Source organism: Cydia pomonella, chromosome 18, assembly GCF_033807575.1.
Source record: "Cydia pomonella isolate Wapato2018A chromosome 18, ilCydPomo1, whole genome shotgun sequence".
NCBI lineage: Eukaryota > Metazoa > Arthropoda > Insecta > Lepidoptera > Tortricidae > Cydia > Cydia pomonella.
Window position 1 is genome coordinate 16207972 of NC_084720.1, and position 271257 is coordinate 16479228.

At 36.8% G+C, this 271257-nt stretch overlaps 15 protein-coding genes and 1 long non-coding RNA gene across 20 annotated transcripts; 6 read left to right on the forward strand and 10 right to left on the reverse strand.

Moving 5' to 3' along the window:
- Positions 1-2364: 2364 nt before the first annotated feature.
- LOC133527910 (uncharacterized) lies at positions 2365-5004 on the reverse strand. Its single transcript, XM_061865106.1, has 2 exons — positions 4660-5004; positions 2365-4555 (listed from the first exon to the last, which is right to left on the reverse strand). Exon 2 carries the CDS (start codon positions 3922-3924, stop codon positions 2365-2367), a length of 1560 nt encoding a protein of 519 aa, XP_061721090.1. The 5' UTR covers positions 3925-4555; positions 4660-5004.
- A 3113-nt stretch (positions 5005-8117) lies between these two features.
- Positions 8118-10692, reverse strand: LOC133527911 (uncharacterized). Its single transcript, XM_061865107.1, has 2 exons — positions 10413-10692; positions 8118-10308 (listed from the first exon to the last, which is right to left on the reverse strand). The coding sequence occupies exon 2, from the start codon at positions 9675-9677 to the stop codon at positions 8118-8120; it is 1560 nt and encodes a 519-aa protein (XP_061721091.1). The 5' UTR covers positions 9678-10308; positions 10413-10692.
- Positions 10693-14912: 4220 nt separating this feature from the next.
- On the forward strand, positions 14913-49204 carry LOC133527938 (atrial natriuretic peptide receptor 1-like). The gene is made up of 10 exons (XM_061865138.1): positions 14913-15221; positions 37556-37714; positions 38392-38568; positions 38951-39107; positions 39433-39591; positions 40047-40230; positions 40672-40818; positions 41769-41961; positions 47915-48067; positions 48488-49204. The coding sequence occupies exons 1-10, from the start codon at positions 15126-15128 to the stop codon at positions 48701-48703; spliced, it is 1641 nt and encodes a 546-aa protein (XP_061721122.1). The 5' UTR covers positions 14913-15125; the 3' UTR covers positions 48704-49204.
- Positions 49205-57403: 8199 nt separating this feature from the next.
- Positions 57404-60407, reverse strand: LOC133527856 (uncharacterized). Its single transcript, XM_061865050.1, has one exon. The coding sequence runs from the start codon at positions 60297-60299 to the stop codon at positions 58353-58355; it is 1947 nt and encodes a 648-aa protein (XP_061721034.1). The 5' UTR covers positions 60300-60407; the 3' UTR covers positions 57404-58352.
- Positions 60408-61001: 594 nt separating this feature from the next.
- Positions 61002-157276, forward strand: LOC133527942 (meckelin-like). Its single transcript, XM_061865143.1, has 22 exons — positions 61002-62158; positions 63690-63860; positions 64535-64656; positions 64903-65019; positions 71624-71741; positions 72412-72479; positions 73286-73410; positions 74362-74494; positions 76036-76148; positions 81866-82007; positions 84765-84899; positions 86127-86252; positions 90226-90313; positions 91142-91263; positions 92318-92541; positions 95520-95597; positions 96326-96360; positions 97092-97159; positions 98796-98941; positions 100848-100959; positions 104757-104877; positions 157138-157276. The coding sequence occupies exons 1-21, from the start codon at positions 61996-61998 to the stop codon at positions 104829-104831; spliced, it is 2481 nt and encodes an 826-aa protein (XP_061721127.1). The 5' UTR covers positions 61002-61995; the 3' UTR covers positions 104832-104877; positions 157138-157276.
- On the reverse strand, positions 114381-120639 carry LOC133527931 (chaoptin-like). The gene is made up of 2 exons (XM_061865129.1): positions 120082-120639; positions 114381-119214 (listed from the first exon to the last, which is right to left on the reverse strand). The coding sequence occupies exons 1-2, from the start codon at positions 120083-120085 to the stop codon at positions 116060-116062; spliced, it is 3159 nt and encodes a 1052-aa protein (XP_061721113.1). The 5' UTR covers positions 120086-120639; the 3' UTR covers positions 114381-116059.
- LOC133527675 (chaoptin-like) lies at positions 121335-128162 on the reverse strand. 2 transcript variants are annotated; one of them, XM_061864791.1, is made up of 3 exons: positions 127928-128162; positions 126897-126939; positions 121335-124872 (listed from the first exon to the last, which is right to left on the reverse strand). In XM_061864791.1, exons 2-3 carry the CDS (start codon positions 126910-126912, stop codon positions 121529-121531), a joined length of 3360 nt encoding a protein of 1119 aa, XP_061720775.1. In that variant the 5' UTR covers positions 126913-126939; positions 127928-128162; the 3' UTR covers positions 121335-121528. The 2 variants fall into 2 exon arrangements, with proteins under 2 accessions (XP_061720775.1, XP_061720773.1); XM_061864789.1 differs by having other exon boundaries at positions 127924-128162.
- Positions 129200-138536, reverse strand: LOC133527930 (transforming growth factor beta activator LRRC32-like). 2 transcript variants are annotated; one of them, XM_061865127.1, is made up of 3 exons: positions 137892-138536; positions 134716-134758; positions 129200-133608 (listed from the first exon to the last, which is right to left on the reverse strand). In XM_061865127.1, the coding sequence occupies exons 2-3, from the start codon at positions 134729-134731 to the stop codon at positions 130313-130315; spliced, it is 3312 nt and encodes a 1103-aa protein (XP_061721111.1). In that variant the 5' UTR covers positions 134732-134758; positions 137892-138536; the 3' UTR covers positions 129200-130312. The 2 variants fall into 2 exon arrangements, with proteins under 2 accessions (XP_061721111.1, XP_061721112.1); XM_061865128.1 differs by lacking the exon at positions 137892-138536 and adding an exon at positions 134910-135125.
- LOC133527933 (protein artichoke-like) lies at positions 140466-150089 on the reverse strand. Its single transcript, XM_061865131.1, has 3 exons — positions 149837-150089; positions 145110-145152; positions 140466-142815 (listed from the first exon to the last, which is right to left on the reverse strand). The coding sequence occupies exons 2-3, from the start codon at positions 145126-145128 to the stop codon at positions 140543-140545; spliced, it is 2292 nt and encodes a 763-aa protein (XP_061721115.1). The 5' UTR covers positions 145129-145152; positions 149837-150089; the 3' UTR covers positions 140466-140542.
- Positions 157066-160168, forward strand: LOC133527934 (protein artichoke-like). The gene has a single exon (XM_061865132.1). It carries the CDS (start codon positions 157650-157652, stop codon positions 159834-159836), a length of 2187 nt encoding a protein of 728 aa, XP_061721116.1. The 5' UTR covers positions 157066-157649; the 3' UTR covers positions 159837-160168.
- Positions 160169-162384: 2216 nt separating this feature from the next.
- Positions 162385-172620, forward strand: LOC133527932 (protein artichoke-like). Its single transcript, XM_061865130.1, has 2 exons — positions 162385-163356; positions 168567-172620. Exons 1-2 carry the CDS (start codon positions 163335-163337, stop codon positions 171251-171253), a joined length of 2709 nt encoding a protein of 902 aa, XP_061721114.1. The 5' UTR covers positions 162385-163334; the 3' UTR covers positions 171254-172620.
- Positions 172621-173270: 650 nt separating this feature from the next.
- LOC133527937 (uncharacterized) lies at positions 173271-203553 on the reverse strand. Of its 3 annotated transcripts, XM_061865135.1 has the most exons (15): positions 203422-203553; positions 194824-194927; positions 192995-193066; positions 191412-191564; positions 188864-188925; positions 186467-186603; positions 185834-186001; positions 185570-185733; positions 184952-185083; positions 184473-184541; positions 184151-184300; positions 181069-181194; positions 177795-177886; positions 173653-173761; positions 173271-173448 (listed from the first exon to the last, which is right to left on the reverse strand). In XM_061865135.1, the coding sequence occupies exons 1-15, from the start codon at positions 203513-203515 to the stop codon at positions 173368-173370; spliced, it is 1713 nt and encodes a 570-aa protein (XP_061721119.1). In that variant the 5' UTR covers positions 203516-203553; the 3' UTR covers positions 173271-173367. The 3 variants fall into 3 exon arrangements, with proteins under 3 accessions (XP_061721119.1, XP_061721121.1, XP_061721120.1); XM_061865137.1 differs by lacking the exon at positions 191412-191564; XM_061865136.1 differs by lacking the exon at positions 181069-181194.
- Positions 203554-203557: 4 nt separating this feature from the next.
- On the forward strand, positions 203558-206347 carry LOC133527939 (three-prime repair exonuclease 1-like). The gene has a single exon (XM_061865140.1). The coding sequence runs from the start codon at positions 203748-203750 to the stop codon at positions 204633-204635; it is 888 nt and encodes a 295-aa protein (XP_061721124.1). The 5' UTR covers positions 203558-203747; the 3' UTR covers positions 204636-206347.
- A 255-nt stretch (positions 206348-206602) lies between these two features.
- On the forward strand, positions 206603-215829 carry LOC133527941 (eukaryotic translation initiation factor 3 subunit J). The gene is made up of 7 exons (XM_061865142.1): positions 206603-206805; positions 206883-206968; positions 207093-207197; positions 210940-211081; positions 212514-212678; positions 214530-214669; positions 215681-215829. The coding sequence occupies exons 1-7, from the start codon at positions 206790-206792 to the stop codon at positions 215741-215743; spliced, it is 717 nt and encodes a 238-aa protein (XP_061721126.1). The 5' UTR covers positions 206603-206789; the 3' UTR covers positions 215744-215829.
- A 3646-nt stretch (positions 215830-219475) lies between these two features.
- LOC133527792 (BTB/POZ domain-containing protein 9-like) lies at positions 219476-222198 on the reverse strand. Its single transcript, XM_061864965.1, has 2 exons — positions 221595-222198; positions 219476-221330 (listed from the first exon to the last, which is right to left on the reverse strand). The coding sequence occupies exons 1-2, from the start codon at positions 221606-221608 to the stop codon at positions 220424-220426; spliced, it is 921 nt and encodes a 306-aa protein (XP_061720949.1). The 5' UTR covers positions 221609-222198; the 3' UTR covers positions 219476-220423.
- A 2631-nt stretch (positions 222199-224829) lies between these two features.
- On the reverse strand, positions 224830-225743 carry LOC133527781 (uncharacterized). The gene is made up of 2 exons (XR_009800914.1): positions 225297-225743; positions 224830-225008 (listed from the first exon to the last, which is right to left on the reverse strand). It is a non-coding gene; the product is annotated as an uncharacterized LOC133527781 (long non-coding RNA).
- Between the last annotated feature and the right edge of the window lie 45514 nt (positions 225744-271257).

A 271257-nucleotide genomic window follows, 5' to 3' on the forward strand; every position in this document is an offset into this window, starting at 1 on the left:
ACCAACATGAGATCACTAGTAGCATTGTATTTCCCTTCTTTGATTTCGGAAAAGGCCCCATTAAGTCCATTGATATTATCTGGAACGGTTCTGTTACCTCCCGCTGCCTTCCCATTAATCCGGTCGGTTTCATTTGAGAGGGTTTATGTCTGGCACACACCTCGCAACTTTTTACATAGCCTTTTACATCTTGAATCAATGTAGGCCAGAAGTAGTGTTGTCTCGCACGATTGACCGACTTCTTGACTCCTAAATGTCCTGCAGCTGGGTGGTCATGGCATTCCCTTAGCACTTGATTCCTAAGTTTTTCTGGCACTACAAATTTCCAGCTATCGTTGTCGTTTGGGAATTGCTTGAGTCTAAGATACCTCCATAATCGACCCTGATTTAGCTCCCAACCTGGTTGATTAATCCCTTTAGCTACTTTTTCCTCCTCTGCCTGGTACCAGTCGTCTTTATCTTCTGGTGTTACTTCCAGTAAAGCAACTTCTTCTGTAACGGTGGCTCGAGACAAGGCATCAGGCACCGTGTTGTATTTCCCCCTTCGATGTACTATATCGTAATCGAATTGCTGCAAGCGCATCGCCCACCTCGCTAAGCGGCCATGTGGGTCTTTATTGCGGTGTAGCCACTGAAGAGCACTGTGGTCAGAAATCACCTTAAAATGGCTCCCTTCAATATATGGCCGGAATTGTTCAACGGCGTGAATCACGCTAAGCAGTTCCCTTTCAGACGCAGAATACCTACACTCCCTTTCAGTGAGTTTTCTGCTGGTGTAGGCTATTGGCACCTCCAAGCCATCAATTTCCTGAATCAAAACTCCACCCGTTCCTCTATTGGACGCATCACATTGTACCGAAAAAGATTTAGTGAAATCAGGAACCTTCAGAACTGGTGTAGAAGTGAGTGCTGTCTTAAGATTTACGAAAGCTTGCTGCGCATCTTCGTTCCATACTATACGTTTGCCTTTTTTACCACCTTTGGTCAGGTCATGCCAGGGAGCTGCCACAATGGCAAAGTTCTTGACAAAACGGCGATACCAGCTTGCTAAGCCAATAAATCGTTTCAGTTCCGAAAACGTGTTAGGCCGAGGATAATCTAGAATCGCTCTCACTTTGTCTGGGTCTGTGCGTAGACCATCTTTGTCCACTATATAGCCTAAGTATTTCAATGACGGCCTCGCGAAGACGCATTTCTCTAAGTTTATGGTTAGGCCCGCTTCTCTTAATTGATTCTTGACAAATGTCAATGATGACAAGTGGTCTTCAAAGTTGTCATTGCATATGACTATATCGTCTAAATATGAAAATACTTTACCCTCGTACTCTGGCGGGAACAAGCGGTCCATTAAACGTTGTTGTGTCTGGGAGGCATTGCTTAAACCGAATGGCATGACCTTAAACTGATATAGTCCTTTTCCAGCTAGTCCAAACGCCGTTTTCTCCTTACTTTCTTCCTCGAGGGGTATTTGCCAGAACGCCGAACGCAGATCAATCGTCGACAGGAAACGAGCATTTCTAAGACTATCCAAGATGGTCGTTACTCTAGGAAGTGGATAAGAATCCTTTGTGGTCAGCTTGTTCAGCTGCCGACTATCCAGACATAAGCGGTTCTTACCGGAAGCTTTCTTTACAAGGAGTACTGGCGAGCGCCACGAGCTGCAGGATGGTTCGATAACATCGTCCTTGAGCATATCCTCAATTTCCCGTTCCAGCTCTCTCATTATCGGCGGTGCAAAAGGATATTGCCTCTGGCTAGTAGGTAAGTGGTCACCCGTGTCAATCCTGTGCTCGATTAAGGAAGTCCTCCCTAATCCTTTACCAATTTCCTCATCCATTGCCTCTAAAAGGATGTCTAAGCTTTGTTTCTGTTTTTCTGTCAGTTCATCGCGCGAAATTACCGGAGTTACGAGTGTCGCAACACAAACTTCAGAAATACAATCGCCACGAGGTACTTCTTCCGTAACTGACAAATTAAAAGCATCAAAAAAGGTCATTCCTAACACCATGTCATGCTTCAACTGTTTCATGACGAGAAAGGGGACTACCTTGTACTTGGCTCTAAATTGTATAGGTAAATCGAATACCGTGTCAATGCAGTGATTAGTACCATCCGCAGTTGAAATGTTATCATTGTTTTCGCGTCCGGTCAATCCTAAGTTCCACAATTTTTTACTAAACTCCAGGGAAACTAATGACATCGTCGCTCCGCAATCCAGCATACCCACAAAGGACTGGTTCAATATCTTAAGGTTTGCATACAACCGCGTATCTGATTTTCGCTGAATATTACAAATTTCCCCCGTAGCAAAAAATTTTGAGACGGTACCTAACCATTCCTGCCAATCATCACAAGCAGAACTGCCTAATTTCTTGGGGTCTGATCGGCAGGCATCGACTCCAACTGCCCGTTTCCCTCCCTTGTAGCATTACAGGAACACTTCTGAATTGTATTCCCAAAGCGCCCACATTTATAGCAAAAAAGTCTTTGCCTTGGTAGACTGCATTCTCTAAACCGGTGCCCTGGACTCCTACAATTCCAGCATTTAGACTGCGTCTTGTCCCCAATGGCTGCAACTTCATTCTGCTTACGTTGCCCAGCCTCTCCTATACCCTGATATGCGAGATCCCGCTCTAACGAATAAGTATCTTGTGTTGGTTCTTTGAATTTCTCACAAGTTAGTTTAGTACGCTCGACAACCTTTAGAACTGCTGTCAACTCTGCCACCGTACTGAAAGAATCCCGGCATATTTCCTTCTGAAAATAAGGCTGTACATTTTTCCTCAATATGACCAACTTTTGTAGCTCTGTGAGTGGCTCAGGCAAGCGATTAAACATGTTCTGCATGGTGGATATGTAAATAACGACGCTCTCCTGCCTACTCTGGGTCCTCCGCTTGATTTCCTCCAGAAGTTCATCTTGATAGTTCGGTTCTTGGAAAGTATCCATTAGAAGTTTCACCAACTCCGTCCAATTCGTTACAGAATTCTTATTAGCTCTAAACCATATAAGAGCTTCCTCCTCGAAGAAGTCTATAGCGTAGCGGAACAAATCGTCGTTACCGGCATTACGTGCATCCTTGAGCTCGTCGACCCTCTCAAGAAATGCGTTTATGCTAACCGACCCTCTTCCACTAAACTTAACCCCCCAATCCTTGATGGGAACCAATTTTCGTCTCTGGAAATCATGATCCATCGTGGATGACCGCTGCAACAAGGGGGGTTGTAAGGCTGGCTTTAGGACCGGGCCATGTTCGTTTCCCTGGAGGTCTACGTGGCTATCATTCATCTCTGGATACTCTGATCTACTCGGTTGAGGCTTGTCCTGAAGCTCCACACCGGCAGATGTCGACGTGCCTTCCACTCTCGGCTGGCTCTGCTCCTGCTTCGGTGTGTCCCTAACTGTATCCTTATCTATATTCAAATGACCTAATATCTTAACCGCCTCATCACCTAAGGACCTATGCAACGCGGCTCTGTCATGTTCGGGGATGCTATCCTCATCATCGCTGGCCTCTTGACTCAACTTGTCTAAAGCCGACCTCGCTTCTTCTATCTCTCTGATTAGCGCAGAATGACTCTCAATGTCGTCCCGCTCCTTAGGTACAATCAGCTTAGTCCGATTTGCTAGGTGTGTCAACCGGGAGAATATCCGTTTGATTAAAGACCAGTCTGGACTGAGTGACGCCTCCCTAATCAAAGTGACCAACGTGGCCAATTTGCTTCTACAACCTAATATTTCACTACCCTGATTTTCAACGCACGCAATAGGGACCTTGAACGAAATTGAAGATTCCCCAGACGCTTCCCGCTTTAACATCGCCCGCAAAAACTTCCGCATAGCCGCCACCGTTTGACAATCAGATACCCCCCGGCAAGCCAACTCAAATTCCAGCTCATCCTTATGTAAATGGTTAACATCCATGATCTTAAAAAAATTGCAAAAATACCTAGAACAATAAAATAGCTACAAACTTATCAACTAAATTTCCATTTACTGCCAACTATTGCCAATAGTGTATTCAACTTAGTATCAGCTGTCAGGCGCCAATGTAATGATCAGGGTTCGTGCAATGTATACCAAGGAAACTATTGACAGCGTTGCTAGTAACATATAATTGAAGTTCACAAAACAAATAAGTATGAGTAAAATTAAAACTAAGTAAACAAAGGTTGGACCGAAGTAAGGAAAAACTTAAAAATAAAGCGTAAAAATAAATTTATGCTAATCGGAAAAATTTATCTAAATAAATATACTAGCAGAGGAAACAAAACAATATTAAATGAAAGAAAATAAAATAAAAAGTATTAACATTAAAAACAAAAAAATAAATAAAAGAGAAACAGTATATTGGTCCTGCCGGGGATCGAACTTGCAACCTCTTGCACCGTTCTCCACCAACGTTGCCGCTGGGCCAAGCTAGCGATGATTTTAGCGGCGAATTATACACTCGTATCCTTCAACGGTTGAGTGTCAATTTGTTATTAATGTTATTATCTAACATTTATTTCGTATGGTCCAATTCCTTACATCAAAAAAAGGGCGTTCCCATATGCTGCGGACAAAAGGGTCGAATGTAATTTACCCGGTATTTTTGAAGATCACTATCAAAGCAAACGCACTTAGTCCCGACTAGAAAAATCACTAAAAAACACTTACCCCGTGACTTGTACACACCAACGAACTTCACATATTCATGTTTCGGAACTATACGCACACAATGACCGTATAATGTCTTAAAATATTAATTTATTGCGTCTGCCATTGCAGTGACAAACGCCTGCAGCGACTCTCACCGCGTTTATCTCTTCGTAGGGTCGGCCCGTTTTCTACCGCTACCCTAAATTTCACCATCGTAAACTCATCTTGGAGATGTATACTAGTGACGATTGCTTTTCATAATTAGTCATAGATGGCGTTAGAATGTAGTTGTGTATGTTCTGAACGGAGTAAGAACATTACATATCCCCTCTCCTCCAGAGAATCCAACCGGATTCAAACTCTGCGCTTCAAGTCGCTTGCATGCCACATGCCCAAGTCTTTGCCCCTGAGACTACGTAATTTATAAGTATTTTCCGAGACCTTCTTGGCAATTATAGCTTCCTCAAATTTTGGCGCTAACTTGGACATAAACCTCTTGTCGGAATTGGACAAAAATTTCGTACGCTTCCACACTAGATCCCCCTCCTTGTACTCACATTCGCGGCGCCGGAGGTTATACCTTCTACTATTTAAATCGTGAGATATACTCATTCTTTTGGAGACATCCTCGTATATCTTGAGGCGAATGCCAATGCCTTTTTCGAATTTCTCCTTGTTGAATCCAAGCTTATCGCCCGGTTCAAAAGAGTATGGCTTCATGCCCTGAATTGATGACTCCCGACCCAGGAACATAAATGACGGTGTCCTTTCTGTCACTTCATGTACCGAAGTCCTAATCGCATGTCCTATAAATGGTATATACTTGTCCCACTCTCTGTGGTCATCTTTCACATACGAGGCGATCGCGGTTCCTATGACTTTATTTACCCGCTCTGTAGGATTGGCCTGAGGATGGTAATATGGTGTATACCACAGTTTCACTCCATAATTTGATGCCAATTCCTTGAATTGTGTAGAAACAAATTGTTTGCCGTTATCGCAGACAATCACGCCCGGAGTGCCATACATTAGAAATATTTGTTCCTCTACTATTTGTGAAATTGTCGAAGACTTCCCATTTCTCAGGGGAAATAGGAAACAAAACTTACTAAACCAACATGAGATCACTAGTAGCATTGTATTTCCCTTCTTTGATTTCGGAAAAGGCCCCATTAAGTCCATTGATATTATCTGGAACGGTTCTGTTACCTCCCGCTGCCTTCCCATTAATCCGGTCGGTTTCATTTGAGAGGGTTTATGTCTGGCACACACCTCGCAACTTTTTACATAGCCTTTTACATCTTGAATCAATGTAGGCCAGAAGTAGTGTTGTCTCGCACGATTGACCGACTTCTTGACTCCTAAATGTCCTGCAGCTGGGTGGTCATGGCATTCCCTTAGCACTTGATTCCTAAGTTTTTCTGGCACTACAAATTTCCAGCTATCGTTGTCGTTTGGGAATTGCTTGAGTCTAAGATACCTCCATAATCGACCCTGATTTAGCTCCCAACCTGGTTGATTAATCCCTTTAGCTACTTTTTCCTCCTCTGCCTGGTACCAGTCGTCTTTATCTTCTGGTGTTACTTCCAGTAAAGCAACTTCTTCTGTAACGGTGGCTCGAGACAAGGCATCAGGCACCGTGTTGTATTTCCCCCTTCGATGTACTATATCGTAATCGAATTGCTGCAAGCGCATCGCCCACCTCGCTAAGCGGCCATGTGGGTCTTTATTGCGGTGTAGCCACTGAAGAGCACTGTGGTCAGAAATCACCTTAAAATGGCTCCCTTCAATATATGGCCGGAATTGTTCAACGGCGTGAATCACGCTAAGCAGTTCCCTTTCAGACGCAGAATACCTACACTCCCTTTCAGTGAGTTTTCTGCTGGTGTAGGCTATTGGCACCTCCAAGCCATCAATTTCCTGAATCAAAACTCCACCCGTTCCTCTATTGGACGCATCACATTGTACCGAAAAAGATTTAGTGAAATCAGGAACCTTCAGAACTGGTGTAGAAGTGAGTGCTGTCTTAAGATTTACGAAAGCTTGCTGCGCATCTTCGTTCCATACTATACGTTTGCCTTTTTTACCACCTTTGGTCAGGTCATGCCAGGGAGCTGCCACAATGGCAAAGTTCTTGACAAAACGGCGATACCAGCTTGCTAAGCCAATAAATCGTTTCAGTTCCGAAAACGTGTTAGGCCGAGGATAATCTAGAATCGCTCTCACTTTGTCTGGGTCTGTGCGTAGACCATCTTTGTCCACTATATAGCCTAAGTATTTCAATGACGGCCTCGCGAAGACGCATTTCTCTAAGTTTATGGTTAGGCCCGCTTCTCTTAATTGATTCTTGACAAATGTCAATGATGACAAGTGGTCTTCAAAGTTGTCATTGCATATGACTATATCGTCTAAATATGAAAATACTTTACCCTCGTACTCTGGCGGGAACAAGCGGTCCATTAAACGTTGTTGTGTCTGGGAGGCATTGCTTAAACCGAATGGCATGACCTTAAACTGATATAGTCCTTTTCCAGCTAGTCCAAACGCCGTTTTCTCCTTACTTTCTTCCTCGAGGGGTATTTGCCAGAACGCCGAACGCAGATCAATCGTCGACAGGAAACGAGCATTTCTAAGACTATCCAAGATGGTCGTTACTCTAGGAAGTGGATAAGAATCCTTTGTGGTCAGCTTGTTCAGCTGCCGACTATCCAGACATAAGCGGTTCTTACCGGAAGCTTTCTTTACAAGGAGTACTGGCGAGCGCCACGAGCTGCAGGATGGTTCGATAACATCGTCCTTGAGCATATCCTCAATTTCCCGTTCCAGCTCTCTCATTATCGGCGGTGCAAAAGGATATTGCCTCTGGCTAGTAGGTAAGTGGTCACCCGTGTCAATCCTGTGCTCGATTAAGGAAGTCCTCCCTAATCCTTTACCAATTTCCTCATCCATTGCCTCTAAAAGGATGTCTAAGCTTTGTTTCTGTTTTTCTGTCAGTTCATCGCGCGAAATTACCGGAGTTACGAGTGTCGCAACACAAACTTCAGAAATACAATCGCCACGAGGTACTTCTTCCGTAACTGACAAATTAAAAGCATCAAAAAAGGTCATTCCTAACACCATGTCATGCTTCAACTGTTTCATGACGAGAAAGGGGACTACCTTGTACTTGGCTCTAAATTGTATAGGTAAATCGAATACCGTGTCAATGCAGTGATTAGTACCATCCGCAGTTGAAATGTTATCATTGTTTTCGCGTCCGGTCAATCCTAAGTTCCACAATTTTTTACTAAACTCCAGGGAAACTAATGACATCGTCGCTCCGCAATCCAGCATACCCACAAAGGACTGGTTCAATATCTTAAGGTTTGCATACAACCGCGTATCTGATTTTCGCTGAATATTACAAATTTCCCCCGTAGCAAAAAATTTTGAGACGGTACCTAACCATTCCTGCCAATCATCACAAGCAGAACTGCCTAATTTCTTGGGGTCTGATCGGCAGGCATCGACTCCAACTGCCCGTTTCCCTCCCTTGTAGCATTACAGGAACACTTCTGAATTGTATTCCCAAAGCGCCCACATTTATAGCAAAAAAGTCTTTGCCTTGGTAGACTGCATTCTCTAAACCGGTGCCCTGGACTCCTACAATTCCAGCATTTAGACTGCGTCTTGTCCCCAATGGCTGCAACTTCATTCTGCTTACGTTGCCCAGCCTCTCCTATACCCTGATATGCGAGATCCCGCTCTAACGAATAAGTATCTTGTGTTGGTTCTTTGAATTTCTCACAAGTTAGTTTAGTACGCTCGACAACCTTTAGAACTGCTGTCAACTCTGCCACCGTACTGAAAGAATCCCGGCATATTTCCTTCTGAAAATAAGGCTGTACATTTTTCCTCAATATGACCAACTTTTGTAGCTCTGTGAGTGGCTCAGGCAAGCGATTAAACATGTTCTGCATGGTGGATATGTAAATAACGACGCTCTCCTGCCTACTCTGGGTCCTCCGCTTGATTTCCTCCAGAAGTTCATCTTGATAGTTCGGTTCTTGGAAAGTATCCATTAGAAGTTTCACCAACTCCGTCCAATTCGTTACAGAATTCTTATTAGCTCTAAACCATATAAGAGCTTCCTCCTCGAAGAAGTCTATAGCGTAGCGGAACAAATCGTCGTTACCGGCATTACGTGCATCCTTGAGCTCGTCGACCCTCTCAAGAAATGCGTTTATGCTAACCGACCCTCTTCCACTAAACTTAACCCCCCAATCCTTGATGGGAACCAATTTTCGTCTCTGGAAATCATGATCCATCGTGGATGACCGCTGCAACAAGGGGGGTTGTAAGGCTGGCTTTAGGACCGGGCCATGTTCGTTTCCCTGGAGGTCTACGTGGCTATCATTCATCTCTGGATACTCTGATCTACTCGGTTGAGGCTTGTCCTGAAGCTCCACACCGGCAGATGTCGACGTGCCTTCCACTCTCGGCTGGCTCTGCTCCTGCTTCGGTGTGTCCCTAACTGTATCCTTATCTATATTCAAATGACCTAATATCTTAACCGCCTCATCACCTAAGGACCTATGCAACGCGGCTCTGTCATGTTCGGGGATGCTATCCTCATCATCGCTGGCCTCTTGACTCAACTTGTCTAAAGCCGACCTCGCTTCTTCTATCTCTCTGATTAGCGCAGAATGACTCTCAATGTCGTCCCGCTCCTTAGGTACAATCAGCTTAGTCCGATTTGCTAGGTGTGTCAACCGGGAGAATATCCGTTTGATTAAAGACCAGTCTGGACTGAGTGACGCCTCCCTAATCAAAGTGACCAACGTGGCCAATTTGCTTCTACAACCTAATATTTCACTACCCTGATTTTCAACGCACGCAATAGGGACCTTGAACGAAATTGAAGATTCCCCAGACGCTTCCCGCTTTAACATCGCCCGCAAAAACTTCCGCATAGCCGCCACCGTTTGACAATCAGATACCCCCCGGCAAGCCAACTCAAATTCCAGCTCATCCTTATGTAAATGGTTAACATCCATGATCTTAAAAAAATTGCAAAAATACCTAGAACAATAAAATAGCTACAAACTTATCAACTAAATTTCCATTTACTGCCAACTATTGCCAATAGTGTATTCAACTTAGTATCAGCTGTCAGGCGCCAATGTAATGATCAGGGTTCGTGCAATGTATACCAAGGAAACTATTGACAGCGTTGCTAGTAACATATAATTGAAGTTCACAAAACAAATAAGTATGAGTAAAATTAAAACTAAGTAAACAAAGGTTGGACCGAAGTAAGGAAAAACTTAAAAATAAAGCGTAAAAATAAATTTATGCTAATCGGAAAAATTTATCTAAATAAATATACTAGCAGAGGAAACAAAACAATATTAAATGAAAGAAAATAAAATAAAAAGTATTAACATTAAAAACAAAAAAATAAATAAAAGAGAAACAGTATATTGGTCCTGCCGGGGATCGAACTTGCAACCTCTTGCACCGTTCTCCACCAACGTTGCCGCTGGGCCAAGCTAGCGATGATTTTAGCGGCGAATTATACACTCGTATCCTTCAACGGTTGAGTGTCAATTTGTTATTAATGTTATTATCTAACATTTATTTCGTATGGTCCAATTCCGTACATCAAAAAAAGGGCGTTCCCATATGCTGCGGACAAAAGGGTCGAATGTAATTTACCCGGTATTTTTGAAGATCACTATCAAAGCAAACGCACTTAGTCCCGACTAGAAAAATCACTAAAAAACACTTACCCCGTGACTTGTACACACCAACGAACTTCACATATTCATGTTTCGGAACTATACGCACACAATGACCGTATAATGTCTTAAAATATTAATTTATTGCGTCTGCCATTGCAGTGACAAACGCCTGCAGCGACTCTCACCGCGTTTATCTCTTCGTAGGGTCGGCCCGTTTTCTACCGCTACCCTAAATTTCACCATCGTAAACTCATCTTGGAGATGTATACTAGTGACGATTGCTTTTCATAATTAGTCATAGATGGCGTTAGAATGTAGTTGTGTATGTTCTGAACGGAGTAAGAACATTACAGGACTAATAATCAGAAATGCTGAAAAAAAAAGTAAACTGAAAACAATTTTGAATATTCGTAGTACGAATCTATAATAAAGAAAAGAAAAGTTTAAAAATCAGACTTACATATTGAGGATCTTTGAAAGCGCCTAGTTTCAAGTCACAGAATTTATTTTACGCACCATTTCGTACCTTGTCACAGTGACAATCCTTTTTGAAAGTCGCTAGGAAGCGACCTCACCTCACACTATTGTCACCGTGACAGAGTAGGAAATGCAGACGAAATCGTCATCATCATCATCATACCATGTGTTATTGGTTTATAATGTTAATACTTTATGTTGTTAATGTGTTCCAATTTGTGCCGCTTTGGCATTAGCTGTAAGGTGCAATGTGTTATTTGAAAAATAAACATCTCAGCCGATAGACGTCCAAGATCTCCTCAACAACGGTTTCCCGCGACTTTAACCAGATCGTCAGTCCATCTAGTCTGGGGCCTTCCCACGCTGCGTCTTTCGGTACGTGGTCGCCACACGAGAACCTTATTGCCCCATCGAGCAATGTGGCCCGCCCACTGCCACTTAAGTCTGGAAATTCTCTGAGCCATGTCGACAACTTTGGTTCTCCTGCGGATCTCCTCATTTCTGATATTGACGAAATGGTACTGAAATTATATTTCCTAACCATACCTAAAATTATGGGGGCTTAAGTGACAGCTTTTGAACTGCTTTATCAGCAGAAGTATTGGTGTTGATTTTGGGACGCGTAGTTTTAGTACGACTAAAATACACCTGTGTTAGAAAAACATGCTAGTGAAAGTACTGTTTATTTTACTTGTACTGTCTACTCGCTTCGCACTAATGAATGCAGATTCATTACCTTACAGCTTTATGTAAATTTCTTGTTCGTATTTATGCTTCGTTGCTTTTATATTACCGTTTGTCGTGTGACATTGATATGGAGTAGTTTTGAACTTAGTACCTATTAATAAATAATACCATGAACTGAATCACAATGTATTGTAACATCCCTATACTGTATTAATGCAAATAAATAATTTGTGATTTCTGATTTTTAAGTCACAAGGCACACCGTATTTTTTAAAATGTTTCGCTTTAACCCAATAGTGTGGTGTATCGTTGCATAGATCTTTCAAAACGAATAAGAGTCTCCAAAAAACATTTTTTGATTTCTTTTTTTATTTATTGAAAGTAAAAAAAATTGAAAATATGAAAAAAAAATATATGAAATGTACATGATACTTTAATAATAGCCCCCGTTGGGCCTATTTCGACAGAATGGTAACTACTAAACCCTACACTGAGCATGGCCCGACATGCTCTTGGCCGATTTATTATTACAAGCTTTTATTTGACCTGCCCTGTTAGTATGTTAGCGTGGGTCAAATCTTGGAAGCCATCTTTGACCCACTTTCCGATTGAGCTGAAATTTTGCATACATATGTAAATTGGATAACGATGCAATATTATGATGTCATGGAACTGATCTGATGATGATGAAGACAGGAGGTGGCCATGGGAACTTTTTTTTATGGAGGATAGGCAGACGTTTGACCACGATCTCACCTGATGGTAAGTTATGATGCGGTCTACGGTGCTAAAACGACGCAAACTAATTTGTGTTTAGGCGTGTTAGAATTATCTCGATGAGTATTAGTTGCCTGTGAAAAGAAAAGTACAGTCAGAGATAAAAGCTTGTACCAAAAATGAAATTTTTGCCTAAACCTTTTGACATAGCTGGCTTGCCAGAATATATAAGTTCAACGACTACTGTATGTCTATTTGTGACATTGACATTGCAGTTCCCAAACTGTAGAACAGAATTGAGTGCTGTTTTTTAATTGAAAGTCTTGTATGTCTAGGTTCTTGTGGGAATGTGTTTTTAGGGTTCCGTACCCAAAGGGTAAAACGGGACCCTATTACTAAGACTCCGCTCTCCGTCTGTCTGTTTGTCCGTCTGTCACCAGGCTATATCTCATGAACCGTGATAGTTAGACAGTTGAAATTTTCACAGATGATGTATTTCTGTTGCCGCTATAACAACAACTACTAAAAAGTACGGAACCCTCGGTAGGCAAGTCCGACTTGCACTTTTCCGGTTTTTTTTTTAAATTTGTTATCAGAAATTTGTTTGCATTAAAATTCGCGTCTAATTACAACCCCCTACTGTCATACATTTTCCTTGGACAATAGGTCTATGCTTCCAAGTCCCAAGGTCCTACCTATAGTACGTCTTCAGTTCGAGGAAATTTAAATCATATTCAATTGGAACAGAGCGGAGGAAGCGCTGGTGGCCTAGTGGTATGAGCGTGTGACTTGCGATCTGGAGGTCGCGGGTTCAAACCCCGGCTCGTACCAATGAGTTTTTCGGAAGTTATGTACGATCATTTGATATTTACCAGTCGCTTTTCAGTGAAGGAAAACATCGTGAGGAAACCGGACTAATCTCCACAAGGCCTAGTTTTACCCTCTGGGTTGAAAGGTCAGATGGCAGTCGCTTTTGTAAAAACTAGTGCCTACGCCAAATCTTGGGATTAACTGTCAAGCGGACCCCAGGCTCCCATTAGCCATGGCGATATTGGACGATGGACAACGCGAGGAAGAAGGATTTAATTGGAACAGAGTCGCTTATGCTTTGTTTTGTTAAATTTTCAAACAACGCAAAATCAACTCTATTTCCTACATACAAGGTTCAAATTTTGGCTTTTTCATTTGTATGGCTCGGCCTTAGGAGGCTATTATCTGAGAATTTTCGACATACGTGATACGCCTAATTGGATGATATAGCGTCCACGATTTTTGCGATGTCACGATCTGGAAATAAATGGGACCCGGATATTACGTACATATATATTATTCGTATATGCCCAAAAGATTAGGTTAAGCGTCCCCGGCATGCTTGGTCGACTTTCACCTTCCCATACAAACGGAGTTTCCTTCTCATTTTAAAACTACGTATTGGATTATAATTAAACTTTGCACATACAATGACATGAAGGTATATCTAGTCCTGTAATTTTATATAGCCCCAGTTTGTAAAAAAACGAAATGGGCAAAATCAATTTCTGTATTGTATGAATTACTTAAATTCGCTGTAGTTACCTAACTATGGTATTAGTACAGGTAAAATAGGACAAAATATGTCCATTTGGTGGCAAACTATGTACATCGATAAAAAATTGTTTTTGACAAAGGTCCATCTTTTGTACAATTGTATTTTCTTTTGTGCAATAAAGATTCAATAAATAAATAAAAGCTTTCCAATTGTTTTTGCCGATTAAAACCTACTTTTGACTTGAACATTTTATTTTCTCATTTTTTTCAACAACAATATATAAAAAAATGCATATTTCACAAAATATTAACCCTACAATGAATACCCTACAATAAAATATTAACTCTCATTCGATTCAGCGCAAAAAATTACACGAAAATGACACCTCACTCGCTTAGTTTGTAAAATGTGAATATTTTAAATTGAACACCCTGCACACACCCCCCGAAAAGGGGGTCGGACACCTAAATTTTGATAGGACTCGGCAGATCCTAATTTCTAGTACCAAGATAAGATAAAAATCAAAGTTTCATGGATATGTACATCCAAAATTTTGCCGCCAAAATATGCTATTTTTCCTGTAGTATATCTGAAACTACATGAACTAATTACAGGACTAGATATACCTTATCCTATTGTAAGTACAAAGTTTGAGAGCCATCTAGTAAGTAGTTTTAAAATGAGAGTGTAACTACGTTTGTATGGAGAACCGAGCTTGCTGGGGACCTTTAAATATATCTTTTTATCAAATGGTAATACCTATTAGGAATAAAGTTATTGTAAGTAAAATGTTAATGTTGAGGAATAAATAGGTAAGTAATTAACTTATTTACTGAGATTCTCCATATAAGTACTACGAATATTACTGACTTGTAACTTTATACAAGCAAAATTATCGTTTACAATTTTAGGCCGGCAGTAGAGATGTGAAAGTGGTTTAAACCTTATGCATCAACTCACGATTATTCGGTAGTTTGTATAAGCAGTGAACGCCAATAATTATGATTCTAGGTGCTGGCTAATAAATACGCTAATAACTTTAAACTCTCAACTTGATTTTATATTGATTTGACATTATTCGTATTACACACCAATCTTAAGGCCTATGCACACCGTGGGTATTGTATAATATAATAATATAATATACAGATCCTTAAGAGCGACATAACATTATTAGCGTACGTGCACGCCTAAGTACACGCAGCCGGTGTGCTCTGTCCGTAGAATTACGAGCGAGGTGCAGAGCTCGTAATATCAAATCAAGTTGAAGTTAGTACATACGAATATGGCTCCTGTAGATATTTATTTTTTATTTGTTTAGACAGGCCCGTATCGACGCTGAACTAAACAACATGGCATGGCGAGTGCGACCTGAGGAGGTGCTGGTGGAAGTGGGCACCGGCTTGGGGACCAGCCCAGCTCTGCACAGCGTCAATGAGGTACTTAAGGTAAGATAGAATCACTTCTGGAAGTAGGAGGCGTCCTTTGGTTTGCGTTCGCAGGGGCCTGACTGCTCCGGAGATGTTTGTGTTTAGGCAGGCCCGTGGCTTGTACGGCTTGTACGACTTAAGGTGCTGGATGAAATGGGCATCGACTCGCGGATCAGCCTTTCATTGCATTGCGTCAACGAGATTCTCAAGGTAAGGCAGAATCACTCTTAGAAGTATGAACCCCTTGCCCAGGTCCGTATAAACACTGAACAGAACATGGTCTGGCTTGTGTGACCTTGTGAAGTAGGCACCAGCTTGGGAACCAGCCCGGCGTTACATAGCGTGAATGAGGTGCTCAAGGTAAGTCGCGCATATTCTAACCTCTATTTAGTATATTTTAAGTTTTGTGTTTTTCATTTAGTAGTTCATAAAAATATTTTATTGCATTTTAATATAGAAACGCTTCGAAGAGAGAATGCATTTTGGCTTGTCCTGGCGGGAGCCGCATATGTCATGGAACAGAAACAACAAACGAACAGAGATAATAATGATCTTACTGTCCGCATTATGAGTTTTGGAGGACGAGGAAAACGATATCAAACATATAGGAAACTCATCTCTGAAGCGACAAATTGATCTAAATTTGATTTCATTATATTGTCACTCCACCCAGTACTTTGTTCTTGATTTTTTCAATCTTCATTCTCCATTTGTACGCTAATTCTTAATTTGTACACTAAATTTAACACGTGCCACACACATTCATTCTCCATTTGTACGCTAATTCTTAATTTGTACACTAAATTTAACACGTGCCACACACATTCATTCTCCATTTGTACGCTAATTCTAAATTTGTACACTTAACACGTGTCACACACAGATAAGACCAATTTTATCGCAATGTGGTCCGTTTATTTCGAATTCATACAAATTGAATTCGGCACGAATCCAATTAAGACGAGATAGGCAATCAGGATGTGTGATTTTCATGGCTACACGGGGCAGCAGATACCCCGGTCAATAAGGAGTATTTTTGCCCTGCTTATCGCAAATGCAGTAATGACATGGGAAAACTCTGTCTCTTTTAATAAGGTATTTATTTAAACGTTTTTTTTATGCAAGTACTGGATCTGCGATAAGCAGGGCAGATTTGTTGTCATATTGTTATACCGATGACTAAGGATCAGCCATCAGGGCTTCAAGTGAGGTAGCGGAACGGTAAGTGAGGAAAAATATCTACTACAGGAATTCTAATAAAAAATCAGGGCTACGGATTGAAGTCTAATATTTAGTTTTTGCACACAAATAGAGTTGTCGGTAAAGGCTTGATCTTGTACCGGCTATATAATTTGGATAGGACAAAATAACAGGTACATAATCTTCCTTTGTCTTTACTAACCACAGCATGCAAAATAAGTTATAGTGTAAATTTGCTTATGACTCCCATACAGTAGTTAGTTCCAGTAAACCGCTTAATAGCTTTTTTACAACCCATTACTTTCACGAGAACAATATAGGCCTTTGTTCTTCAGTACACCTGCATGAAATAAGATCTTTTTCAAGCAAGTGTGATGATTTGATGAAATAATACATTACCTACTGGTGTCCGTTGATTGAGTTAAAACAAGCTGCCGCGGGCTGCATAAATGGAGCGGAACTTTGGCTAAATTCATCTCCTTTCATTGAGATATCAAATTAAAACAGTTGGAGATGAAATCAAGATTGACTATGACTGTTTACATTACAAATGTTTGTTTACGTTACAAATGAAATTTCTTGGTAAGTAATCAAGACTTCATAATTATATTCCATCCTCGTTTGCTGTGAATTTATCCTCTAGCTCCCATCTATCTCATCACGTTTTGAATATTTATTTTGCAAATCTAAATTGGATTTGTCTAGATAAGTTTCCATTTCTAAGCAGCTAGGCTAGAGGTTATAGAAATCATAAATCATCGCATTTATTCGTGAGTACTTAGAAAAGTTAAAAAATTATACAAACGTATAACATAAATACAGTAAACGTATAACAAATATACTTTACCACGAAATGGTCCCGCCTCAGCATAAATGCGCGTCAGCGCTGTTCTTCCGGCGAGACCATTTGTGGGTCACGACACGGCATAAAACTAAACGCGACTTTGCGGCGGCGAAAGGGCGGCGATCAACGCCATCTAGTCTACCGGCGAGACGTCATGATGACAAAGGGCCATGTTGTACACGTGCTGGTAGATAACAAGACCATTCGTTTATAAGGTATAAGTACTAGTGCTCGACGCTGCACTAGTCACCGACACGGGCACTTTACTTCATGGAAATATAGGTTAAATTTGAACAACGAAGATTTTTCTATATTCGAACTTAATCCCTGTCACTTTGACATAAAGTGCCCATGTCGAGTACTAGTGCAGCGTCGAGCACTAGTACTTCTACCTTAGTTATAGGGAGTGTGCACAAACTGTAGGTCCTGTAGGGGCAGCACAACAAGACCACTCTTAATTATCACACGAATTCACCGCCAAAACGACGCTCATATAAAAATGTAGTTAGGCTCTGATATTAAATGCAATGCTATGTTGCAGATTTATTAAATCATAAACTGCTGAAAGTGTACACAGGAAGTAACACAGGATTAGATAACAAGTGTGGGTGGTTTTTTTAAATTTATATCTGACCGTAATCCAGACGCCCACACCAAAGAGTTTGGATGATCAAAAACTTTATATATTTTTTTATTTCGCCATTACACGTTGATTACGTCAAAAATATTGTTACACGATATCAATTCAAAATTTATTTGTTATTATACAAATTATATGTTATACAATACGATATTTCACTAAAACATTTTTTAATTATTGGCTGAATGAAACTATCATTGCCGCGTTGGCTGTCGTTTACAGAAACAATGAAAAATGAAAAAGTAAAACCGGCGCCCGCCATCCGCCATTTTCAATATTATCACATTATCACTTAAAATTTAGTTGTATCAAAATAATTCAACTTATATTGCTACTGTGCTAGTGTTTTTTTATGAAATTAGTTGTTGTGTTTAATCTTGCCAATGTAAATCATCGCGGAACATAGTGTATAGTGCTGAATTAACGATATCATTCAAGTTCAAGGAAATATTCGTCACTGTAAGCTGTAAGGTCTGTAAATATGCTGTAAATGTAATACTCACATAAGCAATATTTGATTTATTGTGATTTTTTCGCAAATGTATTAAAAAACGTCGTTCAATATAGTAATTTGCACACTTGCATTGAAGTGTACTATTTCCCTGTAGGTGCAGTTAGCATTAAACAGATAGTGACGTACAAAGGGGCAAAATATATCGGACGGAACACATCTTTATTGATATGGTAACAGAGGTGTGTTTAGTACGAGTAGATTATTTTAACTAAGGAATGAAAGGCACTCATTGTAGAGGTAGTTTGGCGCTCGAACACAGTGAGTCTTTTACCCGAGTTAAACAATCTACTTTTCATTTCGAAAACGAGGAAAGAGAAATACATGTGTATTTAAAAAAACATGACTAAGTATACTTTTGAAAATAGGATGCTTGACTCTTTGGCGCTGCGTAGAGATGTGGCCTCGCTCTGCATTTTCTATCCCATGTATAAAACGCGGAGTGCTCCGAGGAATTACTCGGATTAATCCCTGCCGCTTCTATTCGCCATCGCCCTACGCGACGTTATTTCCATCCTCACCACTTATATGGTTGGCAGTCCTCAACTGTGCGTTTCTCCAGAACCTTTCTGCCTCGCGCAGCTAAACTAGAATGAAACGTCGTCTGCGCTATTTCCGGACCGATACGACCTTCAAACCTTCAAGAAAAGAGCCGTACTACCGCCGTACTACCATCTTAAAGGCTGGCAACGCACTTACAATCCCTCTGGTTTTGCGGGTGTCCATGGGCGGCGGTAATCGCTTACCACCAGGTGATCCGTCTGCTCGTTTTCCTTCCATATCATAAAAAAGAAAAGTATTTTGAAATTACTTTAAATTAACAATTAAGGCAAAAGTATCGTTACTGATGGAATGGGGAGTTTAATATCAGAATAGAAATTGTACAACGTATATATCCATTCAAAAGCAAATTTTAATTGCTTATCTTAAAAACAACGTACTTGAAAAGTAAAATGCCCTAGAGCTTTTTTGATTCTGACACCACACAATTTTCCTCTTTATACAACCACGGTAGATTTTTGCGCCTTTTTATTCTGAATCAAAGAAGACACTCGCAAGATTAATTGTCCAGTTTCCTGATTCCATTTATCTCGGAATAAAGCACCTATTGAGTCTTTGTTCTACAGAGAGACGAATAAATGGTGAAGAATGCTAATCACTTTAGAAATATCTTGTCATGGCTCCTGTACACGGTGGCCCACATACTGGCCCACTAAGATGGGCCAGCGTGCAGAGGGGGAGTGGTGTCGGATGGCTTATGGCGCGGCGGGATGGCGATGGGATGGCCACGGTGTCGGTTTTTCGTCCGCATATCAAAGATCGTAGGCCAGCGATGGTGCGTACGCATCTACACGTGGCCCATTCATTAGTGCAAGCTCTCTACCATTGCATGGCCTCTCGCTGGTCCAGCGCTGTTGTAGTTTGTAGTTGATCAGAAGGCGTAAGCCCGTATATTTTAAATGACATAATACGAATATAACGCTTTTTACTGGGATAATTAAGTGCAGTGAGTATGCACTTTTGTCTCAGGCGATGCCGATTGTTCCTTAGGTCAAACAAAGCTGATTTAGCTCGGTAGCCACGAGATCGTGCCGTGACTACCCCCCAAAATGAGGTAGAGAAAGGGTTGGCTCCCCAGGTCCAATCTGTGCTATAGGTATTTCTGCCTGCTCTTAGCCACTAGAGCAAGTTATACATCATCACTACACCTTATAAAACAAAGTCCCCCGCCGCGTCTGTCTGTATGTGTGTATGTTCACTATAAACTCAAAAACTACTATACGGATTTTCATGCGGTTTTCACCTATCAATAGAGTGATTTTTGAGGAAGCTATATTAGGTGTATAATTTGTTAAGGATTTCTGTAACCCGTGCGAAGCCGGGGCTGGTCGCTAGTTTTCGTATAATTTAGGGACGAAAAATTCATTTTTGACGAAAATTATACCTTTACAATTCTTTACGGATGATGTTAACTGTCTTTATAATTTAATTGTCTTGGGTCCTAAGCAAATAATAGCGATTTGGCCTCATTCCATATCTATTAGTGTCACTTTTAGGGTAATTGTGCCATATCCAAAGAGATATAACATTTCGTTGTTTTACCAGTTCAATTCAATTCAAATATACTTTATTCATGTAGGCCTAGCAACAAGCACTTATGAATAGTAAGACAGTATTACATATAATTATCTTAATCTAATTATCAGAGCAATTTATTGATGTTGTAAATATTATTCCATATATAATACTAATGAATATAATTCATAGATCAAATTTAATACTAAAACTTTCACAAAATATAGTCATACAAAAAAAAATGTATAAAAAGTACTAGTCTAGATTGTTTCTAGAATAAATTCTAAATGTCAAACAAATATAATAAAAACAAAGGAAATACATGCATTGGAATATCCATTTCATCATCATTATTCAAATATAATAAATAATTAATCATTTCGAATCACAATTAATCCCACGTTGTTTTATCATTCATGTAGTCTTGTGTGGTTCATAGATCAAATTTAATACTAAAACTTTCACAAAATATAGTCATACAAAAAAAAATGTATAAAAAGTACTAGTCTAGATTGTTTCTAGAATAAATTCTAAATGTCAAACAAATATAATAAAAACAAAGGAAATACATGCATTGGAATATCCATTTCATCATCATTATTCAAATATAATAAATAATTAATCATTTCGAATCACAATTAATCCCACGTTGTTTTATCATTCATGTAGTCTTGTGTGGTATAATAAGCTTTAGAAATAAGTTTACGCTTTACATGATTCTTAAATTTATTAATTGGTAACTCAGTAATATGGTTTGGAAGTTTATTATAAAATCTCACACAATTACCCATCCCAGCTTTTATTGAACTCGCCCTATAGCATGTATAGTATGTATTGATGACTATGATGTAGGTGTGTATATGTCGGTCAAATCTTGGAAGCAAAATTTGAGCCACTACCCGGTTTCCGATTGAGTTGAAAATTTGCGAACATATGTAAGTTGAGTGACAATGCAATATGGAATTGTATTTATTGACAATAACAATATACATAAAGGATATATACAGATGATTACTATAACTAGCTTATATCTAAAATAGGCCCTTGAGGCATTGTACCAAGGATGCTGGCGGCATTTCCTCGTTGTATCGCAATACTGATACGTTGTGCGAGGAAGCCGCCAGCTCTTCGGTCACCAGTTACGTCAACCAGACGTTTCGCGATTTCTCCAAAAAACTTGTGCGCGCTGGGACCCCATGGACCTAGAGTTTCAACGCCAAAAGGTACAAAATGGTACTCTCTACCGAGGCTCTTATATTTATTACGTTTCAAAATTTCGGCGCTTTCCGCCGCTGCGCCCGCTATTACATTAGTCCGTTGGAGGTGGGACGGTGCCAGTGTGTCTACGTAGGTAGCATCCCACACTAACATCCGTCCCAAGCTCCAAGGAACCAAGGACTCATCAGGCCTCTTGCCATCATCCCTGATAATGCCAGTTGGCTCAAGAAGAGCGGGCACATTGAATATTATGGTACCATCGAGCTGATCTGATGATGATGATTTGAAAAGCTTGTATCAGCAATGAAATTATTGCCAAAAACTTATTTATAAATTGTATGACAGTTAATGTACCAAATTATGTGGCTACGTTGTACTCAATATCAGCGCATTAAGCTGGCTTTCCAGTTAGACGGAGATGGAAGGAGATGAGAAAAGGTGTGCAGGAGAATCAATCAATAGTATTGTGATCCTCATCTCGTCTTCACATCTGTGCCATACGCCACTCGCATTGCTTTGCAGGAGAGCAAAAGGAAGCAACAAATATTTTCCCAAAAGTTTTATATTTAGGAAATATTCATCTTGTTCATCATTTATGCAAATATTATTATTTTTTTATAGTACCATACAAATATTTAGAATATAGTGATAATCATGAAATAAAAACATTTTTATTATTGCCATATCCGTTTCTGATGAGGTACGAGTATGTTCAACGTACAATTATAAAGGTTTGGATATGCCACAATTTTTGTGATAATTTTCTGATAACAGAGTGTAGTTATTATCTTATAGTAAAATGCGGATATGGCATAACATTTTTGTTTTATTTTTTTTACCGATTTGTGTCAATTATAGCATATTATTTTTTGTTATTATAAGAGTCACTAAAAAACGATTTAACTCAAAAATGGATATGGCACAAACGTATTCTCAACCAACAATTGGTTAATTCCTGCACATCTCCTTTAATCTACGCCTCAGTGGAATGGCAGCCTTAAACAGTCTTCCTTGGTCTGTTAAATTTTGTAATGGGTTACCCATTCCTTGTTTATGACTGCATAAAACATTCACAGTTTACGTATTTGTAGGCTTTAAAATCAACCCGGTCTGTTTATTTTACTAAGCATTTATAGCCTATTTACGATTGTTAGATGTTAAGGTGGTTCGATTTTCATACAAAAAACAATCGCTATTTATTTATTAATTACACAATATTATTACATAAATAGTTGCGCATCTATCTACTTTCGAATATTCATTTGCGCTAAATTAATAGAAAAACTTTGTTTCATACAGAAATCATGCAATAATCAACGTTATATTTTTATAAATTTTACTCATGTGTGTGTGACAAATGTCGTGTACAAATACATTGCGGCGTTGCCACCCCGCCTCGGACGGCCATCGGCGCGACGTTGCGATGTTTGACGCGTTTTTAGCTAACTCTGTCGACACTGACACTCAGTGTGACCAGGCGTACGATAATTGTCGTACATGTACGATAATTTGGGCCCCGGTATGACGTAATGTTCCAAAGAGCATTATCGTACACTAAAGTACTATAATTTCAGCCCTTGGATGATGCCACCTTAAAAGTCTAGTAATTTGAAGCAAAATATGACACTTTCTCTCAGAAATAGGCTAAAATTTGTATCTTTTGGGTGTTCGGCTCCTTGGTGTAAGTTTAAAATGTCACAATTTCCTGTATACCGTTTGAGTCTATCCCAAAAATACACAAACATAAACAGATTTTTTGCGCAATTTAGACGAAAATTGTCTTTTTTTTATTATTAATTGGAAATTTAAGCTTATTTTGCTAGACATTTTTAGGGGCTGCCTTTTTGATTGGCGTACGATATTTTTTTCAACGGTACAATAATATTGACACTCAAGTACGATAATTCTCTTCCGCTCACCTGGCAACACTGCTGAAACTTGACAGGACCTGGGGGCCTACCGCGAAAACCTAAATTCGCAAATTGCGGGGATCTCTCTCTTTTACTCTCACTAAGACGTAATTAGAGTGACAGAGAAAAATGCCCGAAATTGACGAATTTCGATTTTCCCGGTAGCCGCCCTGGTGCTTCAGGTACTTGATAGAAAACAACGCTGCCGCATGTTCTGAATTGTGATTTGATGTGTTTTTGGATTGAAAATGATAGCAACGTCTAAATCAAGTTACAAAAATCATCGATATTCTGGTCCGCGAAAAACCAGGAAAAGTGTAACTGTAATTGGAGTCTACAAAAATGACCAATTCATAGAAAATATGACCTAGAAACTAGTTCACTTTTATAAAACTCAATTTTGCCCGAGATTGTACTTAGGCGAATACCTAAGGGAGCTAAGTGTATTGATCTTGAATAATTAGTTGGCTAATACATATATGACTCCAACATGATATGGACATTTACATCATAACTATTATACCTAGTTGGTTACTAAGTTCTGTTACTCGATTTCTTTCTTTCTTCCTAGCGTTGTCCCAGCATATTGCCACGGCTATTGGGGTCCGCTTTGACAACTAATCCCAAGATTTGGCGTAGGCACTAGTTTTTACGAAAGCCACTGCCATCTGACCTTCCAACCCAGAGGGTAAAACTAAGCCTTGTTGGGATTAGTCCAGTTTCCTCACGATGTTTTCCTTCACCGAAAAGCGACTGGTAAATATCAAATGATATCTGTTCTGAAGTTCGGGTACTCGATTTGCAACCTCTTTATTTCCGTTAAAACAAATGCTACCGAAAAAATAAAAAAGGACATAATGTGGTGGACTTGTGAGCTATAATTATATACCACACATAACGCTTATCTCGTCGTATCTATAATGAATTGGGGCCTAAAAGAGAATCGTATTCCAATTTTTTGAAACGCTTGTATTACTTTCTGTATTAACTAAAAGTTGCCTTAAAATTCAGCTTTTATACTAAAAACGGCTTTAAATATGTTAAATTAACAAAATATATTTTGACAGATGCTTTCGCGCCCAAAACGCTCTTTGAAAATTGTGTGACGTCACAGTTTATGGTTTGACACATAACTACATACACACGTGGAAGATACGAACTGTCAACTGATATTTGTCATTTGTTGTTAATCGCCTAACTGTCAACAGTGTCAATCCGAGAGTTGTGACGTCATCAGAATCTTCAATGACGTTTCGAGTTTGGTCACGTGACGTGTGCCAAAAGATATTTTAAATTCAATATTTACAAAAATATGGTCATTACAGGTCCCCTAAAAGTAGTTTAACATGTTCTTATAATCCAAAAGAATTATTTGGGATACAATTATGCCCTAAGATTTGTAGATGGAAACAACCCTATTGCGTTGCACAAATGTGGGCACCCGCCAAACATGATTTTGAGTGTGTCATACTCAGGGCTAACACAGATTCATTTCTGTGAAAAAGGTGTGAAAACCGGAAACTGGAAACCGTTCTCGAACCAATAGTGAAGCCCTTAAGCTACACCCTATTTCAAAACCAGCCATGGATCTTTGAACAGGACTCAGCTCCTGCACATAAAGCAAAAACAACTCAAGCCTGGTTTCGAAGGAACAAATTTGACTTTATTGCCCACGAAGACTGGCCGTCCTCCAGCCCGGACCTTAACCCCCTGGATTATGCCATATAGCAGGTTATTGAGGAGAAAGCCTGTGCTAAACCCCACACAAATCTTAACTCCCTCAAGCGGGCCATAGTTAAGACAGTGACGGAATTAGACATGACAATCGTGCGTGCCGCTATTGATGACTGGCCTCGTCGTTTGAGGGCCTGTGTCAAAGCCAGAGGAGGCGATTTTGAATGATATTGTCATATGTAATTCCTGATTTTGTGTACTTCATTTTAATATATATACTTTATTAAACTTTCGTTGGTATATTTTATGTAGATAAAGATTATTGCAGTAACAGAATTTAATAACCAACTAGGTAGAAAACAATGCAATACATAAACACATAAATTGGATATGATGTGATCCGTTGAATGAAATTGACAATAAATAAAATAAATAAATAATTTTCTATCTCTAGGCATTGTGTGAAACTTCTAGTTGTGTCAAAATATCGGGAAATCAATAATATAAACAAACATGGTAAATATCTCATTTCTTTTTATAATGGTTATAAATAGAAGGCCATGCAATTTTGTAACTCACTGTAATTTAATTAAATGTATCGTAAAAAAATGTTTTAATTCTACTGTAAAATAGTACCTACTTTTTTAAAGGCTGGGCAGTAAGGGATTGCTTTAATTTCAGAACAAAACAGCGTTTTTTTTTTAAAAAAAGCCGGAAAATCTGACTTACAAATTTGGACTTTCTTAGGTTCATTCTACTTAGAATCTTCTCCACCCTAGCATTAAAAAAATATATCCTAAAATATCCATACCATTACGTCACATTTTAGTGTGAAAGAAATTTCAATGTAAAACTAAAATTTCAATACAAATTTTCGGGTTTTTTTAGCACGAGGACTGATTATGCTAGTGATTCTGAGTTGGAAGAACCCAAAAATATCATGATGTGTGAGAATCAGAAAAGCGGGCGCAGCGGCGGAAAGCGCCGAAATTTTGAAACGTAATAAATATAAGAGCCTCGGTAGAGAGTACCATTTTGTACCATTTGGCGTTGAAACTCTAAGTCCATGGGGTCCCAGCGCGCACAAGTTTTTTGGAGAAATCGCGAAACGTCTGGTTTATTGGGGCCAGGCTTTTATTAATTAAACTATGAGAATTCTATTAAACTTTAGTTTTATTTTTCTTTCTACACGTAAGTTTTAAGTTACATATTTTGCATTGATAGAGGCGCCACACAGCGGAACTTTTAAGAACTAAAACGACGTTTACGGAGTAACCTACATCTAATAGTTTACAGAGACAGATAGTTACCTTTTAATTTATACTCTAATACTCCCACTTAAATTAATAAGGCTAACTTCAATTAACTTCTGCTATAACCACCACCAATACATAAAAGATACTGAAACAAAGCAAATCAGAACTTAAAATAATATCTGATCTCGAATGCAATTAAATTTGCCAACAGGCAGAGCTTTAGTGAGAAAATCGGCCAGTTGAGATGAACTTTCCACATATTTAATATTTATAATTTTTCCTTCTACTTTCTCCCTAATAAAATTGTATCTCACATCTATATGTTTGCTTCGCTTATGGAAGACCGGATTGTTAATCAATTTAATTGCACTCTGGTTATCTATATTAAGTATTACAGATTCTTGTGGTTCATTTATATCAATTAAGAACTGTCTTAACCACAAAATTTCCTTAGCTGCATCACTGGCAGCCATAAATTCTGACTCGGTTGTTGACATAGCCACCGTGTTCTGTTTCCTGCTAGCCCATGTAACAGGACCACCATTCATTAAAAATAAATAACCGGTATTTGATCTCCTCGTATCTACATCACCAGCAAAGTCAGAGTCTGAATATCCTACAAGTTCACTGTTATTGTAATAGCGAATTGACATTTCTTTGGTACTTTTCAAATAGCGAATAATTCGCTTTAAAGCATTCACATGTATAGTACCTGGATTGCTGACATACCTGCTTACAAGGTTAACTGCATAGGAAATGTCAGGTCTAGACACAGATGATAAAAACAATAACGCTCCCACTGCTTCTCTGTATGGGAAATCAATGCATACTTCATCATTCATGTCTTTCGATAAGTGAACATTTACATCTGCAGGAGTATTACAGCTTTTAGCATCTGTCATATTAAATTTATTTATTAAGTTCTCTATATAACGTTTTTGACATATAGACACACACCCTTTTTGTTTATTTATCTCCATGCCAACAAAACAATTACAATCTACTGTTTTGATTTCAAAATTACTTTTTAAGTCATTCAAAATCATGGATATAATATCCTTACTTTTTGACAGTAAAAGCCCATCGTCGACATAAATAATTAGCAATACTCTGATATTATTAAAATATCCCACAAATACACAATTATCAGACTGACATGGTTTAAATCCATATGTAGTCAAAAATGAACAAAACTTTTTATTCCAACATCTAGAACTCTGCTTAAGGCCATATAAAGATTTGTTTAACTTACATACTTTTGATGACTCAACTTCAATGCCTTCCGGTACCTCCATGTAGATTTCTTCGGATAGCTCACCATACAAGAAGGCAGTCTTCACATCAAACTGCTGTATTTCTAGGTCTTCTTTGGCTGCCACACTTAAAAGTAACCTAATGGAATCATACCGGGTTGTAGGCGAGAAAGTTTCTTTATAATCCAGACCTTTAACTTGTGTGAATCCTCGGGCACAAAGTCTAGCCTTGAATCTTTCTATTTCTCCATCCTTATCACGCTTTACGCTAAATACCCATTTACTTGTGATGGGTATTTTGTCTGTCCTGTCAGTTATAGTCCATGTATTGTTATGTTCATGGGAGTGAAGCTCTTCTCTAATAGCTTCCTCCCATTTATGATGATTCACACCAGTAATTGCTTCTTCATATGTTTTTGGCATCTCCAGTTCAGTAAAATTTACTTCTAAATTATTCTCATTTCTTTTATGAGACCGAAGTGTTATATTGCTTCTTTCTTCTTCATTGATAATGATTCGCTTAGGAGGCTGATATGAGTCATCAGAGTCAGTGTTTGAACTCTGTATGCTATCATAGGAAGACAATTCGTCTTGACTTTCTCTTTGCGGTGGAGATGAGACACCTTGTTCTTGATCATTCTCTATATCGTCATCCATCATTATTTCATCACCACTTAATTTTATCTGTGCAAAGTGTTGTCGTTTTTCAGGAACACCTCCTTCTTCAAATTTGACATCTCTAGATACTGTAATTTTTCTTGTATTTTGATCATACATTCTGTAGTTTTCTTGCTCATATCCAACCAGCAACATCTTCATACACTTTCTATCTAGTTTCTTCCTTTTCTCTTTTGGTGTATGTACATATCCCACGGAGCCAAATACTCTGACGTGTTTCAGACTTGGCTTGTCTCCAAACCAGAGTTCATAGGGTGAGATGTTAGGTGTCTGGCTAGATGAAGTTCTGTTCAATAGATATACTGCACAATGTACAGCTTCTGCCCATAAGTTCATAGGCATGTCTTTAGCATAAAGCATAGATCTAGCTGACTGCATGATCGTCCTTAATTCTCTCTCAGCCCGCCCATTCTGCTGAGCTGTGTATGGTGCTGTACACTCATGGCTTATACCTTTGTTGTCTAAAAACTTCTTAAATTCTTGGTTCACAAACTCACCTCCATTATCGGTGTGTAAAGTGCGCACATCATGTAGAAACCTGTTCTTCACAATAGCATTATATTTAATGAAACATTCGAGCACTTCATTTTTATGTTTCAAGAAGTAAATATGACGATAGCTTGTTGCTCCATCCTTAAACAATACAAAATATCTCTTTCCTGATACAGATAGTTCCTCTATAGGGCCACAGACGTCACTATAAACAATATCTCCAGGTTGTGTTGGACCTCTATGAGATTTATTGAATGGCAGCCTGGACTGCTTGCCATATTGACATGCTTCACACATAAAAGTATCACTACCAGTCAATACCACAGGAATGGCACCATTTTTGCTCATATTTTGTATTTCTTTAGTATTAACATGTCCGAGCCTCTCATGCCAAATTTTAATGTCTGTTACCACATTACAGGTTTCTTGTATAACAGTTTTAATGTTCAACTGATACAGATTATTGTCTTTTAACTCGGCACACATCACCACAGCATTATTTTTAATTAGAAGGGCTCTTTTATTATCCTTAGTAATCACATAACCTTTTCTAGTTACTGCACCCTCCGAGAACAAATTTCTTCGCAAGTCAGGCACATACAGTACATCTTTTAATATACTTTGCTCCCATTGACCATTCACTAATTTATTTATCAGTATGGAGCCTTTTCCACGAACTAAAATGTCTTGTTTATTTCCCAATTTGACAGTTCTTTTGTCATCTCCACTCTGATAATCCTCCAAATCATAGAAGTATTCTCTTCTGAAAGTCATGTGCATACTCGCTCCCGAGTCCAAGAACCATACATTATCACCATTTGTATACGAGGAACTATTCTCAGCGCTGAATGCTAACATGTCTGATTGCTCTTGGTTCTTGCGAACAGATTTCTTGGGCGCTCTACAATCCCTCGCAAAATGACCTCGTTTGTTGCAATTATAACAAACAAATCTATGTGTATGACTGGAGGAACCGCCTTTACTATTATTATTGTTATTTTGTTTATGTTGTGCACCAGGCTTCTTTGACACCATTAATGCGGATTCACTTTCTTCCTCTGTAGTCAAAGTTGCTTCTTCGTCTAACAATCTTGAAGTCAAATTGTGTAGTGTTTGCTTAGACGAATCCAAAGATAACCAAGCTTGCCGAAGAGAACGGTAACTAGATGGCAGGGTCGACAATATTTTAGTCATTATGGCCATGTCACTTATATTTTCTCCACTTTCTTTTAACTGCTTTGCCATATTTTCGACCTTCGAAATATGTTGAGCGATGCTGTCGGTCGATGACATTTTATATTGGTAAAACTTTTCATGTACCATCATTTTGTTATACTCAGACTTCTGTTCATAAATCGACTCCAATTTATCCATAATCTCCTTAGCAGTTCCACAATTTTCAATCAAGGAGATTTGGTTTAAATCCATAGACGAGGTTATGATGAACATAGCCATGCCATCTTCTTTTAACCATTGTGCAGTTTGCGCCGCCGTCTCTTGTTCGGGTTTTAATTTTGTAATATCCAAACCCTTAGCTTTCAAGGCACAATTTATTTGAAACTTCCACTGGCGGAAATTTCGACCATCAAATTTCTCTACACGCATTGCATTAGTGACTTCCATCTTTTATGCAAATCCACGCGAATCACAATAATCGCACACTTATTTCTGCTCTTCACAGTTTATTCCTACGCGCAGTAGCGTGCCTGGGCCTCATAACCTATTGGGGCCAGGCTTTTATTAATTAAACTATGAGAATTCTATTAAACTTTAGTTTTATTTTTCTTTCTACACGTAAGTTTTAAGTTACATATTTTGCATTGATAGAGGCGCCACACAGCGGAACTTTTAAGAACTAAAACGACGTTTACGGAGTAACCTACATCTAATAGTTTACAGAGACAGATAGTTACCTTTTAATTTATACTCTAATATGGTTGACGTAACTGGTGACCGAAGAGCTGGCGGCTTCCTCGCATAACGTATCAGTATTGCGATACAACGAGGAAATGCCGCCAACATCCTTGGTACAATGCCTCAAGGGATCTGTGGTCGCTACTGCGCGAACAACAGTGTTAAATCTTTCTCCTGTCGTTTTATTCGTTTAAAAAATGTTTAAAGTGTTTGTTACGTACTGTGCTATACACCGTTCTGTAGCTGTGAAAGTGACCTTTAAAACGGTGTTTAATTTATAAATAAACTCTAAGTGGTTTGGACGCTATAGCGAAAATCATTTTAAAATTTATAAAGCAACCGTCGAGGAACTGACCTACGACAACTCGCAGCGCGCCAGCGGCAGCGGTGCGTGAGTCATCGTGCGCAGGCCGGTTACATCGTTGCGACTGGACGCTTTACACTGCTGCTTCGAGGTACATTGCTTGCTGCATGTCATAGCGTTAATCATATTGATTAAGAAGACATATTTAATTGAAAATGGCACCAAAACTAGCATGCGCTCATTGTAAGAAGATCATTCTAGATAAACATTTTCTGACATGTTCGCTGTGTGGACGATCTTATGACCTTAATTGTACACACTCAGAAAAACTTTACGACTTGATGGATAAGGAACGCAGAGCATCATGGAGTTGTTCTAAATGTCGTAAACAGAAAGACCAACCAAAGAAAGCAAGTACACCTATCATTACGAAAAAAAAGGTCACCAAACCTATATCTTCAAAACAAGACATAAAAAAACTAGAAGTAAAGCCAAAAGAAACATCTCCAGCACCCCTACCTCAGAGCTCGATCGAGCCCCAACAGCTCAACTACTCTGTAGACAACGTTACGGTAAGAAAATACAATGTACCTGTGCATAATTCATTTGATTCTTTGACCGACGAAGAATTCGATAGCTCCATACTTCGAAATGACACGCTCAACAGAAGTTGCCCAGATTTGACCATTAATTATAAAAATGAAGTTGAAGAGTTAAAGGTAAAAATAGTGCAACTGCAAGAAAAACTTGAATTTGCCGATAGTTATAGTACTAAACTTTTAGTTGAAAACGATAAACTAAATCAACAGCTCTCCGAATGCAACCGGCAAATCCAACAGTTAAAGGAAATCTGTAAATCTACCTCTAAAGTCACAAAACCATTAAAAACCACAAGTAGTGAGAGCAAACAGCAATCTTCGCAAACGAGTTTCAACTGTGAAAAAATAGAACTTGTAGTAGAAAAGTCTCTTCAAGCATCACAAAGTCCACCAATTATACCTCTCACTGCTACATCTAGCGCTGATAACGGGCAAAAAATAACGGAAAGCTCCGAAAACTTGCCTTGTAAAATATATATCCTTGGTGGAGGACAAAGCAAAGGACTTGCGATCACACTATTGAAGTCAAGGCAGAACACACCGTACCAAAAATACGAGGTAACGTCCACTATTAAACCTGACGCGCATTGTGAAGAGATATTGAAATCACCAGAAACTTTAAGTGCTAACTGTAATGATGTTATAATTATAAATATAGGTGAATGTGATTGTAACCCATTAGCATTACTTGCAGAGCTCAGCGGGTTCATAAAAATGCGCCCTAAAGCCTTTATTATTGTTACCGGTGTGAAAAAGAGTATACATTTAAATGAATGCACACTGAATAACACAGTGAAATCGCTTTGCAAACATTTTCAAAACTGTACGTTTTTGGACGTCTCAGACCTAACCTATAATATAAACTTTAAGTATAAGTTATGTTCAAAAATTAACTTTCTCATTGACTTTCGGGATTATTCGAATAAATATTTGAGTTACAACAATTTAAAGCAAACTAGGAACTGTAACCCGAATACAGAGGCTCATGCATCATGTGCGGAGGAGCGGTGCAACAAAGGTACTATTCCTTATTATTTTAAATACTCGTCGCATAATGTTAGCGACAGCAATGGGACAAGGTTAACACAAAGGTATATTAGTGATTACTTCCCAAAAAGCTGTAAACGAGCTAGTACACCACAACTAACACAACAAAAAAGTACAAGATTAACACAAAAATACATTACTGATCACTTTCCGAAAACCTGTGAGCGAGCTAATACACCACAACAAAAAAACAACTCATTTTTTCGTCCCTCAAAGTAGTTTATTTTCAATTCTTCACCAAAATATAGCAGGCTTTATGAGCAAAATAGAATTACTAGAATTGACACTAGACGAATTGGATGAAAATAATAAGAAGTTTGACGTGTTATGCCTCACTGAAACATTCATTCGACAGGGTAATGAAGGGAATTTGCGCCTGCCTGGCTACCGGCTGGCAGCGTCTTACTCTAGGTCACACCAAAAGAGGGGTGGCGTTTGCATACTTTGCGCGAGTCATATTCAATCGCGAGAGCTGTCACTTGTAAAAGAGTTTTCTGAAAACTACGTATTTGAAGTCTGTGGCATAGAAATACCGTCAATAAAGTCTATAGTGATTTGTATTTACAAAACACCAACTGCTTCCTCATCATCTTTTCTACATAAATTGGAAATTCTGATGAGTAAGTTAAAACATAAATTAAAGTATAAAATAATTATTGCTGGGGACTTTAACATAGACCTACTAAAGACCACAGAGAATTCAACCGAACTTAAGAGAATTGCTCACAACAATAATTTTGTATTACATATACTACGCCCCACTCGTAAAGACTCATGCTTGGATCAAATATTATCAAACATTTCGGAGGCTCGAGGTGAAGTCCTTGACTTAGGCTTGTCGGATCATGAAACTGCCCAGACCCTAACGTTCAGTGTCCATAATATACAAAAACCACGCTTGAATTTGTATCACTATAAAAGAGACTACAGTTTGGATAATATTGCAAAATTCAACGAATGCCTTAGTAGTTTGTCATGGTCAGACGTGTACGCTGAAGGTGATGTGACAGTGGCATTCAATAGGTTTTATGATACGATTATACTATTTTATAAATTATGTTTCCCAGTTAACAAAGTAAAATTTATAGTAAAACCTAAAAATAGTGCGTGGTTTACAAGAGGTATTAAAAATTCTGTTAAAACAAAAAGAAGACTGCGCTTCAGCTATTACAGAACACCAAAAAACCATGCAAGCGTTTTGCCAAGTAAAATTAAATTTAATAATTACTCTAAACTTCTCAAGCGTTGCATAAACCAAGCTCAAAAACTTGCGAATATGAAACATATACATAGATCCAAGAACATCTGTAAGGCAACATGGGATGTAATTAAAAACATAACCACTAACAACGTAGGTGGGACAAACATTGAGAAACTGGTCGTCGAAGGTGATTCTATCTCAAATCCAACTGACATTGCAAATACCTTTAATGACTTTTATATAAATCTGACTAATGTAAATAATAATCCTGAACCAAAGCCTGACATCTCACTAATCAATTGTAATAATGCTAATATGTTCTTATCACCGACAGATGAATATGAAATCCGCAAATTTATTGACACTCTAAACCCTACTAACTCAGTAGGCTATGATGAAATTCAAACTAAAATATTAAAATGGTGTAAACAAAGTATTGCTACAGTCATAAGCTACCTAGTAAATTTGTCATTCACTAGTGGAGTATTCCCGGAGCCTTTAAAACTTTCTCTTGTTAAACCGCTTCACAAAAAAGGTAGCAAAGAATGCGTAGAAAACTACCGACCCATTTCGCTAGTACCTATTATCTCGAAAATATTTGAGAAGGCGTTTCACGAACGTCTATTGACATTTTTAAATAAGTTTAATGTATTGAAATCGGAACAATTTGGATTCCAAAAAGGCAAATCAACCTCACTAGCTGCCTTTACACTGACAAACAAGATTTTAGGTTACTTGAACCAGAGCTTGCCAGTAACAACAATTTTCTTCGACATGACTCGAGCTTTTGATTTTGTGTGCCACAAGACACTCCTGGCTAAATGCGAGCTCTACGGTATCAGAGGTGTAGTTAGTGAATGGCTCCGAGATTATTTACGCTCGAGGACTCAATTTGTGGAAATATCTCAAATTAACTCTGTCAACACCATTGAGGCTTTCAGGTCTTCCACGAGAGTAAACAAGGTCGGCGTACCGCAGGGGAGTATCCTGGGTCCTCTGCTCTTTTTACTGTACATCAACGACCTACCGAATGCGATAAATTTTGAATGCATACTCTTTGCGGACGACCTATCGGTCGTCATACCATGTATTGATGATAAAATCTACAATAGTGACATAAATAAAACAATCGCTGATGTAATAAACTGGTTGCATAGGAACAATCTTCAAGTAAATATATCGAAAACCACATTTGTTCAGTTTATAAACAGAAATGGCAAAAAACAACAACTAACTGTAACTTTCGCCGATCAGATGATAGCGGAATCAAGTCAAACAATGTTTCTAGGTATTTGCTTAGATGACAAATGTTCTTGGGGTGAGCATATTAATAAATTATGCAGTAGAATTAACTCGTTTGCTTATGCACTTTGGAAATTGGGTAAGATTAGCACTAAGCAGACCGCAATACAGGCTTATCATGGCTATGTTTGCTCACTGCTCAGATACGGCGTTCTCCTCTGGGGAAATTCAAGCCATGCAAGACGCGCTCTTTTAGCACAAAAACAGTGCGTCAGGGCGATCTGTAACGTAGACGTCTTAACATCTTGTAGGCCGCTATTTAGGGACCTGAATTTATTGACTGTGCCATGTATTTATATATATGAAGTTTGCTTATTCGTCAAGAATCACCCAGAACTCTTCAAAAAATTCAAAGACATATGCAACTTTCCTACAAGGTACCCAAATCGCCTTGCTGGTCCTGGCCGTAAGACACAATTGTACAGCAATAACGCTTACTGTAAGTCTATTGACATTTTTAATCGCCTACATGATGACATTAAAGATTTGCCTATTAATTTATTTAAGCGTAGACTTAAGAACTGGCTCATTCAAGAATGTTTTTACTCTGTTGAAGAATATTTCGATTACTTTAGTTAGACATCATACTTGACACTTAATGGTATAATTAGTTATTGAATCTGTATTGTAGTTATGACATATTAGTAATATAATATAATTGTAATTTTGATAATTTTGACATTTTAGGAATACGTTACATTTAAGTGCATTAGAATATTAGATTTAAGTTCTCTAATAAGTAATTATATATGTGATTTACGTACTCTATTAAGTACTAGTACTAAGTAAGTTGCATGTTTTTTTTATATAATATTTAGGTACTTTTATAATAATTTTGCATGCCAGTTTCTGGTGGAATGTGTGTGACTACTATATATTTTAAACATCTTTTGTACCACATTTTAAAGCGAAATAAAGATATTTGTATTTGTATTTGTATTTGAAGGGCCTATTTTAGATATAAGCTAGTTATAGTAATCATCTGTATATATCCATTATGTATATTGTTATTGTAAATAAATAATTTTTTTATGTATCAAATTAATGTCAGATATTCAAGTTAACATGTCGTGTTTAATCATAATTTAAAGAGCGACATTTGAATACTAAAACGAAGAGCTTACATATAAGAAATAATAATTTGACGACCGGTCTGGCCTAGTGGGTAGTGACCCTGCCTACGAAGCCGATGGTCCCGGGTTCAAATCCTGGTAAGGGCATTTATTCGTGTGATGAACATGGATATTTGTTCCGGAGTCATAGGTGTTTTCTATGTATTTAAGTATTTATAAATATTTATATATTATATATATCGTTGTCTAAGTACCCTCAACACAAGCCTTATTGAGCTTACTGTGGGACTTAGTTAATTTGTGTAATAATGTCCTATAATAAAAAATAAAAAAATAAAAAAATTAAGCAGGTGTCCGGTTTTTTATCCCATAGCTCAGTACTTAGTTTATCGCTTTCACCCAATTAACCTAGTTTATCAACTCTCAATAGTTCTTACACCCGGATGGCGGGTGCTGCCTCTGCGTGCGTCCCGTGACACGGGCAAGGGCAACATCCGCTCGGTGTACCCCTTACATTTCATTAAAGTGTCAAAAGGGCTCTACGTGTTGGCTTCGGCTCTGCGCACGCCTCCTAAAGATCCGGACACCATTATTCCGTGATGGGAAAGACACCGGAGTGCGATCTGATTGATTAATGAATGTTTGAGGTTCTGTGAGGTGATGGATGCCAGGCCCTCGAGTGTAATGTAACATTGTTTTTTTTTGTGTACACTGTTATTGTACGAGTATTTTCTTTTATTATGGGCTGTTGTATAATCTTAGTTGCATGACGCATTAGATTTCTGTAATTTCATGTAAACATATTTTAAATAAAAAATAAAATAATAATAAATTATCTGGTGTTTAATAAGAACTTCAATCGCTGCTTTTCTTGACTCATTCTACTATCATTGATGGGAATTTCAAGAGTTCCTATGAGATTTTTGTTTCACTGATCCCTTTTAAATGTCGGCGGCCGATTGTGATATTTCTAGGCAGATAGTGAAATATAAAAATCATTGTCACGGTCCCTGAGTCGAGGGGCTCCTATTTCTGGACAGTTTGCTCTACGTGCATCTGAAGCAACCTAACCAACCTATCCTACATATTGGTTAAAATGCGACTACCGTCAAAACATCACACAGGGACATATATATAATAATTATATACATTGCCCCCAGCTGTCCTTGGGTTGGAGTACCCGCGGAGCAGTAGGAACGCCTGCCTTCACTCTATCTGCGTTCACCGTGGGGCTGTACAAGGGGAACAGAGTCGCCGTCAAGAAGATCCACAGGAAGAAACTGGACCTGAACAAGAAGCTTATGTGGGAGATCAGACAGGTGAGTTTCTCGTATATTTCTTTTCTAATTAAATAACATAATAAGGTAAATAATTAATACCGATGTGTCGTCGGAAAGATTCCAAAGTTGCGCAATTTCCAATTGGAGAAATTTCAGTAACATTTCATATTTTCGTATAGGAATCAAAATTTTCCATTTCCGGAATTAAAGTTTCCTTTGTTTCCTGTTGAATTTTCCTGAAATATTCCAGAACTTTTCTAACTTTTTTGAAATTTTCTGCAACTTGCACATCTGGTGCTTAGCCAACGTACCAATCATTGTCACGTGGGCTACGCACCCTGTAGTTCTAAAACAGGATTTTTTTACCAGAATTCATAAAATGGAGTATTTACTATTTATATAACGTGGTTTTGTATTGGTAGCATTAGGCACTTTTCTACATAAGTCGTAATAAACCTTAAAGTCGGAGTCTGAGATCATTTAATTAGAGAACTCCACAAGCCTACTGCAACATTTATAAATTTAATAGGGGCGCACTGATCAGTTAGTATTTTTTTTATAGTGAGTACTTGAGCAGAACAAGAAACAAAAAAATCTTCTCTAAAATTTTTGGACATCTCACTCGCCTTTGCTAGTTTTTCTGCTAACTTTATATGACCTACCTACTTTAAATTTTAGTTTAATGATAAAGTTGTCTAAATTCTCATTGTTTTCAGGCGAGGAACGTGTCGCACGAGAACACAGCCCGTTTCATTGGCGCGTGCGTCGACTGCCCGCTCGTGTTCGTCCTGACAGAGTACTGCCCGAAGGGCTCTTTGAAAGACGTCCTCTCCAACGAAGAAATCCAGCTAGATTGGAACTTCAGGACCTCGTTGGTTCATGATATTGTCCAGGTAAACTTGTGTGGATGTTAAGGAATTTGATCTGACCCGGTGATAAAGACACGGTTTCATAAAAAGTGTTTCAATTAAAGTTAATTCTCAAACGTTCCTGAAATTTATAACGTCAGACGAACCTCAAGATATTTTCAAAACTTTTTTTTATCCCGCGCAGAGTGCCGTTACGCCACCTTTTTGAGAACTCTTTACAATTCCTGGAGCATCCCTTGGAGTTTGCGTACACCAGTTGGACTGATCCTGACCTGACTGACAGGGTATAGAGGCACTAACAGAGAAATCCCTTCCAAGAGAAAAAAAATAAAGATAGACTCCATATGTACTTTTTATGTCTTGCAATCAGAAATTTTACCACACATTTATAAATTTTTTTAACAAGGGCATGTGCTATCTCCACGGCGGGCTGGGTGCGCACGGCAAGCTTCGCTCCTCCAACTGCCTCATTGATGGCCGCTTCGTGTTAAAGATATCTGACTACGGCCCCAACACGCTCTGCACACCTACTGATCTCATCAAGGATGACACTTATTATTATAGTAAGTGGAAGTTTGGCTCCTTATATCACATACTACGTCTGACTACGACCTGAACCAAGAGATTGGGATCCAGTCGAATTTTATTAAAAATAATACTTGGTCCTTCGCCAATGATCATGGTATCATATTAACCCTCATCAGTTAGAAGAAATTTTAATTTATGAGAATCCTAAACATCAACCTGCCCTCAATGCAACAATCATATTATGAAATCGGATTCTAAATTCAGATTATTCAGAATAACCGATCTTGAGCTTTACGAGATTAAAATCTGAGAGTATTGATTTAATACCGTGAAAGCTACAATAGTTATTTTATGGACTAGAACTGCTTTGGACGGCTCCGGAGTTAGTAGCGGCCAGCGTCTACCCTGGAGCGGCAGCATCTCTCAAGGGGGATGTCTACAGTTTTGGGATCATCTTAGAGGAGATTGTGCTGCGCGCCGGCCCTTTCCATCACTACACTACCGCCATGACTAACAGAGGTATTGTTTATTCCCTTTACTTCCTTCCTGATTTATGTTCTAAAACTGCCTTGGTCTTCCTTTGAGGAAGTAATTTGTAATATTCTATCTCTCAGCTTATCCAGGTTAGGTTTTTTGAATTCATAGGCTGAAGTGAAGATATGACACCACAGAGCTGACTCTCGATTCGAGTACCGAGCCATCCCATGGGGCAACGGTTTGCAGAAACCGAAACGAAACGATACATTAGGTTTCGTTCTGCAAACAATTGATATCTTGGCTAGGCCCCAGGAATGACACTCGTGATTATTAGAATCCAGGACTGCTAGCTTCACAGGCAGGTTCTTTACTGATAGGGCTAAAGAAGCCATATTGTTCAGTTCTTTTCTACTGCTGAAATGTAAAAGTTATACCCAATAATTTTAAGAACTTACATATGCAATGCACACACTTACTTTTTCTTTTTCAATCCTTAGAGATTGTCTCGCGTGTGTGCGGCCGCGAATCACCCCCGTTCCGGCCTATTGTTATAGCCAACGAGGCGGGTGCCGGACCCGGGGCAAACACTGCCTCAGATTTGATGGACTTGGCTGCGAGTTGCTGGGCCGAGGCGCCCGATGACAGGCCGACTTTTGATTTCATCAATGCTAATCATATAAAGTAAGTTACTAAATTCCTAATGAGGAGAGGAGAAACAGGGTTAATTAAACAACATTTACTTATCTATATTCTAATCGCCGTCTTTGTTTTTTTAATAGGACCTTACTACGAGCTAAAACTGACCTCGTCATGCACTGTTATTGTAAAGTGATTTTGACTATTAACGTCATATATATTTGTAGTGGTTCTAGTAATCGACTTTCCATATTAAGACAGTCTCGGACACCGAATCCTATTGTTAAACAATCAAATACTTACTAGATCAATGACCACCAGCAACATCATCCTTAATTTCATATTCTTTGACACAAGCATTCGTGCTTTGGGTTGGAGGATTTTCAGTTTAGGCTTTTGGTTGGAGGTTACTTTGTATTTTCTGTCACTTGTAAAGTATGTATCTGCGTAATACGTAGGTATCACAACAAAAACCGGTTTTATTAGGGGCTACTGCGACAACCTGATGGACGATCTCCTGAGCCGAATGGAGCAGTACGCTAACAACTTGGAGTCACTCGTGGAAGAGAAGACTGAACAATTGTCGTTGGAGAAAAGGCGCTCCGAGGAACTGCTCTACCAAGTATTACCAAGGTAAGAATTCAGAAAGAAATCTTTAAAAAACATTAAGGAAAATAGAGTGAAGACCGGCGTATAAAATGCTTTTCTGGGAAGACTCACAGAGCAAGAACTCTTATATTTGTATACATACGTCTCTCAGACACAGTCAGAAACAAGGAACTTCACTCCATCTGCTCTACCGGCTTTCTGTAAGCTTATAGACGGTCTTCCCTTATAGACAGTCTTTTCCACATTGACCTTAAAAATGTCATGTTTTTATTTTTTTACATTTGCCTTTAAGAAGGCATATGAAAAGCTAGAAGACTAGTGTAAACAGGTCAGAGCTAACATCGAGTGAAAACCGGAGGTATAAAGACTGAAAAATATAGTGTAGCAGGAAATCGACTTGAAGGCTCTCGAGCCACGAAGACTTACGAAGTCCTTAAGTCTCAAATTTATTTGAGACTTAACTTGCTCGCGAGAACATAAAATGTTTTTTGTGAACTTCTTCATTTTTTTATTTTCAAAGACTGTCACATATATAATTACAGGTTGTAAAAAATTACATACCGATTTGGTATCATGGGTATGATTGCTACTAGACCATTGACAGTAAAGAAATAACTTTACTGCTGTTTACTGTTGTGGCAAACACAACTTGTCAGTTAGTAATGACTAGGACGATTATACTCATCCCTATTTTTTGGGTGCTAATACTAGCGTAAGACAAAGCCAGTATGATTATCTTTTTGTCTATGTTGGAAATGAGACAGTCCAGTACCCGTACCATGAGTCACTGACAGTGTCAAAACTGACATATACGCTATCGAGAACGTAATTTACTTTTTATACATCTCTCTCACACTTATATGCGAGTACGAGCGAGATGCATAGAAAGTTAGTTGCGTTCTCGATAGCGTTGATATTAGCGCCGAACTGGTGTTAGCCACACTGGGCCAAACTAAATTTATTTATTCATCCAGACCAGTAGCCCAACAACTGATGGCCGGCGAGGTGGTCCAACCAGAGAGCTTCGAATGCGTAACAGTCTACTTCAGCGACATAGTCGGCTTCACCGAGCTGTGCGCCGCCTCCACGCCGATGCAGGTGGTGGATCTGCTCAACGACCTGTACAGCACTTTTGACAGGATTATAGGATTTTATGATGTTTATAAGGTAAGTTTTTCCGCCCCTGGATGTGGTGGCGAACGGCTAAGGACTGGAACTCACTGCCTGCTAATATATTCCCAGCACACTATAACTTGGATCTGTTCAAATCGAGACTGATTAGACATCTCTTAGGTAAGCATGCTCCATCTTAGACCGCATCGGCAGTTACCATCAGGTGAAATTGTGGACAAATGCTTTCCTTTACCCAATAAAAAAGCTTTTGCATGAAATTTGTGTACCTAAAGTCATGTAACTTGTTCAAAATGCTAAAATTTAAAGCGAGCTAGCGTTAAGCTGTTGTTTGTTATAATTGTATTGTTTGTATTAAAACAGTCATAAAAACTGATTATTAAGGGTGCATACGGGATAATGTTGCTTTGATAAGTTGTCTATGGTGTGTTTTTGCCGTCGTTTGTCATTGTGAATTATGAAAACGGGAACTCCAAAGCGCCACTATGTTATTTATATTCTCTCTGGATCAAATTGTTATGTCCTTTCTGCTTAAAACTTTTGTGAACAATCTGCGTTGATCTTTTAGTTTTTTACTTCATTAGTAATAACAAAAGCTTCTGCCAAAACTTAAAATAGTTATTTGTACAACAAGAGAGCAAAGTTTGATATTTCTTCGAGTGCTTGTTTTGAGTCCCGTGCAAGCGAAAGATTCTATAATAGATTCACGAGCGTAGCGAGTGAATCTAATTTAGAATCTTGAGCGTAGTAAGGGACTCAAAAGCGCACGAGATGTAAATAACTTTGATCTCGTGTAGTACACAAAATTTTTCACGTCAGTCAGCCATCAAAAAATACAACCTGAAAAAATGTAATCCGTCTTCATCACTATTTCACTCATGTTTTCTGAAGGTATTCTAACAATTAACTTTAATTACCGCAGTAAAACAAAACGAAAGAAATTTCAATAAAATGATACGAAAATAATGAATTAACGAACATGAATTGACAGTTCAATCGTCAACTTTTTTTTGTTAAAAAAAAAACTTTGTAAGATACGGTCCGAATTGCGGATACTACTATTTGTCAACTGTAGTAGAGATCGTTAAAAGTCGTTAAGTAGAATTATTTACTGCGTAACAATTGCGTAAATTTGTATAAGTACATTGTTTTAATTGTATAATAAAATACGTAAAATATGGTATTTTTGTTAAATTTTAAACTTTTATTTCATTAATTAATTATTACGAATGAAAACTCGTAGGGTGTTTTGGAACGATGCGGTCTGACTTATTTCGAGGGTCTATTATAAACCGTCAATATATCGTTGAATTACGTATGCACTTTTTTTGTCTTTTTCTTTTTGCTAATGACGTGAAAGGGACAAAGACAATAGAATCCAAATACTTCGAACTTGTATTAGACCCCGCACGTTGAAATGACATTTGAATATGAAGGTCACTTGAATGTTATTTTGTCTCACTCAGTGAGCAAAATGCGATTTTGCTCACTGTTTTTAAGCAGCAAATTACCCTTGTTCCAGCTGCTGACGTGAAAATGTCATTGAATGTCCTACTGTCTTTCATTTTAAAATTACAACCTATACCCGATATACACCAATTAAACCTGACAGAGTTTAAAGGAATATTCTTGACTGCATTTAGAGACTAAAATGTCATACAAAGTTTCCTAAAATCGATCTTGTTTTATAGATTATTACAATTTTTGTGAATAATTGTTTCTGTTATAACTAAGTGAAAAACGACTTTTTAGCTGTGACTCTATGTAATTTGGTTTTGGACATACCTACTGACAGACATCTAGTTTTAAAGTATAGTCGCAATTTTTATCTGTAAATGAAAAAAAAACTTATTCATTGTAATGATTTTTATTCACCAAGTTGTAAAAATAAATAAATGTGGCATGTTCAGAAACCGAAATTTGGCTAAAACTCATAATTTTTTGCTCCTTATGACCTAGGAGAAATGCGTGGTTAAAATGTCGGGTTTAATTAGCCCATGGTGCATAAGGTGAACTCCGTAGTCCCTTTTACATAATTTAATATAGGTACTACAGCTGAAAAGCAAATGGAAACGGCTCTCATATTTGACTAGGGTGCACGTGCGGCAAGTTCAAACTTCCCCTGTGATATAACGTTATGTTTATAAAACGTCTACCTTGACTACAAATTTATAATTGTCTATGAAATAAAAGGTACAAAAGGAACCCTTATACAAATAACTTCGAAATGCCTTGTCTTCATGTAAAATTGGTGGATATTCATAACATAAATCATACAATAACGTCTATTTCCTTTACTGTTGTTTAGGTAAAACCTATAAAATTGTTGACTGAGTCTTTATTCGGAGACTCGAGTTCTTTTGAGTTGCGCTTAAAAAAGACTAATAAGCTTAGAATAAGGGACTTGAGTCGGGACTTAAAAGACTCAGAAGTTTTTAAAAGCTCTGAGTCTCGTATAAACAAGTCGAGTTCTTCAATTTAGAATCAAAAGATTCGAGTTCCTACCAACACTAGTTGTTACTCTAGCTGTAAGATTTCCTAAGAAAAAAAATGTTTCATAAGAATTGGCGCGTGATATATACTGAACTGTAATAAATCTTGAATAAATTTTGCTCCAGCTTTCGCGAGTCACTCTTATCTACATACTAACAATTAACGAAAATGTTTGCTAAACAATATTATGTACACTCAGCGTCAAATACTTCGTAGCAGTTAAAGTGGCCAAATAGTTCGGTACACCATACTAAATATATGGTGTACCGAACTATTTGGCTACTTTGACTGCTACGAAGTATTTGACGCTGACTGTACCTATATATAATTCAATTCTACCGTTGTTAAGAGAAAGTTAACTTATTGTCAGTTGTCAAATAGAAATCGTCTATAGCGCTGGTACCTAGTACAGTCAGCATCAAAAGTAGCGGATCAAACAAGGTTTCAAAAGTATCTACCATTCTGTAACAGCTTAACATAATGTGGTGGTTCTCTATGTAGAACAATTAAGACGTTAAAAGATATACTTTTGAACGTTTATTTTAGAGATTTTTCAATATTTGGAAAAGTTATCCGGAATATTAGTTACTTTTGGCGCGTTGTTTCATCCGCTACTATTGATGCTGACCCTATCTACTTAACTGGGGTGATATTTGACTCATGAAAATGAAATAGGTAACATGGCTACCACCTACCAGAAGGCTATCATATCGTTATAAAAATGACGCCGTGGGTTGAATATCGCAAAATTTGCTAGTTCGGCCAGGTCCTCGCCAGTTTTATAACAACCTGTCACTTTCTGAAGTTAAATCCTGGGCAAGGATATCCTAACTCAAAACTTTCAAACGTGCTTAATAACATTAGACCCGAAGAGAAAAGTGACCCTTGTCATTTTGCACTTAGGTTCCGGATGGAAAATTAATCATATAATAAATAAATAAATATTATAGGACATTTACTTAGTAGTATTAGTTTAAAGTGTAACCATTTTGGATGGGTTAATGACCTTCTATTATATTATTAGGTGAAATTATAACTATTATAAGAATCATGGGTATGTACCGGTAATAGTTACTTCTGTAAAAAAATGCGTGTTAAATTCGATGAACACAGATATTTGTTCCTGAGTCATAGGTATTTTCTATGTATATAAGTATATATGATTTATCCATATAACTATGTTTATCGTCGCCTAGTACCTATGTTCAAGCTTTGTTTAGTTTGGGGCCTTTGGGGCTAGGTCGGTCTGGGTAAGATTATCCCCAAACATTTATTTATTAATACTTATTTAACGACTTTTCCAATACAAAGCAATGCGATAACAAATATAGTAAAAGTCGTCCAATTAAAATTATTAAAAACAAACAAGTTTCTTTGCTTGTCGTACAACTTTGTAAATATTTATTCATTTGTGAAAATTCAGGTTATGGAAATGTTATTTTAAAATTTTGTAGTTTATTTCAGATAATTTCATCAGTTGCGTTGTTGTCCCAGATCACGATAAACCAATATAAAATGAGGTCAATGGGTCGTTACGGTCAAATAGTCACGAAACGTAACTGAGGTGCAACATGTGCATTTAATTACCAAGTTTTAACTTGAAATATTTCTGTTTAATAGAAATTTTAAATAAATATGTATGTTATCGTTTACTGTTGCCAGGCAGAGTGATGACAGGTGGGCCAAAATGTTAACGGAATAGTGGCTGCTTTCAGACAAAAGTGCCTGGCGTCCGTTGGCTCGTTGGGTGGACGACATTCGGATTGCGGGTCACTTCTGGATGAGATTGGCTCAGGACTGGGATAAGTGGCGTACTCGAAGGAAGCCTATGCTCAGCAGTGAGCGATAAAATGCTGATATGATGATGATGATGATGATAGTCTACTAGGTAGTAGGTACTAATAATACAAGCCTTATTAAGCTTATGGGGCTTGGTCGATTTGTGTAAGATTGTCATATGTGGCATTATCTATGAAATGGGACCTTATTATCGGTGGCGCTTACGCCATTATCAACGATGCTCCCATATTATAAACAACGCCGCGCTACGTAGTGCGGCATAAGCGCCATCGACGATAAGGTCCCTTTTCATAGATAATGTCACATATAATATTTATGTTATATTTAATACTAGCGACCCGCCCCGGCCTCGCACAGGCTACATAAAACAACAAATTATACACCCAAACCATAAGATTTACTCCATTGATAAGTGAAAGCAGTGTGAATATCTGTTCAGTGGTTTTTGAGTTTATCACAAACATACAGACAGACGCGGCGGGGGACTTTGTTTCGTAAGGTGTAGTGATGTGTGATTTGTAAATAATATCAAATGTGACATGCATACAGTCCATGCAAAATGAGGATAAACGAGTATAGCTGAACGCAAAAGGCGCTCGCTGCAATCATTACAGCTACCCCACACTATTAGCGTCTTCCGAGCGTCAGCGTCTAGTCAACTCTATGGCTGCTGCTCGACGCAACGTTGACGCAACTGTGCAGCGACGCCATTTTCCATAGCGCTGACTTGACGCTGACGCTCAAAATGCGCGTGGCCCTAAAAACAATGTTAGATATGCCAAATCCAAAGAAACATAGACTACAGACTTTTTCTGGCAGTCGGAAGTATTTATATAAGTAATATGTGGGATATTAACCTTATTATTTAGTGAATACCATAGTTATGTACTCTCCCTCTACAATAGTTATGTAAAGGTGCATAACATTTAATTATTTTTTTGTCAAATTACATTGAAAACGTCATTGTAGTTAGTAAGTAGTTTTGAGAGAAGCACTAATAGTTACTTTTACTGTGATCCATATATTTGCCAGCTTGTGTCCTAAAAGCTAAAGACAAACTTATCCTTATAAATATTTTCTTGAAGTGCAATAATAATAAACGTAAATATTGAATGTTTATGGCATGACTTTTCAATATTTCTGAGAGAAGAGGGGTCTTTATAGCTAAAGACATAAAAAAGTCTAGCAGCAGGTACTTCAATATAGCCTCCGCCATTGATTTTTATTACATTGTGAAATGTACAGAGTAATACCTTGATTATCTCAGAAGAAAATTGGTAAAGTCTCCATTCGTACAACACTAACTTATTAGAACTTATTCAACAAATACGTAGGTTATTTTTATAAGTACTAAAAGCACTACCTCGATATTGAATACGCCTAATATTTACATCGGATTTCAATGTTAAAATGCAGTTCATGATTATACTTAATATCCTCGTACTTACTCGAGGATCAATACAACAACTGGAAGTAGACTACCCAGATTTATTACACATTTCACGTTGTTACTTATTAAACACAGCTAGATGTAATTGGACCAAGTTAACCCTGCACTGATTTTGCAGTGACAGATCATGGAAGTGCCAACACAAACGTCAAATTCCTATGAAAATATGACATTGAAAGTGGCACCTTCGCACTTTGTACTGCAAAACTGATGCAATTAGCATAGACGGATTGTTTCAATCCACAGGTGGAGACCATAGGCGATGCGTACATGGTGGTGTCCGGTTTGCCAGAACGCAATGGCGATCAACACGCTCGAGAAATCTGTTTGATGGCGCTGGCAATAGTCGAGGCTGTCCGTGGTTTCGTTGTTCGACATCGGCCTGCCCATCGACTAGAGGTACGCAAAATTATTTATATTGTAAAATACAATACAATACAAACTAGGTACTGCGCTAAGTTTGCTGCCTTGGTAGTGATAATGTCAATACATGCCCCATTGGAGCGCCATTTTCACATAGCCATGAATATGCAGCGAGGTCTAATTCTATCTTCGAACGACATCGGTTGACGGTTGACCGAGTAAAGATATGAAGAATCTACCTTCAAGTGAGGTATAAATAAACTTAATAACCTATTTGTTTCAATAACCACAAATAGGTTATTAGATTTCAGTATCGCACCGTAAAAACTCGCACACGAAACACGACATGAAACTGTAGACCAAGATGATAATGCAACACAATTGTGTGAATATTGTATTTACAAATCCACCTCTAGTCTGCTGGTCCTTTACGCTTTAAAAAAAATCCATATGCAGGTTCGAGTAGGCGTTCACTCCGGGCCTGTGTGTGCGGGAGTGGTGGGGGTGAAGATGCCCCACTACTGTCTGTTCGGAGACACCGTCAACACGGCTAGCCGGATGGAGTCCACTGGACAACGTAAGTCGTTCGACAGTAGTAGAACTAGAGAGTGGGAGGCTAAAGGCGTCAACTCCGGGCCTGTGTGCGCGGGAGTGGTGGGTCCAGCCGGATGAAGTCTACTGGACAACGCAAGTCGTTCGAGAGTAGTAGAACTAGAGAGTGAGAGGGTAAAGGCGTGCACTCCGGGCCTGTGAGCGCAGGAGTGGTGGGGGTGAAGATGCCCCACTGCTGTCTGTTCGGGGACACCGTCAACACGGCCAGCCGGATGGAGACCACTGGACAACGTAAGTCGTTCGAAAGTAGTAGAACTAGAGTAAAAGGGTAAAGGCGTTCACTCCGAGCCTGTGTGCGCGGGAGTGATGGGGGTGAAGATATATCGTATATACCTATTTGACCTATCTTAAATTTCGAATCAGGCCGTTATTCACCGCTAACTTACGGGCGTAGCGTTTCATCGTAGCTGTATTACGGGCTTTCGGGTATGTAGCGATAATTATCCAAGAGGCGAAAAGACAACGTGTTGTGTTGTGATTAGTGTTGAATGGGCTAAGTGATAAACTGCTGGTTTTGTTTGAACGAGGTGTTAGAAAGAAACGCTTATTCTTTCATGACGTAATCACTAATTTAGCCATCTTCCAAGGATCGTAGCGTCATGAAAATTGGCAGCTGTATGATGACAATACAATAATATGGTACTGTCGAACTGATCTGATGATGGAGCTGGAAGATATGAACTGGGACTTCATGATGGAACATCGTATCATAGCTGTGCTTGAATTTGTTAGAAAAGTCCTGTAATGAACTTTGACCACGATTAGGTTTCAAGGTCCGATGTTGAAGCCGGAGGATAGGCACTGGCATTCCATGATGGAGTATCGTATCATAGTCGTGTTTGCACTTGTGAGAAAGGTCACGTAATGGACTTTGAACACGATCAGGTTTCACATTTATAAAAGCGTGTTTTTCTAGTGTTTTTTAAACTAAGTATTAATTTATTATTTTTATATAATGAATGAATATAGAAATAAACATGAATGATTCCTGTCTTTGTGTTACTTTAGCCCTCCGTATCCACCTAAGCGAAAGCACACGCGCGCTGCTCGACCAATGGGGTACGTTTGTCGTCGAGCGTCGAGGCGAAGTAGAACTTAAAGGCCGAGGCCGAATGCTAACCCATTGGCTGCTACACTGCTCGGAACCCGAGGCCAGGCCGCTGGCAGCGGGGCCGCAGCCGCCGCCGCAGTACCCGATACTGTTCCCGGCGCTACCGCAGCCGACTATAGCGCAGCATATCCCGTATCTGGTGGTCGATCCGCCGACGCTAGCTGCTTGAGCTTGTACCGATAACGTTCCTAATGTTGTTTAAGGTAAAAAAATCTTATTTCAATGTCATAATATAGCAACGTGTTGTATTTCTTTGTAAGACTGTTTTCCCTTTGATTTGTTGCGATATATACTTATTTAAATAATGTATTTAATGTAGAGTTCTATACTTAAGATGCATACTGTATTTATCATTTTCATTAGAACTTTCTTTTATATGTTGCAAAATAATTAGATGCTATCCTTTGTATTAAAGTTAATCATGATTAGATTATTTGTTAGAAATATTTATGTTACGATGAGAGGCCTAAACGAAACTTTTTAAATTAGAAATCTATTATTAATGCCAATTATTAGATTGCTAAGTATAAACCAAAAAACTTATTTTCGGCCGCAAAGGTTAATATATAAACACCCTTAATATTGTGGACGGAAATCCAATTTTCTCTCTAGAGCATGAAATGTGAAATATAAATCGGTTCAAATGCCGAGGTCGGGCTTAATTTGAACTAAAATGTAATATTTATCTTGTGGAACTTGTGGGTTAAACCCGACATGTACCGAATCTAAAATTGGGGCAAAGTTTTTGATTATTTTAAGAATACGCGCTGTTAAATTTAATTTAGTTTTCGTGTCATTTAATAAGAATAAAGATTTATTTATTATTTAGATGTGAGAACGATCCAGGGATAAAAATATGACAGTTCATTTAACAACATTACATGATTATTTTTGTTTTTAAAGTAAAGTGACTTTTACTTTTAAAATGTTTATAGATTGCTTTGTTATTTCTTGAAAATTAAGTATTTATTAAAAGAACATCTAACAAAACTTACTTCCTTGGTTTATTCATTTGATAAATGACAATAATAAAAATCTGACATTTCCATTTGCAATACTGGCAAATTACAAAATTTTTACTCGCATAGCTTGGATACCGTGACAACTGTAAATATTGTAAAATTTTTGCGTTTTCAAGTTATTAATTGTATGAAGATGACTTACTGTCACCATACCCATTATTGCTAAGTCAAAAATACTATAACGTCTGCTTAGAAAAAATAGTGAAGATCCGTTCAAGAGCATATTCGTTAACGTGTTTTGATTAGGATTGATAAACATAAAATATTTTTTTTTGACGAAGAAATAATTAAGGTGTGGCCGACACGGACGACCTGCCCCATAGAAAAAAAAATATTCTTCGCGTGAAAACATTTTTCTTCCCCACTATTTCTGGATTTGTGCCTAGTTCGTTTGGCTCGTATGGGCAGTTCGTAGTGTCGTCGATCCCGAACTTACTGATGTCAGAACCTCTTAGCCTTCGGAGAGACGTTGGCTCTCTTTGCATGTTCTACAGTCTGTATGGGGAATGTTCCGAAGAACTTTTTGAATTTAATGCCATAATCACGTTTTTATCACCGCACCTCCCGCCAAAGGAGCAAAGCTGATCCTCACTTCTTAGATTTTTTTTATGGAGGATAGGCAGGCGTTTGACCACGATCACACCTGATGGTAAGTGATGATGCGGTCTACGGTGGCACACCAAGAATAAGCGGGCATCTCGCTCGTTTCTTCCTACAACGTGCAGAATGTGAAATGATTTGCCTTCTGAGGTACCATGGGCGACGATGACCGCTTCCCATCAGGCGGCTCGTCTGCTCGTTTGCTAACTATACTATAACATAAAAAAATGCGGAATACGCAATAGCTAAATTTACAGAACTGCCTAGGCGGCAGAATAAATACGCACTCGCTCGTGGAGGCTATTATATTTACATTTTATAACACTGCGCGACGGGACTACGTATAATTAAAACGGAAACATTGTGGAAGTATCTTTCAGGCTTGAGATAATACGCTGTATTCCCCAGATCCGGAATATTTAAATACCTAATTAACTTAATTATAATTAAGCTCATTATTTTCATGACAAATACATTTTTGCTCTGGATAACGTTCCGTCAGCTGAGATTCGGGTGAGTCATTAATAATTAATATCTATTACCTACCTACTGTAGGTGATAATCTGTCGTAAAAACTGTAAATATATACTATCGCTCCGTCTGTGACGGGCTTAAGATACTGCCAGATACTGACAGATATCTTATAGTATAGCTAAGCACCACACACGCCAACGACACCAAAATATACATCGTTGTCTCTCTAGCACCCTACATTGTGAGAGAGACGAAATATACCAAAATATATTATAATATACCGAGCTATATATCGCTAGGTATCTTAAGAGGCCTTGCTAAGAGATATCGTAAGATACTAAAATATATACAGAATGTTTGGCACATGACCTGTCATAATTTTTTGGTGTGTAGGTGGTGTCATTTCCTTCCTTTCCGTCCTTGGGAACTTGGTCCTAGGAGCCACGGTTCTGGAGATACAATTTTTTAAATATTTTTCCTAAATTACCCATAATCTGATATTCGAAACCCCATAAAGCCTGACCAGTAATATATTATGATGACGCGCCATATTGCGTAATTTCACTGGAACTAAATTTGTCATACTAAACTGAACTGTCACCCTATACAAGAAAATAACAGCGCCCCTTGACAATGATCATATATTTCTGATCGGGCTTTAACTTATTTTTGTGTATGGTTTTAAAGGCATATTTTGTATCATTGTCTTTTGTTATGTCTGTCTACTTCCAAATACTAGTTTTTTGTTATATAGACCACAAAATGATCGAAAAAAAGAAACATTCAATTGTTAAATCGGTTAGTATGCAGTCTTGCATCTGTCCTACTGCCTGCCGCCCCTCACCCCGCCGCCGGCGGCCGGCGGACCCCGGCGGCGGCGGGCGGGGCGCAAGCTCCCTCCAGTCCACGTTGTAAAATCTACTCGACCAATTTAAGAAGGCTCCATTTCCATACCTATTATTAGCAATCAGTTACCTTTTTAACTCTGTCGGATAATATAATGAAGAAGCACGAGTGTTATAATATACTGAAAAAGCACGAATGTTTAATATATAGGATTATAATGTGGAATAAAAACGCCGTTTTGAGAAAGTTGAAAAATATCTTTTGGTATATTATCGCTCGTCTGTGACGGGCTCAACAACCTCAATCGTCATAACAATATTACTGTCTAATTTTAAGTTACTTTCAAAACGAATAACATGATTTAAGGGGCTGTCAACACCCAATGTTCTTGAAATTGATGGAACTTAAACAGTTTTTTAAGAAAGACTATTTGTTTTAGTCGAGTAAGAAAAATATATGTTCATATTCATTATATTTCAAAGACCGTGGTTGTACTCGATACATGATTGAACAAAATCGGCTCGATAGAAAATAATTGCAAAGATTGGTCTTAAAATCACAATTAAACGGTTTTATGTTTTTATTGTTTTGACTTATGGGTCTGCAATTAAAATCACAATTTCAAAACATTTATATCTAAACCGCTATTGAGTAAAATATTACACTAATAATCCACTTTTTTTTTATTTAAATATTTTTCTTATTATTCCCTTGCCCAGGCCCAGTAAGGCCCTTATTAGCAGTCAAACTCCGATACAAATAGACAGTGTGCGCGCTTTAGGTATTGACAGCCTCTTAACGATCTTATGACATATTAAGCACATGGAGATTTTTCCGAGTCGATTCAGTATCGACAAATGAGGTTACAACCTCACAAAGGAAATAGAAACACGTGTAGGGACTTAAAATCACACAATTTCTGTTGAACACACACAACATTAATTCTCTAACATTTACATGGAAACAATGAATGTGGATATGAACCGGCTACGTAAAGCCGAGTTTACACGCGTCGTAAATGCAGCTTCAGCGGCCATTAAATTAAATTATGCAAATCATAACGCTACTATTCCACTGACGGGGTTGGCGCATAACGCTTTTATTCAAAGTCTAATCTCATACTCTAATTTACTCATATTTTTCTGCTATAATAGGATATTGAACATTATGCATATAAAGACGAGACAACGAATAATTATTCTTTATTTTTAAATTCCTGATACTAAAATAATAGGCAAAAACAGAGCATAAAACAGACGACATGATAATAATTGTGATACATGTTACTGGAAATTATTTAATTTTCTTATGGAACAGGATATAAACCATATAAAATAAGAAAGTTTCAATCGCAACTGCAAATAAATTGTCCGTTTAATTGAACTGTGCGGACCATTGTGCAATTGTGCCGAGGTCGACGCACAGTGTAGACCGCGAGCCAGGAACAGGTTTCCATGACCAATCGCCTCCATGCTGAAAACTCGTATAGTGGTTAACGGCTATGTATAATGAACCCTCGTGGACGCCAGCTGCCGCTCCGTTAGTGGATTGAAGAATGGCAGTCACCGAAACACGTAAAACAGATTTATTCATCGCCTCCCGTTTGATACGTTGTCAGACACTAAATGTTGTTAATAAAAAAAATCGTCAGCCGGTTGTATCGCGGGGTTAAGAACGTCAGCTGGTCGCATGAACATATAGGAAATAAGCGCTTTACCTTTTTATGATAGTAATAAAAAAAATGAAATTTTGCATGTAGTATTTCATCAGGCGTTTCAAATACCTAAACGGATTACGCAATTTACACATTACGCATACTTTGCGGAAATAAAGAGGTAAGGTACGTATTTTTTACATCATTGTATTATGTTTTAAGTAGTCACGTTACTTTACCTAAATTATAAACTTTATATTTATTCCGCGAATTTCTTTACTATATGACATTTAATTATTTCAGTTTGGAATACCTTGTGTTTTGCGCTTAATCAATCTCTTTTAAAAGTTATGCTCTGTATCTTTGGGTATTTAATAAAAGTAAACAAAACCTACCCTTCAATGGCTCTTTAAGCCAGATGAGGGTAGATGAAAACGTTACATGATCAAAGAGTGTATGTTAAAGTCAGTCAAGTCGTTCAGTGACAGATCCAGGCGGTTTTATCTTTGGTTGGTTAACCAATAAATGTTATAACTACCCGAAAATATACAAATTGTTTGTTTACTTTTATTTAAATACCCAAAGCTACAGAGTATAGGGACGTCCTAGTAATTATGACTCTGATGAACAATAGCCAATACTCTTTTACAAGTTTCCAAGTCCTTAGGGCTAATGGAAATTTTGAATACCATAAACTTATTTACTAGATAATTGCTTTATTGTGGAGGTTTATATTAGAAATATACGAATATTATATAAGTAAGTACCAACCTACTTATACTCGGGAAATACGTCAACCAAATCTAATTAGTACCGTAGCGAGAGAGCGTTGCGTGAATTCAATTCATGTACGTAATTATCTACGTCAGAATTTAATATCAAGGATATAATAATGGTATTTTGTTTATAACGAAAAGGTACGAGTATACACGTGAAAACATCACACAATTTTAAGACGAGATTAGAGGACATAATGTCCTTCGACGTATTGGAAACCACGTCAGAGTTAGCACTAAGTGACAGCGCGACAAAACAGAACATGCAAGAGGGACAACTTTTCTTGCTCTTATCGTAATAAACGCCCGCGACAAGTCACACTATTATAACAGTACATTATGATACAAGTGCAAAAAGTAAAAAAAATACTAAAAGTAACGAATTACTTTTTCGCACGTGTATCGTACGTTTTACAGTACATATGGCCCTTTAAATTTTCGACATACGCGCGTATAGTGCTAGTTACAGTACTACAGATCGTTTTTAGGGTTCCGTAGCCAAATGGCAAAAAACGGAACCCTTATAGATTCGTCATGTCCGTCTGTCTGTCCGATTCTGTCACAGCCACTTTTTTTCCGAAACTATAAAAGCTATACTGTTCAAACTTGGTAAGTAGATGTATTCTATGAACCGCATTATGATGTTTACACAAAAATATAAAAAAAAACAATAAATTTTGGGGGTTCCCCATACTTAGAAATGAAACTCAAAAAATCTTTTTTCATCAAACCCATACGTGTGGGGTATCTATGGATAGGTCTTTAAAAATGATATTGAGGTTTCTAATATCATTTTTTTCTAAACTGAATAGTTTGCGCGAGAGACACTTCCAAAGTGGTAAAAAGTGTGTCCCCCCCCCCCCCCCGTAACTTCTAAAATAACAGAATGAAAAATCTAAAAAAAATATATGATATACATTGCCATGAAAACTTCCACCGAAAATTGGTTCGAACGAGATCTAGTAAGTAGTTTTTTTTTAATACGTCATAAAAATTAAAAAAAAAAAATTTTTTCATCAAACCCATACGTGTGGGGTATCTAAGGATAGGTCTTCAAAAATGATATTTAGGTTTCTAATATCATTTTTTTCTAAAATGAATAGCTTGCGCGACAGACACTTCCAAAGTGGTAAAAAGTGTGTCCCCCCCCCCGTAACTTCTAAAATAACAGAATGAAAAATCTAAAAAAAATATATGATATACATTGCCATGAAAACTTCCACCGAAAATTGGTTCGAACGAGATCTAGTAAGTAGTTTTTTTTTAATACGTCATAAAAATAAAAAAATAAAAATTTTTTCATCAAACCCATACGTGTGGGGTATCTAAGGATAGGTCTTCAAAAATGATATTTAGGTTTCTAATATCATTTTTTTCTAAAATGAATAGCTTGCGCGACAGACACTTCCAAAGTGGTAAAAAGTGTGTCCCCCCCCCCGTAACTTCTAAAATAACAGAATGAAAAATCTAAAAAAAATATATGATATACATTACCATGCAAACTTCCAACGAAAATTGGTTTGAACCAGATCTAGTTAGTAGTTTTTTTAATACGTCATAAATGGTACGGAACCCTTCATGGGCGAGTCCGACTCGCACTTGGCCGCTTTTTTTTATAGCATTACAAAAAAAGGCAAACAATCTTGACGTGTCTTTTTTTCAACGTTTTTTAAAAATCGATAAAGCAATAATGTAAATTATCGTGTATGATATATAATTGTTACATATTTGCCGGGAATAATTTTTCAAAAGTGTTCTTCAATAAAAAGTCACGTCAAAGTCCCTTTTTTTATAATGCTTAAAAAACCAACTATAGGACAATAAAGTAGCGCCATATGTACTGTAATAGTACATTACGATACAAGTGCGAAAAATAGGAAATTGGAAACGAGTGGCGATAAATTAAAACACGACCGAAGGGAGTGTTTTGAAATCGACACGAGTTGCGAATTACCTATTCGCACATGTATCGTACAATGTTTTATGGTATATATGGCCCTTTAAATGTTCTACACAGTAACGTAATATGCTAATTTGCGCACTAGTGCGGTAAAGTAGCACCATATGTACTTACTGTAAATTATATGAATGATTTGTACAGACAGCGTCAAATACTTCGTAGCAGTCAAAGTAGCCAAATAATTCGGTACACCATACTAAATATATGGTGTACCGAACTATTTGGCTACTTTGACTGCTACGAAGTATTTGACGCTGACTGTACAATGTCAATGTCAAATTGTTATTGATTTCACAGTTTATGTAGTCTCATAAGTAGTTGTTTATTGTGTACAATTGAATTAAGTAAATTATTTATATCAAATTGTGCCAAATATGTATTATAGTAGAAAAATATATATTGCATTAGACATAACTTGACAATTTTATATTTTTACATCGTTGTCTTATATCAATGTCTATTTTTGTATAAATGTTCCTAAATGTTAGTTAATGCTTGAATAGATACAGGGGCAGAGTTTGAAATAGATTTTCGTTTTATAAATATTATATGATTATATTTTTTCGGCTAACTTTTGAATGTACAATTGAGTTATGTCCTTGTATCTCTTATCTTTTCATAGCGGCTTCCATTTATGTAAGTCAATTAATTGTGTTTAATGTAGTTGTAAATGGAAATACTTTGATGTCAGAATTAGATAAAACACATTTTTATCTACATGTATGTTTTATTTCACTATCTCAAGTATTTATAATTAAAGTTGTGACAAATACCCTCAAATATTAATATTTCCATGTCAAAAAAAAACCTATGAAAGCAACTAGTATGGAGGGAAGAGGTAAGGAGAAAACTCTCTTATGAGAGTACAGTTGCAAAGGAATCCAACTGTCAGCTATAAATAACAGTTCCAGATCTCTCCAGAGTGGCGCTAGAGTAGCTATAAGACATGAATGAATTTAGCCGTTTTTGACTGAATGAAGTGCGCTGTCAGTGATTGGAATTTTTATCAAATACTCTAGGTATTCTGGCGTCACCTATTTAAGGTTTTTGACGAACACTTTCATACACAGAGAGGGTTCTCCTTACTTACCTTTACCCTCCATAACAGTTCACTGATTTCAACCTATAAATATTGCTAAATATATGCAAACACCATAGCAATAATGTAAAGCATCCTAGAAGCCGTATCATATACCGGAGAACGGAGAAACGTACACGATATGTATAGCATAATACGAGTTATACCACAGGCGACTACTAAAAAACTTAGTGAACGAACCTATGATTACGATTCTTAACGATTTTGTCGGTTATTAACGTCCGCTTGACTACAATATGCCGCTTAATGACCGCGGTTTTGGGCTTCAATATCTCCATGACAAACACTGCCATGGATACTGCATAGCCAATCAAGAGGCAGAGCATGCAGCTCAGAATCTGATGGTCCGTCAATGGTGTAGGGTCGGGGGACAGTTTAGTTAACGAACTGTAGGGTTTTTGCGATGCTTCGCGATCCAGCAAACCACTCTCAACGAACCTTGGAAGCCAGATGGAGAGTGGAAGAACGAATGGGGAGCTCATCTTCATCCAAATTACGAGAGGCACTGTTAGTAACGAGTCTGGGAGGATATGTCCGCATTCGTGCTCTTTCTTACCCTTTGCCATGCAATTTGCCCAAGCGTACTCAACAGACGTAGCCAAAACAAACTCCTTCCGACCTTCAACGATATCGGTGAATACTTGCTCGAAACTAGCTTCTGGTATAACGTCAAAATGCTCTTTTATGAAGGGATCGTATTCAAAATGAGTAAGTATTCCACCTCGCCCTCCGAATTTATATCCGTATTCAATAGTCTCCTTTAAATTGGCGAAGTTACCTACGACTGGATCAGTTTTCAAGGCTCCAATCAAAACGCTCTGGTAGGCACTCCTGACTACGAAAGTAAACCACATCCATAAGCTGATGATGTAGAAATCTCTAAAACGTTTAGGAGCCACGCGGATAGGTTGCCCCAGCATTACTCCCCACGTTCGAAAAGCAGCGCCTTGTATTTTGTGAACGTTCTTAAAATGTTTGTAGCAGAACTTCTTTACTCTTCGAAATTTTAGCGTAAATGGCAGAGAAGTTACAAAAAACACGATACAGAGTAATACCAGCCACAGATAGCTGTTCAAAGGTGTGAATAAACGCCACCACACCGGCCCTTGGCCTATAGGCGGGGCTAACCAAGCGAGGCGTACTCGAAAATACGGCATCGAATAGTCTAAAAGCCCCAACCGATCCACACCCAAAGGAATACTGCAAGTTGAAATATTCGCGAGCCCAGAGATGACGTCATTCAGGGAATCTGACCAGTTCTTGGCGCGATCTGAGTCTATGCTGACATAATCGCTCATTAAAATCATTGGTGTGAAATTCATTTGGTCCCTCAGCAGTTTCACGATTGTCTTTTTAATCATTTGCAAAGGGATCAGTTTTTCTGTTGTGGGATGATACAGCTTATTCGTGGATACGTAAAAGGGACACTTGTGCATGTTCTTCATCTTGTTAGGGAAATCTTTAAATTTCAGAGACGAATTTATATTCCAATGCCGAATGAGAACAGGTTCCGTTTCGTGGCAGTGCGTATAATTGCGATACGGATAGTACGTGTACAGACCGATTTTATCACCATCTCTTGTAATTATGAGGAGATTAACAGCGTTAAAACTCCACATTATATCGGTGATCCTTTCAAGTTTCACTGGATTGAGTAAGATGATTAAAAACTTTGCTCCACTGGTCAAAACGGTCTTGCCTTTTAGATCCGGCTTCATAACGTTAAGAATCCTTATGAAAGAGATGTAAGACTCTATTACGACTACTACATGTCTCGGTGGTGCATCATCTCTCTTCGTCTCTATAATAACTGTACCTTTAAATGATTTCAAGAATTTGTTTGACACTTGATCTTCAACTTCATTTGACAAGAAAACGGTGTGTTTTCTGACGTTAAAATTAGCGTTAGCCACTTCTACTGCGCATTTTATCATTTTGTATTTTGTTTTTTCTTCCAATGGGATTGTCAAATTAGCTACTATAAACAAGTAACAAGAAAATAGTAGTGATATTACTAAGGGTAGTTTATTCATTTTTAGAAAAGTACCTACATGAGAGAGTCCTAGTTGGATTAACGGAGAGCTAGGAAATGGCCTTTTAAGCTGTAAAACCATACGCCTGAGATAATGGCTCCATCAGTATGGACCATCAATCACGCTTTGTTCTCCGTGGCGATGCATTTTCGTGTCACGTAGACCAATTAGTGAGCTAATGGACGCAAGCCTTTGTGCAGTTTTGATAGCGGTGATTTTTTTTAACAATGGACAGCGAACATTAAAGCTTAGCATTTAGCATTAGCGAATATATCTTTATGGTTGGTACGGTATTGGATACAGTCATTGCCAAATTTAATTATTCAATCATCGATAAGCATTTAAAAGTGGACTGTGTTAAATACTAGGCAACATTACCATATCTGTTTCTACATAAGTATTCCACAGAGTCTGTGATAAATACAGGCAAATAAAAGTCGTATTAAGAATCATACGATCCAGCCGCCAAAACGCAGCTCCCATAATCGAAGTTACGGTCTTATTTTAAAACGACATGCTCTAATGACATAATACTTGGCATGAACATTAAAGAAACAATATTACCTATATATATGTCTGGTACTAGATTTTATTGGTAAAAATTTGTTAAGGTGATGCTTATTTCGTCGAAGTAATTTTTTTAAGCCTCAACCGCTTAATGTCTCTGCCATTAAAATTACCAAACGAGAAGAAAAGAAATGTATGAAGGATCCACCTTTTAAAAGTGCAGTAGCGACCTCTAAAACGTAACTGATAATTTAGAAAAAATCTACTTTGGTGTTTAATGGCAGATACTACGAAGAGATTAAGACGTAGAAAAGTTTAACTTCTATGAAATAAGCAACTTTCTAATATTTTTATAACAATTTCTATCAAAGAAAACTACAGTAAGCAGCAATCAGATATATATATATATGTTATTTAAATGTTCATGCCAATTTTCATGAACGTCGAAGAAGTTTCAGTAGTCCCAGAGTTTCAGAATTTTGTTTTAAAATGAAAGAGTAAGTTCAATTGTATGGAGGCGGCTAGGTTCGTGTGTGACTCTTATTATTGCGGCTACCTTATAGTTATAGACACAAGTGCGTCAAGCAACGTACAGAAATATGGCAAAAGTAGTGGTCAACTAGTATTTCAGTGGTACGCAGATTTAAAATGGTTTATCTTTACGAATGTCGCTTATCGATATCGGCTCGGCTTTCGCACTATTTCCCCTCTGCCGAAGCATATGCCCGACTAGACATAGCGCGGTGCGTGTTATGATTCGTCCGTACATAAAAAGAGATCGAGGAGCAAGATTTGTCTTTGTGTGTGTCATTTTCTACGTATTTGTGTCGTCATGACAGATTAGATTGTGTATGTATGTAGTGAATGGGAAGTGTGACTGTTTGTACGTTTCCCCCCTAAAAATATGGTAGAACAATTTTCACGGTAACATATCGCTTGGGCCCTATCGCCCTTACGAGGTGTGGGAAGCCGGTGTTGCTCGAAGATATCATGTCACGGTAGAGTAAGCACATTCGGAGGGTACCCGCGACTGCGCTCTGCCATGCTCCACACTGCAACGCCGTTGCTAAGCAACGCACAAAACAAAACAATCCTCCACCGGCTATCATTTGTTTTTAATTTCTATTTAACTGCCAGTACTGTTAACGCAAATTCTAACGTTACAACATCATTTTACCAGAGTTATGTCGATGTTAACAATTTCTGCGCCGTTAACCCTTCCATAAAACGGAATGTTTCGTCGTCAACTGTTAATTAATTCGTTTAAATTATGACGCGAGCTCCTTGGCTGGTAATTGTGTTCATAATTCATTTTGGGTGTGTAATGGTATTAGAATTGCCAAGCTCTTGTAAAGTGAGTGAATATTATGAGCCGGGAACGATGACATGTCAGTCGTGCCCTGTTAATGCTTCGATGGCGACTTCTAGTGATGGTAAGTACTGACTTAAATTAACCTTTTTACCGAATTTTTTATGGTTCTGACACTTATGACATCCAAAATTCAAGCAAGCGTCGTTGCTACCGTCACGTCTAAAAACATCGACACGATCGAAGTGTCAAAAATATGTATACACAACTTTATGGCTCATATACTAGGGTAGTGTATACATATTTTTGGCACTTTTCGTATCGATATTTTCGGACGTGACCGCACAAGATATTAATTATAAGATTAACACGAAAGCTCAAATGTATTTTGACAATGTAGGCCATAAATACCAATTACAAGTGTTGCAAATGGGCAGGATAACACATTTGGGGCTTCGAGACAAACCAATCTGTAGGGCTAAGATGGTCGGCTCTTTATCATTTGTCACCATGCCTGTCACGTTCTAACAAGTATGTAAGCGCGAAAGTGACGGGCATAGTGACAAGCGATAAACACGGAATCATGCTGCCACTGCTGGTTTAACGATGCTTTAGATCAAATATTATGTACTCGTGATTTATCTCAATAAAAAAACACACACAACTGCATCAAGTATGTATTTTATTCAATAGTTTTTCTTTGTAAAAACGTGAAATATACATTTATAATACTTTCTTAATTAGAACTGTGATAACACGTACTAATGCAAAAGATAACTCGTATCATGAAAATGACAAATAGGTTCTTAGTAGCGATTACGACTTGCTAGAGTGGAAAGATTTTTAAATCTTGAGCGTCGAAACTAAAGGTTGTCTTCGTATTTCGTTGCGAATGAACTTACATAAGTCGTTCAGTGTAAAATAAATAAATAAACCTGTTTAAGCAAGTGCCTCTATCAAATAGATAAAAAATATAACAGTGATATTATCTTACGCTTCAGATATTTAACAATAAAATTAGCAAAATAAAATAATAACGAAAATGACTACGAAATGCAGGATATAAATTAGTCCCAACACTCTTGAAAATAAGCATTATGAAAGGTTATCTGTGTAATAATGTCCTATAATATTTATTTTTTATTTATTTATTTATTTTATTTAATGCAATAATAACACGTACGTTCTGATTAATGGATAACAAAGTTTAAAAGTTAGTAAGCATAATACAAAACAGTCGCACCACAATATCTGTAACGGCTTTGGTCTTATTTTGTTATGACCTTGAAAATCGCTCACGCTGATTGGTGTATGCGAAATTAAGGGTCTGTTTCAAAAGTCTGAGTAAAGTATTGGATAGCCAATTAACAAATAAATTAACTGCCAGATAAAACTTCCTGCAAAACTTAGCACTTTTATCTACCAGTTAAGCTTGTTTCAAGATTGTGAAACGCTAACGATGACTATATTTTTCAGATAAGGTGCAAATAGCTTATTCATGACTTTACTTGGACATTGTGAAACAGACCCTAGTGACAGTCATACGTGAGATGCGTGACGAGCAAGACCAATCCGATCGTTAAGATACATTAGGTTAAATCAGAATCGACCTTCTTGTCATCAGCAATCGCGATTAAGCGACTTATAATTTCCAGGTTTTTCATGTTCATGTGAAGAGTCCAGCATCCCCCTGAACCCCGGGCGTTGTAAGCCATGTGGTGCCACTGCTCTGGTGTCTACAGACGGTAATACCTGTGTGCCAAGACGGTGCCAAACGAATGCCGGGCGGACGGTGTGTAGGAGATGCCCTGCGGATTATGTGTCGGGTTAGTTTCCTTTTTCAAAAAATATTTCTCCTCGTATGTCGGTTTATACAGAAAAATTAAGTGCCAGCCGTTGCCCTATAAAATCGATGGCCGTCCACCACATGGGTGGCACAATTCTAGTTTCTACAGACGGTACAATTTATACGTGCCAAGAAGGTGCCAAACTGATGCCGGGCGGACGAAGTGCCGACGATGTCCGGCGGATTGTGTCGGTCTAGATGCTGATTACTTATTATTGAATACATTTTTAGATAGTGACAGCCAATTTGCTATAGAACCTAAATATTTATTTGAAATCTATTGCTTTGTGTCCCAGGTTCTTAAGAACTTATAGCAGTAGTAGTAGTGAACTTTTTATTGTACAAAAATACATATTAAAAGTAACATACAATTAGTAAGGCGAACTTATCCCTCCTTTAGAGTTTAGTCCGTTGAGTATATATAGTTATAGGATATAGGTTCTATAACTTATCGCGCATATATAAGTATGTGCACGTTACGTACCCCAGCTAGATGCCTAGTCAGGCTAGTTCTGTCCAGAAGTGCAGGATCCTCCACTTGTTTCCGCAGGCTTCTCAAAATGACTCTATTGTGTGGATGATATTGCCCATTTTGTACCTATTCTCTCAAAATGTTGCTGATGAATGATCTGGCGTACTATTGTTTTCCGGTAGTGACCCAGAACTTCGACGGGTCCCCGATGAAGGAGGTGCTCTGCGTGAAGTGCGCGCGGGGCTTCAAGGCCGTCAGTAATGCGTGCGTGCGGTGCGCAGCCTGCGTGTGCGCAAAGAATGAGGTCAGTGAGTGTTTAAGAAGTCCGTTTATCAATCACTGAGCTTATAAACGAACTTGTGTCCTCTATAAGAAAGGTTACCGATTTAACTCCTCTCACTCATCGATATATGAGGTGAAAATTAATGGATTTCGGAAAAATGATCGATTCTGTTTTCTTATGCCAGAAAAATAGAGAGACACATTGTTCATTTCATCGTCTATCATGATCATTTATACGACTTTTACTAACGTTGTCACTTTTTTCTAGATGGCTGTAAGAGATATCTGCGTTCTGAAGAGTTTTGTGAACGCGCGCCCAAAGTACGAAGGTGTGCTGCACCCCTTAGCTTTACTGGACATTATCAAATACGAGTATCTGTGCATTGTGAGTATCCACTCCTTTGTTTGATGTTTTTTTCATCATTTTGGCCTCCAGACGCCCACTGCTGAACACAGGCCTCTATTCGTGTACGCCACTTATCCCGTTCCTGAGCTAGTCGCATCCAGAAGTGTCCCGCCATTTTTCGAAGTCATCCACCCAACGAGTCAACGGACGCCAGGCACTTCTTTCATCCAAAAGCAGCCACCAATCCGTTAACATTTTGGTCCACCTGCCGTCACTCTGCCTGGCAACATGTCCCGCCCAATTCAATTTTAGCTTGGTAATGGCCTCATCCACGTCTCGTACCACATTCCTCAGTCCGTCTTGAAGTTTAATGCCGAGCATGGTATATTTTTTATAGCATTCTATGAAGTAAGTCTACCTACCGGCCTCTTTATATACTTACTACCTAAACCAGTAGGCAATTTTTTTCCATATACTACCTTCACAGACAGCTGACACGCATACCTTTGACAAACGTAGTCCCTATTTTCCTTCCTGGATATTAAGTTTATGGAAAATATTTCTACAGAATTTATTGTACATATATTGACCAATTTGACGATTGCCCCTTCGTTTGACTTTTTTAGTTTTTTTGATTATTAAGTGTAAAAGTAAGGAGCTAAAACAAATTGGAATAATAGTAATAAAAAAATAAAGATAATAATAATAAAATACTTTATTGCACACTACATAATAAAAGTTACAGAGAATTCATTGGAGTCTAACAGTGTAGGTAACAACAGGCGGACTTATCGCTAAACAGCGATCTCTTCCAAACAACCTTCAGATAGCAATAATAATAATAACAATATGAAATGTTTTTTTATAATGTGTTTATATATTTTTGTAGTGTCTTGGAAGTGTTTTATATTCATGTTTTACAAAACCTAAACTAAAACCCAAAATAAATAAAGGAATTGAAATATCTAATAATAATAATCGAATAATATATTATTATCGAATTAATAATTGAAATATCTAAAAATAAGAATCTAGACCTACTAGTTATAGTTAATATACATCAAATCCCCTAAAAATATTTTATATAATTTTAATATCTAGAGAGCAAAATGAAACTACATTTGCAAAGAGAAAGGTCGTCCCTTTGGTCTTAAAATTTGACAAGCAAATTCAATTAACAGAAGGCATCAATAACCATGAGGAATGTATACAAAGGGTCTGAAAGAAAATGCTGGAATGAAGCTCTACTCAAGAAAAAAAAACGAACTTCAGCTTAAAATATTATTCACCGGATCCCTTTGTTTGACATAATTATTGAAAGTCATAATCAGATTATCATTAGTCACAACTTTAAAACCGTTAACTTTTCAGGAATTTCCTTAGGATATCCTATAGATAGGTTAGCTTAGGTTTGTTTTATGGCAATCCTGAATAGTTAGCCGTTTCTGAGAAAAAACAAATTATGACTAACGAAAATGCGGTCAAACAATATATTATGACTTAAAACTTTATGGGAAACAATACAGATCCATTATTGACTGTATGTATGTGGCAATACCTCCAACCTACGTGGCAATACTTATTCACCGTATTCAAGGGTGCTGTACTTTTCATCTTTTCTTTATTGTTTTTCGAGTGTTTGCTCTGCACTGAGTGTTTTCAGAGGTTATTGGAAATAGAATCCTTAATGGCGTGGATAAAATGAAAGAAGTCAATAGACTTTAATGTAATACGAGCGAGTAGGTCAAAGAAGCCTTAATCTACTTCTAAAATTGGAATAAGAACCTTTGATGTGTAATAAACTAATAAAATACACTCTAGTTAGGGTTCTGTAACTTCTGTACCAAAAAGGTACAAACGGAACCCTTATGGTGCGACTCTGTCCGTCCGTCTGTCTGTCACATTGCTAATAAATATCTTGAGAGCTACTTAAGCTATAGAATAGTTATGAACAACGCTAACCCAGACACATTGAAACTGTTTTTTTTTGTGGAAAATGCCCAATATAAAGAGGGGGCAATATTTCAAAGTCTAGTTACCAGATCAAGTGAGGTATCATTCGAAAGAGCTCAAATTGAACATTAAATAACAACTTTTCTTTTTTTTTTGTAGTAAAAAAAAAGATTTATGAAGGAAAACGTGAACGAAAGATTTGTTTTCTTAAATAACATTTACATTTACAAATTCACACGTCTATCTTGATAACTTTTTTATTATCTAAAAACATTTTCTAAATTCATTTACAATTTAACCCCCGTTGCGGGTTTTTATTATACTTGAAATGTCTATGAGATAACACTAAAAAGACCTTCTTTCAAATAAAACAGAAACTATAGACACCCGTTCTCATCATAAATAATTATTCCTTAAAAACTAACTTATGTACATACAGTTCGCGCAAATTAGCCGATAGATGGTGCTGTACCCGGTTATGCTTAATATACTTCTGCTCAAAAGTCTTTTGTAATTATAGTAAAATGAGGAAAGTGAAAGTTAGTACGGAACCCTCGGTACGCGAGTTAAACGAACTCGCACTTGTTTTGAATTATCATTACTCATTACAATCACATATTTACAGTAGGTATGTTGCAGTAAAACGGCAAAACGCAAATCAGCCTCGCGCATCTTATAATATTTTATTGTTTCCTTAAAGTCGACTCACGCTCGATCTTTCCGATGTCATGACAACAAATGATTCTCACTCGTGGGTACAATAAGTGATATGTTATTACCAGACACGTCACTGACAGCAATATTATTCCCACTCGTACAGTCAGTTACGTGGTATTTTTGGAATCAAACTTTATTTAGATCCACGAGTCCCTGATGCTATTGTTACCTACTCATAAAACCTACAGCGCGCATTGTCTACACTACGGGGAGTTTAATATATAAAGCTAATTGTAATTAAGTATTTTACGGTATTTGTATGTGAGAGCCTACTCACAATATGCAGTTTATTTATTTCACTTTAAATTAAATATTTATTATCCACACTAGTGCCTACATAGGTTTTTGGGGTATGAAAAACACTTGTAGGGAACCCTCATACTGTCTGTTTTGTCCCGAGCAAAATAAACTAGGTATCCCTAACTGACCTAGTATCAATTTAAAAATCGGCCAAGTGCGAATCGGACTCGCGCACGAAGGGTTCTGTACCATTACGCAAAAAACAGCATAAAAATCACGTTTGTTGTATGGGAGCCGTACTTAAATATTTATTTTATAGACAGACGGACAGTGAAGGCTTAGTAATAGGGTTTCTGTTTACCCTTTGGGTAGAGAACCCGAAAAAAGATATAATAAATAGGCATGGTAAATAGGTAGGTAAAATATCTTATTATGACTAGTTGTTAGGTTAGGTCAGTAGGTAGCAGTGTTGGCTGAAACGTTAATGCAATTGACTATTAACCATTACAAATTCAACACCGTTTACGGTTCAATTTGTAATGGCTTATTGTCAATAGGGTTGTTTCCATCTACAAATCTTAGGGCAGAATTGTATCCCAATAAATTCTTTTGGATTATAAGAACATGTTAAACTACTTGTAGTGGACCTGTAATGACCATATTTTTGTAAATATTGAATTTAAAATATCTTTTGGCACACGTCACGTGACCAAACTCGAAACGGCATTGAAGATTCTGATGACGTCACAACTCTCGGATTGACACTGTTGACAGCTAGGCGATAAACAACAAATGACAAATGTCAGTTGACAGTTCGTATCTTCTACGTGTGTATGTAGTTATGTGTCAAACCGTAAACTGTGACGTCACACAATTTTCAAAGAGCGTTTTGGGCGCCAAAGCATCTGTCAAAATATATTTTGTTAATTTAACATATTTAAAGCCGTTTTTAGTATAAAAGTTGAGTTTTAGGGCAACAAGCGTTTCAAAAAATTGGAAACAACCCTATTGCAATTAACGCGTTGGTCATACTATTTTTCGTTAACCCGCTCACCCGATACATGCAACCGCACCAGCTAGCGGACTTATGGGTCAAGTTATACTAGGAACAGTCACAGTCGAGTCGAACACGTTTTGTGAACTGAGTAGGTACTTAGTTATTATCATATGTCAGTGATTCATCACAAAAGGCGCAGGTGGCGGGTATGGGACGCTAACTTTGGATGTAACAAGAGTTGGAGGAGGGAGTTATGTTATTATGATGCTCTTAGAGATCCTCTACATTATCAAACGGACTAACGGAATTTAAATTTAAGAGTGATTTCATCTAGTGAGTGCCATATAACGACGATGCAACGTCGGTGCGTTTTTGATCATAGATTAGTATATCTTATACCTTTAAACGAGCAATTCTTATATATATACAATATATATATTTCTGTGATCTCGGAAACGGCTCTAACGATTTCGCTGATTTTGGTATATGGGGGTTTTTGGGGGTATAGGTACAATCGATCTAGATTAGTCTTATGTTTGGGAAAACGCGTGTTTTCGAGTTTTTATGTTTTTTTCTTTCGACGCAGAATATGGTCGCTAATTTCGTGTTGCCGGCCACTGTCCGTCTGGTCCAGCGGGTTAAGACGCGGACGGCTGGAAAAGAGTGTCACGGGTTCGAATCTCGCCCGGTGACTAACTTTTTTTTTATATGTTCAAGTTTATATATATATTTTTTAATTTTTATTGTTTCAGACAAGTTTAATTTATTAAAAAAATGTATTTAAGATTATCACCTATCCTATACACCACTATATTACAATAAATAGTTATAACCGAGCAAAGCTCGGTCGCCCAGGTACTATTATTACTAAGTATGAAACAAACAAATAATAATATATTTGCAAAAAAGGATAAAAAGGTTCTAAACAGTGATAGATATAGATTTGAATCGACCGGGATATGGACCGTGATTACCTTTTATATTGTTTTCGAGCTCCCGATATTTCAACGCAGTTACATGCATCTTGTTCACGTTTAACTGGAGATAGCAGGTGGGTGTCAAAGTTGTGTAGACCGCGCGCGTTTGTGCGCGTCGGCTGCGTATTCATTATTCGCTTTAAGTCTAGTGAAACTTACCGTGAATCATTCAAAACTGTTAGTAGTAGGCATCTTCACAATAATAACATATAAAGTAATTACATTTGAAAACTTAATAACTATAATTAATGGTATGTGGTTAGATAAGTACTGTAAAGGAATACGGTCTGTCTGAGGTGGGAAATGAAAACACTCAAGGTAGATTTCTGGTAGTATATAATTGTATTGTTTTATACGTTCAGCTAGATTACAATTTCACTACCCGTAATGGCTGCCACCCCCCGAATTAATCGCCTGCAGATATTTATTCCTTCAGCAGGGCGATAGTTCTGAATTCAAATAATCGTTGCCAGTTATCTGCCACGAGACTACCTGTTTATTATTATTATTGGGGGTTTTTTGGGCCTTTGAGTGCCACGTCGACTAGATAGTGATCTATTGTGACAGCCCTTTAAAGTTCATTACTGATGCCCGTTGAATCCAGGAAATTCCAGATTCTTTGGGCCGTAATGTTCTGTACCTAATAGGGTTGCAATACGTGCCGCCCTAAGTGGGTACTTCTTTTTGACATTAGTGGTCCACAGGAACAGAGAATGTGCATTACAGTCTCCTCTGACTCCTTGCAGAACCTGCATGTCGCGTCTTGTTTCTTAGACTACCTGTTATCTACCATGAGTACCGTGAAGGTTGGAAACCTCCACAGTATAATGATACTTATTTAGCTAATCAATCAGTACCCCTAGTGTAAATTTGATCGACATCATAACGTGACGAACGCGTTTGCGTTAAGTGTCATTTTGTATAGGATTTTGAGTTTCCAAAACGTCCCGCTTGGCGCGCTCTTTCGAAATCCAATACAAAATGAGACTAAACGCAAACGCGTACGTCACGTTTGGAAATCGAATTTATTTACACTAGGGGTGCAGATGTGTCCACGTTACGGATAATTTATGATTAATTACAACCCTCGCGCTAATTCAGTCACAAATGTAATATTGGATCCGGGATTATCTCAAACCCTTGAATTTTGGGAGGAGGTTATATTACGAGTAGGTACCTATCTTATATCTTTGGGGGCCTTTACGGATACATTTCGACCTATTGGGATATTTGGGATCTTTTATGCAAATTATCCCCTAAAGAGCGAATCGAAACGAAGGCACGGCGCTGAAACTGTACTGTTTGTATTTTAATTATTGCGTCTTATTACATTGTCACACTGCAATATTTCCGTATTTAGATTAGATTACGAAATAGAAAGGGTCTAAAAAGCGCCTTAGATCCAAATACAGTGCGTAAATTCAATACGGGTGAATATTTAAGCGATGGTTAGTTAGTATAGGACCTAAGAAGTACATTAAGATAAATTTTGCTTAGAAATACAATAAAAATAGAAAATAATTCAGCCTGCAATATAAGGCAACACACAACTTACGAGATACGAGCTTTTTAAAATAACTGACTTAAAATAAGACTAAGAGACTTATAAAACATGCAGTTTTAAAATGGGGGAAAACTGCAGCTTCCGGGCGTTCTCGGTTCAGCATATGCTACGAGCAATTATTAGAGTTGGCGTAACTTGACGTTCCTTTGCGTGTACAACCACAGGTATAAGACAATCAGTTGAATTTTTACACAGCAACACGACTACAGAGCATGCCGCAGGCTAGCCAGCGAGTGTGTGAACAACTTCTATCCGAGTGAGGCCGCTGGCCCGTGTCGGCTGTGGCTGCAGCGTGGTTTAGTGGCACATAAGGGTACGTTCAAATCATCATACTAGTTTTTATTAAATATTTAAAATCATTTATCCTATCAATCAGTGTTCTGGTACTTCTGGTGTTTTCACAGCATTTCTTTCTCGTACTCATTACTACCCCATTTACCCTCCTTTCCTCCCCACCCTTCTACTTCAGGCCGCATAGCCAACTTGCTAATAATTAACGCTCCGTAGCGTATCATAGTCATCTCTCTATCACACAGTAGTGCAACAGTGAGGCTAAGCCTATGCTAAGACGCAGGCGACTCTGCTCCACGCAGCGCAGGGCAGTGCAGATTTTGTAAAGTATAAAACGTCCTTGCGCCGCACCGCGCACAGGTAAAGGATGTTCCATACTTTACAAATCTGCTCTGCCCTGCGCTGCGTGTTCGCTACGTAGCGTTAACGATTAGCACGTTGGCTACGAGGGCAGGTGTCAAATTTAACTAACTTTATGTGTCTGAATATTCAGTTGTCTATAATTTTATAACTCAATATTTTAATCAATATAAATCGGTTATAATTATAAACCTATTGTAAGTAGATATATACTGAAATTTCCACCTTTCAATCGGCCCATTGCAGGCATTAGATCTCAAAATCTTAGATCTAGATTAATTAGAACTGGAAAGAATGAGAAATGTTTTAGTCCTGAACACTGTTCGTTACAGGTCTGCCTCCTCTACTAATTGAGTCAGCTAATGACAAGGAGCCCGGGATAGAGCTGCCGCGGGGCAAAGTACGTACAATCGCAGATTATATCATACTACTGTACAAGCAATACCAACTTATTACTATAAAATTAAAAAATATATATTATAGGACATTATTACACAAATTGACTAAGTCCCACAGGAAGCTCAATAAGGCTTGTGTTGAGGAAACTTAGATAACGATATATATAATATATAAATATTTATAAATACTTAAATACATAGTAAACACCCATGACTCAGGAACAAATATCCATGCTCATCACACGAATAATTGCCCTTACCAGGATTTGAACCCGGGACAATCGGCACTAATAAATTAAAAACAAAATAAAACACACGCAAAAATATATTTTCCAAATAGCTGATCCTGTTAAAGTTGCTGGATCGATTTTATCAGACATAGCTAGGGACCACCGCAAGGAAATTTTGAAATGTTTCAATCCGTACCGAGGTGTGACCGTCGTCGGGGGTTTTTCGGTCTAAAAAATGTGACCCATATTAATATATTTAATATGGTTTTCTTTCGTTATAAAATTTAATATTATATAATTCTGACGACCGGTCTGGCCTAGTGACCCTGCCTACGACGCCGATGGTCCCGGGTTCAAATCCTGGTAAGGGCATTTATTCGTGTGATGAGCATGGATATTTGTTCCTGAGTCATGGGTGTTTTCTATGTATTTAAGTATTTATAAATATTTATATATTATATATATCGTTGTCTAAGTACCCTCAACACAAGCTTTGATGGGTTGAGCTTACTGTGGGACTCAGACAATTTGTGTAATAATGTCCATTCATATTTATTTATTTATTTAATATGTTTTAGGAGTCACTGAAGCTAGCTATCACTATACATACGTCTGCCGGAGGCCTGAAAATACTGCAGTATGCAAAGGATGTCATTTCACCTTGTTTTTCAGCAATAGAAATAACCATAGGCAAGGATTTTACGTAAGTTTTGATTTGTAAGCTGTTCTTTTAGTTAATTCTGTGTTTTTACTGAGCCTCTAAAACGCCTCACACAGTCAAAAGATTTAATTTGTGACCCATTTCGTACCTTGTCACAGTAACAAACAACACGAAAGTCGCTAGAGACCTCATACTACTGTCACTGTGACAAGGTACGAAATCGGTCACAAATTAAATCTTTTGACTGTACAGTCAGCCAAGAAAGTGGTTTACCACTTTTCGACTCTATTACTTGATAAATAGAGTCGAAAAGTAGTTAACCACTTTCTTGGCTGACTGTACAAGGATGACTTACTCTAGTAGAACGGTCCCGGTCCGGGCCGAAGCCTCCGACACTTCGTTTAATATGATGGATGATCGATGATCACGTGATGATTTCTATAGATGACGAAGTGTCGGACGCCTCGGCTCGAACCCGGACCGGTTCCATTACCGTCTGAACTGAATGTATGAAATTTAAATAAAAGTGAATATTTATTTTTAGTTCAAATATATATCGTTGTCAGACTAATACCAAAGTGAATTTGAAATAGAGGTGGATTGTCAAAGAATACTTTGTAGCGACGTAAATTTACTGCCATCTTTCAACACATGATTAAAACTTCTTACCGGGCAGTACCTAAAGCTTATGGCGCCCGAAACGATGCTGCTATTATACCTTTGGCTTTTGATCTATTAAATTTCACCACTGTTTGATATTTAACAAATTGAACACATATCAGTGAAAGAATACGGATCAAAGTCAAATGGCGTTCTACCTAAAAGTTTTAAATATGTGTCGAAAGATGGCAGTAAATTCACGTCGCTACAAAGTTTACTTAGACAATGCACCTCTATTTCAGATTCTCTTTGCTACCTAAAGGCACTGTTTAAGTTTATTCTATTAGATAAAAAGAAATTGATCTTTGATATTTATTACCATTTTCTTCACAGACAAGACTGTGTTTACAACATGACAGATCTACCCCTGTCGGATGGAGACACCCTAGCGTTATACTTACAAAGGGCCGAGGATTTAACCCCGATACCAGTAGCGCTGCGAAAACCCGCCGGAAATCTTGTTCAGGTATTCTTTTATACACTTCGGAGTAATTAAAACGGTTCACTTTTAATTAAATTAATTTAATTATCATTTCAGTTGTTTATAATCCATAGATTTTGTAAGTTTATCTAAGCTACGTACCTACCTAATAACTAATGTTAGTATTTACTAATTAACCTTACATCTAAAAAGGAACAAAACAACGTGCAGGTCGCCCAGTCACAACTACCAGGTGCCTCCATATTCGACAGTCGTATCTATCGGATAATACTTTCAGAAAGCTGTTGGGATTGCTTCTCGCTCGTTGCATTACGGATGCTGAGCGCTTGCAAGATGACATCGAACCCGTCTGTGCCGTTAATGGAATTGACTGTACAAAGTTGTCATTATATCAAACTAAGTCAAAGTCAAAGTCAATATATTGTTTATTCAAATAGGCCTAGCAACAAGCACTTTTAAATCGTCCAATTTTACAAATATCATCTTAATCTAAATATCAGAGCAATTTATTGATGCAGTTATTTTTTTTGTTCTCAAAAAAAAAACATTGAATTATTATAGATATGTCAAACTTAATAATAAGAATTTCACAAAAGGATCGTCAAACACCAAAATTGTATAAAATACTAGTATAGAAACTTTCTAGAATAAAATCTAAATGTCAAAAAATACGGTATAAGTATATACATTGAATTATCAATTTCATCATTATTAACATAACAATAAATAATTCATTATTTACAATCACAGTTAATCCCACAGTGTTTCATCATTCATGTAGTCTTGTGTGCTATAATAGGCTTTAGAGATAAGCTTACGTTTTACATAATTTTTAAATTTACTAACAGACAATTCAGTTATAATATTAGGAAGTTTATTGTAAAATCTTACACAATTAAGCCAAACCCTAATTAAGCTAAAGCTAAAAGCTAAATTAAGCTTAAGCCTAAGCCTAAACCTATACTATAGAGTGCCATTCAGACTCCTCATTATCGCTGTTATTTATAACCATAACCCTCCCACCCTCCGGTAGGTACACGAGTATTATAACCAGTGATCGGAACTATGGAAGTAAAACTTTAACAAAACTTATCAAGCGGACGTAAAAAGAGTGCTTATAGTCTTAAAAATATTCGAATATCTATGAATGTAAATATTTTTATGGCTTACGTACTATACTATTCCTATCCCTATGGACATGAATATTTTTAGGGCTGTATGCACTATTTTATGTCCGCTTAACAAGTTTTGTTAAAGTTTTACTCCTATAGTTCCGATCACTGATTATAACCATAACAGCCTATGTTTTCAAATTTCGTTGTCACTTTTAAAATGAGCGCTCACGTTCGCATTCAAAAACCAGTAAATAGTACCTATATGACCATCAATTCTGCTATCAATTTCAAGGCACAGTATATGTTTCTCAACGGTAATAATAGTCATAATCAATATTCCGTATACAACATTATCAAAATTAAATCCATCATCATCTTCAGAAAGCAGTTTGTCAAAGTTTAGAAGCGATACATTTTAATTATAGGCACGTGATTAATTTTCGTTTTCAGCGAACGACATGGCCCTCGAGCAAGTTTCGCCGGTATTTCGTCGTACACAACTCTCTGTCACCGACTAATTCTACCAACACGATCTACCTGAGGACCCTTCTTATATATTTACGGTAAAATTGAGTCAGATTTTTTTTATACTACGTCGGTGGCAAACAAGCATACGGCCCGCCTGATGGTAAGCAGTATCCGTAACCTATGTACGCCTGCAACTCCAGAGGAGATACATGCGCGTTGCCGACCCTAACCCCCTCCCATCCCTTGTTGAGCTCTGGCAACCTTACTCACCGGCAGGAACACAATACTATGAGTAGGGTCTAGTGTTATTTGGCTGCGATTTTCTGTAAGGTGGAGATACTTCCCCAGTTGGGTTCTGCTCTAGATCTGGAATGACATCCGCTGTGATGTGCCCTACCACACAGAGCGAGATGACATTTAGCCCTTTAAATTGTCGACATACGCACGTATAGTGCTAGTTACCGCACTAGGGCGGTAAAGTAGCACCATATGTACTGTAAAAAACTTTATGATTGTAGATTTTTCTTAGCACTCATTTATGTTTGTCCTACGGTGGAATTTTATTAGATCGATATGACATTGCTTATTTTTAACGAAAGAATCCATAGCCAATATTTAAGTAGGTATATGAACAAACGGCCGGTGTTTTTGCAATATCATGCATAAATGTAATTTCATCCCTCATCTATCTTCGCCCACATACGTCTAAAGGGTAATAATAATATATTCCATCCAAGATTGATATACGACCGATCATAATTAAATCACACAAAATTAATTTCAGAAGTACCGTAAAATGGTCCTAGATACTTTCCAATATTTGCTCCAAGTTAAGGAAATTATGAATATTTTTTTCATATCTCATGCTCTGAAAGAGGGTCATTGTTGTTCTAAAAAGTGTGCAAAACAGTGAGACGTTTCTGCACTAGAGTATTTTACTTTCCCATTTTATTTGTTTCTTTCAAGTATATTACGGTAAGCAATTAAAATCTGGTATTCAATGGATTTATTGTATCATTTCCAATCTGATATTTAACTTCCCATTCCATAAATTACGTTAATTTTACCTACATTGAATTTTAATAATTGAAAGTACCCTCAAGAAATACTGCAAAAGTTTATACTTAGTCATGTTTTTAAGGTTCCGTACCCAAAGGGTCAAATACGGGACCCTATTACTGAGACTTCGCAGTCCGTCCGTCCGTCCGTCTGTCACCAGGCTATATCTCATGAACCGTGATAGCTGAAATTTTCATAGATGATATATTTATGTTGCCGCTATAACAACAAATACTAAAAACAATAAAATAAATATTTAAGAGGGGCTCCCATACAACAAACATATTTTTTTTTGCCGTTTTTATAAATAATGGTACGGAACCCTTCGTGCGCGAGTCCGACTCGCACTTGCCCGGTTTTTTTAATACACATGTATTTTACTTTCCAACTGAAATGAAAAGTAGAGTGCTTAACTCGGGCCAACACCACCACACCCGGCCCGATTCGAAGAATTATTAAGACACGTTTAAGATCTTTAAAAGGTCTTTGAAAGATCGACAACTAAACGACATGTCAAAATTGACGTTTATTTCGATTCCGCTGTGATCCCAATAAGATCTATCTACGATATTTCTAACGTCAAATTGACATTGGTTGCCGGAATCGAGCTGCTTCCGTCATTTATACGACATACAAACGATATCTAAATAAGAACTTAATCGTTATCGTATCTCATTCTTCGAATCGGGCCGACCATTTCGGTCTCGGACTATTGAGTGCCTTTCATCCCTTGGTTAACAATTTACTAATATATTGTAATTTTTAAACAAAATTACATATAGTATATCCAGGACTACTTGACCGACCGGACTCAGGCAGTAAGAGTGGGAGACCGATATAGTACAGAAGAACCTATTAATTATGGTGTGCCTCAGGGCAGTGTCCTTGGGCCAACCCTTTTTCTCGTGTATATAGACGATCTCTGTAGACTTAAACTCACCAACGCACAAATAATAACCTTTGCTGATGATACTGTGATAGTATTTTACGGAGAATCTTGGTCAGAAGTTAATAATATTGCTCAAAAGGGTTTCGATTTAGTCACACAATGGTTAACTCAAAATTTACTTACGCTTAACTTAACTAAAACTAAGCTCATCAATTTTAGTATAAGAGATAAATATCGACCTGCAGAGGATACGATATCCATCAAGGCTCATGTAGACTGTGATAGGAATAGAATCTGTGACTGCCATGTGATTACTGAGACTACATCAATAAGATATCTAGGCTTACAAGTAGATAAAAACCTTCGCTGGCAAGAACATATTAACAGTCTTACCAACAGAGTTCGGAAAATGATCTACGTTTTCAAATCGTTAAGACATGTGTGTGACCAGAGACTCTTAATCTCAATTTATTATGCACTGTGCCAGTCCGTCATATGTTATTGCATCAATATTTGGGGAGGTGCAGCTAAAACGACCATGCTTAAGCTATAGAGATCACAAAGGGCGGTATTAAAAGTCATGTTATTTAAAAACTTTCTTTACCCAACCACATCTATTTACAATGACTCCTGTGTTCTAACAGTAAGGCAATTGTTTATTAAACATCTCCTTCTGACGCAACACAAAAATCAACCAGCTTTTTCAGCATCACGAAGAAGACATGACATTGTATACGTGGTTCCTAAATGCAAAACTAAGTTCGCTAAGAGATTCATAACTGTTCTAGGTCCAACTATTTACAACAAAGTAAACAAAAAGATAAATTTACGACAACTTACAAGATATCCCTGTAAATTGATGTTGGAAAAATACATGAAATCACTGAACTATGAAAACACGGAACAACTAATTACTAAGTAAATGGCCAGGCACACATACACACACAAAACACTCACTCAAACACATACACACACACATACACACACATACAACCACATGAATACATAAAACAAACTGATACACTACCAACCCTACACATACTCACCTAGTTAAATAATCGGAAGAGTCAATAGCAAATAATTATTGGTTAATAGTATAATTTATCCTTAATAAGTTGATCGGCTTGCTTTGCATATACTACTTGTTTACTAGTTATACGCACTGCCGTGCCGCGTTGCAGCGGAGGGTCGTATGTTAGCGCTAGTCCTTAGTGACATGCGTCCTTTTGCGTTGGTGCGACTGTCGCGTACTAATTAGTTGTCTGCTACTTCCAACAGTTTTATTTCTTTTGTGTTTAACTTTAACTTACCCTCATATCTAACGATAAGAAAAGTCATGTTATATTAATATTAAATAGTTATAATAATTACACATTAATGTAAACAACGACAAGGGGAATCCTGATCCACCGTGATACAGTTTTTACTAGTACGGGGATCAGATGACGCTTACTCAATGTTTCATTGCATTTACCTTAAAACTTGTTTATAAATTATTTACAATGGTAAGTTCACCTTGTATCATTTATTACTTGTAAGCAGTTGTGAGCTATCATGTAGCTAAATAAAGTTATTTTTTTTTAATTATTATTTATTAGTATAATACTACTTAGGTTTTATTTAATTTGTTTGAATAAAGGATATCCGCCATGTTTGTTTCAAGTTTTGGTTAAATGAATGAGCACATACTGGCTCAATAAATTTAGAAACACGTGTATGTGAGGCTGGTATTCCACCTGTCCAATTTCTCGGTCCAATATGTATTTACGTCTCACATTTTGCTTAATGAGAGAGTGAGACGCTATGCACATGGGACCAAGAAATTGGACAGTCGGAATACCATCCTAAAGCATGTTATCTACTTTTGTTTCATATCCCGAAGGTATTTCCTTTGTTCTAAAAACAGCTTTTATACAGTTTCTCAGTCTCTGAAATGATTTAGAACGTTGCCCGTGTTACTTTGTCGACATATAATATGTTATATGTCACAAGAACGTGGGATGACAATGGGATTTTTTTTAATATCACGACGGTGGCAAACAAACATACAGCCTGCCTGATGGTAAGCAGTCACCGAAGCCTATGGACGCCTGCAACTCTAGAGGTGTTACATGCGCGTTGCCGATCCTTTAAAAATCCTTTCTCCTTCCTTTCTCCTCCTCCTCCTTCCATCCTTTAAAATTTGGCAGCTTTTGTGCTACTTACGATCGCCAATATAAGTTGCGCTATAGATCGCTTCATTCATGAAGACGCGTGCCTTGACTCTTATTAAAGGTTGGATTTGATAAATCTGCGCGTCATCGTGGATGACACGAACTGTAACGGAGTAGGTATACAATAGGGTTGTTTCCATCTAGGGCAGAATTGTATCCCAATAAATTCATTTGGATTATAAGAACATGTTAAATTACTTTTAGGGGACCTGTAATGACCATATTTTTGTAAATATTGAATTTAAAATATCTTTTGTCACACGTCACGTGACCAAACTAGAAAAGTCTTTGAAGATTCTGATGACGTCACAACTCTAGGATTGACACTGTTGACAGTTAGGCGATAAACAACAAATGACAAATGTCAGTTGACAGTTCGTATCTTCTACGTGTATATGTAGTTATGTGTCAAACCGTAAACTGTGACGTCACACAATTTTCAAAGAGAGTTTTGGGCGCGAAAGCGTCTGTCAAAATATATTTTGTTAATTTAACATATTTAAAGTGTCGTACAGCTGCGTTCGTGACCCACAAATGGGCTCGCCGGAAGATCAGCGCTGACTTTTGGGTTAGCATTAATGCTGAGGCGGGACCATTTCGTGGTATATGGTATACTTTTGTATGTCATAGTTTATCACGAATAAATGCTATGATTTCTGATTTCTGATTTTCTAAAGTCGTTTTTAGTATAAAAGTTGAATTTTAGGTCTTATTACAGTCAGCAGCAAAAGTAGTTGAGCGGGCGAGGTGTTCATAGTGACGTTCTTATCTACTTTTGACCCCGTCACAACTTGGAGCCTATATAATCTACACACATGAAATTTGGCATTGTTTTAACAACAAAGTCGGATTTAGTTCATTTTGAACCCTTTATGCCGCTCAATAATGGGTACCTACTTTTAGTTAACTAAATACATGGTGTTTTTTTAAGTCTGTTCATTAAATTTGCGGGTTCATTCCTGAGCTTTAAATAAGTAACTTTCTCAAAGAAACCGGTATTCTAATTAACTCCATTTTGGAGATAATCAATTTTATCTTTATCTTCTTTTTAGATTTATCTTCATCTGATAAAGCGCCTATGAACGTGTACACTTAGGGCCCGTTAACACATTGATTATTGTTTATTATGAGTTTATACATTTGCAACTAAAGGCAAGTAATATCTCGGACGATTGCTATTCGAAATGTCTTTGATATGTCCAAGTTTTCAATTGTTTGGTGAATTTAGAGATACTGTCCGTGATATAAAACCGCTATTAATTACTTTTTACGATAACAAAAAAAAACAACAAAGACTTAGGTTTCTCTGGCATTTAGTTTCCTTAAATGTACTTAGGCAATAGCCCAAAGTTAATGGAGTTTAAATAATTTATATTGGAGCCCGATTCAGATTTAAGATCTTGTTATGCTTTTGATCTAAATTTGATACGACTTTAAAGATCGCCCACGCTGATGCGTTGATGAGAAATTAACTGAACGTCGTGTCGGCTTTCAATATACGTGGCACAAATTTTATTGAATTCAATCTAGCTTATGATCAAGAAGTTTTATACAGCATAAAGTTAAATTTATTTTCAAAAACATGTTTGAAATGGCATATAAACAATCTTATTACTAAAAAAAAATTAAAAGTATAATTATTTCCTCTCAGTATGCAGAGAAGCAAGTCTCTCAGCACGCACATGACGATCGAAGCACAATACGCCACGAAGCAGACGTATACTCGTTCCATCACAACTACCCTGAAAATCGAGCATGAGATGCCTAGCGCCGGTGTTTTGAAGGGACTTGAGGTACGTGAGAACTAGTATCATAACACATGACGATCGAAGCACAATACGCCACGAAGCAGACGTATACTCGTTCCATCACAACTAACCTGAAAATCCAGCATGAGATGCCTAGCGCCGGTGTATTGAAGGGACTTGAGGTACGTGAGAACTAGTGTCATAACACATGACGATCGAAGCACAATACGCCACGAAGCAGACGTATACTCGTTCCATCACAACTAACCTGAAAATCCAGCATGAGATGCCTAGCGCCGGTGTATTGAAGGGACTTGACTTGAGGTACGTGAGAACTAGTGTCATAACACATGACGATCGAAGCACAATACGCCACGAAGCAGACGTATACTCGTTCCATCACAACTATCCTGAGAATACAGCATGTGATGCCTAGCGCCGGTGTATAATTGAAGAGACTTGAGGTACGTGAGAACTAGTATCATAACACATGACGATCGGAGCACAATACGCCACGAAGCAGACGTATACTCGTTCCATCACAACTAACCTGAAAATCCAGCATGAGATGCCTAGCGCCGGTGTATTGAAGGGACTTGAGGTACGTGAGAACTAGTGTCATAACACATGACGATCGAAGCACAATACGCCACGAAGCAGACGTATACTCGTTCCATCACAACTAACCTGAAAATCCAGCATGAGATGCCTAGCGCCGGTGTATTGAAGGGACTTGAGGTACGTGAGAACTAGTGTCATAACACATGACGATCGAAGCACAATACGCCACGAAGCAGACGTATACTCGTTCCATCACAACTATCCTGAGAATACAGCATGTGATGCCTAGCGCCGGTGTATAATTGAAGAGACTTGAGGTACGTGAGAACTAGTATCATAACACATGACGATCGGAGCACAATACGCCACGAAGCAGACGTATACTCGTTCCATCACAACTAACCTGAAAATCCAGCATGAGATGCCTAGCGCCGTTGTATTGAAGGGACTTGAGGTACGTGAGAACTAGTGTCATAACACATGACGATCGAAGCACAATACGCCACGAAGCAGACGTATACTCGTTCCATCACAACTAACCTGAAAATCCAGCATGAGATGCCTAGCGCCGGTGTATTGAAGGGACTTGAGGTACGTGAGAACTAGTGTCATAACACATGACGATCGAAGCACAATACGCCACGAAGCAGACGTATACTCGTTCCATCACAACTAACCTGAAAATCCAGCATGAGATGCCTAGCGCCGGTGTATTGAAGGGACTTGAGGTACGTGAGAACTAGTGTCATAACACATGACGATCGAAGCACAATACGCCACGAAGCAGACGTATACTCGTTCCATCACAACTATCCTGAGAATACAGCATGTGATGCCTAGCGCCGGTGTATAATTGAAGAGACTTGAGGTACGTGAGAACTAGTATCATAACACATGACGATCGAAGCACAATACGCCACGAAGCAGACGTATACTCGTTCCATCACAACTAACCTGAAAATCCAGCATGAGATGCCTAGCGCCGGTGTATTGAAGGGACTTGAGGTACGTGAGAACTAGTGTCATAACACATGACGATCGAAGCACAATACGCCACGAAGCAGACGTATACTCGTTCCATCACAACTATCCTGAGAATACAGCATGTGATGCCTAGCGCCGGTGTATAATTGAAGAGACTTGAGGTACGTGAGAACTAGTATCATAACACATGACGATCGGAGCACAATACGCCATGAAGTGGACGTTTACTCGTTCCGTCACAACTACCCTGAGAATCCAGCATGAGATGCCTAGTGCCGGTGTACTGAAGGGGCTTAAGGTAAGTAAGTAAGTAAGTAAGTAAATATTCTTTATTGTGCACCATACATTTAAAAATAGACAGGAAATGAAAAAACACGTAAAAGTTAGGTAACACCAGGCGGTCTTATCGCTAAGAAGCGATCTCTTCCAGACAACCTTTGGGTAGCAGGAAACTATGAACTTACAACATTGAACGGGTAGTGCCGATATACATATAATTCAACAAAATGAAGACGCAAACAATATAATACATACCCACATACTAATAAAATAAATACATATATACATACATACATACATTATATATTATACAATCATAAATAAAGGCAAGTTAAGGCAGCGAAAGGTAGTGAGTCTTCAAAAGATTTTTGAAAACGGGAAGGGATTTAGCACGTCTAATGTCTAATGGCAAAGCATTCCACAGCCGAACAGCACGAAAAGAAAAAGAGTTGCTATAAAATTTTGATGATGAAGGTGGTGGAACAAGGAGATGCATCTCCGCACAGCGCACCGAGGAAAGATAGTTGAAACGCTTTTTAAGATATAGAGGGGTGGAGGGGTTGAAAAGAATGTTATAAAGAAGTACAAGAATATGAGAGTTAGGTAAGTTATATATTCATAACATTATATGAATCTGCTTAATAAATGACGATCAAAGCGCAGTACACGAATCGGTACACTAGCTCTATCATAACTATCTTAATAGTTCAGCATGAGTTGCCCAGCGCTGGCGTGCATAAAGGGCTTGAGGTTCGTGGAAAGCAATAAGTTTCTTAACACATAAAGATCGAAGCACAATAGGTATGCTACATTTTCTATATATTTTGATTTAAATTCCTTGAACATTATTACTGTACATGCACCAACTACCAAATCGCGTAAAATTTTCGTAGGAGCCATTTTAAAAGTTATTTATATGTAGGAGTTACTGATTGGCAACGCTTTGAATCTTAATGTAATTTTTATAATTTCTGCCAGATATGGGGAGGAGTGCTCGGCGCTCTACTATCCTGCTATGCTTTGGTGCAGTGGCGGGGCGTTGTGCGCAGAGGTGGACTCCAAATATCTCTGCTGCCTTTGCTAGCCGGAGCTATAGCTGACGCAATGTATTTTGTAAGTATTACCATCGGTCTACAACTCTACCACCGCCAGGCTAGCCAAGTGATAAGGCCCCGGACTGGACGCACGAGACCGTGCAGCGAGCGGCAAATCAAGGCTGTTCACACATTTGGTGGAGCGCAATGTATGAATGACTTTGATTTGCCACTCGCCGCGCCGCCGGCCGAGTGCATCCAGTCTGCGACCTACATAATTGTTAGTCAATCGAAACTTAAATAATTTATGGAAAGGATTACGTGACGTCATGGGGAGGAAACTAGAGTGTCAGCCCACGTAGCGTAGCGTAGTCATCTCTCTCTATCACTCTTCCATATTAGTGAGACTGTGACAGTTGCATTTCGTTCGCCACGGAGCGTGAACGATATGTACGTTGGCTGTGCGGGCAGGCGTTCTCGGCTCCGTTCGGCTCAGCATTGCTCCGAGCAATTATTGGGGTTCGCAAAACTTGACGTTCCTTTGCGTGCACAACCACATATAAGATAATCTCATGAATTTTGACAACCCTAAAGAGCCGAAAGGGATAGTTCCATACATTAGAAAGGGACAACGTTATTCGGCCCTGAATCGCTGTCAAGCTTCAGTTTTGTAGGAAGTTTTCTTTCTGTACGGTACGTAGTACTATTATTTATTCTGTGGTGACGTTTCGTTGCATCTGTCATAACGATACTATTTTAATTTTCGATTGGCATTTGTCACACATCAGCTGTTTAATTCGGCTGCTCATGCTTTGATCGCATGTGCGTGCACACCCGGTTGTAATGTATGGAATTATATGTCAGCTGTAATATTACTATCAATTGCTGTCAATTTTTCACTCCAAACATGACAAAGAGCGTGTGCATGCGCAGGGAGCTGAAACTGCAATAGGTACATACGTAGGTATCAGATGTGCGTTAGCGTCTAATGAAGCATTATCCACACAGTTAACTGATTAATCGAAACATATTACAATCATGTAAATACAAAAGGGATGTTGAGTATATTTAAAATACATTATTTCTCACCATGCACAAAATAAAGCACTAGAAAATTCATGGAAAAACCTAGCCCGCAGCTATGTATTTAATTAATAGGAAAGAACTATAAAGAGTAAGTAACTTGACCGTGTTGCCACATGTCTATGTTTTGTATAAATTCTCTAGTGATTGCAGACAGTTCAGAAAACAAAACTGATTTTACTTGTTAATCAAATACCCAATTGGTAATAACTGTCGGCACTAGGCGGCGTGGTTGGCGACGCTGCACGCTTTAGCAGCTGAAGCAGGCTCACATGGACTGACGCTGCCGCCAGCGACTGCAGAAGAGCATATCGTCAGGGCATTCATCTACTCCTCCGTATCACTAAAGGTACTGTACTAATAGACGCTGCCCGCTTTAGCAGCTGTCGCAGGCTCACATGGACTGACATTGCCGCAAGCGATTGCTGGAGAGCACTTCGTCAGGGCAGTCGTCTTCATGTCCATATTACTAAAGGTACTGTACTAATAGGCGCTGTACACTTTAGCAGCTGAAGCAGGCTCACATGAATTGACGTTGCCGCAAGCGACTGCTGGAGAGCACACCGTCAGGGCATTCGTCTACTCCTCTTTATCACTAAAGGTACTGTACTAATAGACGTTGCACGCTTTAGCAACTGACGCAGGCTCATATGAACTGACGTGGCCGCAAACGACTGCTGGAGAGCACACCGTCAGGGCATTCGTCTTCACGTCCATATAAATAAAGATACTGTACTAATAGGCGCTGCACGCTTTAGCAGATGACGCAGGCTCATATGGACTGACGTTGCCGCAAGCGACTGCTGGAGAGCACACCGTCAGAGCATTTGTCTTCACGTCCATATCACTAAAAGTACTATACAAATAGGCGCTGCACGCTTAAGCAGCTGAGGCAGGCTGACATGGACTGACGCTGCCGCCGGTGATCCCGGAAGAACCATCGGCAGAGCATTTGTATTCTCCTTTATATATACTTGCACTGCGGCAAAATGCAGCGTTTTTAAGAGGAATTCCTAGTTGCGATTTTTCCATACAAACGCTCTCGACTGATTCCTCCCTGGATTTTTAACCTAGAGCAGTGATTTTTTCAAATAAGATCAATATCATCAATATCTGTGCCGCTATGTTTTGCTTTTTTGGATTATTTTATTTTGATGAAAGATACAGCGCCTCGAAAATCGCAAAAACGGCTAAATTGAATTGGCTGTAAAAAAAGGCACAGTATACAAATATGACAAAAAATATCCAAAAAATCAAAACATAGCGGCATAGATTATTTCTTCCTCTTGCAATTTCTAAAATTTCATAATGATTAGTTGCGTTTTGGAGGAGGAAACAGTCGAGAGCGAAACCTCGATTTTTGAGTTTTTTGCGAGTGAATTTCGGTCCGAGCTGCAGTTGTCCTTATCGCACGAATTGGAGGCGGAGACAGTTTCTAAATATACGTACACAGAAGGAATAGTGATGGGCATAACATCCTTATTAGGGATTGCAGAACCGGTACTGTTTTAAAGAACTGGGATTTCCCGGTACTTTCGGAACTGGTCTAATTATTTCATTATTTTAAATAAAACGACAGCATTTTGCGATTTTACCACCTTTCGTATTATAATTTAATAATCACATTTTCTTTTATTACGTAGTAGGCAACTTAGAAATATAGTATTTTACATTGCTCACACTTGTGCGTCACAAGTAAAAGATAACTACTTTGATATTTGCCACTAGATAGCAAATTTAATGAAATTACATTGACGAGGGGATTTATATATAAGTATCGCAGTCGTATTGTATAATCCGCCGTATTACATTACGGCTAGCCGATATCAAAATAAGGGCCATTTAGAAATGCGGCGGTTCAACGATTAAGGTATGTTGGAAAAATACCGGATGCGGATGAAGAACGTAGGACATTCATTTCCCCCTAATTTGGCTTTATTTTTTAATGTTGGCAACATTGTGTAAGACGCCATTTCATTGCGCCTCGACTGTCAGTGTCCCCGCGTCGCTCAGGGAGTCGGGCTTGTGCTATGTGCAATCACAGAGAGCAAGGTAAATTTCGCGAATTCTTCCTTCTATCCGATCTTCGCTCTGTAATTTATTTTGCGTATTGTGATGAAACTGTGTTTGTTTTTGTAATTGTGTTAACAGACCTAGCACTGCTGTAGACCGATATCCGATCTTGACCCTTCCAGGTAAAGATCGGACCAGACACAATCAGATCTTTACCTATTTAAAAAACAGCAGTGATTATCAAACTTTAAATTTTCTTCAATTTACCTACTGACCTTAATTATCACATTTATTGTTTTCTTGATCACACTTTCGTACCATTATTTTTATCCAGTACCACTACCAGCGTGACGGTTACTGACAATGTAATTTTTTTAATTTCCGCAACCCAAAGGTTGCCTTTTAGCGATAAGACCGCATGTTGTTTACCTGTGCTTATGTGTATGTTTTCTTTTGTATTGTTTTCTTTTATTGAGGTGTGCAATAAAGAGTATTTATATTGTATAGGGATGATGATACATGTTGAAATTTATAACAAAATCGAGTAAAATAGATAGCAAATGAGCAATTTTTCGCAATAAAGTACCTACACATACGGATGCATATGTAGATGTGCACGCATACATACATTGCTAGTTTCGGATAAAAAAAATAGAGATAGGGCTTCGAAATTAGTTTCCTTAAAATGCTTCAAGAGGGCTCTCTTTTCCTATATATTTACTTTACTCTTTACATACGATCCTTACATTTTATCAAAAAAAAAAAGATTGTATATCAACTATATATATACATAATTGCAAAATTAAACCAACAAAATCGCAATTTTAATTATTTTCCATACTTCAAGATGGGCTCTCAGTGACCTTGACCTTTTTAAAGAACTACTTAGTCTTTCTAAGTTTTTAAGTTTTTAGTGATTTCTAAGTTTGATTCTTATTTTTTTGGCGACCTTCATTAAAAATGACTGGGCACGATTATTTTTTATTTTGATTTTTGTCCCTCCTACTTAAGTACTTCATATCTTCCAGTACATTCCATTCAATAAACAATACATTTACACTTTCCCTAAACCTGTACAGTTCACGAAATCTTAAATTGTCAAAACTACGCAACGTATCTATTATTTTAGTGGTTTTTTTTTTATTACTTCGGGTAAACCTTACAATAAGAGGTTTCTTTGCACATTGTTTACTTATCAAATTGCCTTATGACATAGGTATCAAAGTTTGAGAGCCACAATTTTACCAATTTTTGTATCCGGGTTAAGATCGGATACAAAAGGGTAGACACCGGACCTATTTCTTTGTGATACCTCTTTCCATTAGAAGCAAGTTTTTTTCACCATCCAATGTTCTCCCTTGATGGCAAAACACTCGTTACCCTAAAAAAAAGTATGTCTCATCTTTACACAGGTACAAAACTAAAACCGTTCTATATTGAAGATTACCAAAATTCAGGTCGAATCTACGGTTATTATTTAACGATTCGCTACGTACTTCAAGAATCTGTCACGTGTTGAGATCTCGAAAAAATATTTTTTCACGAGTTCTCTCAATTGGTCCCAAAATTGTCCGGCATTATCCCAACATACTTTACCCAGATTGTCATTGCGATACGTTCTTCAATAAGGCGGCCCAAGTTTAGCCCCATCGTACTACAAGTTAAATAGATTGTTGTTTAACCATAGGTATATTTATACCTACTTACAAAATTTCACAACACACCATGATCACTCCCAACTTATTGATCGGATAGGTACAGTCAAGTGTAAAAATATGGGTGTACACATCTTACTCAAAAATATGTCCCATAGCATCTTATTCCAGTGTAATAAGAGCGTAGTACCATATTTATGAGACGATTCTTTCGATACATATTTTTGCACTTGACTGTACGATGACAACCGAAGCTGAGACATCATTCTTTTTTGCAGTTTTTACCTATATGGTAATTAATATCAATCAATCATTTATTATTTCGTCATCATAGGTGTAAAATACATTTAGTACAGGTGATAGGGTGTTTGGTATTAGGGTGTAATAGATACAGTATAATATAAAAATGAAAAACAATATTACGTGGTAACAACAAAAACAACTTGCGTCGGGCAGCGCAGAATAAATTCCGTCTGGCTCGCGGACGATGTCAACGGAACGGAGTCTCGCGTCTGTGTGCGCGCACTCACACTTAGATAGCTCCGGCTCCCGCCCACCGCAGCGCGACAGAAACATAGCTTCAAAAATTCGAGATTTGAAAAGTTGCTCAGCTAGGAATTGCTCTTAATAAATACTTGTTTTGTATATTTTTAGGCAATCAAAACAGCTTGGGTAAACTGGCGGCAATGTCGCTGTGACATCTTCTTTCTGGATTGGTCAGAATATAATCCACCAATGAAGGGTAAGTAAAATTTAAATCAATTCTAACTTAAAACAAAACTGTAATTTACAACAAAATAATTTCATCAAACTGACAACCAGGGGCCCATTTGTGTCGCTTAACTTCAAATTCGGATAAATCCATTCAACCCTCTTAGGAAATATCTACCCTATTACTTTATCTTAATCACATCTTAATACCAATATCGCAAAATCGAGTTGGATTTATCCGAGTTTGAAGTTGGGCGACTTATTGCACCAAGGTGCCAACTGACAATAACAATTTCCTGTTAATATTTGGGTTGAAAAGCAACAACGATATTTAGCGTTAATATTTACAGATGTAGTGCATAATTGTTTTTCATCGTATTTTCTCGGAAACGTTCGTATTTGTCATGCTACTTCAGTCACCGTCAGAATTTTTTTGTACCGACACTGACTGAAATAGCAAGACACGTTCGTACGTTTCCGTGAAAGTACGATGGAAAATAATTATGCACTACATCTGTACTTATTGAATCAGCAATATACGGTGAATTGCTCGCGATTGAAAAATTCTTAGGTGACAATTGTTACCGTGGTTAAAAACGGGGCCAGCAGGACGATTTTAACTTCAGAATCATGGATAGTGACATACTGAAAGATCATAAAGCTCGAATTGCCCTCCAAGCTTATCTCGTCGATCAGTCATGTCATGGCCAGGTCCATATTATATTACATACAGCCAGGAAAATATTACTTATAGCCAGGGCCATATTATCTATTTCAGTATCGCTACGAGTGGCCCGTTTCGAGTAAGTAGTACAGGGCACGAGCAGTTAATAATCTATTTTTTTAATTTGGTCAACAGATACAATAGCTGACAACAATTTGTGGAAGACCATGATGGTAGCTCGAGAATGGTCCTCAATGCAGACGAAGAGACGAGCCAACCCTGGGTATACTGTAGCGCTGGCTCTCGTTATTTTGCATGTAAGTTTCATTATCTGTCAATAAATACGTCGACGTGGTTATCTATCTCATCTCCGAAAACTTTCCTTGAAACCCTGAAATTTTCATTTGACCGAACGCGTGTTTCCTAGAAACGTTGAATTTTTAGAAGCGTTACCAATCTCAACTAACTTACCCACAGAATGCTTTTTTTCAAAAGTTTGGAAAATTTAACGGTTTTTGGAAAAAACGCGTTCGGTCAAATGAAACATCGGGCAAACATATTTCGTAGTTGCGACATGTTACCGACGTACCTATATCAATATTGTCTTCAAAATGTAATACTCCGATTTGACATTTATTCGGTACTATCGTAAATGAAATGGCGTGGATTTTAGCAAATTTGGTATGCATCGACACATATAGCGACGTAACCAACCAATGGCACATTTGAATTATTCCGGTCACCGAATTCGATTGTTTACTTATGTGAGGTCGGCGGATGCAACATTAATTTAGGTACCGAATAAAACTGGCATATCTTTTTTTTATATAACGTCGATGGCAAACAAGCATACGGCTCGCCTGATGGTAAGCAGTCGCCATAGCTTATGTACGCCCATGCGCGTTGCCGACTCTAACAACCCTCCCTCCTCTCGTTGAGCTCTGGCAACCTTACCGGCAGGAACACAACACTATGACTATCTTATTTTTATTTATATATAATACCTTTAAACGAGCAATTTTCGTATATATATATTTCGGAGATCCCGAAAACGGATCTAGCTAAGGAATCGATTTCTTATCTCTGAGAAAACGCGCATTGTTGAGTTTTTATATGTTTTCCGAGCAAAGCTCGTTCTCCCAGCTCCCAGATATTAAATATTTATTTTAGACGTCAAATTAGCGAAAAATAAATGCCTTAGCCATTATGTGTTTCAATAAATATTATTCTTTGAAATTGTCATAAAATAAGTACTACTACCAATAAAAGATTAAAAAAAGAGAAATCCCACGCCCACTGGGAAATCACAGTGGGCTTGGGATCGCCCAAGTCGGGCATAGCCTCTGCCTCTACTGTCCCTTATTCTTACAGGTCCTTTCTCCCTGGCAACTCACCTTGCCCAACAGCGCAAGCTACACCTGGGCCGTGGGAACACTGGCGTGGTGGGCGGCCTACACCGCCGTACTGCTTGCGCAGTGGGTGTGGGATCGGATAGCGGGGTCCCCGACGCTGGGCGTAGCGCGCGTGTGCGACGGTGTGGGGTTGTCGCTGCTGGTGTTTCAAGAGGAGTTTTATGCGCATTATGTGCATGGCAGGTGAGCTTTAGGATTTTTTAGGACACACGAATCAAACGAGGGTTGCATTTTGAATGTTTCAATTTTGAAGAGTTTTTATAGGAAAAAATGAGTAATTTAATAAATAGTTCCAAGGAGTATTCCATGTGGAAACTCACACCCCGTGTGACGAAGGATAAGGATTTTTTTTGGTTATAGTAAAAAATAATTATAAAAGAGTACCTACTTACTATAAAATCCGAATTTGTAGTAGGTAACTATTACAAAATCCGAATAAAATCATTTTTAGGGTCTGTACTAACAAAAGATGTATCAATATAAGTATTACTTGGTATTACATTACCTATATAATCGACAAGATGTCTATCTATACTTCAAAGAGCGATTTATTACTAGGGTCAAGTGGACGAACAATGAACATGGCACGTACTGCGTAGGACGACTGTGCGAGACATAACTGCCCTGCCCACTCGTCATAAATACGAGTAGAAGAGTGTCTGTAGACTACGGATAAGCTAGCAAACATAAGACTTTTTTCATTTATTCCACCGAAATATTACTTCTCTGCTAATTTTTTATAGCCATTTCCGTCACTAGAAAAAGGCGCGAAATTCAAGGCGAGGTAACGATATGTTATACGTGGCGTTTATAGTTCGTGTCATCCACGATGACGCGCAGATTTGTCAAATCTAACCTTTAGTAACATGATAATAGGAATCAAGACACGCGTCTTCGTGAATCACACGATCTTCATAGTGGCACCTCCACACGGTCACTGTCAATTCGATGCAGAATTAGCAACTACCGAACAACGTCATGCTCTCCGACCACACATCAAAGTTACTGCTGAACAACGACACTTGAAATTGGCAAAATCATCATAGATTTGATGGAGGCCATATTTTAAAAGAAGAAGCTTCACGTTAGCTTGATCTGGCCGCCGCGTAGCCAACGTGCAAATCGCTTACGCTCCGTAGCGATCGAAACGCAACTAAGCTGTCACTGTCGCACTAATATGGAAGAGCGATACAGAGACAAAGCTTTTCATTTCGAAGCGATAGCGATTGTCTTGCCTACGTCGCTTGGCTCCAGTCTGACTAAAATCACGCTACACAGGTTCTACCAAAAGCTCGATTCATTCTAACTAGCACTGTAAGAATATAATACACGATCGAAGTATCTCGGGTCACCGTGTCAATAGTGCTCGTTAACAACGGTCACAGCTCACAAACTACCCTTTAAATGTCGTCGGTAAAGCTGTCCGTCCATAAGTCACACTACACAGGTTCTGCCAAGAGCTTGACTCCCTCTAACTAGCACTGTGAGAATATAATACACGATCGAAGTATCTCGGGTCACCGTGTCAATAGTGCTCGTTAACAACGGGCACAGCTCACAAACTACCCTTTAAATGTCGTCGGTAAAGCTGTCCGTCCATAAGTCACACTACACAGGTTCTGCCAAGAGCTTGACTCCCTCTAACTAGCACTGTGAGAATATAATACACGATCGAAGTATCTCGGGTCACCGTGTCAATAGTGCTCGTTAACAACGGTCACAGCTCATAAACTACCCTTTATCTGTCGTCGGTAAAGCTGCCCGTCCATACATTTCAATTTCAAATCATTTATTTCAGAAAGATATCCATAGTTGTTAGTAACAAAAAGTTTTAGTATAACTATATATTATATTTATCACAGTGAAACAATCATCAAACATAACCCCGTGAGCAATGTAAAAGGTTCCAGTGCTTCTGGAAGCGCCCCTCATATCGATCTGCAATGGTGTTTAGTATGCTGATTGGACTGGGATTGGACTGGATAAAAATAGGTATTCATACTCTTAGCGCCTAGGATTTTTTATTTGACGCAGAGTCAGCTCGGCCCGACAAGTTAGACTGAAATCACTAGGTTCTACAAAGTGCTCGCCTCGCTCTCATTCGAGCTAAGACCTAAGAGAATATAATACACGATCGAAGTATCTCGGGTCACCGTGTCAATAGTGCTCGCTAACAACTGTCACAGCTCATAAACTACCCTTTAACTGTCGTCGGTAAAGCTGCCCGTCCATTGAGTACATAAACGGCCCGATTCGAAGAATGAGAACGAAGATTCTATTCATAGCGCTTAGCATTTTATTTCATATTGAAAAAACGTTTTAGCATGAAAGCGACATAACTCTGGGGCATACAAAATGAGGTTGAATTTTACAGGATGCAATGTTTTACTTTGGGAAATAAATGTATAGGATACTTTATGGGCTTTTTTTGTACTACGTCGATGGCAAACAAGCATACGGCCCACATGTTGGATCTACTGGTTGGATCTATCGAGATTGAAGGCGTGTTGGTAAGCAAATTTGAGGAATAAATAATATCAATGGATCTCACACTTCGTTGCAACAGTTGTAAACCATCCCACTCCCACTTTGTAGGCAATTATATTTTTATCTCTTTTTGTCCACTGATGGCGAAATGTTATGTTATGACCGTCGTAAACTCAAGATTCGCTCCTCTTTTATGTTACCACAGATCTACAGTTTATAAGATTACGTGTCAAATATGTTATTATGTTACCGAATAATGTTCGTCATTTGCAGACAGAAGTTTTTGTGGCACAAATTAGTGTTTGACAAAATGAAACATCGATAAATCCGTTATCGATGAGTCAGAAGTAGATTACATCTTGTAATTATTAATTATAATTAAAAGATGTAACTTCTACTGCTGTAAATTACCGAGAACTATCAAGAATGAAAATCAACTACAAATCGGTACATAATTTCTTTATTAACTACACATATTTAGTACTTAAAACTAAAAACGTAAACTGTAGTATACAATGCCAAAAGTGTTTTTATGGATTTTCTTTATCTATTCGGGTAAATTTTATTTACCCGAATAGATTCGCCTCGATTGTGGCGAGGTCTATAGCTCACAAACCTCACAATGTTTTACGGTGCGGTATAAATAAATTTTAAAATTACAATATTGTTGGCAGAAATAATGGGTCCCCGGATGCCAAGACCATGTCGGGCCCGCTGGAGGCGTGTCGGGTCGTGTGCGCGCCACAACTCAGGTTGGTAACTTCTTCATCACCAGTCCATTTAACAGCGTTTGACTTCATACACAGGAAGCTTATTGGGGATGGGAGATTGGTAGAGGCTAGACTGCAGAGCCTAGAACACCGTAGAAAGGTAGCCTGTTTATCGGTATTCTACAGGATACATTTCGCGGAGTGTGCGATGGGATTACATAATCTTATCCCCCCATCTCCGTTCTGCCACCGTGGGACTAGACGCGGACTTGCGTTTCACCCTTACGTCGTTACTTTACCACTGATTTGCACTAAACGCTACGCATCCAGCTTTATCATGCGAACGGCTAAGGAGTGGAATTCACTTCCTGCAAATCTATTCCCAGTCCACTATAACTTGGACCTTTTTAAATCGAGAGTGAATAGACATCTTTTAGGTAAGCATGTTCCATCCTAGACTGCATCGGCACTTTCCATCAGGTGAGATTGTGGTCAAATGCTTACCTTTTCGTAATAAAAAAAAAATACACACACACACACACTCACTATTATGTATACAGCATCCATAGTAACGGATGAAACAGCGCACCAAAAGTAAGTATCAACAAAAATTAAAAAAAAAAACTGCAATTAGGCCTCAAGGGCTCTTTTACAAGTCAATACATTAACAGTAATAACTAATATGATAATATCATATAGTGACATAAAAATACATAGGAGAAATACTACAGCCAATACCTGGGTTAAGTAAAAGTTGTGATTGTTTTTAGGAATGTTTACAAGCAGCTGGCGACCTCTGGCCTGGGTAAGTTTTATTTATTTATGTAATAAATAATATATCACATCAAATTATGGTTTGATTAAATTATTCAGAAATAATATACTTAAAGAAAAAACTTTTTAATTAGGTACTTCCTTAGGTATAATTCTCTTCCCAGAAAACCGGTATTTCCCAATTCCGAATTTTTTTTTTGAGATTTAACCCTTAATTTAATCTTTCAACGCCTTTTTTAAGTTTGTCTAAAGCACTGAAATTATTTACATATTAACAGCTGTTTGATCTCCGAATAATAATAACAACACTCTCCTGAAGGTGATCGCTGAGAGGCTGGACAGCTCTGTCCTCACTCACTTGATGTCTTTACATGTGCAATTGTGCATTCTAATTGTAATTATACTTTCTACACTAACACACCTAATATAAGTTATTACTAACATAATATGTGTCCGAAATGTGTATATGCGTCCAGTCAAGTGTAAAAATATGGGTGTACACATCTTACTCAAAAATATGTCCCATAGCATCTTATTCCAGTGTAATAAGAGCGTAGTACCATATTTATTAAATATTTATGAGACGATTCTTTCGTTACATATTTTTGCACTTGACTGTACTAACACTAACACTATTAAACTCCGGGATCTGAAGGTTGGAATTGTCAATTGAAAGCCACGATTAATTGAAAGACACGTGGGCTACGCGGCCATCATGTTTATGATTTATTATATATAGATCATGTTTTTTTCTGATCCTAGGAGCTATGGACGAACACGAGACGAGACAGGCGCTTCTCTCGAGGTTTTTAGCTGCGTTTTTTGAGCGGGTAAAATATGAAATTGATATATTGTTGTACCTACTTAAAAAATTAACATAATAATATAAATCTCATCTTAGTTACATCAAAGACAATTTACTATAGTGGTATTGTCAAAGTAAATTGCGGAGTCAACTAAATCTCACCTTTCGACACAGGACTAAAACTCTTGGCTACGGTGTCGCCATCTAGTCGAGTATAGGCCAAAGGTATATCGCCATCTATTCGAACTTAATTTCTTCTTAATTTATTGAGGCATGTTTTTAGGGTTCCGTAGCCAAATGGCAAAAAACGGAACCCTTATAGATTCGTCATGTCCGTCTGTCTGTCCGATTCTGTCACAGCACTTTTTTTCTTAGACATTAAAATATCTTATTCGGAGTTATATGTGTCTTTGTCTTTGGTTATATTTTTGGAAACTAATCCGTTTTTACGTCGTATCTCGTATCTAAGTAGTACTTAACTACCTATGCGTCAAACGCCTTAAATCTTTAAAAATGCTCGTAGTACCACTACAGAAATTTGCTGAACTTTGCTTGAAATTACTCGTTTTAATTAAAGCAATATACTTAGGTAAAAACCCTTTTCTTTGAGTTTAATCTAAGAGATTTGCTTTAAATACTATTTTATTAAACTGAATCTAGTTTTTTTGTTCTGAAAATTCTAAGGTAATTTCGTTTAATAAAGTTTTACTTCTTAGCTTTATTTATGATTAGGGTCTAACTTGGAGCCAAGGGCAAGAAGGATAAAACAATTTTAAGTAATGCTTCCATTATACCAAGAATGGAAATAAAATAATTTCTAAGATCTTGCTCTATTTAGAATTAATTTTGGTTATTATAGCTAACTACTTCAACCGTCTGCATTGATATAGTATAATGTAATTGTATAGTATTTCAACTAAATTGGTCCAGTAGTTTCGGAGCAAATAGGCTGTGACACACGGACAGACAGACAGACGCATTAGTGATGCGTCCGCAGTGACACTGGTTCCATGTTTCCTTTCCTTTAATTGCTACTTACCGTCTGCAATGTTTTTGTAAGTAGATTGTGTGCGAAGAATACTTCGCTATTTTGTATATTTACAACTCAATCATATATGTAATAAAATAAATAAATGTAGTAGGACATTAAGCTCCACAGTAAGTCCCACAGTCCCAAGTTCCAGAATAAATGCCCTTACCAGGATTTGAACCCGGGACCATCGGCCCCATAGGCAGGGTCACTACCAACCAGGCCAGACCGGTCTTCACTTATTTACCGTAATGTAATGTATATATTTACCGCTAGGTAAATCTCTACTGTGTAATATGTTTCATCTTTTCATGCTTGACTGCTTGAAATTTGGTATGGAAATAGCCTGTGTCCCGGGAAAGGACGTAGGGTAGTTTTTATTACGGAAATCATTTTACGGAGATATAGTCGCGGGTAGATGATAATCTTATTTAGGTCATACTGAGCGAATTTCTTTCTCAGAAAAAAGTGGTTCAAAAATTAAACCTCAATAAGAATAAGTCAGGTCATAGTCATAAAAATAGGTATAACAAAAATCGAATAGGTGACCGGTGTTAAAAGATAGATATCTTGTGATTATGAGATATTTTACGAGTATATTAACCGTTAATTTTCTTAATGATGTCACCAGGCTCTAGATGGTCTCAGCTGGGTTGCCAGCGAGAGGACAGTACTGGAGCGACTACTGGACGTGGAACTCGTAGCTCGAGAGGCTGGCAACACTAGTGCACTGCTGTATGATCCCGACAGCATGCCTTCGTGTTTCGCCGTCAGTTGGTAGGTACCATTATTTATGTCATCAGGCTCTAGATGGTCTCAGCTGGGTTGGCAGCGGGAGGACAGTACTAAAGCGACTACTAGACGTGGAACTGGTACCTCGAGAGGCTACCAACACCTGTGCACTGCTGTATGATCTGCTGTATGATTTCGCTCTCAGTTGGTAGGTATTGGTGTCATCAGGCTCTAGATGGTCTCAGCTGGACGTGGAACTGGACTGAACAAAACTATGTAGTTTTGCTACACAAATAACTATTTACTCCAGCATTCTATGAGAAGCTTCTGTTAAGCAGTACTAATATAACTATGTGTAGCATTTGCAATGGTAAAGTGAGGCAATTCCATTATTAATTTCAAATTTCTATGGAAATATGACGTTTCTAATGATACTGCCTCACTTGTTCTATTCATATCGTTGCAAAATTAGCTTAAATGGACTCTAGCTTTTGAGGGTTCTTAGCAAGCTCGGTTCTCCATACAAACGTAGTTACGCTCTCATTTTAAAACGACTAGCTAGATTGCTTTGTATTTGCACATAATTACAAAATTATAATACATAATCGCAGCCCTAGATATACCTCATGTCATTGTATGTACAAAGATTCATTACAATCCAACACGTAGTTTTAAAATGAGAAAGAAACTCCGTTTCTATAGGAAGGTGAAATTCGGCCAAGCTTGCCAGGGACTCTTAATGTGACCTTTAATCACCTACAATATATCGGGAAGGTCAATGTCAGGATGGCCATTGTAGGTTTTATAACGGCCTGAACGAGCCCCGGGGCTATAATATCCCCTCCTCCCCTTTTCCGCCAATATAGAAGGGTCTTTAATCTGTGTAAATCTTTCTCGTTAAATTATGTTGTAGCGTATGGTCAACGAGGTAGATATATTGGAGAACGAGATACGATTAGCAGAACAGTGGTGTTACAACTGTTACATAATTACAATTAATCGTGAAAGAAGACTTTCCTTACTAATCTATAATTTACGATATTGTGATTGTATAATACTTAGTCTAGCCATAAATTATGTTACAAAGTTCATTGTCTCTTACAGACTATTTTTTTTATACCACGACGGTGGCAAACAAGCATACGGCCCGCCTGATGGTAAGCAGTAACCGCAGCCTATGGACGCCTGCAACTCCAGATGTGTTACATGTGCGTTGCCGACCCTTTAAAAACCTGTACACTCCTTTTTTGAAGAACCCCATACTGTAGACATATTTAAAGTTATTTAATAAAGTTTTATAAAACACATTGATCTAAACTTTCACTATTTTTACAGATTATTAGATCATAGAAACGGGACTTAATCGCGTACTGAGTTTTAAATTTACCCCCGACGTTTCGAGGACTGCGTTGTCCTCGTGGTCTCAGAGAAGAGTCGGCTAAAGTTGACATCAACATCTTCAGATGTTAGTTAAAAAAATCGTCAGCCAGTTGCATTGCGGTGGTAAGAACGTCAGCCGGTCGCATGAGCATGTTAAAAAATAAGCGCTTTCCTTTTTTATGGTAGTAATAACAAAATCATTAAACTTTGCATGTAGCATTCCACCAGGCGTTTCAAATAAATTACTATAAATAAACGAATTAAGCAATTTACACATTACGCATACTCTGCGGACATAAAGTGGTAAGGCGCGTATTCTTTACATGTTCATGTGATTAGCTGACGGTCTTTCCACCGCGATAAAACCGGCTGACGGTTATTTTTTAAATTTAAAACAGCATCTATCACTTGAGAAAGTATCAGCCGGGAGGCGATGACTGACGAAATATGCTCCTGGCCCGCGGTCTATAGGAAACATTTTTAAGAGGACATTTTTTTATGAAAAACACCAAGTTGGGTTTGTCCTTTAAACGCCCTTCTTATGAATTTAACATGTATTGTCCTTCCATAGGTGGGGTGAAGAATGGACGTTGGCGACACTGGACGCCATGTTGTTTGGCTGCATCCTGCTAGCCACTAAAGACTGGCTGCTGGCCGCCTTAGCCACTCTGGCAGTGTGGCAGGTGAATTGAACCACCATCCCGTATTTTGTGGGCTGCCCGCCCCTTGCTGGACCTTCTCTGGGTGAATCAACTTTTTCTTGTCTTTTGCAAGTTATTAGTTCAATATTTGTAAATTTTAACATGGTGAAAATGAAACAAGATCCTTAGTATATAATGCCAGATCTGGCAAAAATAAAAATACAAATCAAATCTTTATAAAAAAAGTTGGGTGACCCAGTGGTTCGTACACTGGTCCCTTATTTTCATACAAAAGTGTTCATACAAATATTGCATTACGTAGCTTGTTTATCTGTTTATACAATAAGAAAAAAAATACATAAAATGTGTTTTTAGGGTTCCGTAGCCAAATGGCATAAAACGGAACCCTTATAGTTTCGCCATGTCCGTCTGTCTGTCTGTCTGTCTGTCCGAGGCTTTGCTCCGTGGTCGTTAGTGCTAGAAAGCTGAAATTTGGCATGGATATATAAATCAATAAAGCCGACAAAGTCGTACAATAAAATCTAAAAATTGAATTTTTTTTAGGGTACCTCCCCTACACGTAAAGTGGGGGTGAAATTTTTTTTTCGTTTCAACCCTAGAGTGTAGGGTATCGTTGGAAAGGTCATTCAAAACAAATAGGGGTTTTCAAGAAACATTTTTTGATAAAGTGAATATATTCGGAGATAATCGCTCCGAAAGAAGAAAATAATGTGTCCCCCCCCCCTCTAACTTTTGAACCATAGGTCCAAAAAATATGAAAAAAATCGTGGAAGTAGAGCTTAAGAAAGACATTAAATGAAAACTATAGCAGATATGATCAGTTTAGCTGTTTTTGAGTTATCGCAAAAAGTTTTCCCTTCATAGTAAAAAGACTTAATTTAATTAGGTACTGATTATGCAAAGGGTGTAGCAGGATAGCCTAGGAAAAATTGCCCCCAGCGATTTTGGGCCGAAACTGTAATCAAACGATGCCTTTTGGGGAGGTTATACTCTGCACAAAGTTTCATCCCTCTGTTACCCCCTGGGGGTGAAAAACACCCGATTAACCCCAAAACTGTTTTAATTATTTTTTCCTAAACTATGAAAGTGACGAATTTCAAATTTCGTACAAATATTAATAAGACTAAAAGCTATGTGCCAAAAAAATATTAACCCCCTAACCATTGAAATTCTTGTAAAAAAAAACAAAAATAAAAAAAGAATCAACCTGTATATCAAGTTTGGCTCATGGTACCACACCATTTTTTTTTCAAAAATGAACCAGTTTATATTCTACATGATACAAAAGTTTCATGGACCTACTCCAGAAGGAACATTGCGAAATTAATATGTATTGGCTCTTTGGTGCGTACTATTCATTGAACACCCACTAAGAGCCTTGCATTATTAATAAACAATGGCTTGCGATCGGACCGCTGCTTGTGCCCGATTTGAAAAAGGTGGGGATAAAGAAGTATGAATCAAATTCATTTGTACATGGATCTCAAGTTTGGCTCATGGTACACACACCATTTTTTTTTCAAAAATGTACCAATTTATATTCTATATTATATAAAAGTTTCATGGACCTACTCGTTTCATCCCTTGGTTAACAATTTACTATACTTTAAGCTCCAGTTTAGCTTATTGTGACGGAAGAGTAACTACGGAACCCTACACTGAGCGTGGCCCAACATGCTCTTGGCCGATTTTTTTTTTTTATCTCTTTTAGTCAAAGTATGCCAAATTTTTCTGACAAAAAAAGTTGATTCAACCGCCTAATCAAGATGACAATTGTACAATGACAAACACCAAAAAAGTATAAATGTATCAGGATGACAGATGCCACGTTAAGCCACGTGACTATTTCCATATATTGTTTAAGTTTCAATTGTCGTTTTCTATAGATCATCTATATGTTAGATACAGTATATAATCTTATAAATATATCCACAAACATAAACATAATTATATATGCATACCTAGATTATTTTCTACACAAACTAAAATAGTCTTAGCCATACAGTTTCCGACAAGCAGCAAGCAAATTCGTATTGTACGAAGGGTCGGCCTGAAAACCAGCGTTGTAGTGGGTAAGCCTGCTGCAACACATGCTGAGGTTCGCTCCTTTTTAGCACCATAATTTTAAAAGTTTTTATATCTTACATGTAAACATTCATTTGTGCCTACTTTCGTCTAATTCTAAGGCTTGTAATGTTTTGTAGCATTGCCTGTAAACATTTTTCAATGTGGTGTTAAATAAAAAAAATCCGTGTCTATCTTGTCTAGGCCTCCAGGGGTGGCCCTATGGTGGTATTGGTGGCGCGAGCGGAGCAATGGCACCGGTGCCATCACACAATAGGCGCCATGAATTCAACCGTAATGGACACCATTTTTAAAGAGTTCCCGGCAAGCTCGACTTAATTTCACCCATACAAACAGAGTTTCGTTGTCATTTTAAAACGTGATGGATTGTATTGAAACTTTGTACATAAAATAACATGCGGTATATTTATGCCTGTAATTAGTTTATGTAACTCTAAAATTTAAATTCGCTGTATTTTTTAATTATGGTACCTTAAGGTAACTAATTAGTAATTACAGCTCTAGATATACTTATCCTATTATAAGTACAAAGTTTCAGAGCAATCTACTAGTCGGTTTAAAATGAGAGCGTAAACTAAGCTTGCTGAGGACCCTTAACTTTTAAGGGATGGGCGCTTGGGCGCCCATTATCGCCTATCGCATGTATCGTATTAGAATCGACCATATAGTTATTTCACAAATTTTTCTTTCACCCAAGAGTTTAAGTGAATAGTGCTAAGTAATTTAAGAATGATTAATGATTAATTCCCTGACATATAAGCGGGGGTAGCCCTGATCTGACGTCCGACTTTCAATCCGGAGGTCGTAGGTTCAAATCCTGGCTCGTACCAATGAGTTTTTCGGAACTTATGTACGGAATATCATTTGATACGTACCACTAGCTTTTCGGTGAAGGAAACTATCATGAGGAAACCTGCATGCATCCACGAAGAAATTCAAAGGTGTATTTGAAGTCTCCAACCCGCATTGGGTCAGCGTACGGACTATAGCTCAAACCCTCTCGCGCATGAGAGTAGGCCTGTGCCCGGCAGTGGGACGTATATAGGCTGAATTATCATTATCATTATGACATATTATAATAATTTAATACTTTACAAGTAACAGTGTGCGGTAAAGTTTAACCCTTTGACTGCCGAAGTCTGACGCGCGCGGTTCCAGCCCAATCACCGACCGACTGGCCTGGCCTGGCTGGCTGGCCTGGCTGGCTGGCTGCTTTGACGACCGGTCTGGCTTAGTGGGTAGTGGCCTTGTCTGTGAAGCCAATGGTCCTGGATTCGAACCCAGGACCATCGACTTCATTCGAATCCCGGTAAAGGCATGTATTTGTGTTACAAGCCTTATTGAGCTTACTGTGGGACTTAGTCAATTTGTGTAATAATGTCCTATAATATTTATTTATTTATTTATTTATTATTTGTGTGATGAGCACAGATATTTGTTCCTGATTCATGGATGTTTTCTATGTATTTACGTATTTGTATATTATATGTATCGTTGTCTGAGTACCCACAACACAAGCCTTCTTGGCTTACCGTGTTACTTAGTCAATTTGTGTAAGAATGTCGCTATAATATTTATTTTATTTTTTACTTTTAATCAACCTTCATGCATTACAAGGTTCACGTTAACGCGCCGCACACAATAGGCGTAGCGTTCAATGGGTTAACACTTGAAATGTGTAGGTATTTTTTGTCTTATAACGCTTAATTTCATTTAAGTATATTGTCTTTCAGATAGCGAAGCAGTTGCGAGCGTGGTTCGGTGACAAGAATCTTAAACAACACATCGGTATTGAAGACATACTGTAGCGAAACAATCATCTTAAGAACCTCTTTCGAGAAAGCACATTATACGGTGAGTGGAATCTAAAATGATTGTCGTACTTTCTGCTGTTCTGCTCAATTGCATTGAAATAATCGCATTCGACGAGTTGACGTCGAGTTACGAAAATAAGAATTGCAGCGATATATCGAAATGTGAGTTAAGAGTGCAAAATACTACGGAAGAATCTATTAAAGTTATTAGATATTTTGATAGCAGGGAATGGTTCCACTTTACTCCGGAGAAACAGGTATTTTATACACTTAGGACACCAAAACCAAGAGTGCCTCATCCAGCTGAAGGTCCCTTTTTCAATTTTACCCTAGATATATATGAGGCAATATTAAATAAACTCCCACCTCGTAAGATAGGTGGGTTGTTCAGTATGTTAGGACGCAACTTAAAGGGGTCAGCGAGCCGACGACGTTCTTGTGAATCCTTCCTGAGATACTTTGTAAAACGATTGGCAAAGAAGTCTAAAATACTGTCTAGAAAAACAGCGTCAATTATAAAGGAAAAAGTAATTGGTTTAATTAATGACACTCTTGAAGAAAAACCAAGAAGAATGGAGTTTTTTCGAGCTATAAACTCGTTGTTTACTTGGAAGTATGAGATTAAACTTCACGCGTATATTTACTATCTCCAAGGTTACGCGAAGGACCGGGAAGGGAAGCGTCTCATGAACCGTCAAACTAAGTTGGTGTTCAGAAATATATTTCATGTGTTGGATAAACAAAGAAGTACTGTCAGAAATGACGTGATAATGAAACTGATGTTGGCTTATGAGGAGTATTATAGGCAATATAGTTAAATCTTTACTGGTAGTAAATTGAATTTAATTTTGTACAACCGATTTTGTTCAATGATCCCTTTGGATTAAAAATACTTATGTCCAGAAATTACAATTTACGGATTATAACATTTTAAACAGACAAATACCTAAACAAGGTACAACTAGATATAACTAAAATAGATAGTTAAAATATATTTAAAAAAACCCTAAAATCACCTGCCCCGGAAAACTCCCATGTTGGCGAAATTCCCCCTCTGAACATAAGGCCTACCGCGAAAACCGAAATTCGCAAATTGCGGGGGTCTTTCTCATTTACTCCAATAAAGGCATAATTTACAGTAATAGAAAAAGGTGTCCGCAATTTGCGAACTACAATTTTCGCGGTTGTAGCCCACACCTCTCTTCTGGGCAAAGAACGAGCCCGTCTTATTGGTCGCCTGAAATACCTATAAGTCAAACCGACGCTTCTTTAACTTTTTGGCTTTAATTGTATGTAAGTTGATATCAGATTATTTTTAGTCCTCGTTCGGTTTTGAAATTTCGTTCTGTATGCTAAATATTTATTATGAAGAATTGATTGGCTCTTAAATTACGAAAGTTAAGAGTAATCTGATTCAGAAACTGAAAGTATTGGAATATTCTAAAGTAAACACTATCTATACAGCTTCGAGTCTTGAGATATTGACATATAACAAAAACTACCTATAAAACACAGGTTTGAGTTTTAATTTAGTCACTTTATATAGTAATAAAAAACGGTTTTTTAAAAACCGTGAAATTAGTTTCATATTCTAATACGTAATAACTTGAAACAGTAAGCATGCGGTCAGTGGCTATTTACCTTATAATTACTGTTTCCATTTGTTTCCACACTAATACAATTTCAAGTATAAATATTACTAGTATAAATGCAACAAATAAAGATGAGACATCGGAAACAACGATGAGAACTGACAACATATTCAAGGCATTTTTAAATACAACAAATAAAGATGGAACATCGGAAACCACGATGAGAATTGACAACATATTCAATGTGACAAATCAAGATGGAGAATCAGAAACGGCCTTGAGATCTGACAATACATTCAATCCGTTTTTAAATGCAACAAATAAAGATGAAAAATCGGAAACAGCAATAAGAATAGAAGACATATTCAAGGCATTTTTAAATGCGACAAATCAAGATGGAGAATCAGAAACAGACTTGAGAACTGACGACATATTCGAGGCATTTTTAAATGCGACAAGTAAAAATGGAGAATCGGAAACAGCCATGAGAACTGACGACATGTTCGAGGCATTTTTGAATGCTAAAAATAAAAATAAGGAGTCTGAAAAAGTTATGAGAACAAGCGGTGTATTCGATGTATTCTTAGCGAATTATCTTTTTACTTTGGTCAACTTTAGAGACCCAGAACTAAGCGGTGAAGGTCACAAAAGACGAAAAAAATATTTACAGCAGTTATATAAATGTGTAAAGAGGATGAAATACTATTATACAAGGAAATTTGCCAACAAAATAAGAAAACTTTCTCGTAAAAATGAAGATGAAATAAAAAAGAAAATGGAAGAGTACAAATCTGAATTAGAGTACGAACGGCCTCATCGAACTAAATTTTTAAATGCCATGAACTCGATTTTTTGGACGGCAGATAATGTTAGGTTCGGTGATTATATTTATGAGTTAGGGGAATTTGGGACATTACGCAAGGTAGTCATCAAAGATGAAACAGATGAATTATTAAAAATGATAGACAATAGAGTTCGTAAGTTAAGCAAGCACGATCGTAACACTCTCAAATCGTTAATGAAAAAAGCAATTAAAGAATATTCCTCACTATCATTATCTTCAGACTCAGTGTCAGTAGAACTCAGCTCACTCGAATCAGAAGAATCATGTGACTCATCTTCTCATCATCGTCGTACACGTAAACCTTCAAGCTCTAGTAGTGAACGAAAAGTAAAAGACCTAAGCACCTCTGACTACAGCTTTGAAACTTGGGCCAAGAAAGGAAAACAAAAATGGCGGGCTGTGTCTACAGACCCCTAAACCCTTTAGCATCTACAGCTATAATAAAAATATTTGCAATTATTACTTTCAAGCCGTGAAATTACTTTCAATATTAACTTATAAATACGATACGAAAAGAAAACCATGCGTTTGTTAGCTACGTGTGTATGTATTACGCTGTTATTTTATTTTGATTATGTGCAAACTGACAGTTCATCGTACGAGACTACCAGCGAAGAGACAGATGTTCCAGCATTGAGATCTCAAAAGATATTTCAAACATTTCTGAGTCAGTTTTTCGGAACATTGAAAGACTACCCTAAGTTAAAATTATCAAAGTATATTATCCTGTTATCCAAAAGTTTAGACGAAATTAAATATGCTTATCCAAAAAAACTCTCCACGAAACTAAGGAAACTGTCACGTATGCGTGATTTTGATATAAGAGATATATTACAGGAGTACAAAGAAGATTTGCAAGATGAAATGCCACTTCGTATCAAGTTTTTAAAAGCGATGGATGCGATATTTGAGCCGGATCAAAATATTTTTTTTCAAAATTACATTAAAAAGCTCAAAGAGTATGGAAAAAAGGAAAATGTGTATATCTCAGATGATACGAAGAAGCTGTTGAACGACGTAATAATGAAAAGGGTTCGTCAATTGCGTTCCCGGGACCGGCAAGAGCTTGAAAGGAGGTTAAGGAGGGCTATTAAAGAGTATAAAACTTGGAAAGGCCCAAAGGTAGTACTGTTCTGATAAAACTTGATTCAATAACCGAGGTCTTAAAAGAAGTATCATCTAAATAGGACAAAAATCCAAATTAAGCGGAATATCAATGTGCTTTCAAAGAAGAGCCTGTAAATAAAAAGTTTTTTTTGTTGTTGTTTTGCTTTGACTTGACGAAGCTAAATATGAAATTAATGATATTTATTTAGAATGCAGAGAGAGTTTTATCCAAATAAGGTAATGTACTAAGTGTTTATCGCACTAGGGCGGTAAAGTAACATCATAATTATGTACTGTAAAATAAATTAACAACTCGTTGTAAATTATTAACTAATACAAACGGGACTTAATCTAAATTTACCTCCGACGTTTCGAGGATGGCGTTGTCCCCGTGGTCTCGGAGAAGACTGGCTAAAGTTGACATCAACATCTTCTAGCCGCGCGAGTTTTTCGAACTACTCGCACTTGGTCTTGTTTATTGACCTAACATTTTGCGCACTAGGGAAATTGTAAATTGTTGCATCTAAAACTATTCTAACATCTTTATATTTTTGTCTATGAATAGTTGCAGTCTAATAAAGCAAATTAAATGAGATTGATGATTTACTTTTTACAATATAGATCCTGAAAAAAGTTGCCTGAGAAGAAAAAACTTTTACAGTAAATAAATAACTCAAGCTTTCTATTTTTTACAATATGTGTAATAACTCTAAATAATATTTATTTTACATTCCATATACGTTATGACACCATGACGCTAAAGTAGTTTTTAATGGATATCTAAGTTAAAATCACAATATGTTAATTGGCAGGTGAGATAGATGCACCATTACTTAAGCATTGGAATAGTCTGCATGTGGCAGCCACAGATGCTGAGAAATGGTGCATCTAGATTTCCTAGATTTTTATTTTATTTATTTTATTACACTTACTACTTTTTGTGTTGTCTTAATGTGCCATGTGTGTGTGCCAAGTTATTTGTAAATTCTATGTCACTAACACCAATTAATTTTAATATTCGATGTACGTTAACACTATATGGATCTGTCTTGATTCGACACAAATAAATAATTGAAATTGATTTTTTTTTACGGTAGAGGAGGCAAACGAGCAGACGTATCACCTGATGGTAAGCGATTACCGCCGCCCATGGACACCTGCAACACCAGAGGCGTTGTAAGTGCGTTGCCGGCCTTTAAGATGGGAGTACGCTCTTTTCTTGAAGGTTTGAAGGTCGTATTGGTCCGGAAATACCGCAGGCGACAGTTCATTCCACAGCTTAGCTGAATTGTTAATACTGGCCCTAATCTACAGATAGCTTGGCCATAATAGTTGGCTGGCAAGAAATATGAACGTATATTTTTTTATAAAAACCATATTGCTAGGGTTTTTTTTAGCTATATGTGCTAATAACGGAAATAGTGCCCAGTATTCAAAATTATACTGCCCATTACATACAACCACCTTTAAGGGGGAAGAATAGCTTTTGGAATCTAACGAAATAACGGTATTTTTTCTATGGAATCCCATTTCGGGAGAAAATGGTTTCCACTAACTATGTAAATCTTAACAAATCACTTTGATTTCAATGTATGTATGTATGTATGTATGTATGTATAAACTCTTTATTGTACAAAATACAAAATATAAATATGGCACAGGATAAGCAGTAAATAGGCGCACTTAAACCTTTAAGGGATTTCTTCCAGTTAACTTTTGAGTAGATGAGAGTTGATGAAGAATGGTAGACAAATATAGCACTGAGTACAATAGACTAGAGGAAAGTCAAAAAAAATATAAAAGAGGGCGACAATGAATAAAATTAAATAAAAAATTGAAGTAATAGAATAACAAATATATTGAATACCTATATTATATACAATAATTATATATTTATAGTCACAAATAAGTTAAATCTGTCATCGCTGTTAATGTCGATCGCTTCAGCATATTCTAGGTTTATAGGTGTCGCTTTTGGATCTTTATTGCTAATTTCGAAAAAAAGGAAAATCTATAAACTTAGTTTTTCATTGTGTCAATAACATACTAAGAAATTATGGAGAATGGAAAATAGTTACAAGTGGAGAAACGTTTTATCTCTTTGTATTATAAAAATAATTTAATTGTGTTAGTACTTCCACAATTTGTCACTTCAAAGTTGTTGCAGAGTTAACTTTGACGGTAGAACTGTTTTTATGCTATACTCGTGGTAAACAAGCATACGGCCCGCCTTATGGTAAACAGTCTCCGTAGCCTATGTACGCCTGCAACTCCAGAGGTGCCACATGCGTTGCCACCCTAACGCTCCGCACCCTCGTTAAACTCTGGCAACGTTACCGGCAAGAACACAACACTATGAGTAGGGCCTAGTGTTATTGTCACCTGTCAACTCACAAGACATGCTGACAGAATGCTGTAGTGGAGGGGAGGAGACTGCAAACATCGAAGAATCCAACAAAACATCATTATGTGTTTACGGGCGTAACTAACTAGTTAGAAAAAATATTTCAGTAGGATTTTTATGAAGATGTTTTATTACTTGCGTGAGCGTGTAACCAAATAGTATCATGTACGGTCGAGGAAATTGATTCTTTAGCAATTTGCGGTTCAAGTAAATTTGGTTGTACATACTTATGAAATGAGCTTTCCAGTGTAAAGTGAACCACAACCTGCTAAAGAATCAATTTCCTCGACTGTTCATTACAAGCATAAGGGGACCCTTCGCAGCGTTTTACTCGTACTTACGACTATTTACTAAGAACAGAAGACTTTTTGCAAATACTCAAAAATGGCTGGACCTATCATGTTCGCTATATTTTTCAATTAAAGTATTTTATTAGCTTTTATTTAACGATTTTTACCATATTTTTGGTCCTGGTTTAATAGTATGAGGGGAGGGACAAAGTTTTTTTTCGAAGCGATTATTTCAGAAACGATTCACTTCATCAAAAGATGATTGTAGAAGACCCTTATTCGTTTTAAAAGACCTACCCAACAGTTTTTTTTTTTATAGGACATTATTACACAAATTGACTAAGTCCCACAGTAAGCTCAATAAGGCTTGTGTTGAGGGTACTTAGACAACGATATATATAATATATAAATATTTATAAATACTTAAATACATAGAAAACACCCATGACTCAGGAACAAATATCCATGCTCATCACACAAATACATGCCCTTACCAGGATTTGAACCCGGGACCATCAGCTTCGTAGGCAGGGTCACTACCCACTAGGCCAAAGCGGTCCTCAAAAAACAATACGTCCACACCATTGGGTTAAGGCAAAAAAAAAAACCTGAAAATAGGTTGATGTCAATGTGTTGCATACAAAAAAGTAAGTGTGGCACACGGGTGACTGTGGCTGGCCTTCACATTGGGGCCTGTTTACACATTGACTATTGTTTTTTTCCGAGTTCATACGCTTCTTACTTTTCGCTACTTGCGTTTAGTGGCTTTGACTTTATTAAAATGTTATGCGATTCCTTATCTTTACTGGGCTAAATTTAATATATCTGAATCCTAACTATAAATATAATATTTTCATATACAATCAGTCACAGGATAAAATCATTCCAGTAGGTATATTGATTCGCCCACTGAGCACTAGCGCTGGCCTTGTAGTTTAAATACCGTAACATCAAAATTATTCTTATTAATTATTTTCAAGCCGTGAAATAGGCTCTCCATTTACATGGCTATGGCTTTACTTAAAAAAGAGTAACTATGTGGTTCTCGCCTATACACGTTTGTCTTTCGTTTGTCATTTGTCTATACGTCAGTTTATCAGTTACTTTAGATATCACAAGTTCTTATAAACTATTAGTTCATAATGCATCGGATTATAGAATATTTCGGACTACGGGCATATTTGGGTCCTTTCTAAGATTCTTATTCGATACTTTACTTAATTTTCCGACCACTGATGAAAGACGACTGGCGAATTATGTTAAAATATTGTCCCGATGTCTAAGAGATATGGGATATACCTACACTACGAAATTAGCTAAAGGACTTAGAAAATTGTCAAGAGAGCGTGAAGATGATATAAAATATGAAATCGAACAATATAGAAAAGATTTAGAAGTTAAATTACGTCATCGAGTCAAGTTTATACACGCCATGGATTCGATTTTCTCTCCCGAATCGAGTTTTTTACTCTACGACTATACTATCGAGTTAAAAAAGTATGGCGTAATGAACGAATCTTCAATCATCGACGAGACTAAGGCAATATTAAATGTTATACTCAACAAGGTACTCCGGTTGAATTATAGAGATCGGCGGACACTAAAAAAGAAAATGGAAAATGCAATACAGGAGTATTTCGGATGGTCGGTGTCTTCCCTTTTCTACTCGAGCGAGTCGATACAATCTAGCTCTGATGATACTGATTCCCTAAGCAGTTCGGACTACAGCTTTGAAAGAAAAAAGTATAAAAAGGGAAAAGGAAAGGGGAAAAGAAAGGAAAAAGGGATATACAAGGACACTCGCCCAATTATAGTAGTACGAGGGCAACTCTAAAAGCAGTCTAAAAGTTACTAGAGGATCACTATCCACTAGGCCAGACCGATCGTCATTATATTAGGATTACTTTAACACGTTCACTGCGGGACAAATCTTAAAGAACTTTCAACTGGTGCGGTTGAGATCGAATCAGCCCAAACCTAAGCTCTTTTTCAGTGCGGGTGAGGCCTAATCGACCTCGAATTTAAGTAGGTAATTAAATTCTTCATAACTTTGCCTTTACTCGGAATAGGTGTTTTTTGTTATGTGCTATACATTCCTCACTAAATGCTTAAAATACCCTTAGCTTCGCCTTTGGTTCTGACCTTTGGTTAAAGAAAAAATACCTAAAGAATCTTTAAGGTCTTTTAGGCCTCAAAACGCACTAAATTTTATCTAAGTCTAGTGAAGGGAATGGCAGTTATCGCTAAACTATCGATGATCATCATCTCATCGACCATCTTCGATACAATATTTCAGACGCCATTTTAAGTTAATCTAATGCATTTATGCTATACAGGGTGTAACAAAAATAGTGGGGATCCGTTTAAGGGCATAAAAATTTTTTTCTATGGGGCAGGTCGTCCGAGTCGGCCAACCCTCCATGCACAGTCCAAAAATTTTTCGCGTCAAAAATTTTTTTTTCTACTTTTTCCTGATCAGAACACGATACCGAATATGCCCTTAAACGGATCCCCACCATTTTTGTTACACCCTGTATTTATTATTTCGAGTTCGAATCCCAGTAAGGTTAGCGGCCCAGTGGATGACACTATAAGGAGGGAATTCACACATTTTTACAAACAACTTCTGAACTATCAAACATACAAACTGCAAGCCTGTGCAAATAAGTAAACCACTTCTTTCTACATGCTATGCGGGCCATAAAATGTATTATACTCTTACCATCGTCAAATTATTTCAGTTTTCTGCAATCTCTCAAATTGTATTAAAATTTTGTTAGAAAGTTAACAAAGTCTAGGATTAAATTTAAGACTAAATTTTAGTATTTAAATTAAATGAATGTCTCGGTTACGTGTGTACAAATGTACGTTATTTTAACCTATCCAACGGTCACGATCGTTGTCGTTTTTAGGTTATACCTATTATTTACGTAAAACACGCGTGGTTCAATATCGATAACTATGGCCGCACTAACGTGAAGCGGTCAACTCCCGCGCCGCCCGCGTCCCGCTCAGTGCGGCCTTGAGGTCACTTTCTTGAGACATTAATAAACCTCAACCCGCACTGAGTGAAAATAAAATATATCTAGTGCGGTTGAGGCTTATTAAGACCTCAAACGTTTTTTTTGTACCAACGAGTTCGGCTTTGGAAAACATAAAGAAATGTATATTTGACTCTGTCGTACGCCTTGTAGTTAAACGGCAGCAGTTCCCGCACCAGAGAGATAACACGAACTTTTAGCCCCGCACCAGCGTAAAGTCGAGATTGAGGCGGATTTGACTCAACCCGCAGTGAACGTGTTAAAACTTTTCACGATTTATGATGCCGGTTATGAAGCTATTAGACCGCGAGCCAGGAACAATTTCCATGACCAATCGCCTCCCGGTTGAAAACTCGTGCTGTGGTTAACGGCTAGGTATGATGCACCCTCGTGGACGTCAGCTGCCGCTCCGTTGGTGGGTTGAAGAATGGCAGCCAGCGAAACACGTAAAACAATAAAAAAAAAACATTGCCTCCCGTTTGATACTTTCTCAAATGATAGTTCAGATACTGTTGTTACTTAAAAAAAATCGTCAGCCGGTTATATCGCGGTGGTAAGAACATCAGCTGGTCGCATGAACATGTAAAAATAAGCGCTATACCTTTTATGATAGCAAAAACAAATCATTGAACTTTGCATGTAGCATTTCATCAGGCGTAATCGCCTGATAAGCCATCAACGGATTACGCAATTTACACATTACGCATACTTTGCCGCACATAAAGTGGTAGGCGCATATTTTTTAGTAGTGCAATGAAATACTGTGTACATTACAATAGGAGACTCAGTATATAATTAAAAAAGGTATAATAATAAAAAGTTGACCGTACATTAAAATAAAAAACCTCCTTAAAAACCATTATATGAGACCAATTTTTCTCATCGGTCGCATAAAGGAATACTTCTAGACTACCTAAGTTGTGAGGTGAAAGCCAATCATAAACATAAAAAAAATTATACCGTAAAAACATGGAGGTGATATTTTATTGGCCGGTACTGGTACAGTTTAAGTACCTACTCAAAATGTAGGGCTCCTCTACACGATGGCCCAGCGCAGGTCAGTCTAAGGGACGCAGCTATGCGGTGGAATGAGATAGCAATATCACTTACTGCATAAATGCGTCCCTTGGACTGGCCTGCGCTGGGTCATCGTGTAGAGGAGCCATAACATTGAATATCGGAGTCAAATATAAATATGTACCACTTTAGACAGCACACAACAGCATTTAAAAAAATACTATTGTATTTAACGCCTACACATATATAGTTACATCTATGTAACATGTATGTAGAAGTGGATTGTGTGATTGTGCAATTATTGTCCGTGCTGACTATGACTATGACTCGATACTTACCAAACATAGCCTGTAATATTAAAGTCGTGTACTCGTAAACGTAGCTGTGTCAAAATTATTTTCGTTGTTTTGTATTTTGTCCCCAAAAATGTGACGGAGTGTAGCTTTTTGTATGTAATGTTTTTTTTTGAAGTAAAATATAATCTACAGCCATAAAAACATGCAATAGCACTCGACTTTTTGTATTTATGTGACAGAAGACACCAATACAAGCGTGACGGAGTGGTCAGAAACAAGACAACGGAAACAATTCTGACCCAGGTACCATTGATTGTACATGTACCATTTCAGCTAATGGTACATTACGTTGTCGGAGAAATAAATACTATAATTACTTGTGTATTTTGGTACAATTTATTTATAGTCTATTGTAAGTTACAATGTATTTTTTTTATGTCAGTATAAGTTTAAAATGACAAATGTGGTTTATTTGTTAACTAATGATCCCCTTAAGGACACACTATTAATATGATTGTATGTACATATCATGTTTGTATGATAAATAAAATATAAATATTTGCAAACATTTTCTACTCGTACAGTAAAACTAATAAAATAGAAAACTTATATATGAACGACCGATGTAAATTTATTCCATTTCCATCATATTTGAAATAGGCTGACTACTACATGACAAATTATTGTTATATGCTAAGTTACCCGTACTTCGTAACCGAAAGAATAAAAATACAAATGACAGGATTACCATACATAGAAGCACAGCAAGGCAAGTGGCGATGAAATATAATGGATATTTGAGCTCTTTCGAATTTAAGTCTGCGTTGGACTGAGCATCATGTTCATCTTCTTTAAACATAATTTGTTTCTTGAAATGGACTTCTTTAACGGCATCTAAATCATCAGTACGTGGAGGATGAGAATCAACCGATACACTATTTTGAGATTTTAAATATTCTTGTATGTTTTCTAAAATCCGGTATATACCTCCGGTGACCTGATGGTTGCTATTCATTAACTTTTCGACAAATGCATTATTTTTAGTTTCAGTTTTATTTAAAACTTCTAGAAACTTTTCTATTGAGTATGATTCACTTCGGTTTAGAATTGTTTCTACTGCTGATTGAAATTCATTCATATAACCAGTTGATATAGGTGTTAGTGCCGTATCGTTAAGATGAGTTTTATTCATATCGTTATTAATACCTTTACAAGTTATACCGTCAACATTTTCTGTGTCATATATTTCATTCCTAGCTTTAACAGCAAAAGTGTGAGATATCTTTTTCAATTTAGTTAAGCTATCGCAAGGTATAAGGTTACCTCCTAAATAAATTTCTCTTATATTTTCATTAGCAAACTGATAAAAATCCAAATTCTCTATAAGATTATTTTCTAGATACACCAATCGCACGCGAGGTGTATTGTGAAATATGCTCGCACTAAAACTATGCAATAAGTTACTTGACAAGTCTAGAGTGTTTAAATTGACCAATCCATCAAAAACGCCAAACATCAGCGACGACAGCAAGTTACAGCTTAAGTCTAAAACGCTAAGGTCCTCATTATCACTGAAAGACCCTGGTTGGATAATGGAGATTTGGTTATAACTTACATCGATCCATGAAAGCTGCCGCAGCTTTTGGAATGATGATTTGTTAATTGATGAAATTTTATTTGAAGCCAATTTCAACCTTTCAAGCGTAATAATCGGGTTCACTAAGACATAATTAATGTCAGTTATATTACAAAATGATAAATCAAAACCTGCGATTGAAGTATTCACGATATCCCCTAAGTTAAATCTAGATGTAATATTACAAAGTAAAACCACCGATAGTGATTGTAAGCCAGAGAACATAGATGAATTAAATACCACTTCTTGGTTGGCAGATATATCTATCTTTAGAAGATTTCGCAGATTCCTAAAAGCATTATTTTCAATTTTGATTAAGTTATTACCTTTCAGGGTCAGCAATCGTAAATCACTCAAATCCAGAAAGGTTTTATCCGTTATATATTGAAGTTTATTATACTGTAAATATATTTCTTCCACTAGTTTTATATTGGTATTGTTTAAGGAATAGGTTTCTAATTGGTTGTACGATAAATCAAGAACTTGTATTGATCCAGACCCACTGAATGCATTTGTTTCCAAAACCATGAGATTACTGTATGACGAGTTAAATGTTTTCAATGACTTCATACCATTAAGTGCACCGTCTTTAATCGTGTTAGCATGAGTATAAGACAAATCGAGAACAGTAGATGAAACTAGTCCTTTAAAAAATTGTGAAGGTATTACAGTTAAAATAGGGTTATTGTTTAACTTTAATATTTTTAATTTATTTAAGTGTTCAAAAGACTGCATTTCAACTTCCTCGATTCTGTTATGAGATAAATCTACAATTTGTACATTTTTTAAGTAAACAAATATATCTTTTGATATTTTTTTAATCTTATTATTGTTGATATAAAAGTAGGAGAGGTTTTGCATATTCGACGTGTCAAATTCTATATTTTGCAATTGGTTGTATGAGAGATCAAGATCTGTTAACAGTTCGAGTTTGAAAAATGTCATTTTATGTATTTTGGATATGGAATTTTTACTAAAATTTAAACATTCAAATTGCCCCTCAAATAGGTCAGGACCTAGCTCAGTAACGTTAGCTCCACTCAAATCAAGTTTTCTTATGAAAATTCCTTGAAATGTGTTTTTGGTCAAATACCCTGAAATTGGATTATCATCAATTTTAAAATATAGAATGTGTTTTCCCTCAAATGCTGCCGGTTCAATTTTAGAAATCATATTCAATGAGATATCCAGTGATTGTAGGTTAAAATTATGCTGAAATAAACTTTTTGTAATAATATTAATTTTATTACTGCTTAAATCCAATTTCCTTAATGCAACCATTGTATTAAACGTAGTGTCTTCAAAACCAACTAAATTATTCCAACTTAAATTAAGTTTTTCCAACATGGACATATTGTTAAAATTGCTCGTCTCTATGTTTGTTAAATAGTTGTGATCTAACAACAATTCTTTTATATTTGTTAATCTTGCAAAAACGACACCTATTTTAGTTAGTTCGTTATCTGAGATGTACAGTGTTTGGAGATGTATTAAGCCTTCAAATGTATGTTCACCGAAACTTTTGATATAATTGTGGGATAGATTTAAGTGAAGTAGATTTGGAAATCGACTGAAATAGTTATCGGGTATAGCTTTAATAGCATTATGACTCAAATCTATTGTATGTACTTGACTGACACCAGCGACAGTAGTTCTCTCATAATCTTCTAAATCCGCGATTTGATTGCAGGATACATTAAGGACTTTTAAGCTGATCAGTTTCGAGAATGCTTCTAAATTTATCAATTCTATCGTATTTTGTGAAAGATCTATCGTTTTTACCTTGTTTAAATAAAAAAATACTCCTGGAACCGAATTCATTTTTCCGTTTGTTATCGATAGGGTATGTATACGTTCGTTTAGTTGGTAAATCAAGTTGAATGGGTTGAAAGAATGTGTTTCGTCGATATTGTCTGCTTTGAAGTAGATAATGTAGTCTTCGTTGAAACCGTAGGCATAATCATTGTAGTCGTGCTGAATGCAGGACCAGTCTGTGACTAGATTTAACCCTGGCTCAAAGTCGTATGAACAGGATAGTTCAGCTTCACAAACTCGTCGTTCTAAGTCATTAAGCTCGCAGCCTCCGTCGACTAATTCACTTGCTGCTACAAGAGTTATTAGAAATATGATCCTTTTCGCTATTTTGTAATCTGAAATGAAATAATAATAATTTTAGGTAATTAAAATAAGCTAGCTATTTTTTGATTTTCTTTCTAAACTAAATATAACCAATTGTATCATTAACTACAATGTTAAATACTCTCTTATCGAAATTATTTGCGTGGGCTGTCAGTTTATCGTAGCCTTCTAATTTATACCAGCGACTCATATAGCAGAATGTGAAATAATATCTAGTACCTACCTAATTATGAAAACTTCAAACGTGGTAACAAAATAAACAGGTAATGGCTAAAAAAGTTTCGAAAAATTGGCATGTTTCCTGTGGACAACATAGTTAACGATTTGGGTACATTTTAGGTACTACTGCAAAAGAGCACACCCACTTTGTAATTGGAATTCATTCATACATAAAGTGGGTATGTACTTATACAGCTGGGTGTACAACTGTACATTTTAACAGGCTTCAAAATAGGCATTTTAGTCAATTTATTATGTTAAGTAAGTCCACAAGAAAATCTTAGTATAACGCTATATCATAATATAGTACATTACGATACAAGTGCGAAAAATAGGAAATTCGAACATGTATCGTACAACGTTTTACAGTACATATGGCCCTTTAAATGTTCGACACAGTAACGTAATATGCTACTTCTCGCACTAGTGCTATAAAGTAGCCCCATATGTACTGTAAAAGAAGTTTTTGACACTAATGTCAAACGTATTATTGTATTTAAATGCCATTTTATTTTTTCCTTAATGAGTTTTGGAGACCATACCTCATACATCAAGCTCCGAGTTCAGGACCTTAAACATTTCTTAAAAATACGAAACTGAGTGGGAATCCACATTTTGCGCTACTTTGGATAGAATAGAAATACATACTTTGAACTTACCCATTTTTGAAAAGCCTCTTCACACGTTTTCTGCATATAGGACACTATTTGTATTATTTTTAATTAAAATATACTTTTAAACCGTTTCTCGCGTTTTTCTATATTTTTAAAGGAACATATTACCAATATATGCGGAATCGTAGGCAGTTGGTATGGCACTGGTGGCTTCCTTTTTTACATACACATTAATCTCGGCGTTATCATTTAGTCGTAGGAAACCGATACGGAACCGCAACATACACATGAGAACGGATACAAGCATACCTATATACAATTATAAATAATGCCGTGCATAATATGTAAAACAATTAACACTTACAAATTCAGTCAGCAACGCAAAAGTAAAAACCGGCCAAGTGTAGGGTTCCGTAGTTACTCTTCCGTCACAATAAGCTAAACTGGAGCTTAAAGTATATAGCTGGTCTCCGGGGCCCTCGCCGCCTGAAAGAGGAGCTGACGACACCTCTAAACCAGGTTAGTGCCTAAAATCTGAATTTTAAGGCAATTAAAGCATTATTTTGTAGAATTGCATTCTTGTAATATTAAATTTCGATTGAATCCCCCCAAAATTTACGAATTATTTCCACTGTTTCGAAATCGCACATTTATTATGTGACAGGTGCAGACCTGTGGCCGTAGCACAGACGCATGTTTATCACGTGTCACCATGCCTGTACGTTCTACAAACAAGTATGTAAGTGCGAAAGTGACAGGCATAGTGACAGGTGATAAAAATGGAACGATACTGCCACCGCTGGTGTCGGATTATGGAGCACACGTTCTACATAGTTCTCCAATTCATTTTCATTAGAATAAGGGTAAACAATCTTGACATGTCGTTTTATTGAATACTATTATTTATGAAAGCAAAAGAATGTCAGTGATCGTAAATGATTTTTAATTGTTACAAATTTGCCGTGATTTATTTTTCAAAAGTGTTTTTAATAAAAAGACACGTCAACATCGGTTACCTTCTTTCTAATGCCAAAAAATAGACTTTAGTCATTTTTATGCCTTCGACCTTTCTTACCCTTTTTGCTTTTGCTGCTGTTAAAATAACTAAATAAATATAAATAAAATAATAAATTCAGTCCCATACTTTTTTTTACTAAAGGGTGAATATTACATTATAACATTATATTATTGAATCATCAACGGTAAAAAAGCAATAAGACCAAGGTGTTAAACAATCAAATAAATTTTGTTTAAGTTAAAGTAACTATTTCTGAACAGGGAAAAATAAAAACAAGAAATTCTGGATTCACTCTATTTTCATACAATTTCAGAATAATAAAATTTGAGAAATCTAAATGTAGGTACTATCAGCAACAATGAACCTTATGTTTTTATCAATAAAGTTTTGAAAATTTTAGTTAAGAGTGTGGTTGGTGGTACATATAATTATGATTAAACATTAAATTAACATTTTACATATTGTATATTTATTTTACAAGTGCGCACTTTCCATAGATTCAGCAATGTTCCGAGTACTACTCGTAAGTGACCGGGCACTGGGTACATACAACCTAGATTTATAAACTTTAAATAAAATAAAACCTACTAGAATTGCCAAAATCAATCCAACACAAACCTCTGTGAACATAGAAGTTTTTTGCCTGTCTTCATTTGTTCCAAGTAACTTTTCGTGAATAGGTTTTACAGCTGAAATTGAATCCATTCGAGAATTTAGCTTCTCTATTTTACTGTTAAGGTCATGAATTACGTTCTGTTTCTCTACAGCTATAGTCTCTTCTAAGCTTTGTTTAATTTTGTTTATATAAGGGATTAAATGATCTGATGTGGCATTTTCTTTATCCACACTTATTGGTTCCATAGTCGTTTTGGATATGGAGCCTTTTGATGTTAACACACGCAATAATCTCCCTAAAAGTAAGTTTGTATTGCTGTTTGCATTAACTAAGGCCGAAGTCAAGTTTATGCTGTCTTCGTTTAGTTTTTCCAAAAGCAAATTAGTATTATTATTCAGATTAACTAAATCCAGAGTCAAATTACTTACTGAAGACAAATTTTGAATCAGAGTAAGTTGTTGCTGAGTTAAATTGGTAAGTAATGACTCATGGTTTATAATTCCGCCTTGTTCTTTGAATGTTTGCTCTTGAGACACATTATATAATATATTTCTTATGTCGAGGAGTAATTTGTCATGTTCAACTGGCGCCGAGGTAGGTTTAAATTTGTTATTATAGCCACCTTTGTTACACGTAACTCCGTTTACATTTTCTTTGGTCAAATCATTACTAATAGACGTTATACTAATCTCATAGCTCTTTTTCTCTATATTAACTAATATCTCACAAGGCAGCGGATTACCTCCTATGCTGAGTTTAGACAGACCTGTTCCTACGAACTCGTCGTCGGAAATGAAGTCAATTTCATTATTATCTACTATAAGAGTATTCAAATGTTCAATATCATAAAATCTTGATCGATGTAAACTTTTTATCTTATTATATGACAAATCTATAACTTCTACGTAAAGAAGACCTCGGAAAATTCCGTAATTAATTTCCAATATCATATTGTGAGAAATGTTTAATAGTTTCAAATAGGTATTGTCTTTGAAGGCTCCTGGTTGAATGTAATATAACTTGTTATAACTGAGGTCTAGCTGTCTAAGTGATGTCAAATTAGATAAGGCACCAATTTCCAGCTTTGAAACGACGTTGTTGCTTAAGACTAAAGTTTCTAAACGTTGCAGTTTATATAATTTTAACTGGCTTATATTTTGTATACTTGAGTAAGCCATTTCTAACTTAGTCAGAGGCATATCATTTACCTTGTCAAAAGTCACCTGGGCTTTTGTTCCCGAGAGAAAAAGGTTTGCTAGATTTTGAGCTTTTTCTACTAACGATACATCAAATTCTAATTCCAGGTTATATGATAAATCCAAATTACGAATATCTTGTAAAGAGTAAAACGCTTCTTTGTGTATCGTGCGGATGTGATTATGCGACAAAATAATCGTACTTAGAATGCTTAGTCCATTAAATAACGTTTGTGAAATGGTTTGTAACATATTATTATTCAGCATTAATGTTTTAAGATATCTTAAGTCAGTTGTATTTACGTCGAATACACTCAGTAGATTATATGACAGATCAATTGTTCGAATATTGTTCGCGTAAGACAAAGAATTATATTGTAGTTCACTAATGTTACTATGTGAAACATTTAGTTCCCTCAAAAGAGACATACCCATAAATGAGCCATTATTAATAGCAGTTATCAATGTTCCAGAAATATCAAGACTTGGTAAAGAGCTTAAGCCGTCAAAAGTTTTCTCTTCTATCGAACCGTAGAGGGGATTGTCAGAAATTTTGAAATTTAGCAAACTTTGCAAATAACGGAATGAGTTAGATCCTAAATGTGATATGTTGTTATGAGATAAATCAAGTAACTGCAACGATCCCAATGCTATGAAATTATTACTCGAAATATATGTTAATTTATTGTGATGCAGTGTTAATATTTGTAGACCTGTGAGGTCTTCGGTTACAATATCTAGTTTTTGTATTTTATTATATGACAAATCCAAGCAATTCAAATAGTGTAAACCTTTAAAGGAATAATTACTTAATGATTCTAGGTCATTATTGTTCAATAATAATGTTTTTAAATTTTGAAGACCAGCAAATGCGTAATTTTCTACAGAGGTTAAATGTTGGCCACTTATATCCAGTTCCGTTACCATAGCAAATCCATCAAAAGAACCTCTTTCAAGTGGCCCTGCTAATTCATTGCCTTCTATAGTGAAATTAAATAATACTTTACCCTGGAACAAATTTTTAGGTAAGATTTTTAATTTGTTTCTAGAAAGATAGACAGTCGTTAATTTTGAGACATTTACAAACATGTCTCTGTCAATACTTTCTAAGTAATTGTTTCGTAGGTCGATACTTGTCAATGATGCCATGTTGTCAAACACGTTCTTTTCAATTGTATTAATTTCATTTGAATCAAGTTGTATAGTCTTTAAATTAACCAATTTTCCAAAATCACTCGATTTTATTACTTGTATATTATTATGGCCTAGATCTAGTGATATCAAGTTATAAAATCTCAAAAGCGATGAATCAATTTTGGCTAGTCGATTGTACGAGAGATTCAAGTGCAAAAGTTTTCTCAAACCTTCAAAAGACATTATGTCTAGTGTATAGATATAATTATGAGACAAATCAAGCGATTCTATATTTGGAAATGAATCGAAAACGGCTTCTGGTATAGTAACTAAATAATTATATGATATATTCAATTTCTCTAGCGTTTTGTATTCATTTTCACCGGGTATTATTTGGATATTATTTATGTTGTTTTCTGAAAAGTCTACATATTTGAGCGCAGGAAGATCGTTTCCATTCGAAAGCTTCGCATTAACCAGTGAACATCTTGAAATTTTTAATATAGCCAAATTGGGCATATGCTCGAAAGTAGGCATGAATGCGAAATCTTCATTATTGTCACTTATATCTAATGAATATATTATATCCCTATCAGTAGTATCACGAAAACTAGGAACAAATTGTTCATTATATTCATACTTTAATACAATGCTGATAGGGTTATGTTCATTACCATTTACATCATAAACAAAATTGTGACATTGTTCGTCGTATACACTGGGTATTGTAGATACGTAACTACGACAATACATCGTATGAGTGCACTCGTTGGGATTGGTGGTATCATCATACGGTTGGGTGCATCCATCATGCAACGGGATCACTGATTGCGAGTAGCACTCGGCTATCACGCACACTATCACCAGTTTATCTGAAACACATCAAACGGCTCAGTTAGTTAATTGAACTAATTTCTCTTAAAATAAGATTATTTAATTTAACTAACGCAAGTAAGAAAAAACTGGATAATTTTAACAGAGTAATCAGTGTACATATACTAATGAGGTGTATATTGTGGTATCGTAAAATGACCTGAATGCTATTTAAAAAATTTACAGTATATATGGTGCTACTTTACCGCACTAGTGCGAAAATTAGCATATTACGTTACTGTATAGAACATATAAACGTTGTACAATACCTGTACGAATAGGTAATTCGCAACTCGTGCCGATTTAAAACACTCCCTTCAGACGTGTTTTAAGTTATCGCCACTCGTTTCGAATTTCCTATTTTTCGCACTTGTATCGTAATGTACTATTACTACATGAATGCTGTTGACTGTGATTAAAAGATTAAGGGCCTGTTTCACAATATCCAATTAAAGTGTTAGATAGCTAATAAACAAATAAATGACAAAATTTCCCGCTAATCTTTGCACGTTTTCTATTCAGTTAAGCTTATTTGAAGATTGTGGAACGCCAACGAAAACTTTATTCGTCAGGTAAGTGGCAGGTAGCTTATTCGGGATTTTATTTGGACATTGTGGAACTGGGGGCCTACCGGGAAAATCGAAATTCGCAAATTGCGGGGATCTTTCTCTTTTACTCTTACTAAGGCGTAATTAGAGTGACAGAGAAAAATGCCCGCAATTGACGAACTTCGATTTTCGCGGTAAGCCTCCAGGTCCTTAAAGGTTTATGAACGTAGTTGAACAACGTCAGAAATGTTATCAGACAAGCACGTATGAAGAATGATACCGTAAAACCACCCAACTATATACTTATACACTATATATCCAGTAGTCGACTACAATTTATGGCCACAAGTCCAACACGTAATTGATGATCAAACGAACTTCTTAAAGTAAAGTTAGATCGATATTATATGAGTAGAGATGGGTAGTGAGTAAATACTATAAGTAAATACTCAGTATTTACTCAATTTAGCAGTATTTTCTCGTTTATACCCAAATTGGTGGGTATAAACTATTTAGAGTGCTGAAAATGGCATATAAATTTGAATCATGGGGGTATTTTGTAAGCTACTACTGGATTAAGTATTCAAAATTGTAAGATATATTTTTAAGGGGGGTACTCCAAAAATCAGAAACTACCAGGGTGTTACCAGCCTGGGTGTTGTCATTAAATGGGTCTTTAAAAATAACTTTAATGTTTCTAATTTTTTTTTTTGCTAAATTGAATACTTTTGAAGAAACCGGTAACTAAAGGCCGAAATAATGTTTATCACTTGAAATTTCTAACCAAACTTCAAAAAGTTAGGAAAAAATATCGGGAGATCAGCCGTAGTATTTAGTATTAAAAAATACTTTAAACATGATCGGTTAAGCCATTTTTGAGTTATCTTTAAAAACCCTTAATAAAATGTCGTAAGTGCAGCTTAGTAATACGAGTATTTATCGAGTGTTTTGAGTAAACACGATATCGGAGTGTGGATGTAATTGGCGCTTTACGGTAACGAAATTATTGAAGCAAACTGGCTTGCTTAGCATCAGAAAGTAGACAGGGAAAGAGGCGTGAAAATGTTTAAATTTAATGTAGATTCCAGTAACGTGTTAAAAACTTAATAATAAAGAGAGAAGAACCAAAATTGAAAGCAAAAAATCTACCTTCAAAGTAAGGTAGAAGTACTAGTGCTCGACGCTGCACTAGTCACCGACATGGGCACTTTATTTCATGGAAATATAGGTAGGTTAAATTTGAACGACGAAGATTTTTCTGTATTCGAACTTAATACTTGTCACTTTGACATAAAGTGCCCATGTCGAGTACTAGTGCAGCGTCGAGCACTAGTACTTCTACCTTACATATTATAAATATTCAAATAAAGTATGGTAATACATAAAGGGGTAGGAAAAAGTACTTACATCAAATAGAATCGCAATAAGCTAAAGGCGAATTAATAATATTGATGCAAAAGAATAATGATACTTACACGGTATCAAGTTCATCTTTGTTCATATTATCTGTTACTGCAGCTGAAAAAATAACATATCGTTTAATAATAATAACGGAATGTTTAACAACGAGTGTATTAAATTTTCTAATAGTAATCCGAAATTTAAGGATAATGTAAATAAGTATGTATATTGACTGAAATCTCGGATTAAGTTTTTAGGGTTTTGTAGTCACCTAGAAACCCTTATAGTTTCGCCATGTCCGTCTGTCCGTCCGTCCGCGGCTTCGCTCCGTGATCGTTACTGCTAGAAAGCTGCAATTTGGCATGGATACATAAAGCATGCATGGCAATAGGACGGTAAAATAAAAACTTAAAAAAGATGATGGTACCTCCCATACAAAATTATGAGTTTTTGGATAGGTCTTGTAAAATGAATAAGGGTCTTCAAAAACCATTTCTTGATAAAGTTAATATTTTAGGAAATAATCTCTCCGAAAGAATAAAATATGTGGGGGGGGGGGGGCACTCTAACTTTTAAAACATAGGTCCAAAAAATATGAAAAAAAATCGTGAAATAAAGCTTGATAAATACTTTCAATAAAAACTATAGCAACCATGATCGGTTCAGCCGTTTTTGAGTTATTGCAAAAATCCTTTATGCTTGTAATGTACATGATACATACTAATTAATAACCCTCGTTTGGCCTGTTCTGACAGAATGGTAACTACGAAACCCTACACTGAGCATGGCCCGACATGCTCTGGACCGATTTTTTAGTTCTAAACTCGAACGAGATTTGACTCAGGTTTAATTCAAATCTCATGTTTGAAATTATTATTGAGCTAACCGAAGTCGGACAGACAGACATGGTAAAATTATAAGTGTAGTTGACTACCGAGCCCTAAAAAGCGACATAATATATTCATTTTTGTGCTTTGTGATGATTTTTACAGATGTAGAAATATATAGGAATGATTTCGACTATAGTTGAGTTTTTATATTAGTTTATCAGGAATTTAATTGGTCTAATTTAAGACGTAAAATGCAATTGTTTTTACTTACCTACCCGTATTATTGTTCCATATACTGACACGAGTGGTATGTTGCAATGTAAGCACAGAACTATCGCAATTATTGTATTCGAATTAGGGGCTCATGAGCAGATAAGCAAAACCATTTAACACAAACAGTTACCTATAGAGAATATTACGCAAAACTCTGCATAGAGGACGCTACTAGTACTAACACAAAAATAGGGCTTACCGGGAGACTCACAAATCGAAATTTCGTTACCTATCTACATAGATCATCATAGATGGTAGGATCCTATAGATGTGATAGATGAGGCAGAACATACGCAATGCGACAAAATTAAAAACACGTTTTAACATTCCTGTTAGGAACTTACGTAATTTGGTCGGGTTATTTGTTGCCCACCATAAACCATACTAAAATGTACGGTGGGGAATAACAAGGACAACCAATAATAGCGCTTTCTTTGCTACTCCTACTGAAAGATACACAAGACTATCCCGTTCGGTCATTTCCCCCCACCGTTCATGCCTGATCCAGTCATACTAGATTCAGTGTTATCTACCTCTCTATTACTACCTCTCTATATTCGAGCGATAGAGAGACAGATATCGAAATTTCGATTTTCACGTTTCGCGGTAGACTATCTGTAAACAAACCACCTTGATGCATGATGCTTGATGATTAAGGCATAGTATGTATAAGTTAATCAATGGTTTACAATATGAGCTAGTGCTGCACTCTGGTAGCAGAACATTACAGTAGGTAATACCCCCTATTAAGTGACAAGCTATCTTTAGAAATCAAGAATAACAAAACCTAAAAACTGGGTCATGTTAGCAAATGTCCTAATGTTGCTTCTTTAGGCTAGGGGGTCATCCATTAATAACATCACACGAATTTCTAAATTTTTTAACCCCTCTCCCTCTCCTTGCCCATTTAGTCACATTTGGCAAACCTCTGGTTTTCAACGAAATCGACAAATATAATTTAGTATCAAAGCACATATCATTAGGTAATATTTTATCAAAATATTTTTGGTGAAAGAAATATTGGTAATTTTATAACTCAAAACTGATTAGGAAAGAAAATTAAACGAACAAAAACGATTATCTACACTGGATGCGGGTTCGCACGTCGCTCCGGTGTGCGAGCGGGACATCGCTATATACGCGCATAGCGATGTTACGCTCATACACCGGAGCGACGTGTGAATTCACATGAGTGTGATAAGTTGATAAGGTTTCGAATCCGAGTCCGAAGTCCGAGCTCACATTTAATGGGTTGTAGCCAAAAAAAAATAAACTATATTTTAAAAAGCCATTTATTATACTTACTACAAAGAATGACAACAAATAAACTAGTCGGAATTTATTAAGTTCTTGATTTAATAAAATGTCCACATATTTGATCTTTATTGTTATTTACGTCTAAACAAGTCGGACAATTAGTTTAAGCGACATTAAGTGACAGTGTTGTAACAAATTTTGAGTCTCAAGTCATTTCCGTCAGTAGAAAAAAAACGTCAAATTTGGAAAAGGTAGGCGCGAAGGGTAAAGAGGCCCACTAACTACCAGTTCGCCGGACGATATCGGCCTGTCAGTTATTCGCGATTGTCAGCTTTTGCGAATAACTGACAGGCCGATATCGTCAGGCGAACTGGTACAGTCAGCCAAGAAAGTGGTTTACCACTTTTCGACTTTATTACTTGACAAATAGAGTCGAAAAGTGGTAAACCTTACAAGTTAACACTTAAAGTTTATTTTATTTTATTTAAATTAAATACAAAACTAGATTAATTTTACCAATCGGACAATCTCAAAATTAACTTAATCTCTTACATTTTTGGTGATATACTCGTATGTAGCATAAAAAAGAGACACTCAATCAATCAATCAAATCATTTAATTGTTAGAATACAGTTAAGTGGATGTTATCAAATACATTTCAAAGAACAGTGTATTCAGCCAGCTAACAGGCATAGAAATCTTATATTCATAAATAAAATTAATCTAATGTATACTACATTATACTAAATTTAATAACTTTGCGGCATATGGTCAAAATATTCATTAAAAGATTAAAAAGCACTTTGTTCTAAAAAGTCCAATAAATGTTTCCTAAATACAGGCATTTCAGATTCTCTTATTGAACTCCCACACACTCCCTCTGTATATGCTCTAACAACGCCCGGAAGCCACATTATAATCATTATAATTATAAAACTTATTCTAAATAATAATTGATATATATATATATCAATCTCACTAGTTAAATTATAAACTGACGGTAGGAATTTCACAATCTAACCTGACCTACGTTAGATTGTAAACTAACGGGTGCACAATCTTACGGTGACATATATGTACTCGTATATTACTCTGCATCTTAGCTAAATACAAAAGTTGTGTTTGTTTGTTTATAATTGCGCACTTTCCATAGACTCTGCTATATTCCGTCTGCTACTCGTACTGGTGCGCGACCGGCCTCTGGGTAGATATAGTTCCGATTTGTATATTTTATACAAAATAAAACAAATCAAAATTACCAAAATCAAACCCACACAGACCTCGGTAAAAACAGACGACTTTTGCTTGTCTTCGTCTTTAGTTCTAAACAATTTCTCGTGCGTAGGAGTCTTCGTTGTCATTGAAAAATCTATTTTTGAATTAATCTTATTAATTTTATCATCCAACTGTAAAACGTTTTGTCTTTCAACAGCTAAAGTGTCTTCCAAGTCTTGCTTGATTTTGTTAATGTAGGAAATCAGACTACCCGAAGTAGCATTTTCTTTAATTACAATTATAGGTTTGCTTGTTGTCATGGATTCTTTTGCAGTCAACACTCGCAATATTTTTCCTAACAGTATGTTTGTGTTACTATTAATAATTGAAGTCAGATTATTAATAGAAGATAAGTTTTTAATAGAATTTATTATTTCCAAACTGTGCTGATTAAATTTTTGTTGTTGATTTGTTATACTTTCTAAATATGAAGAATCATTATGTACGTACTTAGCTTCAATAGGTTCTTTGAAAATTTGCCCTTTCGAAACGTTAAATAATATGTTCCTTATATCAAATAGCAATTTGTTATGCTCAACAGTTTCCGGAATCACATTTGAATCAAAATTATAACCGTCTTTATTACATGTAACCCCTTTTAAGTTGTCTTTTGTTTCGTCAATATTTATAGCAGTAATTCTGACATGCAAACTACTTCTTTTGAATTTGTACAAAATCTTGCAGGGTAGTGGATTTCCTCCTATGCTGAGTTTAGATAAACTACTCCCCAAGAACTCATCATCGGAAATAAACTCAATTTCATTGTTATCTACTATAAGAGTATCCAAATGCTCAACATCGTAGAATCTAGATCGGTGTAAATCTTTAATCTTATTAAACGATAAATCTATAACTTCGACATTCAAAAGACCCTGAAATATCCCGTGAGTAATTTCCAATAACTTATTGTGGGAAATGTTTAATACCTTCAAATAGGTGTTGTCTTTGAAAGTTCCAGGCTGAATGTAATTCAAGTTATTATAACTTAGGTCCAACTGTTTAAGGGACCTCAAATTAGATAGAGCACCAATATTGAGCGCGGAAACCGCATTATTGCTTAATACTAAGGTTTCTAAACGTTGTAGATTAAATAACATTAAACTACTTATGTTCTGGATGTTTAAATGAGTCATTTCTAATGTAGTTATAAGTAAACCCTTTACATTTTCAAATGTAACTAACATTGACACGGGTTTTGTTCCCGAAATAAAAAGTTTTGCTAAATTTACAGTTTTTTTAAGTAAAGATACATCAAATTCCAATTCTGGATTAAAAGACAAATCTAAATTCAGTATATCCTTTTGAAAAGTTTCTCCATGAATGGTACGAATGTTATTATACGATAAATCAACAATTCTTAGCAGGCTCAGTCCTGTAAATACTGTTTGAGAAATTACATGTAACATATTATTATTCAACAATAAAGTGTCAAGATTTCTTAAGTCAGTTGTATTAACATCGAAAACAGATAGTCGATTATTTGAAAGATCAATTGTTCGAATATTTCCAACGTAGGACAGTGAATTGTATTGTAGTTCAGTTATGTTACTATGTGAAATATTTAATTCTTTTAATAAAGTCATACCCACAAAAGAGCCATTATTAACTGTAGTTATTAAAGTCCCAGAAATATCAAGACTTGGTAAAGAGCTTAAACCGTCAAACGTTTTCTCGACTATCGTGCCGCAGAGAGGATTATCTGATATTTTAAAATTAAATAAACTTTGTAACGATCGATAATAATTAAATCCCAAGTACGATATGTTATTATGAGATAAATCAAGTAACTGTAAAGATCCTAATGAAATAAAATTGTTACTTGAGATGTGTGCTATTTTATTATGATGTAATGTTAATACTTGCAAACTAATGAGGTCCTCGGTAACATTATCCAGTGTGTTGATTTTATTATAAGATAAATCTAAACAATTCAAATTTTGTAAACCTTTAAATGCATAATTTCTTAATAACTCCACGTAATTGTTATTTAGTAACAAGGTTTCTAAAGTTTGAAGTCCGGCAAAGGCGTAATTTTCTATAGAAGTTAGGCGTTGGCCACTTAAATCTAATTCTTTAACCATGCCAAGTCCTTCAAATAAACCTCTCTCTAGAGGTCCTTCTAGTTGGTTACCTTCGATCGTAAAATCAAATATAGTTTTTCCTTTAAATGCATTTTTTGGCAAAAATTTTAAATTATTTCTGGAAAGATAAATACTTCTTAACTTAGTGGCATTGATAAATATGTCTTGATCAATACTAACCACAGCATTATCTTGTAGGTCAACTGTAGTCAATGATACCGTATTATCAAATACATGTTTTTCTATAGTATGAATTTTATTAGAATCAAGTTTAATTTCCTGTATGTTCACTAACTTAGCAAAATCCTTCGCTGCTACTGTTTCTATAAAATTATAGCTAAGGTCCAATGTAACCAAATATCGCATTCTTTGTAAAGAAGAATCTATGTAAGCAATTCTGTTGTTAGACATATTTAAATGCAAAAGTTTTTTTATACCTTCAAAGAACATGATGTCAATTGCAACAAAATAATTGTGCGATAGATCCAATGATTCTATATTCGGAAATAATTCAAAAGTGCCATCTAGGATATTATTTAAAGAATTATGTGATAAATTTAGTTTCTTCAGCGATTTAAATTCGTGTTCTCCAGGAACAACTTCGAAACTGCTTATTACGTTTTCTGAATAGTCAATAGCTGTAAGCTTTGGCAGATCATTTTCGTTTGACAGTTTCGCCTTGGACAGTAAAGATCTGGTTATTTTCAATATTGCCAGATTAGGCAACGATTTTATGGTAGGAACTGATGCATACATATTAGTACTTAAATCTAACGAATATATAACTACGTAATCATAATCATCGAATCTGGGAACTATGACATCGTTATCATTACATCGATAATATACGTTCATGGGATCGAAATCGCTACCATGTCGATTGCTATGTACAAAATTGCTGCATTCATCGTGACGAGCTAACATAACCCGAACTAGATTAGTACAATATACCGTGTGTATGCACTCGTTAGGATCAGTCATGTCATCATATACTTGGGTGCAGCCATCATTCTCAGGGTACAACGATTGCGAGCAGCACTCTGCTAGTAAAGACGCTATCACCAACTTATCTGAAACATAAATAACTAAGTATGTAGGATAAATTACTTTTTATAAAAATCAATTTTTTAGTTTTGAGTTGACTTAGGTATATAAATTGATTTTAAGGAACACAGATTGATATTAATGGGTATTTCGGAACAATGTCAGTTTGCTTAAATTTTTAAAACAATATATTGTAATAACGTGACTTTTTTATTATAATAAATAAATCAATTTGTGTAAGATTGTTACATAATATTACATTATATATTAGAATGATATATTTACAGAAAATTGTTTAAATTAATTACTCGTACAGATTATGATATATGCGGGAATCTTACAAATATTTCACGTAGGTAAAAACTTTTTTATTTTACAAAATTATATATTATTTTGATTTAAGCATAACGATACTTTTGTTTAACGTAGTAAAAAGCGAAATCTGGGAAAATGTATACATACTTGAAAAACTAGAGCTTAGTTTAATATCGACAAACGCATGGCGCGGGTAACATGTCTGGGAGCCTAGCCAAGATGACAAATCGTTTGCGCTACGATAACGAAACGCTATCTGACTCTCTATCTCTAACATGGAAGAATAAAAGAGAGAGCGTAGCGCAAACGATTGTCATTTTGGCTAAGCCTCCAGACTTGCTAAACCAATAGTAAGTAATGAAGTAGGACTTTTTTAGGTGCTCATTAAACTACCTAAAAAAAGGTAGCTAATAAAATAATAAAGATATGATTCATAAAAAAACATACAGAAAAACATTTGCAATAGGTATGTGCATAATATTAGCAATTTATAATTATTATCGCTAAGCATACCTGGTACGTATATAGATCAGGGGTCTCCAATAAGTTTCTTCAGGGGTCCAGTAATTAAATAAGCAAGAAAATAAAATAGGTCGGCGGTCCAGATCCGGATCGCGGTCCGCCATTTGGTAACCTCTGGTATAGGTACATTATAATACTAGAAACATGATACCTATATCCATTGCACAAAAAATATCACTTATTTTATAATTATTTCCAATTACCTATTCTTGCGGCTCGTAAAGTGCCTAGTCATTTAATTACGTAATACTACCATCATATTCGCAAGAGCAAGATTTTTAAGGTCTTTTACTTACACAGAATCGAATACATCGTATCTCATACTATCAGCGGCTTGATCTGGAAAAGAGACATCAAATTATTTGATTTAGTTTGTATTTCTTCGCACTGCTTTATATAAATTATTATTATTATTTTCCTTTATTTATTTTGGGTCTTAGTTTAGGTTTTCTACAATATGAATATAAAAGTCAAAGATAAAAACACTTACAAAACAATACAAAAACATATAAACACATTATAAAAAACCTAACCTAGGGTGCCGACGGCAGCGGGGCGGGGCCCAAGCTGCCGGTGGTCAGGGCTGCAGAGAGAGGAATATTATTATTATTATTGTAACATGCCCCATGAAAGCTTTATATAAATTATAAATTGAAATAGATGTCATATTTATTTTTTACCTATTCCTACCACTGACACCATGGTGACGGGGTACCTAGCCTAGAGGTCCTGGGTGCGTATAGACAAGATGCTACACAAACAAATTAAAATATTTTCTGAAAATATTTTAATTTGTTCTAATACTTCTAAGAGTATTGATTGGCAGCGCCATCTCTCTCGCCAGCACGGTATCACCTGAGTTGATCCAGTTAGAAGGTATGAACCATACTGTTCTACTTTAGGGATAGCTAGGGGGCGCCGTAAGCCTTCGGTAAGAAATGCATATACTTGGAAAAATTCGACCGATGCCGCCGTGACCCCGGTGACCGAGTGGCTCAGGCACCTGCCGCGATAGCAGAGGACGCTGGTTCGATTCCAGTCTGGGGCACTGGAGGCCTTGGTCACTTTTTCTTAGTATATGACATTTATATCAGTTTATAACATGCTAATCGTTCACGCTTCGTAGCGTAGTTCTCTCTCTCTCTATCACTCTTCCATATTAGTGCGACAGAGACAGTCGCGTTTCGCTCGCTACGGAGCGTTAACGATTGACATCTTGTCTACGCCCCCTGGGGGTTAGCCGCGTAAGCTGAAGACGTTTGAATATGGCCTCCGCCACTGGAGTGTTTGGTCAGTTTTTTTACCTTATCTAATATTTAAATTTAATATATCTATTTAAGTTTATAAACAACAAGAACTCATAATTCGTAAAGTATAGTTCTTATTTTATAATGAATTTACCTCCCCTTAGAAATCTGCATCGTATCAAGAGGGAAGAATAGCTTTGCGATCCTAGCGAAATAACGGTATTTGTTTATGTAATTTCATTTCGGCAGAAAATGTGGCTGAACGTCGGATAGGTCTATGCCTTCGATGCCTAACCTGTCAAAGAATGACAATATGGAGAACGAATGTTTCAAATGTCACCGTATTTAATAATTATTACTCTTAAAATTTTGTTTTTTCTTCGCAAGTGTGATGAAAGACATTGTGTGTAACTCCGGCGGTAAGAATATTGTTACTCGAATCATTAATTCACTCCAGCCTGCGGCTGTCGTAAATATAGACTCTCGTGCAGTATTTCACTTACCCCCCTCTTTTCACAATGTCCTATAGAAGTAGAAAAACGTTTTCCTTTTTTGTATGGACTATCATGTGGTATAGTGAAATATACTTAAATATTTATTGGTGTATACTCATCTAGGGGTTATCCATTAATTACATCACACGAATTTCTAGGTTTTTTGAACCCTCCCCCTTCCTTGTCACACTTGGTCACATTTGGCAAACCCCTCCCCCCCCTGGTGTGACGTCACATTTTTCACATTTTTTAAAATATTTTATCAAACTATTTTGGACAAAATAAATATTAGTAAGTATAACACAAAACCGACTAGGAAAGAAAATTAATCGCATAAAACGATTATCGTTCTAAAAACTCGTTATTTAACTGAACAGCGAATTTTTTTTTTAATAAATACCCTTGTCACAAAGTGACGTCACAAAGTTTGTGACTCCCCCTACCCTTGTCACAACACATCATGTCAAATTTTCTTGACCCCCTCCCCCCTCCCCCTAAACGTGTGATGTAATTAATGGATGACCCCCTTTCCCCGCCCCACGTGACCGCCGCCACACATGAGGCGGGACCAAATGGAATTGATTTGTATGCAGTGCCTATTCCCATCTGTTCCTGGCGGGGACCATCATCTATACCTATTGTACAAATAAAGCAAGGAAATAAATGAAATGAAATTTATTTTAAAATTATTAACACAACTTTATATTATAACAATTGCGTAATAATATAAAAAACGTGGAGAGACATTTTCTGTGTATATGCCTATTTGTATAAATCTATGTACCTATTATTAAATATAGTGTCGTCTAAAACCAATGACACAGGCCTTATTTAAGGGACTAGATAGGTTATAAAACATTTTTTTTTCATGAAATCATTAAGATAATACTGTAATACTGAAATCGATTAAGTATTGTTTAACTGGCGATAATATTCGATATTTCTTTTTATGTTATAGAGCGGGCTAACGGTTGTTTTTTAATTGTATACTTATTCAAATTCCATGAAAAAAAAAACACACAGATTTCATAGTCTACCAACAAGAAAATATTAAAAGTTTGCGCAACAGAATAAAAAGACGAAAAAATGTTTAATTTTCATTTATATTCAATTGTATATCGTTATCCTGTATAATTTTAGTATTACAATAAAATAGCTTGTTATAGCTGCGGGGGAAAAAATAACAGAAGTATATTTTTAGAGTTATTGAGAGTAAGTTACAAAAAAATACCAGCTTTACGCCCAATCTTAAGAGGCTGTCAATACCTAAAGCGCGCACACTGTCTATTTGTATCGGAGTAAATGAGATAGCACTGTCGCATGTTACTGTCCCTGGGCAAGGGAATAATAAGAAAAATATTTAAATAAAATAAGTGGATTATTAGTGTAATATTTTACACAACAGCGGTTTAGATATAAATGTTTTTAAATTGTGATTTTAATTGCAGACCCATAAGTCAAAACAAAGACATAAAACCGTTTAATTGTGATTTTAAGACCAATCTTTGCAATTATTTTCTATCGAGCCGATTTCGTTCAATCATGTATCGAGTACAACCACGGTCTTTGAAATATAATTAATACGAGTATGAACATATATTTTTCTTACTAGACTAAAACAAATAGTCTTTCTTAAAAAACTGTTTAAGTAACATCAATTTCAAGGACATTGGGTGTTGACAGCCTCTTAATATTTATATCTTGATTTGAAATCATAATTTATTTACTTACCCGTGTTATTTTATTTATATCCGTATTCTGACACGAGCGATCCGTTTCTATGGACGTTGCAATGTAAGGACAAAATTATCGCAACTATGATATTTGAATTAGGGACACACGACAAAATAAAGTAAACCATTTTACATTAACGGTTATTAAATTACTCTTTACAATGATTTATGAAAAACAAGTGCTTAACAACATATTGATATTTCTTAAGATGTAACTTTACGCCTTCGGGCGTATGATACCTTCTTTTCTAATGATGAGGTGATTATAATCATTTTTCTTTACAAATAGCCTTATAAATATTATTAGTGTACGGAACCCTGATAAAATAAGTTCAAGCTTTGCATTTATCAGTTTTGCTGACAGGATGCCTGTATGGGCAGCCTATCAGCTTAAGCTACGGTTCCATTAATGCGTTTATGATAAACAACACAACCTAGTTTGTAGTTTTGTACTAAGTGTACATTTTAAAACTACACATTTTTAATTCATTAATTCTCTTTTTATTTATGGATGCATATTTTCGATTAATACTTTTAATTATAGTCGAATATAGAACAGAAACTATTTATTTTTCTAACACAGCAGCATTAAGCCGGAGTGGGTAGCACGATATGAAATTCTTGGGTTATCGTCCACACCACACGCTCTAGCACTTTAAATTAGGTACTCACTTAATAAGAAGAATCACTTATAGGATTCGCTTACCTCCTAAGACCCTGAGTACAAATTTTTGTACATATTCCAAAATCTATTTTGAACTTTTATTATGTAACTAAGGGTTCCAAATTAAAAAATAAATTATTGGTTCTGGGTCTCATGAGGTTTAAAAAAAGTTTTGCAATTTTTGAAAAAAAGCAAAACCTATAAAGCTAATTTTTACTACAAAATTATCTTCTTCCTCGCGTTGTCCCGGCATTTTGCCACGGCTCATGGGAGCCTGGAGTCCGCTTGACAATTAATCCCAAGATATGGCGAAGGCACTAGTTTTACGAAAGCGACTGCCATCTGACCTTCCAACCCAGAGGGTAAACTAGGCCTTGTTGGGATTAGTTCGGAGTTGGTAGTAGTTCGAAGTGGAAAAACGTTTTCGGTTTTTGTATGGACGCGATCACGTGGTAAACTCCCTAAAGCCACAAGTCTGACCACGTCGTTGCTGCTTATCTATTCGATTAACCCACCCTGCATCGCTCCCAACGCAAAGCTGCCCACCAATCTTGCTGCGTTGAACCGCGACGGACAACCTTACCCCCTAGTGTAAATTTATTCGATAGCGTGACGTGACATACGCGTTTGCGTTAAGTCTCATTTTGTATGGGATTTAGACACAGCGCGCCAACCGGCACGTTTTTGAAACTCAAAAACCCATACGAATTGAGACTTAACACAAACGCGTACGTTACGAAATCGAAAATTTACACTAGGGGCACCTGTCTGTATGTTGCATGCCAATTCACATCAGTGTGATAACTACGTTAGGTGCTAAAACGCATCAGTGAGACTCCTCCTTAATTTCAACTTATACAAAGTTTCTCGGTACCTAACGGTGTTATGTTCATTAAGCAGGCATGGTATTGAATTTCAATAAATCTTATCATTGTTACATCGTTTTAGTTATCATATTTATCATCAGCAAAGATCAACCCTGTGTAATAAGTTTAAAAAATATCTATGTGCAAAATGTAGGGATCACATATGCTGAATTATATAGCATTATTGACATTCGAACTTTGGACTTTTAAAAATAAAGTTTAACTGTAGATACGTTTAAAATAAAAACATTTCTACTCGTCGACTGTAATGTTTGAATTAAGATTTCGTATACCAAACTATAATTGCGTACTTTTCATGTATTCCCACTCAACTATAAGATTTCGATACGCTGTAGTCAACTGAAAAATAATTACCAATCACGTGCCGCCAGACTCCCGTAGAAAAGAATAAAACGGGCGCAGGGCGCGGGGCGCGGGGTCGCGCGTTTATGTCTACAATTTGTCAACTGAGATACTTACCAATTTTCATTAATTATTTAGGTTTTATAGTAATAGTAGTTCTATAGTGATATTTTTTTATGTTTTTTTTTTAAATTTATTGTATAAAATATCTTACATTGAACTAAACAGAAAAGTGCCGTGAAACCCTGTCGGGTATATAATCAAGCTTTTCAATCTCGTACCTTATTTAGGCAACTCAGCAAGCTTCGTTACCTAAACACGGTACTCGACTGAAAAGCTGTCGATTATATCACGATTATATAAAATACTGTGAGATGAAAAAAAAAACATATTTATATCAAGATACCTATGGTTCTTCGGGATAACTTCGAAAGCGGTGTTATTATGAAAATCGCTAGTATCTACTAAATCTAAAGTACTGCATACTCTGGCAATACTTACGCTACTGCACCGCTTAACAAAGCATCTTGCTTACAGTTGGTATAGTAGAAAGTGATAATATTTTAATAGATATATCCAATTTTGAAAATTAACCCATGTTCGAATTTACCCCGTTGTATCTAGAAAGGGTGCATACAGAAAAGTAACATAAGAATGATTTTAAATCAAAAACATCGAATTGTATTTATATGTATTTATTAAAAGTACACTGTAATAAACTGAAGTATACAAAAATTTCCTAAAATTAAACTTATCCTATTTAACTTCGTTACCAGACGAACCTATTTGCTTTAAACCGGGATGATAAAGCAATTGAGTCTTGAGTATCTTATTCTGTTCCCTAATGGCCTCCAGTATCTTGGACGTCATGACCAACAGCGTCCTGTCCGCGTCTAATCCCTCCATATAGTTACCCGGTGCGTCCTGAACACAGGATATGCCTTTTAAGTTATTCCCGAACTCGACCGGCTCCGTTGACGCAGGCTCTATCATAGAAATTCCATTGTTGTAATCGCTGATGGCCGCAGCCAACCATTGGCAATCGAAACTGTTTCCATCCATATTCACTCTCACAGCATACTTGTGTCCAACCCAGCTTTTATAATCGAGGTAATACATCCCATTGTAACGCACCGACAACACTTGAAGCGATTTCAAGTCAGTAAACACTTTAGAATCCAGAATGTTTATATCGTTGTAGGATAAATCCAAATCTTTCAGATTGCTAAGGCTCTGGAATACTCCATACTCAATACGATTTAAAAGGTTGTGAGATAAACGGAGGGTCCTCAAGTGGCCCAGGCCCTTAAAAGCCGAAGGGGTTATGTTCATTATCTCATTATAAGTCAAATCTAAATACTCAAGGCTTGAAGGCAAATGGAGTGACGCCTCATTCAAATCCTTAATATAATTTTTGCCCATATCCAGCATTTTCAGTTCATCCTGTTGCCTTAGCTCTACCAAAGAAGGATCTTCTATATTGTTAGACCGTAGGATTAACATCAATAAGCGAAGTGTCTCCCCGTGTGGAATATTTACGACTGAAAGAGAGTTGTTCGAGAGATCCAACACCCCTCCCTTGTTATGAAATTTAATTCTCAAATTATTTACATTAACTAAATTATTGACTGACATATTGACGTACCTCGGCATACTTTTTATGCTTATAAAATTAGGATCGGGGACATTTTCCAGTTCATTGAAAGACAGATCTAGATTTTCTAAATGGTCCATTAATATAAATGATTCATAGTTAAGATTTCTTATGTAGTTATTGCTAAGATTAAGCAGTCTGACATGTTTTAAGTCATCCGCATAAACGACAAAATCGGTTAGCCTATTTCGTGAGAGATCCAAAGATGTTAGATGCAAAATGTATCGAAAAGCAAAAAATTCGATGTTTGTTATTGAGTTATTGGAAAGATCCAGTTCTGTTTGAATATCATTTAAAATTTGTTCTTCGACTTTTCTAGCACGCCCAATGAAAGTCTCAGAAGTTGCGTTCGGCAGAGACACTAAATAATTATCAGAAAGTATAATTTTGCACCTTGAATGGATGTCAAAGTGGGGCCAGTGGCGGGCGAGGACGTCTGAGGCTATGTTCTCGAGATTATTACCAGAAACATCGAACGTTTCTAAATGATAAATCACTTGAAGCGACTGCATATCTATGTTCTGAATCTGATTTCCTCTGAGATCCAAATGTTTTAAATGTTTTAAACTATTGATCGCGCCATCTAAATCAATAATTTTATTATTGGTCAACTTTAAGACTGTAAGTCTAGGCATACTGCTAAATGTGTTATTGTTTAATTTACTAACATAATTATTTGAGAGGTCTAACTCTTCCAGAGACGAGACTTTGTCGAAAGTGCCGTCAGGAATACTATCGATTTGATTGAAAGCAAGTTTTAGCTTTTTTAGTCGGAAAAGACTGCCGAAACTATTACTATCTACATCTCGAATAGAATTATAAGAAAGATCCAATTGTTCTAAGGATGTCACTTTATCGAATGCATCTCCGGGTACACCTTCAATATTATTATGAGCCAGAGATATAGTTAGTAGTTTGCTTGGTTGCAATTCAATTTGAAACAAAGTGTAAATATGTGACAATCGGTTGTATGACAAATCTACTTTCTCCAAATTTTTTAGGTAGTAAAAAGGGTAGCGCGTGATGATTTTAATATTGTTACCCACAAGGTGTAACTCCTTTAAAGCGTACATTTGTTCTACGAAGGTGAGATTCTCGTAAGGCCAGCGTCCGAGTGCTTGGAAGGAGGTGATAGAGCGTATGAAAGCCTTGTCGATGTTCGTGTAGTTTTCGTTGAATGTAGGGTTGTGCAGGACGACTTTGACGTCGACAGGGTAGTTGTTGGAGAATTGGCACTCGATGGGCACGTGGGCCCTGGTGACGTCGTGGTAGCAGGTGTACTGGAAGGAGCAGTTGCCGAGGTCACGCGTGATGGTGGCGGGACAGTGGCAGCTTCCAAGGGTCACCGCAGCTAGGAAGACAACCGCGGTGTAAACTGTAACAAAACAAAAACAAAATCATCATTGGGTCGGCGTGACATTTAATTTTTATTATTCAAAGTCTAATTATATTCATATTTTAAGGTTGTTGAGGACCCCTATTCGTGTTGAAAGACCTATCCAACGACACCCCACACCATAGGATTGAAGCGGAAATAAAATTTCATCCCAACTTTATGTGTAGGGAATAGTACATTACGATACAAGTGCGAAAAATAGGAAATTCGAAACGAGTGGCGACAAATATTAGAAAAAAGATCGAAGATAGAAATATTTTTATTCGTAAACACATAGATAACCAATTAACATATAAGAAAAACATAGAAAGAATAAAATACCACGAAATGGCCTCATCTCCGTATGTTGCTGGCGACTTCCTTTCTATTATTTCCAATGTAGTGCAGTGTGTATCATCATGCAGTGTGATTGGGTACTTGATACTTGTTGAATATTAAAACAAGATTAAGCTAGATAGATAGGAAATGAGCCATGCATTATACAAAAGTAGAATTTAAAAAGACATATTGAGTTTATAATAAAATATAAGGCTCAAAAAAAGTTTTACTTTCAAAAATTAAAAAGAAAATGTTACCATTCGATTCCTTACTTTTCATTAAAAAATAAATTGTAAAACAACTGTATACATAACGGAATATTTCAGGGTCAAAATAGCAATTTTCTTGATCCATACATTTAGGGCAGACTAATGTAATGTTACGTCACATTACCTGTAGGTAAAGCTACACAGTAGTAGTAGTAGTAGTGGTAGTAGGTTGACTGGTAGAGAGTGCCTTACGGCATTAAGTTCGCCTATTGTACAGTGTATTTTCTTATGTGCAATAAAGATTAAATAAATAAATAAATTACCGTATCTTTTGGTTAGAAGCGAAATAAAATTAAAATTAAATTGTCGAGTGCGAGCGCCAGACTTTAAACTTTCATTCAGACCTTTGTGTTGTTTAAATGCCATGATACATATATAGACATTTGATCCTCAGGAAAATCAAGATCGATTGACATTATTTACAAAAAACTGTCAAGTAGCCAACGTTGCTTGTCACGCTTTAAACATAACAAAATTCACAATACATCGCGTCTTAGAAATAAACTTTAAAATGTATAAAACCCAAGTACTGTGCCCCTAGTATAAATTTAGTCGATAGCGAAACGTGACGTACACGTTTGCGTTAAGTCTCATTTTGTATGGGTTTTTGAACAGCGCGCCAAGCGGGACGTTTTGGAAAGTCAAAAATCTCATACAAAATGACACTTAACGCAAACGCGTACGTAACGTTTCGCTGTCGAAAATATTTACACTAGGGGTACTGAACGAATGTTGGTCAGTTTGAGGAATACGAGTACATAGAGCTGGTAAGAACTGGAGTCTTTTAAGTCCGAATTTGAAGAACTCCAGTCGTTATTACGCGACTCTACGCTTAATAAACTTCCGAGTCGTTTAAGTCCCGAGTCGAGTCGAGTCCCTTATTGAGTTATTTAAGTGCAATTTAAAAGGACTCGAATCTTCGAATAAAGACTTCGTCAAAATATTTAATATAGGTTTTATCTACGAGTAACATAAAGGAAAATTTACATTTTGTAATGATTTTTGCAAAACCCATGAATTTAATGCCTTTTAGAAATAATTTGAGAGTTCTCCTTAAAGGGCTCAACGGCTAATGATAATGATACGTTCAGCAGGGCTAAGATGGTCGGCTCTTTATCATTTGACACCATGGCTATCCCGTTCTAACAAGTATGTAAGCGTGAAAGTGACGGGTATAGTGACAAGTGATAAAAATGGAACCATGCTGCCACCGCTGGTTTAGATAAGTTCTCATTTAGATATCGTTTTGTATGTCATGTAATTGACAGCTCGATTCGGGCAACCAATGTCACTTTGACATTAGAAATATTGTAGATAGATCTTATTGGGGTCACAATCTTTCCAAGATCTTAAACGTGTCTTAATCATTCTTCGAATCGGGCCGCTAGTCTTTACAAAAGACTTAGGTCTCGAAAATGTCTCGAGTTTCGACTTAATGACTATAGAGTCTGAAAAACTGAGTCGAGTCTTAAAGCAGAGGACTCAAAGGACTTCATATTTGATATTTGAGTCTTAACCAACAGAACTAGTATACAGCCTACCGTTTAATGTTCCTGTAGGCCACGCCTGGTGGAGACACTCTTTTTATTAAGTTGTTATTAAGTTATGTGCCTAGATACTTTTGACGCAAAGTAAGATCCACTATTTTTGATGCTGACTGTGCCAAATAATAAAAACTTTGCTTACCTAGTTTATCAGGATCCATTTTGATTATAGATTTGAAGTTATCCTGAAAAAAAAAACTTAGATTAACAATCAAACGAAAAAATTGGAACACAAACGTAGAGGAGAGTGGAGGAATTGGGAACAGTAATAAATAACTAGAAACAGTGAGATATATAGTACAGTAAAAAGATTTAATTTGTGACCTATTTCGTACCTTGTCACAGTGACAAACAACATGAAAGTCGCTAGAGACCTCATACTACTGTCACTGTGACAAGGTACGAAATGTGTCACATATTAAATCTTTTGATTGTACTTCTAATTGCACAAGAAAATCTTGATCATCTTTAACAAAAAGAGGCCTCTATGTGCCTAAATGACTGTAAGATACGGAAGCTAAGCACATGTGGTTACAATTAATCGAACAAAATATTTTCTACTTTTGCTATACTTTTTAACATACATCATGATAGATGTAAGCATGGAATTTTTATAGTTGTAGACTCCAAATTTTGTTATAATCTTGTATTTCAAATTCAGCAAAAATACAATCATGAGTATTCATTTCGATTGATATTAATTATTACTTGGGGTAATTAGGAACTAAGGAATTGAGAGCGTTCCCAATTATCCCTTGCATTCTTAATGATTCCTTCTACATACTGATTAAAAGTCCAATATTTTTTGTACAAATTTTTATGTGTGCCTTGAGGTAAAAAAAGAGACTTGCAAAGTGATACTAGATTGAAAATCTTCAGTGTTTCCATTTCCCCCGCGGACAGTTTCTAATTACCCCTTATGGTTTCAGGTAAATTGGAACGGCAATGTTTTTGATTTCGTCCAAATTAAGTATGATAACGTTTATTTAAAATGATGATTTGATTAAAATTAGATCGACAGATAACCAAACTAACGGTTAGCGTTAAAAATATTCGGTTTGTAACATTTTTATATCTTTTTAGAGTGTTTGAAGTTGAGTGTTCCCAATTCCCCCACCTTCCCCTACCAACGTAAAGGGTCGGAAACGCGCATGTAACACCTCTGGAATTGCAAGCGTCCATAGGCTGCGGTGACTGCTTACCATCAGACGGGCCGTATGCTTGTTTGCCACCGTCGTGGTATAAAAAAATGTACTTGTTTAACTTTATGTTATTGGAGCGCAGCTAACAATTACATAGGTACTGTCTGGTTAAATTACAAAATAAAATTACGTAATTAAGCGTAGTTAAGAAGCTGTGATTAGTCTTAATAGGGAATAATAGCTTTGCGATCCTATTAGCGAAGTAACGGTATTATTTCTATGAAATTCAATTTCGGGAGAAAACGTATTAAACTAACTAAATCTTAACAAATCACTTTGATTTTGATGTCGATCGCTTCAGCATAATATACCTATTCTAGGTTTATTGGTTTCGTTTAAAAAAAAAAGATTTGAAAATTTGGATAAAAAATGAAAACCTATATGGGAGAATCAACTTTTTAGCGTCACTCGTTGCCATGGTTACGATTAGTTGTCCAGGGGACAAAAGTTCATTGAAATACTGGTTTTATGGTACTTAAATGTATCAAACTTGCGTTTTTGTTGTCGTTATAACCAATGTCCATAATGGGCCCCCTACTAAGCATGTTAATAGAACGGCATACAACGTCTCTTCAAACAAACTGTGCCACTGTTGTCCCTTGGACAACGGGACAGGATAACAAAACAAAAAAAGTTGATTCACCCATATACCTAGTTTCTCATTGTGTCAATAACATACTAAAAAATCATGGAGAATCGAAAATGTTTAGAAGTGAAAAAAATTCTCTGTTTTGTATGAATGATCGCGTGGTACACTTCCCTCTTAAGTTAATTGATTCATTTGTGTTACGAAAATTAGCTATGTAGTTAAATTGTATTGTTTTGTATTTATTGTACATTTATACACATATATGTTTACAGCATACACAAAAACAGGCTTAGTTGTCGTAACACAATGGAATCAATTAACTTTAGACTTTGGTTTTTATTAATTATTTTGAACTGAACCAAATATTGAAAAGTACCGATATCAAACAGACACACCATCATTTTCATCTTCCTAGCGTTATTCCGGCTTGACGGTGCGTAATAAAAAATAAATAAATAAATAAACAAAATAAAACTTTTCCACTTATCAACTCACAAGAAACCACTGGCCAATTAATGACGTTAGTAGATGTAGCTCAACGCCTGTAGAAAAAAGGTGGGAACTCTATGTGTATGACACACATAGAGTTGCCACCTTTTGTCCTACAGAAAAATAGTATCTTTGTCAAAATAAATGCTATGATAACCCATACGTCTTGACAGGGTCCCATTTCTCGAACGGTATTAGATTAATTTTATTAGTCCACGAACTGGGGCCCATTTCCCGAACGGTATTAGTCTAATATTATTAATTTGTTGCTGTGATAACCCATACGACTTGACAGTTTATTTTTATTTTTTATTTATTTAATTAAGAAACAAACAGTCGTTTACAAACAATTTTACAAGAATATTTCTTAAATTAAGACCTGGAGTTTCCTTATTGTATATAAATTGCAGTCTATAAAACAACAAACAAAAATAGGTACTAGGTAGTTAAGTTTGAAGGTATAGGTAGACTCACGAGAGCCGGCGGCGCACGTTTTGTGCACAATTCAGTCAAATTTATTTTATAAGAAATCCTCGCCAATTTTCGTGAATCGACCCGTCCCATAGGTATTGATAATAATTGATAATAAGGTTTAAGTGTAGAAATTTATGAGTAGTGACATATTTACCGGAAAGTGACATAAATAATGAAAATATATATATATAATTAATTACCGAAAAGCACTTTTTAGCGAATTAACAGAACAGTTAAACAAATCTATGTTATAAATACATTTTTTGCATAGCATGTTCGACTAAAGGGAATGGAAACCTTTTTTTTTCTGACACTGGCGCTGATGTCTACGAGGAACTCTCAAATGTATTTGTTGTAGAAGTTGAAGACAGTGCGTGAACTAATAATATTGGTCTGATACCGTTCGAGAAATGGGCCCCAGTTTGTGGACTACTAAAATTAGTCTAATACCGTTCGAGGAATAGGCCCCTGGCCTTCACTACTTGCTATTCGCAATGAGTGGCAAGTGTATGAACTTGCAATAAACACTAATTATTGTGTAAACAACACCCAATGTGAAGATCATCCACATTTACCCGCACACTTAGTACACTTACCCGTACTGACCTTACTAAAAATGAGATCAAGTCAGTTATTTGGTAGTAGCTTAAGAAAATTAATAAAATCAGGATAATGATTTCTGTTGTTTTTAAAATTGGGATAGTCTTGTGATCTCCAGATAAACATAAACATCCATATAACCATAAATTACCAAAAATCTGAAAAAGTTTCCTTTAACCCTAACCCCCCGCCCCTGTGCTGTGGTGTAGGGAGCTACACCGTCAGCACAACCCCCACGCTCTAGGACATTTAGTGTATTCATCTGGACACCACAAAGTATAATTGTAGCAATTCATAAAACTACATGAATTATTTCCCCTTAACTTGAGAAAATTAACCCCAATATGGACAATCAGGGGAAATAATTCGTGTAGTTTTGAAAATTGGTATACTTATACCTTGTGGTCTCCAGATAAACATACTAAAACTCCTCGAGGGTGGGGGTTGTGCTGAGGTAAGGGGGTAAGGAGGGGAGGGGGGGAGGGGTTGAAGGTACCTTTTTCCGATTTTTGCTCATATCTCGAATATTTTTACGAATAGCATTATAATTACTTCGGACAAAAGTTTAACCATAAAATTCCCTATAGATTTGGTTATGTTTATTTTTACTCTACGATCAATACTTTAGGAGCTGTAGGAGTGTTTAACTTAACAAAGAGACAAAAATAGACAATTTAAGAAAACGTCGTTTTTTCGTAATTGTTTATCATAACTCAATTTTTTTGTTTAGAATAACCAAGCTTAGTCACCAACTCAGTGTAGGGTTCCGTAGTTACCCGTCCGTCAACATAGACTTTTTGCGAAAACTCAACAATGGCTAAACCGATCAGGTTCGCTATAGTTTTCCTTGAAAGTCTTTACCAAGCTTTACTTTGACGATTTTTTTCATGTTTTGGAACCACGGTTCAGAAGTTAGGGGAAGTAGAGTGGGAAACATATTCTTTTTTCTTTCAGAGCGATTATTTCCGAAGATATTACGTTTATCAAAAAATGGTTATAGAAAACCCACAACCGCCCCCCCCCCCCCCCACACCCTCAGCACAACCCCCACCCTCGAGGACTTTTACTATGTTTATCTGGAGACCACAAGGTATAACTATACCAATTTTCAAAACTACACGAATTAGTTCTCCTAATTTTATTAATTTTCTTGAGCTACCTGACTGCCAATATTCGGGTAAATTTTCTTGAGCTATAGAGAATCACTGTTTTTCATGCAATTTTAGGGTAGTAGACAATGTCAAGGTTTATGGTACTAAGGTTTGATACAAAAATATCCCCAACCGTAAAATTTGCTTAATTTGCTCCAAAATTCGAATAATATATTTTTAATTTATTATATTGTGGTATATTGATATACATTATACCAATTTAAAGTAGACCAATATTACTCTCATGTTGTAACACTTAAATGAGGTTATGATGTACTTTTAATGTATAAAAACTATGAAAACACAATTACCTAGTTAAGAGTAAAGTAGGCACATTACGGCACTTAAAACTAATAGTCCTTACCTCGGCAACACATTTCACAGGCGGTCAAAGTCGAAACTGTAACTTAAATGAATGTACATTAGCAATTTAATTGGAGACTAGGCATTTTGCTGAAGATGCGAAATGCGAACGGTGGTCGTGTCAAAGAATAAAATAGACAGACTCGCCCAATTTAGATTGAGAATCAGTTTTAGGCAAAAATACTGTACTTTACTTTTCTTTCCACAGGCAACTAATACGAGACAATTCCAACAACCCCAAACACAAAATTTGCTTTGTTTTATCACAGAGTTCCCATGGCCACCTCCTGTCTTCATCATCAGATCAGCTCCATGTCATCATAATATTGCATTGTCATCTGTTTTACAAATTTGTTTTTTATACGACGTCGGTGGCAAACAAGCATACGGCCCGCCTGATGCTAAGCAGCATCCGTAGCCTATGTACGCCTGCAACTCCAGAGGAATTACATGCGCGTTGTCGACCCTAAATTGAAGTTTTGCATACATTATTATGTATGCAAAATTTCTTCAGCTCATTCGAAAATCAAGAAGTGGGCAAATTTAGCTTCCAAGATTTGCCCTACTCTAACTACATAACATATGTACTTATATGTTATGTGTATATGTATACACAATGGAAATCCAATGATAATCTATAGATATAGTAATTTCCAATTGTCCATCTCTATCGCTCTTGCTAAATTTGAGTGACAGGGACGCAGATAGATAATCATACCATTTCGATGTTCGCGGTTGCACCAGTTTCTTGAAGTGATCTAAACCTGGCTTTCCAGGAGGATCTCGGTTTTTTTAAAACCTAATAGTAACTTTTTGTGAATGAGCATCTTGAAGTAAATATACGGATCCCAACATTCCCTACTTTTCTTTGAGAAGGTGTATTTAAATATTTGTATAAAAAATAAGTACGGGTAAAATCGCAAAAAATATGTCCTTGGACGTGGTACAATATTCAATCAAAATATTTCATAAATAAGGAAAGTAAATTTGGTATATTTTCGTTATGTTATTAAAGTACACGAATGGCAAAAATTATAGTCACAGGCGGCATAGCCAAAAAAGGCAGGATTTTGTAGTCATTAGAAGATCAATGAATAGCATTTTAGTCATAAATAAATAACCGACAATAACCTTAACCGGTTATTCGAGTTTCCAATAATCGATTATGAAATTTTGTCAAAATAATCGGTTATTCCGGTTATAACCGATTTGCATTCTCTAAGATGATGACACAACGCGTCAAAGGTATCTGCCACCCTGGATAACTTTTCCAATTAGAGATAAATCTCTACAGATCCATTGACATATATCTAAGGACGGGCCTTATGGACAATAATATTTCCTGTAAGGCCCGTCCTTAGATATATGTATAGCACAGCACAATCGGATTAGAACTTCGAAATTTCTGGAACAGTCCTGAAATTTTTGGTATGTATGTAAATGAAAGGGCCCTTTTTCATGTCCACACCATTTGACTTGCTGCAGCTGCTACTGCACCAGCAGTCGCAGTCGAGTAAAATGTTGATATTGGGGTAGATCATGTATAAACAAAAGTGTAATTTATATTCCTCCGAGTTTCCTATTAAGAGAATATCCCCTGGAAGTGTATAAGCGCTAAACCTAGATTCAGCAAGTATTTCCTCTAAAAAGATCAATTTTTTCGCAAAGATATCTAGGACATTTTTGTGAAGAATTTTATACGCTTTATCACTTTATGTAAGACAACCATATTTTCAAGCTTGGTGTAAGACAACCATATTTTCATAGAAAACGTAGATTTTGAGTAAAGCGGAAATTTCTCCAGGATGGTACATATTTTCCAAGATGGCTGCGATTCCTCGAGGTCCCCAAATGTCAAATGGTATGGACATGATAAAGGGGCCTTTAATTTACATACATACCAAATTTCAGGACTGTCCCAGAGATTTCGAGGTTTGTTCTATTCCGACTGTGCTATCAATGTACAGATCGCGTTCAAAAGTATCTTAAACAGTCTAATATTTCAACATAGACGGATGTATCGCTTTTTGATAAGCTGTTTGAGAATGATAATTCGATTTTTGTCGCGTAGTTTTATCTGCTACGTTTGATGCTGACTTTAGTGATTATACTACACACCTATCTTACTCACTTCGTTGGCTCAGCGACTCAAAATGAGACTTGGCCTCCGACACAACAGCGCCACTTTTCTCGGTCCTGTGCAACTTCTCGGCAATTGTTGACTCGAAATTCACGCAGATCCGCCTCCGGCATGTCGCTACAGCGATACCTGGGGCTATAGGACGTCCTCCGGCTAGATGACCCAGGTACGCTCTTTTCACGTTCTGATCTTAACCCATTCTCTTAAGATGGCCCAACCAACCAACCTACCTATCTGCGCTTATTAAATCTATATTATGTGCAGTTAATACGAAATACGATGTGCCTTACTGCCTTATCTAAAAGAAATGCTATACCACCGGCTATGTTCAATCCTCTATAGACACCAAGTATATTTTAACAATTTTGCACCTTATTATATTGTAGGAAGGTGAAATGTGTGTAGATATTATTGACATTGTCTGTACTTGTAATAAACAAGCCTTATATATAGTAGTTATTTTGATGCCATGGGTTTTATTCAAATTACTTACTGAGTTCGGGGGAGACCAGCTATTAGAATTTTTCGAACTCGCATAATACACTACCAGCGCAGTGCATTTTAATAGTAGATTTTTAACCAAGGGTTGAAAGGCACTCATTTCAGTGGAGGTAGTTTAGCGCTTGAACGCATACATATGCACCAATATTACCCGAGACTATATTGGTGCCTTTCACGCAAGTTGTACTCTTTACTTTTCATTTCGAATACGAGGAAAAAAAAAAAATTACTAAATATAGGTACACTTTTATGGTATTTCTTGAAGGTACTTTCAATTAGCAATTTAGATAAAATTATCGTTATTTATGGAATCGGGAGATAAATATCAGAATGGAAATTGTACAACAAATCCACTTAAAACTAAATTTTAATTGGAAAGTAAAATGGCCTAGAGTAAACGTACCACTTTCTGCACACTTCATAGGACAACAATGACCCACTTTCAGAGCATGAGAAATGGAAATGTAATTAGAAATATTGGTGCCTTATCTCACCGACGACACGGTCGCGATGCCACTTAAGCTAGTCATGCATTTGGCTCTAAATATAACTACGGGATGCCAACATCCGTTGTTTTTAACTAGATCTCATTAGGTATGTACAATTGTAACAAACAGATTATTCAAACTGAGATGCAAAATGGTTTGTAAGTTTGCCTAATTTAGGATTTCGTTGCCAAAGTTGGAAAAAAAAACTGTTTTTATCCCAAAAACTTGAACAAGTGCGGGTACTCGCCCACCGAGGGTTCACCGGAGCTCTCGACTGGCGCGGTGCGGGCTCGGTGGGTCTACCGCGAACCACGTTAGCCTCTCTGTCGCACATGTAAATTCGTACGTAAGTGTGACAGGGACTCAACACGTCGAACGTGGTTCGCGGTAGGCCCTCAGAGCGGAGGCTGGCCGGTCATGCTATGAGCAAAACCTGGTCTTCCCGGAGCCTCCGGACAACCCGGTGACTTAATTCCTCTCTTCGGGTGGTATTCCACTTGTCCAAGATATTTGTCCAATGTGCATTGCGTCTCACTGTCTCATTAAGCAATTATATTTTAATATACAAATAATAATATAGTATAACGTATTTGTCAAATTTCATATTATTCCAGTATTTCGTTTTAAAGTGAGACGTTTATTACGATTATATGGCGGCGGCATGTGACTTTTATATGGCTTTTTCTACAACTCAGTTACGAAAAGTTAGGCTGCGTTTCCACTATAGATGTTCACCGATGCGCAACGAGGGATGTGTTTGTTAAGAGGGAAGAATAGCTTTGCGATCCTAACGAAATAACGGTACTTTTTCAATGAAATCCATTTCGGGAGAAAACGGTTACCACTAACTTAATCTTAATAAATCATTTTAATTTGATGTCGATCGCGACAGCATAATATATTCTAGGTTTACAGGTTTCGATTTTTTGAAATAATTAAGTTTTGTATTGCAAATTTTGAAAAAAAAAAGGAAAAAAACCTAGTTTGTCATTGTGTCAATAACATACTAAAAAAATAATGGAGAATGGGAAATATTTAGAAGTGGAAAAACGTTTTCTCTGTTTGTATGGACGAGTACGTGCTATCCTTCCCTCTTAAGAATCAATCATCATCATCATCATGATTATGATGAAGATCCTTCCCTCTTAAAAATCAATCAACATCATCATAATCATGATTATGATGATGTTATATCTACGAGTCATACCTACGAGATACATTATGTACGCTATTGTACTCATTTATCTAATACCTTTAAATGCGCAATTCTTGTATATATCTTGGAATCTTGGAATCGGAAAAATCCGTCCTCTTAAATTATCTCTGGGAACTCACATTTTTGAGTTTTTATATGTTTTTCGAGATTGGTCTCCCAAATACTTGCTATTATACCAAATTAAAGTTTAATAACATTAAAATTCTTAATTGCTTTAATTACCAAATTTGCTCACAGTAATAGCTCACGTATCTTGTAAAACCTAAATAAATCACCCCAAATAAACAAAAAATATATTATATTATTATAGGTAAGTACATCAATATATTTTATATGTACCGACGCATGGAAAACCCCAAGGCCAAATACATTCATTGTAAATATTTATTATAACTAAAAAAGGAACACACATAATGACCATTGTTAAATCTTAACTCATTAAAATAAAGTTCACGATTGCTTAAATTAAGTGTATCAACGTTCGTGCTTAATATGTATGAATAGTATGCGTCATATAATGTAATCTGTTTATATATATTACTCCCACTCAGTTCCAAAAATCAGGAATTCTCCTACAGTAGGAGGATACTGATTGATACACAGTTAATCGTGTGTTGATCAGTTCTACTGTTGCCCTCGTTACGGATTGTTATATTTATAATAATCAATTATGTGTTTTATTTAAATAAAATTTAGTGTATTTTGGATTGGTCATGGATTCTAAAGTTCATTTATGTAAGTAATATAATAGGCTGCTTCTGAATTAGGTGAAACGTTTGTTTGGTTAAATATATCAGAAAGTTTTATATAATATATTTGTATCCCTTGAGACTATTAAGGATAACAGTCGAAATGTTTAATTACTTATAACTTCCTTTCTTGTTTTTCCGTTATTCTTTTTAATTCTGCAAGTTTCTTTACTTTAGTTATATTCCTTTGTGTATTTCATGCGTCTTAATAAGTTATTTTATATATTATATAGTAACTATTATTATGCTAGGGATGTTTTTATTAAATACATAAATAAGTTGCAAGATCAGGCGTCGAACCTACACTCAGATGACAACTGCAGCTGCATTGCTGGTGTGGCGTTGATGCGGACATTTTCGCTGTCAATTTCCATGATAAAATGGGGTTTATTGCCGTATTACTACCGGGATTAAAACGTTCAATCCGTCAATCATTTTCTCTAGGAAATTAGCATCATGCCGCAACGTAATGCAGCCGCAGTTTTGCCATCCAAATGTCACCTTCAGGGCTACCCACTGCGTCTACTAACAGAGGATGAGGCGAACCGGGACTAACAATACTTAGATAACATGTGTGCTAACAATAACTATCTTATCGCTAAAGCGTAAATGTGTTTATTTACAATATATCATTAATGAGGGTTAAAGTTTTAAAATTAATAATTAAAAATCTTAAGTCTGTCGACGATAACGAATTCTATTCACAAATTATACTAGTAGGTATTGATGAATTATTAGGACATTTTTAGTAAAAACCACCAACTACGTAACCATTTACGTAATTTTTTCGAAAAAACATCAACTTTTTGGTTATTTCTACTCAGAATTACGAGGGCTATCGGTTTAATAAGTTTTTGGCAAAAAGATCATTTTTGGTATAAGCTTTTATCGCTGACTGTACTTTTATTTCCACAGGCAACGAATACTCATCGAGCCAATTCTAAAAACACAATTACAATTAATTTTCTCACAGAGTTCCTATGGCCACCTCCTGTCTCCATCATCAGATCACCTTGATGGTACCATAATATTGCATTGTCACCCGACTTACATATGTATGCAAATTTTTAGCTTCATCGGAAACCGGGAAGTGGGTCGAATTTTACATGGAAGATTTGACCCGTACATACATGGGTACATTGCAAGTTAATAAAAAGCTTGTAAAAAGGAAGAAACATACCCAAACTAAAATGGAAATATTGTGAATCATTTTCATATACATTTTGTGTGAACCGTAACAAAACTGACACTGCAAATTTCTTGGAAAAACTGGGTACACTTTTTTGTTTCTTTTAATAAATAGTCCTCGTAATTCTGAATCAAAATAATCCAAGAGTTGTTTAGTTTTTCGGAAAAAAGTAAATGTTACAACTTTTTAGTAAAAATGACGTAAAGTTTTTAGTTTATTTTAAATGTTCGTTTAAGTATTTGTAGGTAAAATAAACGAATATATTTAAAATAATAAACCTGTAAGTGAAAAAATATCCTTAACGAATCTGAAAAACATAATTTTTTCATGTTATAAATATTAATTTCATTAACTTAATTAAAGTATCTAACATACGTCATATTACAAAAAAAAATATTTTCTACTTACCTATATATGCCTTTAAAATTTGCCCAGACTATTTTTCGGGTAGGATCTGATTCAGTAAAAATTTGGCATAGGCATAAGCCCCCCTACAGATAGTGCAGACACCAACATTGCTAACGGGGTTTGATCATACCTCAATGTTACAATCGAAGTCAAGTTTATGAAACATAGAAACAATGTAATTAAGTAACTCATCGACTACGGTAGTTGCATTGGCAGTTTTAATCAAAACTCTTAAATGTGTGCGATGCTACCTGTACAATAGGGAAACAACATTGTTAATATAAAATATCAGAAAAATGAAGTGACAAAGTATAATAATTTACCCCCTTATTCATAAAACTTGGCAAACCTCTGTTTAATTTTGTCCCTTTCTAACAAACACGAATGTCCAAATGACGAATACGGAAACGGATTACCAAGGGCTTGTTAAGACTTGACAAGCGTTTATGAGTAACGCCGTTAGCCCATAGATAACACTGCTGAGCACAGAGTCACAGACGTCCACTCATGTACGGGTATAGTCGGCTATTAAAGCTTGTATCAAATATATTGTAATTTTTTCATTTTGTCAGTAAGAGATTTTCCATTAGTAAAATTAACTATCTTTGCAGATATTGCTGCAGTCGTCTTCCTATCTTGTATATGGGGCGCATCAAGTACATGCGTAATCAAAAATCGCAAAGATTGCACTTACTCGGTGGTCTGCGAGGGCCATCCGGGTACCGTCAGCAACCTCTGTAACTCTAACGCCCATGTTAACTTCATCATCAAGGGCTCCTCCATCGAGACCCTCACCACCGGCTTCTTCGGGGCCACCAACTTCGACGCCAAAGTCAGGAGCATCCACGCCATCAACAACAAATGGACCAACATCGAATCCTTCGCCTTCAAATACTACAGCAAATGCGTTGATATAAACCTGGCTAATAACAACATCGAAAATATAAAGAACAACGCATTTAAACTCTTGACTGTTCTAAATTCACTGAACTTATCTAAAAATGCAATTGAGCATTTAAATCCAGATTCATTTAAGATTTCAGATTCAGGTGCAAATAAAATAACGATCCTCGATCTCTCAAATAACTTACTAACGAAAATTTCAAGTGAACCACTGGGTAGGATGCCGAACTTAAACAATTTGTATTTACAAAACAACAAGCTTAATTCTTTGGCAGATGATTGTCTTATTGCTTTGAAAAGCTTAACCATTCTTAATTTACGGAATAATCAGCTGACCGCTATTAATGCCACCCTTATAAATTTAAAATCGTTATTGGCATTAGATTTGGCTTATAATTATTTGATCAAATTGTCCGGGTTTGAACTAAACCGATTGGGATCTCTGTTATTCTTAAACTTGAGTAATAACGCTATAGAAGAAATTGAATCTTATAGCTTTAGTCAGGCTACTAGCCTTAAGTCCATTGATCTAAGAAATAATAAAATCAAAACAACTATAGATGATAAAATGTTCAGTAACAATAATCAACTACAATACTTAAATATGTATAATAACAGTATTGAACATATACAAGATGATGCATTTATAAATAACGCTTTAATTACACTTAATTTGGAGAAAAATAATTTAAAAGGAGATATAACTAGACAAACGTTTAAAGGGATATCAAAAGTCACGAGCCTGGATCTGTTCAATCACAGTATAACAGCTATAAGAAACAACGCATTTTCTACAGCAGATAGTCTTATCTCCCTGAACCTAAGTAGAAACGCTATAAATACAATCGAAGTGAACAGTTTTGCAAGCGGGATGAACTTAAGCGTTTTAGACGTCTCCTACAATAAGTTATCGAATCTGGATTTTTTGCAGGAATCGTTAGAAGTCCTCACCGAACTTTACATTAACAATAATAAACTCAGCATCATTAAAAAGGGTACATTTGGTAACCAGACGAATTTGAAGAAACTGGACTTGTCAATAAATTTCATACTTACCATTGAAAACTTTTCGTTGCCTCTTCTTAATTTGCAGTATCTAAATGTAACTGGTAACCTTTTGCAAGGATCTCTAAAGAGTAACGTTATAAGTCCATCAAAATATCTGAGATTTTTGGATTTCAGCAGTTTCAACTTTAGCAGTGTTGAAGACAGAGCTTTTGTCGACTCACCTCTACTTGCTAGAGTAAACCTTTCCCATAATTCAATCGAGTTTATAGGATCAGAAAACTTTATGAACATGGACAATCTGTACAGTTTAGACTTATCATGGAACAACCTGACAATATTGCTACTGAATAATAGCAAACTACCGAATCTTAAATCTTTATATTTAAACAACAATCATTTGAAAAGCATTTCTGGTTCCTTTTCTAACATATCAAATGTAATTTACCTAGATATTTCTGATAACTATATTACTGATATTTCTGAGCCAATATATCAGACATTACCGAACTTACGTGTTTTACATGCTTCAAATAATAAATTAGCACAGTTTAATAACCCACGAACGAACTCTTTTACAAAATTAATGACGTTAAGCGTTTCTTCAAACTCTTTATGTAATATAAACTTAAGTTACTACCCAGATTTAATTAACGTCGATTTGAGTCACAATAGCATCAGTTCTATCAACAGTTCCTTCTTTCAAAACCTGGACTATTTGCAGTCCATCGACTTGAGCTTCAATAATATCACCAAGTTGACTCCTGGTACATTCCAAAGCCTTAAAATTTTAAAGCTTCTCAACTTATCTTCGAACTCTATTAGCAACTTGCGCTACGGCAGTTTCAAGGGCCTCGGAAGAGCAGAAATTATTGATGTTTCTCGAAACGCTATACGGGTTTTAGATGTGCACATATTCCACGAATGTGCAGAATTGAAACAATTGATCATTGACTATAACTACATAACTCAGCTAGACTTTGAGAGCTTGGTGACGACCGCTACCAAGCTTAATGTTCTCAGTTTAGGCGGTAACCCGATTTTGTGTAAAGAAATAGTTAGGAATTACAATTCAGGCATTGGGGGTAGGCACGTGGAAGTTACTTCCGTACATAAAGTGTATGAGGAGGATAATGTCCATGGGATTTGGTGCGGTAGCGGAACCATAACTACAAGTACAACGGCTACTAGTGCTGCTCCGTTAACAGAACCCAGTGGTACCAATGCTATATCACATGTTTTACTGGCCTGGTGCACGGTGTTGACGATTTTAATTCTTATTGTAGGTGTAGGCAGTTATTTCTATAAAAGAAACCAGGAAGCGTTTGAAATAAGACAACCAAGCAGCAGGCGGAGTTGTTCCACAGAATTTGAATACCAAAGTGATTTATTATTAGAATAAGTTCTTGTGATGTAAATACAAATTAAATTATTGTATTTTAAGAAATTTGTATTCAAATTTCAATACCAGAAAAATCTATCCAAGCTATGTGTTGTCACGTGGGTCAGACATATGGCGCTGTTAACTTCACAAGTTAACACTATGTTTAGATACCCGCCAAACTTTATAAATAATAATATATGTAATTAATTAAAACAATATATTGCTATTATTGTATGTATAAGGCTACTGCCCGCCCACGACATAGCCTTGTTTGTAAATTTTGATTAGATTTTGAACAACACATTTTCTGTATTACCTCATTTTAATATAAAATATAAATATTTGTAACATTTTTTTTCCTTTAAATTTTACGCTTAAGAAAGAAGTATACCACGTACTCTCCATACAAAAAGAGAAGATGTTTTTCCACTTCTAAATATTTTCCATTCTACATGTTTTTTCTTTGTATGTTATTGACACAATAAAAAACTAGGATTATAGGTTTTCCTTCTTTTCAAAATTTGTAATAAGTACATTTTTAGGGTTCCGTAGCCAAATGGCAAAAAACGGAACCCTTATAGATTCGTCATGTCCGTCTGTCTGTCCGATTCTGTCACAGCCACTTTTTTTAAGACGATACTTTTAAATCTAGAATATATACTGAAGCGATTGACATTAAAATCAAAGTTATTTCATTTTGATCAATTGTTAAGATTTAGTCAATGGAAACCGTTTTCTTCCGAAATGGAAATTTCATAGAAAAAGTACCGTTATTTCGTTAGGATCGCAAAGCTACTCTTCCCTCTTAACGTCAAATGAGGGAATTTAAGACAAGCGCGGTAACTAAGTGTACAGTGTCACCGTTCATAGCTTTTTTTATCTCTCACTCACTCCCCTGTCGTCACTCTTTCCCCAACCCTCTATTTATAGATAAGTTGTCTAAAGATATCCCACTTGTCACTAGTTCCCCCATTTTAAGGCACCACCCCCCAATTATGACGACGCGGCTCATTACCTTGATTACTCGTACAGTCGCCATCAGATATATCGGAGCGGCCGAAGTACTCATAAACATCTGAACACGCACTCTAACGCCTTGACAATAGAAACGTGTTCAGATATTTGTGAGCACCTCGACCGCCCGATATATTTGAAGGCGACTGTACCACTCACACATCCGTGTTTAGTTTAATCGCTTCAAACGTTCTCGGAAAGAGAATAGGGTGCGTAGACAAGATGCCAATCGTTCACGCTCTGTAGCGTAGCGTAGCGTAGTTATCTCTCTCTCTATCACCCTTCCATATTAGTGCGACAAAGACAATTGCGTTTGGTTCACTACGAAGCGTTAACGATTGGTATCTTGTCTACGCACCTAGGTAGATTTAACAAATTGTTATGGTTTAATACGATCTTAAAATAGGTAAAAGTCGTGCGTGAGATGCGTGACAATCACCAAGACGATCGGGGGTATCAAAACTAAGATCTAGTAAATACAAGTCTAGGCGGTGGCTTCCCCTGTTTTTTTTTTCAGGCTACCTTTAAGATTACCCTTGCCAGCTCAAAGTTAAGCAGCAGCTAGCAGGTTAAGGCTTATTACAGAGTCGAGGACTACTTAACAGACAAACATGCATGGTCCAAACCAGAAACTGTAAAAACAAGTAGCAATTAAAATCATTGCATTATGTGTAGAGTTATTGGTGACACAGCTCAGGTAAGAAAGCACATCAAATATTTTGTATAGGTATAGCATCCACCATATTTTGTATACGTGTTCCATCATTGTATCTACCCGTGTTCTACAGACAATAAATCAATTATGAATTATGAATTATAGCAATCAGTCAAATTTATATATTAATTAAGATTTATAGATTTATATAATAATTCTTTATTAATTTTATTTTTCTTTTCCTTTTGTAAGAATTCGATAGTATGTTTTCTGAAAAAGCTACGTATTTGTATGATTTGATATGACATATATATATTTTATCAAATTTCTATAAAGAAAAGTAGCTACTGTATGTAATTGCATGATTTCTATAGTAATCTAAATTGTATTTTTTTTCTTATTTAATGCATGTTAATTATAAGATGTCATGTTTTGAAAAGATGTGTCCCACCGAGTATCTTGCCGGTCCTTATTGGGATACCCACCTGCAATTGAAGGAGGATTTAAATCTTCTCGGGTCAGAGGTGTAGGGTTAGAGCCGGTGTAGCTTTATTTAACGTTCATAAGCGCATTGTAATATGCCTACTTGAATAATAAAATATCTTTATCTGTTTCCACTGTGCAGTCCTATCGAATTTAAGCTTAACAGGAGTCACAGGTATAAATCCCAAGAAAGGTAATTTTGATGAATTCCTACCAAAAGCTTACCAATCACCCAGACGACGTGCGACTTACCCACACTTGGTTTTAAACTGATTTTGATACAACCTTGCCTATCGGCTTGGTGATCGCCTCTATTACTAGCGAATTTTTAAATAACCTAGATAGACCGCGGGCGGGGAGTATATTTCGTCAGTCATCGCGTCCCGGCTGATACTTTGTCAGATGGTAGTTTAGATGCTGTTTTAAATTTTAAAAAAACCGTCAGCCGGTTGTATTGCGGTGGAAAGACCGTCAGCTGTAAAATAAACATGTAAAAAATATAATATATACCACTTTATGTGCGGCAAAGTATGCGTAATGTGTAAATTGCGTAATCCGTTGATGGCTTTTCAGGTTAACGCCTGATGGAATGCTACATGCAAAGTTTCATGATTTGTTATTGCTGTCATAAAAAGGTATAGCGCTTATTTTTTACATGTTCATGCGAGCAGCTGATGTTCTTACCACCGCGATATAACCGGTTGACGTTTTTTTTAAAATAACAATAGCATCTTAACTATCGTTTTTTTTTGTTTTACTTGTTTCGATGGCTGCCATATCTCAACCCACCAACGGAGCGGCAACTGATGTCCACGAGGGCTCACCATACCTAGCCGTTAACAATTACACGAGTTTTCAGTCGGGAGGCGATTGGTAATGGGAATCTGTTCCTGGCTCGCGGTCTAAGAGGTTTTGAGGGACAGTTACTTTGCAACAACTTTCGCAGCTTATTGGCTGGTAGAAGGTAGTTTATAATTAACTATAATAGCGTGATTACTAGTATTCATTTTTGACAACAGTAATAACAAACCTAGCTACGCCAAAACAGTAGTGCAAAATATTGTGTACTTAGAGAAATTCTATCGCTTTTGTGTATTTTCTATTTACTTCACCATCCTAAACTATTGTTTCGGAGAGCAACTGATAACATATGTTATTATTCGAAGAATCGCACCATCTGGGTATTCATTGTGTTCAACAATAACAAACGAATGTCTCGTTGTTCGTTGACATCACGAAACTTGGGAATTGTTATCGTAAGCACAGTCAGTGTCGGAGTTACCGCTGGGGTGATCATTGTGTGTAAATAAATAAAAGAAGATGTGTTTTCAGTAATTTTTCAGTGTGCGTTTGGATTTGGCAGAATGGATTCGACTGGGTATTTGTGTAAGTAATATAATTTGTGTAGAGTTTATTGTCTGTGTAAATTTTATGTAATCGTTTGTTTGGAATTATCCTGAAAACCCGTTTTTTTTCGAAAACTTTTTGAATTTCTAAACAGAGTCGTTGATATTTTTAAATCTGATAATACACCGTGTTTTTTTATTTCCGTTAATTTCAAGGGTGCGTTTCTGAGCTTAAATTAAGTAACTTTCTCAAAGACCTATATATACGTATATATTGTATATTAGGTATTCTAATTGATTCCATTTCTGAGATAATCAATAATTTATTTTTATTCGATTTAACATATGACCCTTACGAACGTGTACACTTGCCTTAAGGCCTGTTTATATATTGATTAGTGTTTAGTACGAGATTATACATTTGCTACTAAAATTAAGGACGATCGATGTTCGAAATGACATTGATATGTCACAGTTTTTAAATTTGTTTGGTTGAGTTAAATGTAATGCATTACAAATACGCTATATGCAACATTTAATTACTTTTTATAAAATTATACATTAAAAATATATATATTTCTTTAAATCAACTATGCGTATTTAGTTTCCTTAAACGTACTTACCCGTACCCCGAAGTCAACGGAATTCAATAAAACACGGTGTATATCGGATTTTTACATCAATTTTGTTTTTCTTCGACACCGGTAGATAGTGACAATAATTATGAGTAAGCAAAAGCAATTAAAGGATTTTAATATAAAAGGGGTTTGCAGGAAAATAATTGATTATGTGTGTCAAAATTGCGCCTCAAAATTGACCAAATCCTGGGTAACAATTGCTTTGACTTTCTCTGCTGATATCGTAACACATAAACGTTTTGCGTAGATTTAAGTTAGGATGTGATGATTGCGGACACAAAATGATAAATATGTAAAAAAATTAAGCCTTTGTTGTTTTTCTTTAGATTTATATTAGATGCCAGGGAGCCGATTTTTTAAATTCGTAAATTTCGTCAAAATCTGTGGAAGACGGTGAAAGGCTTTTTTTTTTATTTTTTATTTAATTATCCAAAAAAAGTTGGTACAATATATATTTACATAATATTTCGCCAAACATAACGTTTATCGGCGAATGTTGCACTCACTTACAGTTTTTGTGTACCCGATCTTATCTTATGAACTATTTATTTATCTAAGTATTTATGATTATATACTACGTCGGTGGCAAACAAGCATACGGCCTGCCGGATGGTAAGCAGTCTCCGTAGCCTATGTACACCTGCAACTCCAGAGGCGTTACATGCGCGTTGCCGACCCTAACCCCACCCCCCTCGTTGAGCTCTGGCAACCTTACTCACCGGCAGGAACACAACACTATGACTATGACTATGACTTATTCTAAGTATTATATGTATGTATGTAGGTGTGTATTGTTTTTCTTATCTGAAAAAACTAGTTACCCAAGCTTGGGATCGTTTTATATATTTTATTTATTTATTTTTAAGTTGAGGCACGTTTTGAGTTGAGGTATTTAGTAGCAACTTTTTCAGTTTCGTTTTAAACACGTTTTTGTCGCTACACTCGTCTTCAAAGGAAATGTTGTTAAAAATTCGCGGTGTGAGATAGCTGCGCGTTCGTTCACCATAGTAGTTGTTGGCGGTGGGCTCCGCGTACCTACGGCGCTCTAACCCTCTTTGCGGTCGTGTGTACACTCGCGGCGTTTTAAACTCAGAACAATTAAACTGATCAGTTGCTAATAAATATTTAACCTTGTCATGCACTGGTAAGACGCTTAATATTTTGAATAAGGCTACGTTATCATTCTTACAGGTTTTTATGGTATTTTCGTTTGTAATATTTTTTAACAGTCTCAGTTGTAAATTAAGCACATGGTTTAAATAGGTTTTAAAAGTACGTCCGTAGGCTATCAATCCATATCCAATTACAGCGTCAGCCAGTGAATGATATAACATACGTAATATTTTTTTATTTACAATATTTTTGAAGCTAATTATTTTACATAATATGGACCTTAGCCTATTGCACACTACGTTTATATGTATTTTCCAATTCATGTGACTATCTATAGTTAAACCCAGATATTTGAAATTTTGAACTACTTCTATTATTTTACATTTACAATTATGTTTGTTGGTATGTAAACAATCATATGTGTGACCAATAATTTGAACAGGATTATGGTATTTTTTAGTATACGGGGAACTTATAAGCAAAAATTTTGTTTTCTCTGTATTCAAAATGATTCCGTTATCGTGAGACCACTTGAGTATATTTTCAAAATCTTCCTGTATACATGTTTGTATGATGTTAGGGTCTTTGTCAGCATAAAGTAGGCATGTGTCATCAGCATACATGTAGGTGGAGCAGTTCCGCACTACATTTGTCACACTGTTTACATGCATGATGTACCCCAGTGGACCATAGACCGAGCCGGTAGGTACCCCCTATTGCACGTGTGCCTCCTCTCCGCTATCTCCGTCGATAGTGACTCGGAGAGTCCGACCTTTCAAGTAAGCACGGAACCACTCCAACACTGGACCACGAACCCCACATTCATCCATCGCCTGCAGTAGCTGTTCGTGATCCAGTGTGTCGAATGCTTTTTTGAAATCTATAAAAAGCACCCCCACGTACCTGACACTATCTAAATTTCGACAAACTTCATCTGAGAATCGTGCTAAGGCTGTGGAAGTACTTCTAGATTTCCGAAAGCCATGCTGCGAATCCGAGATAACATTATGTTTTTCTAGGAACATACTGATCTGATTTACAATAACTTTTTCCATAATTGTATTAATAACCGGTAAGATAGCTATTGGCCTATAGTTTGAGTACTCGTAATGGCTACCCTGTTTATATATCGGCCTAATTATGGATTGTTTTAATTTTTCAGGATACTTTCCTGTTTGCACACACATATTTACGAAATTTGCTGAAACGGGACTAATTTTTTTCTGTATGTATTTTAAGTCCTGTATTCTTATTCCATCTACACCCGCGGATTTTTTGCTTAATTTTCCAATAGTTTTTTCAATATGTATATTACTTACTTTTTGATACCTAAAACTCACATTACATGGTTTGATATAAGTTTGACGTTCCAAAAACTTTATGTTGCAGTTGTGTTTAATTTGACTTATTTCCTCTGTAAAAGTTTTAGCAAATTTTGTACATATTATAATGGGCGCCGAGGCCATTTTACCTAAATATTTTAATATTTTTGAAATGCGAGTGATAGAAATTGGGAACCTAGTGGTATTGACCACTTGTTTTCAATTTTATTAGTAGAATTGGAATGCCTAGTAGTGAAGAAAGTATTGAAGGGATCTACGTGGATAAGGGACACGTCATCTAGCGGTCGAAATTCAAAAATTAGCCCTTAAATTTACTTCAAGTTATCCTTTCTTCTCCTTCTTAGTAAGTATAAGTAGGTGCTAAGTTCGACTGTGTATTTTTAATACGTTTATTTAAATGTATAAGTACCTTAAAACTTCATCGATCTTAAATAAATCTAAAAAAAAATATTTGATCAAAGTAACGCTTAAATGGTCTTATAAAAATAAAAATTCGGCCCGGCAACGCGCATGTACCTACTTAATACTCCAAAAATTGCAAATGTTTTTATGTTTAGGTAGATACAGTCGGCATGAAATATATTGCAATACCTTTGTTACCATAGGAATAAGGATGTGTTGTAGGAATAAGGATATTTGGCCACTGTGACCGCCTGTCACTACCTGTTTGTGTAATTATGGGTATCTATAAGTAAAATTCTTGGTTGAGTTAGGTCACAGTTGGGTTCTTATATCTTTAAACATATTAATGAGAGATAACTAATAGTTAGGTATATTTGTTATTACTCACTTTTCTATCATTGACATTAGACTAGGTATATCTCGCAACTGCAGTTTGGTAACTAACTAACTAGGCCTCCTCTAAATCTCTCCAGTGGGTCCTGTCTATGGCCGCTCTTCTCGTAAAAGGTCCCGCTGTTAGCGTTATTTCGTCTTCCCACCTGCAACTGTCCTTTCTTGCTACTTCCTTCTTTTTTTATTCTTTTTTTAAACGCTTTGATATTGTTTTGCCCTTTTTAGGGTTCCGTAGCCAAATGGCATAAAACGGAACCCTTATAGTTTCGCCATGTCCGTCTGTCTGTCTGTCTGTCTGTCTGTCCGAGGCTTTGCTCCGTGGTCGTTAGTGCTAGAAAGCTGAAATTTGGCATGGATATATAAATCAATAAAGCCGACAAAGTCGTACAATAAAATCTAAAAATGTAATTTTTTTTAGGGTACCTCCCCTACACGTAAAGTGGGGGTGAAATTTTTTTTTCGCTTCAACCCTAGAATGTGGGGTATCGTTGGAAAGGTCTTTCAAAAGTAATAGGGTTTTCAAGAAACATTTTTTGAGAAAGTGAATATATTCGGAGATAATCGCTCCGAAAGAAAAAAAAAATGTGTCCCCCCCTCTAACTTTTGAACCATAGGTCCAAAAAATATGAAAAAAATCGTGGAAGTAGAGCTTGAGAATGACATTAAATGAAAACTATAGCGGACATGATGAGTTTAGCTGTTTTTGAGTTATCGCATAAAGTTTTCCCTTCATAGTAAAAAGACTTATTTTAATTAGGTACTGATTATGCAAATTTGCCTATTTATTTAACTCAGGTGAAAGGTACCGTTTCATCCCTTGGTTAACAATTTTTTACTTATGATTGACTTTTCATAGGGATTTGTTGATAGGTACGAAACTACGCAGTATATTTTTATTTATTCTTTATGTGTTCGTCTGCCTGTCAGCGGGCTATATCTTATCAACCGTAACATTAGTAGTAGACTGTTGCATTTCAGAGAGTGCATTTCGGTCGTTTCTTAGAAGTAATAGGTACCTAAATAAAAAAATAAAAAACATACAGTGTAAGTGAGTAACAACAAATAACAAAAAGCGATCATGCGTACAAACGCCCAAAAAAATTTTTTTTATAAATATGACGTGGTTGTATTCCCAATGAATTTTAAAACAAAGAAAATTTACTCACTAAGAAAATATAATATTGAATGCACAAAAGATTGTGGGACAATCTTATACAGAGTAACCTGCTCCCACAGTAACCTTTATGAGACTTGTGTTTTGGGAAATTGACAATGATTATGTAGGTACACCGTGTATATCTATACAATTAACATATCTGGTGTAACTATAGGTACAAACATATCTCTCTTATTCTTTTCAGATACAGTCATCTTGTTATCCTCAGTATGGAGCGCTTCGAGCACAGTATGTACAATAAAAGACCGTAACGAGTGCACCTACACAGTGGTCTGTGAGGGCCACGCCGGCAGCGCTAACAACCCTTCCTGCGAGTTCGACCCCTACGTCAACTTTATCATCAAGGACTCCGTCGCCGACACTCTCACCACCGGCTTCTTCGGGTCCACCAACTTCGACTCCAGAGTCAGGCGAATCCACGCCATCGATAACAACTGGCCCAGCATCGAAGCCTTCGCTTTCAAGTACTACTCCAAGTGTATCGACATGGACCTCTCCAAAAACAACATTAAGAACATCAAAAATGACGCATTCAAGAACTTATTCGTGCTTGATTCTTTGAATTTATCTCAAAATGCTATAGAACACTTAAATCCATCTTCGTTAGCGATTTCAGAAATAAGTGCAAATAAATTAAGCACACTGGATCTTTCAAATAACTTACTAACGGAGATTAGCGGTGAAGCTCTAAGTAAGTTAACCAACCTCAATCGTTTGTATTTGCAAAACAACAGACTAACAACATTAGCAGATGATTGCTTTACCTCCTTAAAAGACTTAAATACATTGAACTTGCAAAATAATCAGTTAACAGCTATTAATGTAACATTAATTCACTCGAAAAATCTCAAGACGCTGGATTTGGCGTTTAATAATTTGTTCAAATTGATAGGATTCGAACTAAACCGATTAGATTCTCTTACGTTTTTAAACATGAGTTTTAACGATATTGAAGAAGTTGAATCGAATTGCTTCAATCAAGCATTCAACCTCATATCGATAGACCTGAGCAACAACAAAATTAAATCGCCTATAGAAAATGTGATGTTTATTAATAACAATCGTCTACAACTTTTAAATTTGTCCAATAACAGTATTGAAGAAATACAGGACGATGCATTTAAACATAACGTTTTAACGACATTAAATTTGGACAAAAATAACTTGAAGATAGAGATATCTGGTCAAACCTTTAATGGTATATCAAACGTTTCAAGACTTGATCTGTCCAATCAGAGTATAACCGCCATAAGAAAAAACGCATTTTCCACAGCAAATAATCTCGTTCATTTGAACTTGAGTAGAAATGTTATACGCACAATCGAGAAATCCAGTTTCTCACCTTCAATGCCTCTAATAGTTTTAGATATTTCATACAATAAGTTGATATCTCTAGAATTTTTAAACGATACTTTATTAAGCCTTACTGAGCTCTACGTGAATAATAACAATCTCACCTTCATAAGTGAGGGTACCTTTCTTAATCACACAAATTTGAATAAACTGGACTTGTCAATGAATTTCATTGTTACCATAGATCAATTGTCTTTGCCTCTTCTTAATTTGCAGTATTTAAATGTGACTGGCAATCTTTTGACGGGATCTCTCAAGAGTATGGTGATAAGTCCTTCAAAGTATCTCCGATTTCTGGACTTTAGCTGTTTCAATTTTAAAAGAGTTGAGGATGGAGCATTTATTGATTCTCCTTTACTTGCCAGGGTGAACCTGTCCTATAATGCAATCGAGTTTATTGGAACAAACAATTTCATGAATATGGAAAATTTGTATAGTTTAGATTTATCGTATAACAAACTGATAAGGTTACAAATGAATAATAGCGTTTTGTTAAACCTTAAAGCTTTGTATTTGAACCACAACCGTCTGAAATCCATTTCAAATTCATTTTTGAATATATCAAAAATACTATTTTTCGACATTTCTGATAATGATATATCTGATCTTTCTGTTCCACTTTTCCAAACATTAAAAGACTTGCGTGTTTTGCGTATTTCAAATAATAAAGTAAAACAATTTAACAATCCACAAACGAACTCTCTTACTAAATTGATGACTTTAAGCCTTTCTTCAAACTCGCTAGTTAATTTGAATTTAAGCTACTTTCCAGATTTAATAAACGTCGATTTGAGTAACAACAGCATTAGCTTCATCAACAGCTCTTTTTTCAGAAACTTAGACCGTTTGCAATCCATTGATTTAAGCTTTAATAATATAACAAATTTGACGCCAGGCACATTCCAAAGTCTTAAAATTTTAAAGCTCCTAAATTTGTCTTCAAATTCGATCAAAAACTTGCGCTACGGTAGCTTCAAGGGGCTTGGGAGAGCTGAAGTGATAGACATATCTCGAAACTCGATACACATCTTAGACGTGGATATCTTTCACGAATGCACAGAGCTGAAGCGACTGATCATTGATTACAACTTCATCACTCAAATCGACTTCGAACGATTGGTCATGACTGTTACAAAGCTGAATGCTCTAAGTTTAGGTGGTAACCCAATTATGTGTAAAGAGATTGTTAGAAGTTACAGTTCAGGCATTGGAGGTAGACGTGTGGAAGTAACTTCTATCGATAAAGTCTTTGAAGAAGATAATGTCCACGGTATTTGGTGTGGTAATGGGACAGTGGTCACAACAACGAGTAGTATTGTGCCTCCAATATACACGAGTGGTTCAAGTTCAGCCAACGTATTGTTTATGTGGTGTTCAGTGTTAACGGTTTTGGTTTTGATAGTTGGTATTGCCAGTTACATGTATAGACGGAAGGGTCTGATGATTTTAACAGAATCTAGTATGAGAAGCACAGTACAGTTCGGGAGCACTGAAAACCATAGTACCTTATTATTTTAAGCAAGATTATTTTAGAGATTACGTTGCATAGTGTCTTTTTTATGGCACTTTAGACTCTAAATCTCAGGCGATTTCGTTCCGCTGTTTATAATTAAGGCTTATAATATCGCTGAAAGCGAAATTAGCACCAAAGATTGCTTTTAGGTTGTTCATAATTAGATTTTAATTAGTTGTAACTTTTATTATTTGTATATACAATACCAATTAAACATTATTCTGTATATTTTATTCGTTTTTAGTTGTACATATTGCCCGCCATATAAGCAAAATGGAGATAATATTTCAGATATTATTGTTTTTTTAATAAGAAATAACGTTTTATAGGTACGTAAGTAAATATTAGGCACTGGAATTTATAATACAGTTCTCAAGACAACAATATGCAGTGTTTTACATTACTCCGCGAGGACCAAGTGGACCAATGCTGAAATAACAAATAAAATAGTTATTTACGATACAATTCCAGAAAATAGGAAATTCGAAACGAGTGGCGATAAATTAAAATACAACCGAAAGAAGTGTTTTTAATTTTTTCCCGATTTCGGTATTGGCCCCATAATAAAAGTTGCTCAGAATGACCTAAATATTAACGGGTTTGAGTAAATGGTTTTAGTTAATTTACATACTGTTTAAATACAAATAGCGGACATTATATAAATAACTGCAGACTGAGAACAAAGATCTGAAAAGAACAGAGATCAAACAGAGATCTGAATAAGTAGTATCATATAAAACGATATTTATTTTAATAGGTACATTCATAAGTGAGTACCTACTAGAAGTATTGTGTCCAGACTTTAACGAGTATAGTAAACAATAGAGCATGTCAACATGCCATCAGCAAAACATTAATTGATCTTTAGCATTTGTTTACAGATATAATAATTATAATCATCTTTTGTTATTATCGCGTTTTACTGGCAATTCTATTGGAATGTTATGCTTTAAATGCAAACACAAACCGTCTTCATTATTATTGTAGGTCAGTGTTTTGAAAACTTGCCTGTTGTTCTTAGCTCTACCTGAACCCCTAGTATAAATGTATTCGATCGCTTGACGTAACGTACGCGTTTGACTCATTTAGTATGGGATTTAGAAACAGCGCGCCCAGCGGGACGTTTTGTAAATTCAAAACCCCCAAAATGAGACTTAACGCAAACGAGTACGTCACGTCACGATTCGTCGATAACGGTTGCCGACCCAGAACAAACACTTTAAATGAAACCTAATTAAATATTAGATTATAATAATTGCAAAATATTGAAATGTAATTATCTTAATAATATGCTATAATATTGAAGTGTAATTAGTTAGTTGACGTGTAAAATGTACTATTTTATAAATAAAGAAATGAATGAATGAATGAATGATATCGAATAAATTTACACTAGGGGTACAGACCTAGGGTTGCTACCCGTACTATAATATGCAGTATGTAAGTATATGTTCGTATACCAATTACTCAAACCCATTAACGTTTAGGTCATACTGAGCAACTTTTACTAAGGGACCAATCCCGAAATCACGAAAAGAACTGACTCTACCATTGGAAATTTTAATATCAGACCAGCAAAATGTATGAAACAGCCAAATCTTTTTTCGCGATTTCAAAATTGGTTCCATAGTAAAAGTTACTCAGTATGATGTAAACATTGACCGGTTTAAGTAATCACATTTCGTATGTACGTATACTGTATAGTACGTAGTGTGTCGTACTATATTTTAGTCAATTGTACTATATATTATAATTATTATAAAAAACGCTATAGTACGAAAAATACTACATTTTCAACGCTAAAGAGACGAGTATACAAATATCACCGATATCGCATCATATTTTCCCAGTAAATACTATATTTTTTTCAATATTTTGACAAAAATACTAGTTTACTGAAGAAAACTAGACACATAACAGCCGTAACAGCCATTAGGCTCATTAAATTGTGTGCCTTATTCTCAAGTAATAAAATCTGGAGAGTCAGGGCCCTTGGTAATCGAAGTCTTAAAAAAAGCGAGCTTCAGCTTGTGTATAATTAATTGTTTTTAATAAAAAAAGGTAAGAGTTCTTTATTTCTTTAGCATCGATTTATATTTAAAAGCAATAAAAACAACGTCTATGAATTTGCTGTCTGTTCAAAGTCCTCGAACTCTCTGGGATCGCTGTAGTATACCGGGAATAATCGGGACGCCTCCACCTGAAGAACAAGATTAAAGAGATCATTTTACTGTTTAAAGGCGTATTTTTGTGTATAGTTACGTCTAAAAATATCGTTTCGAACAAAGTTCCAAAAATATGTATACAGGACCTTCTCAGGGCCATATAGGCCAGTGCGGATATATCCGTCATTGGCGTTAAAAACGTTAAGACAACTTTAAGGCTAAATTTATGTTAATGTTACCTCGCCGGCCTGCTCGTCTCGGCTCACATGAGCTGGCGTCAGGTCCATCAGCTCCAGCAGCGCCAAGTCCGATTTTATTGACAGCATGAAGGCTATCATTACAGAATCCCTAAAAAAATTGGTTATTTAAAAAATAAAAAGTTTTTGTCAAAAATCGCATTTTTACGTAGGCAACTAATACTCATCGAGGCAATTAGGTTGCGTTGTTTTATCAATACTATGGCCACCTCCTGTCTCCATCAACAGATAAGCTCGATGGTACAATATTGCATTGTTACCCGACTTACATATACCCTACGGCCCGATTCACAGCACAGTATCAGTACACAGTCGAAGAATCGTAGATAGATCTTATTGGGATCACAGCGGAATCGAAATAAACGTCAATTTTGACATTTCGTTTAGTTATCGATCTTTTAACCCTTAATTTCGCAGGACAAAAAAATGTTAAATTTATATTTTCTATTGATTTATATTTCTTATTTATGCCATAAAGATGGCAAAAAAAATAATTAAAAAAAATATTCATTGAAGGCTTTCATGGAAATCGTATGTACAGTATAATTGACAAAAACCAATGCTCTTCAAACTAATCTCAAATAAAAGTGTCAATTATACTTAACAAGTTGCATAGTAGGACAAAAAACGAAATCAAAAACCATGTCTATTTTTACATATTTAATCAAAATAACACGACAGAGTGAGAAAGGCATGCATGAAAAACGTTTTCAAATTAAAAATGACGTTTCAAAACTGTTCAGTTTTTATGAAAAGTGTAGAAACAGTTGCGCTTTCGTACTAAACACAATCGTACGTTGCATTTAATGCAGTGTACATCAGTTCTACCGTTTTTGCAGTAAGAACACCGGCCGTATATGTCCAAAAAGTTTGGTAAATGGTCTAAGCCATCATATTTGACATCATCAACAGGAAGGATGCGGTTGGGTTTTCGAATTACATCCGTTACTGTTGGTACTAAACCTGATGCTCGCTTATCTGCTTTGAGTAACCCTTGATATATCTGCAGCCGGAATTGCTTCAAACCTAAGTACTTCTTTATTCCTTTTCTCTTACTGTCTCTTCTATACATCAACCATGCATTGTTGACACATATGTCAATAATCTGTGAAAATATTGACAGGTACCACCTTCTTGTTTTCATTTCAGTGCGGTAGAGAGCGACTAGCATGTCTGCTAAATCTACGCCGCCCATATGGGCGTTGTAATGCTCCACAATGTTTGGATACTGCACATTTATTTTCTGTTTTTTAATTTTGCAGTATCTCTTCACGGTCGACAAAGGGTAAGCATCAGAATAACTGCTTGCCAAAACAACGCATTTGTTGTCGTTCCATTTTACGACTGCGACTTTGTTTTCGTTGCAGGTTGTCTGGCAAAACGCACCTCTGCCTTGAGCCTTTAACTCCTTGTCGGTCTTTAAGTGAGTTTGAGAATCTCGCAGTCTATTAGACCGCATCGTACCAAGGCTGAAAATACCATACGTGTGCCTCAGATGGTATATTAACTCCAAAGAGGAAAAGAAGTTATCAAAATATACGACGCAAGGTTTATTTTTTATAGTTTTACAAAGTCGTAAAACTGCTTTGGCACCCCAACCTAAAGCTGCTTCTTCCTCAGTGAAACCGCAGTCTTCAAATTCATCTTGACCAGTATACAGAAAGAAATCATATATAAAGCCTGATGCACCAGCTCTAACAATGTTTTTAAATCCCCATTTTCTAGGTTTTCTTGGGTTATATTGTCTTTTTTTTCCGGCTTTCGTACCTTTGTAAGGTATTGTCATTTCGTCAATACTGAACCGCTTTTCTTCCTCGACAGCAAGACAATTTCGGCGTACTTTTTCTACCACAGAGCTAATTTTAAAGTAAGGATCATTGTTGGCATCGTCGTTGTCCACAAAATGGATACAACTCCTTAATAGCTGGTATCGCTTCAGGGTCATAATATCTGCGATCGGTGCATACCTTGTTTCGGTGCGCCAATAATCAAGGTAAGATGGCATGCTTACTATTCCCATCATAATCTTGATAGCTAAGAAACTTTTTAGTTCTTCGACCGTTAAATTGACTGATCGACCCCTTTTTTGCACAGAGTACAAGTTCGTCATGTTGCATATTTGTTCAAACATATCCTGCGAGAAAAAATCAAAGAAATAACTTAGAGCAGTTTTGTTGCCTTCAGGAAGTGGACTTTGGAAATTATCATCGCCTAACTCTGCACGATATTCAAACTGTTTTTTAGTCCATTTAAAGTTAATGTTCATTTTTTTTTTCTTGGCTACACGTTTCGGGGCTGTAGTCTGCCTTTTTGTACGGTTAGATCGCGTATTGGGTGTAACATTAGACTCACGCCGTGGCGTACGAGTAGTGGGTCGAGACTGGCGGCGGGATCTTTGAGGAATAGAAATCAGAGGGCTAACTGGCTCGACTTGGTCCAGTATAAATGAGGTAGTCACTGATGGTGGATTTTGAATTGATGACACGGAAGGAAGGCTTAATAATGACGGTGGCTGAACATAGTTTACACTTCCCGTATCGGATGGTGGATTCTGTGAAACTTGCGGAAGGGCACCTGTTGTATTAGTGTCTCCGTCACCGTCAAGTTCTTCAAATGGTGAACTAATGTTCAATCTCTCTAACGACGAATTGATTGACGGAGCACTTGACGAAGATGGCGATACATATCTTTCCGCAATGGCTTTTTTTTCTTGACTTTCGTCATCAGAGTCAGATGACCCGCTTTCTTCAGACTCTGCATTTTTACTAGGCACTAACGCTAATATTCGTTTAGACCGCAAGCCCTAAAAAGAAAACAAAAAAGCATGCTATTCAAACCACCCCGATGTAAATGATACAAAAAAATATTATAAAATAATACCTATAGAAAAAACAGCATAATTGAAAGTTAGTACGTGCTAGTAGTAGTGAAACAATGACATTCTCACACATCAATCGCAGCAAATTATTATGGCAACCCAACAAATACACCCAAAATATTGTTACCAAAGCATAGCTTTTTGTCAAAAATACTTGACTAATCAAACATGATTTAACTCTCACACCATAAACTTTTGTCAAAAATACTGTACTAGTTCTTCAAACACCAACATCCCATACATAATGTTTTGTCCAAAATACTGTACTAGTTCTTCAAACACCAACATGCCATACATAATGTTTTGTCCAAAATACTGTACACGTGTGTTTACGCACTTGTTACGCTAAGAATATGTAACATGCCGAGTAGTTATTTATTGTATAAAGTTAGTTAGGATATCACAACATGAAATAATGCATAAGCTTGTTAATTTTTGCGTTAAAATATGAATAAACACAATAAATACCTGGATACAACGCAGCGTCGACCGCTTGCTCGCCATTTTGGTTCACAACTGACAGTTGTCAGTGTTGCTAGTGCAGTAAATATTTTTTCCCTAATTTGTAATTATGCAAATAATAACATAAGATTTAAAATATGTCAAGTTTACTAAAAAAAAAATTACCTAAATTTTTTCAAAAAGAGTGTACAGTATTTTGGTCTGTGCCAAATTAAGGGTTAAAGATCTTTCCAAGATCTTAAACGTGTCTTAATCATTCTTCGAATCGGGCCACTAGACTGATCTGACCAGCACGCGCCTCCTTAGCGCCTGAAGAGCAGGTAAAACATTTTGGTTACACTCTGGTGGTCTGGTCTGGTTGGTGGTTGGTTGGTTGGTTGGTTGGTTGGTGGTCTGGGTGGTGGTGGTGTGATGGTTGGTTGGTGGTTGGTTGGTTGGTGGTTGGTTGGTTCTGGTTCTGGTCTGGTTACAGTTAATTATGTATCTACTGCCTAGGGCCATAGAGATCATAGTAGATAAACGATAAATAGCGCTCTGTACTTCTGTCTTATTTTTATCGCAATCATTTACGGCCGGAATAAATAGGTAATATTGAGCAACTTTTACTATGGGTCCAATCCCGAAATCGCGAAAAAAAAAATTCTCTCTTAGAATATGTCAAAGTCAGTTTTGGTCAGTTGCTCAGTATTCACCCCGTTAATTATTACAGGTGACTAAATAAACACCTGTATACTCTCCAACGAGCTCAGCTTTAAAATAAAAACTAAACTACTTAACTACTTACTCATCAAATTGTTCTTTAATTTCGTCAAATTGCGCCACGCTGTAGGCTATGTGTACGGCATTTGACGGTACCGTAGCTTTGAATATGCCCATCTGGATCACAAATGTAAAATATTGAATTTCATTCTAGTTATTTACGTCGTAGTTTTCCTAAAACTTGGCATTTTAAGGCCAGAACCCTCGAATGAGTGATTGTAAAAGACAAAATTGTTTTGATGTTGTCAAACTATTCAATACAGGGATTATTAGTGAAAATACTGCCGGGGGGGCGAAAGTGTTACTTTCGGGTATTCTCGACTCCGTTCGTCTCAGTATATTAGGGATTGCACAACTTGACGTCCCTTTGCGTGTACGACCACAGAATAAGAATGACTTGAATTTTGACAACCCTAAATAGCCGAAAGGGATAGTACCATACGTAAGAAAGGGACAGCATGATTTGTCGCTGAATCGCTGTCAAACTTTGGTTTTGTAGGAAGTTTATTTTCTGTACGATAGTACTATCACTTATTTTAGGATAATGCTTAAGGCGGAGGCGTGTGCTTACCTAAAATCTGGAGCAAGTGCGCAAGCGGTGTGCCGTGTCTTATAAGGATCTGAGGGCCTACCGCGAACTACGTTCGACGTGTTGCCTCTCTGTCGCACTTGTAAATTCGTACGTAAGTGTGACAGGGAGGCAACACGACGAACGTGGTTCGCGGTAGGCCCTCTGTATATTACAACGCGCACGTGCACGTCAAAATAAAATAAAAATAAATAACAAATTGCACAGTAAAAATTGTACGAAAGGAGAACTTAATGCCAGAAGGCATTCTCTACCAGTTAACACTCGGCCCAAACAGAAAAAAACAGTTAATAGGTGCAAGAAATATTTAAAAAGAACGAAAAATTTAATATTCAATATAAATGTTTATATGCAAAACAACATACTACTTCAAATATACATATTGCTACAAATATAAATACATATAAAATATATAAACCTGATTTCAGATTATTACGAGACTTAGTGAAGATACTTTGCTAAAAGATGTGTGCGCAACTTAATCTTAAACAAAGATTTGGTCTGCCTTATTTCGAGGGGGAGGGAATTTCAAAGACGAATCGCATGTATCGTGAAGGAGTTCGACATGGATCCGGAGCTATGGAAAGGAACTGACAAAGTTTGTTTTCGGGAGGAAGCTCACGTCTTGGCTGTGCGGTAACAAACTGGAATTAAGACCGCAGGTACTCCGGTATCGCTGGGTCATGTAATATGCTGTAGGTGTAGAGCATACACAGCACCCTGAGGCACGACGTTCCCGTACACGAAGACAATTTAGTTTCCGTCGAAAGGCAGACACATGGTCGTACTTGCGAAGGCCGAAGATAAACCTATTTTCATGTATGTATTACAGGATAGAATGTCGTTTTAAAATGAGAGCGCCAATTCAATTGTATAGCAGCAGCCGCTTCGTGTGACTCTCTCTCAAAAAAAGGTTCATTCCTTCTTCTTCTTCACGTTGTCCCGGCATTTTGCCACGGCTCATCGGAGCCTGAGGTCCGCTTGACAACTCAAGATTTGGCTTCGGCACTAGTTTTTACGAAAGCAACTGCCTTCTGACCTTCCAACCCAGAGGGTAAACTAGGCCTTGTTGGGATTAGTTCGGTTTCCTCACGATGTTTTCCTTCACCGAAAAGCGACTGGTAAAATATCAAATGATATTTCGTACATAAGTTCCGAAAAACTCATTGGTACGAGCCGGGGTTTGAACCCGCGACCTCCGGATTACAAGTCGCACGCTCTTACCGCTAGGCCACCAGGCGCAACGCAAAAAAAAGTTTCAGTCCTATCATTTCATAATAAAAATTGTGCAGTAGATATAAAAACATATTGATGTCTCCGCATATGGTACATTACTGTTAGAAAATATTTTAAGGTCACATAAGACTTGTATTATTCCCATACGTCGTTTCAAACTTATATCCTCACCTCACCAGTGAAATTAGAGCTTAATAATCTTATAAATTGTATGTAAACGGAGATCACACATTAACTGGTTAACAGGCAAAACAAGGGCATAAGCACAGGGATCATAACAAAACACAGATGCTGTGCTGATCACAGTGTCTAGACATTTATTTATAATGTTGACTAAGATAACATAGCATATGGTTAGGTATCACCATTTAGCTAGAGCAGTGGTTCACAGTTTGTTGTCGACAGACCTTTTTTGGGATGTACTGATGTTTAATTCAATTCAATTCAAATATACTTTATTCATGTAGGCCTAGCAACAAGCACTTATGAATAGTAAGACAGTATTACATATAATTATCTTAATCTAATTATCAGAGCAATTTATTGATGTTGTAAATATTATTCCATATATAATACTAATGAATATAATTCATAGATCAAATTTAATACTAAAACTTTCACAAAATACAGTCATACAAAAAAAATGTATAAAAAATACTAGTCTAGATTGTTTCTAGAATAAATTCTAAATGTCAAACAAATATAATAAAAACAACAAAGGAAATACATGCATTGGAATATCCATTTCATCATCATTATTCAAATATAATAAATAATTAATCATTTCGAATCACAATTAATCCCACGTTTACTGAGCAATACGCTGAGTAATAAAGCTTATTATGGCAAGACTGTGTCAAAAAATCAAATTATTTAATCAGTTAACTACGTACCGATTTAGTTTAAACAAAAATGTGACAGAAGGACACAACTTTCGATGTTTGATCGTAAAGTATGGGACGAAATCGACTCGTCAAAGTGAGCACGTGACGTAGCTTACATATGTCAACTTTTCTTTTCGCCCTGTAGTAGCATCTATATGGAAGGTAGAGGCATGGAACAGAATCTCCATATACCAAAAAGTGTACGACAAAAAACCATAAATAGGTGGCACTACAATACCTAGAATGCTTGAGAAAAAATCTCAGCATAGACAGCGCACTTCACTCCGTCAATAACACCTAGGTTCTTAGCTACTCTAGCGCTACTCTGGAGAGATTTGGAACTATTATTTATAGCTGACAGCTGGACACTTTTGCAACAGTTCTGCCTAAGGAGATTCTGTTCCCATCTAGTTCAGCTGTATAGCAGACATTTTGACAAAGATAATGTGAAAGGAGGGTTCTAAAGGGCTCCACTGATTAACAGTCCGACGGACGTTATCGGCCTGTCAGTTAGAACAAAAAGTTGACAGTTCCGAACTACTGACAGGCCGATACCGTCCGGCGGACTGTTAATCAGTGGGCCCCTTTACGTGTATGACAGCTTGTCTTCGTGGAGTGAGCGCAGCGATCGCTTTGTATCGCTTCCTGATTTCCAGCATGGCGACCACGTGGGGCGGCAGGAACTCGGGCTCTGGCTCCACTCGCTCCAACACCACCTGAAAATGTATGACTTACGGTTTGATGACCGGTCTGGCTACTCTGGCCTAGGCGGAAGTGAGCCTGTCTATTATATGACTGTCGAATCATTAAGATTACATAAGCCCATTTATTTGTGTGTTGAGCACAGATATTTGTTCCTGTGAGTCAAGGGTTTCTATGTATAAATTATAGTAGGTACTTATATTTGTATATTATATATATATATATTACGAGCTATCTTGAGCCATTTGTGTAAGAATGTCCTATTATCATATTTATTTATTTATTTTTGACTGTGAAACTGAGTCACTGACGTAGTTATTTTTATAACGTCCGTCAAAGCTAACTCGCCACTAACTTTAATACAACGAAATGTAGGGGAGTACTGCACACAATGATAAAAAAACCGGACAACAGCGAGTCGGACTCGCCCACCATTCTATTCTATTCTATCATCGGTGAAAATTTCAACTGTCTAGCTATCACGGTTATGAGATACAGCCTGATGACAGACGGACAGACAGACAGACAGACAGTCGGACAGCGGAGTCTTAGTAATAGGGTCCCGTTTTACCTTCTGGGTACGGCGCCCTAAAAAGCTCAGTAAGATACACTGAAGTGATAACTAGTACTCCACAAGTTGTACCGCGCGTAGTGACAAATGTTTCCATCTTCGCCGGTTCCAAAATAAAAAAAGCAATAGAATATTGCACATGTACAAAGACCCTTGAACATTCCCTTTGTCCCTACATCTCATTCACAACAGATAAAGTTGACATCAGCAGGAAACGTCCCATTCAATGCTCCAATAAAAAATGGCGCATCCTGGCGATAAGACTGTAATAATTATAACATTATCGCTGTACGACTTTCGAGTCTTCAGCGAAATGAGTAGCAAGGTCAGGCTCGTCCTGATTGTCCTAGTGAGGGGTTTTATATTACAGTGGGAAAACTAAACGACTCACTTCCGCAACATTCCAGATTTGTTTCTGCGTCAATATAAAAATAATGTTATCGAAATTTCCATTATTTATTTATGTGTGTTATCATTATAATAAACACATGCTAAGGTGGTTAAATTGCAAACTATTTATTACAAAAAACTAGTATCGTATAAAAAAAAAATACAATCGTCTGGATAGTCCCCAAAGAGCCTGTATCTTGGGAACCACAATCAATCAAATTATTTTACAATAATATATACAGCGTGTATATTTGATACCACCACATAATCAAACGGCAGTTATTTTAGACCAGAATGACCACACTTTCATACGTTTTATCAAAAATGTACGACTTTTATTTTTCCATAGTAAATAATTCAGCAAGCAATGTATCACTACTTTATTAACTCAAAACGTCGCATTTATTGATGCGACGTCACAAGTGTCACAAGTGACCATGATGTACGAAATACATTGCCGCTTAATTTTATTTTTTTAATTCATTATGCTCTGATAGTTAACAATAAATATAAAAAAAATCTTTCAGAATAGTTTTGTTTAGTAGTGGTAATATCAAAAATACGCGCTGTATAAGTGTATAACGTAAATGTTATATTCAATCACCAAAACTATTCGCTTGGCACCCCTCATATTTGTGATCCCTACATGTATCCCACCTTATTTTTACAGGGTCAACTAGGATACGACTCTCTGCAGTTGCGGAGGTCGCTTTCTTAAGCCAAATTTACGTTGGGCATTATGAGAAATAGAATCGACAGCGTAAAACTCGTAGAAGCTTGTGTACGTCTGTTCGTAGAAAACCAGTACGCACGCGCTGCTCAATCCGTGCTCGAGGCACGTTTGTAAGTGCGATGGGGCAACTGATGATGGAGTGCAAGAGAGTATTAGAAAGAGAGATGCCTGAAAGTACTATATCATAATTGTGTCTTAAAATTGTTCCAATTTGTGCCACTCATAGCTGTAAGGTGCAAATTGTAATTTGAATTAATAAAATAAAATAAATATTGTCATCATAATAGGTGTAGGTTATGACATTCACGAAGACGCGTTCCTTGACTCTTATTGTCATGTTCCTAAAGGTTAGATTTGACAAATCTGCGCGTCATCGTGGATGACATGAACTATAACAGGGGTGCTCAGCTAATAGTTTTTAAATTTTTCTTTATAAATCAATTTTTTTTTTCATTGTAAATAAAAAGGAAAATTACTACTACTTACTACTTAAGCTCCTTCAAATGATACCCCACTTGATCTAGATCAGTCAGTTACTAGAACTAGACTTTCAACTTTTGACTCTTTCAAGTCTTAGTAATTTATTTGAACATTCTTCCACATTTTTATTGACATACAAAATATAGATATAGGTATCTAAATAAAGGCAAAATATAAACTGCTTATAGCCGCCTGCGCTGTTGATCGTACAGCTCCAGCGTTTACTTATAGGTACATTTTTTTGTCTGTTTTATGCTAACTTGTTCATGTGCAATAATGTAACATACATACATACATAATATCCTACGTTTTTAATTTTAATTTAAGGTCAATGTGGGGAATACCAGAACATAACATTTATTGCTGGGAAGACCGTCACACTATGGGCTGAAACGCTAAAAAGGAGAACTAGGCATCGATGTTTTTGCGAATAACCTATTTAAAAAATGCCATATGAAAATGGCTCGACAAATAATAATAGAATTGTGGTATAATATTTTTCAAATTAATGCATATTTAAAGCAGAAAAAAGGTCTGTTTTTTGTATGGAACCTGAAAATAGGTATCTGATTTTGAGGAAACTCTTAGTTGTTCCGGCTCTTACCTTCAGGACTTCATTTTTCAACTTGTATAGGGTACAAATTGATAAGCAGTCTACTTCTGTAAGTGCCTGTCTTCTGAAATCAGACTTTCACTCATGCTCTACCGAGTACCGACCTAAGCACAAATGCAAGTCACAAAAGAGCTTATAAATTGTTTTCCCTTATAGACGATCTTCCCCACATTTAATACTTACTTTAGGAAATAGTATGTGTAATCCATTAGCCTTAGCTATGTCATTGGGCGGTGCGTAGAAGCCGGGTATCAGCAACCCTGGTGGGGGAAAATACTCGTTCTCATCCTCGACTATATCCGTGTCCAAATCTTCCTCGTCATCAGGCAACTCCTAAAATATACACAGAATGTGTCAAAATCTTTATCCCGACTAAGTGTTTTTCGTACAAAAACCTCTTCAATTTTTGTCGTTAAAATGACCTACGTCATAACAGCGACAATTCACCAAAATCGGATACAGTCGATCGGTAAATAGGTATAAATATTTGATCCAGGGACTGTACCTCTGGTATTTCTATGTCCACTTCATCATCGTCAGGCTCCGCTTTCAGTTTTTCAAGGGCATCAAGGTCCTGAAATCATAACGGGCTCATACTTATTGTATTAGCTAATGCAATGCAACGCAGAGAAAAGTCTGGCTTGGTGATGAACTAACCCTATAAGATTAAAGAATCCACGTCGGAATGAGGAATATTAATTTGCAAACTTATATACACCTTCTAACCTAACAGTTGCCTTAAAAGTCACACTAAATCGTTACTTGTTCCGCCTGCCGCACCAGCCGCCACATTTTGGATAGACACCATCGCGCCTTTCATAACGATTATGGTTGATCCTACCCCAATCTTCAAACAGCGCAACTTCTCCTATTCTTCAGCGAGTCTCCTGGTCTCCAGGACTTGTTCTATCGGCTGCCGCGCCAGCCGCTACATTTCGGATAAACGCCGAGCGCGCCTTTCACAACTATGATGGTTGATCTTACCCCGATCTTCAACAAGCGCAACTTCTCCTGTTCTTTAGCGAGTCTCCTGGCCTCCAGGACTTGTTCTATCTCCTGCCTTGCCAGCCGCTGCATTTCGGATAGACGCCGAGCACGCCTTTCTATGGCTTCTTCCTGAAACGTTTTCGTTAATATCGGTAAAATATATTTTATACTCAATATTTAAACTCAAAATTTCATTAATAAATATATATTTATGTATATTTAGCCTACATCTTTACTATTTGACATACGGCGCGGAAGGTGAGCTTGAGTTGTTCCAAATTGAACATGATTTAAACATTACACAGTAATTTTCAACAAAAAAAAACCAAAGTTGAAATAAAAGTGAAAAAACTGAAAAAAGTCCGATAAAAAGCATACTACACAAGGAGCACACCTTTTTTTCTTGCAAAACATAGTTTCATATTCCTTCAAGGAGTCCAAATAGTTTGCCAAAAATACACATTTACATCACTCTTAACATTTTTATGTTAAATTTTACTGCTGTAGGTTGTAGTACAGATCAGAGCAGCCGAAACTAAGCATCTGCTGGGTGCCATTTTTAATTGTACCTAATCGTCTCTTTTGCCATTCAATACTTTTTTGAGAAATAAGAACCTTCTGTCTCTGTCTCTCTTCGCGTCGCTTCTGCCATATCTGTTCCCTCGACAGACTGTAGGATTTGTAGTGGTTGAAGGCAGTTTTTTGGATAGGTTGGTCACTCATGGGCTTGGCTGGGTCCAGTGGTTCTATATACTCGTAGAGGATTTTGCGGACTAGAGCTGTAATAACGACAGAAATAGTAATAAGTAATATTCCGTGGTAATAACACTAATAACATCAACCTATATATTTAAATTTAAGTGTAGATTATATACTAACAAGTAAAATTCACATCATCGTCCAGACACCTAAAGCATATGGCTAAAGCAGGGGCCGACAGCAGGGCATGCATGGAGGCCTCGTTGATGGGCGCGTCGCCGTTGTACAGAATGTCTCTGGCTTTGTACTCGTCCAGTTGCAGTTCTTCGCGGCCCACCATGATGATATCTGAAATGGAACGAAGGTATTAAAAGAGATTATTATATTAGTGACATTTATGTGTTTTTTGCGCTAACACGATTTGTCGCAAATGTCGCAATCTAGCATGAGAATGCCGCCAGCTGTCAGCTATAAATAGTTCCAAATTTCTCCAGAGTAGCGCTAGAGTAGCTAAGAACCTAGGCGTTATTGACGGAGTGAAGTGCGCTGTCTATGATAAGATTTTTTTTCAAGTATTCTAGTTATTGTAGCGCCACCTATTTATGGTTTTTTGTCAGACACTTTTTGGTATAGAGAGATTCTGTTCCTTGACTCTACCTTCCATACGGTATCTAATACCCAATATAGTTCGTGTCATTCGCGATGACGCACAGATTTGTCAAATCTAACCTTTGATAACATGCTAATACGAGTCAAGGCACGCGTCGCCGTGAATGACACGATCTATAATGGCTTTCAAAATAAAGATCTCACTGTTCAAGTCCCACCGCTCGTAGAGTTCAAAGTGCGCATGCCAGGCCTGAGGCCAAAAAAGTACAAAGTTCAGGTTATTAAGGTGTGGCACCATCAGCTCCGCACGGCGACGTTTGCGTAAATCATGTTGCACAGACCTGCAAACAAATTAATAGGGTTGTTTCCATCTACAAATCTTAGGGCAGAATTGTACCCCAATAAATTCTTATGGATTATAAAAACATGTTAAACTACTTTTAGGGGACCTGTAATGTCCATATTTTTGTAAATATTGAATTTAAAATATCTTTTGGCACACGTCACGTGACCAAACGCGAAACGTCATTGAAGATTCTGATGACGTCAGAACTCTCAGATTGACACTGTTGACAGTTAGGCGATAAACAACAAATGACAAATGTCAGTTGACAGTTTGTATCTTCTACGTATGTATGTAGTTATGTGTCAAACCGTAAATTGTGACGTCACACAATTTTCAAAGAGCGTTTTGGGTGCGAAAGTATCTGTCAAAATATATTTTGTTAATTCCACATATTTAAAGCCGTTTTTAGTATAAAAGTTGAATTTTAGGGCAACTTTTAGTTAATGTAATGTAGAACGTAATACAAGCGTTTCAAAAAATTGGAAACAACCCTATTATACAGGGACTTTATTTAGTCACCTGCAATAATTTACGGGGTGGAATATATAGGTCATACTGAGCAACTTTTACTATGGCACCAACCCCGAAATCGCGGAATAAAAATTTACTCTCCCATATAATGTCAAGGTCAGACCGCCAAAATGTATGAATAGCAAAAAAAATTATTCGTTTTCCATAATAAAAGTTGCACAGTAAGACCTATAGGTATATTAATCCAGTAAATTATTGCTGAAGACTAAATAAACATCCTGTATACATACAAAAAAACACTAAACCAATTAAATCATTTCAACTACTGCTGATCAGTTATAATCTTACAATCGAATAGAAATTTCATTTTTGCGTCCACGCCAAAGAATTTAAAATAGAGGTGTATCGTCAATTAAAACCTTGTAGCGACGTAAATTTACTGCCATCTTTCGACACATAATTAAAACTTTTAGAACGCCATTTAACTTTGGTCCTTATTATTTCACTCGTATGTATTCAATTTGTTAAATATCAAAAAGTGGCGCCATCTTACCGGGCACTACTTAAAGGTTAGGGCGCCATCGCTCGAAACAATGCTGCTATGCCTTTAGCCTTTGATCTATTAGATGGTGCCTCTTTTTGATATTAACAAATTGTACACATATCAAAGAAAGAATAAGGATCAAGGTCAAATGGCGTTCTAATAGTTTTAATTATGTGTCGAAAGATGGCAGTAAATTTACGTCGCTACAAAGTTTTCTTTGACAATACACCTCTATTTCAAATTCTCTTTGGTCCACAGTCCACACTATCTTGTTATTCAGAATTTAATCGGATTGTCCGAAAAATTGTCCCATCTGGACACTGGACTTTTGGATTTTAATATCATTACAATTTTATACTTTTGACGCTACTATTATGAGTAGCTTGGGTTACAGGCCCTCTAAGTATTCAAAAAAACATAATAAATGACCAGGGGTCGGACAAAAAGTGCGGATGACGTAAAAATGGCGTAATCTTGCACACAGGATGATGTTTGAGTTTGTATTTAAACTTCCGTGTAACATGTAGTAACAAAGTAGTATTAATGAAGTAACAAAATAAACGTAAATAAATCCATGGAATTAATAATACAGGTGGTAGGGTGATGTAGTGAATAAAATAAATTTCACGAAACTTGTTACCATAAGGTATAATTATTTGAAATTAGTTAGAACAAGTCTGTGGGATTCTCAGATAAACAGGTTTAATAGTCAAAAGTGGGAACACTAGGTAAGATTAGCAGAATACGTGTTTGTCACGTACCTCCAAAAACGGAAAATTGCCACAATATTCGAGTAAAGATGACATGACATTTTAGAGCGTTTTCTTATACATTAGTAAATATAAATTTTTGCTAAATATAATCGTGAAGATACAATAGCTAAACAGTAACGAAGTCAATTTAATGTTCATCTGATTGACAATGTGTCAGTCAAAAACGTACTTACTCATTTCAAGTGGCGATATCGTTTAATAAAGAGGTTGATAAATGATAAGTGATAATTGTTTATAAAAATCAAAAATACTATGTATTTGAAATCATCCTATAAGTGGTTTGACGTCATGCGCACTTTTTGTCCTACCCCTCTGTAAATGACTGATCAGGATATGAGGGCTTAGCCAAGATCACAATCATTGATAGAAAACCCCAATCGAGACTTAATCGAAATTGTCACATGACTTTTCCCATCCTTTAGTGTTTGTCGACGCTATCATATCGGCTAGGCTAGGCCCCCTGGTACCTTATGGCTTCATATGCTTTAATCTCGCTCTCCCGCTCTATTACAAGCTCTTGCTCCCATTCCTAGTAACAGAAAAATACAAAGGATATTAGAACGAAGCAATGGTAGAAAATTTATGCATAGAATTCAATAAATTGATGGCCGGTGGCCAACGTGCCAATCGTTAACGCTTCGTGGTGAGCGAAGCGCAACTGTCTCTGTCGCACTAATAGGATGAGTGATAGAGATGAGTACGCTATACTACGGAGCGTGAACGATTGGCATGTTTTCTAAGCATCCTGGTTTATAAAACATAGGTAGGTTACATACATGTTACAAAGTTCACACATAACAAAATTAACGGCCTCAAGACGGCCTCCAAGTTGGTAGTGATATAACCTACGATGCAAGAGGTCCCGGGTTCGAATACTGGTGATTGAACCGAATTCGACAATTTTCTTTTAATTGAAAGAAGGTTTCTTTGGTGTAATCTCATTGAAATTTCAAGTATTATAATAGGTTAAATTCAGTAATGTATTTAGTTATTTAAAAAAAAAATATTTTTCCTGTAATATTTATGATACTTAATACCAGCGCGCACAAGTTTTTTGGAGAAATCGCGAAACGTCTGGTTGACGTAACTGGTGACCGAAGAGCTGGCGGCTTCCTCGCACAACGTATCAGTATTGCGATACAACGAGGAAATGCCGCCAGCATCCTTGGTACAATGCCTCAAGGGCCTATTTTAGATATAAGCTAGTTATAGTAATCATCTGTATATATCCATTATGTATATTGTTATTGTCAATAAACAATGCGAAAGTACAAAAAATGTTATGTAAAACATTCATAATTCTAATTGCGATAAACTTCGGAGATAAAGTCAAGGTATATTTTTAATGTAAAAATAAGTTTTGGAATGTACGACTTAAGCTTTTTCAAATGATACCCCACTAAAAGTGAAGGATAGCTTTGCGTTTGCGATCCAAATGAAATAACGGTACTTTTTCTATGAAAATCCATTTCGGGAGAAAACGGTTTCCACTAACTAAATCTTAACAAATCACTTTGATTTTGATGTCGATCGCTTCAGCATAAAATCTAGGATTTATAGGATTCGCTCATTAAAAAAAAGGAAAACCTATAAACCTAGTTTTTCATTGTGTCAATAACATACTAAAAATCACTGATAATGAAAATTATTTAGAAGTGGAAAAACATTTTCTCTTTTTGTATTGACGAGTACGAGGTATAACTCTCCCCCTTAAATTTTGGAAATTTTGGATTTGATTTTAATGTACTTACTAACCCCTAGCTATAACGATTGTACTAACAATGTTTTATGGAATTTTGAAGGTTCTGAAATAAAAAAGTTTTTTTTTTTACTTAGTAACTAATTGGTACGGAACCCTAATTAAGTAGGTAGATTGGGTGATAGAGAATGTTGCACATCGACAATATTTAATACCGGCTGCTGCTGATATGGCAGAAATAATGAGGTCGACAACGACAAGGGATTCCCCGACAACATAATAGCAGTGTTGCCATATATGCCTTCCTTAAAATACTTCAAACACGTGGTTTTTTATTGTTTATATCAAAAGTGCCCATGATTCTAATAACAAAAGTTCGAACACAGTGCTTTTTTTTAGGGATCCGTACCAAAAAGGTAAAAAAGAATCCTTATGGTACCCGTACGACTTTGATTTGAAATTTGGAATAGTTACGTATGAACAAAGCTTTTTAAACGCTTATTTACACACCTAAAGATAGTTTATTATTCAAGTAGGCATATTACAATGCGCTTATGAACGTCAAATAAAGCTACACCGGCTCTAACCCTACACCTCTGACCCGAGAAGATTTAAATCCCCCCTCAATTGGAGGAGAGGAGGGACTTAATTTAATCGTCCTAACTGGCATCCTAACTAAAACCCTATAAAATTTGTTTCTAGTTAGTGCAATCAGAGCCTTTTCAACCCTTTTATTTTCGCTATAACCTTGCTTTTAGCAAATTCGTGCGCGTCTTTCCTGTAGACACCGCACATTTAAGGGAACCTAAAGATAATTTATTCGCGGCACCTTTACAGGCGGGATAATATTTTTCAGTACTTGAGACTAAAATAAGAAAAACGGTATATCTTTGTAGCAGAATTGTTAACTTTGATTAAAATTGGAACACCAATGTATGAATTCTCCTCTCCGGCTCCTGCCTCCTCTGCAATCCTCTGCATTCGCAGCAGCTACACTACACTCTATCACTCTACACCGTTTGGGCACCCGGGCCAGAGTGGCATGGGTCGAATTTGCCTTAAGCTTACTGACCAATTCTAAGGTAGAAATAACAGTATGGAACGAACAATGTGTATACAAATCCGTCTTATGTAATTCTGTACCAACTTGGCAAGCGACAGAATGTGGAAGCGCCACGCCACTGTATACGGTAACATGCTACGAAAAATAGTAGAGCCCTGGAGCTGTCACACTGTCTCGGTGAGGATTTTACTTAAACGGACTTGTGATTTGGGAATAGACTATGGATGCATACGGTTCTAGGGATGAAATTTACCAGTTCTTCGGGCGTAGCTTCGTCCAAGTCAAACGTCTGTCTGTCGACCTCTTCCCCCGCTTGGGCTCTCTTGTGGTATTCCAGTTCTTTCCTGGCTATGTCTGACAGCTTGATGGCATTCACACCTCGGAGGAGTTTCGTTATTTTATTTTGCTGGGAAAAATATCAGGATATATTGTAAAGATTTAAGATTCACTTAAGAGAGAGATTATGAGGGCCAGATTTTTTAGGACGACCCTACCTTATTTCAGTGTTGGCTCAGGCAAATTAAACCGAAAAAAGAGGTTAACCTCGGACTGAAAGATAATAAGCTGGAAACTCGTGTTGTGTGGTGGAAACCTTCAATGTGGCCTTCTAATGACTGCCTTAAAAAAATCATTGAAAAACTTGAATAATAATAAAATAATGAATCTCCGGAATGATCTGCCTGCCGAGGTTTTCTCGCGGGACTACAGTTCCTTACGGTACGGGTTCTTCATAAAGGAATGTACAGGTTTTTAAAGGGTTGACAGGTTGCATGTGGTTTAGTGCAATATTATTTTCTTTGTCTTGTTTCTCGCCACTCTGTCATGCTTGTAATGAACTGGCTTCATAAATTCATAAATAAATTTAAAAGTCGAGTATTATTGCATGTCTTTATAGCTGTAGATTTTATTTTAGTTGAGAAAAATTATCACATGTTTTGGGGACAAACAACAAGGCAACGAAAATAATGTTGACCCATGTAATAGCCCTGGAGTTGCAGGCATCCATAGGCTACGGTGACCACTTAACATCAAGCGGGTCGTATGCTAGTTTACTACCAACGTAGCATTTAAAAAAATGCTTCTTAAATAAATAAAACGGGAAAAAGTTAAATAGCACTGGTATTACTTTTAGTTATATAATTCATATCTCGGAATCACATTACATTAATCTTTGTTTATTTAATAAGTTTGTATTCCATTATATACCAACACGATAAATATTACAAATAACTGAATAGAATTTTACTAGGAACCCTTATAGTATCGCCATGTTCGTCTGTCCGTCCGTCCGCGCGTTTGATCCGTGATCGTTGGTGCTAGAAAGCTGTAATTTGGCATGGATACATAAATCATCGATTTCGAAACGTGACGTACGCGTTTGCGTTAAGTCTCATTTAGTATGGGATTTAGACACAGCGCGCCAAGCGGGACGTTTAGGAAACTCAAAATCTCATACAAAATTATATTTAACGAAAACGCGTACGTCACGTTACGCAATCGAATAAATATACACTAGGGGTACAAACGGTAAAATATAAAGTAAAAAAAATAAGGTACCTCCCATACAAAAGGTTTATTCATTTTTTTCTTTAACCCAATAGTGTGGATCATTGGATAGGCAGGCAGGACAACTGTTTTTTTATAAAATGAATATAAATATGGGTCCCCACTGCCCAATAGATGAGACGATAATGATGATGATACCCTTTCGCCGGACACTTTCAGCTATCTTGCCGCTAAGACGGACAGGGAAAGAAATATATACCTTTGTCTGTCTCACTCAGCAGAAAGTGTCCAGATATAATGTAATAACGCCTTTAGATAAGGTTAACTTACATGTATGAAAATATATACTGGTTCACTATTTTCTCTAAATCGTTTAAAAGTCTCGATTTCATCAGCTAGAACCTGAAATACACAGAACAAAATACAGATTGATGTTTCACTGGGTCTGGTTGCTCTGCCAATTAGAACATTTTGATAACCTATCAATTTTTCACAACAAATAGCGAGTGAAACGTGGTTTTCCATGAAAGAAGGGCTCTTAAGCTTCATGTGCACATAGAACATGTGTGGTCCTTATACACATGAAGCAAAAAAAAAACCTTTTCTGATACAAAAAGAGTGTACCTATAGGTTTTTAATATCTCTGGTGTTGCTGGCGTCGATAAGCTACGGTGACTGCTTACCATTAGGCGGGCCGTACGCTTGTTTGCCACCGACGTGGTATAAAAAAGGTCCTAATGTACACGAAGCATAACATAAGGAACCTTTTATTATTGAAAGCGACAAATAAATAAATAAATAAATAAATATTATAGGACATTATTACACAAATTGACTAAGTCCCACAGTAAGCTCAATAAGGCTTGTGTTGAGGGTACTTAGACAACGATATATATAATATATAAATATTTATAAATACTTAAATACATAGAAAACACCCATGACTCAGGAACAAATATCCATGCTCATCACACGACTAAATGCCCTTACCAGGATTTGAACCCGGGACCATCGGCTTCGTAGGCAGGGTCACTACCCACTAGGCCAGACCGGTCGTCAAAACGTTCACAACTATTCACAACGTACTACAAATTACTGAATCTCGGTTCAAAGACGTTTATTTTCATAAGAATAAAACAGTTCGACGACCGATCTGGCCTAGTGGGTAGTGACCCTGCCTATGAAGCCGATGGTTCCGGGTTCAAATCCTGGTACGGGCATTTATTCGTGTGATGAACTGAGTCTATGGGTGAGATTTATGGGTGTTTTCTATGTATTTAAGTATTTATAAAATATTTATATTATATATATATCGTTGTCTAAGTACCCTCAACACAAGCCTTATTGAGCTTACTGTGGGACTTAGTCAATGTGTGTAATAATGTCCTATAATATTTATTTATTTATTTATTTATTTATTAGTTAACTCACACGAGATTACAACTGTTATAAATAAATATTAATATACATATATAAATTGTTTTAGCTTATTCGTTTTAAACATTGTCTCTGAATGAGTTTCTTTAACATCTTATGGTAGGTTGTTAAACTTTTGTGCACCTTCAGATGGAATGGCTATTTTTTTTCTATGTCTAAATATTCGATTTGTTAATATTAGTTGCCAAGCGGACCCCAGGCTCCCATGAGCCGTGGCAAAATGCAGGGACAAGGCGAGGAAGAAGATATATTAGCTGATCTCATTTGTTTTAACTTTTGAACCTTAGATATGCTTAAACCTACAACTCTACAACTCTTTAAGAATCATATACTAAAGAAAAGTGAACCAAGGCCTCCAGTGCCCCAGGCTGGAATCAAACCTCACCTATCGACCTCTGCTACAGCGGCAGGTGCCTTAGCCATTCGGCCACCGGGGTCACGGCGGCATATGTCGATTTTTTCCAAGTATATGCATTTCTTACTGAAGGCTTACAGCGCCCCCTGGCTATCCCTAAGGTAGACCAGTATGGTTCGGACCTTTTATATGAATCAAATTCAGGTAATTCCGAGCTAGCGAGAGATCTCTCTAAGGATTAATCCCTTTAATATTATATCTATTACCTTTAATTTTTCCGTTCCTTGAAATACAACTGTAAACATTTGAAACAATCAGCCTCAATAGCTCAGCTGTGTTTAAGGTAACAGTGTATCCCGATACTTACTTTGAGAAGTATCATTTTGCCATCACTCCAGTCCAGTTTGATTCTAGTGAACAAATGATCCAGCGCCGTACATGATCCGCTGAATTCATTGTAGATTTCTGCACCTAGGGTAATCACTGTGTATAACCTCTTGCTTCTTTTAATATAAAAGTATTAATGAGGGCAAATATTTGTGTAGCTATTTCCAATTGAACTATTTTGAAAGGAGACAGTGTATGTGCAATGGCCCCCGCCTGTTACTCAAAACTTAATTTTAATATTTTACCTTTACCAACACTTCGATAAATATCATATTAACTATTATTAGTGTGTCTTTCCCATCACGGAACAATGGTGTTCCGGACCTTTGGGAGGCGTGCGCGGAGCCGAAGCCAACACGTAGAGGCCCTTTTGACACTTTAATGAAATGTAAGGGGTACACCTAGCGGATGTTATTAGTGTTATTATTAGTAAAGCTTGTCTGGAAGAGATCGCCTATATACGTACTTTTTTCATAGTTTTTAATTGTTTTTATTCCTTTTTAGTAGAAAATAGCCCTATTTTTTACATTGTGATGTGTAATGATTAAAGAGTGTGATAATCAACTCAGAGGCCGTGGATTCAAACATTGGTTCAGAGAAGAACCGAGAATTTGGGACCCGGGTATGTCCTTAAACTACGTCCAAAAGAGAGGTATGGGCAATGTGAATGTCATCTCGCCTTGTGTGGTAGGGCACAGCACAGCAGATGTCATTCCAGATCTAGAGCAGAGCCCAACTGGGGAAGTACCTCCACCTTACAGAAAACCGCAGCCAAATAACACTTGACCCTACTCATAGTGTTGTGTTCCTGCCGGTGAGTAAGGTTGCCAGAGCTCAACGAGGGGGGTGGGGTTAGGGTCGGCAACGCGCATGTAACTCCTCTGGAGTTGCAGGTGTACATAGGCTACGGAGACTGCTTACCATCAGGCAGGCCGTATGCTTGTTTGCCACCGACGTAGTATAAAAAAAAAAAAAAGAAGAAATTTACGTACGCAACCCACTGTGGACCAACGTGAGGTTGGCGATTGGCCCATCCTTCTAGTGTGAAGCCTGTGCCCAGCGTGGAGCATAAAACAATAAAAGCTAGTGAAAGTCTTTGACACACAGCACGATAAACGGCCCTTATTCGACATGCTAAAAGTGACGTCTCGTGTTGATTTCCATTTGATGTGAGAAATATTGTGACTTGTCGAATTGCTATTATCACCACCTGTCAGTGAACAATATCCACACTAGAGGCGGGGCGTTGTACCGGAATAGTTTTTGGAACAGGTTATTTGTAATAGACTACTTTTAGCTTGTCGAGTATTTAAAAGTACGGACTTTGATTTCTGAAATAAAACAAATATGAAACTTTTATCACCTCGTACCTCCATTCTTACCGTTACTTTAGGTAAAATAAAATTTTGTTAACAGATGGTCGTCTGGGTGTCTGTTGTATCTAAAAATAATGTAATAATATATAACAAAAATATGACAATAGATTCATAGCCTTCACTCAAAACGTCACCATATTTCCGACCCTTAACGAAATAATAAGTCGATATTTGTATAAATAATCCTTATTTGTAAGACGCCTAAGCACGGCAAATACGTAAACTGCCTATTGGGGGTCATACTCGTAAAACTGGTATTTTAGACGTACTTTTGGTACGAGTAACAGAGACGTACTTTTGGTACGCAGTCCCAGCTCTAGTCAGGATTCTAGTTGTCAAATATAAGCGTGTCGAATACGTATTAGTTAACTGTCAAATGAAATTAGATCAACGGTAGACTTTTTTGTCGATGGGTATGGCTGCCATGTTTGGATTTATGACATTTAAAAGGGGATCCTAAGGCAGAGAGTAGTTTTACCTGTACGATTTTGATTCTTCTACTGGACGCAAGATGGAGTTAGCTGCCAAATTCCGATCAGGCTGACGCAACTAGGAAGAAAAAAGTTTTGTATGGAATTTGTTTCGCAAATCATTGCCAACGAAGAAAAAGAAAACGTCAGTGCTATTTATTCTGTCAAGTTTACATCAAGTCTACTGTCAGCCTAATTGCTTTGTTTGTTTTGAGGGCTTCAATGTTTTGTTCGGGTATTTCGTGTAATTTCTTTATTATTTAGTGCAAAAATCGAAAATAGTCAACAAGAGCGAGTTTGTTACAATGCCAGCGAGAAAACGGTTTACTAAGTGTGAAATATGTGGCAAGCGAGCCACTCGAGAAAATCACGAAAAAAGGGATTTTATGGCGAAATTTCCCTTGGATGAAGACTGGTAAGTATTGCTTTAGATACTTTTGACCTTATTTTGGGTCAGCAGGCTATAAACACATCGAAAATTAGATATTTTACATTATTTTTCGTTGTGAACTAGGGATGTACTATAACTATCGATAACTGTAGTTTTATTTGTATATCAGTGTAAATAATTAAATTAAATATGTGAAATTTCCTTAGAACTAGCATGCAATATGACCATAATTAATTCGTCGAAGATTAATAATGCATAAATTATCTATTACTTATGCATTAATGATCATTAGTTAACATATTTTTTTTATCTAGTGATTATTTAATATATTAACCTAAAATGTAAGAAAATTAATCTCTGTTTTTATGATAAATAAAGAAATATTATAGGACATTATTACACAAACTGACTTAGTACTAAAGTATGAATGGCATGTGTTGTGGGTACTTAGACAACGATATATATATATATATATATATATATATATATATATACCCACAACACATGCCATTCATACTTTAGTACTAAGTCAGTTTGTGCAATAATGTATATATATATATGTACATAGACCTAATTTATAAGTATTTATAAATACATAGAAAATACCCATGTCTCAGGAACAAATATTCATGCTCATCACACTAATAAATGCCCGTTCCAGGATTTAAACCTGGGACCATCGGCTTCATAGGCAGGGTCGCTGCCAACAAGGCCAGACCCGTTCTCATGATTAACAGACATATAAATACATAAAAAGTTAAAGCATTGATAAAGGGTTGTTGATAACTGGATGCCGAAAAACATGATTTATAGATGCATATTAGCGCGAAATAATCAGTTGATCATCTCATTAGCAAACACATGGAATATAAACTGTAGATAAAGTCATGTTTTTCCAAGGCTGTATGTTTTCAGATGCAGGCAGTGGGCCAAATTTGTTGGGAACGAAGACCTGATACATCTTCCCATAGAAAAGTTACATTTATTCAAACATGTATGTGCACATAATTATGAAAATCAAGCATTTAATAAAATAAAAAAACACGACTTAAAAACTGTATTAAAATAATTCGGGTCCACATTAAGCCCGACCAGATAGTAGTCCAATTAAGAACTATCCACTATATAACATACAACTTAAATGTGGACTCGATGCTAACCTGATTTCGAGTACAAAATTTGTAGACAGGAGCCTATGTTTCAACCCTCCCCATTTTATCGATATCGATAAGAATCGTAAGCGTGTACTACACTATTTAAATCGCTTATGTTGGTACTATGGTTCTTTGACAGTTCTTTGTCGTACATTTTGGTAATGATTTGCGAAACAAACTGATTCCACTCGCTAGTATGGAAGTCCCGTCTCTTAAAACGTAGTGATTAAGTATATGCTCTTTGACAATGACATGCAGTTGCGTCGATGTAGATCTATCATAAAACGTACATGTGACGCATGTGACAATTGTCCAGGATGAAAGAACTATCTTGACAATTAACATAAAGCAATACAATACCACAAAATGTCAACAAGAAAACAGATTTATTATAAAATACAAATTATATATAAAGCTTCATTTTAAAACCAATGGTCGTGGGTTCTAACCCCGGCTCTTAACAATGTGCATCTTGTAACATGTACCGATTGCTTTTCAGTAAAGTAAAATATATTATCATGAGGAAGATGGAGTAGCCCCAATAAGGTATATTTTCCCCTCTGGGTTAGAAGGTCAGATAGTAGTGAGACAGGGAGATATAGTGAAGAATGCGGAAAAACAAGCATTTATTGTGTTGTTAGGCTAGTTCTTTTTTTCAAAATTTGAAAACGAACGCAACAGCATGCTCAAAGCCCCCTGTGAGTCAGAATCTGTTAAATTCAGGCTTAAGACGAAACAGGAGCTAAGCCCGTACACAAATTTGAGATTAAAAATCTAAAAGGTAAAAAATATCGCCGTCGCGCTGACGAGTGTGGCACCCCGTACCTAGCTAGAGACTATCCCTTGTGTGTGTACCAACAAACCAAATTTTAGACAAATATGATACGTCTTCTTCTTCTTTGTCGTTGTACTCTTTGCAGAGCGTCGTGGTCAACTGCTGACATCAGGCGCAGATGTTGCTTGCCGTACGATTTCTCGCCATTTTTCGCGGTTGGGGGCCATTCTGGCAAATGCGTTCATGGACCCTTCATGGCAGATTTGATTTGGTCAGTCCATCGCATAGGTGGCCTTTTGCGCGGTCTTTTTCCGTTTGCTCTACCCTGCACCACTAGACGCTCTATGGAGTCGTTGTTCCTCCTCGAGACGTGACCGAAAAAACTGAGTATGCGGGTCTTTACGAGAGTCGAAAGGCGCTGCTTGATATGGAGTTCTTTAAGGATGGAGACATTAGTCCGAAACTCGGTCCAGGATATCCCCAGCATTTTCCTCCAGCACCATATTTCTAGGGCGTCTATCGTCTTTTCCTCTGTCTTTCGGATAGTCCAGGTCTTCGCAGCGTATAAGAATTTAGGAAAAACGAGGGCCCGTACAAGCCGAACCTTCGTGGTGTTTGTGACGTTTCGGTGATACGTAGCCTATACGTAAAAACTAGCCAAGACAAATCCTTTATAATTTCAGGATTTTCTACACAGCACAGAACATGGCACCCATATAGATCTCAATTCCGTTGTCGGCGAGTCAACAACGACACATATTCTTAATATTGAACTTAATTGGCTCTCATTTCACATTTATGTTATAAATTAATTATAGGCATAGACATACCATATCTTATTGTAAGTACAAAGTTTCAGAGCAATCTAGCAAGTCATTTTAAAATGAGAGCGTAACTACATTTGTATGGAGAACCGAATTTGCTGCGGACGCACAATGTAGCATAATCGGATTAGGACCAACCTCGAAATCTCTGTAACAGTCATGAAATTTATTATGTATATAAATTAAAGGCCCCTTTTTCATGCCCAAACCATTTAACATCTGGGGACCTCGAGGAATCCGAGCCATCTTGGAAAATGTGTACCATCAACACAACAGTCAACATTAAAACTTATTAAATTCTACACAAAAAAGTCCTCGATATCTTTGCAGAACAATACATCTTGTTATAGAGAATACTTGCTGAATCTAAGTTTAACGCTTATACACTTCCAGGGGACATTCTCTTAAAAGGAAACTCGGAGGAATATGAATTCTATTTTTAACTATACATTTGTACGTGGTCTACCCCAATATTAACATTTTACTCTCCTGTGACTAAACCAGAAAGAAGGGTTCTGGGTGTAAGTACTGATGATTCAGTACACCCAGTAGCTAGGTATTAGGATACTGGACGGATTTTTTTAAATGACGTATCGTTAGATTTCTCTTGCCATTCACAACCTACTTTTACTTGTTCTATTAAAGAAAAATCAATACAGCCGCCTTGAGAGGACTCCGAATATTAAATCATATTTTTTCTTCTAGCGCCTAAACTATTGAGCGGAGTACAGTAAAACAGACATCAGTAGATCCACAGTTAGTATACAAGTGCTATGCAATACAAAGTTACTAAAATTAACCGAAGAAAAAAGTTTAGGGCTAAATAATACGTCATTTAAAAAATCCGTCCAGTATCCTAAGGTACAGGGTGTCCTGAATCCTCAGTACTTATACCCATAACCCTACTTTCTGGTTAAGTTGCAGTCAAGTAAAATATTGATATTGGGGTAGATTATGTACAAATGTATAGTTAAAAGTGGAATTTTTATTCTTCCAAGTTTCCTATTAAGAGAATATTCCATGAAAGGGTATAGGGGTAAATCTGGGTTTAGCAAGTATTTTTTATAGCAAGATCATTTTTTTTCGCAAAGATGTCTAAAACTATTTTATGTAGAATTTTATAAGCTTGAATGTTGCCTTACACGATTATTGAATAAAGAACGTAGATTTAGAGTAAAACGCGAATTTCTCCTGGATGGTCCACTTTTTCCAAGATGGCTGCGGTTCCTCGAGGTCCCCAAATGTCAAATGGTGTGGGCATGAAAAAGGGGCCTTTAAGGGGCGTATATACATACCAAAATTCATGACTGTTCAGACATTTCGAGTTTGGTCCTAATCCGACTGTGCTAATGCCACTATGTACGTAAACTGTAACTGTACTGCGGACTCAACCTTCACGTTATAATTTTTTAAGTATTAACGTTGACATAGTAACGAAAATAATAAACACGTCAATTGAAGTAAACAATATTATTATATGCAAGAAAATTTTGCAAAATAGGTACATTAATGATTAATATGTAAAACACCATTAATTATTGAATTAAAATTATGATTTTGTGTTAAAAAATATGAGACCAATTATACAGCCCGATTACACGGGCTACATATTAAAAATGATTATCATGGAAACAGTAAATATACACAGGTGAACAAAGTTATAGTAAAATAGGTGCATAATTTCAGAGCTTGCCTGGCCCACCTGTACCACCTACCATGACCACGGCCGTCTCCTACTATTATTTTTTTCTAATACCTATGGCCTTACTAGCGAATAGTATTCCATGTTCTTGATCCAGAATTTAAACCCTTAACTACATATTTGTGGCACTTGGGGTTGAATTTGAAACTCTAGGGCACTAGCGTGGCTCTATGAGAGCGCCTTATATAGGCTTCTGGTGACCAGAGGATCAGCATTGTTAACCAGCGCGGAAATGCACCCAGCCTTCTGGGCACCCTACCGAGCGACCAGAATATAGGGCAAATATTTTATGTATACGTTTTTGACTTAAGTGTTATTATCATGGTTTATATTTAAACTTACAGATGTCGAACTACCAGCAAAGTTTTTGAAGAGGTGTAGTTTTTATATTTCCTGGTACCAAACTGATACAGGAAATTGGAACATCAGTAAATAATCTACACCGAAGACAATGAATTATAGTCACATAATACTTTAATGTTTTATTTTATTAAAGAAATCGGTAGAAAAATGTGTTAACTGAAAAAGATAAATTTTATTTTATTTGTAGTTGAATAACAAAATATGTATTTAATCTCCTTTTAACATAGGAATTCTCTTTGTGTAGGTACATATAAATAATAGGTACTTAGGTCTTGGTAAGTAATATAGACAGTACAGTAGGTCTTATCTTAATAATTTGAGATCTCATACATGCGTTCCGATATATCTGATGGCGACTGTACATACAATGGGGTCGCGTATACGAGTACAAAGAGCATTAAAATAGTTGTTGATAGACCAAGTGAGCGAGCTACTATGGTACCTATCTTTTTATCAATTTTATGCATTATGTAATAGCGCAATACAGAAATTTTTTTTGACTAATGTAGTATTATTTTTATAGTAATAAAGGTTATTCATGAACCATCTCGTAATTTAAAAAAAACGGACTTTATCTCTAAATCATATGCCTTATATTTACAGATGTGTTAGGTTACAACTTGGTTCGTGAATGTGGTTTAGAAGCAACGTGAGATTGGGGGCGGAGTAAATTGCATCAATTTTTTTTACAATTTTGAGCGTTTATAGGAGAATATGTGGAGCGAGCATTATTCGACGTGTAGGTGTGGGTTCAACAAAAAGATCGCATGTCAATAGTTCTTTATTGTCGTTAAAATTCAATTAATAATCGCCTTTATCGACCATCAACTGTGTGGTCACTTTTTAATTGATTGACGTTGTCAGGTACAGTTTCACTACTCGCCGCCGCATTGTTCATAGCGCATTACTTATCCTATCGAATACAAGATGTCGCTGATTCCTGTAAACTTATGTTTAAAAAAAAAAGACGCTTTACTCTATGCCATATATTGTAGGAAAGGAAGGATATTCCCTGTCGTACGTCAAAAAATCCAAGATGGTGCCCAAGCCCATGGACAAAAAAGTCTAGCAATAAAATCAACACTTGTCAAAATTTGACATTAGCAATCCACAGTCAGGTGACAATCAAATCAAACCGAACCACTTCGAGTTCAGAGCCATTTCAAACTATATAATAGTAATAAACAAAGTTGATTTTTGTTTGATTATTTTTTCTATGAATGAGTTTTGATTGTTCCAAATGATAATATCCACAGTTGATAGAATCAACACTTGATACAATCAACATGCGATAGAATCAAGTGTTGATTTGATGTGGACGCGAAATTTGACAGTTGTGCATCTCGAATAAGGCCCCAGGGGAGAGACATAAATCTCTCTCTTGGCCCTAGGGTAATTACGCCCCTGATTATCCTACAATATGGTCCTCGGCTTTAGCCTGTAGGCAAAATGCGCAGTGGGCGTCGACGTCCAAGATAAAGGCTATTCACGCGATCATGGAGCTTACAGGAACAAGTACTTACAAATAAGGCTATCCCTATGTTTTTTCAGGATATACTGAAACTCCCTTTCACAGTTAACATTTATGAACAATTCTATTTTCTTTTTATGGGCCATGGTTAAGTTCACTTACTTTGGCAGTAAAACTATAAATCAGATTGGCCATGACTTTAGATATTGAAATGCACGCGGCCCTGAAAAATTATCCTGCTGAATGTTTGTAGCGGTTGCAGAAACTTGCATCATTATTGATTAGGTATATCCGTTCCGTTATATGCGTGACGTCACTGATAACTTAATCAATGCAGTGCATCATGAGGAAGGACTGCATTAGTTATCAGTTGCAATTATGGCACCAATTGCCACATACGTGTTTCTGGACTTTGGGACTACCGGTAAAAATCCTAAGGTAGACGAAATAACGGAATTGTGTATGGTAGCGGTTAAGCGGCAGCATCTTCTTGATACTCCGCGTTCCCGGACGACACCCAGGGTTCAACACAAGCTTTTATTGTGCTTCAAGGTAGATAAGCAGATAACTTATGTGGCGCGCTCCGATGGCAAGGGAGGTTTTACCAACGAAGACCTGGAACACGAAAGCTACTTCGACATGACTGGTTTTCAAATAATTGACAATTTCCTCAAACGTTTGACGAAACCTGTTTGCCTAGTCGCGCATTTCGGACGGATTTTCGACTACCCTCTATTGAAGAGACATTTAACCTCGCTTAATGTGAAATTTTCTAATAAGGACCTCTGGTGTGCTGACACTCATCTGGCTTTCTTTGATATTTTACAACCCGAACCAGCCGCTAGGGCGGTTGAGGTTGCGGACGATGCAGGTCCGTCAGCGGACGATGCAGGACCGTCAGCGAACGACGCAGAACCGTCAGCAGACGCTGGCAGTTTATCTGCTAAAAATACATTGGACATGAGAACATTGAACGAAACCACTCCACGCAAAAGGCAACGCATCGAACAACCAAATATTAACAGAGTCCCTGCTATAAACCGGCCATTTCCGTGGGGTGGAAGAGAAAACTTGCCTACCGAACGATATGGACTGGAGGACGTGTACCGTCGGGTGTTCAACAGGGAGCCTGAAGACGCACATAAAGCAGAGGCAGACTGCATCCTGATGCTGGAGATTGCGGTGGAACTTGGTCAAAGGTTCGTGGACTGGATCGACAATGAAATCAATCTTCTTCGCTTCCCTGATGACATAAATCCGGTCTAGCTTATGACTACAATATTTCCTACTTGCCTCTGTAGGTGTAGGTAATGTATGAATATTAATATCTACATAAATTCAGCACTTAATTAATACTATTATCATAATATGGTATGTCAATGTTAGATATCGAAATGCGATAATAGTTACCTATTGTAAAGAGATTATGAAAATAAATCTGCTTTAGCGATAATAACGAAATTAGTAGGTGTCAAAAAAAATCAAAATTCAAAAATGTATTGTGCATGGAGGCCGCAAGGGCTATTTTATGTGTATAATTTTTCGTTAGGTGATACCCAAATCTCACTATTTACTTCCAGAAGTTCAAAGCCAGAGAAGTTGAACCGTAGTAATATCAAAATAAAGGTGGATTTCTGTTTATTTTTATGTGATTAGTGAGTTTTGGTTAACACCTGACGATTAATTTTTAATAAGTGTTATTTTTTTATTGGATACCTTTCAATTTCTGAATCATTTGACGGCCATTCGGCATATCCAAAAATGTCACGCACACTACAATATCGTTGGTACAAGCAAGCCAATTTAAAGGCTTTGACTAAGAGGGGGATAGCCCAAAATTTACCTTTTTATATTGAATTTTTACATGTTTCATTCAAGTGCAAATGTGATGAAAAAACTCATTCGACTACACCGGGTGCCCAGTAGGTAATTACTGAATAACCTAACCACCGACAGTGCACCTTAGGCTGGTCCAGATAATGTACTTCTAGATCTATAGGTACGTATGTAGGTTTAGTAAAAGTTTCGTGGTTCTCGAGATAATCGAACTTCTATGTTTTTTTGAATAGCTCTTTTAATGGCCTATATGGCCATTTAAATTTTTTCACTAACATTATTAAATGGGCCCACGACAATGGAATTGTCATCATCATAAATATAAACAAAACCAAGTGTATGCACGTGCGATCCCCATACAGTAGGCAAGTTAATCGACTTAGAATTGGCTACACGTATGAGTGCCTGCACAGCGCGCTACAGAACTGTGAGTGTGAGACATGTGTGAGAGCATCGAAGTTGTGTCAGAATACAAGTACTTGGGCTTAATAATAGATTACAATTTTTCTTGGAAAAATCATATTAATAAGCTATGTGAAAAATTAAGATTTGTACTAAGTACGTAATTTAGTCGAGTTCGTTATTATTGCCCACCAGGCTTTAGTTTTGTGGGGAACATCAATACGTCTACCGGTATGTCCAGTTTGACGCTACCCTTGGGACTTTTTAGAACTAGACAAAAACCGCAAAAAAAATAGAGAGATGGTAGGATCGTATAGATGTCCTATACCCACCTATACCGCGTGCGCCTGTGAGGGACAGAACATACGTAATTCGACAAAATTATAAACACCTTTTAATATTCCTGCCAACATACCAAAAATAACCTCTTACATAATTTGGTCGGGTTATTTGTAGCCCACCATAAAAAACGGTGGGCAACAAATACGTCTACGTCACGTAGGACTTTTTAGAAGTAGGCAGAAAGAACAAGTAGGACTATGACAAGAACAAACAATATAGCGATTTCTTTGCTCCTCCTACTGAAATATATATATGTCTATCCCGTCGGTTAATTCATTCAGGGAGAGATGACAAGCACAAACAATAATTGCGCTTTCTTTGCTACTCCTGAAAATTCCATAAGACCATCTCGTTCGATTATCTCCCCCTTCCCTTTGTCACTTCTATGGTACTCCTACTGTTCCTCTGGGGCCGGTGAAGATTTTTTTTATAGCCTTATTTTTTATTTTAGTATCGATAATAATCGATTATTGAACGGATTACTTTTATAACACTGGCAACATTGTCACGGACGGCCATATTGAATTTTTTTAGTGTTTCGGAAATTACTGTCTGCAATGGAGTCATATTTTTGCTTATCAAATTCTGATTCTATTTTCTTTGGGAATTCGCCAAAATTATGTCATTTCTTCATCGTTTCTCAATCCGGTCGTTGTCATAGTAGAAAAGCGTCGAACGTTTGACAAAATCCGCTAGTGAATATAGTTATTAAATTCAGTGTCGACCCTGGAGACATCTTGTGATAAAAAGCATTGCGGCGAGTCATTTCGCTGTCTCTGATTTAGTCTTCACGTGAAACGAGTAACAAAATTAGATTGGTGCTATTTAGTGTCCGCAATCATGGAGGAGTCGTGGGGTAAGGGTCCGAGAATGCGTTAATTTATTGATTTTCGTTGTAGTAGTTCTGTGGTGTCATTGTGTGGTTAATTGCAGATGCGGAAAATTTCGAGCCCAAATTGCCGACCACGTTGACATCTTCGAATAAATGGGAGGGCGAGGACGAGGAAGAGACCGTCAAGGTAACGGTTGACACTGCCAAATTGTTTATAGTGACGCAAAAATTGTGTTTCTTAAGAGTTTTCGAGAGAATTTTGTATATAACCTCAATATGGTTGCTTACGTGTTGGGTCTGGGGGTTTGCAGGAGAGCTGGGAGGACGAGGAGGAGGAAAAAAAGGACGAAGAGAAGCTGCCCCCGCCGCCACCTAAGCCCAAGAAGAAAATTGCGGACAAAATAGCTGAGAAAGAGGTGAGTGGCCTTATATCTGTCATCATGTACATTCATGGCCCATATGGTCATAAAATATGTTGTAAACAGGCAAGGTTCCTTCACTTTAAACCTGTAACAGTCCATCTTAAAAACTAAAATATATACCATGCCTGATCTAGTTGCCTTGCTTCTAAGCCACCAATAGGTCAACAGATTGACTTTCTATTAAGTAGTAACCGGTTAAATTATTCTGGTCTAGTATGACTGTCTACTTTCTCTAGCAGTTGAATAATTACTATATAATGTCTTGCGTCATATTCTTTAACATTAAAAGATTCATATGTGGATTAAATACCGTGAAACTTAGCAACAAAGATACTAGTGTTGTAATTTGTCAATGCTAAAGTAATCATCTGCAACATAATTTTAGTTTTCATGGTTTGAGCCTTTAACACTCTTGCTGCAAGAAACCATGCCAGAGAGCCAGTTCAATCTGTACAGGAATTACAGTTTTGCATTAAGTCGCTGGCAAATATTACATTTTTTTTTTGATAGGCACAATAACACAATGCAGGCAACATTTTAAAATATTCCATTCATAAGTATCTTATACACTACCCACACCATGATTACAATTGTACACAACACAACCACGGAACAATTATTAAGCTAAGTACTAATTTTCACTATAAAATCTTCTGTTATTAAGGGTAATAAAAGAATATAGTAAAATATAATAAACTAGTACAACAAAACAGTAGTCAATATTACAGGGTTCTATGGTTCACTTTTATCGAACTGAAATTTGAACATTGTCATAGTGACATTGAATCTAATTTCAACTATCTTGAAAATGTAACGTAGAACCCTGTAATATTGGGCCAGTAAAGTGTTAACTGTCAATTCTGTACACGGCGGTAAGAAATTGATAACTTGAGATATAAAATTGAAGACATTTGAACCTTATTCTATTTTAAGTTCAAATTTCTTTAATTTTAAATCTCAAGTCATCTACTTCTTCTGCTGTGTATGGAATTCCTACTCTCAATCCCCATAGACTAGTAATATACGAAAGTATGTCTCTCTGCCATCTTATTTGTATTTTTTTTCTTCCTTGTTTCCTCATGAGATAGATAAATAGATAAATTCTTTTTTCATACCCACAACACACATGGCATTGTCATCAGAACAAACAAAAGAAAAATGGAATGTAAAAACATGCAAACTTAATTTAACTAAAAGCATTTTTTTTTGTAACTAATATGTCATGTGTCGTGGCATAGAAGAGGCGCTGACGGAGCATGGTGATGTGGCAAGCCACATCGCTGGTATTCTGCCAGTATTCATGACTGAGTTGCGAAATCTAAACTAAACACCTAACAACCCCTTCACCTTGTAGTACTCCTGTATCTTCAACCTTCATTTCATCCTTTCAGAGGATGTTCCAGGATAAAACACATTGTAAATCTTTATCCTCCTTCTTCTTTATTTGCCATGCCCTAACGGACGTCGGCGACCACCTTTGCCATCTCTCTTCTGCTCTTGGCCATTCTTGCCAGTATGGCTGCGTTATTAACGTTCGTCCATTTCTTAATATTGTCAAGCCAGATGAACCTCCTTCCAAAATAAGATATTTTCCTTTTTTTCACCGTAACCAAAACCTCCAACTTTTTCTCCATTCTTTTTAGTACTTCCACATTCGTAACTCTATCCTCCTAAGGCCTCCTAATTTTGGGTTTCTCTCTTGTATGGCTATACATGAAAGAAACCCAAAATTTTCCAGCAAAATTTGAACCTGTACTGTAGGAAATTGAGTTAATTTTGGTTAGGGTGAAAGCAAAACTCTATTCAAACAGAGAAATAAGAAGTAATAGAGTGCTTACTCTATACATCAGTTTTGGTACCAAAATGCTTATTATATACGCAGTCGACATCTAGCATCGAGTAGCGGAACTCTCAGTACTGCTACTCGACAATAGATATCGCGATGAAATTGAAATCATTCTCATTTGAATCATAGAGTAAGAAGTGGTCGACAATAGATATCGTGGCAAACAAAGTCTAATGCTCAATGATTTTCGGCTAATATAACCAGAGTAACTGGAACTCTATTTTCAACTTCTTATTTCTCTATGATTCAAATGAGAATGATTTCAATTTCATCAAATTTATTTAGTACTATAGGTAGGACCTAAAGCCTTACGAGGTTATTCCAGGTTATAAAATTGTGTGTGAAATTTCATTCACATCTTTTGAACCTATTTTGAGTGATTGAGCAACATACATCCAAATATTAAAACATACAAACTCTCACAGTTACAATATCAGTACATCAGTAGGATCATGTACTTGTCATGACTAGATAAAAAGTGCACTTTAAACCAATTAAAGTATTTAATTTAATGATAAACTTGTTAATGACAATTCACTTATTGCAGTGTGCAATGTTATCATGAACATAAAGTAATGTTATTTTGTAATGACAACTTAAACATCTATTATCTGCTAATTCATCCATTATTACTTCAATGGCTTTCATAATCTTTGAATAGTTAGGTAATCATATAGTTGGTGTCATCCACGATGACGCACAGATTTGTCAAATCTAACCTTTAATAACATGGCATTACGAGTCAAGCGCGTCGTTTTAAAAGACACGATCTATAGTTATGTAAATAAGGAGTAAATGAAAATACATTTTCTTGTGAAATAATCATTTTACCTAAAACACCCTATTTCTACAATCAAGAATAATTTAATGTTAAATAGCGTGCCTGTGTCTCTGGCAGCTCAAATAGTGATTAGCTCTGCCATAAACAAGCAAGATGTAGACAAATATTTTACACCCACTTTGCTTCGGGTGACGCACGTCTCAACAAACTAAGGGTCACCAATAGGCACCGTGGGCGTTGGAGGGTCTGCATCTTGTGGCCTGAATCGAAAACAACTAAACTAAACTAAACTTCACGCCAAAGCACCTGCTGCCATCTACCGCTCGTACGTTTTCTTGTGCATAGTAGGTTCTGCCATATTGTGGGTACATTGGAGTCATAAACTACACCTCGCGCCAAAAATCTGACGTCTCCTGCGCTGCCGCCCTACAGTTAATGCACGGTCCTTATGCCTCCAAAACATCGTGTTTGTACAATCTGGCCAGTGGTAAATTTTCAATATATGAAATCATGCATATCATAAGCATGTTCATAGTTGTTAGTAACAAAATTTACTTAGAGAGATGTTAGTACAAATACAAATATCATGGTCAACAATCCTTAGAGATATCATTGTGAGTAATGGAAAAGGTTGCAGTGCTCCTGAAAACGAGCCTGACATATATCTGCAGTGGTGTTTAAAAGCAAAGAGAATACAGTAAATTTACTGCCATATTTCGATAATAATTAAAATTTTTAGAACGTCATTTGACTTTGATCCTTATTCTTTCACTGATATATGTTACTTTTGCGCCATCGCTCGAAACGATGCCGCCATATCTTTGGCATATGCTCTATATATTTAACAAATTTAACACATATCTGTGAAAGAATAAGGCTCAAAGTCAAATGACGTTCTAAAAGTTTTAATCGTGTGTCGAAAGATGGCAATAAATCTACTGTAGCTACAAAGTTTACTTTGACAATCCATCTCTATTTCAAATTCTCTTTGGTAAAAGTAAAATATACTTTATTGCACCACAAAAGAAAACAAATCCCTAGTTAATCCCTGGTGCTTAGCATACTGTAATGGTATTTTGAATGCTCACATATCTATTAATATTTTCCAGCGTCTGGAACGCGAAAAGGCCGAGCGCCTGGCCGCCGAAAAGGCGGAGGCGGAGATGACGCCCGAACAGAAGCTAGCGGAGAAGCTCAAGAGACAGAAGCTTCAAGAGGAATCCGATCTCCGTCTGGCTATAGAGACGTTTGGTAAGCTGTTTTCCTCATTTCTAAACCTTATTTTATAGAATACTAGAATTACAATTTGTTTAACTAACTTGTCCATAATCTAGTGTAGAAATGCCTTGTTATCTCAATTATACTTGAACTAAAAATTTTAATCCTTTTGTAGAAGCACATTTACACACATGTATAGAGTTGTAGTCCAGAAGTCAGCTGTCATCATCATCTTCCTCGCGTTATCCAGCTTTTTGCCACGGCTCATGGGAGCCTGGGGTCCGCTTGTAACTAATCCCAATAATTGGCGTCCCACTAGTTTTTACGAAAGCGACTGCCATCTGACCTTCCAACCCATAGGAGAAACTAGGCCTCTTAGGGATTAGACCGGTTTTCTCGCGATGTTTTCCTTCACGGAAAAGCAGCTAGTAAATATTATATGAAATAGGTAATATATGGTACATAAGTTCCGAAAAACTCATTGGTACGAGCCGGGGTTTGAAACACGACCTCCAGATTTAAAGTCGCACGCTCTTACAGCTAGGCTACCAGCGTGTTTTTTTATGTGAGTGAGCTTAATGAGCTAAGTAAATTAAATTTTACTGGGATCCTAATCTTACTGTCTCGTTGCTGCACGAATCAGCTTGGTCTGTGTAGACGTGCCTCGGCCGCATTGCCTCGGGCGAGGCACGTCCCCACCGACCAACCCGCTCACGGCAATCACCTCGCGAGGCGGCTCGTTCTGTGCGCATCCACCTAGTGGGATAGAAAGGAAAAAGCGATAGCGATAGAAATATTTGAGAATTTCTTCTTTCTTTTTATGGTCTCCTTCAAAGCTTTACTGTTTCTCCAAAGGCCTTTTCGAAGTCACGTCTTTTACGATCAAAACATTACATTATGTATTTTGTGTACACAGACAATGAGGGTAGGGTTTGACATTTGTGTGCAGAGTGAGGGAGGAAACCCGTAACCATGTTCTTGGTTAACTGAATAATATTATCGTCCATTTTTTTAGCATTAGAAAGAAGGTAAACCATTTTGACGCGTCTTTTTATTGAAAAACACTTCTGAAAAATAAGTCACGGCAAATGGGTAAGATTGATAAATAGCCGGGTCCACACAGAGCGAGCATACGCGCGAGGCAATTTCCTCACGCACAAAACGGCCAGTATAGACGTGCCCCGGCCGAGGCGGCGCACTCGGGCGAGGGAAACGTACGCGCCGCCACGGCCTAGGCACGACACACTCTGTGTGGATCCGTCTAATCATATACGATCATTTACATTCTTTTGCTTTCTTAAGTAATAATAAGTAAGTAAATATTCTTTATTACACCAACAATTATACATTTAATTATAGTTACTGATTTTTAAAGATCGCGTTTCAATAAAGAGACGTCAAGATTGTTAACTTTTTTCTAGTGCTAAAAAATCGAACTATACTTATACATTGTTATTTCCCACAGGAATCACAGAAGCCGGTGTCGGAAAGATAGACAGCTTCAACCCGACGACCAAGGAGGAGTTCACAGAGTTTGCAGAGCTGCTCATCAAGAAGATAACCCTGTATAAGGCCAGGGATGAGTTCCCGGAGTTTGCTGATGAGCTGGTTAAGAATATTGTTGTTCAAAGTGAGTGTCTGATATTATGAGTCAATAGCCAGGTCCACAGTGAGCGAGCATAGGCGCGAGGCAATTTCCTCACGCACAATACGGCCAGTGTAGACGTGCCTCGGCCGAGGCGAAATTTCCTCGCACGTATGACCCGGCTATTCAACTGTTTCTTGGTATTCAACATAGTATTCAGAAACCGATCTGGCATAGAACCGCCGCATACAGATCGACATGGAAATTGATGAAGAAATTGAACACACTTTTCTTTCATTCATAGATATAACATGGAAAACATGTTGGTATACTTAGTGCTGACTTTTAGAAATGGTATATCGTCTGATGAGGTAATACTAGGGTATGACTGTAGTTTTGGTTTCGGCAGGACTCATCACATAAATCATGAAAAATCGGACTAAAAAATTGCCAGACCTTTCGACCACACCGAAACTTGCAAAATTGCACTTTCGGATCGCGTTCGGCTAGTTTTCTATAATGATAAGTGGATTCTAATTAGTCTATACCGCAATTAGCTAGTTTTTTTTTGTATCCCTTGCACGAACTATACGTGTTTCATTGTTTATAAGTCTAAAATAATACATTTAATTTTTGATACAAACTTTTATTGCTGACTGTTCTTTCCACAGGCAATTCTAAAAACCCCAAACACAATAGGTTGCGTTTAATCACAGAGTTCCTATGGCCACCTCCTGTCTCCATCATCAGACCAGCTTGATTGTACCATAATATTGCATTGTGGGTGACTTACATATGTGTACAAAATTTCAGCTAAATCTGAAACCGGGAAGTGGGTCAAATTTAGCTTCCAAGATTTGACCAACACAAACATACTATTAGAGGTGAAAACACCATACATCATTAAATAAAGGATTTAATACATTAAAACCCGGACAACAGGCATTGCTTAGATAAATCACACTCCGACGCCGTAATGGCGGGCGATCCTCCTCTGACAGCTCGGGGCGCGCCAATAGTGTTGCCACCGTCGACACCGATCGTAGGGCTTGACACAAGCATGCCTCACAATCGCTTATCAATACATACATACTAACAGGGCAAGTTAAATAAAAGCTTGTAAAAAGAAAAGCCACCGACATTTTTTTCAACAAGCTGAACATCGTGATTAATTTTAGGAGGCTATGGAGCGTAATCATTTATAAGGCCCAGCATGCCAAACTTTAAAATACGCTTCTGCTCTCTGTAGAAATTGGCACGTATTCAAACATTACGCAAATTTTACGATATGACTCGCGTGACATGTTTCGGAGAGCCTAGATCTCCATTTTCAAGCACTAACAGTGCAGTAGCGTTTAGCGCGGCAGCTATCGTAGTCGCGCGAGTGACTAAAACATGTGAGTTAACCTTTTTGACGCCAATGACGGATGTATCCGCACCGTCGGTCTAACGCCGAAGACTGATTACTCCCTCACAGACCACAGAGCAACAGACCTACGTACATATGCGTAAAGTTTAATTTTAGTGTTGACACTTCGGCGTTCGAGTGACATATTTTATGTTTGACACGCATTCGAAAAGGTTAAGGCGTAAAATGTTAGTATTGCCAGTGGGGCGACACTCGTCCTTTCGTGTATTCTCGGCTTCATTCGGCTCAGCATCGTTCCGAGCGATTATTAGGGTTGGCGCAAGTTGACCTCCCTATGCATGCATGACCACTGATAAGATAATGACTTCCATTTTGACTACCCTAAATAGCCGTAAGGGATAGTGCCATACATTAGAAACGGACAGCATGATTCGTCCCTGAATCGCTGTCAAACTTCGGTTTTCTAGCAAGTCTCATTTCTGTATTGTAGTACTATAATTTTTTCAAAAGCTTTTTTATATTTCCAGTGTCATCCCTGGACATAAAGAGGATAAAGCTGACCGTGGATAACCTGTACATCGAGAAGCAGAAAGCGGAGAAGAATGATAAGGGCAAGAAGGCCAACAAGGGCAAGGGCAAAGCGAAATTAAAAGTGGAAGGGGACAATGTAAGTAACATAATCATTCCGTTAGTGAAGTCAGTTGTAAGGCAGGTCTACACAGAGCTGATTCGCGAGGCGTCTCGTCCCGTGCGGCGCGGGGGGCGGCCGGGGCGGGAGGGCGCTGCCCCCCGATATCGATACAGAATACATGTTTTAACTAAGTGTCCCTCCACTTGACCATCGGCCATATCAACAGCCTCCCCCAGCCTATCAGCTGTAAACTGCCTCGTTGGTTGCATGAAACCGTTTACACCTTACCCTCATTGTCTGTCACCATAATGCGTTCGCAAAATTTTATTTCATTTGAGTGGCATTGATAAGTCTGCTGATTGTCGTTGATGCAACTAGCATTTAATATTATTACTACTACTAATAAAGCTGCAAGCTGCCTAATAGTAATATTACTATAATTCTATTTTAATTAGTTTTCGATATATTAAAGGTAAGGTAAGGCACTTCGCCCATCTCACCTTACGTGGTGCCAAACTATCATAAGATCCGCCCGATTTTAACTATTCGTGCACTCCTTGTGAACCCCATATTGTAGTTTTGTGTAGTTACCATAAGGGTTATGGTACCCTACACCACAAAAGCAACAAATTGCATACGATTTTTGATACATTGCGGCTTTTGATCGATCAATTGAACTCTTACAAACTACTTGGCTGGTATCTAAAATTGCATGCACTTTGTTGCAAGGTGAGTATAGTATGCAGCATTTTCGAAGATTGTGTGAAATGATGATATCCCACGACGGTCTTCTGACGAATACTTGATGAAGATCGTGCCCTCACTCTATCTTTCTAAAAGTCTTACTACAACGGCATAATCATAAACTATTCTATCACAGCACTGCATTCGAAAACCGTGTGATAACCGCGATCAGAACACGATACCCAATGTGCCCTTAAACGGTTCTTTACTATTTTTGTTACGTATTAATTTTCACATTATTTCCATCTGCCCTATATAATTAAAGTTGCAATGCATCTAAAACTGTCACTTTCCTTATTCCAGGCTCACCTCAATCAATACGACGCCTACGGTAATTACGACGACGATTATGACGACTTCATGTAAACGTGCACTGACTGCACTCGGCCTGCTGCCTGCCGGTCGGTCGGCTGCCTGCCGGTCGGTCAGCTGCCTGCCGGTAGGTCGGCTGCCTGACGGTCGGTCGGCTGCTTCCTGCCGGTCGGTCGGCTGCCTGCCTGCCGGCCGGTCGATCGGCTGCCTGCCTGCCGGTCGGTCGGCTGCCTGCCTGCCGGCCGGTCGGTCGGCTGCCTGCCTGCCGGTCGGTCGGTCGGCTGCCTGCCTGCCGGCCGGTCGGTCGGCTGCCTGCCTGCCGGTCGGTCGGCTGCCTGCCGGCCCGCTGCGCGCCGAGCACGGGTGTGACACGGCCTTTAAGGCTCGTTTAGACGGCAAGGGAACTCGCATGCGAGTCATTATTAAACCTATAACTTTCTAACAAAAGCGAAAAATATGGATTATTACGCGAAACTTTGTGCCCCTACCACAATCAATCACAATCTGAAGGTCTACCGCGAAACAAGAAAATCGAAATTTCGTTGTCTAACCTCTATCACTCTTGCATATTCGAGCGATAAAGAAGCAGATAACTAAATTTCGATTTTTTAAACAATGTCTCGATGCATGCTGATGCTGTGAAAACTTGTCAAAAAACAGCTTGGGACAGTATGTTTAAGTTACTCTATGGTTTACGATAGGTGCTGCACTCTGGCGGCAGAACACTGCAGTAATAATCAGTCAATAGGGAGGATTGACAAATTGAAACTTCGACAAATCTGTTATCGATAAACAAATAAAACTCTCTAGCTCTAAAAAGCTCTAGATATATTACATCATTACGTTGCGGTATTTTCTTTTTTTTTTTTTTAATTTATTTGAATCAAAAGCAGCACAGCAGCAGCTACAGTACAGTTTGTTGGCAGAAAAAAAAACTATATCTACCCTCCATCAACTAGTATTGTAAATATTAATAACTATAGCCGCTTTTGCATACGTATGTATATTGAAACCTTGGTATGTTAAAACTTCAACTTCAGAGTGGTTATCACATACTGTTATTGATCACAGGTCATTGTATTATGTAATTCAAGCTAACATTAACATTGTAAATTAAAATAACTGCTAAGTTTAAGCTAGTTATTGGTTTAGTCTAGTCGCTGTAGAACCCTTGTCAATAAATGATTTTACACATATAAGCGAAACAAGCCTGTCCATAGACCCACCACAGAACATTTGATCGGTCGGCTGAATGGGATTAGCAACTATCAAAGGTTTGCATAGATTTTCCCTATCTCTGGTTTCTGTTTTATGAGATTTGGCTTAAAGGCATCCAGGCCACAAAATTCAAAAACGAAACTAAAATTTGACACTATTCTAGGGATAGACAGGAAAACTTATGCTGGCGCCATTTGTAAAATACTGCGACCGGCCATCCGGTCATTGGATGTAACCTCAATAGTCCGCCATGTAACTAAACTCGTATGCGAGTTGGCACGCCGTCTAAATGAGCCTTTATACGCTTGCCTACATGAGCCTTTATACGCTTGATCTTGTTCGACGTGTTGCCTCTCGGTCGCACTTGTAAATTAGTACGTAAGTGTGACAGGGACGCAACACGTGGAACGTGGTTCGCGGTAGGCCCTCTAAACACAAATTTAATACCTAGGAAATAGAATGTGGGCAGAACATTCTGGCCATCTGACTCGCTTAGACACCAGGGGGCCTACCGCGATAACCGAAATTCTCTTTCTCTTTTACTCTCACTAAGAAGTAATCAGAGTGACAGAGAGAAATGCCTGCAATTAACGAACTTCGATTTGGGCGGTGATAGCCCTGTATTACTGACTGTTTTCCTACTAACTAGGCGGTGCAGACACAAACCATAGCGTCGAAAGGAATTTGAAGTTTCTGTGCAGTAGTTAAATTCTACATTTGAATGGCAGCCACTAGCAGGATGGGTGTTAATTCTTTTTAAATTAATTAAATTAAAAATATTTATTTCGGACTCTGGTTCCATAATCTTATAAACCACTGTAAAGTATTTTCAAATTCTTTTGACTCTTAGAACGTTTCACGGAATGTCAACACATCGTTAGCAATATTTGAAATGTAAAAAATACTTTGTCTCTAATTGCCAAAAATGTTCAATGTTTGATATTTACAAACTTAAACATTATTTTCAAATATTGTAAACGTTATGCTGATATTTCGTGAAACGGAAAAATACTCTTTTTCGGGCCAGAAATCGGGTCTGATATTAGGCCTGATAAAGTGTGAATGTAATTAGCACTAGCCTGGTTTATGCGCTTAAAACACCCGTGCTCGGCAAGTGATTTAAATGACTAAACCCTACTTCCCAACCTTATGCCTGGTTTACATGCGTGACAAGCCTCGACAAGCGTCAGGGACACAACTATGCGTTAGAGTGAGCAAGCGATATTGCTATCTCAATCCACCGCATAACTACGTCCCTTGAGGCTTGCCACGCATGTAAATCAGACTTTACGGCTTAGACATAGGGGCGACTTTCGTTTGTGTTGTTCCACTTCGAAGTGATATTTTCACGTCATTATTTATTGTATTGTCATGAAAATGTGCTCTTGTAAATAAGTCGTAATTTTAACTCACAATAAATTGTAGTATTAATTATTTTTATGGCCGTCAGGTATCTAAATTGGCAAGCCATATAGCCTAACCATTATTTTACATATTGTAATATAATATACAGTCGTTTCATTCAACGGTTATGGTCCGATGTTATGTTATATAGATATTAAATTTTTTATTGTGATATAACTTGGTTTCATTTATTAATTTCTAACAATAACAACCAATAAAAGAAATACCAAGTCCTTGAGGGACTGATCGAGGTGCAACGTCAGTAACGTCACTCATAGTGAACTACTATAAGTACCTTTCATTGAAAATAAAAACCGGTCAAGTGCGAGTTCGTGTACCTCGCGCACTGAGGGTTCCGTACAAACTTTCAATTTTCTCATGAAAGACGACCAGAAGTATACTACATATTAGTATAAGTACCTGGGCGACCGAGCTTTGCTCGGTTATAACTATTTATTGTAATATGGTGGTGTATAGGTGATAATCTTAATTACATTTTTTTACTAAATTAAACTTTTCTAAAACAATAAAAATTAAAAAATTACATAATATAAACTTGAATATATATAAAAAAAACAAAAGTTAGTCACCGGACGAGATTCGAACCCGTAACACTCGTTTCTAGCTGTCCACGTCTTAACCCGCTGGACCAGACGGACAGTGACCGACAACACGAAATTAGCGACCATATTTGCGTCGAAAGAAAAACGCATGAAAACTCGAAAACGCGCGTTTTCCCAAACATAAAGACTAATCTAGATCTACCCCCATATACCAAATTTCAGCGAAATCGTTAGAGCCGTTTCCGAGATCACAGAAATATATATATATACAAGAATTTCAATTCATTTCATTTGTGAAGTCATGTACATTTCAATTAAGATGAGAATTGCTCAGAAAGAAAGAAGAATTGCTCGTTTAAAGGTATAAGATTATGTACAGCGCCATCTTTGGGCGAATTGGCTAACTAATTCGTGCGATCTGTATGTATGTTGGTTTTTCAGGGATAATTCTTTATCATGTGAACCGATTCCAATAATTTTTATTTTATTTGAATGATGGTGCTTTTAGTGTAATCTCATAGGAATTTCAACTATAATAAACACCCACAAACGGGATTAAATTACAAAATGTTTTTTGTTTATTTTATTAAAACAAGTTAAAATTTTCATAATTTTTCATTCGTAAACTTCGGAGATAAGGGGGGGAATGGTATTTTTTTCACTTCCTTCATAAGCAAATTTTTTATAATTTTCTATTTGAGCTCTTTCAAATGACCTAATAACGAGACTGAAATTTTATAAATTTCATTTAAAAAGATATAAAAGAACAAAATAGATATAATATTTATAATAATAATAATTTGTAAAGTATGACCAATAGCAAAAAAACCTCAAACATAAATAACTCACATAAAATTTCCTACAAAAAATATGTCAAATACTATTCGCTAGGATCAATATTAAAAAAAAACTTTACTAGGAATGTTAATTATAAACAATTTTAAAGTCCCTTTTTAGTAAATCGTAAACGGTGGCCTATAGTACATAAATATATATAATTCATATATAATTTACATTAAATTTTCTACAAAAAACATTAATAACACTTCTCTAGAATCAATATTTAAAACAATATGAAAGGGGGAAAGCTAATTACAATCAATTGTCTTTTTATTCGTTTTCTAGATCTCCCTACTTGTAATACAATTATCATTCTAGTTTGCTTACATACGGTCACGTCTGAAAATATCGATACGGACAAGTGCCAAAATTATGTATACACTACCTTAATATATGAGCCATAGAGTCGTGTACACATATTTTTGGCACTTCGATCGTATCGATGATTTCAGACGTGACTGTACATCATCACTATAAAGACATCAATCATATCAATAATCAATAGCATAATTTTCAATAAAAAACAATATTAACATTTTTAGATACTTACAAAAAATATATATATGAAAGTAATTGACCAAGCATGCATAAAACTAGCATTTGCAATGAAAAAGTTTAGAATTATTTTATTTAAGATCTAGATTATAGTAGCAGTTTATGTGATTTATGTCAGATTACCTCCGATTTATGTTTAATGTTACAATATTATTCATGATTCATCAATTTTATCATCTCTAATCTTAGCTTTAACCATAGCCTGTTTTTTAATTTTGTAAGCTTCGTTGACAACAGAATCTTCAGTCACCTGTAAAATTGCAAAGGGCAATTCAGGAATCTGGTTCTCACAAGCAAATTCAATAATTGAGAATAATTCTTCCGAGGAAACTGTCTCTGCAATCACCCTAATGCAGTGTTTTTCAAGGTCTTCTATAATGTATCGTCGGGCAACCAGCAGCAGTGAACAGAGCTCATCCACATCATCGGGCACACTGCTTAAGTACAAGTATTTCTTAAGCTGTTCAAGTGTGTCGAGGGTCACTCCCTGAATATTTACTTGTCCTTCCGCCGTCTCTTTCCACTCCCCTTTCAACATTGCCCTAAACACATCACTGTGAGCAGCCAGGCACACCTTGTGTATAGGCACAGACCCTCCAGTAGTAGAAAGAGCAAAATCAGTGAAGTCTGTGTCTGAATATAACTTAGGAAATGTCATGTCTATATTAAACTGATATACAGTTATCAAGATATCTATAATAATAGTATACACCAATGGTTTAACTGTTTTTACATTTGGTTTTGTAGTTCCTATGAGTTCCCATTCTGACCACTTATTGAGGGTGTGAATACCAATTGCAGAATATTCTAATATTTCACTTGTAAAATTTATTTTGATGGAACTATTATTGTCAGCGTCACATTTTGATAATGACAATTTGGTAGATATCTCTGGTGCATCATTATCTTTACATTTTTTTGAACTCCATTGAAAACGAACTTTGACCAAATCATCAATCAAAAGTTCATTCGATATTATACATGCATCACGTTCACCTGTACATGTTAGTGCAACAAGAAGCTTCAAAGTAGATCCTCCTGTTTTCTCCATCCGCCAATTTCTGTAAATAAAAACTATTAAGTATATAGTCGAATACAATCTTTTCAAAAATTTGAGATATATCAAGACGGAGATCATTGATCAGAAAACAGGACCGGCCACGATCCTGTAGTAATAATTACCAAAGAGTATATAATCACTACGTTATAATTACTGTATAATCATTAGAAAGTTAATTGAAGTTTCAAGCGTATGTATTTATTACAAAATTAGGACAATTGAGTATAATTAACTTAAACACAACAATACAATTTTACTAACTTACCCAGATAAAGCCATTCTGCTAGCACAGTGAACATGAATACTTAATCATTTTTGAAAACTTTCGTTATTGACGATACGAATACTCGGCTCGGCGGTGAGGTAGAAGTCAAAAAAGGGCCAATTACATCCCCACTCGCTGTCGTCCGATGTCAGGTCCGACGTCGGGCCCGAGCAAGAGTGTTTTTGTATATACTGTAAACGATGTGCTGACCAATTGACGTGCAACTTTTGATATTTAGTGTCGGACGCATTGTTATATTACAGGTATGCTACACCTAAGTATAATGTAACTTATTGACCTGCAATTAATACTAATATTGTATGAAAATCGACTTTTTACTCTTCGATCTTACAATATGCACCTATAAGGCAATGCACACACCGACACCACGATATACAGGGTGTAAATTTAGTCACCTGTAATCTTCGAGCAACACCGGGAAGGGAGACGGCATTCGTACTATTTCCCCTCTGCCGAAGCATAGGTACAACTGTACCTATAGCGGTGCATGCTGTGACTCGTCCGTACACAAAAAGAGATCGAGGTGTGCAAGATTTGTCTTTGACGTGTGTCATTTTCTATGTATTTGTGTCGTCATTACAGATTGGATGTGTATACTACATACTAAAAGGAAATAGGAAATGTTTCCTGCCGCAAAAAATGGCAGAATTATTTGTACGGTAAGACATCGCTTGGGCTCCTCCCTTCCGACGTATCGGAAGCCGGTGTTGCTCGAAGCCTGTAATAATTTACGCGATGGATATATTAGGTCATACTTATACAACTTGTACTATGGGACTAACCCTGAGATCGCGAAATAAAATTGACTCTCCCATACATTTTGACTGGTTGATGTTGATATACTTGATAGAAGTCTGGCTAGCCAAATATTGTTGACAGATATTTTCATGTTGTATCACCAATTGTCTATGATTAAAAAAAGCTATTAGGGCCAGTTGCACCATGCCCATTTGATGTACTGATCATGTGTAAATATGGCGCTAGCGAATGCTAACTGCATATTTGGGTTGCACCACGCTATGTGTCCGTTAAAAAGTTACGCTGCCCTTAACCGGTGGCAGAGCACTGGTTAACAGCAAAGTCGTTCGATAAATATGGCGGCGCTTTTTGGAAATCGTCCGTATTTCACGAATTTATGTTTGATTATTAAATAATTTGAGTAAAAAGTAATGTAAATTATTAAAAATATATTTATAACAATAAAAAGGTGGAAATATCTAAACGCAAAAACGTGTGATAGTTGACATAATGGTTTTAAATGTCATTTTAGTTGCGAGACTACTTGTGTTTCATAAAATACATTAATTTGTTCCGGATATTCAAAGAAAAGGTGTGTTTTAAATTGAAATCGAGTGCAGAATGAGTTTAAGTTGAGGATAAGACCAGATTGATGCTATCACAGGTTAACAAATACGTCCCATAAAGTGAACCTCGACGGCATGTAATGAACACTATTTATCGACAGACTGGTCATTAAAATCAATTTAAAACGCTCTCTGTTTATTGGAATCAAGATAAGAATGTTATATCGCTTGGAAATATTAGTGGACTAACTATGATATTCGAAAACAGCGAGATGACAACTATAAACATATACAAAGTCGGCCTCTGAAAATCGTAACCCAGAAGAGAAGTGAACTATATTGATAACTATAAAATCACATAAAACAAGATGCTACATATGAAATCAAGTATTTTAGTGCGAAGAAAATGTATTGGACAATTCCAGACCAGTCGGCATAATAGGTTATATATAAGTGGGCAAAATGTGTACCTAATGTAAAACTGATTATAATACTTCAATTCATACATACTTGCTTGTGTTTTATTTGCTTTTACAACATATCTTATTCATTAACCCTAGAAACAACAACTTTGCAAGTAATTAACTAAAACAGTTTTATTTATGGTGATATTTATATTTAAATTAATATTTATTAGAATACAAAGTTACAATTAGATTTAACAATTAACAGCTCCAAAAATCTACATTTATTTTGAGTGTGGGCTACCTGGGTATCTCTTATCTTCAATTATTACATTATACCTATTATAGGGTCCCGCACCCGTTAGCGACATGGCATGGCAGGGCGTCCTTCAGCATATTGCCGAGGCATGCCTACACATTGAGCTCTGCTTGTGAATGTCAAGGTATCCCTCTGGAATTTTCAGGTTTACCACAGTGTCTTAGAAATGCCAGATGTTCTTAGCATTTGTTTGTGTGAGGGATGCCTCGGCATGCCCTGACATACTTACCTTGATACTACGCCAAAGGATCTCTTACTGTGTCTAGACAATAGTGGCCTCCGAGCCTAATAAAGTAATTCTTCTGGAAATATTGAATATACATGTGAACAACTGAGTAGTTTAATAGGTATAACCTGCAGTGGCAGCATGGTTCCATTTTTATCCACTTGTCACTATGCCTGTCACTTTTGCACATACATACTTGTTAGAACATGACAGGCATGGTGACAAATGATAAAGAGCTGACCATCTTAATTGTTTCCTTTCATACTGGATAACATTTATAAATATAACAGCCAATACCTGGGTTAGATAAAATATAATATGGCCTCCCTTCTGTCACCTGAATTTTACTTGTATTCAACCAGTCATACAGTGAAGTCGCATATAAATAAATTACAATGTAACAATTCTATGTAACCCTAGCCATGTATTGGAAATAACATAACAGTTAAATAGTAAAAATATAATCCATAGGTCTTAATTTGCAAAAGAGCATTACAACATACTTTAGAGAATGTGTAAACCCATTATTTTTAAATCTGACTACACATTCATTATACACACAACTGACTACTGACAATACCCTACCTACATATTAACCCACCAATCCCTATTCATCATCATTTAAAACCTAACATACCTAAATAGTTCTAAAATCAGTCATAATAAAAGGCCCTCAGATTGATTTTATTTGTTTTCCCCATACCAGTTTTTCAACAGCCCATCCATGTTTCATAAATGATTTATATCATGATCACCCCAATAAAGAAAAAAATAAATAATAGTTGGAATAAACAAGTGAAGTCACCAGTATGACAGAAAATATAATAAGTAGGCACTTAAATATAATTGTGAAATAATATATTATATGTCAATGAGTTGTTGATTTCTCTCCGGATAACCTTTTACCTCCATTAGTCACTACCTAAAAAGGATTTAGTGTAAGATAGAAAATAAAGTAAGATAAGGTAACTAAAAATGTATTTTATTATCAAAAATTAAATTCAGATATCATTTATAATACTTTATTTTTCGCAACAAGTTTTTCCAGTTAATCTAGTGTATGATTCTTTGATTTCTTGAATCGATTCACTTGTGTGTAACTTTCATCTTGTATTCCATATCAAATGGTGTATATCAAACCTGAAAAGAAAGTAACATGAAATTATTGTGCATAAAAATATATTGTGATCCGTTTCAACCATTGGCAAAAAGAAAATGCTTAGATCAAGCAGGTTTAAATTAAAGTACTAAAGTAACTTGAATATCTGCTACTAACAGAACTAACAGTTATGTATTATTGTGTCAACAATATATGTAATTGGAAATGTTGCCCCAACTGTCGGTATTTGTAGGTAGCGTAGGTAATTCCTTGTGCTTAGGGCTCTGAAAGTAGTTAGGGATACGTATTAAACGAATAAGATAACTTACCGGGCAATGCAGCTCCTTGTTTAATTCGGTATTGCAGCTTGGAAAGCACTTGGACACTGAACAATCGTAGTCAGTAGTTTCACTTTAATTTAATGTGCCATTAATATAATCATAAATATATTCAAGATTGGCATGGCATAAATTGTGTAATATTTAGATTTAAAACCTGAAAAGAAACTAGTTCGCGCCTACAAGTTTTCTCGTTGTTGAAAAATTTGACAACTGACATTTATGACTGGGTTGCTATATGAAAAAATAATTCTACCATAATTTTTTTGGTAGGAACGCGTTCATAGTATGGCCACACGATTAGCGCCGACATTCTGTTATTTTATAGTTGGTGCAACGCATTTTATTTAGCAATCGTTAAGACCCCCACGTAAGCGTTAAAATTTAGCGAACTGTGCTTACGTTAGCAGGTGGTTTGGTGCAACTGGCCCTTAGTCTGTTGTCAATTTATGTCATTCATTCAAATTATTCGCGGTTTATAAGGGGTTTATTTTAAACAATATTAATATTGCCTTTACCAAGTGAGGTCCGCAAACTATTATTTAAGCTCATAAATAATTACTATAATGTGCGAAGTCGACGTGAAGCGTTGTATAACGAAAAACTGCAATCTTTACAAGTCGTAAACAACTTAGTAGGTTGGTGTTCGATTAATATTTTGATACTTTAAGTACTAGTTCTAACATTTACCTATAACTTTGATTAAGTACGTGAATTTATTAATACCTGAATCTCATGAACAGGACAAGTGTGTAAAGAATCGGATACTGAAAACTAATATTTAGAAGAAATCTGTGGAATGACTGGTCAGTAGTAAATTGATATAAAAATATAAAATAAATTAAAGTATCTTGGCGAAACATGTCTATATATGTCTTTGTACTGTACATAGAGGTAGAAATTACGTGAGCTGACTTTGAGTGCACGTCAACGTATATTAACTTATTTCCTTAGGTACCTTACTTGTGCACAGAAAATCAAAAATATTTTCTAGTATCAAAACTATAATTCCTACTACTCAAAGTGTGACCAGCCCAAGATTTTTTGAATTTCCCGCTAAAATATTGTGTAATATTTCAGTAGCCAGATTCTATTTTGTATGGGAAAGTAAATTTTTTTCGCGATTGGTAAAAAAAAATTTTTTGACATAAGTTCTACCTTTTCTTATAAAAATGAATAAAACCTGGATGCCTAAATACTTTAGGTATTCGCTATGTGCACGACTGTCACGCAACCTAGTGTCCGCAAGTCGTGAGAGTCAGAATGGCGGGTGTACCTAAATAAAATTAAATTAAAGCCATACCATATTTTTGTACCTAATTTGTACTTAAAGTTATCACCAAAAAACAGGTCACCCGCCATCCTGACAGTCAGAATGGCGGGTGTACTTTATTACGCTATGTTCCCGTGGTTATTGATAAATTCTATAAAAGCCAAATTTTTGTACCTTTTTTGTACCTTCATATTCAATTTCAATTTCAATTATTTATTTAATTCGAATCCACAATAGATCCATAATTGTTAGTATTTACAACAAATCTTAAAATTAATTAAGGTTAGTGACATACAAAATAATAATAATAAATCTAATAATATATCTACAAGTACAAAAAAAAAATAAAAAAAAATAAAACAAAAATATAACTAGGCAATCTAGATGCACCACTTCTCAGCATCTGTGGCTGCCACATGCAGTCCATTCCAGTGCATGAGCAGTGGTGCATCTATCTTACCTGCCAACGTTTTCAGGATGCTATTGGTACTGCCACACAGTCTCTGCATAAGTGACGCCGATCTGTTGCATATAATTGCAAAAAAGTCATCCGTGTGCGCCTCCGCGAACATTCCCGACGCACTACAGTGCCGTGGCAACCCCATCAGCATCCTGAAAACGTTGTTATATTGTATTCGTAGAGCATTGTACGCCCGCTGAGTATAGCTAGCCCACAGGCTGCAGGTGTAAAACGATTGGCAAAAAGCTTTAAAAAGCGTCTTTTTCACGTCTTTGTTACACCTGGCAAACCTGCGCGCCAGCATATTTCCGCGGACGGCCAACGCTCTACGCTCCCTCTCTATGTCGAGGTCATCTTTTAGGTCCTCGGTGACCCAGTGACCAAGGTATTTGAAAGTTTTAGTGACCCTGAGTGGTTCCCCGCCCAAGGTCACAGGAGGTACTGTTTTGTAGAATTTTCTTCCTGCTTTAAAAACAAGTACCTCACTCTTTTTCCCATTGTACCTTAGCCCATGTCTCACCGAGTACCTGTCACAAATATCCAGCAACTCTTGGAGTGCACTCATGGATGGGCTCAACAACACCATATCATCAGCATAACTGATGTTATTTATGGATTTGCCATCCACGGAGCATCCGACATAGGCATTGTTGAGCTCATCCATAAGCTGGTTCACATATAGGTTCAATTATAATACGAGTCATTTTATTTTTGGTTTCCAAGTTTTACTCATTTTATATTTTGCTTGCTATTACAGTTTTGCAGGCGTTATAATTTTTCAAATTATCGATTTCATTTTTAAGAAAAAACGCTAAGGTACAATTATTTTTATTACGCCAGGATTTAGTACCTTTAATGTTTAATCTGTTAAGTTCAAATAACTCAGTAAATCATGTCTTAAAAAAGGCTAGGCGCCAATTCAAAGAAATCTTCCTAAGAAAAATCATTTTTAAGACATGATTTTCTGAGCTATTAGAACTTAACAGATTAAACATTAAAGGTACTAAATCCTGGCGTAATAAAAATAATTGTACCTTAGCGTTAAAAAAGGCTAGGCGCTAATTCAAAGAAATCTTCCTAAGAAAAATCATTTTTAAGACATGATTTTCTGAATTATTTGAACTTAACAGATTTAACATTAAAGGTACTAAATCCTAGCGTAATAAAAATAATTGTACCTTAGCGTTTTTTCTTAAAAATTAAATCGATAACTTGAAAAATTATAACGCCTGCAAAACTGTAATAGCAAGCAAAATATAAAATGAGTAAAACTTGGAAAGCACAAATAAAATGACTCATATTATAATTGAATATGAAGGTACAAAAAAGGTACAAAAATTTGGCTTTTATAGAATTTATCAATAACCACGGGAACATAGCGTAATAAAGTACACCCGCCATTCTGACTGTCAGGATGGCGGGTGACCTGTTTTTTGATGATAACTTTACGTACCGTGAGGTACAATTTTTTTTAAACGAGGTACTAAATAGTACAAATTAGGTACAAAAATATGGTATGCTTTTCATTTGATTTTATTTAGGTACACCCGCCATTCTGACTCTCACCGCAAGTCTAGGGGAAAACCGTCAATTCACTACATCTTATAAAACTACTCCAAAACTAAAAACTACTGAACGGATTTTCATACGACTTCCATCTATCAATAGAGTGATTCTTGAGGAAGGTTTAGGTATATAACTTGTTAAGGTTTTGTGTAAATTGGTTGAAATATAACGATGTTGTCGGAGAAAATGCTGGCTGGGAGCTTTAATCGAAAACGGGGTGAAAATATGGTGGGGTTGTTTCTCATTCATAGGTCTACAAAAAAGTCCGCGATGTTAATGTCTATCTTTTAAGGATAACTTACTATGGGGATTCTTAACTTCTAGAAAAAGTTCACATAATTTGTGGCATTTGCAAAGCTATTTACATGGATACATTATTAACAATTATCAAATTAAATACGTTAGTTATATTAAGCATTTCATACAGATTACGATGGTCCCTTAAAGCATACAATTTAAATTAGGAGAAATCGTAAATCAAAGTTTTATTTCTAGCCATATAACTTGTACGAAATGTTAAAGACGCTATCCGCAGTTAGTTTTAATTTTAACCACCTAATGCGCTGGGATCGCTTTACTTACTCCCACCACGCACTTCGCACGGTCCCAATATTGCTCTGCTCATATGTATGTGTGATACTGAGTCCATATGAGCCAAATCGAGTTACTATAACATGTGTAGGTAAGTTACCTACTATGTCGTGCAAGGGGATATTTGAGCGATAGAGAGGCATTTGGTTTTTCGCGGTTTCTCTCATCAAAATAGGTTCCTGTCCAGGGACAGGTGACAGGTGTCAGTGTGTACATCGTCTTAATGTACACTTATTAAGTGAATAGGGAGCCGCCAGAGTGCAGCACTGGCACATATTGTAAACCATAGATTAACTTACACATACCTACTTTGTCTTAAACAGTTTTTTGAGTAGTTTTCACTATGACACTAACGCACCAAGGCGGTTTGTTTGCAGAGGGCAGGGCTATAACCGCGAAAATCAAAGTTCGTCAATTACAGGCATTTTTCTCTGTCACCTTAATTAAGTCTTAGTAAGAGTAAAAGAGAAAGATCCCCGCAATTTGCGGTTTTCAGAAACAGGAAAATCGTAATTTCGTTCTTTATCTCTCGAATATGTGCAAGAGGAAGAAGGTAATAGATAACGACATTTATATTTTCGTGTTTGTTCTAGTAGCGCCCTCTACGCAGAGTTTTCGTAATATTCCCTATTGTGAACTTGTGACACGACATTTAGCCTCCTACGCGGCAATTCGATAGGCTATTCAAATGAAATATTTCACACGCTGTTAGTCGCGCAATTCTGTAGTGTTTGCTTAGAACTCCACCTGTGTAAAGCATAAATATTATAGGATAAGTAAATAAATAATGAAATATGGTGTGACGTAATTTATGCAATGACCCTTAGTGCACTTAGGGCGGCAACAAGTAAAGGCAGTAAAATATGATATGTCTCAGATCACATTATAATTGTCGACAAACATGTGATCTGATCATCTGAGGACCTACCGCGAACCACGTTCTCCGTGTTGCCTCTCTTGCACACTTGTAAATTCGTACGTAAGTGTGACAGGGATGCAACACATCGAACGTAGTTCGCGGTAGGCTCTCTGAGGCTTTCTCATTTACTTGCCTATAGGTCGTGTCATTTACGATGACGCGCAGATGTTTCAAATCTAACCTTTAATAAAATGACATTACGAGTCATTGCAGTTTTCGTGAATGACACAATCTATAGGAGTACCTACCTACACTGGAAAAATATGATTTATATCGAGCACATTTTTTGAAGTGAAAACTTCTTTATTAGCAGCGCTGTGCACTTTTTGTGATGGGGAAAAAATGTTAAACTCGCGACAGGTCACGTGACCGACAGATTCGTCAGATTGAAAATTCGTAAGACGGACACGTGACCAGTACCCCTAGTGTAAATTTATTCGATACCTAAACGTGACGTACGTTAAGTCTTATTTTGTATGGGATTTTGAGTTTCCAAAACGTTCCGCTTGGCGCGCTGTTTCTACATCCCATACTAAATGAGACTTAACACAAACGCGTACGTCACGTTCCGAAATCGAATAAATTTACACTAGGGGCTCTGATCGAAAACTGTTACAATGTTATTGAAGTAGATCGGAATAAAAGAATACCTGAATATTGTATTTCACCACATAAATGATAGTACATTTATACTGATAATTCAAGCAATTCGTGCAAATTATTCCCTAACCATTCCAAAATAGGTATCAAAAAGGCACAACGTTAATATTCAAGTTTTCACTTCTGCCTAAATATGCTAAAAACCGTTGCTTTCACTGGCTGTTTTCGGTATCTCGCAACCGGGTGCTGGAACAATATCCCGCCACCATAACAATATTCGTCATATGAAAACCAAGCAATCGTTCAAATTTGATTTAAAAAAATACCTTTTGGAGAAGCAAAGTTTTGGAGTTCGTCATGGTTACCTGGTTGCTGATTACCGAATTTAGTCTTTACTAATACTATTATTTTATTTGGTCTTAGTAATTCGTTATGTATAAAATATGAATTTCCTCTTATTATTACACTTGACACTACGTATTACTTAAGCCTGCTAATCACACTGACACTTCAACATCATATCTATGTATCAGTGGTAATTTTGTCACTAGTTTTATAAACAAGGTACATATTTAGGTAAGTACTAACTTTGATAATTGCATATTTTACACTGTATATTGGTTATCGTATCGTGATCTGGTCCTGGCAGAATATCAGTGCCTCTCCCATAGGGTGAAGCATAATACTGAGCCAGAACCCTTTTGTTTTGCTGCGACGCACACAACATTTCCTATATGTATGGAACAGTATTATTTCAATGTATTTTTTTTCTTTCTACTTCTATTTTGTACAAATGTGTATTTATCTCATTTGATTTTGTATTATCTGTGACGTCTTAGCTCCGTTGTATGAAAAGGTGGTAAATAAAATACAAATTGTGATCGTGTGCTTGCCATCTGCCCGCCATGACACATCCCAACGGAGTGTCGACTTGTAGGTAGTTGGCAAACCACATTTATTGTGTAAACGTCACAGATTCAGATTTTTATTGGTAAAAAAATACAGATTTTTACACGTCAAATAAAAATACCATATTCTTAATTTAAGATTAGACTTAAATGTGCGGTATAGCTATAATTAAATTACAATTTCAAAATGGGTAAATAATCGTAGAATAATGTTATAAATTCATTTAGAACTAATAACAAAATGTCAAAATATCGTCAGTTAAATTAAATTACAAAAAAATTACACATTATATGTTGTTTTTTGTTGTCATTTTATTATTTGTATTTCCTGTGTGTATTGTGGCAAACAAATAAACGGATTTTCTATCTATCCATCTATCTAAAGGTTAATGCAATTTCAATTGTTTTCAATGGTTTTTTTTCTCAGTGCAGTGCAGTGCAGTGCAGTCTATTTGAAGGCTAGAATGCCTCTGCGATTCATATTCATATTCATATTCATATTTATTATTAATAATGTACACATACATTACATGTCAAAATTACAATTTAGTTAATACCAACATCTAGATAATAATATAAAAATATTCACATAATGCGTTCAATAAAGTAACAAATTATTAAAAATTATAATATTTTATCATATTCTACATTTGCAATATTTCATCTATGTCATAAAAGGCGTTGTCATTAGCCATTTTTTTAATTTATTATAAAATGAATTATCATTTGATATTGTGGCAATTTGTTCAGGAATGGCATTATAGATTTTTGGGCCCATAGCATAGGTCGTTTTGGTAGATTTAGTTAGTCTGAATCTGGATGTTTCGAGTATACCTCTGTTCCTATTCCTTAAACATCTTAGGTTACCCGTCCTATGAGGAAATGTGTCAAAGTTGGATCGTACGAACTTTATGATGTTGAAAATTCGTAATGATATAAATAGTTGTCGAGCTGGTGAGCCGGGAGCGGCGTTGGCTATTATTCTTACAGCTCGTTTCTGCAGTACAAAGACGCGACGCCAGTCAGCGGCGACTCCCCAAAATTCGAGACTGTAGTTTAGCACAGAATGGAAAAGGGCAAAATAACTGCTACGCACTTGGGCCTGTGGAAGAATAATAGACAGTCTTTTTAGTGCAAAACAGATTCCTGCTAGCTTTGTGCAAAGTAATTGAATTTGGGTGTCCCATTTCAGTGATGTGTCGAGGGTGACGCCCAGGAATTTGGCAGAAGTGACTTGTGGGAGTATTGTGCTGTTAATGACCACAGCGAGCGGTCTTGGTGGTCAGCCACCCAGGTTAAAATGGAGGACCTGGGTTTTAGCTACATTTAGGACGAGTCCATTCACAGAAAACCAGTAAAGGAGTTTATAAACGTCACGAGTTATCAACGTTTCTAAGGAGTCTAAGTTCGGGGCGGTTAGTATGTCGCAAGCATCGTCAGCAAAGACGAACATATTGCCGTCCACCGCGTCTGGTAAATCATTGACTTGCATTAGAAAACATAAATTGGCCAAGGACGACCCCTGGGGGACCCCCATGTCAACACAACCGTCGTCTGATTTTGTTGATCCATTATTGATTACAACGGATTGCTGTCTTTCCTTTAAAAAGTCGATCATCAACCTTAACACAGGGCCACGCAGCCCGTGGTGCTCAAACTTTTTGACTGATTCAATCTACTTATCTATGACCACTCCAACATTTACGTTTTCATGTCAATAATCTTTGCCATATTTAAATACACTTTACATTCCTTCAAACACGTGTGGGCTTCGTTCGCAGCACTTCTAAATTGACGACTAAATCGGACAACAAGACTATTTCGTGTACAATTCCAAAACGTCAAATAAACCAAAGACAACTAAACTTTATTCGTCTTTTAGCCATTTCTAAACTAACAAGTTACGTCATACAACGTGCTGCTTTTACCGGATAACTATTTGCGCTTCTTATGGAAAATTAATAGTTTCTAGCTGTTTGTTCAGCGTATTTGGAAAGCTCATGTTGTATCCACCGGATTGAGCTGCAACTTGATTTGTCATAGGATATTACATAGTAAGGGCATCGTTAGCAGATGGCTGGGGAGGGGGGGGGGGAGGGGCTGCTGCACTTGCTATGGCTGATGGCGGAGGGGGGAGGGGCATACATTTAGTTACAAATTTTATTCTCTTGGGGGGCAGCTGCCCCCTGTGCGTCCCCTGGCAACGCCCTTGTTAGACACCTAGTAAGGCCTGCGGTAGATGTGTCGACCATGTCGGTCTCGCTTGGGTTTTTCAGCCATAAAAAAAAGGTGTCTCTCCGGTGTCACACCATAAATCGTCTGCAATAGACGATAAGACACAATTTAACACTGGGTTAACGGTTTAACCTCTTAACCCCGTATTAGTGGGATGGTGCAAGTGGCGCTTATTGGATTTAATCTGCAGTATAAACCTTATTATTCATAATTTGATATAACCTATACTTCGTCCGATATAATCCGACAGTCGGACAGCTTAATTAAAAAAAGAAATGTGTCATACGGAAGACCACAATAGCGGACGTTTACACAAGCGTTTTGTTACCATTATTTACACTTCCTAGATATGTATCTGTCCGTCTGTATGACGCAACGTGCCGCTATGTGGTCTCACTGAGGCTGGGTTTAATGATAGTTTTTAATACTGAGGAACCTGCGCAGATTTGTGGTCATAGAAGTATTTAAAAATGAGTTTTCCTGGAGGCTTGTTCTGAATGTACGGTCACGTCTGAAAATATCGATACGAAAAAAGTGCCATAAATATGTATACACGACTTTATTGCCCGTATATTAAGGCGGTTCATACATATTTTTGTCACTTTCTTCGTATCGATATTTTCAGACGTGACTGTATCTAATAACTGGTTATAAATGTGATCTGAATTTGTTTTTTATGTGATCTGTCAGTTATCAAAACTGGCATTTCTGGTTGAAGAAATGTGACTATTATTACGAGAGAGAGCGAATAACAAAACTTGAAATGCTCTGAAAAATTACAAGCTGTCATAGCTGTGGTTGATATGCATCATAATATTGTATTAAAATATTTTCTATAATGATAAAGTTATAAGAGAGGAAAATAGGGACTACGTTTGTATGGAAAATCGGTTTCGGGGCGGTCGACACGAGAGGTTAAACTACAACATTGCCCTCATAAAACAAATAAATTCTCTAAAAGTCGAGAATTAGGTAACATTTTGCAAGTCATGTTGAATAGTTCCTACTTATAACAACTATGTAGTTATACGAGATAGTTCAAAATTCGTTTTGGATCAGTTTCCCATAGCTATCTGTTCCAAATAAGTCAATTAATATTTACAAAATTGCATGTAGCAATTAAAGTGATCTAGTTCTTCAAGGATGAAACTCCGCGAGATACCATCGCATCACACGCGCTCAATAATTTGAAACTGATTATTACAAAATAAAAAAATAGAGCGGTATAGTAAAACAATAGGTTTCAAAATCCAGAGACGTGCTCACACGAGGTTAAGGCCTGTTCACACGTTGCTAATAAATCAGGAGCCTGTTGTTACTTATTATTACCTAAAACTATGGCAAACGAGATTGGTCACAGGATAAGTAATGGTACCTACTACCGTACAGAAAAGAAACTTCCTACAAAACCGAAGATTGATAACGATCCAGGGACGAATCAAGCTGTGGCTTATGGCACTATCCCTTTCGGATATTTAGGGTTGTCAAAATCCAAGTCATTATCTTACCTGTGGTCTGTGGTCGTACACGCAAAGGGACGTCAAGTTGTGCCAACCGTAATGGTTGCCCGGAGTAATGGTGAGCCGAACGGAGCCGAGAATGTCCGAAAGAATCAGTTTCGCCCCCCTGATGATGGTAATCAGACACGGGAGCCTATAGACGCTTGCAATTCTAAAGGTGTCATATGCGCATTAAACTAAAATGTACAGTGTTGTATGTATCTTTTCCTCGCTCAGCGTGTAGTTATTCTATTGGTTCTTAACCAACACATCCCTCGCTACAGACACCTTGGCACATCTCTGGTGGAAACGCAGCCTTAGTGTTTCAGGGCATTTTCCGCAAATCGACAACCATTGTGCCTATTTTGCGTGAAATCGAAGTAGCGCTACTCTAGCCACCCCAGCATGCAGCACTAATGGATAGCTGAGTGGAATGCCCAACAATTAAGGGAAAAACAACTTTTCACACTCAACCCAAATAAACGTCCACCTGGCTTCGACAAACCGCGCCGGGTATGGAGTCAACCGCATACGAACAGGTGTTGGAAACTGTGCCTACCATTGGCATAAATGGGGCTGGTGTGACTCCCCTCAGTGTGTGTGGGGTGAGTTGGTGACCCTGAGCAGACGGTCGAACACATTGTTCTGGAATGCCCTCTCACGAAATTCAAGCGACGGATTGAAGATCTCGCGAACCTTAGCGAAAGGGCCATCGAGTATCTAAGAGTGCAGACATTAATCTGTAGATTAATATTTAATTTAACTTAAATCCAGTAACTTAAAATGCCATACGATAAATAAAAATAACCACCCCAGCTCCTCCACGAAGCCTAGCAAGGCTTTCAGGTTGCTACCTGCCTTCTTTGGGCTTGTGCAAAAATCACGCGAGGTTTTTTCGGCTACTTTTTTGACCCCCCCTCCCCCTTGGTGATATTTGGTGAGGTTCTTGGCTAACCCCCCTTCCCCCACATAACCTCACGTGTATTATTATTTTATTTTTTCATTCGACCTCATTTTAAGATAAATAGTATTGTATAGAGTACCTAAATCTTGTTTATACTCTCTATTTAAAAGTGCCAAGTGAATATTTATGTTTAATGAAACCGAGAAAAGTATGTGGTAAGATATTTTCTCTTAGTTTCGTTCACTATAAAAAAAAATGTGAGGTCTCCTTTTACCCCCCCTCCCCCAACGTGCTCTATCGTGATTTTTTTCGTTGTCGTGATAGAGATGACTACGCTACGCTTCGGAGCGTTAACGATTGGCGCGTTATGGCTACACTGGCTGGTAATTACAAGCTTCATCTCACCCGTCCCGTCCGTCGGTCTCCGTCCGTTCCCGTCCGTTCCGTCCGCTGTCTTTCGGTCTGTAATCAAATCTTGCAAGTTAAATTTTACCCACTTCCCGGTTTCCAATGAAGCTGAAAATTTGCATACATATGTAAGTCGGGAATATTATGGTAGGTACCAAAGTGTGGATCTGATTATGGAGACAGGAGGTAGCCACAGGAACTCTGTGATAAACTGATAAATCAACGCAACCAAATTATGTTTGGGGTTTTTAGAATTGTCTTGATGAGTATTATTTTCCTGTGGAAAGAAAGGTACTGTCAGCGATAAAAGCTTGTACCAAAAATGAAATTTTTGCCAAAAACTTATTTTACAACTAAATATAGACATAAACTACTATCAGACATGTTACTTGAATGTTCATGCCAAATGTTATTTCAGTAGATACTTATGCCGTTTTTTTTAATGAGAGCTTAACTTAACGTAGATTGTATGATAGCGTAGCGGCTAGGCTCTTGTAGGTATCTGTTAATTCTCACGACATAATAAAGCATTTGTAAACACGTCAATAGATTATCGAAATTCCTGAACTGGCAGTTTTTTGCAAAACTACTGGAATTCTTTCATTAGTGTCAGTAATCCAGATAAAGTAACCGTTACACTCGCACAATAAGATGTTATCTGCTAAATGCACAAGGTTATTGTCTGCGTCACCTAGATTTGCTGCTAGCATACAAACTTATTAGGGTGGAATCGGGGCCTATTTCTCGATCGGCATTAGTCTAATATTTTTGTGTGTTGCCATGGTAACCCATACGACTTGACAGTTCGTGGACTAATATTATTAGTCTAATACCGTTCGAGAAATAGGCCCCAGGTCTAAATTCTTTTCGTTGTCTTGTTTATTGTCCCTAAAAAATAAACACTAATATTATTGGCATACGAATTGTCAAATTGCATGGGTTACCATATGACAACATAATATTAGTCTAATTCCATCCGAGTAATGGGCCCCTGTAATCTATTAATTTGATTTCTTCGGTTTTCTAGGCGTTCGGCGACTTGACGAAATTAGAGCAATAGACCGAATCAAATCAAATCGGTTCGAATCGAATTGTATTTTAGTAAATGAGGGCCACGATGCTAATCGTTTGCGCTACGACAACGAAACGCTTTCTATGGTTTCTGTCTCTATCACTCTTACCATAGAGAAATAAGAAGTGCTCATTCCATACGTCAGTTTTGGTACCAAAATGCTTATTTTCGGCATCGATCGTTGAGCATGAGACTTTTGTTTGCCGCGATATCTATTGTGGAGTAGCAGTACTGAGAGTTCCGCTACTCGATGCTAGATGTCGACTACGAAAATAATAAGCATTTCGGTACCAAAACTAATGTATGGAGTGAGCACTCTATTACTTCTTATTTCTCTATGCTCTTACATATTAGCGCGAAGACCCTGAGAATCCTGAGATACTATACTTACCCAAAGTGTATCTAGAACATGGATTAGGTAATAGGTACTTATTTTGTTTTTGTTTGGCCACATTATAGGAGAAAATAAAAATATAAAATGCAAATTGTAGACGATCTACTCTTAAAAATAAAAATAAAAACAATACTCTATTAAAACATGAAACTGCAAATTAAAAACCTTAAAAGAGCCTGGGATTAAACTAAAGTAATCATTTATCCGAGCGTGTGAACCCACTTGTAATTTTGTAATCTACTCTTTTATCTCACAATTCGTCGATAAACCCTTATTGCAAAAACCATAAGGTTCACCTACGATCAGTTGTTAACTGTTATTACTTACTCGTAACTAGCATTTACATATACATAAATAGAGACGAGTGGCAAGTTCTTTACTTAGCGTAGACTATGAACGCTTAAAAATTTTATGGTCGTTAGTCGTTACCGAAAAAATCTACACAACTTTTTCTGATATTTAATTAAAAACCGCACCAAAGAAGGCCCGTCGTAACTGGTAAAGCCCCTCTAACCAACTGGTAAAGGCCCTCTTGATTGTTCAAAAACTAATGAGAAAGTGGCATTTTATCCACACGTGGGGCAAACTTCGAGCAACACCGGGAAGGGAGGCGGCATTCATACTATTTCCCCTCAGCCAAAGCATAGGCACAACTGTACCTATGGCGGTGCATGTTGTGACTCGTCCGTACACAAAAAGAGATCGAGGTGTGCAAGATTTGTCTTTGACGTGTGCCATTTTCTATGTATTTGTGTCGTCATAACAGATTGGATTTTGTATGTAGTGAGTGAGAAGTGCGACTGTGTGCACGTTTCCCCCCAATGTTAGTACCCACAACTACCCAGGATATAAAAACTATGTTTAAATCCACGTATGACTCAATTTTGCCAACTTTTCTGCGGTTAAGTTACACAGACGCGCAATTCTCGCAATAAATGACAAAAGACAAAACCTCAGATGTCTGCGCGTCTGGGCATCTTACATAACAATTTCAACTTTCACAACCTCATATCTTCCATTAATAAAGCATTGAAATTCAAACTTAATGTTCGAGAGATAAGGTTTATTTCACAATGATACAATTTGGAAAAGTACAGGGTTATTTAAATAGGTGATATCTTAATTGCCTAGATGCCAGCGCCGACCTATTTGTTACCAGTTTCCACATTTTGTCAAAGGTTTTGCTGATCTTTGGAAAGATTGCGAAGTTGGGAAGACATATTGCAGTTTTGTGCGTCATGAATTATTGGGTAAGAGTTAGGTTTATATTTCATGGGTAATAAATTGAATTGAAAACATAGATCTTCTAAGTATCGAGATAATTAACCGAGTGAAACGAAGATCTCCGCCTCTGCTTAGACATGATTTCGTATGTCCGGATTGTGTCATCCACAGATCGCATTTTTGAACCGATCGTCGTAAAATTTTGTGATCAAGTTGGATAATTCAATGGTTTTTTTACGTCGATTCAGTTTATGGATATTTTCCAACATGGTGAAGTCCAGCGGATTTGCGAGGTCTACAGCTCACAGAAGCAGGGTCGTATTCACCCTAGGGCCAGGGGGGGCATGGCCCGGGGTGGCAGGCTGCGAAAGGCGGCGCAGGCCCCACGTTTCCAGAAGACGCCGAATAAAATGCATAATGCTCAGGGTGCCAAATTTTTAAGTACACCTCTGCACAGAAGTCTCCGAGCCACTACTAGTTTAATAGGTATTGAGCCATTATAAGCCCATGTGGACTTTAAGAGGCAACAGAAGTGGTCATTTCTCAATACAAACGTACTCGACTGTTTCCCCCGTGGCTCTTGAAGCTAGAGCAATGATTTTTTAAACACAGATTATTGTTTTTTATATCTGTGTCGGACTGTTTTGATTTTTTTTGATATTTTTGCTTCACTTCAAATATTCGCAAAAACGGCCTAATTTACTAGACCGCAAAGAGAAGCATGGTATTCATCACCGACCTCAATTAACCTAAAACACAAAAGCAGTCCGACACAGATAATTTCATTACCATTTAGATCTCAAAATTTCGTTAGATTTGGTTAAGTTTTGGAGGAAGAAACAGTCGAGTACGTAACATCGTTTTTTTGAGATTTTTTCACAGGACTTTTCACCTAACCTAGCGTTGCCCTTATCGCACTAGTTTTAAGAGCCGCTTCCGTTAGCGAGACAGATATATTAACCTAAAATATTTAAATCTCAGCTCCCGTATCCTCTTAACCACCCGCTAACTAAACATTTATTACCGAAATACGACTGTCTTCATCACCACTTTTAGTAGCTAGTCACTGATTTTTTCACCTATGTTGGAAGATGGACTATTCTGTATGAATCTATTCAGGTGATGCATCCTTACGTTGCTAATTTATCAATTTTATTATTTATTTGCAAAGCAATTTGCTCTTTTAGCGGAAGGACTGCTAAGAATTGCAATTCAATCCCATGCCCTGGCAAATAATAAAATAAAGTGATTAGGTGCTTGGACCTATTGCCACTGTTTTCCACCAGAAATTACTAAAGGCCAATGGGAAATTACTAAATTACTGGTCATTTTGTAATTAAAAAAAAGTTAATTCTACAAATTTAGTTTTAAAAATATGTGCTGTAGAGAACTCACGAGTGGAAAGCTTTACTAATCCTTATCGTAACAAACGGAGCTAAGCTAACTAACGAAGTCGTGACCCAAGGATCTACGTCCGGTATGACGTAGACGTAACCTTTGACACGGGAACACACTGGCTTCAAATTATGAAATGTTTGGTATGTGTCAGCCCTTTTTGATCCAGTGAAAGCTGCTGGTTCACACATATTTAATAATATATGTTTGGAAGCCTGTGATTTGATTTTGGGACTTCGAAAACTCGAAAAGTAGAATTTTTCTGAGAGATTCGTACGTCATAATAGCTGTCTGTGTTTTTGACTAGACAATTAAGATTTCGTAAGCAGGATACGCCGTTGTGGCTGATAAATATTGGGCAAACCTCTGCATTGGACAAGACATCATACTGGTACAGTCGAATGAAACATTGACTTGTTACTTAATTTAGTATGTACATTTAAGGGAGATTTGATTTAACTACTAACAAGTTAATGTGAGGAACAATTCAAATAATTAATTCACTTCATTGAAATTAAAGTGTTTTTTTATTTAGTGGTAAAGTTAGCCGGGATAAATTTGCATTTACCGTGGTAAATGCGGTCAATCTTACTAAAAATAACTCCAATATACGCAATAATCCTGGAGTCAACTATTAAATATATATATATATATATATATATATATATATATTTCTGTGATTTCGGAAACGGCTCTAACGATTTCGCTGAAATTTGGTATATGGGGGTTTTTGGGGGTATACAATCTATCTAGATTAGTCTTATGTATGGGAAAACGCGTGTTTTCGAGTTTTAGTGCGTTTTTCTTTCGACGCAGAATATGGTCGCTAATTTCGTGATGCCGACCACTGTCCGTCTAGTCCAGCGGGTTAAGACGCGGACTGCTAAACGAGTGTTACGGGTTCGAATCTCGCCCAGTGACTAACTTTTGTTTTTTTTTATGTTCAAGTTTATATATTTTTTTTTAATTTTTATTGTTTTAGACAAGTTTAATTTAGTAAAAAAAATGACCTATGTAATAAGAGAAATTGACAATAGATGGCGTTACTCTGTGACAAGTGCTGTAAGGTTAAAATCGATTGTAAATAATAATAATTGTCAGTTCACATTTTACTTTTTAAGTTTATGTAGATTATCACCTATACACCACCATATTACAATAAATAGTTATAACCGAGCAAAGCTCGGTCGCCCAGGTACTTAATTCTAAGCATTGCAACTAAATTATATTATATTATTATTATCGTTATATTATTACCGTTTTTTATTTATTGCATAGTTGCATTTACGTCGGTTGCTCTTATAGTATATTTTTTTCTTATAGGCTGGCCATGTTGTGACATGGCTACCCATCAAAAGTATCTTACATTCTCCAATCTTGCGGTTCCTGCGCCTATTAACTTTCATTGCATTGATTATCATATTTTGTATTCGCCAGTACCAGTGATAGCTGATAGCCATCAAATGGTTGAGCAAATGGAGTTACGACAGGATTAAGGCTATTATTAAATTACTGGGACATTGCGTAATTCGTTACATTATAATTATTAATTAGACCATTGTGTCGACATCTTTGTTACGCTGTTAATTGACTTATCTCAAGTGTGTCGCTATTAATTGACCGAGCGTTAGCGAAGCAAAAATACTTTCGTATTCTGGATGTTCTCCTCTGCAGGTCGTATTTCTTAACCAATTCTCGTGAACTCTGAGAAGGTTCGGGAGATCAGATAGTTTTTTTTCGTTTCCTTTTTTCAAAATGTTCTAAATGGTGGAAATTGGCCTAAAGGATTTAAGCGCCAGTATGACTAATATTGTGAGTTCGCGAGGTTTACAACTTACAGGTACTAAGGGATCTTATTCTTAACTGGTTCAAACCCCGGCTCGTACCAATGAGTTTTTTGGAACTAATGTACGAAATATCATTTGATATTTACCAGTCGCTTTTCGGTGAAGGAAAACATCGCGAGGAAACTGGACTAATCCCAACAAGGCCTTAGTTTACCCTCTGGGTTGGAAGATCAGATGGCAGTCGCTTTCGTAAAAACTAGTGCCTACGCCAAATCTTGGGGTTAGTTGTCAAGCGGATCCCAGGCTCCCATGAGCCGTGGCAAAAATGCCGGGACAACGCGAGGAAGAAGATTCTTAACTGGACCACCGCGAGCCCAGTAATTGTAAGTGACCCATGTAAGGCCCACCGTATTTATTTTAGGCAAAAATAAAACTACGATTTTTTTGGAAAAAAACGTATAAATTTATTAAATCACTAATTTAATCATCGACATAGGAGTAGCTTTCACTTAGAAAACCAATTTTAATAATGACTGTAACCGTTTTTGTTAAAAGATATAATATTTAAGAAGTGGGCTTATTTAAAGGTACCTTTATTACAAGGGTCAGGTCGGGTAGCCAACATGCCAATCGCTTACGCTCCGTAGCGATCGAAACGCAACTGTCACAGTCGCACTAATATAATAAAATAAATAAATAAATAAATAATTTTATTCGCAAAAACCAAGTACATATAAGCGCTGAAGTCCCTTACTTCTGAGCTAGGTAAAAACCTGACTTCTGTAGTCAGTGTCCTCTCCCTGACAATAGAAACTATTACACATTTTAGACTGACAGTAAAAGAATGTAAGGCTTGTTTTAATGCTAAATAAAACCGGCCAAGAGCATGTCGGGCCATGCTCAGTGTAGGGTTCCGTAGTTACTCTTCTGTCACAATGTGCTAAACTGGAGCTTAAAGTATAATAACTTTAACAACCCATTTTATGTCGTAATAACGTTTAACTGTGGATGTACATCTTTTTACTATGAAGGGGAAACTAAAACAGCTAAACTGATCATGTCCACTATAGTTTTAATTTAATGTCTTTGTTGAGCTTTCTTTTCCACGATTTTTTTCATATTTTTGAACCTATGGTTCAAAAGTTAGAGGGGGGGCGATACATTTTTTTTTGTTCGGAGCGATTATCTCTGAATATATTCACTTTTACAAAAAAAAATAGTTAAAGACCCCTATTAGTTTTGAAAGACCTTTCCAACGATATCTCACACTGTAGGGTTAAAGCAAAAAAAAAACACCCCGACTTTATGTGTAGGAAAGGTACGTCAACGTAAAAAAAAAAATTTAGATTATATTGTACCCACGACTTTGTCGGCTTTATTGATTTATATGTTCATGCCAAATTTCATCTTTCTAGTACTAACGACCACAGAGCAAAGCCTCGGACAGACAGACAGACAGACAGACAGACGGACATGGCGAAACTATAAGGGTTCCTAGTTGACTACGGAACCCTAAAAACGCAATTCTAATTAGCATACAGTGCAATTATATTCCAATTACATATGGTAGAGTGATAGAGAGGCAAAAAGAGTTTCGTCGATAGCCATTGTCACCTTGGCTAGGCCGGCAGGTACCTTAATCCAGCGTAGCGGAGAAGAGATGCGGCTTACCTTCAACCAATTAGTTGATTCCCGCACGTGTCCTCTCATCTCCACTCATCTTCCCCTCAGTGGAAAGGCAACCTTAGACTGTTCCGGATCTGTAAAAAAAAATTAAACAATAAAATCACGTGATTCAGTACGGCCAATGACCTAATTCGATTTATTAGATAAGATAGGTATCAACAAAAAGTTCTATCTCATTGACTTTCGAATCATGATTTTTTTTTTCCATTTTTCATAGTTGCTAGTTACTTAAGTAGTGACAACTGACAAGGCAAAGTATTATCTCTAAATGTAATATCTACTTAATAATAATAATCATTCAGCCTATATACGTCCCACTGCTGGGCACAGGCCTCCTCTTATACGCGAAAGGGCTTGGGCTATAGTCTCCACGCTAGCCATTCAGAGCCACGGGCACGAAGCAGGAAGCGATGCCATCATAGCAAGGACGTGCTTTCACTTCCTTTCTTTTGGTGGCGCGTGGCGTAGTGTTTGTACACCGGAATATTGTTCCGTAAGCATATATTTGGAAGATCCTCCGTAAGATACTGGGCCCCAAACGAAGACCGAATGGAACCTGGACAGTCCTTAAGAACCGTGAGATTGGAGACCTAGTAGCTTAACCTAACATTATGGGAGAAAGTAAAGCTCACAAACTCCGTTGGTTAGGCCACCTTGAGAGAATGGATGAAGATTGGAACGTAAAAAGAGCGTACCTGGGTCGCCTAGCAGGAGGGCGTCCTATCGGACGCCCCAGATATCGTTGGAGCGACATGGTGGAGGCGGATTTCCGCGAACTTCGAGTTAACAATTGGCGAGAAGTCGCACAGGACCGAGAAAAGTGGCGCTGTCTTGTATCGGAGGCCAAGTCTCATTTTGGGTCGCTGAGCCACCGGAGTAAGAAAGTAAGTAAGCATATATTTGGCAAATTGAAATATACAGTCGAAGCAATTGGAAGTATGGGACATGTGCAACTACATAATTGCAAGTAACTTCTAGATCATCTACCACAGACTAATGGGCTCTACAAACCGCACCAATCGCATGATTTTTAATACATTGCAGCATTTGATCACTCATATGTAACAGGTGTTCCTGTACTAAATTAATATGATAGCGCCACAGATCTACAATAACGTTTACGCTTTAAGATAATTGAAGTGTGCAAAAGGGATCACGCATATGAACATTTCATAAGTGCGAAAGAGGCAGACTACAGATGAAAAAAAACCGCCGCTTGAATGTATCAAAACACAAGGTGAACGGACTGGAAATAAGAAAAGCTGCATTTAGAAGGTACAGTGGGTAATACTGTTCTACGGGTCTTGGTATATACCGTTGCCAAAGCAAATAATTTACCCAATCCCATATTATTTCTGAATTCAGTACTTCCAATGACTTCAACAAACAAAAAACTAGTGCCTACGGCCCTTCTTGGGACTAGTTGCCAGGATGCCAGGCGGACCCCGGCTCCCGTGAACCGTGGTAAAAGGCCGGGACAACGCAAAGAAGTGATGATGAGTACTTGACTTGACACTTCACATTTTGGTCGCAGTTTTGATAATGAACAGGCAATATTTATATTGATTTAAACCAACACGTTTTTCGTTCATAGTTTTAAAGCGAATACTTACGTTTATTCTATGGCCTGACGTTTCGAACGTGACGTTACGCTCGTGGTCACAGGCAGACTAGGTGGTGTCTGCCTGTGACCACGAAACGTTCGAAACGTCAGGCCATATAATAAACGTAAGTTTACGCGATTAAGTCCCGTATTCGTTTTAAAACAGGCAATATTTTTGACGTTGTCTTTGAAAAAGGACCTTATTGTCGATGGCGCTTCCGCCGTTATTAACGGTGCTCCGATATAAATACAACGCTGCGCGACGCAGATGCGGCGTAAAGTCCCTTTTTTTTATAGATAATGCAACATTTTATTACATTGTAGCCCTGTGGGTATACATTTGTACTTTTAAGATGACATTACCCTGTATCTCGGTATCTCCCCACTTTATAATGACAGTCCTCTACACTCTCATGAATCAATCGCATTCCGATGTGCCCCGCCATTAAGCAGCACTACCACAAAGTAGTAGTTATCCATTACTCCTCATTACAAATAACGTGGTGATAGAACATCGGCTGGCCGTAATTTCGCGCTATCAGACCATCAGATAGAGTGGCGATAAGTGATGGCCCTTGTAATGAATTCGGTTGTAGTTAAGGGGGAGCTCTCATTTTATGCAACTCATAAACATATCTAAAGACGGGCCTTACGGGCACTAATAATGGTGCTAGTTCAGTGGTGTCACTCACGAATTCGTGCAGTCGAACGCAACTTGTTGCGACCAATCGCGCGCGTGATGCGAACTCATAAACCAATCGTGTTGTGGCGTTAGACTGCACAATTAGCTCGAATTCGTGTGCATGACAACGCTCTCCTGGCCCCATTTCTATTGCTCTTAAGGCCCGTTCTTAGATATATGTCAATGTTTTTGTGGGCTCCATTGTTGGCAGAGTTTAATGAATACATGAGTAGAAAACCTTATTCAGATAAGTACAGTAGAACCTCGATAGCAGAAATCCCAAGGGAAACGCCAAAAAGTTCGTGTCATCTTACAGAGATCCGTATAGGTTTTCGTTACATTTTAGCTTTGTTCTTTAGGCTTTTTAAGACGAACGAGGTTTCGAGTTATAGAGGTTCGTATGTTTTCGTGCAACAAAATAGGTTCTGCGAATAATCAATTAAGTAAGTTACATACTGTTTATGTGTGTGTGTATGTACATTACAATAACTACTCTGTATTCGTAGTGTAGATTTCTTCCGAATGTCGTCCCTCCAATGGGCAGACGGACGCCAGGCACTCCTTTGTCTGAAAGCGGCCACCATTCCGTTAAGATTTTGGCCCACCTGCCATCACTCTGCCTGGCAACATGTCCCGCCCAGCTCCATTTTAATTTAGTAATGACGTGCAAGAAAGTACTGCTCTTTAACACTGGCGGTCGTCTTGATCCGCGCACCTTTCATATTGCGCAAGCGCGGAATGCGCCCGCGTCACTTATGACCGATATACTCGCACTTACACTCCACTTGACGTCTGCTTTCTACGCGCAAAATGTACATTTTCGGCGTTGACCAAAACATTACCTTTTCCATCACTGGACTGTATATTCCGCATCTTATCAAAGTACCGTAAGTTTTCGCTTTTCCCATAATAGTTTAACGTAAATGTCCGGACACTGTCTCATTGGTTGCCGCCTTTAATATTATTTTCAGTTCTCATGCTGTGAAACAGGGTCATTATTGTTCTAAAAAGTGTGCAGAAAGTAATACGTTTCCAAGTTTTTTCGCATTTTTAAATTAAATCTTATGCCTTTAATTCTTGTATATTTATATATATATATATATATATATATATATATATATCGAGGATCTCGGAAACGGCTGTAACGATTTCGATGAAATTTTCTATCTGGAGGTTTTCGGGGGCGAAATATCGATCTAGCTAGGTCTTATCTCAGGAAAAACGCGCATTTCTGAGTTTTTATATGTTTTCCGAGCCAAGCTCGGTTTCCTAGAAAGTTATCATTTATTTGAAATCTTTACAATCTATAGATTTACTTTCCAAGTACATTTTTATTTTATATACTATAAGCAATTTAAATTTGGTTTTAAAGGCATTTGTTATAAAATTCATGTTTCAGTGCGCTGGGGGTTTATTATTTTTTATCAGTTATGTGACTGACAGCAAAAGTAACAAGCAATTTTATAAATCCGCATAATCATATAGTACGTAACACCTAATTCTAGTATTAGGAAGCAATAAAAGTAATAAGAATATCGAATAACTAAGGAAAAAGAAAGCAAAACCGTTTCTCTCACGTACCAGCCACGTACTTAATTGCTCCGCTGGTATCATCATTTCTACTGACACATAGAATACTAAAAAATGCGGTTTTTCTCACGGACTTTGTCAATCAAACTTGTACCTTACACGCTTGTATGAGAGTCTGTTTTCTATTTACATGTGAAGCGGCATATTAAATAATAGTTTTATGTAATCTGGACAATGGAATATTAAATTTTTGTGAGTGATAGGTTAGGTCATACTTGGATTAAATTTAGCCAATTTAGGTTATTGTAAACGCTTATTTAAGTGTTCTTTTATGCTAGTGCTTTTAAAAAAAATAACTTAACCTTAAGTCGAAACGACGTTGCTTGATATTAAATAACTTAAGTTATTTCAACGTACGTGGTAAGGCGTATTGCACACTGGATACGAACGCATCGAATCGTATCCAGTGTGCTAAGCTAAGCGCCTAATTTGACGGTCTCTTAGCCTAATCGGCCTAATAGTGACTCTGTCTACGAAGCTCGAGCCCGGGTTGAAATCCTGGACTATAGCCGCGAAAATCGAAGTTCGTCAATTGCGGGAATTTTTCTCTGTCACTCTAATTACGTCTTAGTGAGAGTAAAAGAGAAAGATCCCCGCAATTTGCGAATTTTGGTTTTCGCGGTAGGCTCCCTGGTACGGGCATATATTTGTGTGTGATCCTGTGTTATAGATGTTTTCTATGCATACGAGTATCTAAATATATCTATCTGTTATATATCGTCTGTTATGTGTTGTCTAGTACCCACAGCACACGTCCTATTGAACTTACTGTGGAATTTGCTCGTACTGTGTAAAATTGTCCTATAATATTTATATATTTATTTAATGAGTATTTTAAAGTAAATGCATTATTTTCCAGTTGCATAAAATGGAGCCCGATGTCGCATTTGGTTTCTTGACTCTTAGCTGCCGGCCTAGCCAAGACAAAAAAATGTATTGTGTCTCTCTATCACTCATATTAGTGCGACAGGGACAGTGATTTGTATGTTGGCTACTAGCTACGCGGCCTGACCAGAAAAATTAAAAATAGACCTACCTAAATTAACCATGAAATTATATCTATTTCATACACATATAAGGTTATAGTTCAAGTCAAAACACATAGCATACAGCCATACATGCAACTTAAATAAAATGACTAATTTTCGTAACGCAATGAAATCTATTACATAATGGCTAATTTACAGTTCTTAACTACAGTCAAAATTTAAAATATAGGTACTGATAAGGGTCAAAAATATCTCTACAATCTTAATGTCTAGGTAACAAGGTCATGTAGACATATTTTTGGCGCTGTCTGTGTCGATATTATAGACCTAAACTGTACATCTTTTCATCCAAATATGTAACTTGGCTCCTCTCAGTAAGTAAATATTCTTTATTGTGCACCATACAGTTAAAATAATAATACAAATTCAGCCTATATACGTCCCACTGCTGGGCACAGGCCTCCTCTCATGCGCGAGAGGGCTCGGGCTATAGTCCCCACGCTAGCCCAATGCGGATTGGGGACTTCACATACACCTTTTGAATTTCTTCGCAGATGTATGCAGGTTTCCTCACGATGTTTTCCTTCACCGAAAAGCTGGTGGTAAATATCAAATGACATTTCGTACATAAGTTCCGAAAAACTCATTGGTACGAGCCAGGATTTGAACCCGCGACCTTCGGATTGAAAGTCGAACGTCATATCCACTCGGCCACCACCGCTATGGTACAGTTAAAAATAGACAGGAAATTAAAAAGCACTGAAAAGTTAGGTAACAACAGGCGGTCTTATCGTTATATTGGTTAATTTAATAGAACACATAAATATAAAGCAAACATTCGTAAACTATGTATAAAGTAACCCTTCCCGTTTAAGTTTGTGTAGTCTGGTAAAAGCTTAATGACACCAAAAAAGTACTCGTAAATATGTAGAATGTACGTGATCACAAGACACAAGAAATGACAGACGCTAATCGATCATGTTTTTCTCGATTCCTCTGATATCTCTGTGAACATGTCGTGAAAATACGATTGTACGATTAATCGATTATCTAATGTAGCATTCATGTTACAGAACATATTAATGTTGATGGCAAATGATGAGATGCACAAGATGATAAATGAGTTCGCGCTGAATGTCTTCATTTCTAAAACGCAGTTATTACAATTTTAGGGTCAGTTAAGGTCAGCTCCATCAAAAACATGGTATTACATACTGTAAAGTTGCAAACGAAGGATATGGCTATAATAATTTAGTCTAGATTACACATTTACATGCGAGAAATGTTGCAACGCTTGTTGATACGAATATTAAACCTGTTATATAAAGTTGTCTTTGTTTTACTTGTTGGGTAGATAGTGTTTTATACTTTTACCACGAGTCATCAAAAATAATACTTTTTTACTATAAAATCTAAATAATTCATGAAAATTGGTTAATATCTCAGTAGACAAAAATGTAGTAGAAAAGTCTTTTCTATGGGAGCGCGGCAGCACGTGATTGGTCAATAGTATTTTATACAGAAATTTTCAGTCGAGTACCGTGTTTAGGCAAAAAAGCTTGCTGAGTTGCCTAAGTAAGGTATGAGATGGAAAAGCTTGATTATATCACTATTGTGTACATATTTTTTCTACAAGTCATCTAAAACAATACTAAATAATTAATGAAAAGTGTTAAGTGTCTCAGTAGACAAAAATGTAGTCAAAAAATAAAAAAAGACAAACACGCGACTATTGTCGCCCGTTTATGTCTTTTCTATAGGAGCACGGCACGTGATTGGTCAAATTATTTATAGTTGACTACAACGTATCGAAATGAATATTATAATTGAGTTGGGAGCCCATACATGAAAAGTACGCTAATAATAGTTTGGTATTCAAAATCTTAATTCAACCATTACAGTCGACGAGTAGAAAATGTAATATTTGGTTGGTGTTTATTGTTGTAACTTATACGATCTAAATTGACAGATAGGTAGTTTACAACCCATCGGCGAGCTGCAATCGTTGTAAATGCCAGGTTTAGTCCATCGACAAGCCCGCACTTAGAAATGCGGTTAGCTGTTGCAAAGACATATCTTAGAAGACCACGCGCGTGCCAACCTTTTTGCTCTGGAAGGTAAGTTTCACTTTATAATAAAATAAAACGGGTGAAATGGGGGAGGGGTGAAAGTTTGATTGCTAAAGAAAACATTGACACTTTTGAAATGCTTATTTGAGTGTTTTTTGTATTTTAATCTCTGACTCTGGTTATAATTCCATTTCTATGGAAATCATTACCGCCACGCACTAAAAAATCTTATTTTTTACAAAAAATGTTTGAATGCTAATTTTGAAGTGATACCTCTCAGAATAAGAAATGAATGGGCTTAAAGCTCCAGTACCAGATTTTACTCTCACTAAGACGTAATTGAGCAACAGAAAAAAATGCCTGCAATTTACGAACTTCGATTTTTGCGGTTATAGCCCTGATTAGGGCGCTGTTTCATCTCTATGCCATGACGGTCAGAAGACTGTGGCTGATGAAAAAAAATGTAATTAGTTTTTTATTTATTTTTATAGTGTAAAACACTTTCTTGTACAAAAATGAAAACAAAACAGGAATAGAGAGCGTGCATGAACTGTAGGAGGCAGCACAGGAGCCGTTAGATTTTTGGCGCGAGGCGTAAATGTGATGCTTATTGCTCCGATGTAGCCCACAAGATGGCAGAACCTACTATGCACAAGAAAACACGTGACGTGTAAATGTGCATGTTTACGGTTCCGATTCAGGCCACAAGATGGCAGACCCTCCAACGCGCACGGTCCCTATAACCACTCATCATTAGTACAAAGGCGAACCTATCCCTTTAAGGGATCTCTTCCAGTTAACCTTAGTTCCAGTGAAGTTTAGGTATCCTACTTGTAATTTAAAGTCTTAATATTTATTTACGCGACTCACAGGTGATATATGTCTGTGGCTATTACCTAAGCTAAGCATCCTTTCACTGCGGAGGTCACGCATCTCGGGCCATCTGCCGACTGCAGGATAGATCAACTGCTGCACTGTGCACTACACTCCTTAATTACCAGTGCTACCAGAGAATAGGTCAAATGCTAGGTATAGTTAACGGCACCAATCATGGGATATTTAAGAGAAAAAATGGAGTATTGTTGATATTTCACCGACATCTGTAAAATTCCTACCGCTTTATGCTTTAAAAGTTAAATGTCCAACTCACCCTCTATATTTTCTATGTCATCATTGCATTTATTGAACTATGTGTGCTTAAAATTCGAAAATAATGCAATATTATATATAAAGATGTAGTGTATTGTATAGTAAATTCTACACACTTTAACTCAAAAAATCTTTCATTTAAGATTGACTCCTTAACTCAGAAAATCTTTAATTTAAGATTAGTAGTTAACTTAGAAAAATGCATGTTTTTTGTTATGAAATAAACAGATTAATTTTTTTCAATGTATTTAATGAAAGCCACTGCAATTGATTTCAATATAATTAACCAATTAAAACTATGGTTTTTTGCTACAGTTATGGGATGAATGGCGTTATTCATTTTAAAACTAACAAATATCAATGAAAAATTAAACTTAAGCAGCTCTTTGGCTCTTGTTTATGCCACTAGGTATTTACACCCTATTAAAAGATATGCGTCTTGTCTATCGATGTACCAATCCAAAGATGGTGCGACTACTCGGTGTCTGTCCGTCTGTCTATTTTTACCCATCTAGTGTAAAAGTTAGCCGGCGGGGCTACTTTCGCGCGCCCTTGACTCACTTGCTTCGCACACAGCGATATATAGGTATATGGCAAGATAGTTGCTGTTCGACACCTACAAGAGATGATGACGAGTATCTCATGTATTCGCATTCATTCTGTAAAGTACCGTCAATGTACATCCTTGAATCATGCAAATTTGTCAAAAAATGCTGAGTTGTTTACTCCGACAGCAGCGAAAATCAAAAGGAACAATCGAAACTTTAAAAAACTTCAATTACCCCTCTCAAAGCTAAAACTAGTTACATCCAGCCCTCACTATATGCTAATTAAAATATACAACCACTTACCGTCCTCCCTAAAAAATATTAAAAATTACCGATGTTTAATAAAAATTTAAAAACTTTTTTAGTGAGCAAATGTTATTATAATGTACATGAATTCTTTAATAATAAATATGATTAATTTATATGCATGTTAGTTTTAAATATATTGCTGTGCCCTTGCAGGGTGTCGCATATAAACCCAGCTACTTATAAGCTCCATCTAATAATGTGTAATGTGATATGCAATAAACATTTTGAATTTTATTCGAGTATGTGATCCAGATACACGTTTACGTCCTTTAATGATCTGCAAATTAATTTATTACATACTTGTAGTTATATATTTGTCGAACTCATTTCACGCTTAAAAGATGACTCACGCTAGACCGGCCCGGGGCCGGGCCGGAGCGTCGACACATCATTTTCTATGACGGCTGATCGGTGATCACGTGGTGCTTTCCATAGAAAACGAAGCGCCGAAAGCTCCGGCCCGTCCTCGGGCCGGTCTAGCGAGAGGCATCCTTTACGCTCTATGTAATTAACATTCATCATCTGTAACTATTTTAAATTATTAATACACTTTTGACACGCCTCTTCTGACAAATAAGGCAAAGCGAGATAATAGAGAAGCATATATCAAGTCAAGGTCCAAGATGATTTGAGAAAACACTTGGAATGTCCGTTCTAAATTCAAATAGGGGAACCTTGGCTGCTGTTTGGAGAAAGGTCACTGTGGGATCTTAGTATTCTAAAACTTAGTTTTAGATTTTATACTTAGGTTTAATTCATCTAGATCAGGGCTATAGGAGCTTTTATTAATACTAATTTAAGATCTTTATTACCAAAATACTGGAAGCAATTTCGTAAAGCAAAGTCGCAAGCAAATTACTGAAACGATTATATTAAATGGTCTTTTACATGTTCCTAAAATATTTTAGGAATACATTTGAAAAATATGAGTCTGCCCTCGAAATTTACAAACTTAAACAAATTCTTTACGCGAATGAAAGAATCATGTAAACATGGGTATCTATGTAAAGAAACAAATCAGAGCTGAAGTTAGTACAATTTAATAAAAAAAGATATACTCGTACATAGGTACCAAGAACAGGCCAGTGTTTCTTATAAATTTATCTTCTTCTTCCTCGCGTTGTCCCGGCATTTGCCACGGCTCATGGGAGCCTGGGGTCCGCTTGACAACTAATCCCAAGATTTGGCGTAGGCACTAGTTTTTACGAAAGCGACTGCCATCAGACCTTCCAACCCAGAGGATAAACTAGGCCTTGTTGGGATTAGTCCGGTGTCCTCACGATGTTTTCCTTCACCGAAAAGCGACTGGTAAATATCAAATGATATTTCGTACATAAGTTCCGAAAAACTCATTGGTACGAGCCGGGGTTTGAACCCGCGACCTCCGGATTGCAAGTCGCACGCTCTTACCGCTAGGCCACCAGCGCTTATAAATTTATCTATAATTATTATATATAATTTTAATTTATTTGGAATCGCCATGAGACACATCATGAAAAAATAATCTGTAGCTTACATAACATTAAGGGTAAATGTTTGTCCAATTATAGGTAACCACAGCTTATTCCAGAATCAGTAGGCTTAAGCTATTAATAAATAAAATTTAACTAAAATTTAACAAATATAATGTTCACTTGATATAGGAAGTGTTCCTAAATGATTCCTAAATTATTGTGGTTAAACATTAAGAAAACATCTACTTACTGCTAACCAAGATTATGGACATAATACCCATTTTACCAGTTCACAAACATACATAATATTCCATTTTCACATTAAGTAACAACACGGTAAAGAATTAAGAACAAAAGACAAAAAAAAAGCAAATTTACAAATTACCTACAGAATTACCTCAATTAGATTCAAACTAAGTTTCCGTGTTTGATGCAAAACCGAAATTTTTGGTAAATTCTTAAACAAAGTGATATTACGTCAGTGCAGCACGTGTTTATCATTACATGTGTGTAAATCATTTGCGTTTACATTTGAAAGCTCTGCTGTGTGCGTTGGACGATATAAAAATATGCAACGTGTTCTTGGTTGGCACAAGTTAAAAGATATAAATGAAATGAAATTAAATGAAAATCTTTATTTTCAGGTAACTAATGGGCCCATAGATAAATACCTTAAAACTAGCATATATATCATAAAAACTAAAACACACACTATGGCTGCGATGCATTTCGCAACCCGGCTGTGTCAGGGAGCCGGCCGCGGAACCGCCGAAACTTGACACCCTTCGGCCAAAACTCCTCCTTTGTGAAGGCTAGACGTTCAGTCGGAACGCTCCCCACAAAATAATTGAAATTCGCATTGTGTCGAGATTCCAACTTCGCGACCCTCAGGGCGAATCCGGACTTAGTTCGTGTGTTCACTTAGAATATAGTTAGCTTAGAATTTCGACGGATTTAGTCCTTCTTCTTCGCGTTGTCCCGGCATTTTGCCATGGCTCATGGGAGCCTGGGGTCCGCTTGACAACTAATCCCACGATTTGGCGTAGGCACTAGTTTTTACGAAAGTGACTGCCATCTGACCTTCCAACCCAGAGGGTAAACTAGGCCTTGTTGGGATTAATCCGGTTTCCTCACGATGTTTTCCTTCACTGAAAAGCGACTGGTAAATATCAAATGATATTAAGTACATAAGTTCCGAAAAACTCATTGGTCATTGGTACCTACGAGCCAACATTTGAACCTGCGACCTCCGAATTGAAAGATTGAAAGTTGGACGTCAGCCCACGTAGCCAACGTGCAAATCGTTAACGCACCGTAGCGTATCGTTGTCATCTCTCACTCACATTAGTACGACAGTAATAGAGAAAGATGTCTACGATACGCTACGGATTAACGATTTGCACGTTGACTACGCGGCCAGAACAACTTGGCCACCACTACTCCTCTAATACCTATATTGTACAGCTATCGACATATTTAGCAGCCAAAACGCCTCGCCTCCGCTCTCGACATCAACCACACACTTATTACTTGATGAGAGGTCATAGTGTCATGTTCTATTTAAATCACGCTACATGTAGGTGATGTAGGACACTAACTAGCCGTTACGTCACCTAACGTCTGATACGTCGTATAATTTGGCCTAATGCTGATTACAGCGCATTTCGCTTTAGGTGCGGTTTGGCAAATCTAGATCAGGTATTAGATAAGCTCTAATATGACCGCGTAGTCTAGATAGTAATTAGTGCTGTATAATATACTTAATGCACTTAACGTTGATGTATTGTATACAGAGTGACCCAAAAATAGTCTTATTTTTCTGCGGCGTATTATGAGATTATGTACATATATACGTCCAAATCTTATTAGTGTTAGTACTCTGATATTGGGGACCTTTTTCATCTCCAGATTTAATGTATTTTTAACCATAGAGACTATACATCTCTATTGTATTGTAGTAATTATTTATTTTAAGATTATTATAATGTAATGTTTACCCAGATATTGGCTGTTGTATTTATAAATGTTGTTATGTATTTTTCATGTCACTATATGATGTTACTATAAATGTTGTATTGACTTGTAAAAGAGCCCTTGAGGCCTCCTTACAGAATACATTTTAGAATTTAGAATTTTAATAATATTAGCCTAATATATTTCGAGAAATGGGCTCCTGTTCTAGTGCAGATTTTACCTCTAGCGGCTCAACATACAAGAAAAATTGACAATCGAATTCGAATCAATAATATTTGAAAATAAAATCGAATTTGTTTCTTTTTTTAAATGGAACGAATAAAACAAAAGCAAAAGACCACAAGGAATGTAGCAACACAGAGGTATTAAGATACAGATATGTATCTTTACTGTCTCACGTATCATATAGCTCCCTTTGAACGCTACATCTATCGTGTGCAGCGCATCATCGTGAATCGTGTCGGAATGCACTAAGGTTGATATTTGGCCGTAGCAGCACGCGTCACTTGATATTTTTGGCATTCAAAGGGTTAATTAAGGTATGTTATGCGCTTTAGCAAACCCTCGCAGCCCACACCTCCGCCCACGCAAAGATGTGCCGAAAGGGTCAGCCTTCAACTGCGCTGAATTTCACAACACAATTATAGTACCCCAAATATGTCTAGTTTAAATGCAAATATGTCGTAATAAGCCTTTTTTATCTGTGTGTAGGATTCGCTACAGATGTGTATGTACTGTATGTTCCCAGTTTAAGAGTCACAAGGACTTGGCCACCGTTAAATAATCAAAATTAAGATCTAGTTTTTATCGTCATGCTGAGAAAATACGAAACATAGCAAGCACATGAAAATGGACATATCGCTTTAAAATGAGCGTAACTTGGATTGTATGTTGGCGTCTAAGTTCTTGTAACTCTGACTAATACTCAATACATTTCATCACGATATAGATATATTCATACAAAATGTATAAAACATCTAAACCCAGGTCATTCCTTAACAATCTCATTCCCCTGGCTATACATATTCGCAAATTCCCAGGATTTCCGCTAAGCAGTTTTGGTTGCAAATGGGACTTGGTATGGGTTAGGTACACAGGCACCAAAAATGAGATGCTAATAAACCAAAAAATGGCCAGGGTAATGAGATTTTTCAGAAATGTCCCACCTATCATAAGAAATCGCGAAAAGCATTGGCTTTTTCATACATTTTGGCTGATCAAGATCAGATGTCGATGTTTTCTATGGGGGATGTAAAATGTTATATGAAAAACATATTGTCCAGAAGCTTAACGGCTCGATTCGAAGAATGATTAAGACAAGTTTAAGATCTTGGAAAGATCTTTAAATGATCGATAACTAAACGACATGTCAAAATTGACGTTTATTTCGATTCCGATGTGATCCCAATAACATCTATCTACGGTATTTCTAACGTCAAAGTGACATTGTTTGCCGGAATCGAGCTGCTTCTGTCAATTTTACGACATACAAACGATATCTAAATGAGAACTTATCTAAACTAAACCAGAACTCATCGTTATCGTATCTCATTCTTCGAATCGGGCCGTAAGTTACTAAGTCTACGTTACATTACCACAAATCTCTGGTAACATTGCCCAAGCCTCACGCATCAGCGCCTGTGGTAAGTTATTACCATGTGGTGCGTTACAAAACGGAACGCTGAGTGCATCAGTGTGGGGCTCCGTTGAGTTACGGTTTACGATATTTATCGGGTAATCCGTCAAAAGCTTGAATAATAATATAATATAAATACACTAGATAAAGCAAATATCATGAATTGTATTGAAACCCAGCGTGCCGACTACCACCTACTGTGTATACTATACTACTAAATGTATTTACGCATAATATAATTTTAAAATTACTTAGTTGTGATAGGAAGTATGTTCTTGCTTTCGGGTGTTCGCAATTTTTGGACTGTTGCAGTTAATTATCACGCAACGAGGCATTTTTTAAGTTTTCGCGGACGTGCGGCTGCAACAACTGACGCGCGTGCACTGTAAGTAGCGACGGCCAACCTCGATGCTTGGTCGGGATTCGGACACGCGAAGTAGATGCATTTGCGTTATCTAGTATATCTATTATATCTGTGACATAGACAAAACTGCTCGTTCATTCGGGTAGGTATTTTCTATTACCCTGCAATTGCATGCATTGCATGTTTTGTTTTAGGGTTGCGCCGTAACTACGCAACGCAAACTGAAATAAAGTCCGATGTCATCTCATATACATCTTTAATGTGACCTTCGAATGTTTTGCCTTTGAATGTTGTTTAAAGTGTAAAATTGATAGCTTATTATACAGTAAACTATCGTGGAAGTGTGCTGCTAATGAAAAACTAATGTTGAAACGCGTTTAACCATGTTTTAATAACACCCGGCAATCCATCGTGGCTTTTAGTAAAATCCAGCTTTACTTTACGAAAAACAACTACCTACCGAACAACGTCATGCTCTACGAGCACACTTAAAAGTTACTACTGAACAACGACACTTGATATTAGCAAAATCATCATAGATTTGATGGAGGCCATATTTTAAAAGATGAAGAAAATGCTGCATTACTTTTACGGCATCGCTGTTCCCGCCGCTGTGTCTGGCTGTGACGAAATCGTCTTAGTTAACAGGCCTTTAAGAACGGGTCTAAAATACATCTTAGTGTAATGAAAACATACACCACACACAGTAACGATGATTAATATCATATGAACTCAAGCTATCGTGCGGAAGATGTGCTTATAATTAACCTGATCGTCACTGACCTGATGATTAGGCACATTGGGTTAAAGCAAAGCTTAATATTATAACGAGTGTAAACTTGAACCGTAATCACGTGTAATTTTCTCGAAACTCGAGTTCATTTTATACGAAAAGAAAGGTTTTGGGCAAGGCACTGAATATTAATTAGGTAGAAGATTTAGAAACAAACATTGGTTATTTATTGCTCAATTAATTACGAGTATGAGTTTAAATGCGTGCGTTCACTTTCGGAGTCAAAGTTTTATCTTATTTGTGTTTTTGTGCTATATTGGATTACGTTAGGTGATGTGTTGTATTGCGTTAGGTTGTGTGTTGTAAAAGCTGCTAACACAATCTCTCGCTGAGCTGCTAGCACAATCTAGCTTTTATTTATAAATCATAAATCATATATTTATTTGTAAACATAGGTTTTCACAGATCATACAAATGTAAATAAGAAAGTATCACTATGCTTAGCCATTAGGCATACAAATATTCTCCAGATGGTGCATGCATATTTACAAACTTAATCTATAAATTATAATTTAAAAAATTTATAATATAATTTAATAATTGACATTCGTACATATACCTACTTAATTAATACTCTGAATCAGACAGGTATTCTCCAATCGAGTAGTACGCTTTCCTAACTAAAAATTTAAACAGACTCTTTTTGAATAATCCTATGTCATCCAATTTAGTGATATGGTCTGGCAGTTTGTTATAAAGTTTAGGAGCCATGCCGAAAACACTTTTGGCAAGAATAGTAGTTTTTATTGATTTTGTATAAATTTTGTTGCAACGACGAGCACTATTGGATGACTATTGGTAACAGAAAATTGGCCAATGTTATTTTTAACATACACCGCTACTTCGTAAATATACAGGCAGGGTAATGTCAGTATGTCGAGACTAATGAAATTCGGTTTGCAGGTTTCGGTTTGAGGTTTTATCCGACCACGGTAAATTAACTATAATAACTAAATAACCTGCCAAGGCGTCCTTATGGCAAGCGACAAAGTGGGACGTTTTGCCGACCGCGGTCACATTTCCTGATGACTAAGCTAATGCTATCGGAACTTCGTGAATCAAGGTTCAACACTAATGGATAGGAATCTATTAGTCTGTGGTTCCTAAGTATGATCAATTATACAAAGTATTAATCATTTTAAAAGCTTGAACGACCATGTATGTCACGGCTGAGTCGAAAAGCACTATTACCCTAATTTGATAGGGCCTTGAATGCCTTGATTTAGATGATTGTTGACTTCGAAATCTATTTATGAATGTATTGAATAGTCGCTCTAATTTAACCTATAATAGCCTAGATTTATCTGACCACTCTATTTTTTATTCACGACGTAATATGTTTGTAGGTATATGGATTTCACATGCGTATTTCGGCCTTTTTACAGATTTGTACTAAAGCTCCTATCTTGAAAACCACCATACCTACTGCAGCCTTTTCAATTAATTATAATAAACACCCCTATAATGGAACAGGCACCAGTAATGGGATGGTATAGACAAATCTTATAAAATAAGTAATTATCAACAGTTTTTTGTTTCCCAATAATAAATAAATAAATAAATAAATAAACACTGGCATCTTTTTACCATAAACAACAGCCATAGAGCTGCTTAAGTTTGGTGTTTTATTATATTTTTATTTTTTTTAAATTAATGGCGCCCATGACTGGAGCAAAAAGACATAGTTTTTCATTGTTAATAATATAATAAAAAGAAAGAAATAATAATTAAACCAATTGTAGTATCTTTCATTCACATTGAAAACATAAAGGATAAATAGAACATTCAACTTTTAACGCATAAAGTGGTAGAAACTTTACAGGTGCCGGGAAAATATCAAAATACTCCAAATTCTCTCTTAAACGTCCCATGACTGGTGCCGCATAGGTACCTACGTATATGATAACAAAACATCTGAAAAATCCCTTTCAAATGGTCAGGATATTTTTCTGTTCCCTAATGAGGTTTTCTCGTGGAAGACAAAAGCAACAATCAAACGAGAAAGAAAGTTTTCAACAGGTAGGCACTGCAAGACACCCTTAGCATTGCATTGAATCCAGAAACTACGATGACTGCTTACCATTAGGTACTGACAGGCCGTGCACTCATTTGCTGCCAAAGTTATGTAAATACATGTATAGATTCTAATTACACACAAAATTCTACAATATTTTCTGACATTGAATTTATTTTTATTTTGACCCAGTTAAATTGTTTGCTAATTTAGAAATGGTTTACTGACCAAAAAAGCCAATCATGTCCAGCATTTGCATACAATGCACGATATCGTTAGTTGCATCCTTATGTAACAGTTACATGACTTACATAATAGAGACTGTTATTCCGGGAAATCGGTTACTGTTTACATTTGTAGAGATGGCCGGCGGAATTGAGGGTATGAGGTTAAAACCAGTTAGAGGTTGATCAGTGAGCTTTATCTTTTACTCGGTCGACAGTTTTACAAAGTTTTATTTAACTTGCAATGTATGTATTTGTTTGTACGGGTCAAATCTTGCAATATAAATTTGACTCACTTCTCGGTTTCTGATGAAGTTGAAATTTGTATAAATTTGCACCTATGCTACCTGATCCTATCTGATGATGGAGACAGGAGGTGGCCATAGGAACTCTGAGATAAAACAACGCAACCTAATTGTGTTTGGGGTTTTTAGAATTGTCTCGTCTCGATGAGTATGAGTTGCCTGTGGAAAAATAATAATTCGTATCATCTGTCATCGCGACACATTTTAACTTTTCATTTCGCTTTTGTCGGTGTGCGATTGTCATCTTGGCTAGGTCCCCTGAAACAAAAACATAACTTATTAAAATTTGCACGCAACGCCCAAGTAAGTAGTTCAGTATTTAATTCAATCTGAAAGTAGACGAAATAAGTTCAGGGGGCCGATTTTTTAAATTTCGGGCGTTCAATTTCGTCATTCGAAAATGTGTGCGAAACGGCAAAATGCTATTTATGCTATATAGAAATTGGGAATCTAGTGGTATTGACTACTCGTTATCAATTCTATTAGTAGAATCTAAATGCCTAGTAGGGGAGATAGTATATCAAAGGGAAAACTCGAAATCGAGCGAACGAAATTAAATTTTTTGTCTGATTTAATTTTTTGTCTTTTAATTATTTATATAAGAATTCAAGCCCTGGAGACCCTCTACATCTCTAAGGATAATTTAATATCTTTTTATTTTATTTTATCTCTGACACTTAGAGACTTATACATCTCTAAAGAATTTTAGTATTGGTTGGTTGGTATTTTTTGTGTAATTTGACATTTAGAGACAGTATACATCTCTAATAAAGTATTTATTATTTCATCGATTCCATATTTGTAATTGTTTTTTGTAATTTTATTGTTTGTGAAAATGGACATGTAAAAGTGCCCCTGTGGCCTATTTGCTGAATAAATGTTTGATGTTTGAAAAAATCGGCCCCCGGGGGGCTCTCGCAAACATTAAAAACCAATAATTGTAAATCTGCGTCCCGGTCACTCTAACGACGCAAGGACGTTTCTCTTCGAGTTATCATTTTCTCAGCTGCCGTCTAGAATACTTAGGTATTTTCATTAAATTTTACTTTGAGTTAGGTTGAGGTCATTTTCACGTTTCCCATCACTATATATATTCAAGTAATATTAGAGTTCGTGATCCATTAACTCAGTTTATTTAGGTTGAACTAGGAAAGATGCGTTCTTGGAAACCTCTAACGGCTGCCGCGGGCATTTTAATGTTTGTTTTCACAGTAAAATACGGCCTTAACGCTGCACGGTTGCAAAAGGTAGACCATTAATCAACGTTTTGTTAATAGTTCAGTAAATTAATGTGAGCCTAGTCGACAGAAGCAATGAGAACATGCAAAACAAAACGCAGTAGGTACCACTTTTACTATGCAGCTTAGTTTAAGTATAGATAAAAATACATAGGCAATACTGACAGTATTTTGAAACAAATCAAATAATACCAGATAACAAAAAGAGGCGTATAGTAAACACCCCTATAATGGAACAGGCACCAGTACTGGAATGGTATAGACAAATCCAATCCTGTAAAACAAGTATTTACCATTCGTTTTTAATCGCTGGCAACATTTTACCATAAGCAAGAGCCAAAGAGCTGCTTTAGTTGAATTTTTCATTGATATTTGTTATTTTATTATATTTAATTGGTTAATAATATTAAAACCAATTGCAGTAGCTTTCATTAGATACATAGAAAACATAAAAGACGAATTGGAAATTCAACTTTGAAAGCCTAAAGCGGTAAAAAAATTACAGGTACTTATCGGTGAAATATCAAAAACACTCCAAATTTTCTCTTAAATGTTCCATGATTGGTGCCGTTAACATATAGTTTATGAAAATACAACTATTTATAATTATTTTGAGATATAGGTAAGTAGGTCATTGGGTTGTCATTTGTTTTTCAGGGTTGCTGGCAATTTGAAAATTTTATGTAGAGCGTCATTTCAATTTTGACCCGAGTATGTTTTCTTGTTATAATTTTATACGTTTTAATTGTTGGCCCAGCCAATAATAGCGTTACAATAGGCTACACTTATGTTTTTATATATAATGAAACCTAGTTCCTGTACGTCTGTTTATACTTTGAATAACTAATTGAGTCACTTTTGTAATTTTTAATGGATGATCAACACGATCTCAAATGTTTAGATCGTAGTTCTGCGGTGAAAAAAGACTGACAATAAAGTTGCATAACTCGCATATGAGCAGATTTTCCCTCTATCCCTTATATTCATGTGACACCAGTAAAAAATCTTACATGAATATTTGTGTAAAAAAAGTTAATTTGATAAAAAAAATTACATGTCATCCGAAAGAGATAAAGCATGCATTCAAATAAAGAGTGTCGACTTAATTATTACTGTTCTCCATTCTAAAACTTTCAGTCCTCTCTGCCACCCTTAGTATTATTAAGTTACGTAGTTGATTAGTTTGCAATTTAATTGCTGTGCCAGGATTGTGTTGAAACTAAGATCTTTTGCACAGACAAATCAATGATTAAATGAAAATGAATATAAGTTTACCCTTCATTTTGGATCAAGAGAAAAGTTTATTTTTTCCTAGATTTCCAAGTAGGTATAGATCTAGGAGATACCGGATTATTTAGAGACTATAGATATAAAACAAATACCTGGTTTTTTAAATCATTATTTTACTTTTATTTTATTTTTTAATTCGTTCGTTTATTTTTACTTTCTTTTAGTAATTAACATAGCATTTAAGTTCATACTAATAACATTATGGATTTTTAAAAATCGGAACCTATACTTTATAACCAGCTATTTGTTTTTTACCATGTTTTTCCTCTAATATATATATATATATATATATGTATATATATATACCTATATAAATAGTCATAATGAGCAGAATGTAATTTAACCTCTCAGCAATTATCTCAACAAAGCGTGCGAATGTGTCGAAACTCCGACAGTGTCAAGCAAGACAAGAGGGCCGTATCGCGAGTGATTCGATCTCGTTAAGCACCGGAAGCCGAAATGGCATTGCAATTAGCAGTAAATGCCCGATGAGTCCATCAGAGTGCAGTGCAGTTGCACATTTGTTGAAAGCGAGGCCGCTGCCTCACACAAGGTTTTTTAAGATTTTATTTATCATATTATATTGCGACATTACTTTGAAAAATACTCGTCAACATTAGAAGAAAAACGTAGTAACTATGTATGCATACAGAGTTACTGGAACGTTGAGTACCGTAAATTGGGGTGAGTAGGGACAAAACTGACATTCAAACCTCGATAACACTTTATTTTTACATGTGGGTTTTACAATTTTTTTTTTATTTATGATTTTGTGTAGTTCCATTTCATAACTTAAAGATAAATACGAAATAGTAGGAAATCCCAGCTTAAAGAAAAATACGAAAAAGCATGAAAATTTGTTGGATCGACACTGGGATTATGAACATAATATCTTGATTTGCTATAAAAATATATAACTTACGTAGCAATAGCCTGTAAAAACCAACTTACCCCTCTGTTATCCCTTCTTGTCCCATGCATAACCCAACTGCCCTCGTAATCCCTACTCACCCTATTTTACGGTACCTACCATCAACATTGCCTACCATGCCGAACATTGTCTTGGAACAGTGGTTCTCTGTCAAATAGCTGTGTATGACGTATTCCTCTTAACAATCACCCTCTTCCAATAATTAAGAATTAAATATAGATAGCGATTTGGTGGAGCTGCCGACTGTTTTCCAAGCTAAGGTTTTTCCAAAGAAGTGACGAATTATAAATTATAATAGACGATGACCGTAGCATTGTAAGATGAAACGCGCTCACCTAATTGAAACCGATTTGTGACTCTATGTCTACCTAAGCTAATGGCAAACTAGATTTAAATGATATAAGACTAATTTCCTTGTGAAAAGTATTTTGTTTTTTCACTATTTTAACGGGAAGCAGAAATGGTAACAGTTTGCAATAACTACACGCATCGTTTTATCGATACACATTTATCGAAAACTGGGCCATTATTTCACAACAAGGCTTAGAATAGAATAGGTAGGCAAGGTACATAAACCTCCATAGGTGGACTGCTACACAACGATTCAGCCAATGGCAAAGATTACTTAATTTTCCCAAAGACCCATGTATTTTAGTGCTAAATTATTTTCCACTTAGAAAACAATATATGTATACTTACAGTTCAGCCGCAGTAGCGTCAGTAATACGTTTTACTCGTACTCCTAACATCCATGAAAAAAAATACCGGGGTTAGATATTTTTACCTAGAACGCCACTTGTATTAGAGTGTGTATGGTGACCGGAACTGCGCGAGACGATCTTAGGTAACCCGAATGTATTGAGTTTTCGCAACGTTCAGTAGCCTTGAGGTTTATGACAACGGGACCGCACCGCGATGGTCGAGATGCTCGCATGCCTTTTAAGGTGGTTCGATTTTCATACAAAAAACAATCGCTATTTATTTATTAATTACACAATATTATTACATAAATAGTTGCGCATCTATCTACTTTCGAATATTCATTTGCGCTAAATTAATAGAAAAACTTTGTTTCATACAGAAATCATGCAATAATCAACGTTATATTTTTATAAATTTTACTCATGTGTGTGTGACAAATGTCGTGTACAAATACATTGCGGCGTTGCCACTCCATGCATCGGCGCGACGTTGCGATGTTTGACGCGTTTTTAGCTGACTCTGTCGACACTGACACTCAGTGTGACCAGGCGTACGATAATTGTCGTACATGTACGATAATTTGGGCCCCGGTATGACGTAATGTTCCAAAGAGCATTATCGTACACTAAAGTACTATAATTTCAGCCCTTGGATGATGCCACCTTAAAAGTCTAGTAATTTGAAGCAAAATATGACACTTTCACTCAGAAATAGGCTAAAATTAGTTTCTTTTGGGTGTTCGGCTCCTTGGTGTAAGTTTAAACTGTCACAACTTCCTGTATACCGTTTGAGTCTATCCCAAAAATACACAAACATAAACAGATTTTTTGCGCAATTTAGACGAAAATTGTCTTTTTTTTATTATTAATTGGAAATTTAAGCTTATTTTGCTAGACATTTTTAGGGGCTGCCTTTTTGATTGGCGTACGATATTTTTTTCAACGGTACAATAATATTGACATTCGAGTACGATAATTCTCTTCCGCTCACCTGGCAACACTGCTGAAACTTGACAGGACCTGGGGGCCTACCGCGAAAACCTATATTCGCAAATTGCGGGGATCTTTCTCTTTTACTCTCACTAAGACGTAATTAGAGTGACAGAGAAAAATGCCCGAAATTGACGAATTTCGATTTTCCCGGTAGCCGCCCTGGTGCTTGAGGTACTTGATAGAAAACAACGCTGCCGCATGTTCTGAATTGTGATTTTATGTGTTTTTGGATTGAAAATGATAGCAACGTCTAAATCAAGCTACAAAAATCATCGATATTCTGGTCCGCGAAAAACCAGGAAAAGTGTAACTGTAATTGGAGTCTACAAAAATGACCAATTCATAGAAAATATGACCTAGAAACTAGTTCACTTTTATAAAACTCAATTTTGCCCGAGATTGTACTTAGGCGAATACCTAAGGGAGCTAAGTGTATTGATCTTGAATAATTAGTTGGCTAATACATATATGACTCCAACATGATATGGACATTTACATCATAACTATTATACCTAGTTGGTTACTAAGTTCTGTTACTCGATTTCTTTCTTTCTTCCTAGCGTTGTCCCAGCATATTGCCACGGCTCAATGGAGCTTGGGGTCCGCTTTGACAACTAATCCCAAGATTTGGCGTAGGCACTAGTTTTTACGAAAGCCACTGCCATTGCCATCTGACCTTCCAACCCAGAGGGTAAAACTAAGCCTTGTTGGGATTAGTCCAGTTTCCTCACGATGTTTTCCTTCACCGAAAAGCGACTGGTAAATATCAAATGGTATCTGTTCTGAAGTTCTGTTACTCGATTTGCAACCTCTTTATTTCCGTTAAAACAAATGCTACCGAAAAAATAAAAAATTACATAATGTGGTGGATTTGTGAGCTATAATTATATACCACACATAACGCTTATCTCGTCGTATCTATAATGAATTGGGGCCTAAAAGAGAATCGTATTCCAATTTTTTGAAACGCTTGTATTACTTTCTATATTAACTAAAAGTTGCCCTAAAATTCAGCTTTTATACTAAAAATGGCTTTAAATATGTTAAATTAACAAAATATATTTTGACAGATGCTTTCGCGCCCAAAACGCTCTTTGAAAATTGTGTGACGTCACAGTTTATGGTTTGACACATAACTACATACACACGTAGAAGATACGAACTGTCAACTGATATTTGTCATTTGTTGTTAATCGCCTAACTGTCAACAGTGTCAATCCGAGAGTTGTGACGTCATCAGAATCATCAATGACGTTTCGAGTTTGGTCACGTGACGTGTGCCAAAAGATATTTTAAATTAAATATTTACAAAAATATGGTCATTATAGGTCCCCTAAAAGTAGTTTAACATGTTCTTATAATCCAAAAGAATTTATTGGGATACAATTATGCCCTAAGATTTGTAGATGGAAACAACCCTATTGCGTTGCACAAATGTGGGCACCCGCCAAACATGATTTTGGGTGTGTCATACTCAGGGCTAACACAGATTCATTTCTGTGAAAAAGGTGTGAAAACCGGAAACTGGAAACCGTTCTCGAACCAATAGTGAAGCCCTTAAGCCACACCCTATTTCAAAACCAGCCATGGATCTTTGAACAGGACTCAGCTCCTGCACATAAGGCAAAAACAACTCGAGCCTGGTTTCGAAGGAACAAAATTGACTTTATTGCCCACGAAGACTGGCCGTCCTCCAGCCCGGACCTTAACCCCCTGGATTATGCCATATAGCAGGTTATTGAGGAGAAAGCCTGTGCTAAACCCCACACAAATCTTAACTCCCTCAAGCGGGCCATAGTTAAGACAGTGACGGAATTAGACATGACAATCGTGCGTGCCGCTATTGATGACTGGCCTCGTCGTTTGAGGGCCTGTGTCAAAGCCAGAGGAGGCGATTTTGAATGATATTGTCATATGTAATTCCTGATTCTGTGTACTTCATTTTAATATATACTTTATTAAACTTTCGTTGGTATATTTTATGTAGATAAAGATTATTGAAGTAACAGAATTTAATAACCAACTAGGTAGAAAACAATGCAATACATAAACACATAAATTGGATATGATGTGATCCGTTGAATGAAATTGACAATAAATAAATAAATAATTTTCTATCTCTAGGCATTGTGTGAAACTTCTAGTTGTGTCAAAATATCGGGAAATCAATAATATATACAAACATGGTAAATATCTCATTTCTTTTTATAATGGTTATAAATAGAAGGCCATGCAATTTCGTAACTCACTGTAATTTAATTAAATGTATCGTAAAAAAAATGTTTTAATTCTACTGTAAAATAGTACCTACTTTTTTAAAGGCAGTAAGGGATTGCTTTAATTTTAGAACAAAACAGCGTTTTTTTTTTTTTAAAATACCGTAAAATATGACTTACAAATTTGGACTTTCTTAGGTTCATTCTACTTAGCTTCTCCACCCTAGCATTAAAAAAAGATATCCTAAAATATCCATACCATTACGTCACATTTTAGTGTGAAAGAAATTTCAATATAAAACTAAATATACGCTCATATTTCTCATAAAATAATTTATTAATAATAGGTACCTACTTGATAATACTGATAACAAAAAAAAATTTAATGAGTCTCGAACCCACATCCTCTTGCATGTATTTCCACGTACATACCGCAACGCTATTGAAGCCTACTCACGCTGTGCCAAATTGTCTACTACAAGGATCCCAGTAAGACTGTTTGAATGTGTGAGTGATACTTAGAAATAGAGTCAAGAAACATTCTGTCGACATTAAGGGGTAGTTTTTGTACAATGAAGTGTTCAATGTTTGTTGTAATAGTTCAATATTTATTTAATGAGTGCGCTAAACATAATTTACAGTATAGAAATACCAAGACTACTCCACAAAAAAATTAAAACTCAAAATTTGCAATTGTGGCGCCATCTAGTGAGGTTTAAGCTTTGGGTAACCTAATCGAACCACCTTAAGGAACTAGAAGTACTAAGTGCCATTATGACAAGACCAATCGATGATGATCAATCGATTTTATACTGTAAGGATGTTTACTATATAATAATCGATTAAAATCAAATAATAAGCTTTTCATCACAGGTGCTCGAATAAGGTCTTATTTCATGCAGGTGTACTGAAGGACAATGGCCTATATTGTTCCCCCGAGAGTTATGGAATTAAAAAAAAGCTGTAACTCCCTAGTTCATATGAACCAAGTAGGTTATAAGTAAAATACTTGTTAAATGTCAAGGAATATATGTATTTACGTTAATTAATAATTAATTTGATTAATTTATTAGCCGTTTAAAATATTTTTACAGAATTTTCAATCGTGGCTGAATGCCGGATGGGTCTGTTCCTTCAATGCCTAACCTGTCAAAAATTGACAAAATGGCGGACCAATGTCTGAAGAGTCACCGTATTTAAGAATTATTTCGCCTAAAATTGTCTTTAATTCACCCCCTCGTTTGCAAAATTTCTTACCTCCCTATACCATTATATGATTATACCTCATTTAGGTACCTAAGCGTTTTTCTCATCTTAGACCCCCGGCTTTATTGACAAATTAGTCCGAAGGATTGCAATACACATTCATTATACATGAGTAACTGTCATCTGACCAACTCATATGGGAAACAATAGATTTATTGAAAATATCAACGTTAATCGTATTAATTTTAAACTACAGAGTTAATTCATTAGGTTACAATTAATCGTTATCTGGCGGGTTTTAGTTTTAATTAAACAAAGTGTGAAAGTAGTAAAGGATTACATCAATAACATAGAAAAGAAAATGAAATATGTTTCAACCTTGGTAACGGTGGCCACATTGGTTTTATTACAAAATATTATCATAATGTGTGCAGATTGCAGAAAATTAAAACGGAAGGTTAAGCCACAGATTGTTTAATAATTTATATTCTAATATGATTCTAATTTATGTTAAAGTAACGTTCACAATTCTGTAAACAATACGCCAAATATAATTAAAAAATCCGCAGAAATAAGCATTCAAATTTTTGTCAGATGTCATGCGATAACAATTTTGCAATAGATAATGAACAATCATGTTTGTTGAAATTGTTTCATCAGTATACAGTATAAAATAAGTTTTGCGAAAAAACATTTTTGGTACAAGCTTTTATCGCTGACTGTACTTTTCTTCACACAGGCAACTAATACTCC

Bases quoted from the DNA above. Each gene is read 5' to 3' on its own strand.
- LOC133527910 (XM_061865106.1), bottom strand. From the start codon at position 3,924: ATGGATGTTAACCATTTACATAAGGATGAGCTGGAATTTGAGTTGGCT.
- LOC133527911 (XM_061865107.1), bottom strand. From the start codon at position 9,677: ATGGATGTTAACCATTTACATAAGGATGAGCTGGAATTTGAGTTGGCT.
- LOC133527938 (XM_061865138.1), top strand. From the start codon at position 15,126: ATGGCATGGCGAGTGCGACCTGAGGAGGTGCTGGTGGAAGTGGGCACC. The intron at 38,569-38,950 runs GTAAACTTGTGT...TTTTTTAACAAG, and splicing joins TGGTTCATGATATTGTCCAG to GGCATGTGCTATCTCCACGG. The intron at 48,068-48,487 runs GTACGCAAAATT...ATCCATATGCAG, and splicing joins GGCCTGCCCATCGACTAGAG to GTTCGAGTAGGCGTTCACTC.
- LOC133527856 (XM_061865050.1), bottom strand. From the start codon at position 60,299: ATGGTTTTACAGCTTAAAAGGCCATTTCCTAGCTCTCCGTTAATCCAA.
- LOC133527942 (XM_061865143.1), top strand. From the start codon at position 61,996: ATGACGCGAGCTCCTTGGCTGGTAATTGTGTTCATAATTCATTTTGGG. The intron at 62,159-63,689 runs GTAAGTACTGAC...TATAATTTCCAG, and splicing joins GATGGCGACTTCTAGTGATG to GTTTTTCATGTTCATGTGAA. The intron at 76,149-81,865 runs GTAAAATTGAGT...ATTTCCTCTCAG, and splicing joins ACCCTTCTTATATATTTACG to TATGCAGAGAAGCAAGTCTC.
- LOC133527934 (XM_061865132.1), top strand. From the start codon at position 157,650: ATGCCGAACTTAAACAATTTGTATTTACAAAACAACAAGCTTAATTCT.
- LOC133527932 (XM_061865130.1), top strand. From the start codon at position 163,335: ATGGATTCGACTGGGTATTTGT. The intron at 163,357-168,566 runs GTAAGTAATATA...TATTCTTTTCAG, and splicing joins GGATTCGACTGGGTATTTGT to ATACAGTCATCTTGTTATCC.
- LOC133527937 (XM_061865135.1), bottom strand. From the start codon at position 203,515: ATGGCCCATAAAAAGAAAATAGAATTGTTCATAAATGTTAACTGTGAA. The intron at 185,734-185,833 runs GTTAGTATATAA...TCGTTATTACAG, and splicing joins CGATGATGTGAATTTTACTT to CTCTAGTCCGCAAAATCCTC. The intron at 181,195-184,150 runs GTAAGTATTAAA...ATACATTTTCAG, and splicing joins TACACATACTATTTCCTAAA to GTGGTGTTGGAGCGAGTGGA.
- LOC133527939 (XM_061865140.1), top strand. From the start codon at position 203,748: ATGGCACCAATTGCCACATACGTGTTTCTGGACTTTGGGACTACCGGT.
- LOC133527941 (XM_061865142.1), top strand. The intron at 207,198-210,939 runs GTGAGTGGCCTT...AATATTTTCCAG, and splicing joins ACAAAATAGCTGAGAAAGAG to CGTCTGGAACGCGAAAAGGC. The intron at 211,082-212,513 runs GTAAGCTGTTTT...TATTTCCCACAG, and splicing joins TCTGGCTATAGAGACGTTTG to GAATCACAGAAGCCGGTGTC.